The sequence below is a fragment of the Stegostoma tigrinum genome, chromosome 2 (genome assembly GCF_030684315.1).
Source record: "Stegostoma tigrinum isolate sSteTig4 chromosome 2, sSteTig4.hap1, whole genome shotgun sequence".
NCBI lineage: Eukaryota > Metazoa > Chordata > Chondrichthyes > Orectolobiformes > Stegostomatidae > Stegostoma > Stegostoma tigrinum.
The window spans coordinates 38534802-38823159 of record NC_081355.1 but is presented as its reverse complement, the minus strand read 5'-3'; the positions used below and the strand labels follow the sequence as shown (position 1 = coordinate 38823159).

Here is a 288358-nt window from a genome sequence, read left to right as displayed (position 1 = left end):
AGATTCTCCAGCATCTGCAGTTCCTACTATCTCTGCATCTCTGGGCTTTTCACTTCCTCTCATAGCATTCATTCTGAGCCAAGTTGGATACTGACAACATAAATGTAATGCAATGCCTTAGATTTGAGAGAATCATAGAATTTTACTGTACCGAAAGAGGTGATTTGACCCATCATGTCTGTATCAGCTCGTCCCACTCGCCAGCCCTATCTCCATAGCCCTCTAATTTCATCCCTTTCAAATACAAATCCATTTCTCTTTTGAAACCTCCTGCAGGATCCGCCTCTACCACTTTCCCAGGTAGTGCATTCCAAATCCTAACAACTCTCTTAGGAAAGAAGTTTATCCAAATCTCACTCCTAACTGTCTTGCTGACAATCTTGAAGTTGTGACTCTATCCTTCTTTACGCTGTCAAAATTGTTCCTAATTTTGAACACCTCAATAAGTTCACCTTTACATCTCTGGTCCAAGGAAAACAAACCCAATCTTCCTAATATTTTCTTGTATTTAAAATCATTCATTCCTGGTATCAATATAGTAAATCTCCTTTGAACTCTCTTCAGGGTTTGAAAATCATTCCCTAAATAAGGTGCCCAGAACTGAACATAATACTCCAAATGTGGCCTGACTAATGATTTGAAGAGGTGGAGCATCATTTCCTTGCTTTCACACTCTGTCTCTATTTATAAAACCAAAGGATCCTGTAAGCCTTCTGGACAACTTGTCTGGCAAACTGTAGAGAATCATGTGCTTGAACCCTGAGGCCCCTCTGCTCCTGGACTCCTCTCAAAGTTATACCATTGTCTCTTCATCTTTCTTCTACCAAAATGCATTACCTCACATTTCCCTGCATTGAATTTTGTCTACCAGGTGTCTGCCCATTTCACCAACTTGTCAATGCCCCACTGACGTCGCTCGGCATCATCCTTATAATTCACTATTCTCCTTAGCTTAGTATCATCTGTAAATTTAGACATTTTGCACTCAATGCCAGTCTCCAAGGACCCTAATATTGATTCCTGATGAACATCACTTTCAACTTGTCTCCAATTTGAGAAAATGCCCATCTATATGTATCCTCTGTTTCCGATCTTTTAGCTAACTTCTAATTTATGCTGCAAAGGGCCCATCAATCCCAAATATTTCTAATTTGTTAACCAACTTGCATGTGGCATCATATCAAATATTTTCTGAAAGTCCAAATATAGAGCATCCACAGCACCACCCTAATCCATTGCCTTTGTCACCTTGTCAAAGGATTTAATTAATTTTTCCAGACATGACATGCCCTTGTCTAACGAAGTGTGAAGCTGGATGAACACAGCAGGCCAAGCAGCATCTTAGGAGCACAAAAGCTGACGTTTCTCTAGGCCCGAAATGTCAGCTTTTGTGCTCCTAAGATGCTGCTTGGCCTGCTGTGTTCATCCAGCTTCACACTTCGTTATCTCGGATTCTCAAGCATCTGCAGTTCCCATTATCTCTCATGTCCTTGACTAAGCCTTGTTGATTGTCTAGTATTAATTTTTTTTCTCTCAGTGTATATTTACCCCATCCTGTATTATGGCCTCAATCAATTTTCCCTCTACTGATGTCAAGTTAAGAGCTCTATAATTTGCTGGCCTATCCTTTGTTCCTTTCTTAAACAATGGTGTCACATTTGCAATCTTCCAGTCCCCCAGGACTACTCCTGTGTTCAGAGATGCCTTGAAAATCTCTGTCAACTGCTCCACAGTTTGCTACCTTAACTCTCTCAGCAATCTAGGATCTTCCAGTCTGGGCCTGGCAACTTCTCTACCTGGAGAGCTGCCAGCCTTTTTAGCGCCTGTTCTTTATCTATTACAGCACTGTTCAATTGCTTAACACCCATGCTTTCAACTAGGTTATTGTCACCATTTTATTTGGTGAAGACAGAAGCGAAATATTAATTCAGTGTCTCTGCCATATCCTTTGCCTTCAATGAGTGGCTTTCCCATTCTCGTCACCTCTGAAATAACTCCAGAAGAGTCACCTACGCACAAAAGGTTAGCCTGCTTTCTGACCATGGATGCTGCCTGACCTGCTATGATCTCCAACATTTTTGTTATCAGCTTTTGATCAGATTTTCCAGACACAGAAAACTAAAGGCAGCCTCTGATAGCAGTCCAGGCCCTGCTTGAGGCAGTCAGTCAGGATCCTCCCCTCCTAAGGTCAGCACTTCTCTCGTCTTGAAATTTCTGCCTCGTGGAATTAAAAAGCAGGCCGGTGTTACAGAAGATGAATGTATGCAATTCCCGAATGAATGAATAGATAGTGCAGAGAACATGCAGGATTAGTGGGTTTTTGGGTGGGTGACAGTGAGTGGAGAAAGATGTTGCAGACCATTGTGTAAGTGGTAAAGCATAAACCTTGGTCGGAGATGGGTGTGCGGTATCGAGAGAAGATGGTGGCATTTATCCTGGAGGAGGATATTGAACACTGTTAGGCATTTCTCCAAATGACTGAGACTGCTTTAACCTTAGTATGACCTCAGAACAGGCTGGCATTGTCTGGCATCGTAACCTCCAGTACTATTGCTAGGGAAAAAGGAAGTCCAGTGTCAAAACCATCCTGTCTAGCAGAACTACCAGAATTCTACTCACTAAGTAGGGCATCAATTTACTGTCTGTAGCAGACTGATGATGCTTATCCTCATTCATCACAGGCGTTCAAAGATGGTGTGGATGCAAGGGATGCCAATTTTTCAGTGGTTAACTGCTTGGTGAGTTGTTCAGGTATATTAAGATAGGGTGGCATTTGGATGTGAGAGGGTACCATGAGGCAAGTTAACAAGATAAGTGTGGTAAGATACACATGAGAGATCTCATGAGGTCTTATAACGCCAAGCCCTCCATAAAATCCAATACACTTGGACTTAGCAAAAACAAAAGGTTCAACTCAAACTCTTTCTTCCTCTCGAAATCTTTCTTGTGTGACAATACTATGGCTTTAAGAGATGTATTTTGCCCTGGGTTTTCTTTTCAAAGAATGGTCGAGAGAGAGAGATGATGAGCAATCTATTCAGAGCCAATAGAGTAAACAGCTTGTGAGGACTTTGTTTTGTTTTAAGTTGGAACAATAGAAGCAGCCTGAATGGGTGAGATCATGCACCCCCAGAGCCAAGATTTGTAGTTTTACTTTTTCAGTAACAGTTGCTCGGGTCTTGAAACTGGTTTTGGAAGCTGCAGTAAATCTCTCCCTGTTGGTCTGTCTCTCAGAGATTTCTCTTAATGTTATTTCCTCTTGAACTGGAGAATTGTCTATTTTACTGATATTGGCTTTTGCCAAGGCTTGTTTGTGGGATTCTATCATATTTGAACAGTTAATTCGTAGTAGTTAATATATCTATTATTTTGTTAAACATTTTGAGAGGATTATAATTAAACCAATTCTTTTCTCTTTATTTTGTTTGTATTTTAATAGTAGTGTAAAAATGAAATGTGTTTTGCTTAATGCCAAGTAGATTGACCAATCGAATTCCATCTGGAACATAACAGCTTACACTTACCTTTAAAATAAGAAAATGTTAGGGTTTAGACTTCTTTGGAATATATTTTGAGGGGGTTCTCTCTGGTCTGTAACACCCAAAAAGCAGAGCCTAGAATGTAAATATTTCAAGTCCAGTTAGATATTTGTCAGATTTCATAGGCCTTGTTACGGATTTCCAGCATCCACAGTCCTTTGATTTAATATGAAATATTGCCTTTGCTTCTCTCTCCACAGACTTCATCTGATTGTGTGTTTTTATTTCAGACTTTCAGCATCTGCAGTATTTTACTTTGGGACATTTTAATGAACTGATTTAGTGACATATGTGGACATGTGGGCTATGAGTGCACATTCCAAGCTTGGGAAAGACAGGGTTAAAAATGAAATGATTATGCTGAAGGAAAATGCTCAATGGAATTGCTTCTTAGATGTGAAATAATATTCAAGACTCATGCAGAGTACCTGTTACCAGGCAACAGGTCAATGCAACACAAAATACACAGCTATTGACCATCCAATTCAATTTCATCTAATTTACAGATTAAGAAGAAAAGAATTAACTTTAGAACTCAAAATGGGGCACCACCTATATATACACAATTCAGCAGCAATGCAGGCATTGCAAAACTCAGTACACATCACAAGCGAAGCGACATCAAAGACAAGAAGCCTGATTGTGAGAAAATTTCTCCTAAAATTTATTTAATTTTCAATTGGAAATGATTAAAATAATTCATTTTCAGCCTAAATTAATTTTTTTTAAACAGCATCCAGATAATTACTTTAACAATAATAAAATGTCAGGATAGATTTCTGTTCACATAATTTCTAAGTTCATGTTGAAGATATTTGGATTGTGTCGTACATTATGGCCACTTACCATGACCATGTTTATTGCCAGATGTCACACAACGCCAAGCCATAGGCCAACAGGTTTATGTGAAATCACAAGCTTTTGTAGCTTTACTCCTTTGTCAGGTGAAGTGAAGCGAAGCACACAGACACAGAATTTATAGGCAGAAAGATCAAAAGATAGTACGTTCACTCAATTTGTATGATCTTTGGATCTCTCTATCTATAAATTCTGTGCCTGTGTGCTTCTCTTCACTTCACCTGATGAAGGAGCAGCACTCTGAAAGCTTGTGATTTCAAATAAACCTGTTGGACTATAACTTGGTGTCATGTGACTTCTGGCCTTGTCCACCCCAGTCCAACACCGGCACCTCCACATGATGTTTATTGCATTTGTGGCCTATATTGTGAAGCTTGGCAGATGTGGGCAGATAAATAGCCTGTGATGACCTGCGAACCAACCCAACTTCCGACACCTCCTCCTACCGCCCCCTTGATCATGACCCCACCTCCGAGAGGTAGTATGGCGCACTGACCTCTACATCACCAAGGCCAAACGCCAACTCTCCGACACCTCCTCCTACTGCCCCCTTGATTATGACCCCACCCCCGAGCACCAAATCATCATCTCCTACACCATCCATGACCTCATCACCTCAGGGGACCTCCCAACCACAGCCTCAAACCTCACTGTTCCCCAGCCCTGCACAGCCCGTTTCTATCTCCTTCCCAAAATCCACAAACCTGCCTGGCCTGGTTGACCCATTGTCTCAGCCTGTTCCTGCCCCACCAAACTCATCTCCACCTATCTGGACTCCATTTTCTCCCCTTTGGTCCAGGAACTCCCCGCCTACGCCCGTGACACCACCCATGCCCTCCACCTCCTCCAGGACTTCCAATTCCCAGGCCCCCAACACCTCATTTTCACCATGGTCCCTATACACCTGTATTCCTCATGCAGATGGCCTCAAGGCCCTCCGCTTCTTCCTGTCCCGCAGGCCCGACCAATCCCCCTCCACCGACACCCTCATCCACCTAGCCAAACTCGTTCTCACCCTCAACAACTTCTCTTTCGATTCCTCCCACTTCCTACAGACAAAGGGGGTGGCCATGGGTACCCGCATGGGCCCAAGCTAAGCCTGCCTCTTTGTAGGTTACGTGGAACAGTCCCTCTTCCCCCGCACCTACACAGGCCCCAAACCCCACTTCTTCCTCCGTTACATTGATGACTGTATCGGCACCGCCTCTTGCTCCCCAGAGGAGCTCAAACAGTTCATCCACTTTACTAACGCCTTCCACCCCAACCTCAAGTTCACCTGGGCCATCTCCAACACATCCCTCACCTTCCTGGACCTCTCAGCCTCCATCTCAGGTAACCAGCTAGAAACTGATGTCCTTTTCAAGCCCACTGACTCCCACAGCTACTTAGAATACGCCTCCTCCCACCCACCCTCCTGCAAAAATTCCATCCCCTATTCCCAATTCCTCCGCCTCCGCCGCATCTGCTCCCAGGATGAGGCATTCCACTCCCGCACATCCCAGATGTCCACGTTCTTCAAGGACCGCAACTTTCCCCCGGCAGTGGTCGAGAACGCCCTTGACGCATCTCCCGCATTTCCCACAACACATCCCTCACACCCTGCCCCCGCCACAACCGCCCCCAGAGGATCCCCCTCGTTCTCACATACCACCCCGCCAACCTCCGGATACAATGTATCATCCTCCGGCACTTCCGCTATCTACAATCTGACCCCACCACCCCAGACATTTTTCCATCCCCATCCTTGTCTGCCTTCCGGAGAGACCACTCTCTCCGCAACTACCTTGTCTGGTCCACACTCCCCACCAACCCCACCACACCTGGCACCTTCCCCTGCAACAGCAGGAAGTGCTACACTTGCCCCCACACCTCCTCCCTCAACCCCATCCCAGGCCCCAAGATGACCTTCCATATCAAGCAGATGTTCACCTGCACATCTGCTGATGTAGTATTTGTATCCATTGCACCCGGCTTGGCTTCCTCTACATTGGGGAAACCAAGCGGAGGCTTGGGGACCGCTTTGCAGAACACCTCCACTCGGTTCGCAACAAATAACTGCACCTCTCAGTCGCAAACCATTTCAACTCCCCCTCCCATTCCTCAGACACATGTCCATCATGGGCCTCCTGCAGTGCCACAATGATGCACCCAAAGGTTGCAGGAACAGCAACTCATATTCTGCTTGAGAACCCTGCAGCGCAATGGTATCAATGTGGACTTCACAAGCTTCAAAATCTCCCCTTCCCCCACTGCATCCCAAAACCAGCCCAGTTCGTTCCCTGCCCCCACTGCACCACACAACCAGCCCAGCTCATCCCCTCCCCCCACTGCATCCCAAAACCAGCCCAGCCTGTCTCTGCTTCCCTAACCTGTTCTTCCTCCCACCCATCCCTTCCTCCCACCTCAAGCCGCACTTCCATTTCCGACCTACCACCTCATCCCGCCTCCTTAACCTGTTCATCTTCCCTGGACTGACCTATCCCCTGCCTACCTCCTCACCTATACTCTCCTCTCTACCTATCTTGTTTTCTCTCCATCTTCGGTCCGCCTCCCCCTCTCTCCCTATTTATTCCAGTTCCCTTTCCCCATCCTCCTCTCTGAAGAAGGGTCTAGGCCCGAAACGTCAGCTTTTGTGCTCCTAAGATGCTGCTTGGCCTGCTGTGTTCATCTAGCCCCACACTTTGTTATCTTGGATTCTCTAGCATCTGCAGTTCCCATCATCTCTGATTTAAAATCAGTGATAACAAAGTTAAATCAGAGATGATGGGAACTGCAGATGCTAGAGAATCCAAGATAACAAAGTGTGGGGCTAGATGAATCAGAGATGATGGGAACTGCAGATGCTAGAGAATCCAAGATAACAAAGTGTGGGGCTAGATGAACACAGCAGGCCAAGCAGCATCTTAGGAGCACAAAAGCTGACGTTTCGGGCCTAGACCCTTCATCAGAAAAGGGACTAGGCCCAAAACGTCAGCTTTTTTGCTCCTAAGATGCTGCTTGGCCTGCTGTGTTCATCCAGCCCCACACTTTGTTATCTTATCACTGATTTTAAATGTTTTTTGCTTCTTAACAGTAAGTGACTACGTAACTTTGTAATGACAAAAACTTACACAAACATATAAATTAGGAGCAGAAGTAGGCTCTGGAGCTTGTTCCTCTACTTAATAAAACAATGCACATTCCTGCATACCCCAATTGCCTTTTAACCCCTTGCTTATCAAAAATCTATATACCTTTGCCTTAAAAATATTCAAAGATTTTGCTTCTGATGCCTTTTAAAGAAGAGAGTTCCAAGACTCACCATGTTCTATGAGCTTTTTGATCAAAATTGTTGGGAATTCTGTAATTAACACTTATATTGACATCTGACTTGTGGAACATCTCCACTTACTGAAATCTGGATAAAATTTCTGATCTGATTGCTCTGAAGTTTCCTGAAATGGATCCCTGGCCACCCCATAAATAAGATGCTGTTCACTTCAGTTCAACAAATGCAGGCAAATTGTGAATCATAACCCCTACTGAGATATGAATTGCTAATTGCCTGACTAAAAGAATTAAAGATTTACATGTATAAGCTACTTTTCAGTACCATCAAGCATCAAATGGTGCTTTATAGCTCACTGAGTGCTTTTGAAGCATGGCCACTTGGTAATGTAAGAAATTCTCAAAATAGCAAAGCGATAATTTTTTTTTGTGAAGTTGTTTGAGGGATAAATAATGGTCAGGACAACAGGGTTGATGTCACTGCTCTTCTTTAAAACAGTGCCACGGGATCTTTTTCTTTCACCCAAAAGGGCAGCCACACTCACTCCCAAACACCCAATTTAGTGTCTCATTGAAGAGACAGCATTTTCAACATTACAGTCCCCTTTTGATACTGCACTGGAGTGTCAGCTTTGGTTTTTATGCTGAAGGCTTGTTTGGGACTTGAACTTGGGGAATTAGAGGAAAGAGTAACTCAAACTGAACCATAACTGACAAAAAATGATGCAATGGGACAACATTTCAGCGCGTTGTTGATGGCTGGTTAAGCAACACTAATTCTTTCTGATCCAGGGCATTTTCCATTGCTGTAGCATCGCACCATATCAGTTGGGAATGTGAAATAGTTACATGTACCATTGAGATAGTTCAATTAAATATTTTCCTGCATCCTATTTCTCAATTAATACCATGTTTATTGTAGCATGTTTAGTTAAATGTACCTATTTCTTTTTTATATGAAGTTTCTTCAATAGAGCCAAAGCCCTTGGATTGGTAATTTGTTTAAGTACAATGCACCTTCAACATTTTTTGTGCTGAAATTGAAGAGGGTTAAGCTGAACATGGACGATATATGGGCTTGCAGGTTTTTGTGTGGATACGCACAATGTAAAGAAAATTTTGACCAAGGCCAAGAGAGAGGCAGTGTAATGTTTGGAGCTTCAGTTCCATGCAAAAATGGGTCATATTCCAGATATCAAGCTGTTAAATGGATATAGTATTTTGAAGAGAACTGGGAGAGTTCACCTAACTGGAGAGTGGTAGCCTCACTTTAGTCCTAAATGATGAGGTCTTTACCTGGAGTTTGTGCTGCTGAAACCAGCTGGCAGAAACATATCTATACGTGAAAAGTTATCATAGAGCTATTATAGTAGATAAAGAAGATGCCACGTGCATCTCTGACAGCTGATCTCACCATCTGTCTGTGATCCCTTGCCATATGCACATTGATCATCATGCTGTTGCATGACTTCCACATCTAGAAGCTGCACAGCTAGAAAAAAGCACATGTTCTTAATATACTTTTCTAGCTTGTTGCATCATGTTTCAATTTGGTCCAGATGGACTATCATTGCAAGGTAAAATAAATTTTATGATGACATTACAAACAAATGGATTGGAGACACACTAAGAACTTAATTGTGAAGCTGGGATATTACAGTAGTCGAAACATAGGAGGCTTTAACACCTATTATGTTCATACAGACTATCTACAAGAGTAGCTCAGCTAGTTTTCTTTTCCTGCCTGTAGACCCGTAGTTCTTATTTTCCTGTTGCTTTTCTAGGTCCATGCTGGACAAAAATAAAAATTATGTAGAATCCTGCTGCGTCCCATATCCATATCTGAGCAATACAAGCCAATCGGGAGTCCAGGAAACAAATGACAATCGCAGAAGGGACTGCTAAAGCCTCCATACCTGAGAGCAGAAAGCACCATTCCGGTTGTCCCACAGGTGCAGATCCAAAGACCTACCTGCAGTATGACCAGCAGCAGAATAATAGCGAAAACCACAAGGCACAGGAATACAGGATAACAAAGTGTAAAGCTGGATGAACACAGCAGGCCAAGCAGCATCTCAGGAGCACAAAACCTAATGTTTCGGGCCTAGACACTTCATCATCTAGGCTCAAAATGTCAGCTTTTGTGGTCCTGAGATGCTGCTTGACTTGCTGTGTTCATCCAGCTTCACACTTTGTTATCTTGGATTCTCCAGCGTCTGCAGTTCCCATTATCTCAGGCACAGGAATACAGATTGTGATGAATCTGGACTATCCAAAAAGGAACCAAATATGTATGTAATGGGAAAATGACTCTCAGTTCACAACTGTAAAATCATTTTCCTTATGTGGCACAAAATAACATCAATAAGTAACAAATGCTGCTTGGCCTGCTGTTTTCATGCACCTCCACACTTTGTTATCTCGGATTCTCCAGGATCTGCACTTCCCATTATCTCTGAATATCAATAAGTAAAGTTGATTTAATTGGTGACATGCCAGGAGTAAAACACTTCTATATCATGTGCACTCCCAGACGCTAAATCTCTTTGCTAAGGCACCACAATAGGAAGGATGGTTTCTGTATGTACTCTGCTGATCTTGATGCTCCTTTGCCCTTGATAATCTTGGTTGCCAGCCTCTTGTTGCTCAAGGCCATGAGAACCACCTAAAAGTAACAATGTCTTCCCTGACGTAATAGAACCTTGAGGCCCTGGTATCACTGGTTGATTAGCCAAAGAACCACTGTTCGCAGCAGGAGCACCATAGGAACAGACCACAAAGGCAGTCAATTGTTGATCAATTACTGCCATGACGAAACATTGAAAGCGATGCGGATCAGGCAGAGTTCAGGCACCTCACTTGTCTCTCACTGTGTGCTGCTGACTGCTTGAATTTGTGACAGGCACTGGTACACAGATCAGCATACATTTCTGGCAATCACTAATTGGGCTGATGAACATGACCCTCCATGAGAAAGTACCCATCTCTCATGGAAGAGCCCACATGAGACAGAGATTGCTTGGATGGACTCCTTTACAATTCTTGCCACAGTGTGCATTCCCTCGAGTATCTCTGCCAGATCTTCACATATCTGCCACCTTAGGCACCGTTCTAGACTGGCTGGTCTGCAACTTGGCACTCAGCATTGACCAACATTCCAACACTCCTCCAACTGGTGCAGAGCAAGGACTCCAACTCTTCATCAGAGGTCAGTATGGGCCTGCTATGGCTGGTGCCAGAGATTGTCCTGTTGAAATAGTCAGAAATGTTGGCAATGAACCTCAACACAGATGAACTGCTGCAAAATTTGTAGCATCTAGACATCAATCCTTCACCTTTAAACCAATTACACAAACTGATGATCTCCAAGCATTTTCACTCTTCACAATTTCCAATATTGTGTTTTGATTATCATTTCAAAACCCCATTATGTGGAGCATTGCTTAATCATTCCTTCACTCCAACCCCCAAAACAAATGTCAGTCTCTCCCATTGGCAATGGATGTACACCCTTTGTTACCACACCACTACATTATGACCTCCTCAATAGCATGATACATGCTAAGCTAGACACTCGCCATTGCTCCAACAATTCTTTCTGGCATTATTGGCCCTTTTTTTCTGGGAAAGAAATGTAAAAATGAGGACTATCCCCTCAGATAGCATGATTGATGCCTGAACTTTAGCTGTCTTGATACAGCAGCTGACACGACACAGGTATATTCCTTCCCAAACAACATCTCCAGATGCACAAATCCCTCAGGCTAGGTGATAAGGCTCCTTGATTTAACAGTGTGACCATTAAACATTGACTGCCCCATTTCCCTAATTCTCCACCATATAATTTTCTGGATGTGTTTATTTAATTGCAAACAATGTAAAACTCCCTCACAGTTGCACGTTAGGAAAGTTCATATACCTCTTTTGCCACTGCAGCCACATTCTCTGGATGACCCCACAGCTTCTGACCTCTTCTGCTACTTCCATCTTGAATGATCTGTTGGGAAGATTTACCTTTTCATGCTAAGAATTGTAACACACCACTGATCAATGACAGTCTACAGAGAAGTGCACGCAGAATCATTATCGTACCATGGGGCAATATGACTTCTGGCTTCCTCATTAACTCGTGGATGCTTTTTTTCATGAGATAGGCTATAAATTACTTAAAGCACACTCAATCCTCAAACTTGCTACCATTCATTGAAACCTCCTGAACCTCATATTTTAGTCTAATATTATTTTTAACTTCTTGAAAAAACCACATCTGGATCCTTCTTGTTGAGTTTTTTTTTCACTGGAATATATTTTTGTTGAACATTCTGAATTGTTTCTTTAAATGTTCCCCACGGCTCATTCATGGCCACATCTTTTAGTCTATTTACCAAATGAACCTTAGTCAGCTCTTCTCTTGTATTGGGTTGGGTTTAATTTTGTGACTGGAGTATGTGGCTTTCAGTCTTAACATGGAATTCAGCTGGATTATTATGACAATGGATATTTTACTGTGAGTTCACCAGTGAATCCTGCCTCATTGCACATACCAAATCTAAAATAACTTTGTTTCTCATTGGTTCCATGATGTACCACCCCTGGAAACTATCACTAAACATACTGTAAACTGTGATGCCACCTGATTAGCACTACATCCACCAATATTCAGTGTCTTCAACATTGACTGGTCTGCCTTGTAAATTTCTGTGGGATGTATAACTGCAAGATTTTCAAGACTCTGCCCCTGCAGTCAGGTTGCTTCTGTCCCATATTTCATGCTGATTGGCTTTACCAGTGAAACTTCCAGTGGCAGATATTATTGAAGGAGCAACACCATGTGATTGTTTTAAGCTGAGGCATTTACATATAGGGAAATGGGGATGGTACACAAAGAGAGCAAGTGATTCGTGGGGAAGCATGAGAATTGACCATAGCAAAGGTAGGAGTGGCAGAAGAAAAAGAAGAGGCCACTATGAAATGAGAGCCTAGCCACCTAGTTTAGGGAGGAGAAAGGGGGAGCTGAGATAGAAAGTTGGGCTATTGTTTGGGGTTTGGGAAATATAGGAATGTCAGAGGAGAGTTGGTAGCAATAACAGCACAGTCTGGGACAGCAGGAGGGTTAGACCATATTCTGTACTGGTACCTTTACAGCCGTCCTTCACTGCTCCTTGGCAATATTAGCTGGCAAATCTTAGAACTGTGTGAATGGGTGAGGGAATGAGTGATGAGGGGGGTTGATGAGGAAATGAGTGAGTGCCTCTGGTTGAGTTGGTGAGAGAAGGAGTGAGTGAGGGTGGTTGGTGAGTGGGTGTAAGTAGATTTGTGGAGGAGTGACTGAATGTTGGTAAGGGTTGAGTTTAAGGTTGGAGTTGGTGTGTATGTATGGTTTGGGTGACTGTCTAGGCCACACACATGTCCAGCCTGCTCCTGACTCCAAATTCTGTGTCAACTTTCCAAAGGCCAGTTTGCATCGTGCAACATCAGGGGTGAATCAAGGTCAGTGTTAGTTAAACCTAAAATTAAACAAAGAACTGCAGATACTAGAAATCTGAAACAAAAACAGAAAATGCTGGAGAAACTCAGCAGGTTTGGCAGCACCTGTAGAGAGAAAGCAGAGTCAACATTTTGGGACCAGTGACTTCATCAGAAATCATAGTAACAGGGAAAAGGCATCGTATATACTGAAGGCAGAGACGGAGTGTAGGTGAAAAAGTATAAGCGATAGGTGGCGATGGAGCCCAGAGGGACAGAAAGACAGTTAATTAGACAAAGAGATAGATAGTAGTAAGCCAGGGAAAAAGAAAAGCTGCTAATGGGAACCTTAAGCAGACGAAAATAGGCTGGCTGTGCTGAAAGAAGACTGGTGGGCCTGGGGCATAGAGGTGGACATAGAGGAAGGTGCTGAGGCCATAAAATTATTGAACTCGGTATCAAGTCCTGAAGGCTGAAAAGTTCCTTAGCGGAAAATGGGTTGCAGTTTTTCCAGCTTGTGCTGAACCTCGCTGGAGCAATGTGGCAAATCTGAGACAGAAATGATGGCCAGGGAACATGGTGGTACGTTGAAGTGGCAGGCAATGGGCAGCATGGTGACTCGATGATTAGCACTGCTGCCTCGTATCACGAGGGAGCCGTGTTCGATCCCACCCTTGGACGGCTGATTGTGTGGAATTTGCATATTCTCCCTGTATCTGCGTGGGTTTCGGTTTCCTCGCAGAGTTCAAAGATGTGCAGGATAGGTGGATTGGCCTTGCTAAATTGCTCACAGTGTTCAGGGATGTATAGGTTAGGTGGATTATAGGGGAATGGGTCTGGGTGGGATGCTCTAAGTTTTGGTGTGGACTTGTTGGGCTAAAGGGCCTGTTTCCACACTGTAAGAATTCTATGATCTATGAACTGAAACCTCAGGGTCAGTTTTGTAGTCAGAACATAGGTTTTCGGCAAAGCAGCCACCCAGTCTGCATTTTGTCTCCCCAGCGTAGGGAAGAACCCACTATCAGTTGTGGGAGAAAAGAGAAGGGGTGAAGACAGAAATGTGGGAAATGGGTCAGGCACAATTGGTTGCCCTGTCAACCATGCTGACGGAAAATCCTCGGTTGAGGAAAAAGGTGAACATTTCTGAGGCCCCCTGGCAGATGGTAACATCACCAGATCAGATGTGATAGAAACAGAGGAATTTGGAGAATTGAATTGAGTCTTTACAGGAATCAGTGTATAGTCCATGTAACTGTGGGAGTTGATGAGTTTGTATCGGGTGTCATTGGCCAGTCTATCCCCAGAAGTGGAAACAAAGATGTCAAGTAAAGGAAGGGAGGAGTCAGATATGGATCAGGTGAAGGTGAAAAAAGGGTGGAAATTGCAAATGAAATTAGCAATAATTTTCAATTCCGATTGAGAGGGGAAGCAGCTCCAATTATATTACCATATTCTACATACCCCACAAAGAGACAGGCATAATTTGGGTCTCACATGAGTACCCATGGTCGCACCTTCAATCTGGAAAAAAAGTAACAGGAGTTAAAAGTTCAAAGTGAAGGCAAGTTTAGTCAGGTGGAGAAGGGTCGTGGTGGATGAGGATAGTCCATGTCTTTTTTCGAGGAAGCGGTGGAGAGCCCAAAGACCATCTAGTTTGGGGATGGATGTTTAGAGGGATTGCACATCCATGAGGAAGATAACATATCAAAGGCTGGTATCTGCAAACTGGAAATTCTGAAACTGACGTAAAGCATCTGAAGAATGACAGAAGTGAATGGACAGGGACTGGAAAGGGGAGGAGAAATTGAGTCAAGTTAGTTAACTCCTTACCACAGCCCTGATCTCCACCCTAGTGCCTAGTGCCAAGTGATCAAGATTTGGGGTCTGGTCGATTTCTCTCTCTAATTCAGCGAAAAAAGTAAAAGGTTTTCCCGGCTATCTTTGTTCTTGGTAAATTTATTAATTATTCATTTAAATTATCAATTGATTGTTTGGAGTATTTTAAATTAATGTTAGTTAATGTGCTGTATTTTATCATTCTGAAATTTGCCAACCAGACCACATCCCCACCATCCAAATACAAAAAAATTAAAATGTTGTACTCCGTGCAAAAAGGCTAAATAGTCCTGTTTTATAACGTGCACCTGGGAATTGGTGTCCAACAAATTTGATCTTAAATTTCCAAACAAGTACATTTTAAACAGAGATTAAATATTTACCAGATCAAACAGTTAGACTGCAAGAAATTGCCATTTGTCAAAAAGCAAAAGCAGCAATAGCAAAATCTGAGATAATAAGAACTGCAAAAGCTGGAGTCGGAGATAACAAAGCATGGAGCTTGAGGAACACAGCAGGGCAGGCAGCATCAGAGGAATGGGAAGGCTGGCGTTTCAGGCTGGGACCCTTCTTCAGAAATTGAAATGTCAGTTTTCTTGTTCCTCTGATGCTGCCTGACCTGCTGTGTTCCTCCAGCTCCACACTCTGTTTTTTTTATAGCAAAATGTTCTTGGTTCAACTGAAACACCACAGCAAGTGGGGAGCCTTCAGCCGCAATGAAACTGCTCTAAAGGAGCAGCCAGTCTAATCAGAGAGCAAGCTTTATCTTCTTTTCCCACAAGTCCTTGTTAAGTCTGTTATTTTCATTTTCAGGATATGGGCATCATTGGTGTCCCTAATTCCCTTGGGAAGATTACTTTAAGTTAGCCTCATCATATAACTGATAATAAAATGTGAGGCTGGATGAACACAGCAGGCCCAGCAGCATCTCAGGAGCACAAAAGCTGACATTTCGGGCCTAGACCCTTGGATGAAGGGTCTAGGCCCGAAACGTCAGCTTCTGTGCTCCTGAGATGCTGCTGGGCCTGCTGCGTTCATCCAGCCTCACAATTTATTATCTTGGATTCTCCAGCATCTGCAGTTCCCATTATCACTCATCATATAACTGAATGGCTTTCTAGACCACTTCAGATGGCAGCTGTTTCACTGCAACAATCATAACAGTAAAGATTATTTACTGACATATATAGCTCCTAATTACAACCAGTGTTTTTCTTAAAAGAAGAGGCACTGTCGAATGGTGACTGAATGTGGAAATTCTATTGTTGTCTGGTGAAGCCTTGAGAAAATCCATGGAATTTCACCCTGAATCAGTGCCAAGGTAAGTTCAAAGTCAGAAGTCATATGACACTGAGTTATAGTCCAACAAGTTTATTTGAAATCACAAGCTTTCGGAGTTTGGCCCCTTCATCAGCTGAAGTGAGAGAGTAGGACACAGAACACAGAATTTATGGGCGGAGAAAGTGATCAAGGGCAAAGAATCAAAATACCATACAAATGATGTGAGTGGTGTGCCAAATTGTAAATCCCTCCAGGTGATCCAAAATGTTAAATGGTGTGATCAAAGTGTCAACAGCTGAATAACAAGCAAAGCGGTGACTTATAATTTGATTGAATGAGGCAGAGAGATAATTTTTTAAAAATACAGTGGTGATGGGTAATTTTATATAATCAGAGACAAAAGCAGAAGTTGCTGGAAAATGGTTTGGCAGCCTCTGTGAAGAAAATATCAGAGTTAATGTTTTGGGTCCGGTGACGCTTCCTCAGAACTTCCTCCATTCAAAACATAAGAAGATCAAGATAAATGGCAGAGCAAGCTTAAGAGGCCAAATGGTTAACTCTGCTCTTATTTCATATGTCACCACAAAATCCAGGTGCTGATTTCTACAAGTTCAAAATGATACAAGCATCTGTGGGGATTTTAGATAATATTTTAGTAACAAGGATATTGTTTTCCAGTTCACTGCTAAATTGTTATTGTTTGCAACATAAGCACAAATATTTCAACAGCAAATTACATAGGCTGCAAGTTGCCGTCTGTTTCAGTTGTTTGGGAATAGGGCTAGCTGTTGGTTCACTTAGTGTTGATGTCTCCTTATGCAATAAATTGATATGTAAAAGCTTTTTATGATGATTGTATTTATTAGCCAAAGTATTTTGTTGTCCTGCCAGTTTGTGAGTATTGAAGAAACTATCTAAAAATAAACATGGACTTCTTAAAAAATATCATTATGAATTTGCAGTGTATATGCAATTTTGTATTTTGATAATACGGCCACACAATTAACAAAGCTAACCTTTTGCAAAGGAAAATATGCATGGGAAAAAGAAACAGCCTGGTTTCAACTGCTTAATTTTTGACTGAAATTAAATTGCATCTGAACTGAAAGCAGAAATAGAATGGATTTGAAAGACTTGTTTCATTACCATCGGTTCCCTGGGGTTTCAATAATGGAATCTTGTACTCCCACTAAGGATATTCTCAGAGGATGTCTCTTCAGTAGAGGGCTTGAACAAATTCAAAACACCAGATTTTGTAATTGATAAGGAGGAGACAAGAAGACACAAGCACAAGAGTTGATGATGAAATTGTAGGACGTAACTAAAGCAAACTAATTGGTTGTGTGAAAATGAACTCTCAAAGTTAGGATGTCATCAGTTGTATCATTATATGAAGGAGCCTGTTCTGTTTTTAGTAACGGGGGGCCAATAAAAATTAGCTTCACGAATGAGACATATGAGCACAGGACAGAAGACCATTCCACACTTGCTTTAACCTGCCATTCAGTGAGATTGCAATTCATCCATACTTTAACACTCTATCTGGCAAAATATCTGTTGCCCTCAGATTAAATATTGTTAATTAAGTTAGCATCTGTTGCTTTATTTGGTAGAGACTGTTACAGTTACCTAGAGTAGAGAAATGTTTCTTTAACTTCTCACTCTTGTCCTAAGGTTAGGTTCCCTTATGGGAATGGCTATGATAAACTGGAGAGTGTTATTTAAAGGGATGACAGTAGGTAGGCAATGGAGAAATTGCTTAAAGGGTACACAGAGGAATTGCAATAATTATTCGTTCCTGTCTGGCACAAAAATGAGTCCAGAAAGGCCACTTGACCAAGACTAACAAGGGAATTGTGTGTGGAATACTGGGAATACTGAGTCCAATTTTGGGCTCCACACCTCAGGAAGGACACACTAGCCCTGGACCGTGTCCAGCGGAGATTCACACGGATGATCCCTGGAATAGTAGGTTTAACGTATGATGAATGGCTAAGGATCCTGGGATTGTACTCATTAGAGTTTAGAAGGTTGAGGGGAGATCTAATAGAAACTTACAAGATAATGTATGGCTTAGAAGGGGTGGGCGCTGGGAAGTTGTTTCCGTTAGGTGGGGAGACTAGGACCCGTGGGCACAGCCTTAAAATTAGAGGGGGTAAATTTAAAAGTGAAATGAGATGACATTTCTTCAGTCAGAGAGTGTTGGGCCTGTGGAATTCATTGCCATGGAGAGCAGTGGAGGCTGGGACGTTAGATGCCTTCAAGGCAGAGATCGGCAAATTCTTGATCTCCGAAGGAATCAAGGGCTGCAGGGAGAGTGCAGAGAAGTGGAGTTGAAATGCCCATCAGCCATGATTTAAATAGTGGAGTGGTCTTGATGGGCCGAATGGCTTTACTTCCACTCCTATGTCTTATGGTCTAAGTCCATCCCCACTGGGCTTACTCAAGTCTAGGAGTCTGTTGAGTCTGCATTGATTCAACTTTCTTCCACCAATGCTGCCCAAGGAATGGAGGTAAGTAGAGATAAAAAAGGAAAGAAAATGAGAAAGAGAGAAAAAAGAAGAAAAGAAACGGATAGAACTTGTGGGCTCCAGCTTAGGAGGCCCTTCCTGTTCCATCTTGCGAGTCTGGACATAGGTATGTGAATAGAAAAAGATTAATTAAGATAAGTGTATGTCATCTACAGTTAGAACCAGGGGAAGTTATAATGGGAACAAAGAGATGGCAGGCCAATTAAATACATATTCTAGATCTACTTTCATAAAGGAGGACACGAATAACATCCCAAAGATGTTATAGAATAAGGTTTAGTGCAAGGGAGAAATTAAGGATAGTCAGTATTAGTTGGGAAATGGTGTTGGGGAAATTGATGTGATTAAAGGGCCAATAAGTCACCAAGGCCCAATAATCTACACCCCAGAGTACTTAAGCAAGTGGCTTTACCCACACAGACATGGGGAGAATATGCAAACTCCACACATAGCGGATGCATTGGTTGGCACCTTTCAAGATGCTATAGACTTTGGAACAATTCCTGTGGTTTGGAATGTTGCTAATGTAACCCCACTATTTAAAAAAAGGAGGTAAAGACAAAACAGAGTTCAGCACAGGACATGGCATCAGTGGTGGTGAGGTGGGCCCAGTGGTGAAGAATTGGCAACTCCAACATTGGTGGGTCCAGCCCAGGTGGTGGCAAGGCAGTGAAGGAGGGATGGCGGTGTAACTGTCATTGTCAGCTGGCATAGAACTCTGTTTCAATTTAACCTGTCTCAATTTTATTCTTAATCAATCAAAATGGCACCAGATTATAATGACTGTTGAAGCTTTCACTGTATTTTACTCTATTATTTACTGTAAAATGCAAGTGACAATAAATAAGTCATTCATTCATCCGTAAAACTTGACATTGGTGGTAGGGAAAATGCTAGTGTACAATGAAAGATTTAACAGCAGAGCACTTGGCAAAACAGCGACAGGACCAGACTGAATCAGCATGGATTTATGAAAGGGAAAACATGCTTGACAAATCTATTGGATTTCTACAAAGATGTAACAAGTAGAGTTGATCAGGGACCACCTGTAGGTTTACTCAGTCTTTCAAAATGCTTTTGACATGGTCCTACATAAGAGATTAGCCTATACAATTAAAGCACATGGGATTAGGTGTAATGTACTGACATGAAGGGAGAGCAGGTTGGAAATCAAGAAATAAAGAATAGGAATAACTGGGTCTTTTTCCAAGAGCCAGGCAGTGATTAGAGGTACCAGAGGAATCAGTGATTGGACCCCAGCTGCTCATATCGTATGTTACTGATTTAGATGAAGGAATGAAGTGTAATATATCCAAGATTGCAGATGACAAAAAGCTGGGTATATGGATAAACTGTGAGGAGGATGCAGAGATGCCTCAATATAATTTGGATTAATTGTGAGTGGGAAAATGAATGGCGAATGAAGTATGATATGGATAAATGTGAGTTTATCCACATTGTTGGCAAGAAAAGAAAGACAGATTATTATCTGAATGGTGATAGTTTGGAAAAGAAGAGTTACTTTGCAACCTGGGTGTCCTTGTACCCAGTCGCTGAAAGTAAGAATGCAGGTGCAGCAGGTGGTGAAAAGCCAAATGGTATGTTGACCTTCATAGTGAGAAGATTTGAGTATAGGATTTGGGATGTCATGCTGCCATTGTACAGAGCCTTGGTGAGATCCCGCTGGAGTATTGTCAGCAGTTTTGGTTTCCTTATTTGAGGGAGGGTGATCTATCTTTGGACAAGTGCAATGAAGTTTTACCAAACTGGTACCTGTGATGGCAAGACTGACATATGGAGAGAGATTAGATTGGTTAGGACTATAGTCACTGCAATTTAGAAGGATGAATTGGGATCTAATAGAAGACTATAAAATTCAAACAGAATCAGACATGGTAAGTGCAGGAAAGATGTTCCTAATGACTGGGGAGACCAGAACAAGGGGTCACAGCCTAAGGATGTAATAGGCGTATTTAGGACTGAAATGAGCGAAATATTCTCAACCAGAAAGTGGTGAGCCTGTGGAATTCTCTGCCACTGAAATTAGTTGATGGCTAACATTAATTGTTTTCAAGCAGGAGTTAGATGAAGTTCTGAGGTCTAAAAGAATCAAAGCTTGCAGAGAAAAAGTGGAAACAGGATACTGCGTTCGATGATCAGTCATGATCATAATGAATGACAGAACAGACTTGAAATGCTACATTGCCTACTGTTCCTGTTTCCAATGTTTCTCCTAGTCTCCCTAACTAGTGACTAAAGTTACTCTCCATGTGTCATATCAATTCTTTTCAATACCCTAAAAATCTTAATTAACTTTCATTTTAGTTTTCTAACTCCCAGAAAATACAAGCATATCTAATGTAATCTTCCCTCATAATTCAATCCTTGGTAACTTAGTGGAAGTCCATGAATCTGTACTGCAATCCTTAGAAGGCCACTATATCTAGAAATGTTCACAATGCTGCAGATGTGGTCTGACCTGGGATTTGTATGGCTGGATCAAAACTTTCTTTTCTTTATATACCAACTCTTTGGTGATAATGGCTAATATTCCATAGCCGTTTTGAACTACTGTTTATTTGAACTGAGCCATGACATTTTAATTATCTGTACCCGTGAACGTCTGTATCTCTCTGAACTTGCATTTTCATCATTTTAGTCCATCCAATTTTAAAATGGATGACTTAATTTAATCTAACAGTATGCCTTTAACATTTTATGCTTCTGTCTACACTATTTAGGTTAGATTCCCTCCAGTGTTCCATTCCCCTACAACCCATAAACCCCTAAACACTACGGGCAATTTAGCATCACCAATCCACCTAGCCTGCACATCTTTGGATTGTGGGAGGAAGCCGGAGCACCTGGAGGAAACCCACACAGACTCAGGGAGAATGTGCAAACTCCACACAGACAGTCGCCCGAGGCTGGAATCGAACCCGGGTCCCTGGCGCAGTGAGGCTGCAGTGCTAACCACTGAGCCACCATGCCGCCATAAATAGCAATTCTATAGCAATCGTATTTTCTACAAGTACATTTTACCATGACATTTTGTTTTCACCTATTATTGCTCTTAATACAACACCCACAGTGATGTTATCTATTCTAATTACCTGAATGATTTTCAGATTGTATTGTACCATAAACGTCACTGAAACAGCCTCAAATTCTTAATACTAAACCTTGAAAGTTAATAGTTATCATCCACGTAGATAAGTCTCTTGTTGTTGTAGTAAACTTCAAATGTTGCAATGCCAATGTCAAATGTAATGTCTCTTTATCTACAGTTGAATTAATACTGGAAGGCATTTATTTTTCTCAACTGCCTGGCTGTTTGATCGTCAACTCATCATCTCGTAATTTAGTTGCACCATCACTGATATTGCTGGGATTAACACACAGTTGTGCATAATACAGAAGTCAATATAGCTTTAAAACTATCAAAGGGTCTCTGACACTGCTCTGCACATTCAAAATTCTTTTCTTTCTTCAATAAAATTGTCAAAGAATATGCTGATGTTGAGATACAGAAATGACTCATGATAGAATCCACTTACTTATGATACTCAGAGAACAATGAGCCTGTGGAATTCACTACCACAGAATGCAGTTGAGACCAAAATATTTTTGATTTTAGGAAGGAGTTGATATAGAACTTGGGGCTAAAGGGAGAAAGCGGACTATTGAGTTGGATGATCAGGCATAATGAAGGGAGAAGCAGGCATGAAGGGCCAAATGGCATACTCCTATTTTCTATGTTTCTATGATTCTGTAAAATTTCAATTTGTCTTTGGCTTTAGAAAATCCAAGATAATCCTTACTTTTGTTTCTCTAGGTGTTATTTGGCCTTGTCCCACAGTGTGGCCCAGAAAAGTAACTTCTGTTTTAGCAAATTCACATCTGGTCAAATTTCTGACCAAATTGGCTTTTTGTAATCTGTCAAACAATTAGGTTAAATGTTCTAAATGCTCGTCCCAAACTTCACTGAATGAAATCAAATCATCAACAGATGTAACCCAGTTGGATAATCTTTTAATTATTTTGTTGGTTAATTGCTGACAAGTTTCAAATGCATTTTTAATTATGAATGGTATGACTTCTTTTTGATAATATTCATCTGGAGTTACAAAAGTTGATATTTCTTTTGCCACATTAATCAATTCGCGTGTTTCTTTGGTAAATCAATTTTTGTAATGAACAGTGTCCAATCCTCTTAATATGGGCAAATGCTAATCATACTTGGATGTACTTCCTGGCTCAAGTATAAATCAATGTCTATTTCTTTGGAATGCCCTCTCAAGAATTCTAGTAAGTTGAACTGTTTATGTACCTTTTGATTACCTGTCCCTTAACTCTGTGCACTGTTTTTAAGATTGATGTTGTTTTTGCTCTGCGCCTGGTACTGCTTTTACTGTTTTTTGATGTCACTTAGCTCGATCTGTAGACCATTTTGTGGTCTTGAGAGGCTATATTTGGCTTGAGGTTATATTTTAAAATTGGTACATCTTTATTTAACCTGCTTCCCATTCACAATTCCCATTATTCAACGGTGTTGCTCTGTAACTAAGTCGTTCTAATTTCCAGTCCGTATTCTTAAACATCACTAGCTTTACATTTTTGATCACCATCTCTGCCTATACGTTCAATTAACAATGGAATGGAGAACTTATCACCTGGCTAATTCTAGCCAAGCAAACTTCCTTAAATCCTCAATTATAAATTGAGCTCCGTTATTTAATGTTAATTCCTCTGAGCATAACTTGGATATGGTGAATAAAATACATGCATTTTTTTAACAGAAAACCATTGAAACAAAAATCGATCTAAATCAGAATTATCACATTCTTTAACTATAATTTTGTCAGTGACATCACCTTTAAAATAACGTTACCTTAAAATGCTTAGAATTAAGACAATCTTTTTGGTTATTGTTTCTCTTGTAAAAAATAGCTTTATTACGCCATTTAGAACAGTTTATTGTTTCCACTATATTAGAAACAGTAAATTTTCACAACCATAAAACCTCTTTATCATCATAGAATCCCTATAACATGGAAACCGGCCTTTTGGCCCAACCAGTCCACACTGAACCTCAGAGCCTCCCACCCAGACCCTCCCCTTATAAACCACCTAATCTACACATCCCTGAACACTGGGCAATTTAGCAAGGCCAATCCACCTAGCCTGCACATCTTTGGACTGTGGGAGGAAACCGGAGCACCCGAATGAAACCCACACAGACGTGGAGAGAATGTTCAAACTCCACACAGACAGTCACCTGAGGGCAGAATCAAACCCAGGTCCCTGTGCTGTGAGGCAGCAGTGCTAATCACTGTGCCGCCCAATATTAGGGGGCTTCATTATTTCTGTTAAAATAATTATTTGAAACCTTAAAGAGCAACATTATAATTAGTTTTTAAAACTATAATAAACAAAAGCATAGCTCTTATTGTTTTTGAAGTCATTTTTTTGGCCTTTTTCACATAAATGTGACACAATTAGAAAAGGTTGAGAGTGCAAAAGAGACCTTGAAGAGTCACATGCAGCTTCAGAAGCGTGTACTATAGACCTCGATGCAAGACAACTTATTTCAGTGTCTTTTCAAAGCTGTTCCTTTGATGATCCATTCTGCTTTGTTCATGGACAGATATGTTCATATCTCACTCCCCTGAAGGAGTGATGTAATCACATACAGTACTGACATTTTTCCAGTAATGATATTAAATAGGTACCATTCCTTTGAACATTTGAATAGCAAAAAGAATGTCTGTAGACAGACCAGGCTGGACCTGTAGAGACAAAAGCTGCAGATGCTGGAATCCAAGGTAGGCAAACAGGAGGCTGGAAGAGCACAGCAAGCCAGGCAGCGTCTGGAGGAGAGGAACAGTCAATGTTTCGGGTATACCCCTTCTTGAGGATTTGTACTCTGCTTTGATTGGAGCACATTAATAGGGGAGTGCATGGAATTTCCTACTGCCACTTTCTGACAACAAATATCTTCCAGCCTCATTCATACTTTGCAGTAAAATCATCTAGTCTACACTGGACATTCCATCAGACTCAGGTGGGGGCTTCTGTGACAGGTCAGAGATCTTGTCTGCAGTATGAAGGACCAATGTTTAATATGTAAATAGCCAGTCACCATCATTAGTGATGTAAGATATCACACGTCAATAAACTGTTGATGAACATGGCACTGTGTTAAGTCTCGTGCTAAAGCTACTTCTATTAATAGTTTGGAGATTGGTTAATACAAGGTAAGGAGCTTACACTAGCTCACTTAGTACTGACCTGGGACTGTAAATGACAACACCTCGCATGGTCACCTCATTTGCTCAGGGTTGTGGGAAATATAGGCAGATGCAGGCACATGTTAAATCAATTTGGAGTGTTCCTGAAGGAAGCCTATTGGAGCTGTGGGAAGGGCTACCAGGAAGGGTACTTGTAAGTTTGGGGCTGACTGTCTTGTTTAGGCGGCGACAGCAAGTCACTGGCCATGAAGGCCTCATTGTCGCCTTCTAGCATGCTGGAAATTAGAAGTGTTGAATAGGGAAGAAAGTGGATACCCCAAATGCTCAATGTAGGCGGTGTAAATGACTTGACCTCACTGATGATAGGACTTTTAAAGAAAAAGAACATTACTCATATACCCATGCACCATACATGAAACAGATCCCTGAACATGTTAATCATTGTCTCTCCTTTGTCTGTTTCATGCCCCTGCTATAGATACCATGGAGGTTAGGTAAGGTGACACTTTTAGACACAGGCCACGAAAGAAAATTGTCATTCAGGGAGGGCCACGTGTCAGCATGGCCCAATGCCATGAATATACATTGTTGCTCTTGCTTCCATATGATGCAGCAGGCCTTCAATACAGATCTCCATCCGTGGAACTTCATTCATGGCCATGAAGTGATATCATGCATGCAATTCAGCCCTACATAGGGTGGCATGGTGGTTCAGCGGTTAGCACTGCAGCCTCACAGTGCCAGGGACCCGGGTTTGATTCCACCTTCAGGCGGCTGCCTGTGTGGAGTTTGCACATTCTCCCTGTGTCTGTGTGGGTTTCGTCCCACAGTCACAAAGACGTGCAGGCTAGGGTGGATCAGCCATGCTAAATTGCCCGTAGTGTTCAGGAATGTGTAGTTAGGTGGGTTATAGGGGCCGGGTTTTGGTGGGATGCTCTGAGGGTCAGTTTGGACTGGTTGGACTGATGGGCCTGTTTACACACTGTAAGGATTCTGTAATAAAACATAGAGAGACTAAAACAGATGTAAGTTTGAAGCAGTGAAAAGCAAAATGAATTACAATCCATTATCACACAAATCACCAAAATATCCTCAAATAGGTTTTTTTCTCCTCTCTATCATGTTACACTTTAATGTATACCCTAGTTCTGCAGCTGGGGTTGAAGGCACCTACTCAGTAGTTGAGCCTGCTGACCATGGAGGTTTGATAAGGTGACCCTGGGGGTCCATGTGTTTGGATGGGCCAGGCCCAAGCACAGCTAAGTTGACCCTAATCAGCATGAAATTCCTTGCATTCAACGGGGTGCAGGCATTGTGGATGTAGAGGGCCTGGCCATCCCTGGAGTGTCCTGAGAGGAGACTTCTAAGGTACTTCTTTGTGATTTCTCCTCCAGCTAGTTGTTTCGTGGCATTATCGTGTCTCTTTGTGGGGAAGGGGCACCTGCTAGTATGCACCAAGTTTTCCATCTCCTGCAATGTCTTCTGTTCTGAGCACCCATGGCTGAGGCAATAGACTGTGGGTGTATGTGCTCCTGCAGCAACCACTGAGGGTGCTAGGCCTGCCTCTCCACAGCAGACAACTTGCCCATGGAGGCAGCCACAGCATTCGCTGCACTGATGCAGCTTCTGGGCAATGAAAGCCATTGCTCATGCGTAGCTGCCACTTTCTGTTCCTCCTGTGCATGTAGGTGAAGATCCTTATTGCAGACACTACAGGGTCATCTCCTGGTGGTATCTCAGCTGGTACAAGTCTTCCAACAGCCCTTCGAGTGCCAGCGGTCCGGATGTATCATTCTCATCTAGCTGTGTATCTGTTACACTGAGGTAACACCAGACTGTGTTCGCATATTTTTTAGGCCTACTGGTGTTACTGAGGTGTCAGCATCTGAGCTGGTAGGGTTAAAGAAGACAGACTTGCCAGTGCTTCTGATACTCAGAGGTCATGTAGGCGGCTGGAGATGCTTGCTGAAACACACAAGAGAGAGAAGTTGCTGAAGACAGTGGCTAGATGTGATGTGCAATCAGACAGGGTGGTTAAGAAGGCGTTTAGCCCGCTTGCCTTCATTGCTCAGACCTTTGAATCTAGGGGTTGGAACATTATGTTGAGGTTGTACAGGACATTGGTGAGGTCAGTTCTGGTGTACTATGTCTAGTTTTGGCCACCCTGTTATAGGATGGATATTACTAAACTGGATAGGGTTCTGAAGAAATTTATCAGAATGTTGCTGAGAATAGAGGATTTGAGTTATAAGGGAAGGCTGGAAAATCTGGGACTTTTTTTTCATTGCAGTGTGGGATGTTGAGGGATGACCATATTGAAGTCTATAAAATCATGAGTGGTATAGATAAGGTGAATAGCAAGCATCTTTTCCCTGGGGTAGGGATTTCAAGACTTGGGGGCATACTTTTTAGTTGAGAGGAGAAAGATTTTAAAAAGGTATTGGGGCAATCTTTCATACAGAGAGTGGTTCATGTCTGGAATGAACATTCAGAGGAAGTTGTGGTTGTGGGTACAGTTAAAACATTTAAAAGACATTTAGGTAAGTACATAAATAAGAAAAGTTTGAGAGATATGGGCCAAATGCAGGTAAATGAGACTAGTTTTAGTTTGAGAAACTTGGTTGGCATGGACTAGTTGGACCAAGGGGTTTGTTTCCATGCTGTATGACCCTATGACTCTGAGTGACATTGACAGCAGGATTAATGTGAGATTTGCAGTGGAATCAAGAGTGGTGCTTACTCAGTTGTGGGGACATACATATCTCAGTGGTCCCAGTATTCTCTTGCGATAGCCCAGGATTCTCTCCTCATAGAGGCTGTGAAGCCTAATTGGCAGGCACTCCAAAATTGCACATGCTTGCTGTGCCCGGTTATTGTCTGCCTTCTCCTGTGACAAGAGAACAGGACCAACTGAGTGAGCTGAAGGGGGTGGCATGGCTGTTAGTCCTCGTACAAGTGGACGAAAGATGGTGGGATGTTCCAAGGGAGTGAGAAGGCAGCACAGAGACCATGCAAGGTTAAATGGTGTGGGAGGTTGGGGTGGATGAGAACAGCTGAGGGAAGTGTTGCAGGCAGTGGTGAAAATAGGAAAGCTGAGTCTTCATGGGAGGTGAGGTCAGTAATAGAGAATGAGTTTGAGATGGCAAAGAGTGTGGCACTTATCCTGGTGCAACAGAGAAAGCCACTGACCTTCTTACCGCACTGTTGGCCATTCCTCCAGACTGTGGAGGGTGACCAAAGTGGCAACCTTGTATCAAGCTGACAGGTGTCGCTGTTTTGACCTCCACTGGAAGAGAACAGGCCTAATTTGCACCTCCCTATTGACCAAGACCTCCAGGTCCCTGTCAAAGAATGACATGTTCTCCTTTTCAAACATGTTCCAAAAACATAATTGAGTGAGCATCACATATTCAGAATGCCAGTGCTCATCCGGATGCATAGCAGCACTTTTAACAATTGCATGGCCACTGTTGCTGGTCTTTCAGCAGATGAATGTCAAGTTGGTCTGTGAACAACGTGGTAAGATGGGATCCAGAGTTGAACACCATAGGGACAGGGAGTATGGTTAATGAAAATAGTTGTATGATACAGTGAGAGAACTCAGTAGCATTGCAGAAAAAACCCCGCTAAGATCATCAACACAACTTGGACTTAGCCAAAATGACATGAGATTCAGTCCAAAATTTCCCTTTCTCACTTGACTCTCCTAAGTATCTGTCAACTGGGAGCAGTTTTGACCTGAAACCATGGGACTGATTGTCAAATCTGTGAGGACACAATTGTGCAAATGGGGTCTTGAGGAGGTTTAGAAGGATTAGGTCAGCTCACTGATGTACTTCTGTTAGCAAGACCTCTCTGTAAGTCAGATATGCCAGTTCAGAGGCAATCAAGTTTGGTAACAAACCTCATAAGTGCTATTTTCCATAGCACACCTTGCATTGGTCAAGGCTCGAAAATGGATTAGAGATGGCTTTGCAATGAAGATCCATGCTTCAAAATGTTTGATAGTTTAAATTTATTTACCACAGTAATGGATGGTTTAAATTTATTTACTACATTGATTCACCATGTGCTCTTTCCCCAGGGAGCAGACTTAGCCCAGCAGCCTTTTCAATCAGAAGCTATCTTTCTCCTACTGAGGCACCACTGTGGTGCAGCTGGGACTCCTGCTGGCATTGGCTGCATGACAAAGAGAGACAAGGGAGAGTCAACATCATCAGGGATCACGCAAATTCATTGTTCTGGTGCTGGAACCAGCCGATGTCTCTGATTGGATAAGGTGGTTTTGAAATTGACTGCCTCCAGGATAATTGTGCCCAATTTTCCACTAGCACCATTTCCATGTTTTCCATCCAGAATACATCCTGATATCAGGATTGGCCCACCAATGGCAAAATTCAGCTTATTACATCTGTTGATCTCCTGACAGAGTTTTCAGTCTTGTTTTCACCGGCAGCATCATGAGCCAGAGTGTCAACGGGAAGGTAACGTTGTTTTTTTTCTCCAGTATAAAAACTTACCTCGTGCAGCAGAGGCCCTCTTGTTTTCAGCAGAGGGTGTGTGGAGAGCACGTGAACCAGGAAGGAACTGATATATTTGCGCATTGGCTAAACCCGACCGAGAATGTGAAAAACGAGTACGGGGAGTTAGGTTAGAAGCTGAAGTCTAGGACAAACAGGGTAGTCATCTCTGGATTACTACCAGTGCCATATGATAACGAGTTAAGACATAGGGAGAGAGTGCAGCTAAACATGTGGCTACAGGGCTGGTGTAGGAGGGAGGGCTTCCATTATGTGGATAATTGGAGCACATTCTGGGGAAGGTGGGACCTGTACAGTTAGGGCAGGTTGCACCTAAACCAGAAGGGCACTAATATCCTGGGAGGGAGGTTTGCTTGAGCTAAGCGGGATGGTTTAAACTAGATTGGCAGGGGGTGGGGAACCAGATTTATAATTCAGAGGATGAGGTAGTCAGCCTTCCAATGGACTCAACACGGATGAGGTTGTTTATGAAGAAATGTGATCAATGGAGCATAATTGTGGACACAGAGTTGGTTTGAGGCGTGTATACTTCAATGCTAGAAGTACCAGAAATAAGGCGGATGAACCTAGAGCATGGGTCGCTTCTTGGAACTGCAATATTGTGGCCATTACAGAAACTTGGGTAACTCAGGGACAGGAATGATTGTTGGAAGTTCCGGGATTCAGATGCTTTAAAAGAAAGAGGGAGAGAGGCAAAAGAGGCAAGGCAGTGGCATTGCTAGTCAGGGCTAGTAGTGTAGCTACTGAAAGGCAGTTCAAGAACAATGTGTCTACAAAGTCAACACGGCGTGAAGCTGGATGAACACAGCAGGCCAAGCAGCATCAGAGGAGCAGGAGGGTTTGACGTTTCGGTTCAGGACCCTTCTTCTGAAGAAGGGTCCCGACCTGAAACGTCAAACTTTCCTGCTCCTCTGATGCTGCTTGGCCTGCTGTGTTCATCCAGCTTCACACCGTGTTATCTCAGATTCTCCAGCATCGGCAGTTCCTACTATCACTGTCTACAGAGTCAGTTTGGGTTGTGGTCCAGAGCAAGACAGGAGCAGTCACTTTGTTGGGTTTTTTTTTAACAGACCCTTGCAAAGAAGTAGAGTGGATTGGGAGGCAGATACTGGAAAGGTGCAGAAGTTGCAGAGTTGTAGTCATGGGTGACTTCAACTTTCCAAATATTAATTGGAAACATTTTAGTTGTAATAGTTTAGATGGAGCGGATTTTGTCCAGTGCGTTCAGGAAGGATTCCTACACTGCATGTAGACAGCTCAATAGGAGGAGAGGCCACTTTGGATTTGGTGCTTGACAATGAACTAGGCCAAGTGTTAGACCCGTTTGTAGGAGAGTATTTTGGCAGTAGCGATCATAACTTTGTTACTTTTACAATTGTCATGGAAAAGGATAGGTACATATAGCAGGGTACGGTTTATAATTTGGGGGAAGGGTAATTAGAATTCTGTTAGGCAAGAACTGGGTAATATAAATTGGGAACAGATGCTGTCAGGGAAGAGCACTATTGAAATGTGGAGATTGTTTAAATAGAACGTAGAAGGAATGCATACTGCATGCGCTCGATATGTTTGTCCCTAGTAGACAGGGAAGAGGCAGTTGAGTAAGGGAGCCTTAGTTCTCAAGAGATGTCGAACGTCTGGTTAAGAGGAAGAAGGATGCTTATATAAGTTTCAGGAAACATGGAATGGAAAAGGCTCTAGAGGGATAATAGTTATCCCGGAAAGAGCTGAAGAAAGAGCTTATGAGAGCTATAAGGGGTCATGAGAAAACCTTGGCAGACAGGATCAAGGAAAACTCCAAAGTGTTTTACACATATGTGAGGATAAGAGAATGACCAGAGAAAGGGTAAGGCCAATCAAGGATTGTAAAGGGAATTTGTGCACGGAGCCTAAAGAGATAGGAGAGGTCTTTAATGAATACTTTTCTTCAGTATTCACAACTCAGAGGGACCTTGTTGTAGAGGAGCACAGTGTGAAACACGCTGGTCGGCTAGAGGAGGCCAATGTTAGTGAGGAAGATGTACTAGGAATTTTGAGGAAGTTGAAGATTGATAAGTCCCCGGGCTTGATGGGATTTATCCAAGGATTCTATGGGAAGTGAGGTAAGAGATAACAGGGCCTTTTGTGATGACCTTTTCATCCTCACTATCCACGGGTACAGTGCTAGAAGATTGGAGAGAGCCACACATCATTCCCTTGTTCAAAAAAGGGAATAGGGATAACGTGAGGAATTACAGGCCAGTTAGTCTTACATCAGTGGTGGGCAAATTGTTGGAAAGGACTCTGAGAGGTAGGATTTATGATCACTTGGAAAGGCACAGTTTGATTTGTGATAGTCAGCATAGATTTGTGAGGGGTAGATCATGCCTCACAAACCTTATTGAATTCTTTGAAGAGGTGACCAAACACATGGATGAAGATCGAGCAGTGGATGTGGTATACATGGATTTAAGTAAGGCATTTGATAAGATTCCCCATGGTAGGCTCAAGCAGAAGGTAAGGAGCATGGGATAGGGGAAATGTGGCAGATTGGATTCAGAATTGGCTGACCCTTAGAAGGCAAAGGCTGGTAGTGGACGGATAATGTTCAACATGGTGCTCAGTTACGAGTGGTGTACCACAAGGATCTGTTCTAGGTCCTCTTCTATTTGTGATTTTTGCAAATGATTTGGATGAACGAGTGGCAGGGTGGATTAGTAAGTTTGCGGATAATATGAAAGTGGGTTGTGTTGTGGACAGCGTGGAGGGCTGTTCTAGGTTACAAAGGGACATTGATAGAATGCAGAGCTGGACTGAGAAGTGGCAGATAGAATTTAACCCTGAAAAATGTGAAGCGATTCATTTTGAAAGGACAAACTTGAAAGCAGAATACAGGGTTAATGGAAAGATTCTTGGCAGTGTGGAGGAGCAGAGGGATCTTGGGGTTCATGTCCCCTTGAAAGCTGCCACCCAGGTGGATAGAGCTGTTAAGAAGGCATATGGTGTGTTAGCTTTCATTAATAGAGGAATTTAGTTTAAGAGCCGTGAAGTTATGCTCCAGCTATACAAAACCCTGGTTCGGCCACATCTGGAGTATTGTGTCCAGTTCTGGTTGCCTCATTACAGAAAAGATGTGGAGGTGTTGGAAACACGCAGAGGAGATTTACCAGGATGTTGCCTGGAATGGAGGGAAGGTCTTACGAGGAAAGATTGAGTAGCTAGGGCTTTTCTCTTTAGAATGATGAAGGATGAGAGGTGACTTGATAGAGATGTACAAAATTATCAGAGGTATAGATAGACAGCCAGAGACTTTTTCCTATTACAAGGGGGCATAGTTTTAAAGTGAGTGGCGTTAGATATAGGGGAGACGTCAGATGTAGGTTCTTTACACAGAAAGTGGTAGGGGCTTGGAATACATTTCTGGAGCTGATAGTGGAGTCGGCCTCATTAGGATCATTTAAGCAGCTACTAGGTAGGCATATGGATGATAGCATAAGGTAGGAGCGGAGGTTAGATAGACCTTAGGATTAGAGTAAAAGTTTGGCACAGCATTGTGGGCCAAAGGGCCTGTGCTGTGCTGTACTGTTCTATGTTCTGTGTAGATGCTCCCAGAGCTATTGAATATTTCCAACACTTTATGCTTTTATTGCAGTTTTCCTGCACATTTTCATATGTACTGTTTAATTGCGTAAAACTGGCTTGCAGTTCATAAAAAAGAGGTTCTTGATGTGGTTGAGAGATAATGGGAACTGCAGATGCTGGAGAATTCCAAGATAATAAAATGTGAGGCTGGATGAACACAGCAGGCCAAGCAGCATCTCAGGAGCACAAAAGCTGACGTTTCGGGCCTAGACCCGAAACGTCAGCTTTTGTGCTCCTGAGATGCTGCTTGGCCTGCTGTGTTCATCCAGCCTCACATTTTATTATCTTGATGTGGTTGTGTGTTTGACCCGCAGGAACAATGAATATGGCAGAACACAGCAAAAGTAAATCCTAGGTTATCAGATGCAAGTTGGTTTTCCTTGCAAATTAACAAGAGTCTGTTTAAATACTACTGACTATGCACTTCTTTAATTTTAATGTTATACTGAAATTTATGCTGAACATTGTTTACTTTATAGAGATAACAAAGTGTAGAGCTGAATGAACGCAGCAGGCAAGCAGCATCTTAGGAGCACAAAAGCTGACATTTCGGGCCTAGACCCTATTCCTCTTGTACTACACCCTGAATAAAAGCATCTAAAAGTCGGTTGATGGGGAAGTAATTTGGCCCTTTATTGGTCTGAAGGGTTTGAATGGTGAAAAAAAAAACATGTAAAATGTGAACCTCAGCAGGAATTCATGCGAACTGTGGAAGGAGATAGTTGCTGTGTGAGAGCTAAAACACATTAGCAGAATCTAAGATGTGGGTACAGCTGAAACAAAATAGTCACTTAGTAAGCAACCAGATTTTTCTTGTTTTTGTTAAGATTGGTATTAAAATGTTTTTCAGCTGTCATGAGCCTGAACTTGCAAGACTGAAGCTTTTGAGAGTTTGACTTACCTTGTGTGTGGGCAGATGTGTAAATGAAATCTTTCGTAATTGGATTGTTCAAATAGTAGTGAGGAAGTGATTGGGTTAAATCAGTTTCCATCTCAACCCACTGCTGGGAAATTGAAGCGTTTCATCCTGCCTAGTTAAATGACCATGCAGGCCATGTTGCCAGTTCTTGTGGGCTCCATAAAATTGCCTTACAATAAGATAATTATGTCATTATTATTGTTGTTATCATTTTAAGATTATTATAGCATACAGAAATGACTCATGAATTAGATAAAATGATAAGTAATAGGGTACACCACATTGGTCCGAAGATAAGAAAATTAAAGAATTGAATGGAGAGTTGAAAACTCATTTGGGTGCAAGAGATTGTGGTAGTGTTCATGCAATTGTGTGTGGTATATGTGCACTTGTGTATGCGAGCACATGTGATTAACTGCCCTTGTGCATTTGATAACACGTGCGTGATTGCATGTGTGTATGTGATTTTGTGTGTGAGATTTCATGTGTGTGGGTAAATGATAGAGTGTGTGTGTCAATAATGCGTGTGCGTGTATGTGTGCGTGTGTGTGTGTGTGAGAGAGAGAGAGAATGATTGGGCATGTGTATGAGCTTTTGAGAGGGATCGTATGAGAGTGAGAGTGAAAGTATGTTTGTGTGTGTGTGTGTGTGTGTGTGTGTGTGTGTTTGTGATCAGCCTGTTAACAGTAGATTGAGACAACTTATTAAATTCTTAAAGCATTGACAAGACTCCATTCAGAAATTGATTTAAAATACAGGAGGACAGTCAAAAATAAGCCTGTGTGATATAAAGATAACAAAGTGTGTAGCTGGATGAACACAGCAGGCCAAGCAGCATCTCAGGAGCACAAAAGCTGACGTTTTGGGCCTAGACCCTTCATCAGAGCAGGGGATGGGGAGAGGGTTCTGAAATAAATAGGGAGAGAGGGGGAGGCGGACCGAAGATGGATAGAGGAGAAGATAGGTGGAGAGGAGAGTATGGGTGGGGAGGTGGGGAGGAGATAGGTCAGTCTGGGGAGGACGGACAGGTCAAGCAGGCAGGATGAGGTTGGTAGGTGGGAAATGGAGGTGCGGCTTGAGGTGGGAGGAGGGGATAGATGAGAGGAAGAACAGGTTAGGGAGGCGGGGACAAGCTGGGCTGGTTTTGTGATGCAGTGGGGGGAGGGGGAGATATAAAATCTGGACTAAGAAAATTGAAGACTAGAATGAAGTATTGCTTAGTAAACAGTAGTCAAAAGATAGATACAGGTAGCTGGCAAATCTTTTAAGTTCAGGATTGTTTTGACAATGTGGAAAACAGTAGCTTTCTGTACAGTGCGTAATCATTTACTCTGTACCATAATATGTTGTTCTATTGATGTGCTATTAATTTAGAGTTAACAATCCTCCTGTTTAAAAAGAAGATAAAGCAGATGAAACCCTAGATGGGGCTAAAATAGGACTGAAAGAAAGAAAAGCAAAAGTGAGTGAAACCGTTTCCTACAATCACAGATGTGGGGCCGTATTTAATCCAGGAAACGGGAGCTTGCCTCTTTGTGATCGGCCTGCTTTACTAATACCATTTGATATTTACAAGGCCAGTGAAGACTGTCATCAGGATCAGGGATCCCAGTGAAGTGGGAATCATGCTCTCTGCTGGTCAATCAGAATCTGGCAGCTCTTAGTTCCAGAAGTGGCAATTTGAACCTACTGGAAACCCACAATCAGTGAGTGAGCCCAGACCACAGGTGACTGAGAACAAAATCAAGGATGCGCATGGAACATATGGGAGAAGTGGAGGAACGGTATTGGCGGCAAGGATAAAGTGCAGTGGCTTTCAACAGGCCCTTTCCTTCCAGGAGCTAAGTCCCCCTGGCATCCTACTTATGTGGCACTCTTCACCTTAACCAACTGGCACCCTAATCCCTACCCAGATGAAACCCTGCCCACCTGGAACCCTGTCCCTTACCAATATGGCACCCTACCAATATGGCACTATAACAGTCACTTTCTTAAAAAATTTAACCTAGTTTTCTAATCAATCCATTCAGAGTTGTTATTACATACCTCTGAAACAGATGGTACTTTGAACCTAGGTCTCTCGGTCCAGGGATAGGGACACCAACTCTCTGTCACAAGAGGGCCTCCTAACATTACTTTTATTTAATTATACCTATTTTTCTAATCAACCTGTCCAGAGATGTAATTACACACCTCTGCAGCACATACGACTTAAAACTGGATATCTCAGTTCAGGGGTAGGAACACTACTTCTTCACAAGGGAGCCCAAACATCACACTTAACTTATGTACTTGTACTTACTGAGGCTGTGGAAGTGGACTTAAAGTTAGAAATTCTACAGCTGACCATCGTAAAGAGGAGGTAGGGTTTGCCTTCCCCCAACAGTTGTAATCTAAGAACAAACTGTCAGAATGGAAGGAGTTTCTGAAGGAGCCCTGATCAAAATCTCCTTTGAGATATATGGAGCCCCTCCTTTTGTAAAAATGAAGGGGCAGAGGAGCAACCTGTGTGACATTGAAACCTCTTGGAATACCTTGCCCATAACAAAAACACTTGGAGAAGTTCAAGATAATCAGATATCAACAGGAAAAATCTATTCAACCAAGTTATTGGAGTTCTTTGGAAGAAGTAACATGTGCTTTGGACTAGTGGGTTCCAGTGGATATACACCACTTAAACTTTCAGAAAGCATTTGCTAAGGTATCACATTATAGGTCATTGTGGAATATTAAAGATTATGATGAAGGTGGTAATATATTGGCAAGGAAGGAAGATTAACTAGCTGACAAGAAACAGAGTACAGGTATTTCCTCTGAAACTCAATAGTTGCGTTTTTGTATTACTTTGCGCTGTAGAAAGTCATGTTATAGGAAAATCACTATACTGTACAGTAGAAAGTTTGCATTATTTAAACATGACAACCCAATTTGTGTTAACAAAACACGCGTTATAGCAGAAATACTATAATACTTGTAAGCATTGGCAAGATATAATTGGTGATGTGACACATGGATCATGTGACCTCAACATTTTATAATTTATATAATTTAGGTGGATGAAAGGACCAAAGGTATGATGCTACATTTGCTGATAACATAAACACAGACAGGAAAGCAAGCTGTGAAGAGAACATAAGAAGGCTACAAAATGCTATATTTAGATTGAGTGTTCAAAAATTTTACATTGGCTACACAATGGATTATTATTCATTTTGGCAGGACAAATTCATTAAAAGGCATCTTATTTGAATGGTGAGAGATTGCAGTGCTCTGAGATGCAGAAAGATCTGGATGTCCAAAAGCATGAATTGCAAAATATTAGTATACAGGTACATCAAGCAATTAGGAAAGCTAATGTAAGTTATTGTTTATAACAAGGGGAAATTAATGCAAAAGTATTGAGGTTAGCATCAGTTACAAAAACAGAAATTGCTGGTGAAACTCAACAGGTATGGCAACATCTGTAAGAAGAAAGCAGAGTTAACATTTCAAGTTCAGTGATTCTTCATCAGAACTTCAGAACTTATGCTTCAGTTATGCAGGGCATTGGTTACATCACTTCTGGGGCACTATGTATAACATTGGCTTAATTACTTACAGAAAGATGTAAATTTGTTGAAAGAAGTTCAGAGAAGGTTGACTGGACTAATATATGGAATGGGCAGGTTGCTTTGTCAGAAAAGTTAGAAATGCTAGGCCTCTATCTGCTGGAGTTTAGAAGAGTCAGAGATGACTTAATTGAAACATATAAGATCCTTGGGGGTCTTAAATGTGGAAAGATGTATCTCTTGTGAGAGAATCTAAAACTGGGGTAATAATTCAAAAGAACATTTAAGGCTAAAATAAAGAGAATTATTTTTTCACATGGGGTTGTATGTCTTTGGAACTCTCTTCTTGAAAAGGTGGTGGAAGCAGAGTCTGAATATTTTTAAAGCAGAGGTAGATACGTTCTTGTTAAGCAAGGGGATCGACATTCCTCAGAGGTGGCAGGAATGTGCAATAATCAAATCAGCCTGGTCTTGTTGAATAGCTGAGCAGGTTGAAAGGATCAAGTGGCCTACTTCAGTGCCTAATTTGTATGTTCATCTGTTCACCTGTTGTGGGGCAGTAGCTGAGGGAGACAATTTTCCATGTAGTAGTCTACCTTACTGAATGCCTACCAGACATGCTGGTGCAGCAATGTGCCAGAACACTACCCCAGGCAAAGGCACTGGACGGAACACTCATGGAGTACAAAAAATGCTTGGTTGATGCTTCTGTGGAATATTAGAAAATTAGTAAAACTAATTTGGAATGTTTCATATTGGCTTTTATTTCAGCACTTCATTGTTGAATGAGGAATCAAACTGTGTTTGCAGTTGGATGAGATAGTTACCACATACCACCCAAAGAGGATGCAGTGGTAATTTCTTTCCTTGCTCCTTTCACACCTCTTCCTTATCCCATTTCACTTTAACTACTTGCTGTATGCCTTATGGAATAGGCTGTGCTCTTGCAATTGCAAGAGTGCACTGGATGCAGCCTTGACAATGCTTTGTCATGTCTTGCAGGACTCCTTTAAAAAAAAATCATACAGCAGAAATGTTATCGAGGCACCCCAGTGGTCTGTCAGATTACAATGTAGAAGAAGAGAATAGAATATCTTTTATTAACATGTACTTAATTACAGAAGTACAGTGAAAAGTTTACAATGTCACCTCTCATGGCACCATCTTCCATACAAAATACTTAGGTACAAATCTTAAGATACAAAAAGAGGAATAAGAAAAAACAGAAGTTGCATTACCTTACAGTGATTCATTGTATAAGTTAGAAATAAGACATAGTTAAAATGAGAAACGTTACACTCAGATAAACAAATTACATACAAACATTACATTGCAGTAGCTCAGTGCAGAGACTTCCACATATTGTCTCATCGGCCTTGCAAGCTGGTGACCACACATGCCAGATCTCAGTCCAACAACTGTCCCCACTCTGGTCTATGCCTCCAGCCTGCTCCACTCCGGCTCTCACCCGTTCCAGGCCTCCAGCCAGCTCCACACTGCTCCAGGCCTGCAGGCAGATCTGCACTGCTCCAGGCCTCCAGCCTACTCCATTTCAGCTCTCAGCTGCTTCACATTGCTCCAGCCCTCCAGCCTGCTTCGCTCTGGCTCTCGGCTACTCCGACGTAAGTTTTCTTACCAGAAAAGTAACACTTTAAAATCTTAGAAAAAAAAAGAGAAAGGAAGAAAAGGGCAGGGAAATGTGGATGGATTGATGAGCCCCAGGCTGTGGCGCCTGAACGCTGCCTACTCTGCCACCGCCATTTTGTGTCAAGCAACACTGCTGTCATTATACTGTATACATGCTATCCACAAGCACTTTAGTTGTGCAGCAGAGTTATGAATCAAAGCAGTGGATAGGCATCAATACTCAGTAGACACACTCTGGTCTCTCATGATGCCTCAAATGCTGATGATTTAGTAGATTTGTACAGCATAAGGACTTTGTAACTTTTGACAAGTCACCAGTTGCGGATATCCGTGAAATGCTCAGCATGGCCCCAAACTAAATGCATTTTAAAGGAATAGAACTCAAAACACTTGTGATCCATTTTTGAGTTTAGAAAATGTGGATGCAGTCACTGGCACTCTGGACCATGGGGAAGCTCAATATCCAGACTAACTCACATCCAATTTTGCCTGCTTCTCTCCAGAATGAGAGAAGAAAATGTATTTCATTCCCTTCATACACACAATGTCAGTCATCTTGATTATACAATAGTGGATGGTGGACTGTGTGATATTAGAGATATCATCTGCTCCAGGCTGGAAGAAGCCTGTCATGGAGAAATTTATGACCATGGTTACCTTCACAGCTTTTGGAAATTGATCTGCTCTGAGGCCACTGACTTACATCCACTGGGTGACAAATTTCGGTGAGCACCTCCTTAATGAAGTAAAGATATTGGATGTAATCTTCTTCAGGGGGATTCAGGTAGGTGAATAATTCCATGAAGACCTTGGATCTTTGTAGCCTCCTGCTGAGAGCCTTTCTCTCTCTCTTGCTGTTAGAGTTATAGAGTCATACAACATAGGAACAGACCTTTCGGTCCAACTGTCCATGCCAATCAAGTTTCCCTAACTAAAACTAATCCCATTTAACAGTATTTGGCCTATTTCCCTACAAACCTTTCCTATTCATGTACCTGTTCAAATGTCTTTTAAATGTTTTTAACTGTGTACCTGCATCTACTGCTTTCTCTGGCAGTTCATTCCACATATGACCTATCTTCTGTGTGAAAAAAATGCCACTTGGGCCCCTTTTAAATCTTTCTCATCTCACATTAAAATGATGTCCCCTAGTTTTGAACTCCTCAAACCTGAGGAAAGGGCCTTTGTTATTCACCTTATTTATGTCCCTCCTGATTCTATAAACCTCAATTAGATCACCCCTCAAACTCCTACACACCAGTGAAAAACTCTCAGCCTATCCAGCCTCTCCTTATATCTCAAACCCTCCAGTCCTGGTAACATCCTTGTAAATTTTCCATGCACCCTCTCCAATTTAATGATATCTTTCCTAAACAGGGCAACTAGAACTGTACACACATGCCAGAAGTGGTCTCACCAATGACCTGTACATCTGCAACATGATGTCTCAACTCCTATTCTCTGTTTTATGAGCAATGAAGGTGAATGTGCCAAATGCCTTTTTGTTACCACCATGACTACCTGTGATGCACCTTTCAATGAACTATGTACCTGTCCCCCTGCGGCCCCAGGGCGCTAGCATTAACTATGTAAGTTCTGCCCTTGTTTGCCTTACCAAAATGCAACACTCATATTCATCTAAATTAAACTCCATCTGCCTCTCCTCAGCCCATTGGCCCAATTGATCAAGGCCCCTTTGTAATCTTAGGTAACCTTCTTCACTGTCTACTATACCACCAATTCTGGCGTCATTCACAAACTCATTAACCATGCTTCCTATATTCTCATCCAAATCGTTTATATAAATTACAAGCAAAAGTAGACTCAGCACCGATCCCTATAGAACATTGCTGGTCACAGGCCTCCAGCCTGGAAAACAACCCCCCACGACCACCATTTGCCTCCTACTATCAAGGCAATGTTGTATCCAATTAGCATGCTCTCCCTGAATCCCATGAAATCGAACCTCACTAACCAGTCTACCATGCAGAACCTTGTCAAAGGCTTTACTAAAGTACAAGTAGACAATGTCTACCACTCTGACCTCATCTATCTTCTTGGTCATGGCCTCAGTCAAGTTTGTGAGGCTCTTTGTACAGATATTTCCTCTTCTGCCTCCACTGTATAATCTTCCTATCACATTGTCACATTCCAAAGGGAATTGTATCTACTACAGGCATGACTGGGAGTAAGTGGTGTGAGAAAAATCCTTGAAATGCAATTCAAAACCTTCAGCATGCACTTCAATGTTATCCAACTTTAAAGAATAGCACCTATCACCAAACACTTCTACTAATTCAGCAAAGAGTAATTGAATTAAGTCGGCAACTATCCTGAAAACAGTTAACAATTCTTATAAGATAATGTGGGCCTTTCATGAGTTCTAAAGCAACATGACCTTCCACCATAGGTATCACATATCTCAATGCATGGGAACAAGCACTGAAATCTGGCCCTGTTGAAGTCACAGTTCGCACTTTGTAGCAATGAGAAGAAATGCAGACTTATTAGTTTCATGAAGGAATTTACTTGGGAGTGCAGACCATGTTTATTGCACTGTATTAATATTTATTCAAATGAATGGGCCATTTTATTTGAATGCCTCATTCTCCTGAACCCAGGTTTGTTGCATTCCTTGGAATATCTTTCAACAACTGAATTAAAATGGAGAATCCTAAGTATTATTGAGCATTTTTATGTTTCACAATGAATAAATTCTTAACTGGAAAAGGAAGAACCAAGAGATCCTTTGATTATCAACAGACCAACAGATTAGTTTAGCTTTAAGAATGCCGAATTTGCTTCTCACTCTCTTTAACCAACTTTGCTTCCAGTTTCTCTCCACATTCCAGCCAAACCGTTAAACCTAGTACCCGCTTCCTTTCTTTCTAATTTAGTATCATCCCACCTGTCTCTAATTCCCAGAAGGAAAATATAGATTTTTTATAAAAGAACTGTGATATGAATGTGCTAGTCATACTAGAGCTCCATTTTGAAGTATACAAGTTGGACCAGTATGTATCATTTGCAAGAATTATTGATTTCCTTGTACGTTCCTGATGGTTCAACACTCTCCCTCCTGTCTTGAAGTTAGGGTAATTCTAACAAACAATCAGTGAATTGGATGAAAGTGAGAAGTAAAAATTTTTGAAAACCAAACTCAACTCAATGGAATCTCCTTCAACCAGTCAACTTCCTGCTTTAAAGGAAGCAGTAGAGGGGAGCCAGATACATATCTGCCCTCCACGTGGCTTGCTCAGTAAAAACTTTACAGAGTCCCCAGTTTTAATGGCATTCTTATTTTTATTAATTTTGGTTGGTTCCCTGGACCCAAGGAATTAAGGTGAATAAAAGCAGTGTTGAAGGACCTGATCCATAAGAAAACAATCTGCAGCACTGATGATTCCAGACAAGGAGTTGACCTTTCAATGTTTTTCTAAGTTCCACTGTAAGGATTCCATTGCTTCTGTATGCTTTGTCTTGTGTTACATGTTTCTTCTTAATTTTCAAATGTGTTACTTATTTAAGACATTTCTCAGTTGCAAAGTCCAAAATTTCTGCTATGACATTATTTCATTTCTCTGCAGAATGGGTCAAATCATTCTGTAGTTTGTTTAAAAATGCAGGAGTAATGAGTTAATGCTGCAACAGGGACCTTTGCCTGTTGGTAGTGCATATAGGAAAGTTGGGTGCATGTTACCCACAAATCTATTATTTAACTGTGCTTCCATCCAGAAACCTTGCTTTATCTATCTAGCACACTTCTGAAATTTTATTTTGGAGAATAGTTAAACACAATGGGAGCTGCCCTATCACACATTCTGATTGTGCAAGATTCTCCTGTGAAAAATTTCAAGGACCATGACTGGAACAGTATCTCTTCAATATATTCAGTGAAGCTAAGTTCCAGTGATCAAAAAAACCACTGTCATTGTACGTAATTGCACATTACTGCAAATTTTAATGATTAGTCTCTTGCATGCATTATGTAGCTTTATAGTGGGGGCAATGAAAAAAGATCATTTATAATCAGTACACAAGGATGAGTTGCAGCTGTCTTAAAACCTGTGATCTAACACCCAAGAGCAGGAATGACAGGATTACATAATTAATTTCAAAGGGGTTCCAAATGAGTAACAGCTCGTTTCCATTCTTACTTAATTTGTCTTCAAAAGCCATTTTAGAATGATTTTAGCTTCAGGTGATAAAGGTGAATGTTAACTCACGTGCAAGAGATTCAAATAATAATCCTGAAATTGCAACTTTGACCTTTGAGTCTCTCTCAATGGGAGTACAGATTGGGGGAACTGGTTGTTGATGCTATCAATGGTAGATAATTATGCTGATTTTCACAGCTGACTATTCAAACTTTGCTGCTGTTTGCTACAACTTTACACACAGAAATAAGTCTGGCAATTTCAGCTTGTTTTGATTTTAAGATAACATATAATGCAAGTGACATTGCAATAATATTTTGTCAGAACCACCCAGTAGAATCAATGGATTAGAAATCAAGGAGTTTCTATAATAGGCAATCAGTAAAGTGGAAATGTCCCCTGTAGATAGACTGCCACAAGCAAAAACATATCCAAGAACAGAGTAGATGTTATAGCGCAAAGATTCAGTCAGTAGGCAGCATGAGCTCACCTGATGCCTCAAGAATTAACTAAATTCTGAGTAAGGGTCACTGGACTCAAGACGTTAATTCTGATATTTTTCTTCACAGATGTTTTTCCAGCAATTTTGTTTTTGTTCTTGATTTATCGCATCTGCAGTTCTTTTGGTTTTTACTAAATTGTCCTGTTCAGTTTAAGTTGTACAAATGCCTGGATTGGACACTGGTCCACTTAACGGTGCTCCAACGTTCTTTCATTTAAGTGCAGTACAATTCACAGACAAATAGGCGACACAAATGCCTGCTGTTGTCACTATATTGGAGTTTGTCTAATCCATTGGGACATTTCTTTGTTTTCTTTTTTTTCAAACCTCTACAGGTATATGCAAAGTTGCTCCTGTGAAACTTCATAACAGTTGTTTACTTGGCTATTGCGTGCTTTATAAAGTAAACATTGAGAAATAATATATTAAAGTTAATGAAATAGAAGTAATCAAGCTATCCTTTAATTATCAGTATTTCACAGATGTTATATGACTTCTAAACATGCCTTCTAACGTGTTTTAATGTGTTTTATTAGTGATTTGAAGATGATTATTGTCTTCAGAAGATATCTTTTCAATTTTTTTTCAAACAATTTGTGTTTTTGAATGTATTTTTAAGAAGCTACACTCCATACAATAAGTGAAGCAAACTAGGTAGTAACACCTATGAAAAGGTGGCTTATGGTTTCTTTTATCACTTTGCTGACAGGAAGTCAACTATACTGCCACATTCTCCCACCCACCCAAGATTTCACAGCTTTTGTGCCGTTAGGTAAATAATAAAAAGGAATTTATCAGCCAAAGAGTGATATAGTGCAGAGCTGGAGACAGCCAAGATGATACTGTGGAGTGGATTTCTCCGTTGCAGACCCAAGGATTTATTTCATTGGTGCTCACCCCTGGTAGAAGTAATTGTCACTGCCAGGACATCCCAGGATTCCTGGTGCTGGCCCATCTTTAAAGCCCAGCTGTATGTCCAGTGAAGTACTTGTATTCCATAGCCACCCTGCACTGTTCATTTTATTTGCTCCACGGATTTCAGACAAATAGTAATTGATACCCCCACTCTATTGACAGGATCTGGAGTGCCTGGTGGATGATGGAGGTGTTGTGCAGTCGCTACCCATAGAACATATTCTGAGATGTTGATGACCAACAGAGGTTTGGAGGTCCACCTGCAAGATAGAATTGTCAAGTAACTACTCTGACTTTCACGTTGTGAATCGTCGTAGTTTAGTATCCCTTTGGTGGATGGGAAAGTTTGAAAATGCATATTAGTGAGGTGAGATGATACATTGATGAGGATATTAATGCATACTAGTATATGCCAATGTATGCAAATAGGCCTATGGCTACTCACCAGCGAAAATTTTATCTCACTGTTCAACATTTGGTTGTATTTGCCACAAAAGCAGGTCAGGAGCTAGGAATACTACAGCAAGCTTACAAAGCAAAAGTTAGGAGTGTGATGGAATACTCCCCACTTGACTGAATGGGTGCAGTTCCAACAATGCTCAAGAAGCTTGACATCATCCAGGACAAAGCACTTGGTTTTTCATTGGGACTCGTCAGTGGCAATTCCTCCTCTTGATTTTACACATTTCTCCTAACTTTCTTGTCAATGTCCACAATGTTCAGGGGCTTGGAAGAGTCTGCCCAAGGAAATTCTTGAAGAGTGGGTTTCTGCAAAGTGTTTTTATTTCCTCAAGCTGGTTTCTACAGTGTCAAAGGTGGATTTGGGGATTCCACCACTGCTCTCTCATGGAACTGGTCATGGGTTTGGAAAGTGCTGACTAAGGATCTTTGACCAATTTCTGCAGTTCATCTTGTAGATAGTGCACACTGCTGCTACTGAGTGTTGGTGGTGGAAGGAATAGATTCTTGTGGATGTGGTGCCAATCATTTAGGCTGCTTTCTCCTGTTTAATGTCGAGCTTTTTGAGTATTATTGGAACTGTACTCATCCAGAGAAGTGGGGAGTAATCCTCACATGCTTGACTTATGCCCTGTAGGCTTTGGGACATCAGGAGTTGAGTTACTTGCCACAGTATTCCTAACCTCTGACCTGCTCTTGTAGCCACTGTATTTATGTGGCAAATCGATTGAGCTTCTTGTTAATGGTAGTATTTCCATATAGAAGGCCTAGGCCAGCAGACACCTGGAAACGCCACTTTCTGCAAGTTCCTCTCTAAGCCGTTCACCATCCTGACTTGGAAATATATCATTGTCCCTTCATTGTCACTGGGTCAAAACCCTGGAATTCGCTCCTGAAGGGCATGGAGAGTCAACCTACAGCAAGTGAATTCCAGTGGTTCAAAAAAGCAGCTTACTACGATCTTCTCAAGGACAACCAGGGACAGGCAATAAATACTGACTAGCCAACAATACTCATGCCCCATGATTTTTGTAAATTAAGAAAAGTTCTGAATATTGTACCCCCTCATCATATTCCCTCTAAGGCCAATACATTCTTCCTAAGGTGTAACTGCTCACAATACTTCAAATGTGGCCTAACCAGGGTTTTGTATCATGGCAGCAGAACTTCTGCATTCTTATACTCAAGTCTTCTGGAAATAAATGCCAACATTCCATTAACCTTCTTGATTATTTCTGAACCTGTTCAAAGCATTTTACAGAACTATGCAACTGAACCTCAAAGATCATTATTGCCTATCTATTTCAGACATCAATGGGTCTCCCTGCACGGTGGCATCACCTCTACATTGACAATACAGCCTTCTAATGGGTGCCAGTAGTTAGAATATTCTTTGTTGCTTTTGGAAAACTATAAGCTGACTAGAAAATCCCAGTTGGCTGCCTTAAAGTGCTGTTCAGAAGCCTCTTAAGTAAGTCTACTTGGATACTTGTGTCATGGGGTTAGGCAAGCTTGCTAACCCCAAATCCACTTTCCCCTGAATTGGCCAATACCAGTATTTTTCATTCCCAATCCTGGTGGAAGATCCTATCCTAAAATCCAACATATATCCATCAGCAGTGCACTGCACAACTGTCTCATACCTTTCAAGCGCAATAGGGTTTTCTAGGTTATATCATAAGATTTCTAAAACAGCAGTAAATGATGGCCCCCATTACCATGTGTAAAACGTCTAATGCCTACCGGCTGCTGTATTTCTGATATGTTCTACCATAACTATAGGTGTGTGGGAGGGGTGGTCATGTGTAAGGTAAGGAATGATGATACTCCAGACCCTTAGTAGTCGCAGAACCTCGTAAGACTGAGAGGCCCCAGACAATATAAGGGCATTCAGCAATCTTGAAGGGTCTGTGGGCAGAAATTAGAGCCTCACAAGACAGGAATTCTTGTACACCAGCCTAGTGCAACATCCGCAGCTTAATATTCTGAGGGGCAGAAGGCAGGTCTGCTCATCTAGTAACAGAAATGAGGTCCATTCTGAGGACCTGAGACTAGGATACTGTCTGAAACCTTGAAGAATGCATTCTAGAGTAAAGTTCAATTTTTTTTTCAAAAGCAGGGACATATGTTTTCTGTAAGGATGGAGATGCAGTAATTCCAAATTAATCAACATAGTGTGCCGGCATAGAGTGCACACCTGAAATGCATACCTGTAAACTTAGACCATAAGACAGAGGAGCAGAAATTAGGCCATTCAGTTCATCGAGTCAGCTCTACCATTCAATGGCTGATAAGTTTCTCAACCCCATTCTCCCATTTTCTCCCCATAACCCTTTATCCTCTTGACAATTTGTATTTGTTGCTGTCATTTCAATAGTTTGACCTCCCACTTAGCCACTGTAAGATGGTTCCTAATAGGAATGTTGAATTGACAATCTCTCTTTCAGTAACTTCAATCTTCCAAGTCCTGCTTGGATATCTGGGCTGAACAAGCATGCCCATGGAACTATTGAAAGCATCTGCCATCCCTATGAAGATTCAATTGTTATCTTGAGGCCATAAGTAATCAGTGCATTTGTCTCATTCTTCGAGAAGTTTCCCTTCCTGATCAACTGAATAAATTGCTAAATCGTCAGGAGCTTTTTCGGAAATTATCTCTTAACTTTAGGTTAAATTCTGCAGTCTTTTATATTTTTGCTTGAGCCAAAATTTCTGCTTGTCAATTTTGATGTTGGTTGGTTGACTAACAGAGTGCACCACGAAAGGTTTGTTGTAACATTGAGATCTAGGCCTTTTTTATATACAGTACATGAATTGTGGATTTCAGAAGAGTATTCCAGGGCAGTGATTCATTACAGTTGCTTGACTGAATGAAGCACTGGAAGATCATACAGGTGTATGGGGGAGATGAAGTGTAAGTGACAGGAAAACCATGGAGGCATTCAGATGAAGCCATGGTGGGATAGGGAGACTGAAGGTATTGGAGACGACAGGAAGCTTGAGGAAGACCCTGAGTGTATGGGCATGAACCTGTGGCAAGTGCGTTGTGAGGCCATGTGATGGGGGATTGGGAGTTTTGGTCTTAGCAGGGGAGGACAAGACAAGGCCATGTGTTGAAGAAGGACCTTGCATTCATTGACAGGAGACCATGGCAGGTGAGGAAAAGGCCAAGTGGATATGGGAAGGCCTAAAGGGGCTAAACAGGAACTGTGCCCATTGTATGTGGAGGGTAGGGAAAGTCCACAGGCAGACAACTGTGAGGTGTGGGGTAGGGTGAGGCCATGGGTGTGAGAGGGAGGCAAGGCCATGAGTGAGAAGCAGGAGAAATTGAGACCACAGGGAAGGGGCAGGCACAGGCTAGCACCAGCCCAAATATTTCCTCCTATTTCTGGACAAAATAAAAATGGACTGTGGGATCCTCTACCACCCAGAGAAGGATCGCAATGACAACAGTTATGACAGGTATAGTGGTAGTAGGAACTGCAGATATAGAAAAATCTAAGATAACAAGGTGTAGAGCTGGATGAGCTTCATTTTCTGAAGAAGGATCTAGGCTCAAAACGTCAGCCTTCCTGCTCCTTTGATGCTGCTTGTCCTGTTGTGTTCATCCAGCTCTATACCTTGTTATCTCAGTTATGACAGGTAAGTCATTTTCAGACTCTTTGCCTTGTTTCTGTCGGGTAAAGAGGCTTTATGATTCTGACTCGTATGTCTTACAATTCAGTAAGTACTCATCTACACATACTGAACAGATTTTCCTTTGGTTTCATGAATTTTTGCCTACAGCTTCTATTTGAAATATGGTATTGTTACCATATATGATTTAAGTATCATAATTTATAACATCGTAATAATGAATGTGAGAAGACATAGAGAGCAGAATTTTAAGTAGTCAACAGGGCTCTTATTCTCCAGCTGCTGCCAGTAACACAATACCCAAGGTTCAGGATCCAGACCACAAGTGAGTGACAGCAGGAGGGAATCGTCAGGAAGAACACCAGGATGGCTCTCAATGACTACCCCTTCCCCAAATCCATATCCCTTAATCAGGAACTGGGGGTTACTGACAAATGAGTGGCATATGCCTCTGGCCCCAGGAACTGGTAAGCAATGCCAACAACCCTGCGAACCTCTGTCAGCTGGCTAAATGAGTGACTGCAGGATGAAGTCCCTTGTTTGTCTTTGAAAGTACTTGGAACAATTCTGGGATGGCTAGGCTTTTCAAGAGTCTTTCTATCCTGAGCTTAATCATGACAGAGGCAGAAGGTGACAGAGTTCCCCCAGTAACTTTCACGCAATTGAATGTCCCTCCAGCCATCAAACTCATTTCTGCAGAGGGCATTAAATTCCACCAAGTGAGTGATTTACTACTTAGCCAACTTAAAAACAACTTATCGTTGGCAATCAAGAGCAACTTGTCAGGGTTTTTTTTTTCAGTGATAGGCTAATATTTCAAATCCCCAAAATACAACTACTAACATCATCAATACATTGATGAAACTGGGTATCAAAGACATTTTTACCAAAATAACAACTATTCTGTAACCCAACTTTCCAGGCTCATTGTTGTTACACATTACTTTGCCAGTTTAGAAGTGTGATGTTGCAACAGTGCCTCCTTGGGTTCAAGTTGCTATAGTCTGCATATATCTTTGAAATATCTTTGTCCTTCCAGCTTTGACGTTCAGTATAACTACAAGTTTGAATTTGCAGAAAATCTGCTAATATTCTAGAGTTACTTCTGCTGGCACCTCTGAAGCTTATCACTTCTCTGAAAGATGCTAGAGAAGGTAGCCAGCTTGTTTGACTTTGACTGATCTTTTGGTGAACTCCTGCCTTCAAGTGGCATCCCCTTCACTATAAGCAAATAAGCAACACACACATTTTATCCTTTTCGGAAGATTGCCTATTAGTAGGCTCTTCCCATCTCCTCCAGAATGCTTCAATTCTGTGTATATAAACCACCCTACAATGTAAACATGTATATCCCATAATACTTAGACTCTTAGTATTTCTGGAGCTGGTACACTATGTGTCATAGTAATGTGGTCAGTGTTAGTATATAGAACAACAAATAACACAGCTTTACAATAATGTGCGACAAACAGTGCTGCTGTGGCTGATTCCTGTATTTCTTAATGCCTTGTGTCATATTGTATGTTCCTATCGCAGTCAAAGAGAACATCTGAACACTCCCATTCATTCAAAATGTTTTTGTGAACCTATGATTTGGCCACAGGGGTGAAAGATTAAACAGTCCGTGCTCAATCAACCTGCTTTGTAAATATTTATTATTCTTCTATACGTGAGCCTGAGCAAAATTCACATTGATTTGACAGTGACAGATACATACATCAGCACCATATGTATTTAATGATTACGTACATATGTACATGCATAGCTTATTTTTAGTACTTTTAGTAGATAGGTGAACCTTGCCCTGGTTAATAAAGGACAAAAACAATTAACAGTCCAGTAAATATTGCTGTTTTTCGACATGGTTTGTGTTTTCCCCTTGTGTTGACTCTTCCCCAACATTGTGCACCATTATCCGATGACTGAGTCTGGAAGACAAGCTGTTGAGGGAGAGTTCTACACCTTGTTATCTCTGTTGAGGGAGAGACTGAGATTTGGAGGTGATTCATTTTTTCCTCCCACAGGGTAAGTGCTATGCCGTCTAGTTAATTTGCCCTGGGGCTGTGCTGAGCTGAGGAATTTTATACATGAGGAATTCACTCACATGAACTTACATCCATGCGATTTGCAATAAAGCAAATTGTGCTTCACCACTGAGCATTGTATCTGTTTAGTCTATATAAACAAAAGCGTTAGTACAAGCAAGTTTTTTTTAAGACCAGTCTAGTCGAACTCAGACCTTTTCTTGTTTCTACCAATAATCACTAACTGTTGCAATTCAACATTACTGTCATTCATTGTTAATTCCTGACCTTCCTATCATTATTAGATTAGTTCTTAACTGACTGGGGAAATCCAACAGAGGAACTAGACCATTGGAATGGAATCTCAATCTGAAATCACCATAGCATATTGTCAGGTCCATAAAAGGCTAGGCATGCCATAGCTTACCTGAACATTTATAATCCATATATAATTATAATTCATACATGGCAATCTGTGATGACACTTTTTTTGTCAACAGTTCACTTTACAAATATTTTTGGATAGTTCCATTGAATCCAAGCTGAGAGCTCAAGCATTACCAAGTGAACAGATTGTTGGAATATTTAACCTAGCTGACGGTATACCTTTAAATTGCACTTATTATTGGATGAGATTTAATTGCATGAGTAATATTCATACATTATTCTTTCAATTGCTGGCTGCTGAATTCACAGAGTTACACTGCAGAAGAAGGCCATTCAACCCATCGTGTCTGCATCTGATCTCCATTGTATATTATGACTTAGTACTATTTGTCTGTCTTTTCCTCTTTCCTCGTACATTCTTTGAATCAAAACAATCATTCTTGAATCTTAATTGAACCTACCTCCACCACATTTCCAGGTCGTGTGTTCCAGAAGCACACCACTCACTGCAGGAAAAAACCTTTCTTATACATCACATTTGCTAGGTCTGCACATCTGTGCCCTCTTGTTCCTGATCCTTTTACAATCAGAAAAAGTGTTTCCCTATCCACTCTTTCCAAACCTCTCACAGTTTTGCAGACTTAAATCAGATCTCCTCTTAGCCTTCTTTTCTCCAAGTAAAAGAGTCTGAACCTTTCCAAGCTATCCTCATAACTGATGTTTTTCATGGAACCATGTTTGTAAAATGTCTTCAAGCAGTCACATTCTTCTAAAAGTATGGGACTCAGAACCAGACACAATACTCCAGCAGAGGTATAAAGTGTCTTACACAAGTGCAGCATAACTTCTTTGTCTGGAACTCTGTCAACCTATTAATAAAGCTCATGAAAATGCATGCTCTATTAACTGTTCTCCTCACCTGCCCTGCCACTTTTCAGTGATCTTTGCATATATACATTCAGGTCCCACAGCTCCTGTACACCTTACATCTTATTATTTAATATTGGCTGTCCATGTTTTTTTTAACCAAAATGCATTTCCTCACATTCTCTGCATTGAACTTAATTTGCCACTGATCTGCCATTCCACCAACTTGTCAATGTCCTTTTGAAGTTCCTCATTGTCCTTCTCATAGTTTACAATTCTTCCAAGTTTTGTATTATTGTCAAATTCTGAAATTGTCCCCTGCACACCAACATCTAGATAAATTGGACAAAAGAAAACAGCAGACCTGAGGATTGGGAGCAGTTTAGATTTTAGCAAGTTAAGACAAAGGATTGATTAAAGGGGCAAGTCAAGTATGACAATAAGCTTGCAGAGAATGTACAAACTGATTATAAAAGCTTCTGTGGGTATGTGGAGAGGAAAAGATTAATCCAGAAAAATGTAGATCCTTTACATTCAGAAACAAGGGAAGGTATAATGGGGAACATGGAGATGGCAGACCAATTAAATACATATCGTGGTTCTGTCTTCTTAAACAGACCAGAAATAAAATCCCAAAATTGATGGAGAACTCAGGGTCTAGTTAGAGGGAAAAACTGAAGGAAATCAATATAAATGATATGTTAACCTTCATAGTAATAGAGAGATGGTATTGGGAAAATAGTGACAATAAAGGCTGATAAATCTCCAGGGCCCAATAATCTATATCCCAGAATTCTTAAGGAGGTGGCCTAGATATTGTGGATGAATTGATGGTCATCTCTCATGATTCTATACATACTGGAGCAGTTCCTGTGGATTAGAGAGTTGATAATGTAACCCTGCTATTTAAAAACAGGAACTAGAGAGAAAATGGAATTATAGGCTGGTTAGCCTAATATCGGTAGGGAAGAAAATGCTGGAGTCAATTATAAAGACTTGGAAAAGGATTGGACAAATCAAGATGGATTTACAAAAGGGAATCATGCTTGACAAATTTACTGGAATTTAATTAATAAGAGGTAGTCATTTGATGTGGGTTACTTGAATTTTCACAAAGCTTTTGATAAGGCCCCATATAATAGACTGGCATGTAAAATTAAAACCCATGGGATTAGAAGTAATGTACTGATATAGACAGAAAAATAGATGGCAGAAAGGAAGCAGCGTAGGAATAAACAAGTCTTTTGCTAAAAGACAGGCACTACCTAGTGGGGAACTGCAGGGATTAGAGTTTGGACCCCAGCTATTCACAACAGATATTAATTATTTAGATGAGGGAACTAAATGTGATATCTCCAACTTTCCATACGCCAGAAGGCTGAGTGGGGGAAGGTGAATTGTGAGGAGAATGCACAGTTGCTTCAGTATGATTTGGACAAATTGAGTGAGTGGGCAAATGCATGGCTGATAAACTATAATGTGGATAAATATGAAGTTATGCATTTTGTAGCAATAACCGGAAGGCAGATTTTTATCTGAATGGCAATTGAGTTGGAAACAGGGAGATACAGGGAGACTGAGGTGCTTTCTATACCAGTCATTGAAAGTAGTGAAATGATTAGAGTACAACAGCAAGGATATCTTGCTGCAATTCTACAGGGCCTTGGTGAGGCCACACCTGAAGTACAATGTGCAATTTTGCTCTTATCTGAGGAAGGATGTTCTAGCTATGAACGCAGTGCAATGAAAGTTTCCCAGACTAATTCCTATGTCAGGACTGACATATGAAGAGAAATTAGATTGATTAGGACTATATTCACTGGAGTTTAGAAGGTGGAGGGGAATATTTCTAAAAAATGATAAAGCTCTAACAGGACAAGACAGAATAAATGCAAGAGGATGTTCCTGATCACCGAGGTGACAAGAAACAGGGGTCATAATCTGAAGATATGAGGTAGGCTATTCAGGACTGAAATGAGGAGAACCCCAGAGAATGGTCTACTTCTGTTCCTATTTTCTATTGTCTCCTCATCTTGAATGCTCAGCAAGTAGCAACTGAATGTAGCTCTGCTTGAGACCGACTTAGCAGCCACTTTGCGTAAACTGCAACTAATTCAGATTCTTAATTATTCTAAATAGTTGATTGGTTCCTGGATTACCTGTTATTTCTATTAAATACTTTTCCACAGACTGCTAAACAAATATACATTAATATTCAAACATTATGAAAGTAATTGTTTGGTAAATACTTTAAACAAACAAAACTACCTGATACTTTTATATTTATTTCAAACAATCAGTAATCATGTAAATGAAAGCAAGACAATTAAGAGAAATACTAATGTTCTGCAGCTAGCCCATTGCTATTTACAGTATTGATTAATTTGATTGGCACAGTACTTGATTAGACGTCTAAATGGAGCACTTTGGTGAACAAAATCAGGATCAAGGCTTCTGTGGTGCACTGCTACCTCTGTGCTGGAAGTTCTAGACCCGAATCCCACTTAGTCAGGAGATGTGTCATAACATATTTGAACATGTTAATTAAAAATGAGAACAAAATCAGGACTTCCTCTTTTTTGCATCCTATAGACTAAATTCTTAGCTTCAAAATTCACGACTCTGCAAACCTGACACCAGAGAACATGTTGCAAACTATTACATTTTCATTCCAGAGGAGCGAATGCAAACAGGAGGTGAGTCTGCAAACCCCAGAAACAGTTTGGAAAAACTACAAAGACAGCCACTAAAGCTGATGGGTGCTGGTCAAGAGACTCAATATTTTGGAACTTCATCCTAGTTGTAATGAAAACAATATGATTAAACTAAACCCACTACCCTTTACCCTCACACCGCACCTCTACAAATCCCATCACTCATCCACACCAAATGATTCCACCTCATGCTCTCTCTATATATTCACCATGGCCCCTCATTTCAACTATGTCCTCCATTCATTCACAATTGCCCTTTGTACCCTCCTCATCAATCCAGGCCCCCAGCTCAAGGCCATTTATAGTTGCTGTGCCAACTTAAGTGTCAACACAGCTAAACTTCTGACCCTTCATCCAATGCCCTTTGCCTTTATGCCTTCCACACCAGCTTATGTGCAGCCATTGTGAGATGAAATCAGTTCAAAGAGTCCAGTGCAGGTTTCATTGTGTTTTGAAAAAGCTTATTGCTAACATTTAAATTCATTCAAGAACTAGTTATGAATCAAAACAAATATTTCTGTAAAATACTTAATTTTTCACAATAACAATTTCTTTTTATTCCAATACACATTAAAGGTCCAGGGAACTTAAATGCATATTTATGTTTATTCGTAGCCACCACAAAGACCTATCTGACTTCTCCAAGAGGGATACCTTACCTTTCCCAAGGGGACATTGTACCTCGTCAAATAAGTATGGCATCTTTCAACATTCCCTCAATTATCTAAAGCCTATGCATCATGTTTTTGGACAGTAATGAAAATAGCTTTTATTTGAAAGCAGGCAAACTTTGTATGTCCATTGATCACCAACATACATTCTGTCCCAATCCCCATGAAGAAAGTGGAGGGGGATGCCAAGTATGGCGGCAGAACAGTGTCACTGTCCAAATATGCAAACACTACTGCCTTGAAGAATAACAGCAGGCAGATGCAACACATTCCTTCCAAATGGTACATTATCCTGACTTGGAACACTTCATCTAATCTTGTCATCACAGTATCATGAACAAGGCCAGCATTTGTTGTCCATCCTAATTGCTTTTGATAAGGTGGAGAGGACCTACTTACTTGAGCAACTATTTACAGTGTCACTGTTTTTAGTAAGGGAATTCCAGGCTTTTGATCTAGCCAAATTAAAGTGAAGTGAAGGAAAGAGAATATACTTCCAAAGTGTTTGACTAGGATGGTAATATGCTGATGGTTCTGTTTTTGTTTGATGACATACCCTTCTAAAGAACCTAGGCTCGCGATTTGGGAGCACTGCTTTGTTCTAAATGTCATTGGTTTTCTTGAGTGCAATTGCAACTGCTCTAATCTAGTCAAGTGGAGAATATTCTGTCCCATGCCTGACTTGTGTCTTGCAAATAGTGTACAGGCTTTAAGGTGTCAAGGGGTGAGTTACTCATTGCAGAAACCTGCTCTTGCAACTACAGTATTTATATGGCTAGTTTAGCTAAGTTTCTGGTTAATGGTAACCATCATGATATTGATGGTGGGAAATCAATGATGGTAATGCCTTTGAAATGTAAGGGCAAGGCCTTATCATAGGACAACCCTCTCATTCCAGGAAGAAACTAATAAATCTTTGTTTCTCCAAACTTCTACAGTGTTTACATTTCCAATATTTAATAATGTGCATCTCTCCAATCTCCAATGTTATACAACTGTCCAATTTCCTACAAAGTGCATGTCTCCAATTGCCTGTATTGCTCTGCATGTTCAATGTCTGTAACTTTATCACATTCTGGGAGAGTGGAGCGATATCCAATCTCACATAATGTGCTTCTCCTCAATCTTCTACAACGTGTAGCTCTAATCTCCCACTGTATTCAATTCAAAGCAGCTCCAATCTCCCACAAATATATATCTCTTACATGTTCATCAATGTTTACTGTATCTCTCCAATCTCCTGCAAAATATATCTCCAATCTTCACAATATATTTCCAATAAATCCCAAAGAGTATTGCTTGAAGTTCCCTGGGGCACAGACATCTGAATTTCTTCTCTAACCTCAGGCAGTACATAAAGAGTTTGGAGCTTCAACACCTGAAAGTGCTTTTTTTAAATGACAAATTAATGCCCAAATGTGAGAAGATAAAATCACTTCATCCTTAAAGGTAATAATCAGGACTGAAACAATTTTAGATAGCTGTTTTATGTCCTAAGAGTTTCTGCTCCATTATAGTCTGCAATTTCAATATCTTTCATCATGTTGTGCTTTACCAGTATGGTGTACTCAGACATTATCTATGACTGCCACTTAGCTTTATGTTTGGTGCCAACATTTTTAAATGATATTGTTACAAAGCTTATGACCCAACTTCAAAAATGACCAACAATATTATTCACATTCCAGGTATAAAACCTTGATTATCAAATGGTGGAACAATCACAAGACAGGTTCACTTTCAATTCAACGTCATTCCTGTTCAGAAATTCCTCTCTCGTCTTTCTTTCCGCAGGCTATGTGTATTGTTGGTAACTCCCCTCACATTCCCATTTTCATTAAGGTACCAGATTAGTACATTCATGAAATTTTGCTTATCTGATTATTTTTCAATCTTATCACAAATAGATTCTTGAAAATGTATAACTCAATTATAAAAATGTTTTAAACTATACATAAATATTTTGATCATAATACAGCAAAGGATTAAAGGTCTACTAAAGGTCTATATTTTATCCCATAGGCATGAATGGGTTAGTTGGGTACAGTCAGTACCTTGCTTGTTATCAACAGTTGAAATGATATGCTGTTTCATACAATCTGCCATTGTTTGGAATGTACAGCCCAGCTCAGCATCATCCTGGCACTGAAACCCTTTGGTGCTTGCAAAACTAACAATGTCCAACATTAAATGTGATTCTGCGATTGGGAAACAGTTGCTAAATAACCCTGAGAGTGCAAAGAGTTATGCTGACAATTAATTTGGTACTATCAGTCGGATTTGCAATATGGTACATTTGCATTTACTGAAAGCTACATATATTAATACACGGGCCCTGTTTTTTTGTAATCTTAAAGAATGTGCACAGACATTGCATCTGTTTCAACACACAAAAAAGGTGACAGTCATCTTCTGGGTCATAGCTCTGGGCAATGCCTTAACCAATCAGAGTCAACCTGCTTGGTTTAAAATTGAAAGAAATCATGGCAGTTAACTGTCAGGTCAACATTAACTGTTTCTTTTTTTCCATGGCAATGCTTCTGCCAATCAGAAGCCAGTTGACAACCAATTATAACTTTCCTACCACACAGTTCAAATGCCATTTTCCTTTTATATTAATATTTCTCATGAATTGTCCTGATATGTCTAAGATGAAAACCTTTGACAAAATCTGTCTTTTTTCAGCAGTATCAAGTTCTGTATGAGCAAAAGCATAACATAATAACTTGTGCCACTTACTTTACTTTGTGCTCTTCAGTTTGTAACCATATCACTTTTGAAAAAAATAGTGTGCCATGAGAATGTATCGCACACCAAGTAAAACAACTATCACTGTATATAACAATTTTCTACTGCAGAAGACATTCCAGACAAGCACAATTGCAAAACTACACAGTTCACTAGCCAGAGCTAATATAAGACACAAAACCTGAATTCCTACAAACTGTAAGAGTGACTGTAATGTCTACTTACTTTAAATTTTGCTTTCATGAAGATATGCAATCCAAAAACTCATGACATAAACACTGACAGAAACCATAGACCATAAGTATAACAAGACTGGAGGGAACAAGACTGACAAATATAATCCCTAGTGTAACCTTCTGAATCACAAGCAGATATACACCAAGAGGTAAAGAGCTGAAATAGAGGAGTCCCAGTAGCCAGATTAAAATTCTGCCTATTGTGCGACAGAAAAGGGGAGTGCAATTCCAAAATGCCCACTGCCGAGACATTGAGGCTATTGAACCAAAATTGGAGTTGTAGAATTCCGTAACTGATGCTGAGCTCTGAGATTGTGGGGATTCCCTTTGAACCTCCATGATGGTTATGACCAGACAGTTTGAGGATCGGGAAGGGCTTCCAAAGGAAGATAACCTTTTCGGAGTCAGCAGAAGTTCAGATGGGTTATCCACAGCAAACTTTCTATTCTTCTCCTTGCATACAAGGACGGCAAGAATATTATTATCATCTGGGAGTCCACCAACTTCATCGTCTAGTACACTGGTCTCATACCTGCAGAAAGGACAGCTAATTATACTTGGTGAGGAGTCTCCAAGGTCTACAATTTTGCACAGGCATCTGGCACACACCCTGTGAAAGCATTCCAACAATTTGGGTCTCCTATTCTTCAGGTTGTAAAGATTGTAACAGATTTTGCATTCCAGCTCCTCAGAAGAAAACAATTGTTTCTCAATAGGATTCTCTATAGTCTTGCAATTCATAGCGACTGTTCAACCACAACAGCAATGGTTTAATTTAGAAGGTTATTTGTGATTTCCAGTTTAACATCAGTAAATCCGGCAAGGAAGCAGCATTGCAGATGATAACCCTTTTTCTGTCCTTGTGATTGTGTTCCCAGGCATGTAAACTGTAAGACTATCTGCAGGGAGAGAAAGAAATTACACATTGTTCATTGTGCTAAAGCGTTAAACTCTGCCTAGAAGAACAAAGGTTTTAATTGTTATTACTCAGCAATTGGATGGTGTCATTTGGACTCTAATGTTAACCAATGAGTAGCTAGCCATTTATATGCTTTAGAAGGTTTGTTGAGCAAATCTGCGAGCAAAGAACCTTCAACACAAACACCAGTTGTTGAACTAATATTCAAGGACCAGTGCAAAATGAGCTTTATTCTTTGACCAATGGGGCTCAAAATTGACGAGGTGACCTACATTTGTTGGTGTATTCATTGTTCAAATAAGATAGAGTTCACCTAAATACCTTCAAGTTTAATTAAGAAGGCAACTTACATCGTCAGAAAAATAGAAACTAAAGGACAGATTAATAAAAACAAGTCAAAAATAAATTTAAAATAGCTATCAGCAAGAGCTATTCCTGAAATGCTGATCAATGCTTGGAACAATCTGCAATTTGGCAGAGGTAGAAATATTTGAGACATTTAGAATGCAGGTAATAACATTAATGTAGGGATGACCAAACGTTGTGAATCCAATAAACAAATATCCTAGAGGTATGGAGGCCATAACTGTAGTTTAACTCTATGTTCCCATAGATAGGGCAGCATGGTGGCTCGGTGATTAACATTGCTACCTGACAGCACCAGGGACCGAGGTTCAATTCCAGCTGTGGGTGACTGTGTGGAGTTTGCACATTCTTCCCATGTCTGCATGGGTTTGCTCTGGTTTCCTCCCACAGTCCAAAGATGTACACGTTAGGGGGGTTGTCCATGTGAAATTGCCCAAAGTGTCCAGGGATGTGGAGCCTATGTGCATTAGCCATTGGCAATGCAGGATTACAGGGATGTGGGTGATTGGGTGGGTGGGATGCTCTTTGGATGGTTGGTGTAGACCCAATGGGCTAAATGTCCTGCTTCTATGCTGTAGGGATTCTGGTGATTCACTTGAATATTTCTATTTGCCCCAAAACATCTGCAGGGGGCAGTAGAAGGTCACATCTCAGCTTAATTGCTGATCCTACCAAACATTGTGGAGTTGGGGAGCATTAGGTTGTATTGACTGGTAATAGATTGTTTCTGTAACATTAGGGAGTCAACCATTAAGAGACATAGGAAAGTCTTATAGAAGTTGGCTAGCTGAGGAGGATGGAGAATTCACCCAGGCCAAAAAATTGAACATTTGGAAAGGTGAGTCAAAGCTTGATCAAAAATGCGGGTTTTAAATAGGACTTATAGATAGGAAAACTGAAGTGGCAAAAACCTTAGGGAATTAATTGCAGAGTGTTGGACCAAGACAGCTGAAAGCACAGTCACATGGAGCATAAAAAAAGGGTTTTGCCACAACTGCCACTCCATGGCAAGTGTCCTCCTCTCTCTGAGGTAGTCCGAAGAAGGACAATAATGACAATGTTACAAAGTCTGTGGTAGATAACAATGTGTTTGTCTTTCCATGGTAAATTGCAGCTGAGGTAAGAAGTACAGATACAAGAAGGAATCAGCCGTCTTGGTTAAGAGGATTGTATCACCAGGGTTTCAGTCTTGGAAAGTTGAGATTCTAAAGGAAATCTTCCTGGGAAAAGACATATTCTCAATTTCTACTTTTTCTACTTGTGTTATTATTTGGATATTCTACTCTATATTGAGGGTGCCTAACCTAAGGCCCACAGATCACATATAGCCCATTTCATACGGGCCCACATCTGCTTTAATTTACAGCTCAATCACAGATTTTGCAAAGAGTTGCTCCTCAAATCAGAAGCCCACTAATCCCATGTTTGCTGTAGCAGACTCTGTGGTGAGCCAATCAGCAGTGGGTGAGGATCAAGCTGAGATTAGAGGGCTAGCAAGAAGGCTGTCTCTGGCAATAGGAGACTTTTGGTTCAGGTCTCCAGCATCAGCAATGTTTTACAGGAGGAAAGGAGGGGGATCTGGACCTGGGGAGGGCCCCTCTCACCCCAATCATCCTCATTCCCAGGGACCTTCTTGAAGCAATCTTAAAGGCAGAAGTTATGCTGGATAGGGTTCTGCCAGGCTGCCTTGTACAAGTGGATCTTTTTGTTAGAGGTATTCTGGATGGCCATGATAATTGGGGCATTGTAGGAGTAGAGGGGCCAGACCAGCTTGAACAGCTCCTCTTGGCTAGTCGTGGACAGCCAAACCAGGTCACCACCTCCAAAAGCCAATCAAAGAGACAAGCAGCAGCTGCTTCTGGCTACCATGGAGAAGTGGCTGGAAGGAGCCTGGGATCTGGCTGTGTAGCTGAGGCATTAAGAAGCCACAGGTTCCAGCCTTTTTGAATGGCTGGTTAGGATTGGAAGCTCCCAGGTACACCCCCAGCTTGGTGGGACATTGTGAAACTTCTGTAGTAGACTGCCATCCCCAAGATCTGCAGCACTGCCTTGAGTTGCCATGCATCTTCAAATTTCTGAAGTGGCTTTGCTATTCACATCCATTTATTTTGAGTTTTTTTAAAGTTCTCTTTGAGATCAATGAATTTTAGAGCACAAAGCCCCATTGGAATTAAAGAGAGCAGCTTAAGATGCATTGAGATTGGTAAGTAAGGCAGGGTAAGGAGTGAGAAAGAGAGAAAGAAGGAGTGAGAGGGAAAAGAAGAAAAGGGATAAAGATTAGGGGAGGAAGAGACAGAAAGCAAGCAGGGAGAGGAGGAAAGCCCAGACTGAAAATCAAGAAATTTCAAATTCCAGCTTTCATGAGCATTCTGCCAAGACCATAGAAACATAGAAACTAGAAAGAGGAGCAGGTCATTCAGCCCCTCAAGGTGCTCTGCCATTCAGTATGACAATGACTGATTCTGTATCACAATGCCACATTCCTGCTTTCTCCCAAAAATCCTTAACCAGTTCAGAGTGTGCCTTGCCAGAGGTGATGCAAGGTCAGTGTTAGTTAAAATTCTCACATCAGCCCCAGATGCCACCCTTTTCCCTGACAACGGTCAACTGGGGATGGTTTTCTCTTTGGCTTTGTCTGACCAAAAGTGCGACAAATGGCTCTATTATTAAGCTTTGATGCTTGGTACTTTTTAATAGTCATTTATATTCATTACTCATTTAAATTGCAATTTATTGTTTTTGAATATTTTTGATTAATTCCATGTTTACTGTTGTGGCTCCCTGAGGACAGTAAAAGTTGAAACATGGCCTGCCCGTATGGATAGATTGGCCATCACTGCTCTAAAAATGCCCTCTTGGCTGTTTTTCAACAGAGTGATATACAATAAGGCACTGTATTGGGTTTCAGAGATGGCAGTAGTTCAATTTAAAGTGTACAGTTTGTTTAATGTTGTAAACTTTTCCGCTCAATGCAGAGCCCCTCTTGATAGGTTGGACAATTGAAAACAAGACACAACACTCCAGGTATTTTCGTGCGTTACATTAAATAAAGCATGAACCAGGAATGGAGGCTCATAATTTATAATTCACTATCTGTATGGAAAACAATTAACATAATTTTGCATCGAGAAAAAGTGGTAAATTAACAGATTGAATGGCAAATCTATTATTAGAATTTCCACCTAATAAAAAAGCTATCTGGGAATAAGAGGTAAAAAGAAATCTATTCAGCAATTTACTACATCACTCAGAACACCTACAGACACTTTATGTACAATTAATTACTTTGAAGTTCAATCAATGCTGTTTTGTAAATGAATGCACTTGCAATTTATACATTATAAGATCTCATAAAAATTAATGAACTGATTGAGTCATTAATCTATTTGTTTGCTTTGGTGTCATGAAATTACTCATTTGTCTATGAGTTGTTTCCATTCTAGCATGTTTATGTTGATGAAGAAGGGGTGCTAGCTTGGAAATAATTAAAGAAAAAGTTTGTGTGTTTGTGATTATGTTAGATCACATGACAGCCCATAGAGAGTTGGGTTCTTATTGAAACAGAAGTTGAGAAGCTTGTTAACAACTAATTATATGTACCAGTATGAAACCTAAGTCTTACATGTACCATCATGAACAATATATTTACTTATATTACTATTATATTAATTACATCGTTAGTATTAACACTGGCTGACTAACAGACAAATTGACTGCGTGCTTGCTAACAGATCAACTGAATGAACAGAGAATGAGTTGGAGATCACATCATGATATCATCTGGTTGTCTTAAAGACGTAGTACACTTCTGCAATGAAAGCATAGTGCTGGAGATCTTTTGCATCTGCAGTACATTGATTTTATTTTAATGCTTCTCTGAGACCTGCGTGATAATACGACATCCCGTTTTCTCTAACAAATGCAGAACCCGTCCTGATAAATATAGACAAGGACAAACATCAGTTACATTAAGACACCACTTTGGCAGACATATAACACAACTAGATATAATCCACATACTATTACTGAAACTAAGCTGCATAGCCTTATTCTGTGGTGTGCTATTCATTGTTGTGGACAGATGTGTTTAATGCATTATGACTGAATGGTTGTTTTCAAATGTGATACTTTCTGTTTCAGAATCATCATCTTTGTTTGGCTGTTGGTCATGTACAAGTTAGATGTTGGGTCTGTTTCATCAAAGGATTTGACCATTATTTGTGACAATGTTGTACAACTGAGTTGGACACTACAGACAATGCCAGATGTAATTTCTGAAGCATAGATGAGAGTTGTGTATGGGGACACTGCAGAATCCCCAGTGTAGCAGATTCTGTGGGAAATGCCTGGGAAATTGCAGATACCCTCAGGAAATTCCTTACACTTGGAAGCCTCTGAAAATACAGCAAAGAATTCAGATGCTTCTACTTCAGTTAAGTAAACAGTTACCCAGGAAAAGAAAGACTACTAAAAACCTAGTATAACTCTGAGTAACTATTAAACAACTTTTGGAAGGATGTGATTGCATTGGAGAGGGTACAGAGGAGATTCACTGGGATGGAAGGTGTCAGGTATGAGGAGCGACTGGATAGACTTTGATTGAGGTATACAAAATGATGACGGACATTGATATGGTGCTCCCTCCACTGAATCATTTTACTTGTGCTAAGAATAATAAATACTCAGCTGGCTTCAACCAGAGGTGTCAAAATATTTAGGTAAATAAAGGCCATATTCCAACTACATTTAGGCAGTGATTGTTGGGGCAAGAGAAGTATCATCCATTTCAGAAATTCAATGACTAGAGGAGGGATTGCACCAGGAGTAAGGCACTGCTGGTGAAAAAGTTACCCCCTCCAATCTCTGTGATTTATCTGGCTAACCTCCAGGAGAGAAAACTCCAACGTGTCTCGATTTCCTTTACAGTATTAACAGTTGCCACTTAGTTCAGCAGTACTGTTGAGGTGGTAGAGCTAATGACCCTCAGATTGGAAAGCCAGCTAACCATTCTTCTTTAGGGGGCAGGTAAACAATTGCTGAAGTACAGCTGCTCACTTCTTTGTGTGGTTTCGGAATGTGTCATTGTACCTTATGTCAGAACTTACCCTCCACCAGTAATATCACAGCCAATGTGTTAGGTTAATGCACTGACATTCGGACGTGGGCCTAAGAATTTAAAGAGTAAATACAAATAGCATTAAAACTGCAGAAATCATGTGATGCGTCATTAAGTATCATACACAACACAAATCTAAATAATTGACAACAGGGTGAAACTCAAAAAAATACATGATGGATGAGGATTTAAAAGAAAATAATACATGATAGTAAACAATAAAGCGGGATTTCCAGCATGTCACATTGTCATATATGATGCTGTTTGATGATTGGCTAGAATTTTCCGCATAACCATATATGGTATAACCAGGTGTGGAGCTGGAGGAACATAGCAGACCAAGCAGCATCAGAGGAGCAGGAAAGCTGACATTTCAGGTCAGGACCCTTCTTCAGAAATCATGTATGGTACCTTCTCCTTCTGAAAAACAGGAAGTGCACCTGATTTTCTGCATTTTGCCACAGTATGGACAATAGACTGTACAAGAGGTCAGGGATTGTCTGACCAGAATAGAGGAGGCATGGCTATCCTGCGAGACTGCGTCACTTTCTCTCCCTGCTGTAATCAATTGCTGCTTGAATAAAAGCTACTGGTTAAAGAATTGGCTAGGTACTCTCTTGCTTTATTTTGTGCAACTGTCTGAAATCCGCTCCTGCGGTTAATGACCTGGAACAGATGTTTCTTTGTCCAACAGACAATGGCTCTGCCAGCATTGGATTATGACCTGGAGTATCTTGGGTTGATTTTCACTGCCACCAATCCTTCTTACTGATATTAGTTGAACTCATGGTAATAAGTTTAATTTGGATAAACGTGATGTGCTGCATTTTGGAATTGCAAATCAAGGTAGGAGTTATACACTTAATGCTAAGGTCCTGGGGAATGTTGCTAAACAAAAAGACCTTGGGGTGCAGGTTCATAGTACATTGAAAGTAGAGTTGCTGGTAGACAGGATAGTGGAGAAGGCATTTGACAAGGTTGCATTTATTGGTCAGCACATTGAGTATAGGAGTTGGGAGGTCATGTTGGAGCTGTACAGAATATTGGTTAGGTCACTTTTGGAATATTGTGTTCAATCCTAGTCTCCCTGCTACAGGAAGGATGTTGTGAAGCTTGGAAGGGTTCAGAAAAGATTTACCAAGATTATGCCAGAGTTGGAGTGTTTGAAGAAGAGGTTGAATAGGCTGGGGCTATTTTCCCTGGAGTGTCAGAGACTGAGGGTGACCCTTACGGAAGGTTATAAAATCATGAGGGGCATAGGTAGGATGAATAGCCAAGGTCCTTTCCCCAGGGTAGCAGAGTCCAAAACCAGAGGGCATAGGTTTAAGTTGAGAGGGGAAAGATTTAAAAAGGACCTAAGGGACAATATTTTCATGCAGGGGGTGGTGCGTGTGTGGAATGAGCTGCCAAAGGAAGTGGTGGAAGCTGGTACAATTACAACATTTAAAAGGCATCTAGATGGGCACATGAATAGGAGGGGTTAAGAGGGATATGGGCCAAATGCTGGGAAATGGGACTAGATCTATTTAGGATATCTGGTCAACATGGCTGAGTTGGACCAAAGGGTCTGTTTCCAATAAAGGCAAGCGTAGCCAATGCTTTCTTCACTATACTGTCTACCTGGGACTGCACTTTCAAGGAACTATAAACCTGCACTCTCAGGATTATTTGCTCAGCAAAGACCTTACCATTGTGCATAAATCCCATCCTGAATTGTCTTTCCAAAATGCAACACCTCACATTTATCTAAATTAAACTCCATTTTTTTATTGTCCATCCCTTATTCCCCAGGGGGCAGCTGAGAGTCAAAAACATTTGCCGTGGTTCTGGAGTCAAACATAGGCCATATCAGGTAAGGATGGCAGTTTCCTTCCCTAAAGGACACTAGTGAACGAGATGGGTTTTTCCCTGACAATTAACAATCATGGTCATCATTAGATTCTTAATTCCAGATATTTTATTGAATTCAAATCCCACCATCTGCCTTGGCAGGATTCAAGCCTGGGTCCCTAGAATATTACCTAGGTCTCTGGGTTAACAGTCCAATGATAATACCATGTTGCTATGACCCCACCCACCATCTGCCACTCATCAGACTATTGGCTCTTCCTTAAAAGTGCAGTCCCAGGTAGACAGGATAGTGAAGAAAGCATTGGCTACGCTTGCCTTTATTGGAAACAGACCCTTTGGTCCAACTCAGCCATGTTGACTAGATATCCAAAATAGATTTAGGCCCATTTTTGTTTCTCTCTCTACATGCTGCTAGTCGTGTTGAGTATTTCCAGATATTGCGGTATTTTGCTTTTGTAAAACATATACCAGGTTTAATTTTATGATATTATCAACAATATTCATCACTTGAGCTGTAATGCATTAAATGCATTCATCTGAAGGAATGGGTCATATAATTATGTAAATAAAACCTCTTAATACCGAGGTTAGGATTGGTTTTGCTGGCAATCAACTGGAAGAATTATGTACAAAGCATTGTAAAGATCCAAACCACAGTTTAAATGCTGCAAGGAAGAAAATTTGGCAACTATTTGTAACAACAAGAACCTTTAGTGTAAGACATGGAATGTTTTACCTCCATCTAAAAAAGTGGTTATGCCCCGATCTGAAAGATGACACATCCTTCAATGCAGCATTCCATCAGTATGACATTGAAAGTCAAGTTACACGATACGCTCCTATCTTGCAGTGCAGCTAGCTTTTTGATCAGAAATGAGCATGCTACCAATTGAACCAAGCTAATACTGGTTCTTTTGAACTGAATCATTTAAAAATGTCTTAGTTACACAAGAGACTTGAGATTTTTATAGGTATTTTGCAATTTACATTCCACAACTCTATCCATTTTCCCACAATTGTGGAAAACCAGGAACACTGATTAAAAAATGAAAGAGGCTAATGAAAGGCAGTATGGTGGCACAATAGTTAGCACTGCTGCTTCACAATGCCAGGGACACAGATTTTATTCCAGCCTTAGGTGTTCGTCATGAAGCGTTTGCATGTCTTCCCTCTTGTCTGCATGGGTTTCCACGAGGTGGTCTGGTTTCCTCCCAGAGTCCAAAGATGTGCAGTTTAGGTGGATTAGCCATGTGAAGTTATCTGTAGTATTCCCAGGGATGTGTTGGCTCGATAGGCATAATCATGGGAAATATGGAGTTATGGAACTGGTGGCTCTATGGTGGGTCAGTGCAGGTTGATGGGCCAAATGACCTCTTTCTGACCTCTAAGAAGGAACATGAAACAATCATCTCAATTATTAACTCTTTAAGAGCAATTGAAATTGATACATACTGACTGAGTGACCATCATTCCTGTGTTTTACGGAATTGTTCACTAATTCTACATTTGCCCCAAATCCCAATTCTTAGATCCCAATATATCAGTTGTCTCCTATTTCTCAAACAAACAACAACTAGAAAATTGTTGGAGAGTTTCGTCTTGCCAATGCCCTTGTTAAACCAAGTTAATACTTATTGTTATGCATGCTCTGTGGAACTTACTCAGCCATGAGGTGGAGGGAAGAGGAACATGGACTAGCTCATGCAGGACAGCAAAATTTAAGAAGCAGTTTGAACTGCTAAACGGAGAATTGTCAGCAAGTGATACTAACAGAAATTATTTTTCCATCAGTTCTTGACTACTCATTCTGTTCCTCCGTCCAGACATTGCTTAGTCTTACGATTTACTCTGCCAACTGCTCCACAACCATAGTTGCCACCATTACCCAAAACCAGGCCTGAGGGGCTTAGGTGGATGAGGGTGCATTGGGAGGTATGGCTGAAGTCTCCGTTACCTTTTTCAGGAGTGAAAGGTGCCCGACCACATCCATTGTGACTAGCTGGTTTCTAAGATATGGGCAAAGAAACTCAGACATGCTTGGATTTGCCTCCACACTCCCAGATTACGACAACACTTTTGTCATCTCCACCTCCATAAAGGTACAAGCTCATCCATCAACTGATCTTGGTATTATTGCCTGGCATGATTATTTCCTATAATCAGAGTTCTGGTGGTATTAAAACAGTCATTGATCACAGTTGTATTCTGATTCCTCCTTTCCTAAAAAAATCATGACCCTCACTTTTCTCAGTTGCAATGGCTATCTCCAATAAAAGAACTAAGAAGATTGACCCTAGTTTACAATACCACACTGTCCAAAGATGGATTTGTGTCCAAATTGCTAGATGAATGTCTGGATGTCAATTTGGATCTTCTGAGGTTGTTGTAAATCCAGTTTTGATCACTGTGTAAAAAGGATTGGATTTCCACCAAATGTCAACTTTTTCAGTTGATAATAGCGTTGCCTATTTTGGAATTTATCACTCTGCATAAAACTTTCTGGAAAGAACTTAAAGCTTTTCAAAGCTTGAGGAACACAGCAGGTCAGGATGAAGGGTCCCAACCTAAAACATCGACTTTTCTGCTCCATCAATGCTGCCAGTCCTGCTGTGTTCATCTAGTTTCAAACTCTATTGACTCCGATTCCAGCTCTGCCTTTCTTGTGCCTTTGAGCTTTTCAAAGCTGGTTGTTTGATTCACATTGCTGACAATCTAGTCAGAGCAGGTCTATGTCAGTTAGATAGAGATATAGAAGCTGCAGTAATGATGATGGTCACTTCCCTTCATTGATAGTGCAACGTTGAAATTTCAAATAGTTTACAGTTTGTTGATCTGGAATTGCTTGATCAATGAAGATCATTACACGTTGGTTTGTCATTGGGAAGAGCTGTGAATTGGTTTTTGAAAGTGTGGCTTTCTTGTTCTCAAACATCAGCAAAGTTGTTGCAGGGCATCCTGAGGAACAGGATTGACACATATTTGGAAAGCTAAGGACCAATTAGGGTTAGCCAATATGGTTTTGTGCAAAGGAAATCATCTCACTAACTTGATTGAATTTTTTTACAGTAGTAACAAAGAGGATTGATGAAGACAGTGTGGTGGACATGATCTATATAGACTTCAGTAAGGTGTTCAACAAGGTTCCTCATGGTAGACTGGTTAGCAAAGTTGGATCACATGGAATATAGGGAGAACTAGCCATTTGGATACAGAACTGGCTTGAAAGGTAGAAGAGAGGGGGTGGTGGTGGAAGGTTGCTTTTCAGGCTGGAAGCTTGTGACCAGTGATGTGCCACAAGGATTGGTGCTGGGTCCACTCTTTTTGACATTTATATAAATGATTTCAATGTGAACATAGGAAGTAACTAAGTTTGCATATGACACCAAAATTGGCTTTGTAGTAGATAGCAAAGAAGGTTACCTCAGGTATAATGGGATCTTGATCAGACGGACCAATGGGCTGAGGAGAGGCAGATGGAGATTAATTTAGATAAATGTGAGGTGCTGCGCTTTGGAAAAGCAAATTAGTGCAGGGCTTATACACTTAAAGGAAAGGTCCTGGGCATGTTGCTGAACAAAGAGACCTCGGAGTGCAGGTTCATAGTTCCTTGAAAGTGGAGTTCCACGTAGGCAGGATAGTGAAGAAGGCATTTGGTTTGCTTGCCTTTATCGGTCAGTGCATTAAGTATAGGAGTTGGGAAGATCATGTTGCAGCTGTAGAGGATGTTGGTTAGGCCACTTTTGGAAAACTGCGTCTAATTCTGGTCTCCCTGAGGGAGGAAGGCTGCTATGTAACTTGAAAGGATTCAGAAAAGATTTACAAGAATTTGCCAGGATTAGAGATTTGAGCTATAGGGAAAGGCTGAGTAGGCTATTTTCCTTGGAGGTTTATAAAATCACGAGGGGCATAGACAAGGATCTCCCCCAACGCCCCAGGGTGAGGGAGTCCAAATCTACAGGTTATAGGCTCACAGTGAGTAGGGAAAGATTTAAAAGGGATGTAAGGAGCAACATTTTCATGCAGAGAGCATGTTGCACGTATGAAATAAAGCTGCCAGAGGAAGTGGTGAAAGCTGGTACAATAGAACATTTAAAAGGCATCTGAATGCCTATATGATTTAGAAGACTTTAGAGGGAAATGGGACTAGAAATATTTAGGATATCTGGTCAGCCTGGATGAGTTAGTCTGAAGGGCTTGTTTCCATGCTGTAAAGCTGTATGACTGGAGATCAGCCAATGAGCTGGAGAAGCTTCATTGGACTGTATGGTTTCTCTTCCTCCTAAACATTTTACATTCTTAACTACTGCACTGAGCTTTAAGACCAGGTCTCCAACATAGGGACTTGGACCCACAATCTTCTTTGCTTGGCAAGAGCATAAGCAAAGGACGTTATCGACTGATTGCTTTTGAGCCTCACAGTTGAGAAGGATAATATAGATTTCAATGTCTCATCTTCTACTGTATCCTGGGAATACATATGCAGCAAAACTATTGAAATGCTACTGAATTCAAAAGGCCTGAGCATGTGCTTGACTTTTGGTACATTTAGGTGACTGTATCTTCGATGACAGATTGCATCAATATAAAAAGCAAAAGACTGCAGAAACTGGTATCCAAAATTTAATAAAATGTGAAGACAAATCCATGTTAATTACCCAAGGTACAAAAACACATACACAGTATGACTCTTATGACCCTCTTCCTTTAGAACATGCAAACAAAAATGCACAAAAGGGATGCTTAAAGCTCAAAGCAACATACAAAGCCATTCATTAGAAAATGCTGAAAGCACTCCAACAGCATGTGTACAGTGAGAAACAAATACAGATGGATGACCTTTCACTAGAAATGTCTTTCTGATGGATTCACTACTCATTTTGGGAAGTGACATCTCCAGCTGTTTGGGTCATCTCGATATTGTGCCTTTGACGGTGCTTAGTGGATAATCTTATTGTGATGCATACAGGCTACAAGAATTTCAGCCACGATTGATGACATCACCAACCGAAAGAAACCTAAACAGATAAATAGAAAGCGGGACATAACACCAGCGCTTCACCGGAGGCTCACTGATGATGTTACCTAGAATGGTGATGGAACGTCTGAAAACTAACCTTCCAGCGCAGCGAGCAAACTCACATCCAGATGATTGATGGCCGTATGGAAGTATTTCTTCAAACGTTATTGTTAAAGTTGTCTGGCTGTGAGATTCTGCAAAGTTCAGTGAAGTTTCTTTAGAGAAGTGCTACGTGGGCATACAGGCTTCATTTCATAGATCTAGGTACAGATGCCAGAGCTTGTGTACACAGCTGACAGTAGAGAGACAGAAACTTGCAGATCCCTTTAGGGGCAAAATAAATCTGCACAACACGATTCTTGTGATCCTCATCATTTAGAGTATGCAAAGAGAAATACACAAAGGGATACCACAGATGCTCCCAAAGCAGCACACAATGGAGGTCACCATAACAGCAGGCACCTATCAGGCAAATGGTGCAACTTCAAGGAAAAAATGCCAGAACAGATCCAGTAAGGTGACTAGCCAATAAATAAACAAACATTCTAAGATCTGAGGTGCATTTCCAGTGTGTAGGATAGAGGCAGGTTCATTTGCAGTGTTCAAAAGAATTGAATAGTTATCGGAAGAGAAAGGCAAATCACCTGGGAAAGTGTGGAGTAGTGGGACTATCTGACTGGCTATTACGTATTGCCCAGCATGGACACAATGGGTTCTGTACTGTAACCTTTCTATGATCCAATTCTACATAAATATCAACACAGCAATAACATCTCAAAAGGAACAAAATGTTAAAAAGTTACACAAGTCTGAAAAAATATATATTTAACAGTAAACAGCAAAAATGAAAGGAAGAGATATCTAAATAAAGAATTGTTTTAAAGGGATGTTGATTTTCTGGAATTTTCAGATGTTTTAGGGGACCATCTAATAATGTAAAATTGGGCCTTTAATGACTTTGCACAAAACAAACTGGGCAGGCTAAAATAGTAATCCATAGATCCAAGTAATGTTCTAGGGACCCGGGTTCAAATTGTTATTATTGAATTCAAATTCAATCTGGAATTAAGAGTCTAACGATGACCATTTTTCAATTGTCACAAAAATTCCATCTGGTTCACGAATATTCGTTAAGAAAGGAAACTGGTCTGGTCTGCCAGACCAACAACAATGTGGTGACTCTTAATTACTCTCTGAAATGGCCCAAGCTGCCTACTCAATTTTACCAAGGTCTAGGAAGTCTCAAAAAAAAGGAACTAGATAGACATCCTGGCATTGACTAAGTTGCCAGAATTGACAACAGCAAACACTCTGTTGACCCAGCTGAATTTCTGCAGCACGTTTTGTAGTAGTACACACTGCTGCTACTGAGTGTTGGCAGTAGAGGGGCTGAATGTTCAAAGATGTGGTGCCAATTAAGCAGGCTGCTTTGTCCTTGATGGTGCCAAGCATTTTGAATATCGTCAGATCTGTATTCATTCAAACACTGCAGAAATTTACCAAGGCTCTGTAGACAGCACCTTCCAAACTCACAACCTCTAACATCTCGAAAGAGGAGGGTAGCAGATACATGGGAACACCACCACCTGAAAGTTCCCCTCCAAGCCAATTACCATCCAAACTGGAAATATTGCGGTTCCTCCAGTATTGTTCAGTCAAAATCCTGACACTTCCTCCACCCCTCGTAATAGCATTATGAATGTGATTACAACAAATGGACTGCAGCCATTCAAGAAGCAGTAAGCCATCATCTTTTCAAGGCCAACTAGTGATGGACAATAAATTCTTTCATAGAATTTCAGAAATAGCATTCACCCTAAGTGTAATGGGTATTTCTTTGTTCAGATCCAAATACATTTTCTCATTTTACAATGCCAATTCAACAGGGGTCCACATATCATTGTTGCACAATAGGGATCTCCTCAAACAAGGTTGTTTGTGATGAGGTATTTCTGACAGCACTGACTGAATCAGTTAGTTAGGTGATTGGGAACACTTGTGGTGGTGGAGCATCTCTTGGGTAGCTTGATCAACTGGCATTCCTTGGAAGATTGTTCTCTTCCATACCAGCCAATAAAACCAATAGGTATCAGGAGTCATGTTGGGAGAAAAATGGTAGTAATGATGAGTAGTTAATACAGAAGACTGATGAAATACTGAGTCCCAGCATGAATAATAACAATAGTGTCAGAAAGAGCCAAAATACCTTAACATGCTGTGTATGAAAGGAAAATACAGTACAGATGCTGAGATCTGCAATAATAGTAGGATGTGCTGGATTAATTCAACAGATCTGAGACAATTTGCATAAAGAGAAAAGCAGAGTTAAGGATTCAAAATGTAGACTGCTACAGAACAGTTATATTTGAGAGCGAGAGCGAGAACTGCAGATGCTGGGGGATCCGAGATAACAAGGTGTGGAGATGGGTGAACACAGCAGGCCAAGCAGCATCAGACGGCTGACGTTTCGGGCCTAGGCCCTTCTTCAGAAAACACTTGACTTGAAAAGTTGGGTAGAATTTCTTACATCCAAAAGAGGTGAACTTGGAGGTAGAAAGCATTTAAATAGGCAGGGAGAAGGCATAACCAATTCCTCGTATCTTCCCACCTCCACTGGGTTGGCGTTAAGTGCTAGTTGAGAAGGTCTATGGTCATTTAAGGGCCTCAGTCCACCACTGCTGGGATTAACACATCTGCAGGTTGGTCTACCAATGAGCTGCTTTCGCTGGGGGAGAAGAGAGAGCTGGCAGGCAGTTTGGTGAATGACCAGAGGCCATGAACTTTGGGCAGTGGAGTGGTCACTCACTGTCAAACCCTGGTCTTGCTTTCAAATCAGCTGCTCCCCTTCCATGCTACCCCCATTGTCTTCTATATAGTGTTGATGGCCTCTGATTTCAAACCAGCTGCTCCTGTTGGGAAGGACATTGGCCCATTTCCTCATCCAGGAACCTAATTTGCTGGATAAAGGCCCACCATCTTGTCCTTTTACCTGCTTCTTGGCAAAAGATACAATCTTTCAGGCAGTTAATGAGGCACTGGCCAAGATTGGAAGATTCTACCTGGTAATTCTGCTTCTCTCTCAAGATGCTCCAGACCTAATCAAATTTTACTAAATTTTCTATCTTTAAATTTAATGGTTTCACAGCCATCAGCCAAATTCTATCCTATTAACCCTGAACATTAGTTCCTGATTGCAGTTAAGAATTCCGTTCCACTGGAGAATTGTACGTTATGAACTTTCCTGATCCAGACCCACCTGGAAATTTGAGTGAGGCTAAAAGTAGGTATTTTAACAGAACAGATTCCCATTTAATTTAGCACTCTTTTGCACCCCTGACCAGCTCCGTTTTCATCCTAAAACAGAAACAAAACCACCCCAACAAAACATCTTGACGAAAACTATATGACCTAATTCAATAGATTCCACCTGTTTGTATTTGTCAAGTATTTTCTCCCCCCACAGATTTGAATAACAGCAGTGTCAAATCTTCTAGAGAAGGCCAAGCAGCTAATTTCTGGGTGCTTTATTATATTTAATGGGTACAACTTATGCTAAAAAGGTATTAATTTTACACTAAATCCAATCTTCATACTGTAAATTTACTGTTTGAAATCCACTTAGGATAATCAAATAAATTCAAGCAGCCCCAGAATTATCAGGTCTGTCAAGGTAGATAAGGGTCTGGAAGGGTCAATACCAGGGTATGCCATAACCTCCATTCACAACGATGGTGTCATAGAAACTTGTGGGCTGAACAATTTAGGATCACAAGAGGAAAACTAACATCTGGTCCTCCCCACAGGCTGAAATTTTATAAGGATCGAGTGACCCGTGCTACGGGAAGAATGTCTGGTAGAATTGGGTGACAACTGTGGTGAGGCCTACCTTGACGTCAGGAGGAACTTGCTTCATATTTTGTGCTTTTCACAAGCAAAAAGACAAGCTTCTCACTAGGCAGCGGCAAGTTGTCAATTAATGGGAATTACGCTCGAGCCCTCTAGTTCGCCTCATTAATATTCAGCCACCTATCTTACCACACCAGTTAAACAGGCTTGAGATTTTGGGGAGAAAAAAAATTGCTCAAGGGAACCAGAGTGAACACCTGGCAGATTCAGCTCACTGCTTAGTCCAAATGACCTCCATGTTGGAAATCAGACAATACCATCTCAATGCACTTTCCCTGGACAACGACATGTTCACAAATATCAATTGCTAATGTGTGCCGGCTTCCAAATCCTCAGTTTCCTTATTAGACACTTCTGTACTTCAATGCTGTACTGCAAGCTCTACTGGCAACTATCATTGTCATACTGCAGCAAGGACACTGTCTGCTTAGGACACTTACTCTCATAGCACACACTCAGTGTGAGCCAACTAAATGCTCACCAGATCCTGCCTTGCATTGCCTTTTTGTGCATGGCCACCTCAGCCAGAGAGGCAGGCTCATATTACTGTATTCCAGCCATATCATGTAGTGCAGACACAGAACCAGGAGACTAGTCATGCTTATCACCACATTTCTGTTAATTCATAGGAAATAACCCTCACTTGGGGTTTTCCAGCACAGAATGTTAAGGGGAACCTCCAATACCAGTCCAGGCCCTGCTCAGAACAGTCAGAATTAAGATTTACACCACCTGAAAAAAGGGCAAGGAGCCAAATGACAGGCAGAACACCACCAGTTTTGACTCCTTCTGCTCTACTGTCAGCTTCTATCCTCCTGAAAAGGGAGAGAGGTAGGTATTATAATAGATGAAAGTGAGTAGCACAGCTATTTCTTTTGATACCAATACAGAGATGGCCTGGGTGAGTGAGTAAGCAGAGAGCATGCAGGATTATGCTGAGAGATTGAGGTGAGGAAGAGCAAGTGAGGGAAACCATTGCAAGCAATAGTGATATTGGCAGAGCATGAGCATTGGTGGGAGGTGGGTACAGAAGCAGAGATACTGCGTGTGAGGTTGGGGGGAAGAAGATGTGATATTTACCCTAGCAGAGCAGAGAATGACATTGGTCTTCTTCCTACATTGCTGGGTAATCCTCCAGAAGGCTGATGACAGCTTTAAGCTTGGACCAGGCTAGACATCATTTGAAATTGTGGTCTCCACTGCTGGTCATGGAGGAGGAGGAATTCCTGCATCAGCACCATTGCTTCCAGCACAACCTCCAGGACCCTGCCCATAGAGCAAGGTACCAATTTTCCCCTAAATAAAAACTGAGAGAACCGCAGATGCTGTAAATCAGGAACAAAAAAAGAAGCTGCTGGAAAAGTACAGCCAGTATGGCAACATCTGTAAGGAAAATTCAGAGTTAATGTCTTGGGTCCAGTGACACTTCCTCAGCAGTCTTTTCTTCGTACATGCTGCCAGACCAGCTGAGCTTTTCCAGCAACTGGTTTTTGTTACCAATTTCTCACTGTCTGCCATATCCAGGGCAAATGTCAGTGAACATGCAGGACAGCTCCAGAATACTGCTTGTACAGGTGGAGAAAAACCTTTCAAAGCTGCGCAGCTATAAGGGATGTGAACAAATTTCAGGATGTATGCCAAGTGGTGAGTTATTCTGGAAAAGGTGTGAATAAGGATAGATTGAAAATCCATGACACACACTATAGTGGCATGGTAGGTGATTAACGAAGTAAGTTTGGGGAAATATAGTGAGACAACTAATTTGGCCTCACAATGATTGACCCTTCAAAGAACTTGATCCGAACTGGATTTGACCAAAAAGATGAAAAATTTCATTCTACAATCTCAACAACAATGTCTATCATGTCAATGTAACCTGTAACTTTAAAATCGTTTTCAATTCACTTGTGGGACAAGAATGTTGCTGGCTAGCCAGGCTTTATGGCCTGCATCTAGTTGCCATTAAGAAGGTGGTGGTGAGCTGCCTTCTTGAACCACTGTAGTCCTTGCGCTGTATGTATAATGCCCTTACAGACAGTGCTCCTGGATTTTGACTTAATGACAGACAATGAAGGAACAATGCCACATTTCCTAGTCAGGATGGTGAGTAGCTTGGAGGGGAAAATTGCAAGTGGTAGTGTTTCCAGGTATCTGCTGCCCTTCTCCTTCCAGGTGAAAGGGGTTGTGGGTTTGCAAGGAACTGTCTAAAAGGATCTTTGCTAAATTTCTCCCAAGCATCTTATAGATGGTATACACTGCTGCTACTGAGCATTGATGGTGAAGAGAGAGTGGATGCTTGTGAATTTGGAAGCAATCAAGTGGGTATCAAGCTACTTGGAGTGTTGTTGGAGCTGCACCCCATCCAGGCAAGTGGGGAGTGTTCCATAACACTCCTAACTTAGACTTTGTAGGCTTTGGGGAGTCAAGAGGTGAATAATTTGCCACAGTATTCCAATCTTCTGACTTTTTCCTGTAGCCACTGTATTTATATGCCGAGTCCAGTTGAGTTTCTTGTCAATGGTAACCCCCAAGATATTGGGAGGTGGATTCAGTTAAGGTAACACCATTGAATGGCTAGATTGCTTCTTACTTGAGATGGTCATTGCCTGGTATTTTGTGGTCAAATGTTTCTTGCCTGTTCTAAGCCCAAACCTGGGTTTATGATCTGAGTCAGAGTCACTGCCTGTGGTGCTCAACATTGTGAAATCTTCAGCGAACATCTGGACTTCTGACCTTATGATGGAGACAAGGTAATTGAGGAGGCAGCTGAAGATCATTGGACTTTGAACACTACTTTGGAGGTACTGCTGCAGAAATGTACTGGCGCTGAAATGATTGACTTCCAACAACCACAACCATCTTCCTATATGCCAGGTATGACCCCAGCCAGCAGAGTGCTTTCCCCCTAGTACCCATTTGCTTGGGCTCCTTGATGACACAATCGGTGGAGTGGCTTGATGTCAAGGGCTGTCACACTCCCATCTTGCCTCTGGAATTCAGCTCTTTTGTTCACATTTGAACAAAGGCTATAATGGGATCAGGAGCTGAGCAGTCCTGGCAGAATCCAAACTGGTTGTCAGTTAGTACTAGCTGCTAAGATGCAATCAAGTACAGCTTGTTAATTACAGGAGAGTCTTCTAGTTACTTGTACCATGCTAGACCATCCAGATCATGTAATTTTCTACAGTTAAAGTGGACAGCAGCAGCAGCCGCCATCATCATCATACACAGCACAGTACACCAACATATCCATAAACACAGTTTGGCACATACTTAAGGATTACAATAGCAAAGACGCTTTATAAATTCTATGATGTTACGGCATGGAAAAAATACATTTGGACCACTGAAACTGTGTCAGCTTTGAGAAGTATTTCAAAATAAATCACACTGCCCTGTCAGCTCCCCATAGTCCTTTTTAATTCAGCTCTTTATAGATCTCTAATTCTCTCATGAAATACACAGCAATCTAAGCCTCAAGCACATCCTGTGGCAAATGCATATTATACTCAAATTCTGCGTAAACAAATTTCTCCTAAGCTGTCTGTAATAACTCATGAAGCCTGACTGGGAAGAAGCATCATTTGTTGTTGACGTACACAGATTAGTCCCAGCCTGAGATGAAGGCTTGCTTGCTTTTCTTTATATCCATAAGTGATATCACACAAAACTGAACAGCATCTTTTCCATCGCCAAATCACGGTGATATTTTCTTTGTTTTTTATATAAACTAACCTTCACCAGTAAATCATCCACATAGCCAATTAAATATTTATAAACAAAGCCCATTATGGGCAATGCAAACCGTGAAAAGTGAGGGGGGTGGGTTGTAGGGAGAACGGGAAGAGACGAAATCAAAACGGAGTTGCAGAAGGAAATGAAGCTCACATCCTTCTGTGCTGGATGTCCAAAAATTAGGAACCTGGGGCTGAAATGCAACTAAATACACAACAGAAGATTTTTCAGGTAACTAAAAAAGGGGGTGCAATTGCCTGCAACCAATATATACATGGCCCACAAACTTGACAATGCCACAAAATAAACAGTTTGGCTGGGAGTTTGGGCATGCTTAACCTTTTTCTTCAAACCAGAGATGCTATTATGCACAAATGAGTGACTTCCCACCAAGATCTCCAAGTATTTTATTACCTTTCTTAAACTTGTAACAACCACCAGTAAATCACTCGTATAACCAACTGAATATTTACATGGAATGCCTGTTAAGGCCAGTGCAAACAATCAATACTAACAGGGAGGTAGAGAGACAAGGAAGGGACCAAGTCAAAATGGAGTTGGAGGGGGATATAAAGCACTGTTTCCCCACAGTGCCCGTCTTTCTCTAACGGCATCAACAAAATTAGAAGCATTGGGCTGAAATGCAACCAAGAACACAACAGAAGGTTTTTCAAATAGCTAAAAAGGGAGTGCAAACACCCACAACCAATACATATATAGTCTATTGTCTCCACAGGGTTGCAAAATACACAACTAGGCTAAGAGTTTGAGTGTGATTAATTAAAGGCTGGGATGGCCATTGCCAATTATTTAATGAGCTCAATGACAAGATTAATTGATGATTTAGCATGGGCATTGTAGGCATTATTCACACATTCTCAATTTTAAACTGACGACTCTTCATCATTGTTAAGTTAAAAAGGAAAAATTTTCTACTATTGACTTTCATTAAAACTTTCACCATATTAAAAAAAAGACATCTCCTCTTATTCTTTCCTGCTGCAGTAATAGTGCAAATTCTCAGTAGCCCAATTCCCTCCTCAAACCTGTGATTTCCCATCGTCAGCATTATTGATTTTCTAAAGGTGTTAAACTGAAAAAAATAAACAACTCAAAAATAAATAAATATATAAATCAACGTGTAAGATCTTAATTTGCGCCACTTTGGTATAATTAGTAGATAGCTGCAACAGTCACGACAGTGTTAATGACTCATATATATGTCATTTGTGCATGAAGAATATGTCCTGAGCTGACAGTTGCTGTCTTACAAATCAAAATAATTAAACCAGAATTTGTCCATATGAACTTTATTATTGAGAAAAGACCTGAAACACAAATAACATCCATCAAACTATCACAAGCAATTTAAGTTGACTAGGTGAAATGCAAAGTATTATAATTTGGGTATGGGTAGTAGATACGGCTCAGCGTGGATAAGAATTCAGTTTGACTGCAGTGGCTGGATTTTGCAGATTGCTACATACCATATGCTCACTGCCAGAGTGAAAAACTACAGTTCCATTATTTCATTTTTGAATGATGGCAATTTTTGTTTTAGAATGTGCCAATCCCTGTTGCTAAGGATTGTGAAGGACAAATGTTTATTTCCTACTTGCTTTCATAAGAGATTTGCTAAGGGCCAAAATACCCACAGGGTTAGAAATTAGTTATGACTCATTTTTGGGTGCAGAATTAACACTGCACAGGCTGCACATACCCCTCAGGCAAACGATTCATCTGAAATCAATGCCATGGGATTCATATTTGTAATTTATGTCAGCTGCTGGAACTTGTTGTGGTTTGAAAGGCAGCCCACTCACTTCAAACAGATCAATGGCTAATTGCCTTGCTGGCAGCAGTGCTTAGGTCTGCTATGGAATCCACATCATGCTTTCAAATAATTGTTTCACTTCTACAATGGTAACTCGTTCCCAGGCCACATTGACACCTGGAAACTGGGAACAGAGTAGACCTGTCTGGTGTTTTCTTGCTTACTCTGCTCAACTTCCCAGAGGACTCTTGAATTGAGCTTTAATCCATTCATTAATGAGGAACCTTACACCTAGAGTTGAATAACAGCCAGGATTAAACATTTGTTATCTGGATACATTCATGAAATTGGAGCAAACTATTTGACTAGCTTCATCACCATCCTTATTATATTTGTGTGTATATATATAACAGTCAAAATACTTAGGAATATCTGTCCTAAAAAAATCAACTTGAAAAAAATTAGGGTTCAAAATGACAGCTGTTCTATCTTTCTCTACACTGTACGTATCTTACAAGGAGAACAGAAATGCCATTGTTCCTGCAGGCCATTTGCTTTTAACAGGTTTTTTTTGTTTTAGTACACATTGCAGGCTAAGAAACAAAACAACCCTGGACATTGGTAACTTTGTGTTTGTTTCTCATTTTAATGTGTTTATTATTTTCAACTGGCAATCAAATTCTACCAGAAATACTTTTACTATTTTCTATTAATTGAAGATTTTTAATGTTGTTTATCATCGTGCTCACCCAACGTGATGGCTAATTCCAGTTTGTAAAGATTTCAATTCAATTTTTTTCTGTATTCCATTGCCAATTTCAAAATCAGAGCAATTCTTTTTCCAAACTGGCAACTGCTGAGTACTTTCACCATTCTTGATATTAGTTGTTCGTTTGAATATTAAGCTGCAAGCTATTTGTTTCAGAATGAATGTGATTGCACGGTGATGACCACTAAGATGCACAATAAATGTCATGTGTTCCTTGGGCAACGCTATTTATGGAAATCATTGAGAGAGAGTATTAGAGATTGGGAAGAGTTCCTTGCTATGAATATAATCAAAGCATTTATAGTTACTTGACTTGGAAACAGATTTCCTTTTGCTAGCTCACATCTTCGTGATTTTTCATCTAGTACAACCACACACCCTTTTTTGAATGAGCAGAATTATATCTGCTGTGTGTTTCAGTAAAAATAGATCATGCAAGTCATTACATTAATCTTCACATTAAAAAAGGTAAGTGAAAGAGATAAAGGTGCTTTTAATAGTCCTTCTTCTCTATATTTTATGTAGTACGAGGATTATCTTCTTTTCTTGCTCCCCATGCATGGTTGATCACATCTAGTCAAGGTAATTCTAGTGGCCTAAATTCCAACTGAAAACCGAAGACCATCTCAAATGACACCATGCATTTTAGTCTTATTTTTGCATAACTTGTCAGTTAACTTGTTTAGTTATTAAGTCTTTAAATTTCCATGGTCTTTTTGCATGGAAAACAGTGCCTTCTTTTCCCCTATAAAAGCTACGTGCTGTGAATTTCATGTTACAAAACAGTCAGAAGCACAGAACAGTTAGTCTGTTATTACTCATAGTTGAAAGAGATAACCATGCCGGATCCTTCCTTCAGCTTATTAGTAAAACAGCAAAATGAACATGCCATCTATTTTTTGCAATTCTACATATCCATTTACTTTCTGACCCTGCTTCTACACAGTCTGTGGTTGCCTAGCATTCCTATCTAAGTGCCAAACTTAACTCAATTTGAATTTAAGTTAAAACCCTCAAGGTCAATTCATAAAGAGCTTTTAAGATACAATCAACAATGCACAAGCACCAAGTGCTGATATCCAACTCGCAGTGACCAGACAGAAAGAATGTGTTTGTTCATTTCAATAAAATTAATTTTATTTTATGAGACCCACCCTAATATCTTACAACACATCCTATTATTCTGTTTTTCTAACATGTTGTAAATATTTCAAGTGTTAGATAAGCATCATTTCATGTTGAGTGCCTGCCAGTATTTTGGTGAAATAATGACAGAAAAACACCAAGCCTCCATCAAACCTCATTTCCAAAAGGATGCACTGACATTTGTAGAACTGATATCTGATCTGTATGAACTAAACAGACATCAGACTTATTACAAGGTATCTTCCAGGGAACATTTTGTCTTGTATCATCTAGTCATGTTTAAAGGTGAGACCTGATTGCTTAGATTCAGTTTTATCTTTTTAGGGAAGCGAGTTGGCTCTGAAGGTGATTTATATCTTTAATGCTTGCATAAAGTCTAATAAGAAAAAAAAATTACCTGTTAAATTCCAGTTTTATGGAATGGTGCACTCCTCCATCATCAGAACTGTGTAACATGCCTTTGTTGCTTCAGTGAGGGACTGATCATCTCTGTCACCTTGGTAACAGTGTGAATCAAAGAAAAAAATGAATAAAGCTCATAACATTCAGAGCCTGCTCATGACTTGCTGATTTTCTCTCTAGGAAGCAAATGACTAAAGGCAAAATGCAGCATGATAATGGCTAAAGAGTTACGTGGTAGAAGTAGGTTTAAATGAGACTCCGTCAGGCTGCAGTTCATTCACGCCCAGCCTGTCTGGTGATACACCGGCAATTTACAATACAGTCCATGCAGTCTAGAGTGGATTCTATGACTAATCTCAAGTAAGAAACCAGCTATCATTGCAGAGTAATATGACTCTGTATAGAAATCAGGTGGACGAGTACACATCACCTCACAGGTGCAGTACCTACCGAGACTGCGGCAGCAGCTTCTGACAGAGCCAGGTTATTTATAACTGTGATCCCAGTTTCTTAACTACATACTGTAGCAGGGTGTGGAAGGAACAAGCTCATTCTGTTGACTGTTTCATTTATATTAATACTAGCTTTAAGTAGATGAATTCCTTTTGTTTTATAGTTGTCTCCAACTCTACCTAACTCAACCTTATATTAGTTTATGCAGCTAAACTTCTATGTTCACTTGATTAGCAAAGTATGAGTATGTAAAGATGCAGTTTTACTGTTTACTTAGTTGTTACTTTCATTGTATTTACTTTACAATAATAAACCAGAGTTAACGTTATTATATCATATCGGTAGGCAATAGAGAAAACCTAAAATCAGGGTAGTTTCTGAGGCCTGAATTCAGCATCTAACTAACATAGCCTGAGTCTGGACATCAGTTGCCAAGGAAAACAACATCTTCCCAGACGCAAAGCGACACACGGGTGAGTGAGGCTAAAGGGAAAAAAAGCAAACAAACGTCAGGGCTATATAGAATTGAAAAGCAAAATTATTTATAACCTTTGCAGAACCTTGATTGGAATACACTTGTAGTACTGTGAACAGTGCTGTTCCCCATATTGTAAGAAAGATATAGAGAAAGTACAAACAAAAATGTACTACTCTGTACCCAGAATGGAGTGGTTATACGTAAAGAAATTGAACAAGCTGGGAATCTTTCTCTAGAAAGGTGAAGGTTGAAAGGAGACCTGATTCTTTAAGATTACAAAAAGAGGTTTGTGTAGATGTAAAAAAGATTTACACCTACAAGGGAGGCCAAACTAGGAACCATAAATATAACATTATATCCAATGGAATTCAAGATCAAGAAACATCCTGATGATTCAGAAAATGGTCAGAATGTGAAACTATGTATTTAAGGGAAAACTAGAGAAGCATATGTAGGAGAAAACAATAGGATAAAATTATTGTGCTAAATAAAAGATGTGCGAGACACAGATCTATAGAGCGTAAACACAGGCACAGACCTATTGATCTGTACGGCCTATTTCTCTACTGGTAAATACTCTGGATGAGAAAGTAGGTTGTGAAGTGTTTAGATTATATTTTAGGTGCTATGTAGCCACATAACACTTAAAAACGGCTCTAAGGTGGGTGTGCAGATATCTGATAGTATATACACTGAACACTATCTAAATGTCTATCAGCAGCAGGCGAGGCCTGGAGATATTGACTCACTGAATGGATGATAGTTAGGTCATTTTCAAACTCTATGCATCAGACCATCTTTACTGCATATCCCTGAACAAACAGACGATACATAGTGAAATCAAATCAAAGCAGAAATAGGTAGTGATGAAAATTGGTGAGTGTGCACAAAAATGCCATAAGAGCTGAGCAATTAGCTAATTTGTCAGAATCATTCCTGTGTCACAATTATTCTTTGCAATGAAACTCTCTCCTACCCATATAACTGTCTAGAAATTGCACACTGCTAACTAAAGTGATCAAGCCTGGCATTGTTGGTCCATTCATTTTTTCTACATTGGTTATGGTGGGTGATCTGGTGCAGGCAGATGTTCACAAGATGAGTGAGCCAGATGGGTTGGGAGTTCTTGGACAGCGAAAGCTTTTGCAGATACCACAGTAATAAGCTCTTCAACGTTAGCTAATTTAGAAAAAAATAACTTTCATTTAAATCCCAACTTATCACATGGATTTACCTGTATATCTTCTAACCTGGTCTACTGCATCCATTGCTCCCAATATGGTCTCCTCTACTTCGAAGAGAGGAAGCAGAGGCTCAGTGACTGATTCGTGGGGCATCTATGTTCTGTACGCTCCAACTGATACCACCTTCCAGTTGCCAGCCATTTCAACTCCCTTTCCCACTCACTTGGTGACAATGTCCATCCTGGGCCTCCTCCAATGACATAATGAAGCCACAAGAAAATTGTAGGAACAAAACCTTATATTCCACCTCAGGAACTTAGAGCCCAATGGCTTCAACATTGTATTCACCAGCTTCAAAATCGCCCCATTCCTGGCCTCATCCCATGTCCCTCACATCCCTGCCTCCTTGACCTGACACAACCTGTCCATCTTCCTCCTCACCTCTCTGGCCCACCCTCCCCACTGACTAATCTCTACAACCCTTAACTTGCATCATCCTACCAACCTTCCCCTGCCCCACCAACACCCATTTATTTTTGAGCTCTCTTACCCTTCCCCAGTGCTGATAAAAGGTCCCAACCTGAACCGTCGACTTTCCTGCTCGTCTGATGCTGCCTGACCTGCTGTGTTCCTCCAGCTCCATACTGCATCAACCTGGATTAGCGTGTGCAGTTTTGCACTCCATAGCTCAAAGATATTATCATCATAAAATGAAGTGCAACAAAGATTCACTAGGCTTATTCCTGGCAAGGCAAGGCTTTCATACAGAGAGAGATTGGACAAAGTAGGCCTGTATTCTCTGGAGTTTTGCAGAATGGGAGGCAATCTCATCAAAACTTACAAAATAAATGGATAGATAAGGTAGATATAGGCAAGATATTTCTCACGGTTGAGGAATCTAGAATGAGGGGCACAAATTTAAAAAGGTGGGTGCTACTTAAGTCAGAGATAAGGAGAAATTTTGATGACTTGGAGGGTGGCACAGTGGCTAGCCCTGCTGCCTCAGCACCAGGTTCAATTCTCACCTTGTACCTTTCAACTGAGACTGTACAGTTTGCACATTCTCCCCATGTCTGTGTCGGTTTCCAGCAGGTGCTCTGGTTTTCGCCCACAGCCCAAAGATGTGCAGGTTAGTGGATTGGCCACGCAAAATTGCCCATTGTGTTCAGAGATAAGTAGATTAGGTGGTACAGGGGAAGTGGGTCTGAGTGGGATGCCGTTCAGAGGTTTGGTGCGGACTTGTTGGGTCAAAAGGTCTGTTTCCACACTTTAGGGATTCTATGATTGTGAAATTGTCTCTGCAGAGGGCTGTGGAAGCTATGTTTAAGATAGAGTTTCATAGACCCCTGATTACCAACAGTGCACAAGGTTATGGGGATGGTGCAGGTAAAAGGCACTGACTGTTTGATCTGCTATGGGTGTACTGAATGGCAGGGTAGGTTTGACAGGCTGAATGGTCTACACCTGTTCCTCCGTTCCTGCTCTAACTGTAGCTGCAGTGTGCCAGAAGGGCTGCAATATTTTGGTTGCATTTGTTTTTAAACATCATTAGTATTCATAGATCAGTGAATAGCTTTTTAAAACCTGAAGCAAGTTGTGAATGAGTTTCAAATCAGGAACAACAGCATTGTACAGAAATCTGTTTTCTAATAAGATCTCGGTTGTTTGTTGCAGTTTTCAAAGTGTCATTTCAAAATTAATATATAATACTTTTATTAAGACGTGTTACATTTCTGACTAACAAACGTAACACTGCAAATTACATAATAAATTACACACAGGATGGAATTGGAAAAGTAATTGGAAATTACAGGAAAAACAAAAAACTCTATTCTCTCGGAAATGAAAACGCTGAAAATACTCTGTAGGTCCCACACTATGACAGAGAAGACAATTAACACTTCAGGTTGTAGACCTTTCATCATTAAAGAAAATTAAGGAATTGACAGGAAATCCTCCAAATCTGGCTTCTGTAAAAAAAATCTTCTCCTCCTTACTATTGATGTAACAGTCTTCCACTGATGAATCTGGCATGTGAAATTCCCTCAAGTATCCCTCACTTTTCCTCTATCTCTATCTCTGTCTCCTGAAACTTTAAACTGGTTTTGAATGAGTTTTTGATCACTTCTATTAACTCACACATGACTGCTTTGTACCCTCTCATTATTTACTCTTCTCTATTCTCCTCTATTGCTGCACTATAAAGTAAGTTAAGATTTATTTGCATTGAAGGCACTAGTAAAACTGTTCTAAGGGTCAGGAATTAAGAGATATGACAATAAGGATTGTAATACCTAATTATATATAAACATCACGTAAGGGGTACTGGAGGCTAGAAATAGAAGAAGGTAATTATAACCAGACTAAAGTTGCCCTGCTTTAAAGCCTCAAGGACAAAGCTTGATGTAAAGCCTGCAGGCTGCAGGGCGCTTCAAAAATCAAAGTCACAAGATTAGGCAACACCATGAACACTTTCAGCAAAAGCTAATAATGTTGGATATAATCAAGTGATCAAAGGCGGCAACATTCTGTAGGTTGCAGGGAAAAGTCAACCCGGATATAGAACAAACACACTGCAGTGTCAAAAATCCTGCATTTAATTTACTGAGAGTTAGGTTAGCTTCTCATTTCAACAATACTTGAAATGAGAAGTCAACCTCAAATTGTCACCATTGAAAGATAAGCTTTCCTCATTGCACACTGTTAGCTAGTGCATAGAGTCAAGAAGTTCATAAGCATTGTTTGTGTAGGTAATATAGGGGAACTTAAGATATATCCACACAGAGCAGACTGCACATGGCAACTGAAACAGAAAATGGGTCCTCCAGCAAAGAGAATGAAATATGATAATAAAATGTGAGGCTAGATGAACACAGCAGGCCAAGCAGCATCTCAGGAGCACAAAAGCTGACGTTTCGGGCCTAGACCCTTCATCTCTGATTATCTCTGATGAAGGGTCTAGGCCCGAAACGTCAGCTTTTGTGCTCCTGAGATGCTGCTTGGCCTGCTGTGTTCATCCAGCCTCACATTTTATTATCTTGGAATCTCCAGCATCTGCAGTTCCCATAATCTCAGAATGAAATATGAAACTGTTTTCAATTTAAAAACTATAAAAAAACTTTTACTAACTCAAATTTTTAGCTGTAGCAAAGGAATTCTGAGATAATGAAAATTTGGTCCAAAGACAGAATAAGGAATCTGCCTTTATGATGATGCCAGGACCAAATGCACCATCAGAACAGGAACCAATCACTGACCTCACCCTGAGAAGCATACATCAGAAGTGTGAGAATAGTTACAATTTCACCAGAAATGCAATGCAAATGTGGAAACTTCAATGGGTCAAATGAAACCTTGAGTTCAGAACAGCCACCTAGTGTCATCGTTTTACAAACAAGAAGTCTATTGTTGAGTCAGAGGATCGAGAACCTTCTGAGGCTACCAAAAAAACCTTGATGCCAATATTATCAGTATCCACTGGCTGGACAGTGACAAAAACATCAGATAAGCATATGGACATACATGGAATAGTGTAGGTTAAATGGGCTTGAGATCGGTATGACAGGTCGGCACAACATTGAGGGCCGAAGGGCCTGTACTGTGCTGTAATGTTCTATGTCTCCACGTCTCCATAACAATTTTGTCAAATCAGCAACATGGATGAAACACTTGGATGGAAACAAGTATGGTTTGCAGAATAAAAGCAATTCAAATTTAATTCAAATGTAAAACTGTTTCAAAAATCAAGTTCCCAGCACGAGTTTTATATATCCTTAGTAAGAATTGATATACAAGGATGCAATGAGGTTATGGATTAATAATATGTTGAATCCCGTGGGCGTCTGGAAAGAATGCAGCTTGTCAGTGTGGGACATGTTTAGGTCCCAAATATCTGATGAGGTCAAGAGACACCTGCATTGCAGTTATACCTGAGATCTAACGTCCATGGATAACCCTTTGTATCCAAGTCTCAAGAAACCATTCTGGCTAAGTGGTTAGCACTGCCGCCTCACGGCGCCAGGGACCCTGGTTCAATTTCACGCTTGGGCAACTGGCATTCTCCCAGAGTCTGTGTGGGTTTCCTTTGGATGCTCCAGTTTCCTCCCAGTCCAAAGATGAACAAGCTAGGTGAACTGGCCATGATAAATTGCCCCAAGTGTTCAGGGATGTGTGGGTTATAGGTGGGTGGGGTGCTCTGAGAATAGGTGTGGCGTTGTTGGGCTGAAGGGCCTGATTCCACATTGTAGGCATTCTATGAATCATTTCACAGTGAATGGAACAGGTAGATAATTGATGTAAGGAAAAAGCCTTCACAAGAAGTGGGTATACGTGTAATTCACAAATCAGTGTCTTGTGTGGATTCTTCACCAAATCCTAGAATGCTATTAGAGTACTAAGTGTCATTAGATAATTCAAGGAATGTCGAATATCCAATTCAAAAGGTTGAAGAGGAATACAATTCATTATGGAGGGGTATTCCTGGAGGTGAAATTAGCAGGTCTGATCCAGAACAGGATTCCTATTATGATGCCTAAGCCAAAAAGTAACTCTAGATGAATTTAGACATTGGATTCTGAAGACAAAGGGCTGAATTTTCCCAGCTCCTGAACAGACAATTGAAACACAATTGGGAAAATACAATAAAACTGGAAATATGAGATTCTTGACGTTCAGTGGGAAATCAAGGTGTCCATGGCTAGGTAAGAATTTTGCCAATAAGAGGCATGGGGCCAATTTAAGTGCATTAACATCTTATCATCACCTAACCTCACCGCATTTATATGCAAATTGCTGTTTTCCCACATGGAAAGAAACAAGACGTTGACAATTCCTGACATGAATGTCAATGCATTTACTTGGCACCTGCAGTACAAAGGGATCTTGTTTAAACATCCAATTTGGCCAGCATTCCCCAAAATCTCAGATCATGTTCCATAGGCAATGACAGCCTAGCCTTCTGTTCAGAGGTTGGCATCGGTCAAGCACCAGCCTCGCTGTATCATCATCTCATCACTGAATGTCAAGAATCATTTCTGACTCAGTTACAACACAGTTCACCATTTCAACACTGCACTTTATAGCTCACTGACACCTCTACATTGGCAGCAGCATTGCAGACTGCTTTGCACACAGAGACAGGTGCCCACCTCACATCAGACAAGGGTGCACCTCAGGGCTCCCAGGTTTGTTTTCTTTGTGCACACTAACAGTTAGTCGAATAGTCTCAGCATCTCCGCTTGTGGTTTTTTTTGCATTACCACTTCACTTTGAACTTACAGCTTTATAATACTTCTGTGTGGCCTTGCTTTTTAGCTCAGGCACTGAATTAGACATGATCAAATTTGCCAGAAATGATCGGTCAAGAGGGCAGACATATTGCTGTACAGCACCAACTTCAATGTCAGCCCTGGAGAATGTGCCAGCAGCTTACACAGCAAACACACTGCATGTACCTTTGATAAAATAGCCACCAACGTCTGAAAGTTTAAGGAGACTTGTCCTTAGTCAAGACAAGGGATCAGATGTCAGTCAGGGAGTATCAGCGCGGTAAATCAAAGGCATCATCCAATATCAATTCAGGGGATTGACACAGGCAGCTGCTTGGGGCGGTCAAGGTCATGGATTTGTATTATTAGTCCAGGAAGTGGGCCACAATCAGACCTACAAGTTGCAACTAAATATTTTAGAAATTAGCTGTAAACTAGTTGGGGAGCTGCATGGAGATCAGTCAGGGACGGAGCTGGTCATTCACTAATCAAGTTTATCCTTCAACTTTATCCAAGATGGGCTGGGCCATGATCAGTCCAGGTCGTCTGTTCATTGGAAGCGACTGGAGGCCCTTAAGGGAAAATTGCATTTATCAGGCATATATATGGTGCATGTTAAAGACATTGATAATCATAGAATTCTGCATGTTAAATGCATGCAGGATTACTTCGAAATTGAAAGAAAAAGGGACAACTGTAATGTAAATCATTGGAAAGTATAAAACATCAAAAACAAGTGACTATAAAAGCCCACAACTCCATTAAGGAATCTTCAAAATATTAAGGAATAATGTCAAATAGTACAGTAGCATGCAAAAATGAGATGAACATACACAGTGGGTTAACACCACATTTGCAAAACAGGAGGGATCAGAATAATATAAAAATAAGGCACTTTTACTGAAATTTCAGGAGTATTAGCAACTCTCAGACAATTTTTCAAAAGTTATCATCTTTCAGGAGAAGAAATTTTACTCACTTGGTCTTCAAGGTAAAATTTTACCTTAAGTATTGCCGGTTTATTATATTCCTAGGCATTATTAGATATTCTATTCCTTAATGGTCTTAAATATTCTAGAACATATAACATCAAGCCTGATTCTATAAAATATAGTATTACATACTTTGATAGTTTTTGGCGTAGTCATATGCTTAGCCATTTAAAAGGATGTTGCTTGTTCTTGTTTTTGTTAATAAAATTGTAAAATTGCTAAATCATCTCATTTAAGTGTATCTATTATAAACCAAAATGAACTGTACACTGTACATATAAGCAACTGAGGTGAAGTATATATTCGAAAGAGAAAAATCTAGACTCGTGAAATATCTGGGGCATTTATAGTACAGCTAAGGCTTATTAAAATTAGCAAGCTACTTGGAGGAAGGAGACATTCACCAGCAGCTCCTTCCTCTAAGGTGAATCCTACACACCCAAGACTAAATACTTGTGCAACTGGGATAGTAGGAACTGCAGATGCTGGAGAATCTGTGATACCATGGTGTAGAACTGGATGAACACAGCAGGTCAAGCAGCATGGCTGATGTTTTGGGCCTAGGCCCTACTTCAGAAATGGAGGAGGGGAAGAAGGTTCTGAAATAAATAGGGGGAGGCGGATAGAAGATGGATAGAGGAGAAGATAGGTGGAGAGGAGTCAGATAGGTCAAAGAGACGGGGATGGAGCCAGTAAAGGTGAGTGCAGGTGGGGAGGTAGGGAGGACATAGGTCAGTCCAGGGAGGACATAGGTCAGTCCAGGGAGGATGGACAGGTCAAGGGGGCAGAATGAGGTTAGTAGGTAGGAGACGGGGGTGGGGCTTGAGGTGGGAGGGCAGGATAAGTGGAAAGAAGGACAGGTAGGGAGGTGGGGATGCAGTAGGGGAGGGGAGATTTTGAAGCTTGTGAAATCCACATTGATACCATTGGGCTGTAGGGTTCCCAAGCTGAATATGAGGTGCTGTTCATGCAACCTTCGGGTAGCATTGTTATGGCACTGCAGGAGGCCCAGGATGGACATGTCATCTGAGAAGTGGGAAGGGGAGTTGAAATGGTTCGTGACTGGGAGGTGCAGTTGTTTAGTGCGAACCAAGCGTAGGTGTTCCACAAAGCAGTCCCCAAGACTCCGCTTGGTTTCCCTGATGTAAAGGAGGCCACAATGGGAACAGCGGATGCAGTTTACCACATTAGCAGACATGCAGGTGAACATCTACTTGATGTGGAAAGTCTTCTTGGGGCCCAGGTTGGGAATGAGGGGGTGTAAGGGAAGGTGCATCACTTCCTGCATTTGCAGGGAAAAGAGCCAGGTGTAGTGGGGCTGGAGGGGAGTGTGCAGCGGACAAGGGAGTCATGGAGAGAGTGGTCCCTCCGGAAAGCAGATAAGAGTGGGAGGGAAAAATGTCTTCAGTGATGGTGTCAGATTGCAGATGGCGGAATGTCAGAGGATGATGTGTTGGATCTGGAGGTTGGTGCGGTGGTATGTGAGGACAAGGGGGATTCTGTTTTGGTTGTTATTGCAGGGAAGGGGTGAGGGATGACTTGTGGGAAATGCGGTCGAGGGCATTCTCGATCACTTGGCGGGGGGTGAGGGGTTACGGTCCTTGAAAAACGAGGACATCTGTGATGTACGGGAGTGGAATGCCTCATCCTGCGAGATGTGGCAGAGGCGAAGGAATTAGGAATAGGGGTTGGCATTTTTGCAGGAAAGTGGGTGGGAGGTGGTGTATTATAGGTAGCTGTGGCAGTCAGTGGGCTTGAAATGGAGACAGGTAATGGGAACTGCAGACACTGGAGAATCCAAGATAACAGAAGTTATCAGGAAAACATGTCTGATCTAAATTAGCTCTGAATAAGAGTCAAAACCTATAAATTATTTCACGTTCAACAATAATAAAGTTGCTGGAAAAGCTCAGCGGATCTGGCAGCATCTGTGAAGGAGAAAACAGCATTAACATTCCTGGTCTGGTGAGCGTTCCTCAGAATGGATTTTAATGTTGTTTAATAAATGTGATATTGAATGTCAACCTAGGAACCAGTATGGTATAACTACATTGCACTCCCTCCATAGCCAGAACCTGGTAGGGAAACCAAAACTACACACTATACTCCAGGCATGGTCTCATCAAGGTCCTGTACAACTGCAGTAAGGAATCTCTGCTCGTGTACTTGAATTCTCTTGCTGTGGAAGCCAATATACCATTTGCTTTCTTCAGCACCTGCTGTACCAGAATACATACTTAAAGCAGCTGGCATTCCAGGATACGTAGATCTCATTGCATTTGCCTCTGTCCCAACCTATCATTTATATAATAATCTAACTTCCTGTTCTTGCTGCCAAAGGGATTATTCACATCATACTTCATCTTCTATCATGCCCTTGCCGGTTCTCATAACTTGTCCAAATCACACCGAAGCATCTCTGCATCCTCCTCATAGTTCACCCCCCTACCCAGCTTTGTGACATCTGCAAATCTGGAGATACTATATTTCATTCTAGTATGGGTAAATCACAAAGTTACCTTTATTTCAGCTACTTATTCAGAAATCTCACAGGCAATCAAGTGCTTAAACAATGATTTAAAAACTTTATTACATGTATCAACCAAAATAAGTCCCTCAAGTATGCGGGTTAAGTCTCAATTTGGCTATACATGATTAATGATGGAATCTGGCCAGGATTCCATCCAACGGTGTGTGTTTCTGGAGGTATGCAGGGTTCGATCCTTTTCCAGTGTTGTTCTTCAAAAGTTCTGCTGAATTATTCTGGTATTGGATTCTTTTACAATTGTCTATCTTTCAAAGATTCTGGTATGATATTGTCAATAATTCAATAGTTTTTTTTATCCCCAAGTTTGATAACATATAGTCATAGTAAGAGAGGCATAGAGCATGGAAACAGACTTCAGTCCAACTAGTCCATGCCAAACAATCCCAAACTAAACAAGTCCACCTACATGCCCTGAGCCATATCCCTCCAAACCTTTCTTATTCATGTATCCATCCAAATATCTTTTAAAGGTTGTAATTGTACCCGCAACCACCACCTTATCAGGAAGTTCATTCCACATGCCAACCAGCTGGTGTAAAAAAAATTCACCCTTTTTCTTAAAAAGAAAGTTTCCTCTCACCTTAAAAAGATGTCTTAAAATTCCCCAGTCTACAGGACAACTAACAGCAACTCTATCTGTACCTCTGGAGACCTGAAGTTTGTAGCTTTCCTTCTTATCAGAAGTAGCTCCCCGTTCCTTGTTATATTCAGAGTTAGCTGTCTGCTTAAAATAGCCTGTCCTGCAATTAACCCCTTTACTTCAGGGTATTCCTTCTGCAGGCAGACTTAACTGCCCAATTGTCACGAGGCAACAGGTTATCAAGCAGTGATTGCTCTTCTTTCCCAGAAACAGCTTGTTTATGATCCTCCAACTCCTTTTCAGGGATGCTCAATTCATACGTTGTTTTCAATTCCTTTATAACAACTTCACTCTGTGCCTTTCATCTCAAGGAACAGTTTATTGCAGACAGAGTTATTGTTAATTCTTTCAATCCATGAATACATATTAAAGTTCTGATGTTACATTGTCATAGTTCCCTCTTCTAAATCATTAAATATAGTGGACCACTGGAGTCTCTGCAGCACCTCACTAGTGACAGCCTGCCACTCAGAAAAAAAAAAGAGACATCCATTTGGGGCAGCATGGTGGCTCAGTGGTTAGCACTGCAGCATCACAGCGCCAGGGACCCGAGTTCGATTCCAGCCTCGGGCCAGTGTCTGTGTGGAGTTTGCACATTCTCCCCGTGTCTGCGTGGGTTTCCTCCGGGTGCTCTGGTTTCCTGCCACAGTCCAAAGATGTGCAGACTAGGTGGATTGGCCATGCTGAATTGCCCGTAGTGTTCAGGGGTGTGTGGGTTATAGGGGGATGGGTTTTGTTGGGATGCTTCAAGGGGCAGTGTGGACTTGTTGGGCCAAAGGACCTGTTTCCACACTGTAGGTAATCTAATCTATCTTTATTCTTACTCTGTTTCCTGTTTGCCAGTCAGCTTACCAAGATCTTCCAGCAATCCATTACAAAAATTTAGAAACCATTTAATATTTCTTAGGGATCCCAGAGTAAAGTTTGAGAAATGTATGACCTCTCGAGAGACTTTATATATTTTGTTCACTGGAATGGTGACAAGGAACACGGCATTAAAAAAAAACTATTCTCCATTAAAGAGGTTCTAAGATTGAGAACTGCCCCCACCCCTTCTTACCAAAATTCCATTAATAAGCAATTAAAAGTGCACAAAGACCATATTTCTGAGGATAATAAACTATAAAAATAGTCATCAAGATAAAAAGGTTAAGGCAGTGATGTCTAAACATCTTCATTGGTCAACTGGGGCGAAGAGTAGCACAGATTTAATACCCCAGGTGTCACATGTTTAAATGTATCCCTGATTAATGAACATACTTTACAAGCAGTTCTGATTTATAACTACTTCCAAAACATGCACGTCCTTCATGTTTAAGACAGTGTGATATTGCATTTGAATTAGAAATTAAATATATGGGCTTTAATGGCCTGGGCCACATCCGTGGGCATTTGGCAAAGTAATTTTCCGGGTACAGATCTTGGTCTGTGAAGTACTGCACAGTTATTTCTTTGATTCTGTTCTTTCTCAGTTTTGAGGAAGGGTAAGACCAAGAGCAGAAACTTTAACTCTATTTTATCCCTCACAGATGCTGTCAGACGTGTTGATCTTTTCCAGCAACATTATTTTTGTTCCAGTTATTTCTTTACTGCGTTGTAGTAATTCAAGCAACTATTGAAAGTCAAAAAGAATATATCCAGCATAAAAACATTAAAATACATAGGCAGCAGTAGATGGCACCATGTTATGAAGAGTCTTCAGTCATCTTCTACTTCTCACAGCAAGAAAACTCACATCAAAATGCTTTAGCAAGTGTGGACCTGCTGCACGAAGTGCACTTAATTCTTGAGCCTGAAATCACAAGGGATAATTTTTAAAAAAAATAAAATCAAGGAATCCAACTGATTGTAAACAACTTGATATGTTATTCTTTGAACTCATTTATGGGGTTGGGGGTTGTTGGTAAGATCAGCATTTGTCTTTTTGTAACTATGCTCAAGAAATGGAGTTAAGTTAGTTTCTGGAGCTGTTGCAGTCCACGTGCTATTCACAATTTTATTAGGGTGACAGGGAGGGGTAATGCTTTCATTTCAAATTCAGGGGAGATTTTGAGGATGGGCTTGAAGTTGATGTTCTCAAGCATCTACTCCCTGGTACTTCTACACTGTAGATGTCATAGTTCAGAGTGCTGAGTCAGAGAAGACCCAAGCAGTTCTGCAGTGGATATCAGAGAACTATAAATTGCAATCAGTGTGCTAGTGGAGGAGGTAGAAGTGAATATTTTCAGTGGTGCAAGTCAAGCAGTCTTTGTCCCACATGGTGTCAAGCTTCATGAGAAATATCCTATCAATTTCCTGTAGGTGGTCTGGAGATTTTGAAAGCTTCAGAAAGTGAGTCACTCATGCACAATACTCAGCCACAGTCCTGTTCTAGCAGCCATGGTATTCATGTGACCAGTCAATAGTACTTCCACAAATGCTGACAGTGGGAAATTCAGCACTTCACCACATTACCATTGTTAAGTGGGGATGGCTGGATTCTCTTCAGAGGTGGTCACCATCTGGCATTTAAGTAGTAATCTTGAGAGTTCTCAACATTGATCCTGGAGCCTCTTAACTTTCACTCCTTCAAGTCAAACACCGGCTTGCGAACCTCCTGCTATCACCTATCATCCTCCTTTTGTTGATGAATTGATACTTCACCAAGAATATCACTTTGATGGGGAGGGCAGAGACGGCTCAGAAAATCTCATGTTCTTCAATGTCCATCAGAAAGTGTGACTCAAGTAGTACCCTTGACGGCTGACCAAAGCCTGTAGGATATTTCTACATTTGAAAACTGTAATCAAATGGTCTGGATGAGGGCGTAGAAGGATAAGTTAGTAAATTTGCGGGTGGTGCAGAAGGATGTTACAGGTTACAGAGGGACATAGATAAGCTGCAGAGCTGGGCTGAAAGGGGGCAAATGGAGTTTAATGCGGAAAAGTGTGAGGTGATTCACTTTGGAAGGAGTAACAGAAATACAGAGTATGACCTCATGGTAAGATTCTTGGTAGTGCGGATGAGCAGACAGTCCTCGGTGTCAATGTACATAGATCCCTGGAAGTTGCCACCCAGGTTGATAGGGTTGTTAAGAAGGCATACGGTGTGTTAGGTTCTATTAGTAGAGGGATTGAGTTTCAGAGCCATGAGGTCATATTGCAGCTGTACAAAACTCTGGTGCGACCACACTTGCGTACAGTTCTGGTCGCCGCATTATAAGAAGGATTGGGAAGCACTGGAAAGGTTGCAGAGGAGATTTACCAGGATGTTGCCTGGTATGGGGGGGGGGGGTCTTATGAGGAAAGGCTGAGGAACTTGAGGCTGTTTTTGTTAGAGAGAAGGTGGTTAAGAGGCAACTTAATAGAGACATACAAGATGATTAGATAGGGTGGACAGTGAGAGCCTTTTTCCTCTGATGGTGATGGCCAGCACGAGGGGACATAGCTTTAAATTGAGGGGTGATCGATATAGCACAGATGTCAGAGGTAGGTTCTTTACTCAGAGTAGTAAGGGCATGGAGTGCCCTGCCTGCATCAGTAGTATACTTGCCAACTTTAAAGGGCATTTAAATGGTCATTGGATAAACATATGGTTGATAATGGAATAGTGTAGGTTAGATGCGTTTCAGATTGGTTTCACAGGTCAGCGCACATCAAGGGCTGAAGGGCCTGTACTACACTGTAATGTTCTAAAACAAAGAGTTTAAGAGAAAGCCACTTTGACCCCTCCCTTACCAACTTACTTGCTGCAGGGGCACCTATGAATGACTGAATTCGTAGGAGAGACAAGTGCATAATCTTTGTGTTGGCGAAGTCCAGACTTCACAGTAACAGGAAATTTTGCATTGTGTTTTTAGCATTAAACAAAAAAAAAGATAGAATTGCAGATGCAGGAAATCAGAAACAAAAAAAATAGAAATTGCTGGAAAAACTTAACAGGTCTGGTAGCATCGGTGGAGAGAGAAGCCACAGTCAGAGTCAATGTTGAGAACTCCTTTCCCACGTATATTACTGTCTGCCAGCTCTGGTGGCCTTGTCCATGCAGTTGGGCAGGTCATGCCCAGGTATAATGACAAGTCTAGGATACTGGAAAAATATGATTTGAGTATGACTGTAACAATGAGAGAAATCAAACTTAAGCAACAATTTTGCCACAAGTGTCTATATATTAGTAAGGATAATTTTGTGCAGTTGACTGTAGGCCCTAGGAAGAAGAAGGATGGTTTGTTTCCTCCTTAGAGCTTATTGCAGCGCTCTTGATATAACTTGGTGGTCTGGAAGAACTTTGTAAGTGTTCTTCATGTAGATTTTGGGAACACAATAGTATTTGGGATCGCAACACAATTGGTAATCAATATTAACACTAATTTGCATAATATCCAAAAATCAGAGGACAAAAAGCATTTTTATTGATGGGCTTTTGCCATTGTTCTAAGATTTTAAAAAAAGTGAAAAGAAATAAGCTCCATACTCTACTTACCAGGATACAGATGTATATATAAAACAACCAATACACCGATCAGTGGAATATAATAAATACCTTGAAAAGACAAAAATGGGATGTTACATTATCAGATAAAATGTTAACTTTTAATAATGCATCATGAAACGGTAACTGCTTAATCAGTTTCCAAAATCATCAACTTCTAACTTATACCTTATTTTAAAACCCTGTAAGCCCTACCCCTAAATAGCTCTCCATTTCAGAAATGCTGTGTGAAATGATCTGTAAGAATACACAAAGTAAAGGAGAAATGTGCATAAATTATTTCTGACCAGCCATAATTTCTACTCCAAATGCATGAATACTCATTGCACAAACTACCAAGCTACAATTGAGTCTCAAATGCACAATGGGGTAACACTTACTGAAAAACAAAAAAATCCTTTAATCTGAATCACAACCTAAAATATGTTAACTTCTGATGAACTGATTTCTAAGCCAGATGAATGATGAAACTGAATCCAAATCCTTTTCTTGAAACTGGTTTATTCATAAAATGCAGTGTATATGTCTGTGCCTATATCCTCCCTGCTGATAGCATAACAAAGCCTTCTGGAAAACTAAGAGAATTAATTAATTATCAAACCAATGCACGAACTCAAAAGGTCAGACTTACTTTCTTCCCCCAGAGTTCAAAGGGCAAGATTAGCTCACTTGGCTCCACCTTATAAAGTGCATTCTCCAAATGCTTAGTAGTTTAATTCTATACAATAAACCACAATCATGTCACCGTACATCTGATGGTATAACCCAGTTTCAGCACATGTGTATGAGCCCTTAAAAAGGGACATTACAAAATTTCATATGATTTTTATTACAAACTTTAAATTAAAATTTGGTTTGATGGAATATTGTCTATACTGTTGAAACAAATGAATCAAATCAAATTAAAATGTAATAGTCACTCCAAGGGCACCAAAAAAAAATTAATTTAAACTTTTGGTTTAATTCTTCTTAGGGAAGAGTAGGTAAAGGAGGAGGGATAATGCACTCTTGAATTGCCCACAAATTAAAGATTTTAGGTATACCAGACTTTTTTTTCAAAAAATCTGGCATCAGAAGGTACTTAGTCAATGCCCTTTACTTGTGTATTGTTAACCTTGCTAATATAACTAGCATACTATTAACAATTTCTAATTCAGTTAGTTTATAGAATTGTTGTATTAATACAGAAAGTATATTTTAAAAACAGAATAACTACCTGTCCTTTAGGAGCACAAGTGCTTCTTGTATTGTATTATTGAAATTTTTTAAAAGTGACAAGCACCATAGGATTATCTTAATCTTCAAAATAAGAAAGCATGATCAATAGTTTTTGTTCTTCAAAAAGAATCCAAGATGCACACAAACAGAAATTAAATCATCATTCATTATTACTAATGAAGAGATCAACAGCTACAACCTAGCTATTGTTAACTGCATTCTCTCCAAAACATGAGTGGCATCATTGTGTGTGTTAGGAGCTGGGTCAAAGTTAGCAATAGATTGATGGTGAAAGAAATTGGACGTCAAATGTGTGGAATACTATAGGACTCCCCAACACATTTCTGCTATTACAGGGAAGGAGGACATAGATAACCAAAACCAAATTTTTTTTAAAAGTCTACGCTTCAAACAAAAAGTACCATTGTTTGTAGAAGCTGTACACTTGTCTTGAAAAAAAACAAAAAAACAGGCATAAAGTAGGATATCTTCCAACAAAATTTAGAGAGCTCATACACGTACTCAAACTGCGTTATACCATCAGATGCACAGTGACATGACAGTTGCTGTTTATTGTATAGAATTAAGCTACTAAGCATTTGGAGAATGCAAATTAGCACAGATTTTGAAAAGGAACTACAAAAAGGCAGTTAAAATACTAGCGGTTTAGATGAATTTTCAGGAAGTAAGTATCTGATAGGATAGGACGTCATTATATTCTGTTTCTTGTAGTTATCTTTACCAATGTAGAAACATAGATGAGGAAAACTGGAAAACAGAAAACGAAGGTGCGCAGATGAAAAGAAGTTTCTCACTATGTTCCACAATGTAAAGTGTTGAGAACATTCTTATTCAGATCATCCCCTTCTTCAAATATAAGGTGAACTTTATTGTGCTACTTACAATGTGGTGGCTTAATGGTTAGCACTGCTGCCTTACAGTCACCAGGGACTCGGGTTCCATTCTACCCTCGGGTGCCTTTCTCCCTGTGTCTGTGTGGGTTCCCACCAGGTGTAGGTAAGGTGGATGCTAAATTGCCTCCAGTGCCTACGGATGAGCAGGCTAGGTAGAGTAGCCATTGGAAATGCAGAATTATAGGGCAGAGGGTGGGTCTGGGTGGGGTACTTTGATCAAACTTTGGATCATTACCCTAATATCTCCCTATGCAGCTGTGTCACACTGTTCTACAAATGTATGTGAAGCATTTTGGTTGTAGAAACACAACCAGATGTTGTTGCAACATGTAGCTGTTTTGCACCAAGAAAGGTTTTCCTGCCATGACATAACAAATCAGAAGGAATGGGAGTCCAAACAGTCCACAAGGACAGCAGCTTGCCAATAGACTCAGTATCATGCCTCTCCGTTGCTAGCACATCCAGAAGCTATGGCATGTACTAAGCATAAGGGCTATACACTAAGTCAGCAAACAAATTTCAACAAAGCTTCAAACATGTGGTCTCTACTATCAATACTTACCAGACCAGATAACAGCCGAAATTGCACAGGAATAGCATTACCTCCAATCTGACATCAGTAATTGCTGGATCAAAATCCAGATAAGTGTTTTTATTGCGTGTGAGCAGTACTATCACAAAGTTTGCTGTATGTTAGGAACCATGCATAAATATTTCAGGTGAAGAGGAGGAAACATGGTTTCAGTTTCATTTTAGAGTGCTTATGGGATTTGTGTCAAGGGGTCTGGAGGTCTTCTTGTTTGCATGCATTTTAAGAGGTTTACTCCCTTGACACGAAGCGGAGGACGGTAGTTCAGTGCATTAAAAATAAGTTGAAATAAAAAACTGTGGTTGTGGTTACCTAGGGATAGTAATCCAGAACTACAGATAGAAATATCCAGAATGTAAATCAATCAGTCTGTATGTGAACATGCTAGAGATACAGGCAAGACAGTTGTAGGTGAATTTTGAGAAACTCGTGTTTGCTCTGAGGTTAAAGTAACAGCGAGTTTACCATGTAGTTCACCATGGATGTCTCAGGCAGACATAGCAGGTGAAAGAAAGTGAATACATAGACATTCACAAAGGCAACAGGTTGCAGCAGTACCAGCCTGAGTTCAGTGCATAAATAGAGCTGGGATTAAATGGGTAGCGTGTGTTTGAATTCTTTTCTGGTGTAATGAAATCTTCCCAAACTTTTCTGTCTCATGTAGCATAATTCAGGTTCTTGTTTTATAAAGAATAAAATGTTTATGTAAATCATATTCTGATGGAGTCTCACAAGTACATTTAGTAACAAATCATCACAGTTAAAATAAGACAAGTTAGGGTCTAACAAACAAGGTCTTCACTTCTGGGATTGGGCTTATCCAGTATTGGTATTGACCAGATAATAACATGAAGCTCAAATAGTCCCATCTTCTCCAGGCAGGTTGGTAATAACAAACTAACATTGCATATATACCATAATCTAGCTTCTTTTAAAAGTGTAAATTCTTCATGCAATGTTACATAATGAAAATAACAAGTAAGTTCTTCTCTGAAAAACAACCACACTAATGCAAAAGTTCCTGAACTTCAAACCAGTGTCTTGTGCTGGTGGTACTTAATTTTTTGTTCACCACTTACATTGGTGATGGCAGCAGTTCTGGTTCTCCTCTATACATCTGGTTTCCTTCCCTTTGTTCAGTCCTTTGTTCCCAACATTAAATGAAAGAAAATGCAAATTACAAGATATACAATTCAAGGAATTGTTTTTAATGTGCATGCACAGCCTAGGTGGGCTTAGTGGAAATTCAAGCTCAGAATGACAGATGTTTGTGGAATCCAGTAAATTTTCCCACTAAAACTTTCAACAAGTGAATTGCAAGGCTCCACAAATTGATAAAATTACTGTCAAAGAAAGCTTGGTAAGGCTGAGTTTGATTTTTATATAATCAAAAAGGCTCACTTACCAGAAAAAACTATTCGTTTTTCACAAACCTGTGAAAAATGTCAATACATTATTAAATCACAATCAAATTGCCCTGTGAATTAAACTCTCATATGTTCAGTTAATCTGCATATACCATAATGATATACAGCAGAAAGCAACTTTTACTGCTACACTCCATCCAAACAGTTTTCTTTCTGAACCCCAAAACCAGCTCAGTAGATAAATTAATCACCATATCCATGACTCTAATTAATCTGGTGTACAGACAACCTTAATAGGAGAACATCACACTGGACTGGCTAACAGGATATTTCAGCCAACAACTTGAAACAAAAGGAGACTAATTACCTCCTAAATATTCATCAGGAGTTCTGACAAAATTCAGCACATCCAGTTTGTAATCTGGCTGAGTTTCTGCAGATTCTTTTTTTACTTTGGTCAGAAATTTTCAGACTGCAAAACCAGCACAATGACCTCCAGCCTTCAGACAGCACGTGCTCGTAGGAAACAGGGTGCTGCCATAATCCATCAGTGCCCATGCAGTTGCATCCATGAAGTCACCCCAGTCTTAAGAAGCAACTTTTCCAACTATGGTTTCTGACTCTCATCACTTTACACTAGACAAACAGTTAGTACACACACTGTCTAACATCAACTGATGAAGGAGGCTAGTGGTAGTTGGGAAAGTCATTTCTTAAAAATTACCACTTACAAAACATATTCAACAGGAGCTTGTCATTGCCCATGAGAATCTTATGTCAACAGGAAAACTGTTAGGACTTGACACTATTCTTGAATCATCACTGCCCTGCTGACTTTATTTATAATCATTTTTAGTTTTCAGCCAGCATGTGCATGGGATGTTCTATTGAGTGGTAGCATTGATCACAAACTCAACCTTTACGACTAATTTATAATGCAAGCTTCGCTGGTGAATTAAGTATTCATTGCAAATCCTTAAAAAGGCCTCAAAATGCTGGTGATAAACTGCATTCCTACTGTGTAAAGCTCCATGCTGGGATTATTAAAGCACAAAACTTACCACAAAGTGGAACTAACTTTACACTAAATATCCTTCAAAAGAAGTTCATGAAATTATGACACGAAAATTTGAAAAGAAAAAGGATAGAGGATATCTTTAGACAACATCTGTGGAGCAAGAAACAGAGATAGCATTTCAGATTAATGATTTTTTTAAAAATCAAAACTTCCTTTTCAAGTCAATGGAAAGGATTTCAGGTTATTTGGTCAGGATTAAAGCAATGATCTCTTCCCCAATGAGCAATGCTGAAGCTGATTAAATGACTGATTAAAATGACTTTATGCATTTTCAATTTTCTATTCTCAGAAGGCTGTGCAGACCAGAATCTCAAAACTAACTTCCAAAACCTCACTGCATCTTCACTTCTTTCCCATCTTTAAAAATGCTCCTTAAAGACCTCTTTAAACAAGCTCTGGTGGCCTATTCAGCTTATTTGATCAGATTGTATTGAGTAACACACCTGTAAGTACATGGGAATGTTCTACTGCATAAAAAGGTACTTTAGAAACACAAGCTTTGGAGGTATAATGTAAATATAACTCTGTTTAGGATCGTAGCTATATGCAAATCAATTTTGACACGCAACATCCGTACTAAAAGTTCCACCATATTTAAACGCGTGCTTAGCAGTCACCCAGTAACATTTATCAATGCACATGATACATGCAACCAAACTGACTTATTGTTGGTGCAGATACAATGGAACAACAAAGACAAAAAGATTACTTTTTTACCTTCAGAACTAGATTGCTTTTCTTTCTTCAAAAAAGTTGATAAGTAGTACTGATCTTTACGTAAGCACAAATGTAATACACATACAAAATGAAAGTTTGAATTCAAATGCATTTCTCCAGAATATTGTTTGTTTTATTCATTCAAGGGAATGTAGGTATTGCTGGCTAGGCCAGCATTTATTTCCCAACTGCCCTGGTGGTTAATAAAATGTGAGGCTGGATGAACACAGCAGGCCAAGCAGCATCTCAGGAGCACAAAAGCTGACGTTTCGGGCCTAGACCCTTCATCTCTGATGAAGGGTCTAGGCCCGAAACGTCAGCTTTTGTGCTCCTGAGATGCTGCTTGGCCTGCTGTGTTCATCCAGCCTCACATTTTATTATCTTGGAATCTCCAGCATCTGCAGTTCCCATTATCTCTGCCCTGGTGGTTAGTTCCTTCTTGAACTGCCGTGGCACTTATATTCTTGGGACACCAACAATGTTGCAAAGAGCATTTTAAGATTTTGACCAAATGATAGTGAAGGAACACCAGTATAGTTTCAAATCAGGATGGTGTATAGCTTGAAGGGGAATTTACCAGTAGTGGTGTTCAAATGCCGCTGTGGCCCTTCTAGATGGTCTAGTTCGCAGGTTTGGATGGTGCTACCAAAGGAGCCTTGGTGAATTGCTGCGGTGCATCTTATGGATGCAGGGCTGCCGCTGTACATCAGTAATGAAGAGAATGACTGTTCAAGGTGGTGGAAGGGTGATAATCAAACATTGTCATGCTTTGTCATGGATGCTATCAAGTTTCTTGGAGTGTTGCTAGAGTCACAGCCATTCAGGCAAGAGAGCAGCATTCCATTACACTCCTGACTACTGTCATATAGATAATAGACAGACATTAGGAGACAGGGGCAAGTTACTCACCACAGAATTCTTAGCCTTTGACCTGGTCTTGTGGACACAGCAAGTAAATATTTGGTCAAATTGATCAATGGTAACTGCTGGATGTTGACAGTGGGGGAATTCAGCAATGGTAATGCCATTGAACTGCAAGGGGCAACGGCGAGGTTCTCTGTTGCCAGAGATGGTCATTGGCTAGCACTGGTATGCTGCAAATATTAAATTGCCATTTATCAGTCCAAATCTAGATGTTGTCCATGTCTTGTGGTACATGAACACTGACTATTTCAGCATCCGAGTAGTCACAACTAGTGCTGGTTATTGTGAAATCAGTGAGCATTCCCACTTCTTACATTATATGAAGCCAAGATCATTGAAGCAGCTGATGATGATTGGTCCAGGACACTACCCAGCGGAACTAGGGCTCTTATGGTACAGTGGTAATGTCTCTGCCTGAGACAGAAGACCAGGGCTCAAGTCCCATGTGCTCCAGGTATGTATCATAAAGTTTCTAAACTAGTTGATTACAAATTTCCAAGCGCTGACCTTCTTTGGAGGGGAAACAAGAGGAGCTGGTTTCTGAACCATGAAAGAAGGAAATATGCTGCTTGAACTAAACTGTAAATTTACAATAATACCCGAGGGCTTTTGTAGTACAGTGGCAATGTCCGTGCCTCTGAGCTAGGAAGCCTGGCCTCAAGTCCCTGCTGCTCTAGATGAGTGTAACAACATCTCTGTACAGGTTAGTTAGGAAAATATCTACCCTGAAGAGCCCCAGCAATGCCCTTTGGCTAAGATGAGTGACAAAAAAAACCCAACTTTGCTTGGGATCCTAAATGTCACACCAAGATAAATGCACCCTTGACATCAAAGGCAGTTACTTTTACCAGAAGTTCAATTCTTTTGTACATGATGAGACTAGGGATACAATGATATCAGAAGCCAAGTGGGCATGCTGGAAGCCAATTTGAGTGTTAGCGAGTAACTTATTCTTTTGCAAGTGCTGCTTTACACACAACTGGTGATCCATTCCATAATTTTGGTCATGATCAACAGTAGACTGATGATGATAAATGAAATATAACAGAACAAACCAGAGGTATAAATTAGGAGTTAGTGTACAAATCTGAGATCACACCTTATTTCATTCTTAACAACACAATTAATAAATATCAATTACAATAAAAGCCAACTAACCTCATCATTGTCAAAACAAGTCATGACAAGCTCCACTTGTGAGCACTCACTGAGAATTAGCTTTCTGTCATACACATGCACACATGGAGGGTGGCACTGGGGTTTTGAAGAAGTTGCAGTTGATGCAATTGAGATTTTCTGGAGAGGTGGAATGAAAAGTACATAGTTTATAAAGAAGTGGAAAGGACAATATATATGTAGAAGTTAAACAATTAGAGAAATGTTGGTATATTTTCTACTTAGGAGATACTTCACAAAAATGTTTTATTGTTGAAGAAAAGCTCACCTGAGGTAATTTAGTCCATTCTTCTTTGCAACTCTTACTGAAGTTAAAGTGCACAGGGACATGCACAACCGTTGTATCTTCATAGTAATGTGTTTCATTGTAGGTCGCAACGAGGTAACTACTGGCAACTTTAAACAAAAACGGTATTAATGCCCCAATACCAATTAATAACTTCCAATATTTTTAGGCCCAAAAACAACTGTATCTGTGTTGAGATAGTAGAAACTACTGATGCTGGTGTTCGAGATAAAGAGGTGTGGAGCTGAATGAACACAGCAGGCCAGGCAGCAGAGGAGCAGGAAAGCTGACGCTTTGGGTCTGGATCCTTCTTTGAAAATGAGGGAGGGGAAGGGGGCTCTGAAATAAATAGAGAGAGGGAGAGGCAGATAGAAGATGGATAGTGGAGCAGATAGGTGGGAGGGAAAACGGACAGGCCAAGGAGGGGAGGATGAAGCTAGTAAGGGTGAGTGTAGGTAGGATGTGGGGGTGGGGGGGGGGGGGTTGGACAGTGAGGTGGGGAGGAGTGGGTAGGTGAGAGAGAAGATGGACAGGTTAAGGAGGCTGGGAAGAGATGGGATCTGGTCTTGGAATGTGGGCAGGGGGGGGCAGATTTTGAAGCTCGTAAAGTAAGGTGGACTCCATGGACTTTTACGTGCTTCAAAGTCTCCTCACCCCAGTCCTCATTTCTGAAGATGGGTCCAGACCCAAATTGTCAGCTTTCCTGCTCCTCTGATGCTGCCTGACCTGCTGTGTTCATCCAGCTCCATATCTCTTTATCTATATCTGTATAGATATTGCTGCTTTTTAATGAAAAGTGTGTTCTTCAAAAATACTATCAATACATATTCAAAAGGAAGTACATCTTCTCTGGTCAAGATGGAGGTGGTATGGTCACATAGGGACTTCTACATAATTTTTCTAGCAGCAAAACATTGCATAAGACCAAAGATGCACTTGAAGAAAGCAAGGCATATTTGGTAGAAATATACAACTGGAATTTTTAACCCAGCTACTGCCTGGGGCCCAAAACCTCTCATTACGAGATGACAATTCCTCTGTAGATCACAAAGTGTGAAGCTGGATGAGCACAGCAGGCCAAGCAGCATCTCAGGAGCACAAAAGCTGATGTTTCGGGCCTAAACTCTTCATCAGAGAGGTCTAGGCCCGAAACGTCAGCTTTTGTGCTCCGGAGATGCTGCTGGCCTGCTGTGTTCATCCAGCTTCACACTTTGTTATCTCGGATTGCCCAGCATGTGCAGTTCGCATTATGTCTGATGACAATTCCTCAGTGCCTGGGAATAAACACACTCGTCCAAGTCCTCTAATGCCAGCACAGGGCACCACCTCTCTTCAACTAAACTGATGCTGCTTCTTGTCTTTTCTTCCCCATCTTACCTAAATGCTATATATCCAGGAATACTTAATACACAATCCTGCCATTTTGAAGCCAGACCTCCATGAATACAAATCTCCACCTCCCTGCTACATGAGTATTTGTGAATGTAGCTCACCAGTCTCATTTACTACTTATTGAGCAATTACACACAAGCAATGAAACCCACCATAGACTTTACTGTATACTTAACATGACTCCACCTAATACCCGCTATTTCTTATTCCTGTGCTATCAATACTTTGTATGCCTTACTTCCCTTTTCTAAAATAAAGCCCTGCTGCCCCTACCACTTAAATTCCTGGACAGCACTAGTGAACCTCCTTTGAGGGGACTGGTCACAGAACTGTTGAGGTGCAACACATTCTTTCAGACTGCACAGGTCCCATCTCTCCCAGAACTGGTTCCAAAGCCTCTAAAACCGTGCCTTCAGCATTCATTTGTTATATTCTCCTGCTTCTTCAATCGGCAGTTCACTGCAATAAGAGCATTCCAGAAACTATAAATCGTACGTCCAAAGTCAATTCATTTCAAAGCAATATGGTTGATTCTTAACTGTCCTCTGGGCAATTAGTGTTGGGCAATAAATGCTGCCTAGCCAGCAATGCCCTCATCCCATGAATTAAAAACAAAGGATGTCCAGGCGCTACGTAAACGCTTGTTTGTTGTTTCTTTACTGCAAACTCATCTGAATTTGACTCTTCAATGGTAATATCATGTACTTACATTATAACTATTACTCTTCAAAAAGATAGTTCAAATTGTGGGTGCAAGAGATGTATAAATATATGACTTCATTTATTTTCTTTCCTAACAGCACCTTAAATGGTCTCTCAATCCACACACTCCTTGCAAAAAAAATGCCTAAATTTATAAGGCAGTAACAGTCCAGAAAATCTTACAGCCAAGAAGACATTATCCCCACTTACGCGCAATTAAATGTAAAAACTCCCATTCAGGCTACTCCACATGTAATGATCGGAGACCATCCATTCCCACTGCCTATTTCAAGGCTGTGCGATTTCGATAATAAAAACAGCAACCTAGGCCATTTTCTTTCCTTAAGCAGAAATTTATCCAAGGATCTACCTCTACAGTTACTTCTATAGCTGAATTCTGTTAATTTTTCATACAACTCATGCAAAAAATACACCTGGAAGTACTTAATGGGGCAGAGATAAATGAGGGTAAAGAAAATAACAAGAATAATTTAACTCATTAACAGGATTAGGGTGTCACTGCTTAAGGCAGCATTTATTGCTCATCCCAGAAGGCAAATAAGTTGTCAACCACACTGCTGTTGGTCTAGGTCATATCTACTTCAGACCAGGTAAGAATGACAATTCCCTAACCTAAAGGAAATTAATGAACAAAGACAATGAGAACTGCCGATGCTGGAAAATCCAAGATAACAAAGTTTGGGGCTGGATGAACACAGCAGGCCAAGCAGCATCTTAGGAGCACTAAAGCTGATGTTTCAGGCCTACACCCTTCATCAGAAAAGGGGGATGGGGTGAGGATTCTGAAATAAATAGGGAGAGAAGGGGAGGCAGACTGAAGATAGATAAAGGGGGAGATAGGTGCAAAGGACAGTATGGGTGGGGAGGTAGGGAGGGGATAGGTTAGTCTGGGGAGGACAGACAGGTCAAGGGAGCGGGATGAGGTTAGTAGGTAGGAAATGGACGTGTGGCTTGAGGTGGGAGGAGGAGATAGGTGAGAGGAAGAACAGGTTAGGCAGGCGGGGACAAGCTGGGCTGGTTTTGGGATGCAGTGTGGGGAGGGGAGATTTTGAAGTTGGTGAAATCCACGTTGATACCATTGGGCTGCAGGGTTCCCAAGCAGAATGAGTTGCTGTGAACAAGATGGGTTTTTCCAACAATTGACAATGGATTCATGGTCATTAGACCCTGGAGTTCTAGCTTCTTTCTCTCATATTACAATTCCACCATCTGCCACAGCAGAACATTACCAGCATGTCTAGATTAATGGTTCAGCAGTAACATCACTTGGCCGTGGCTTCCCCTTATCAATGTAAAAAAAAGGATTAGAGAGGGCAGAAGCAAGTTGATGAGGAAAGTCTTTAAGGGATTTTGCCAGGCAAGACAGGCCAGGGAATGCTCTAAGATATTAATAAAGAATTGTGGAACCTGATATAAACTTGTGTACAAACTTATGTTTGAGGATAGATGGCTGGAGATTCCTAAAGCAGGGCTGAAGTGGGGCTATTAATGACCATACTCATAAGCCAGTGACATCAAACAAATCCTGCAAAGAATGTCTGAACACAAGCATTTTCTTTCTGTTTATTATCTGTATTAAAAGGTGCTATACAAGCTGTGTAAAAAGTGGAAAGGATCTTAAACAAAGCTGAGGAATTAGGGACCAACAAAATTGAAACTGAGCCTCATTACTGACCAAGAGAAACCATCACATCTGGCTGCTGCACATACTTTCCTCACATATCTCCCTTAAACTGTTGCCCTCTCACCTTGAACCTGTGCCCCTCTGTAACTGAAACGTGAACCCTGGAGAAAAAGCCTCCGAGTGTCTACCCTATCTACATCTCTCATAATTTTGTAGACTTCTATCAGGTCTCCTCTCAGCCACTGTATTTCCAGTGAAAACAGTCCTAGTCTTTTTAACTTTTCTTCAGAACCTATTGCTGAGAGACTGGCCAACATCCTGGTGAAACTTCTTTGCACTCTCTCCAAAGCTTCTATGTCCTTCTGGTAATGTGGCGATCAAAACCGCACACAAGACACCAAATGCCACTTAAAGGTTTTATACAGCTGCAACATAATTTGTCAAATTTTGTACTCTAGGCCCCAGCCAGTGAAGACAAGCATGCCATATGCCTTCTTATTCACTTTGGCCACCTGTGTTGCCACTTTTAGTGAACGGTAGACCTGCAAGCCCAGCTCTATCTTGATATTAATGCTCCTAAGGGTTCTGCCATTTACAGTATAATTCACACCTAAATTTGATCCTACCAAACGCATCACCTTGCATTTGTCTGGATTAAACTCCATCTGCCATTTCTGTGCCCAAGTCGCCAATCTACCTGTATTCTGTTGTATCCTTTCACAATCGTTGGAACTATTAGCAATGCCCCTGATCTTCACGTCATCTGTAAACTCACTAATCAGGCCATCCACATTTTCCTTATCATTTACATATACTAGAAACACAGAGGACCAAAGACTGATCCCTGTGGAACACCACTAGTTACCAGTTTACATTCTGAAAAACACCCTTACATCACTACCCTCTGACTTCTATGACCAAGTCAGTTTTGTATCCATTTAGCCAGCCCACCCCGAATCCCATGTGATTTTAGTTTTTGTACGTGGGACTCTACCAAATGTCTTACTAAAATCCATATAACCTACAATGCACAGTTCTACCCTCAATTATCTTTGTCACCTCTTCCAAAATAATTCGATCAGGTTGGAGAGACATGGCCATCCCCAAACAAAACCATGCTGCCTGTCGCTAACTAGTCCATTTTCTTCCAGATGTTCATCTAACTTGTCCCTCAGTATCTTCACCAAGAGCTTCCCCACAGACTCACCAGCCTATAATTTCCTAGATTATCCCTGCTTCCTTTCTTAAACAAGGGAATAACATTGGCTAATCTGTAGTCCTCTGGAACCTTGTCTGTCGTCAAAGAGGGTGCGAAGATACCTGCTATTGCTCCAGATATTTCTTCCCTTGCCTCTTGCAACAACCTGGGATAAATCCAATCTGGCCCTGGGGACTGCTCTACCTTGATGTAATTCAGGATGCCCAAACTTTTTCCTCTAACATACTGACATTCTCTAGAGTATTCACACAATCAGCCCCAACCTCAACGTCAGTCATGTCCATCTCCTCTGTGAATACCAATACAAAGTACTTATTAAGGATCCGTCCCACATCCTGTTGTTCCACACATAACTTCCCTCCGTTGTCACATTGTAGGGTCTCAAGGGAAAAAGACTGCCACTTGGGTTTGAAGATACACCACAGCCTGGAGGTATAACCTCTCTAAACAGGTGATTTCACACTGTTGCAGAAAGCCACTGCACTCTTTGTTCTAGAAGCAGACAGAAGACCCAAAATCCTCTAGCAGGTTATTCATCTACCATTACTTTTCTTCTGGTTGATCCTAATGGGAGGTCACTATGAAGTACACCTATTATTGCGCTCACATTCTTTATGGATCAACAGGATCATAATCAACCCAAGTCATGAGGATGCTCTCCAGGGCCAACTGATCAGAATCAATAGCCTCCACAGCAGACACACAGCCCCACTCGGATGGCATATAAACTAGCTAGACATGGGCACCCTTGATGCACTCCTTCCATTCCTGCACTCATATTCAAACAAGCAAACATGACTGAAACCTAAATTATTCATCTGGTAAACATACATCTTTCAAAAGAAAAAGAAAACAGGAGCTTCACACAGGTTTATTCACAATACTTGCTTGGCCTAAGCACAGCTTCTTTTTCCACAGCCAAACCCAGGCAGAAGCTGGTTCTCAAGCATGTGGCCTAAACTATCCCCAATTAACATCAGTTCCTCTCTCACACAACTACGGTATGTATGCAATCATGAATCAATCGTCACATTATTTGCAACATTGATACAAATACCTGCAGAATCCTGAATACGTATTTACGAGTGATCTTGGGAAAGGAAGATCAGAGTGGCCTTCTAGAAATGGCTGTTCAGGTACTACCAAATGAATATTTTTCTGGATCCCGTGGCCTAATTCTGTGTATGCCTAGTTTTGGGTGGTCATTGTTAGCCAGCTCACCACCATTTTTGGCTTGCCTTGGCATTGAAATGATTTTCAACTGTAGTTTAGTTAGCAGGGAGACCAGATTCCAGTTCTTCAACATGCAGAGATTTTTGTAATGTAAAATTCTTGCTCATTTTCAAATGCCATTTTGCACTGCCTCAACATGTCACCACCTCCAATCCATACCCTTCCAAGAGTTTTTGGAATCCTCCACTTTTCGCCTACAATTCATTCCCCACTCTGTAAACGTGACCATTGGTAGCTGTGCAAGTTGTATACTCAGTAAAGTCTACCTAAAATTGCTGGGTCTAGCCAACAAGAAGTTGAATGAAATTAAGGATGGAATGAAATGAGGAGAAAATATACAAAGCCTGTTGATCACTTAACAGTTAGAAAGATCACGGTTTTAGGCTTAAGGAATGTGCATGTTTATTTACAACAAGTATTTTAACTCAGCAGTAATCAACTGAACTGTCACACTAACTCTAGAAAAGTTGAAGTGCTGTTTAAAACAGACACAGTGAACCAGATGTGATAATGTGGGATGTGATAATGTGGACTATTTATCAGCTGAATGAGAATGTCATGGAATTACAGTGTGTAAATATCAGATAATCGACTGGATAGCAAAAGTGATGAACAGTGAGCGCAAGTTATTTTTTCATTCACAGCATGAGGGTGTCACTTTTAGGTGACATTTATTGCCCATCCCTAATTGCCCAGAGGGCAGTTGAAAGTCAACCATATTGCTGTCAGTCTGGAGTCACATGTAGGCCAGACCAGGTAAGGATGGCAGGTTCCTTCCCTAAAGGACATTAGAATAGAATAGAATAGAATCCCTACAGTATGGAAACAGGCCCTTCGGCCCAACAAGTCCACACTGACCCTCAGAGCATCCCACCCAGACCCAATCCCCCTATAGCCCACCTAACCTACACATCCCTGAACTCTAAAGGCAATTTAGCATGGCCAATCTACCTAGCCTGCACATCTTTGGATTGTGGGAGGAAATCTGAGCACCCAGCAGAAACTCACGCAGACACGGGGAGAATGAACAAACTCCATTGGGGAACCATATGTGTTTTTCCCATAATTGGCAATGGATTCATCGTTATCGTTAGATTCTAATTCCAGACATTTATTGGAATTCAAATTCCATCATCTGCCGTGGTGGGAATTAAACCCAGAACATTATCTAAATCTTCAGATTAACAGTCCAGCAATAATACCACTCGGCCATTGCCTCCCCAAGTTAATGCTTTACATCAAAGTTCACATAGAGGCGTGTCTTTCCAAGGACAGACAAACAAGTCTTAGTGAGTTAGCTGATCATAAATATGTGGGAATCATGATGCCCTTGGAAATAAAAGCCTACATTGCACTCGTCAACCCAAAATCTGGTCTCATAAGACGATTTGGTTCAGGAGCAGAATTAGGCCATTCAGCCAATGACTCTGCTCTCCCATTTGACCATGACTGATACATTGCTCAATCCTATTCTTAAATACACTCAGTGACTTCGCCTCATAGCCTTCTGCAGCAATCAGTTCCACAAGCTAACCACCCTCTGGTTGAAGAAATTCCTGCTTTTCTCAGTTCTAAAGGGCCATCCCTTCACACTGACACTGCCCTAGAATCCTAGACTTTCCTACTAATAGAAACATCTTCTCCATGTCCAGACTGTCCAGCCTTTCTGTATTCTTTTAAGTTTCAAGTCAGATCTTTTCTCATCCTTCGAAACTCCACCAAGTTTAGGCCCAGAGTCCTCAGCCTCTCCTGATATGGCAAGCCTTTTATCCCTGAGATCATTCTTATAAATCTCCTCTGCATGCCCTCCAAAACCAACATATACTTTCTTAGCTATGGTGCCCAAAACTGCTCATAATATTCAAAATGTGATCTGACCAGTCTTACACAAACCTTCACAATACATTTCTAGCCATCTTGAAATGAATGCTAATGTAGCATTTGTCTTCCTAACTGCCAAGTAAACCGGAATGTTAACCTTAAAAAAGCCCTCAACTAAGACTCTCTCTCTCCCTTTGTACTTCATATTTCTGAAGTCTTTTGCTGTTTATAAAATAGTCTATGCCTCTATTCCTCCTGCCAATATGCATAACCTCACACTTTACCACATTGTATTCCATCCACCTCTTCTTTGCCCATTTTCCTGGCACATCTAAGTCTTTCTGCAGCATCTCCACTTTCACAACACTACTTGTCCCTCTACTATCTTTGTGTCATCTGCAAATTTAGCAACAACGCTCTAGTTCCTCATCAAGATAGTTAATAAACAACATGATCCCAACATGGACCTTTGCGCAACTCCACCAGCCACTGGCTGCCATCCTGAAAAAGACCTGTTTATCTCTGCTTTCTGCCTGCTGCCAGTCAGGCAATCCTCTATCCACGCCAGTACCTTTCCCCAATCACCATGGACTCTAATCTTATTTCGCAGCCACCTTGTCAAAGGCCTTCTAGAAATCCAAATAGATCATGATCACTGGCTCCCCTTTGTCTAACTTGCTCATTACCTCCTCAAAGAATTCTAACAGATTTGTCAAGCATGACTTCTATAGATAGTGGAATGTTCTTTTTAAATAAGTAACAATTCTTTTGGAACACTAAAAGTAATATTTGCCAACTGAATGCCACGCAGGGAACAGAACGGAGTTAGTAAGCCAGGAAGCTTGCAGAGTTCTCTGTAAAGGTGGATCAGGCCAGATAGATATGCAAGCCATTTACCTTGATTGACTACATTGAATAGGTGTTTATGAGATAACAGTGAAGTTTCAGATGGAACAATAGATTAGAGTGTTGGAAAAATAGTTTTTGAGACAGCCCAGCTCCTAGGGTTGCCTCAATCAATAAAAATTATAAATATCCAATACTGCTTTTTGAAACACCTTCTTGGGACAGAAACTCATAACATGGAGTAATTGGCCTGTGCTCACTATATTGTATAAAACTGCTGCAACCACATAAGAGGAATCCATCTGTCAGCTATCATGCCAATACAACAAACAAAAGTAAGTTGCTGTACTTGGGGATGACCCAGAAAATTGAATTTTAAAAACAGCCATTCAAATCAGCAGGGATGAAACTCCAGAGACATTACCACCATAAGAAACAGGAACCTTGGGAGAACAGCCTCAAACTCAGTTCAGCCAGCCACAATTGGGGTAATGCAAACTTCTTTATCATCTTGCACTTACAAAGCAGATTTTAAACCAGTGGGAAAACATTGTTAATTTAAGAACTACAAAGGTTATTCGGAAAGCTAGAAGGAAAGATGAGTTTCATAGAATATGTATTTTGGCGATAATAAATCACATCTCATGGCGAGCCATGTCTCATTACTGTCCTAATAAAGCAAGTAAATCAGACACATGAAAATCCCCTTGAAAAAGTTGTACTGACAGCCCTATTTTACCCTGATACAAGGTTCTTTGAAAGTTGCATCACAGGTAGACAGGATAGTTAAAACGGCATTTAGCTCTCTTGCCTTCATTGCTCAGACCATTGAGCGTAGGAGTTGGGATGTCATGTTGAAGTTGTACAGGACACTGGTGAGACCACTTTTAGAGTACTGTGTACTGTTCCAGTCACCCTGCTATGGGAAGGATATCATCAAATTGAAGAGGGTTCAGGAAAGATTTACCAAAATGTTGCCAAGACTGGAGAGTTTGAGTTATGACGAGACACTGTACAAGCTGGGACATTTTCTCCTGGAGCATAGGAGGTTAAGGGGTGACTTTATAGGGGTTTATAAAGTCACTTGGGCATCGATAAGATGACTAGCAAAGGTCTGTTCCCTAGGGTCAGTGAGCTCAAGACTAGGAGGCTTTTTTTTTCCTAATGTGAGAGGAGAAAGGTTTAGCAGGGACATAATGGGCTACTTTTTCACACAGCAGAATCATATGTGGAATAATCTGCCAAAGGAAGTGGTAGGTACAGTTACAACATTTAAAAGACATCTGGATAGGTAAATGAATAGAAGAATATGGGCCAAATGTAGGCAAAGTGGGACTAGTTTAGTTTGGGATACACGGTAAACCTGGATAAGTTGAACTGAAGCGTCTGTTTCCTTGCTGTACAAGTCAGCTCTGTAATCTAATCCTTCATAATGGCCTCTAAAATATTACCAACCTACCTCTTGGTCTTTAACCTCTAGTCCCGAGATCGCCTTCTTTGCTTGATCTCAAACTATATTTCTGTCACGGGGTTTGTAACATTTTTTCAGACGTTACTATACAAAGGGTTGTGTGGGGTGGGAAGGAACCTCATTTATCCCTGAAATAGATCCTGCGTAATAAAAATAGCAGAAGCTCCATTAAAAAAATAAATTAGATGTTATAATGGTTTCGCTTCAATAGATGGAATGATCAACAGAAGTAAACACTTGCATTTATTATTGCACGTTTCACAATCTCAGATCCCGAAACACTGCGCAGCCAATTAACTACTTTTCGAACTGTAATTGCTATAATGCGAGAAACACGGCAGCCAGTTTGCAAACATCAAGCACCCATAAGCAACAACGTAATAATGGTTAATAAATGTATTTTTGAGATATTAATTGAGGGATCTATCTTGGCCAGGACAATAAACACGTTCGACAAAGCTGATAAGGCTTTGATTTAATGTCTTACGTCGACTTACCTGTTCGAGACTCAGTGGAAGTTGTCAAATGACTTGGGGAAATACTGATCATTTACAACTGGGCAGATGAATATATCAGAAGAAACACAATGTAACCAAATTATAGAAATGTAAAACACTTGATTTGAAACTAGCCTACACCATTGAAATTTCTGGAACTAGCGGAAATGAATTGAGTTGTCATTTTTCATTCACTGCCTTGTTAAACTCACCCTACACCACGCAGACATTCCCTGCCCCCTAGAGATTTTTTTAGAAGTGACGTTAAATTAGGAGGATTTTAGACCTGGTCACAAGGCACTAATGACTAGAATAAACTGAATAAACCAGCGCACTAAAACAGGGTCATCATTAATTTTTTTTGTATTAAAATAAATCTCCGGTGTTGTAGTCGTGTAACCTGTTAAGTCACGTGCAAACAACCAGTTGTGATAAATAATGAGAAATAAATAGTGCTCGCATAATTATTGTGACACACCGCACGAAGAAAAAAAATAACAGTAATAACCGGAGAGAGGATTCGTACTCGCTCACTTTTACTTTACCACAAAAGATTCTCAACCCCTATCATGTACACAGACAAGGGCAGTAGATTGCTGGGAACACTACCACCTACAAGTTCTCCTCCATTTCTGATTTGGTACAATTTCATCAGAGTTTCACTATCACTGGGTCAAAATCCTAGCACTTTCTTCTTAACAGCACTGTGAGTGTAGCTCTCACGCATGGCATTGGTTCAATAGAGCAGCTCACCACCACCTTTTCAAGGGCATTTGGGGATGGGCAATAAATGGCCTAGCTCAATGGCTCTAAATCTTTTCAGTATTAAACTTCAATGAGACAAACAACTCCATGGTACGCCCACTTTTTTCAGGTAAATAGACAGCCGGTAAAGTTACTTTTATTTGCATTTACTATAGTTATGGCCTTTCCTAGAGAAGTTTACAATGTAGTTCATATAATAAGCAAAAGAATAATCAAAAGCATTAATGTTTTAAATACATTAGCAAAAATACACTGTCTTTGACTGAGTGTAGACATACTTTCAAAATCTTCTCAATTCAACAATCTTTAACTCTTGGTGAACAATGGATCATAACAAAATGCAAAGTGGAGTAAATTGCAGTGAAGAGTTAGTTAGCAGGCAACCTGGGCCTACCAGTGCGCACAGAGCTTTTTGATCCAAGAAAGAATTGATGAGACAGCCACCTCAAAATCTTGCTCCACTGACAAGTGGTCTTTTCTGTTGTGTTGAAAATGCTAGCTCACTGAGCTATGCTGCCACAAACCACAAGAATATAGTAATCTCATCATCAGATATTCATGAACCCAGTTGGGCAAAACTCTTACAAAGACAGCTGTCTAAATTTCAGCTTCATGGTGCAATCCATCCTCTTCTTTTAATGTCAGATTTTGTGATGAATCAGAAGATAGTGAATTAAACAGATCGTGGTCTTTCATATTTGTTGAATAGAATTCAAACATCTTTTACGTTGCTTTGAGATGCTTAAATATAAGGGTGTGCATCTTCATGGCTGTATCTACTGTTGCTGATACTGGTGGAAACGTCTCCATGGAACCCCTTGCCACTGTCTCTTGTCAAATGCTCAGGTTTGACAGTTTCCCTGTGATAATCTTTGGATCATAGCATCATCTTTGTTCTTTTCCTGCACTTTAGTATTCAGCTTATCCAGATGACTTAAAACATCTGAGAGATAATATGTCAACTTAGCCCAGTAATCCTCAGATAGTAACTTTCTTTGAGGCAGTTCACGCATTGTTGAAAACTCGTCATTTTTCTTCCGAACTCATGAAAACTGTAGACAACCTTCCTCCAATATAACCATCAACCTTGGTGTGTAACAGTAAATGATGCCCAGCCCTCACTTCTGCACACAAAATAGTGAACAAACATAATTTCTGTGGGTGTCATTTGATGTAGTTCGTAATTTTCATGGTTTTCTCTTAACACTGCAGCTAACTGTGGTGGCATTGTTTTAGCTACAAGAGCTTCATGGTGGAGGATCCAAAGGGTGATCTGAATGTCAAGATTTTTCTCTTCCACCTTCCTGATCAATCATTTGACTTTCACTCTAATGAAGACTGCTCCATCGGTGAAAATGCCCTATTGTGCAGCCCAAATGTCCGCTTACTTTGGTGAACTCCTCAATTTGCAAAGAAGAGGTCCCACAAAGAGCTAACTTCTCTTGCAGCACTTCCATAATATCAGCTGACCAGGTTATCAATTCACTACTTAACTGTATTTTCAGAGATTGGAACTTTGTCAATCTCTTTTGCGGCATCAGCTTCTAATGTCAAACCTATAACTTTTTCACACGCAGGCATGATTATGGTTTCGGCAATGGTAAGGGACTTCTTTGATTTTCCTACAAGCTCAGCCACTGGGTTAGAGACAAAAAAAAACTGCAGATGCTGGAATCCAAGGTAGATAAAGAAGAGATGGGAAGAAGACAGCTGTGTTCTTCAGCCTTCTCTTTGTCAGCCACTGGATAACTAATGTCTTGAGGTTTATCAGATAGCTACACACACTCCATCAGATGTTGAGTCTGCTTGATGTTTTGTTGTCTCAAACTGTGTTTGTTCACGGGATTGATGTTTTATCTGTAAACGGTGCCAACTTACTTGGTAACTTCTTTCTGCAGCTGAGATATTCAAGGGCAAACAGTATTTCCTGTAAAATCCAAAAGTCAGATAGCTCTCATTACACCACCTTGGAACAACTCTTGCTTATTTGTCTTTGGGTCCAATTGTTTCATCGACTGGATTAACTGAAAAATTGCCTCTTTTGAAAAAAGGCTGACTTTTTTTTTCTTAGATCCTAAGACTTGGATCAGTAGCATAATTAGAATGAAATTTCAAAAGTAGTCACTTTAATATCCATGAAAATATGTCCAGGCTGGCAGGCCAGTTCAAAATAGCTGTTTCAATTGCATGCCTCTTTACTGCATATGCACAGTTTCTTCTACTGGAAATACGATACACAATCATTGTACATGGTCCTGTGCATGTGCAATCAGGCTGCTTAATGAGCAGATTTTCCTTCTGCTGCATGTGATATTGGAATTCTATATGTGCCTCTCTGGAAGCTTGTGCATGCAGACTTGATTACATCAGAAGATATTGCCTTCAGTAATAGACACCAAGGCTCTGAAGGAGGTCAGAAGCACAGAATCAGACTCGACTACATCCCTTTATTCAAATATTGTAGCATACTTCTCAACTTGTCATGGCACAATGGTTGAAAACCATTGGCTTAGCTAATGGGACATCCTGTGAATGAATATTTTAAAAATAATTGATTAAAATTTTTGCTGTATTTTATGTATATCCCTGTTAAACAGAGCCTCTGTGCTACTCATCCTGATTGGACATCCTGACATAGCTCGGTGAATTTGGATCAATGCGATATTGCGACAAGGTAGCACCAGGATGATCGTGAGGGAGGAGCAAACAGTTGCAGTATGCTGAATTATTTCTGTTTTCTACTTCTGCTCCGGCTGACTCTATAAATATGATTTAATACTCACTTTTCAGCATCTCTTTTCTGCTTATTATAGGGTAGAAGTGGTAGTAAAGTCATGACATTTTTTTTGTTATGAACTAAGTGGTAACTGGGTTCCACTGTATGTCACATTAAAAGGGGCCTTCTCTCTGAATTGGCCCATGGTTTGTCCACTTTGAAATAGGCCCCTGCAAAAATGGTCATCAGAAATTAGGCATTATTCACTGTTAAGTCTACTGTGTTCATTTTTAGCCTGTTCAAAGGTCAGGAACAATCATTTTGGCAAGTTAAAAATCATTCCCCTTTGATTTGCTATGACGAGCACTGTCAAATCCAGCCCTGTTTGAGTGATCGTAGATTGCTTGTATGACATCAGTGATTTCACTGAAGGCTTTTTCATTGGATAGAACCAAAATTCTATTTAACTGGTTTGTTCAAGGACCAGTTTGCACCCAAATCATTTTATTTATTTAATGTCACATTTATTTTGTTACAAAGTACAGTGAAAAGCGTTGCATAGTGTCACCACTCTCCAGGACCATCTTAAAACACTGAAAAATCTACCAAACATGGAATAGAAAAGCAGAAAAACAAAACAAAAATGTTTTCAACTTTACTGTTCTTATTGTTAAGTGCTCTGCAATGGACCTGTTGGCCCTGAGTTCCCTTCGCTACGCTGCTGGAACGAAGGTCATCACTCTATGGTGCAATCTTGTCTTCACCAGTGCCCTCACCACTATGAGTCTTCGTTGTATCATGTCAATGCACATGCTACCAATGCTGTCAGGTATCGCACTGGGTCAAACTCACCTCTGCCACTGCCATGAGTCTACTTTGGGCCCACCTCGCTGATGCAGCTGCTGCCACTGGGTTTCATACTGGGCTCAAACCCGCCTTCATCTCATTGAGTCTGTGCTGGATGCAGATTCTGCTGGGAACCCACTTGCCTCTACTGCAGCAGCCATGAGTTGAGCTAGGGCCGCTTGAGCTAGTAGAGCAGAAGCTGTCGGGAACCCAAACGTGCTACTGATGTCACCACCATTAGCCTGCGCTTCTGGGCCCACTTTCACCCGCTGATGCTGTTGTCTCAACCGAGCTCCTCAATGAAAGGCAAGTAAAAGAAACAAAAAGAAAAGCGCACACAGCAGATGAGCCCCAGTGCATAAGCCCTATTCCAACGTCATATGAGCTGGAGTAGGCCATTCAGCCTTTTTGAATCTGCTCAGCTTCATTGCTGATCTTTCATTTTTCACACCATTTTCCGGTACTTTACTTATAACTTTGCTTTTAATATGAGGAACATGCTCAGTGACTGAATCGCCACATCTCTTCTGTGCAAAGAATTTCAAAGGTTCACCACCCTCTAATGAAGAAATCTCACCTCAGTCCTAAGTGACCTATCTCTTGTTCTATGACTTATCCTCGAGTTCTAGAACCAGCCCCCTCCCCACCCCCCCCTTTGCAGGAAAAACATCCCACATCTCTCCTATCAATCCCAGTAAAATTTACATGTTTTAATGAGTTTATCTCTCTCAGACTTCTTCATATTTGACAACATCCAGGACAAAGAAGTCCCCTTGATTAGCACCACATCCACAAGCATCTATTCCCTCTATTACCGATGCTCAGTAGCAGCAGTGTGTACTATCCATAAGATGCACTGCAGAAATTCATCCAGATCCTTAGATTGCACTTGCCAAACCCATGACCACTTCCATCCAGAATTACAAGGGCAGCAGATACATGAAAACACCCCCTCTTGCAATTCCACCACCCGCTCCCCTCACCCCAAGCCACTCAGCATTCTGACTTGGAAATATGTCACTACTCTGTCTCTGTCGCTGGATCAAATTTCTGGAATTTGCTCCGAGGGCATTGTGGGTCTACCGACAGCACATGGACTGCAGCAGTTCAAGACAGCTCTATACCACCTTCTCAAGAGACCAGCAATGCCCAAGTCCGATGAGTGAATTTAAAAACAAATCCGGAGGAAAGGCCCATTTCTTTTGACTTTCTTTGTCATATGACAATGTAACTAACTACAAGTTGCTGAAAATTGGATTCGAGTTGGATTATTTTTCCTCCAGAATTCTCCTACATCTGTTCACTATTCTTTTTTGTACATTCCATTCCATAAATATATTGCAGCTTTTAGAAACTTAATGCAATTTGAGAAAATACACAGGGCATGTCAAGGCCAAAAGTGATTTTCAGGTTAGGAGGGTTGGGTGTATTAAGTATGTTATTGCTTAACTAAGTCAGTTCTACAAGAACATGATTTCATGTAGTGTTTAAGATGTTTGGACTTGTGTTTTTAATTAACTAGTATTCAGACCCCTAAACCTTGTCACAACAATTCCCCAAGGACTTTTGTTCCTAAATGTAAATGGGAAGGTAAGTTGAGCAAAATCTCAAGTGGGTACTCAATCTGGTTATGGCTGTGAAGGTTAAGTTAAAATTAATGATGTGACCTTGCATATACCTTTTGAAATATTTTACATAATCTAAGAAACTCACAATCTTGTCCTGTACTTGTTATTTGTCAACTATCCTCTAGTCAATGGACTGCCTTAAGAAAATAATGTTAAAATAATACAAGTATGTTAAGTGCAGACAATAATCTTCAGGCTATAATTCCCTGTTTCTAGCTATTCAAAGCTGGTATTTTTATTATTAGCTTTGCCATTGAACTGCTAGAGAAAATAATTATTTTACTTTTACAGATCGCTGATGATGGAGTTGGTTTAACAGGAATCCTTCAAAAGGATTTCAGAGAGAACATCATCAGGAAGTATCTGGGTTTTAACAGATCAGTTGAATTAGCTTCTAACGTGCTGTTTTCCCTGATTATTCACAATGTCACCAGTGAAGACTTTGGAAAGTATCAGTGTTCAATGTGGGCGCCTCTTGGGAGACAATATAGACAAGCAGATGTGGAACTCCGGGAAGTGGGTCAGTATATTACTGTGCTTTGATTTTAAATTATCCTCTTCTGTCTTGCAGTTTTCTGCATTTTTGCATTTACCATCAGTTACCTGATCGTGAAGTAGTTTTAAAGAGTTAGACATTATGCTTACTTTAAGACTTTAAAGCAATCCACAGTGTTGAATGTTTGTTTATTTTATAACTTTTTTGTTGTATGTGAGCATTGGTGGCAAAGATATATTTATTGCCCAATTTGGCCACTTTGAGACATGTTGGACCTTTTGAAATCTCAGTAACAGGAATGTGAACAGCAGTTTTGCATAGAATTACTTTTAATGTGACATCATGATACTGTAATTCAGAGATACAGGCCAAAAATAGTTGTTGATAATGCTTTGTATTAAAATTATGGACAGATGGATACCTGATGATTGCAGTCGGTAATTTTCCTTAAATACCACCAGTAATAATTTCTAGTCTGTTTTGATTGTGAACAATGGCTTGTGGACAAGTTTGTGGATAAATACTTGGATGGCCAATGACTTATTGATCACCTTTATGTAATAAAATTGTCTCTGCTTCACGGAGCCATTATAAGTTAAAGGTTACTGAGCCATATGTGAAATATTAGATCACATAACTAAGAGCTTGGTTAGGGATAGGATATAAGGAATGCCCTAAAAGGGGAAAGTGGGGTACAGAGTAGGTAGGAAAGGAATTCTTTAGGACATGGGCAGCTAAAAGCATCAATAATAGAACAATTAAAATGGGTGGTGTTCAAGATGTTGTCATTAATTGAGTGCAGAAATCTTTTATAAAATTCATTCACAGAGGGATGTGACTGTCGTTGGATGTGCCAGCAGTTATTGCCCGTCCCTAATTGCCCAGAGGATTGTTATGAGTCAGCCTCATTGCTGTGGGTGTGGAATCTTATTTAGGTCAGACCAGATATAGATGATAGATTTCATTCCCTAAAGGTCATTAATGAACCAGATGGGTTTTCAGACTATAAGACATAGGAGCAGATGTAGGCCATTCAGCCCATTGATTTTTTTTTAAAAGAAATTATGCTAATCAGATAATCCTCAATTTTACTTCACTGATTTTTCCTATAATCCTTGATTCCCTCACTAATTTAAAAATATGCCTCCCTCAGCTTTGAATATACCTAACAACCCAACTTTGACAGCTCTCTGCAGTAAAGAATTCCGCAGATTCAGTACTCTGAGAAATGAAATTCCCAGTCAGCCTTGCTCAAATATGCAACCTCTTACTCTAATATTAAAAGCCTCCCAATTTTTATATTCTACTCCCTGTAAAATAAAGGCTGTAATTCAATTTGCCATCTCTATTACCTGCTGAACCTGGATACTGGATTCATGGATGAGAACTGCCAACTTTCTTTGTTCCGTAGCTTTCTGCAGTCTTTTTATATTTAAATAATATTCAGTTCAGCTTCATTCTACCAAAGTGCATAACCTCCCTTTTACCCACATTATATTCTGTCTGCCAAGATTTTGCTCACTCACTTAACCTGTTCGTATCCCTCTGAGACTCAGTGTTATCCTTACCACTTGCCTTCCCATCTATTTTTGTGTCATTCGCAATCTTGGCTATGGTACACTCACTTTTCTCATCCAAGTCATTAATACATATCATAAATAATTGTGGTCCCAGCACTGATCCCTGTGGCACACCACTAACTTACAGGTTGCCATCCTGAAAATTCCCCTTTTGTCTCTCTGTTTTCTATTAGTTATCCAATCCTCTATCCATTCTAATATATACCTCCAACTCTATGGGCTGTTATGTTAATAAGTAGCCTAATGTGTGGTATGTTATCAAATGCCTTCTGAAAATCTAAATATATTAAATACGCTGTTTCCCCTTTACGTATCCTGATTGTCACCTCCTCAAAGAATTCTCATAAATTTGTCAGGCATCATTTCCCCTTCATGAAGCCATGCTGACTCTGCTTAGTCTTATAATGTATGTCTAAATGCTGTGCTACTACATTCTTCATAATAGACCCTAAAATATTCCTAATAGTGGGTGTTAAGCTAACTGGCCTCTAGTTATCTTTTTTGTTTCCCTCCCTTTTCCCACTTGTCATGATTATGTTGAGGTTTCTCCTGTATACTTTAACACTATCCTAAAGTGTACCTTTGATTGCTCTGCTGGTCTCTTTACATGCCCACTTCCCCATAAAGCAAATCTTTGGATATTTGGACATAGGCCCAAGACAATAAAGCTTAGTGTGTTGACTTGTGCCAGTATGTTTGCACTATGAAGTACTGCTTCATTGTTGACTTTCTTTTCCCATGTGGTGTGAAGATTACAATGTGGACACAGGATCTGGAAGTTATTGAGCCTTTTTTCTTCATCGGTGCAGGACACAGCTTTAATATAACCATCTTGGTCTTTTAGGGCAATTTACTTTTTTTCAATGCCTGTTTCATTAATCAGTCAACATTGATGTTTGCTTTTCTAGTTAAAATGCCAAGCTATTCACCTGGAAACAATTTCACATTGTAAGGTTTTGATATTTTAACACATTTTGCCAGAGAAGCTTTTCAAATTTAACTTTAGAATGCACAATCAAAGCTTCCATTCAATCTCTATTTTATGTAAATCTTAAACTGGTGAAAATGTTTACCTCATTGGATTAATACCAGTTTAATGTATCCTGATTTGCAAGATGGTGGTTAGATACATCTTTGAAACACCATGTCAAAATGAACATCATTTCTAGAGGTTGCATTGCTGGTATGGTGTCAGAAGAATTGTGTTCGTAGTGTCACAATGCTGTCTCCATGGCTCTGCTTGAGTTGGTTACCTGAGACCATTACTGGATGCTCTACTTTTAAATTTTTTTTTAAAATTTCTGCGACTTAAATGTCTTGACAGCTCAACAGTTGAAAGGGAATTTAAATGTCTAGGAGTTTGACAGTTCCAATGAGTTTATCTACTTATTTTTATTTTACACACATTCATATTTAATTTTATTAATTCCAAAGGCCTCTGATCTAGACCTGGTCCTGAGAAGTGCAAAGCTCATGATTCATGCTATGAACATTCCATTAACAAAAACTGGAAATATTTTAAGGCAGATGCACTTCTTTTATAGAGGTGCCCATGAATCACTGATGTGCAATCAACAGTCCACCTCCATTTTTCATTCAAACATGCAAAACCATTTTCTTAAGGGAACACCCCACTGGTTTGGATGAATAATTCAGAAAACTTGCATTTAGTCCTGTAAACAAGGATAGTGTAGCATGTTTCAGAGATAATGGGAACTGCAGATGCTGGAGAATTCCAAGATAATAAAATGTGAGGCTGGATGAACACAGCAGGCCAAGCAGCATCTCAGGAGCACATGCATGTTTATTAAGTTTATGATATAAGGATCTTTATGAAATGATCAGCAATTGATTGTAATGTTTACTTTTTTTTAAAATCAATCGTAAAGTAATTGGACTTTTTAAAAATATTTGCCCCATCCACTTCTGCTGAAGTACTAATCCAGCTGCATTTTCCAAGTGCAAGACTTTTTGCAGTCCATATAATGCAGACAGATTTTTAAGGTTTTTAGCAAAGATTTGTAGCTTGGGTTGTGGGTGAGCTTGTTGACTTGCTCGCCAAGCTGGCTTGTTTTTGTTCAAATGTTTTGCAACATGCTAGGTAACATCAGTGAGGTCTCCAATGAAGCAATGTTATTCTACTCCGTTTGTAACTGGAACAAAGTTACCAAAGTATCCTTACCCAAACAGACACACATGAATTTCTAGAGGCATGGTTCTCAACTCATTGGAACTGTCAAACTCCTAGACATTTAAATTCCCTTTCAACTGTTGAGCTGTCAAGACATTTAAGTCGCAGAAATTTTAAAAAAAAATTTAAAAGTAGAGCATCCAGTAATGGTCTCAGGTAACCAACTCAAGCAGAGCCATGGAGACAGCACTGTGACACTATGAACACAATTTTTATGACACCATACCATCATGCAATCAACAAACATATAGAATTGGACCTCATATACAAACCCATACAGAACAAAACCGGAAATGACACTAATTTCCGTAACGGACCAGACAGTATAAATTCCAAGCAGACACTGCTTCAGAGGCCTCACTGACGATGTTACCCAGCAAGATGACAAAATGTCTGAACGAAAACAAGCCAGTTCGATGAACAAGCCAGCAACCTCAATGCAGATAGATATCATTAATGGCTATAATACTATGCCTGGATGCTGAGCAGTATTAACATATAAAATAATCAGAGGGTTAGATAGGGTGGATAGGGAGGGCCTTTTTCCCAGGATGGTGACGGCGAGCATGAGGGGGCATAGCTTTAAATTGAGGGGCGAAAGATAGGATAGATGTCAGAGGTAGTTTCTTTACTCAGCGAGTAGTAAGGGAATGGAACGCTTTGCCTGCAACGGTAGTAGATTCGCCAACTTTAGGTACATTTAAGTCGTCATTGGATAAGCATATGGACGTACTTTGAATAGTGTAGGTTAGATGGGCTTGAGATCGGTATGACAGGTCGGCACACCATTGAGGGCCGAAGGGCCTGTACTGTGCTGTAATGTTCTATGTTCTAAATATAAACTCCCAAATAAGAAATATAGGATTTCTGGACAAGATAGATCAGTGCTGAACCTGAGGCAAGATTAAGGTCTAAAATATGTAACAGTTAAGAATCTAAAACTGTCATGCTAACTTCCCTTTTTTGCTCTCTAGGCATGTGCAAGGAGTCATAAAATGGCTGTAGATTGTCAGAAATGTAATGAAGTACAAGTGACTCGTTTCCTGGGAAAATCGCTAAGTGCTTAAAAACAAAGCATGTGAGGAGGTAGAACAGTTCAGGGCAAAACAAATGAAGGAGCACTATCCTGAAATCTTGTGTTTTCAAATAAATCTGTTGGACTGTAACCTGGTGTCATATGACTTCTGACCTTGCAGATTGCAAACACCAGGCAGATACCCCATTGCGGTTTACTGGTTGTGAGAGTTCTCATCCTGTTACAGTCATTCAGGACCTTCCCTGGTGCGCTGTGAGCTGCCTGTGTGCACCAGAAGACCAGTTCAAAATTGGTCCAAGGGTCCAAAGCCAACTGGACTCTATCATGACAATCAAGACTTTATCCCAGAGCTTCCGTGTGGGGATGAAGGGGAAAATCAGTGGGGGAGATCAGGGAATCCAAAACCTCGCTGGAGTCTGACTGTGTCACACCAACATCTGTCACTAAGCCCAGTTCCTCCTCCAGGTGGTTGTCCTCAGCCACAGGCCCCTCCCCCACTATTAGAATACAGGGTTGGCCAGGTGCCACCAACTAACTCCATTCTCCCAGTGACACCAGCTCCTGGGTCACTGGCAGGGGCTTCCCTGGTGGAATCCACCCTGGGGGAAGTTTATGGTTCTGTGCCATTGGGTGGCAGAAGCTCAGGGGACCCACTCCTCTCCTGACACTGGGTCACCTGGCCCCTCAGGGAAAAGGTCCTCCCCAATGACCAAGGTACCTGCTAAAACAGTCCAGGAGGGAGAAGTGAGGAAACCACCTTGCAATGACCCAGCACAGCTTACAATATCTGCACCGGAACTCTTGCAGGGCTCTGACTTGACCCTGGAGATCATTGAGATTTTTGCAGCAGGAAGCCCTGATGTAATCTCCAAGGCTCTGGACCTGACGACCTATGACACTGGAAGGGCAGACGGCGCCACAAACTCTCTCTTTGAAGGGAATAATCTTCTTCATCATGATGACGGTCTTCTTAGCCCTGCCACCTCCTCTCCCCACCCCCCCGACCCCGATATTCTTAGGAGTATCATGCCTGCCCACCAGTTGCTCAAAAAATACTTTTGGCTGGGGTCTGAGGCCAGGGGAGTGACAGTTCTGCCACTTCCGATTCACCAGAATCCCAGTGATCAGGTGATGAAGGGGGGGTGGTTGGGGATAGTGCAGTGGAGGGAATCACAGGATCAGAATATCATTGTGGGGAATCAGGCCTGGAATCCTTGGGCTAAGGATTGAGGCTACTGATCTTCAGTGAATGGAGATCTGGCTCAGAATCCCGCAGCTTGGGTGCATAGCACTGGGGTTAAAGCGCTCAACTGACAAGGGGAGGGGATCAGGCTTAGGATTCCTGTGTCAAAGTGACACAGATGCAGCCATAGGGGCATCTGTAACAGGGAGGGGGGGGCACAATTGAATGGACTCTAGGGCACAAGGGGACACATCCAGTTTGGCAGCTGCCAAGTGTCAGCTCCTACACTACACCTTCTTTCTGCCTAGCACCCAACCCACTCCAAGTCAGAGGTTGTGGGAATGGCGACAACTGGCTCAGGTTCCCCTTGTGGAGTTCTGTGTGTTACTTTTGAGATGGGGAAGCAAATTTTGAGGCAGTGCCATCAGCGGCTGCTGGTGTAGTTTTGAAGTGGAGCACGTGCTTCTTACACAAGTGACACCATCCAGAGGGCACAGTAGGCTGCCCCCTCATTTACCTCCTCCCAGACCAAATAACTAAACACCCAATCCCGGAAAGAGTAGATGTGTTGGAGGCTGCTTTCCCCAAGACCAAGCAGGAATGCACAATACCCAACTTCACCACTCCTAACAGCTGTAAACAAAAGAGGAGAAGCTCACGAGGGTGGAACACTGGAGATCACAATTCTCTGGGTCATGAGCTCCAAGGGATCTGCTGGCAAAAGGTCCCATCCACAGTGCGCCCCCCTCTCCAAGGCCAGGTTCACCACTTGGTCTTGATAAAAAGACAAAGACAATCTTCCCATACATCATCAGGCAGCAATGATGAGACACAGGAGCAGACATTAGGCCCTTCAGCTCATTGTGTCTGCTCTGCCAATCAATCATGGTTGATTGATTTCTTAACCCCATTCTCCTGCTTTTTCCCCATAACCCTTGATCCCCTTGACAACTAAGAACCTATCTATGATGAAGGATGGGGCTGGGGGTGATGTAGTGGAGGCAATCACAGGATCAGAATATCTTTGTGTGGAATCAGGCCTGGAATCCTTGGGCTAAGGATTGATGCTGCTGATTTTCAGTGAACGGGGATCTGGCTCAGAATCCGCGGCTCGGGTGCACAGGGCTGGGGTTAAAGCGCTCAACTGACAAGGGGAGGGGGCTTAAATATACTCAAATGACCTGGCATCCATAGCCTTATGTGGTCCTGAATTCATAGATTCTCTGGCTGAAGAACTTTCTCCTTAACACTGCTCCAAAAGGTTTTCCCTTTACTGTAAGGCTGTGCCTTCGGGCTCTAGTTTCTCCAACAATCGACTCTATCCAAGCCATTCAGTATTCTATACGCTTCAAATAGATCCCACCTTATCCTTCTAAACTCCATTGAGTCTTCAAACATTGCTCATATGTTAAGCTCTTCTTTCTTGGGACCATTCTCGTGAAAATCCTCCAAACCCGCTCCTGGGCTATTACATCTTTCCCGAGATGTGGGGCCTAAAACTGCACACAATACTCCAAATGTGGCCTGACCAGAGCCTCAGAAGTACGTCCCTGCCTTTATATTCGAGTCTTCTCAAAATAAATGCCAAAGTTGCATTTGCCTTCCTAAATACTGACTCAACCTGCAAGTTTACCTTGACAGAATCCTGGACTAGAACTCAAGTCTCTTTGAATTTTCTCCCCATTTAGAAGATAGTCCATGCTTTTATTCTTCTTACCAACATGCATGACTTCAGACTTTCCCACATTGTATTTCATCTGCCACATCTTTGTCCACTCTCTTAACCTGTCCAAATCCTTCTGCAGCCTCCCCACATCCTTAATACTAACTGTCACTACCTATCTTTGTATTGTCTGGAAACCCAGCCAGAATGCCCTCAGTTCCTTCATCTACATCATTAATGTATGAAGTGAAAAGGTGTGCTCCCAACACTGATCCTTGTGGAATTCTACTTGTCCATGGCTACTATCCTGAGAAAGACCCTTTTAACTCCATTCTCTGCTTTCTGCCAGATTGCCAATCTTCTTTCCATGCTAACACCTTGCCTCTAACACCTTATCTTACTCAGCAGCCTCCTGTGCGGCACCTTGTCAAACACCTTCTTGAAGTCCAGGTAGATAACATCCATTGGCTCCTCTTGGTCTAACCTGCTCATTACTTTCTGTAAGAATTGAACAGATTCATTGGGCATAACCTCCCCTTAATGAGGCCATGCTGACTTAGCCCTATTTTACCATGCACTTCCAAGCATTCAGAAATCTCATGCTTCATAATGGACTCTCTAATCATACCCACGACAGAGGTTAGGCTAATCGGCCTGTACTTTGCAGTCTTTTTTTGCCTTACTTCCTTTTTAAACAGGTGTCACGTTAGTGATTTCCCAGCCCTTTGGGACCCTGCCTGACTGTAGTAATTCCTGAAAGATCACCACTAACACCTCCACTATCTCTTCAGCTATCTCTAAGAACTCTGGAGTGTAGTCCATCTGGTCCAGGTGATTTATCCACCTTCAGGCCATTAATTTTTTCTAGCACCTTCTTCTTGGTGATGGCCACCATACTCAGCTGTGCCCCCGACTCTCTTGAATTTTTTGGGATATTACTTGTGTCTTCTACTGTAAAGACTGATGCAAAGTAATTATTCAGTTCCTCAGCCATTTCCAGCCATCCCTTAATGCATGCCTCTGTGGTCCTGTGCAGGTTAGCATAAGTTTTGACCCCCAGGTTTTTTGCAAAGTCCTGAAAGGTGAAGAAGCCACAATGGGGCCCGAAACAGCAGCTACCACGGAGTAGGCTCAGTTGGGTCCTGGTGATTGTGATATTAAGGTCACCATTTCAAACATATCGAGAAAGGGGATGGGGAAGGCAGAGGTCCCTGATAGGGCTGGTGAGTTCTAAAAGTGGTTGCCTCAGCAGCGCTCACAACAGTCTAAAGGTGGAGCCCAGGCAGCAGCAATGTGACCAGCGACCAGCACTCAATCCCAGGGCAGGGCCTAAGCAGCAGCACCAATACAGGACCCCGAGTCGACTCTTCTCCCTTCAGGGTAGTCTTCTCTCTTGACCTCCAGGCTCTCCTCTTCCTGCCAGCAGTCAGTGTCCATGTCCGCTTCCTGTGGGTGTGGTAGATTCCCCACATCTTTCAGTTCAGGGGTAGAGACTCTAACACTACACCACAAGCATATTTAATTTTTTTTAAAGAGGGTCCCATTTCCTTTTCTTCCCCACCACCACCCCTTCCCCTGACAGAAGAGGAACACAACAAAAGCTTGTGATTTCAAATAAACCTGTTCGACTGTAACCTGGTGTTGTATGATTTGACTTCATTTCAAAAGGAATGCAGTATAAAAATGTGAGTTTTGCTCAAATTGTATAAGGCACTAGACAGACCACAGCTAGAATAATATGAATAGTTTTGGACCCCTTAGCTAAAGAAGGCTAGACTGACTTTAGAAATAATCCGGAGAAGGTTCACTAGGCTGATTGTATCAGTGATAATGGGAACTGCAGATGCTGTAGAATCCAAGATAACAAAGTGCGGAGCTGGATGAACACAGCAGGCCAAGCAGGATCTCAGGAGCACAAAAGCTGACGTTTTGGGCCTAGACCCTTCAAAAGAGAGGGGGATGGGGAGAAGGAACTGGAATAAATAGGGAGATAGGGGGAGACGGACCGAAGATGGAGAGAAAAGAAGATAGGTAGAGAGGAGAGTATAGGTGAGGAGGTAGGGAGGGGATAGGTCAGTCCAGGGAAGACGGACAGGTCAACGAGGCGGGATGAGATGGTAGGTAGGAAATGGAGGTGCAGCTTGAGGTGGGAGGAAGGGATGGGTGGGAGGAAGAACAGGTTAGGGAAGCGGAGACTGGCTGAGCTGGTTTTGGGATGCAGTGGCGGGGGGGGAAGGGTCAAGCTGGGCTGGTTTTGTGATGCAGTGGGGGGAGGGGAAGAACTGGGCTGGTTTTGGGATGCGGTGGGGGGGGAGGGGAGATTTTGAAGCTTGCGAAGTCCACATTGATGCCATTGGGCTGCAGGGTTCCCAAGCAAAGTGAGAGTTGCTGTTCTTGCAACCTTCGGGTGACATCATTGTAGCACTGCAGGAGGCCCATGATGGACATGTCGTCTGAGGAATGGGAGGGGGAGTTAAAATGGTTCGCGACTGGGTGGTGCAGTTGTTTGTTGCGGACCGAGCGGAGGTGTTCTGCAAAGTTGTCCCCAAGCCTCCGCTTGGTTTCCCCAATGTAGAGGAAGCCACACCGGGTACAATGGAAATTTGAAAAAAATATGAAAATTTTCCATATCAAGCAGATGTTCACCTGCACATCTGCCAATGTGGTATATTGTATCCATTTTTTTCCCCTCAGTGTAGTAGATCTGTGAAGTTCTTTACCACAGAGTTCTGTCAAAGCTGTTAAGTATGTTCAAGGTGAGGATAAACAGATTTTTAAGCAGTAAGGGAATCAAGGAATATGGGAAAAAGCAGGAAAGTGAAGGTTGATCACAGATCTGCTATGATCTGATTGAATAGTGGACCCGACTGTGGACATGGGCTGAATAGTGTACTATGGCTGCTACATTTTAAGATTCTACTGAATTTTGGGACCAACTGTTTACACCAATGCCCACTCATAAAACTCAGCCTAAAGACACCAAAACTGCTGTTTTAGAGAGAGAAGTTGGTCAGTATTTTTTCTCTTTATTGCAATAGTTACTTCTCTGGGAAATGCAAAAGTTTAAGATAAAAATGAGTTCAGGCTTCTGTGTCCTAAAACTCACCTTTAAGAATAATACAAGATGATGATCTTTTGGATCATGATCTTGCAAGTTATCAGTGGCTTTTGAAGACTGGTATGAAACCAGAACTTTAGCAAGATGGAAGCAAAAAATACTCCAGTATGGAAGAAAACAGAATAATTTTGGTTCTGTGGATTTGTGTGCCATGATGAGAATGGTCTGGTGCTTCATAAATGATAAATTTGTTGGTGTGTTATGGTTTAATAAGCAGAGTATTAAGTTGTCCCTCAGACCCTTGTTGTATATATTTTTGTTTGAAATCTTAAACTAAATTTAATTGGGAACAAAATTAATGTAAATTGGTTCTCTTCAGTGATCTTCCAACAGTGCTATTTGTTGCTTATTTCAACCCCTTCAAACTGTTTTTGAAGGTAAGAGGAGCATGAAACATTATAAATATCATAGAAGAATGAGTGAAATTGTTAACAGAGTGGTGAAAAATACTCAACAAAGGATCATTCTGAGGAAAATCTTTCGACCCCAAAAGAATAGAAGTTACTATCAAGATTTTGTTTTAGGATTGTTCTGTAAAAAAACTATTAGTTGCAAAAGAAAATGTTTTAAGTTTGCATTTGTTGTACTTTTTCTGTAGTTCTTTCCTTGGTATGAGGGCATGGTGTACAGTAAGTAGTGGGATGTTCTTAGTCCGACAATATAGTAGATGTGTTTCATAGCAATTTTTTTTGTCCGTTTAACATTCAACAAGATAGGACAGTAGCAAGCATCATGTATGACCTTCCGGTACTTAACTGTGGACAGAATAATATTCCTGCGGAATGTTGTTTCATTCAGTCATCAAGCAAGATGTACAATTTTAAGTTTGTGCAAAATACAGACCTATTTGATGGAAATCACCTTTTTGGTGTTAATATGAATAAGGAATATTGCGAAAAACCTGTGTTGTAGCACATAGCTGGGTCAGATTGTGTGAATGTTGCAACTGTGGATTCATATTTTTGAGAAGTCAGATCACACGGGGCATGAATAGGGTTCATAGAATCCGCACAGTGTGGAAACAGGCCCTTCGGCCCCACAAGTCAATACCGACCCTCAAAGATCCTACCCAGATCCATCCCCTATAACCCACCTCATCTATACATCCCAGAACGCTAGGAAATTTAGCATGGCCAATCCAACTAGCCTGCACATCTTTGGTCTGTGGGAGGAAACCGGAGCACCCAGAGGAAACCCATGCAGACATGGGGAGAATGTGCAAACTTTGCACCTGTGAGGCAGCAGTGCTAACCACTGAGCCACCGTGCCGCCTGGAGCACAAGTCTTCAGTACTATTGCTGGAATGTTGTCACAGCCTGTAGCCTTTGTAGTATCCAGTGTCTCCAACCATTACTTGATATTATGTGCAGTGAATTCACTTGGCTGAAAACTGGTACCTGCAATGCTGGGGACCACTGGAGGAGGCTGAAATGTGTCATCCATTCAGCACTTCTGGCTTCAAGTGTTTCAGCCTTATCTTTTGCACTGGTGTGCTGGGATCGTCTATCATTGAGGATGGAGATATTTGTGGAGCCTCCTCCTCCTGCTCCAATGAGTTGTTTAGTTGTCCACCACCATTCACGACTGGATATGGCAGGACTGCAGAGCTTAGGTCTGATCTGTTGATTGTGGGATCACTTAGCTCTACCGATCACTTGTTGTTTGGTGAGAATTAGGTTAGCCAAGGAGTTACAACAAAGATTAAAGCATCTTGTCAGCAAGTCACCCCACTCAATCCACTCAGCCTAGGAGTTCCTCAGATCCCTCAAGGACATAAGAATAGACGATGACAAGACCATGGTGCCATTTGTCATTACTGCACTATTGACATACCACTGGCAAGAGAAACATGAACGACACTACTAAAAGAACGAGACCCGAGCGACACCATTTTCAAAGACAACATGCTAAAATTACTGGACCTATGACTCATGACCCACTTTACTTTTAATGGGACACCCATGGGATCACCTATCTCTAGACTAATAGCAGAAGTGGTGATGCAGAGACTTGAAAGCATAGCCCTTCCGCAAATCCAACACAAACTATGGATCCGATATGTGGACGACACTTGTGTCATCAAATGGGCTAAACTACAGGACACACACCATCTAATAAACAACACTCTCACCAGCATCAAATTCACCAGCGAAGAGAAAAAGAACAAACAGTGTCCATTCCTGGACGTCATGGTAGAATTCAGAGTTAACGAGGAATTCCTGACAAAAGGTACACAGAAAAGCCACACACAATTGACCAAGAGAAAGTGACCAAGACCACAACAAGGTGTAGAGCTGGATGAATACAGTAGGCTAAGCCAAATGGGTTTTTCCTGGCAATCAATAATGGATTCACAATTATCATTAGATTCTTAATGACAGAGGAGCAGTAAGGCTGACATTTCGGGCCGAGACCCTTCTTTAGAAAATGAAAAATACTGAATTGCAACAGTAACTACCCTAACACCTACAAACAAAACTGCATGAAAATACAATTTAACGAGTGACAACACACTGCAGCAACCCAGAACTACGCCAAAAAGAAGAACAGTACTTCCACCAATTATTTAAGGACAACAGATACCCAAACAATTGGATCCAATGACACCTATCACATGAAGAACAGGAAGATACTGTACGCCCTAACACACTCATCACGCTACCACACATTAAGAACATACCCAAATTGACCACAAGGCTCCTACGACTGGGCATCAGTGTAGCATACAGACCCACTTCAACCCCATCCCAAATGCTAACTCAAACCAAAGACCCCTTACCCACAATGGACAGAACCAACATAATATACAAAATTCCACACAAGGACTGTGACAAACATTACAGTGGACAGATCAGGAGAAATTTGGCCACAAGGGTACATGAACACCAACTAGCAATAAAAAATCATGACTAGTACTCACTTGTCTCCATTCACACGGGTAAGGAGAACCACCAGTTTGATTACGACAACACCAGGATCCTAGGACAGTCCAAACAGGGACAAGCACGGGAATTCCAAGAGGCCTGGTTTTCTACCAAGAGGGCCATCGACAAACACATAGAACTAGACCCTATATATACACCATGGAAAACCAGAAGTTAGGTAATCAAATTCAACAGACCTCAGAGTTTAAATACCAGGTGGGAAAACACAACAGTGCTTCATCAGAGGCTGCACTGATGATATTACCCAGCATGGTAATGAAATGTCTGTGAACTAACAAACCAGCTTGGTGAGTGAACCAACCACAGCATCCTTTAGAATTCCTTGCAAAATCTCAGGAGCTTTCATGACGGCCAATGTCACCAAAGTCAGGGGAGAGGGTAGCGGTTTGTCAAGATATCTATGGGATCTGTCTTGGCCTAATTTGATATTTGTGCTCTGTGATGTTTGACCACAGTTTGTTACCCATATTTGCCTCATTAAATTAGGATGTTAGAATATATGGTATATCTATCTTTGCAGTCTAAAGCTTTTATGTCCATCATCTTTGTATCTTTATTTCTTTCAGTAAAATATTGTTGCCTAAAGAAACCCAACTGACCAGTTTCTGATTTTGAACTTAATGCAGTCTAACACGTACGTAATTGGTAATATCAAGGCCTTTGATAAATACAAACTTTGCTTTGACCAGTGGAGGAGTGGGACTAGGAATGGAATTAACTCAATCCTCCAACCTCAGTTGTATCAATGTCCTCTTAACAATGTTTGTACATATGTTGAAAGATTTAGAAGCACACATCCATGAGTTATAGCACAATCAACCACATCATCCAGCACCTACGCCACTCATCCTCAGAGTAGGACAGTTCTATTCTCACCTATTCATTTTAGCTAGAATCATCAGTAATGGCTTATTTTTCTCTCTGCTGCACTATTACAGTTGCAGTTTCCAAAGGAACTATCCTTTGACCTTTTCTACTTCTTATCCATATGCTGAATTTATCACTATTTGACATTATCCAAAAATACAATGAAGATTTCCACGTATATGCCAATGACATCCAGCTTGATGATACCAACTATTCAAATCCCTCCGTTGCCTCTTTATTCAGTGGTGGGATGAGGGCATCACTGGCGAGGCAGCATTTATTGCCCATCCTTTGGAAAGGGTGCAGAGGAGATTTACTAGGATGTTGCCTGGTATGGAGGGAAGGTCTTAAGAGGAAAGGCTGAGGGACTTGAGGCTGTTTTCGTTAGAGAGAAGAAGGTTGAGAGGTGACTTAATTGAGACATATAAAACAATCAGAGGGTTAGATAGGGTGGATAGGGAGAACCTTTTTCCTAGGATGGTGACGGCGAGCACGAGGGGGCATAGCTTTAAATTGAGGGGTGAAAGATATAGGACAGATGTCAGAGGTAGTTTCTTTACGCAGATAGTAGTAAGGGTTTGGAATGCTTTGCCTGCAACAGTAGTAGATTCGTCAACTTTAAGTACATTTAAGTCATCATTGGACAAGCATATGGACGTACATGGAATAGCGTAGGTTAGATGGGCTTCAGATCGGTATGACAGGTCGGCACAACATCGAGGGCCGAAGGGCCTGTACTGTGCTGTAATGTTCTATGTTCTATCCCTAATTTCCCAGAGGTGAGGTTAACAGTCAACTACATTGCTGTGGGCCTGCAGTCACATGTAGGCCAGACCAGGTAAAGATGGCAGTTTTCTTCCCTAAAGAACATTAGTGAACCAAATGGGTTTTTCCTGGCAATCAACAATGGAGTCACAATTATCATTAGATTCTTCATTACAGATATTTTTTGGATTCAAATTCCACCATTTGCGAAGGTGGGATTCGAACCCAGGACTCCAGAACATATCTGGGTCTCTGGATTAACAGTCCACTGAAAATACCACGAGGCCATCGTCTCCCTGATGTGTCATATAATTTGTCTGACATTCAATACAGAATACAGAGACATTTTTGGTGCCCACCACAAACTCCATTCCATAAAAGCTGATGCAGTCCTATTTCCTGACAACTGCCTAAGACTGAACCAAACATTTTGTAAGTTTTACCTTATATCTGACACAAAGATGAGCTTCTAATCTGCTCCATCACCAAAAGATTTGGATATGGATCTGTAAATATAGGTTACATGAATGGGTAAACACTTGGCAGATATAGTAAGATATGGTTGTACACTTTCTCTGGAATAATAAACAGTACATGCTTTAAATAGAGATTGCAAAATGCAGTAGTATGGAAGGTTTGGGGTGTCCTTAGAAATAAATTACAAATGCTTTAGATTGCAGATACAGCAAGTGATTAGGAAGGCAAATTGGAAGTTAGTCTTGCTACAAATGTGTGGACATAGAACTGTACAGAATAGGAACAGGACCTTCACAGCCCATGATGTTTTGCTGAACATGATGCCAAATTAAACTAATCCCTTCTGCTTGCCCTCAGTCCGTATCCCTCCATTGATTGTGGGGCATGTACTGTGTACTGTTCTGGTCTCCTTATTTAAAACAGAGATATATTTGCAATGAAAGTAGTTAAGAAAAAGGTTCAAGAGTCTTATTCCTGAGATCACAATGTCTTATGAGGAAATATTGTACAGGTTGGGTCTTATATGTGTTGGAGTTTAGAATAACAGAGAGGTAATCCTGTTGAAACACACAGGATTCTAAGGAAACAAAGAACTAGAGATCCTAGAAATCTGAACCAAAGGCAGAAATTACTGGAGAAAATCAGTAGGTCTGGCTGATGAAGAGTGAAAAAGTAAACGTTTTTGGGTCCAGTAACCCTTCTTCAATAGTCAATAGGAAAAGGTGGTTTATATACTGAAGACAGGGGCTGAGGTGAGGGGTAAGATAATTAAGTGATAAGTAGAGATGGAGCTCTGAGGGAGAAAAAGATAGACAAAGGGATGGATAATAGTAAGTCGGGAAGAAAGAAAGGCTGTTCATGGAGATTATATGTAGGTGAAAATAGGTTGGCTGTGCTGCAAGCAGCTCATGTAATAGCCTGAGGTGTGGGGGTGGGTACAAATCATGGAAGAAGGTGCTCAGGCCCTAAAATTATTGAACTTGATATTGAGTCCTGAAGGCTGCAGAATCCTCAAGTGCAGAATTAGATGCTGTTCTTCCAACTTGCACTGAGCCTTGCTGAAGCGCTGTAACAGGCCTGACACAGAAATAGTCACCAGTCGATACGGTCATGTGTTGAAGTGGCAGGAAACTAGAAGCTCAAGGTCAATTTCTTGGGCAGAATCAATGTGTTCCACAAAATGATTGCCCAATCTGCATTTCATCTCCTGAGTGTAGAGGAAACTACACTGAGCAGTAAATACCGTAGACTAGATTGAGTGAAGTACAGATAAATTGCTGCTCCACCTGGAAAGCGCGTCTGGAATCTTGGGTAATCAGGAGGGAGGATGTAAATGGGCAGGTATTACACCTTCTGTGATTGTATGGCAAGATGTTGTGGGTTTGTGGAGTGGTGTTGGAAGTGAAGGAAGAGAGTGGACCAGGTGTCTAAGAGGGAACAGTTCCTGTAGAATGCTGACACAATTCAAGGAGGGAAATATATCCTGCTGGAGGTAACAGAAATGGCAGCTTATGGTTTACTGAATGCAGATGCTGGTGGGTGGAAAGTGAGGACTAGGGAACCCTATAGGTGTTGTGGGACTGAAGAGAAAGGGTGAGGACAGAATTACGAGAAGTGGGTCAGTTACAGCTGATGAGCTTGCCAAGTACTATGGCAGGCAATTCTCAGTTGAAGAAAATAGTGAACATTTCTGAGACCTTCCTGCAGAAGACAGCATCGTCAGAATAGATATGATTGAGTCTTTACAGAAAGCAGAATGAGGATATAGTCCAGATAACTGTGGGACTTGGTGTGTTGGCGATGGATATCAGAAGCTAGTTTATCTCCAGAAATGGAAACAGAGATGTCAAGGAAGGACCAGACAATGATGAGAACAGGTAGAAATTGGAAACAAAATTAGTAAATTTTTCCAATTCTAGACAAGAGGAAGCAGCACTAGTGATGCCATCGACGTACCAAAGGAAGAGTTTTGTGGAGGAACCCGAGTAGAATTAAAATAAGGAATGTTTCACCTATCTCACAAAGAGACTGGCAGAGCTGGGGCCCATGCAGGTTCCTGTAATCACAACAATGATCTGAAGAAAGTGAGAGGCATTCAAGGACTCAGACAGCAGTTCTTGTCGCTTCGTGACATCCATATTTAATACCATGCAGTGGCATACGCACTGCCCTCTCTCTCCGTCAACACTGTCTCACTTATCTCAAAGCTGCCCTGTCTCCCCTTCATTCTCTAGACTGCATGATGTTCTAACAAGATATTTTTTTCTCTTCCTTTTAGAAATTAAAGGCGGCAAGCTGCAATGATTCAGAGATATCCAACCCATTCTGGAACCTTCATCCTCCTCCCCTTCCCTCTGTCTCCATTCCTTCTTTTAACCACCTTCTTGTCGATTGCTTATAGTTCCTTCTAATCTTCTGCTCTCTGCTGAATGTTTGTACTCAGAAAAGGACTTAGTTTTATTTCTTACCTCAATGAATTTTGAGCAAGACATGGCGTTGAACTATTTTAGTTGCCTTTGCCTCCATGTCCATTTCTTTGGATGAGAGTCCTCTCTCCGTCCCACAGATCTTTTCACCCATGTCCAACACATTCCCTCCACCTGGACCCCTCCCTCTGGCCTTTTACCTGCACTCAACCTGTTCATTTAGAATGGTTATAGACTCATACGGCACAGAAAAAGACCCTTCAGTCCAAATCATGCACACTGATCAAACTCAACTAGTCCAATTTGCCTGTGTTTGGCCCATATCCTGCTAAACTTTTCCTATTTATGTACCTATTCAAACATCTTTTAAAATATTGTAACTGTACCTGCAACTATCACTTCCTCTGGCAGTTATTTCCACATAGGACTACGCTCTGTGTTAAAAAAGTTGCCCCTCAGGTCCCTTTTAAATTTTTCTCCTCTCACCTCAAAATTATGCCCTCTAGTTTTAAACTCTCAAGCTATTGACGTGACATTGGTCACTAATTGGTCTATGCTATCACTCATTTGAACCCATCTCCATCTGAACCGACTGCACTCCCTGCTCTCAGATCCCACTATTACTTTATAATCAAACCTGCTAACAACATACTATTGTTGCCTGGAGCACTGACCTCTACATTGCTGACACTGAGTGCTAGTTCTAAAACACCAGACTGTCCATGACATTCTCATCCTATTTGTTGATCGCCCCACTAGCCTCCAAGCTCACTGTCCATCAACCCAATACAGCCCATTTCTAACTTCCTCTTAAAATCTAAAGACAGGATTGCCTTGGCAGACCGACAACATTGATAGGGTCCCCCAGTTGTCACTTTCCACCCCAGATGCATTCACATGTACTGGATCATTAGCTGCCATTTCCACCACCTCCAGCAGGATCTCACCATCATCTACACTGAGGAGATGAAATGCAGACTAAGCGACTACTTTGCAGAACACCTACATTCTGTCCACAAAAATATCCCTCGGCTTCTAGTTGCCTGTCACTTCAACATATCCTGGCCAACATTTCTGTATTGGCCCTGCTACAGTGCTCCAGCGAGGCACAGCACAAACTGGAAAAACACCAGTGATAACTAGGTTTAGAGCTGGATGAACACAGCAGGCCAAGCAGCATCAGGGGAGCAGGATGCAGCTCCTCCGATGCTGCTTGGCCTGCTGTGTTCATCCAGCTCTACACCTTGTTACCTCAGATACTCTAGCATTGGCAGTTCCCACTAACTCTGGAAAAAGAGCATGTCATTTTCCACTTGGGGACCCTGGAGCCTTTGGGATTCAAAATTGAGTTCAGCAATTATTGGGCCTTTCATGTCCTTTACCCAATCCAAACTCCTGGCCCCTATTATCAAACAGGCTGCTTTCCCCATTAGCAGCTTTTCTTTATTCCTGGCTTACCATTATCTACTCCTTTGTTTGCCTAATTGTCTCTCTCCCTCCCCACTGCCCCCTCCCACTCCCCGCTTCTGGGCTCTGCTTCCACCTATCGCTTTCTCTTTATGCACCCCCCACCATGTCCCCTGTCATTAGCATATAAACTACTTGTTCCTAGCTACTACTGGTTCTGAAGAAGGGTAACCAGAACCAAAATGTTAACTCTGCTTTCTCTCCATGCTGTGAGATCTGTTAAGTTTGTTTGGGATTCTGAGGAGTTTTGATGAGGTTATAGAGTCAGGATATTTTTTCTGTTGTGTAAGCATCTAGAACAAGGAAACATAGTGTAAAAATAATGGATCTTCCATTTGAGATAGAGATAATGTAGAACTTCTTCTCTCAGGTCATCTGTCTTTAGAAGCAGTGGAAGCTGGATTATTCCACACATTCATAGTTAGGAAAAGCAAATTTATAATTCACAAGGGTAATGGGCACAGGCAGGAAAGTGGAGTAAAGACAAGATCCTAGTTAATCATGAAGCAGGTCAAATTGGCTGAATGTTATAATCCTGCTCCTATTTCTTATAATCCCTGTAAATAAACTCCCTCATTATTTACCCTCTCAATCCCTTCAAACTGTCCCAGACATTCCCCTTTCCTCAACTTTTCCATCTCTATACTTTAAACCCGTGACTTTTAAACGTGTATCCAATTATATAGGATATAGAACAATTCAGCACAACAACAGGCCTTTCAGCCCACCAAGCCTGCACCAATCCTAATAACATTTTAAACTAATCTCACCTGCTTGGACATAGTCTGTACCAATCCATTCTGTGCTTGTGCATTCCAGGAACCTACCACCCTCTGTGTAAAAAAACTGTGCTGGAAATAAATTCTCCTCATGCCACTCTTAATGGAAGACATCTGATTTTTAAAGCGTCCCATTGTTCTAGTCTCACCCATAAACATCTGCTCAGCACCCACTCTTTCAAGTGATTTTACGTTCTTACATTCTTTCTGATTTCATTCAGTTTAATTGTTCAAAATTCCAATCTGCTCATCGTCTGTCCTTCAAGATAACGCCATCATTTTCAGGAATTTTCCCATCTTGACTTCAGCAACAAACAACTAGTGGTGAGCTGGATCTTTCAAATGTCAAATTAATCTATCATATATTGTTCGCAAGGGTTGATACCGTGTAGTGCTATATGTGATAATGTCATGGGGACTTGTGGGCTGAGCAGTTTAGTTCTCACAATACCATTACTTGATCTTGAAGGTCGACAAAAGAAATTGACTATACTGTTATTGAGCAGAATGTAGACCTCCCCAACACCGTCCCAATTGATAACTAAAACCAAAACACCCAGAGAGGCTCTCCTTGCTTCATAATCTATTAAAAGAAGTATGAAAAGTGGTAATAACCTGCCTCTCATTCCCCAAGCTGTTACAATGGAGTGGTTAACTAAAATGAAATCCTTTCAGTCACTCTATAATCAACAAGTAACAATTTATTGATCTAACTCGAACAGTGAACAAATTAAGAGAAGTGCTAACAAACTGAACAATTCCTCTTTAACTACTAACTATTCCCAAATAAAAACTCTAACAGTATGCTATTCCAATAGTATGCTGTCCCACTTACATAATTCAAAATAAAAACAATCTAAACTTAATCTCTTAATTTACAGCCAGGATACCTCTTCTGGAATGTTCTGTGTATTCTCCACTGTTCTTCAATCAGAAAAGCCTTTCTCCATTGTGTGTCAGGAATATTAGCTAGGTATGCCACCTTTAGTCAGATGATGGTCATTCTGAGAGTTTACAGAATTCTGTAACTCTCTTTAGAGCTTATAGGTATTAACTCTATGAGGTGGCAGTTGCTCTCACACTGATTTTCTTTTATACCCTTGGTGACCTAATAATTTCTTACAACAGGATTGGTCCTTGGTTGTCAACACCATCAGATTTAAATTTAATTAGTTCTTAGTCTCTAAGTGCCTAGTTTAAATTGGTTGGCTGATATTCGAATTGGTCACCTAATAAACTACTGCCTGGGTTGCTAACCACACAGTCCCCTGATACACCTTTCAATTTCAGAGACTCTCTGTGCACCTGCTGTTTCTTGCAGAAATTTTTTTTCTCTCTCCACAGTCTAGGAAAACACACCATCTTTTAACGGGACCACACACTCTTACCCCTGATCATTTTATAAACAAAAAAATTCTAATGTTCTGCCTTCCAATCTACAAATACTCTACTCACCTCCCCACTTAAGAAAGGAATCAACCATCATGATTGAAAAGATGGCTTCTTTCTTTTTCTCTAAATTTTAATGTCATTATTGCTACATCCATAGGTCACTGATCTAGAGTTACACATTATTGCTGTTTCGATCTTATACACACATTTTTCTTTTTAAACCCAAATGACACATCCATAATAACATTTTCACAACTCACATCATGTACAACCTATAAATGAAATGCTTTTAATATGAAACTCCAATAAAATAGTCTGCAAAGATCTAAATATAAGAACTGCAAAGACGTCAAAGGGTTGTGATCAGTATACACAACCGTCTCTGATACATTGTTTGCAACATAAATATTAAAATGTTGTGAGGCCAGTACCAAACTCAATAACTCTTTTTCAGTGGTTGAATATTTTCTCTGGTAGATAGAGTTTTTTGAAAAATAACCAATCGGCCTTTCGATTCCACAATCATCCTCCTGTAACAGCATAGCTCCAACCCCTACATCACTTATGTCAATAGTGACTTGAAAGGGTTTCAAGTAATTTGGCATGGCTAAAACTGGTGTCGTGGTTAACACTGGTTTTAAATTCTCAAATGCCTCCTGGCATTGTTCTGTGCACCAAAACTTTGTGTTCTTCCTTAACAGATCTGTCAGAGGTGCCACCACACTATGAAAGTTTGGTACAAAATTTCCTGTAGAATCTGTTTAGTCTTAAAAATCATAATGCCACATTCTTCGAGGATAGTCTTGGAAATTCCTCAATTGCCTTCAACTTCACGTTCCTTGGTATCATCTGTCCATGTCCAATGTTGTGTTCTGAGAATGTCACTTCTACCTTTGCTAATTCTGCTTTGCCTTCCATAATCTCTCATAAAGCTCTGCCAAATGCACCATGTGATCTTTCCATGAATGGCTAAAGATCACTAAGTCATCTATATAGACAGTACAATTAGCCAATCCTTCCACAATTCTGTTCATAAGCCTTTGAAATGAGGCTGATGCATCCTTCATTGCAAAGGGCATACTTTAAATTGATATAGCCCATTTGGAGTTACAAAAGCAGAAACTTCTTTCGCACTCTCTGACAAAAGTCCTTGACACTAACTGCAATGTAAGTCCAACTTTGTGACGTAAGTGGCTTGTCTTACTTTTTCCACTTAGTCCTCCAGTCTTTGAATTAGGTATGAGTCCGATTTAGTCACAGCATTGATCTTCCAGTAGTCTATGCAGAATTGTTGAGTACTATCAGGTTTGGGAACCAACACGATAAGTGAACTCCACTCGCTGTGACTTGGCTCGATAATGTCTTCTTGGCACATTGCTTCCACTTCCTCCTGTACCTATGCTGCTTTGAGAGGATTAAGCCTGTCGAGGTATTGTTTTATCAAAACTGCATTCCCTACATCCACTTCATGTACTATAGTATTAGTCCTCCCCATCCTATTTCTACATATGTCCTCATAGTGCTGCAACAAGCCTTTCAATTCAGTTCTCTGTTCCTGAGACAGATAGCCAATCCTATTCTTTTAAGTACCTCATTATTCAAATTATTCTGAGGCACATCAAAATCCAAATCATCTGGATTTGATTCCTCACTTTGAGTGGCAGTATCTAATAATTGTTTCTCTGGTTCCCTTTTCCTGTTATAGACAGGTTGTAGCATGTTCACACGACATACCCAATAATTTTTTTTCTTGTCTGGCGTCTTCACCAGATAATTCACCGGACTTAATTTCTTCTCAATCTGATAGGGTCCACTAAACCTTGCTTTGAAGGCCTCGCCTACCACTGATAATAGTACTAATACATCATCACCATGGGCAAATGTACGAATTTTAGATTTCTTATAGACTTCTTGCTTCATTATGAGCTGTACCACCTTTAAATATTGTCTAGCTAATTCACCTACTTTGTTTAATCTCTCTCTCACCTCAGATATATAATCCAACTGTGAGATCTCGGATTTCGGATCTATCAACTTTTCTTTAATTAATTTTAATGGTCCTCTTACTTCATGTCTGAATATCAATTCGGATGGAGTAAACTGTGTTGATTCATTTGGAGCATCTCCAATAGCAAACATTCTAAACGGGATACCTTTATCCCAATCATTTGGGTAATCCTGGCAATAAGCCCTCAGCATGGTCTTCAGGGTCTGATGCCACCTCTCCAATGGTCCCTGGGATTCAAGACGGCAAGCACGTGATTTCAACTGTTGGATACCCAAACCATCCATGACCTCCTTAAACAATTTGGTAGTAAAATGTGACCCTTGGTCTGAATGAATCTCGCTGTTACCTCCATAACAGGTAAAGAAAGCAATCAATTCCTCCATTACCTTTCTTTTGCCTTGTCTTTCCATAATGGAATTGCCTCCGGAAATCTAGTAGACACATCCGTAATGGTTAGCAAATACTAGTTCCCACTTTTGGTTTGAAGGAAGGGACCCACATAATGAATCACAACCCATGTGAAAGGTTCTTCAAATGCAGGAATTGGCATCAAAGACGCTGGTTTTATTACTGCCTGTAGTTTTCCTACCATTTGACACATATGACAGGGATAGCAAAACTCAAACACATTTTTATGTAATCCAGGCCAACAGAAATGCTTTTGTGTCTTAGCTTGACTCTTCCTCACTCCTAGATGATCTCTTACGGGTAATTCATGTGCTACCCGCAAAATGTCCTGTCTGTATGCTACCAGCAACACAATCTAGTAAAATTCCGCCCATTTCTCATCTGCACAAACCTGCCAACGTCTCCATTTCCATCTTAAGATTTTATCTTTAAGGTATTAACATTCTGGAATACATTCTGATTCCTTTTCTGAGTAGACTTTATGATATATAAATCTTTTATTGTCCAATCTCTTTACTGTAACTCCATTAGTCTTTCAGAACTAAACACCTCTGCCTGATCCTCTACCTGCTCAGGTTTTTCTTTTACCATTTCATCAAACAGATGTCAGCGGACTAGACCTCAACTCCCTCATATTTCTCTTTGATTTTCCTTTCTTGCATTAACTTATGACTATGGGGTCTGGTCACCAGACAGTCCAGAAAAATTCCAGGGTTTTTTTTTAAATTGAAGAATGTCCCTTTTCCCCAATTTCTATCCCTCATGGAATGAAATTGCTGTCAGAAGCTAGATTTCGATTTATGCAGCGACACGTATTCATCTCCTATCTCTGCAGCTCTTCTCGCTGTTTCAACTTTCTGTCCCTCAACATGAGTCTTTACCATTTCTGGAAGTGAATTTTGGAACTCCTCCAGCAGAATAATCTCTCTAAGATCATCATGTGTCTTTTCTATGTCTGATGTTCTCATCCATCTATCGATGTTTAATTCTTTCAAATTCGACATAATTCTGACATGGTTACTTCTTTAAATTTCTGAACTGCTGTCTATATGTTTCTGATACCAATTTGTAGGCACGCAAAGTAGCCTATTTTACTCCTTCATAGTCTCCTGACACCTCCTCTGACAGCACTGCAAACACTACCACTGTCTACCAACTTGGTATGAATTAACATTACCCATACAGTTTCTGGCCAACTCATCTGTTTAATTGATTTCTCAAAGGAAATGAAAAAGGCTTCTACATCTTTTTGATTGATTTTTGGTAATTTTTTGACATATTTGCATTCATCTCTGCTACGTCTTTGGCTACGATGTGTTTGCTTATCATCACTCTCCTCCTCACTAAGCATACCTTCTAACTTCATCTCCCTTTTAAATTTACTTTCCTTCTTAATTTGCAACTTCTGAATTTCAAAATCTCTCTTTCACCTTTTCTTTATTTGTCTTTCCATTGCTCATAACCATAATTCAAACCGTTTCAGTTCCCTTTCTTCTCTTCTTCCCTTTCTAACTCCAATTGTCTAAATTTCAATTTAATTATCTCTAACTCCACTGCACTTGCCTCTTTCTCTGATATACTTAAATGCTTGACCAACACTGTTAGAATAAGATGCAAGCTCAAATTGTGAGTTAAACCTATTGCTAGCCCATTTGCTAAATCCATAAGTATAACCTTGCTCTGTCTTTCTAAACTTGTTTGGCAAATTTGGGAAGCGTCTTCAAATCTCAGAACTTATTTAGCAATGCTTACAGCCATTTCTGCCACTTTTGATTTAATGATCCCCACGTAATCAAAATTAAACAGATTTTCAATTCTCACCTAAGTTTCATTTAAAGATCTAGGACACTAATCCCCAAGTCTGTTTAAATCTGCTAGGACCTTTCATACCCCATACACAAACCGGCCAAAGTCCAGACCTCCCATCTGTTATAAAGTTGAGGTCGACCCCACCTCTGATAACTGAAACTCAAACATCCAGAGAGATTCCCCGTGCCTCAATCTGTTAAAAGAAGTATGAAAAGTGGTATAACTTGCGTCTCACTCCCCAAACTGTTATAATGGAGTGGTTAACTGAAATGAAATCTTTTCAGTTACTCTATAATCAACAAGTAACAATTTATTTATCTAACTTGAACAGTGAACAAATTAAGAGAAGTGCTAACAAACTGAACAATTCCTCCTTAACTACTAATTATTCCCGAATAAAACAAAACTCTAACAGTATGCTATTCCAATAAATATAAGTCCCACTTATATAAACTAAAATTAAAAAAACTTAATCTCTTGAAATTACAGCCGGGATACATCTTCTGGAGTATTCTGTGCCTTCTCTGCTGTTCTTCAGTCAGGGATGCCTTTCTCCACCAAATTCCTATTTCAGGAGTACTTGCTAACAGAGTGTTGCTCTACCTTTAGTTCAACGCTGGTTATTCTGAATTTACAGAATTCTGTGAAATCCAGAGATTTTTCTCTTTAGAGCTGATAGATTGTAAACTCTTATTAAATGGCAGCTGCTCGCACCTCGATTTTGAAATGCCCTCTTCTTTTATACCCTTGGTGACCTATCAATTTCTTACAATAGGATAGGTCCTAGGTTGTCAAAACCATCAGATTTAACTTTAACTGAATCTTAGTCTCTAATTGCCTGGTTTATATTAATTGGCTGCCTAACCAAACTACTGCCTGGGTTGCTAACTACACAGCTCCCTGATACAAATATTTCAATTTCAGGAACTCTCTGTGCAGCTGCTGCTTCTTGCAGGCACTTAAGCCTAGGAAAACAGATTGTCTTTTAAAGGGGCTACATATTCTTCTCCACTATCATTTTACAAACATCAAATTCTATTGTCCTGCCATCTAATCCACAAATAGTCGATGCAACCTCACAACAATACCTTGGGTACCTCTTTTTAATACCTTTTTACATATGAATGAGCTCGACTCAATGGGGTATTGATAGATTGGGATAATAGGCACAAGACTTCCAATAGCTATTTTGTGTAAGCCAAAAATTTTCTTATAGATCCTATGTCGATAATTAACATGAATAAATGCAAATGCAAAAGGTGCAATACCTGCTCATTTACGTCCTTCCTCCTCACTATCCACAGCAACAGACGCACCATCCAGGCAAAGCAGCAATTTACCTGCATTTCACTCAACCTAGTGTATAGCAATTGCAACTCACAATGCAGTCTGCTCTACATTGGTTACTCGAAACAGAGACTGAACAACTGCTTTGCGGAATACCTATGTTCTGTCCACAGAAATGACTCTGAGCTCCCTGTTACCTGCCACTTCAACACAAGACTGTGTTCTGGGTCCTACCTGTCTTTCTCAGGCTTGCTGCAGTGAAGCTCAGAACAAACTGGAAGAACAGTACCTAATTTTCCACTTGGGAACCCTGAAGCCTTCAATAATTTTTTTCAACTTTAATAATTTTAGGCCATGAGCATCTTCTCCCATGTCCTTAATTCAACTTCCAGACACCAGACCTTGTCATCACATTGGCTGCCACAAATGTCCAACCCATTGTCGGCCACTAATCAACCCCATAAGCAGCAATTCATTCTTTCCGGCTGACCTTTCCTAACCTTTACCTATTCCTTTACCTGCCCAACTGTTTTTCCTCTCTCTGGGCTCCATCTCCACCTATTGTTTACTTTTCCCTCTTCCATCCAACCTATCTTCAGCATATACACTAATCTCTTCTTAGCTAAAATCAGTACTGAAGAAGTGTCACTGGACTTGAAATAGGGAGGACTTATAAGGAGGTGGTCACACCCAAGGTATAGGAAATAGATGGCTGGGTGACTGTCAGGAAGGGGAAAGGGAATAGGCAGACAGTGCAGTGATTCCCTGTGGCCGTTCCCCTCAATAACAAGTGTACCGTTTTGGGGGGACAACTTACCAGAAATAAGCCATGGGGTACAGGTCTCCGGCACAGAGTCTGTCCCTGTTGCTCAGAAGGAAAGGTCGGGGGGGAGAGGAGGAGAGCATTAGTCATTGGGGACTCCATAGTTAGGGGGACAGATAGGAGATTCTGTGGGAACGAGAGAGAGCATGGGTTGGTGTGCTGCCTCCCAGGTGCCAGGGTCCGTGATGTCTCGGATCGTGTTTTCGGGATCCTTAAGGGGGAGGGGGAGCAGACCCAAGTGGTGGTCCACATACGCAGTAACGACATAGGTAGGAAAAGGTATGGGGATGTAAGGCAGAAATTCAAGGAGCTAGGGTGGAAGTTTAGAGCTAGAACAAGCATAGTTGTCATCGCTGGTTTGTTACCCATGCCGTGCGCTAGTGAAGCGAAGAATAGGGAGAGAGAGCAGTTGAACATGTGGTTACAGGGATGGTGCAGGAGGGAGGGATTCAAATACCTGGATAATTGGGGCTCGTTCTGGGGTAGGTGAGACCTCTACAAACGGGATGGTCTACACCTGAACCAGAGGGGTACCAATATCCTGGGGGGGAAATTTGCTAATGCTTTTCGGGAGGGTTTAAACTAATTCAGCAGTGGGGTGGGAACCTGAACTGTAGCTCCAGTGTACAGGAGGTTGAAAGTAGTGAGGTCATGCTTAAGGTTTCAAGGTCGCAGGAGTGTACCAGCAGGCAGGAAGGCGGTTTGAAGTGTGTCTACTTCAACGCCAGGAGCATCCGGAATAAGGTAGCTGAACTTGCAGCATGGGTTGGTACCTGGGACTTCGATGTTGTGGCCATTTCAGAGACATGGATAGAGCAGGACAGGAATGGTTGTTGCACGTTCCGGGGTTTAGATGTTTCAGTAAGATCAGGGAAAGTGATAAAAGAGGGGAAGGTGTGGCATTATTAGTCAAGGACAGTATTACGGTGGCAGAAAAGATGTTTGATGAGGACTTGTCTAACGAGCTAGTATGGGCTGAGGTTAGAAAGAGGAAAGGAGAGGTCACCCTGTTGGGAGTTTTCTGTAGGCCTCTGAAAAGTTCCAGAGATGTAGAGGAAAGAATTGCAAAGATTATTCTGGATAAGAGCAAAAGTAACAGGGTCGTTGTTATGAGGGACTTTAACTTTCCAAATATTGACTGGAAATGCTACAGTTTGAGTAGTTTTAGATGGGTTAGTTTTTGTCCAAAGTATACAAGACGGTTTCATGTCACAGTATGTAGATAGGCCAACAAGAGGTGAGGCCACGTTGGATTTGGTACTGGGTAATGAACCAGGCCAGGTGTTAGATTTGGCGATAGATGAGTACTTTGGTGACAGTGACCACAATTTGGTTACATTTACTTTAGCGATGGAAAGGGATAGGTATATACCGCAGGGCAAGAGTTATAGCTGGGGAAAGGCAATTATGAGGCGATTAGGCAAGATTTAGGATGCATAGGATGGGGGAGGAAACTGCAGGGACGGGGCACAGTTGAAATGTGGAGCTTGTTCAAAGGACAGCTACTGTGTGTCCTTGATAAGTATATACCTGTCAGGCAGGGAGGAAGTGGTTGTGCGAGGGAACCATGGTATACTAAAGAAGTTGAATCTCTTTTAAAGAGGAAGAAGGAGGCTTATGTAAAAATGAGGCACGAAGGTTCAGTTAGGGTGCTTGAGAATTACAAGTTAGCCAGGACAGACCTAAAGAGAAAACTAAGAAGAGCCAGGAGGGAACATGAGAAGTCTTTGGCAGGTAGATTAGATTCCCTACAGTGTGGAAACAGGCCCTTTGGCCCAACAAGTCCACACCGCCCCTTGAGGCATCCCACCCAGATCCATCCCCCTGTAACCCAAAGGTAGGATCAAGGAAAACCCTAAAGCTTTCTATAGGTATGTCAGGAACAAAAGAATGACAAGAGTAAGATTAGGGCCAGGCAAGGACAATAGTGGGAAGTTATGCGTGGAGTCTGAAGAGATAGGAGAGGCACTAAATGAATATTTTTCATCAGTATTCACACAGGAAAAAGACAATGTTGTCGAGGAGAATACCGAGATACAAGCTATTAGACTAGACGGGATTTTGGTTCATAAGGAGGAGTTGCAACCAATTCTGGAAAGTGTGAAAATAGATAAATCCCCTGGGCCGGATGGGATTTATCCTGGGATTCTCTGGGAAGCTAGGGAGGAGACTGCACAGCCTTTGGCTTTGACCTTTAAGTCGTCATTGTCTACAGGAATGGTGCCAGAAGACTGGAGGATAGCAACTGTTATCCCCTTGTTCAAGAAGGGGAGTAGAGACAACCCTGGTAATTATAGACCAGTGAGCCTTACTTCGGTCGTAGGTAAAGTGTTGGAGAGGGTTATAAGAGATAGGATTTATAATCATCTAGAAAGGAATAATTTGGTTAGGGATAGTCAACATGGTTTTGTGAAGGGTAGGTCGTGCCTCACAAACCTTATTGAGTTCTTTGAGAAGGTGACCAAACAGGTGGATGAGGGTAAAGTGGTTGATGTGGTATATATGGATTTCAGTAAAGCATTTGATAAGGTTCCCCATGGTAGGCTATTGCAGAAAATACAGAGGCATGGGATTGAGGGTGATTTAGCAGTTTGGATCAGAAATCGGCTAGCTGTAAGACAGAGGGTGGTGGTTGATGGGAAATTTTCATCCCGGAGTTCAATTATTAGTGGTGTATCGCAAGGATCTGTTTTAGGGTCACTGCTGTTTGTCATTTTTATAAATGACCTGGATGAGGGCATAGGCGGATGGGTTACTAAATTTGTGGATGACACTAAAGTCAGTGGAGATGTGCATAGTGCAGAATGATGTTGCAGGTTACAGAGGGACATAGATAAGCTGGAGAGCTGGGCTGAGAGGTGGCAAATGGTGTTTAATGGGGAGAACTGTGAGGTGATTCACTTTGAAAGGAGTAACAGAAATACAGAGTACTGGGCTAATGGTAAGATTCTTGGTAGTGTGGACGAGCAGAAACTCGGCATCCATGTACATAGATCCCTGATAGTCGCCACCCAGGTTGATAGGTGTGTTAGGTTTTGTTGGTAGACAGATTAAGTTTCGAAGCCATGAGGTCATGTTGCAGCTGCACAAAACTCTGGTACGGCTGCACTTTGAGTATTGTCTGGTCGCCGCATTATAGGAATGATGTGGAAGCATTGGAAAGGGTGCAGAGGAGATTTACTAGGGTGTTACCTGGTACGGAGGGAAGGTCTTATGAGGAAAGGCTGAGGGACTTGAGGCTGTTTTCATTAGAGAGCTGAAGGTACAGAGACAACTTAATAGAGACATACAAGATGATCAGAGGATTAGATAGGGTGGACAGTGAGAGCCTTTTTCCACAGATGGTGATGGCTAGCATGAGGGGACATAGCTTTAAATTGAGGGGTGATAGATTTAGGACAGAAGTCAGAGGTAAGTTCTTTACTCAGAGAGTAATAAGGGCGTGGAATGCCCTGCCTGCAACAGTAGTAGACTCACCAACTTTAAGGGCATTTAAATGGTCACATATGGATAATAACGGAATAGTGTCGGTTAGATGGGCTTCAGATTGGTTTCACAGGTCAGCACAACATCGCGGGCTGAAGGGCCTGTACTGCGCTGTAATGTTCTATGTTCTAACTATACCGTATATATTCTCATCCAATTTGTTAACATAAAGACAAACAACAGAAGACCAAGCACAGATCCTTGCGGCATACCGCTTGGTTAGAGGCTTCCAGTCTGAACAACACTCTGCAACTACCCCTCTCTCTTACCGGCAGGTTAATTTCATTACCAATTTGCTAGCTCTCTCTGGATTCCACAGGTTAGAGTCTTACTGACCAGTCTACTATGCAGAACCATGCCAAAGGCCTTACTAAAGTCCATGCAGACTACGTCTACCGCTCTGCCTTCATCTATATTCTTGGTCATCTCTTCAAAGAAAAACCTTAATCAAGTTTGAGAGACATGATTTTCCATGCACAAGGCCATATTGAGTATTCCTAATCAGTCCTTGCCTTTCCAAATGCAAGTAAATCCTGTCTCTCAGAATCTCCTCCAACAACCTACCCACCACTCACTTTAGGTTCATCGGTGTACAGTTCTCTGGCTTTTCCTTGCAGCTTTCTTAAACAATGGCACAACATCAGCCACCTTCCAGCCTACTGGCACCTCATTCAATACAAATATCTTTGCTAGGGAGCCTGCAATTTGTTCCCTAGCTCCCCACAATGTCCTTGGATACAGCTAATCAGGTCTCAGGATTTATCTACCATTGTGCATTTTGAGACCTCACAACATCTCCTCTTCTGTAATGTGAATTCATTTCAAGACATCACTATTATTTCACCAAATTCCCAGTTTGAACCCAATCTGCTTTATCAGCTATTTTGTCTTCATTTTGTACTTGAATAATATAAAAATATATTAGAATACACTTTTGTATTTTTGATAGCATTCCTTCTCAACACGTAATCTAAACCCATAGAAACCAAGAGATATACTTACACTGTGGCTTACTGACTGAAAAAGATCAGGATTGAATATTTAATTCAGACAGCACAGGAGGGTTGGAGCACCTGATCCTAATTGTAGGTTTGTTAAGTATGCACCAGTGAATAAACCAGTAAAGAAAGTTCAGTAACACTCACCCACAAAAATACAATTTAGTTCAACAAGTTTCATTACTAAATGGTGAAAATATTCAGGGACAGCTCGCCAATTGTGTACAAAATTGGCTTAATGGTAGGATACAGAGAGTGGTGGCGGAGGGTTGCTTTTCAGACTGGAGGCCTGAGACCAATAGTGTGCTGTTGGGATTGATGGTAGGTCCAGTGTTGTTTGTCATTTGTATAAACAATTTGGATAAGAATTTAGGAGGCATGGTTAATAAGTTTGTGGATAATACCAAAATTGGTAGCAGAGTGGGCAGTGAAGAAGGTTATCTAAGATTACAAAGGGATCTTAATTAATTTGGCCAAAGGACTGAGGAGTGGCAGATGGAATTTAATTTGGGTAAATAATATTATATTTTGGTGAAACAACCAAGGGCAGGACTTATGCAGTTAATGGTCAGGTTCTGGATAGTGTTGAACAGAATGACCTAGGGATTCAGATATATAATTCCTTGAAAGCTATGTCACAGTAGATAGGGTGGTTAAGAAGGCATTTACCACATTTGCCTTCATTGCCACTGAGTATAGGAGTTGCGATGATATGTTAAGGGTGTACAGGACGTTGGTGAGCCACTTCTGGAATACCGTGTACAGTCTGGTCACCTTGCTATAGGAAAGGTATTTATTAAATTGGAGAGGGTCCAGGAAAGATTTACCGAAACGTTGCCAGGACTGGAGGGTTTGAGTTATCAGTAGAGGCTGGATGGGCTAGGATTTTCTTCACAGAAGTGTGGGAAGTTGAGGGGTGACCTTATAGAGGTTTATAAAATAACAAGGGGCACAGATAAGGTGAATAGCAAAGGTCTTTTCCCTGGGTTGAGGGAGTTCAAAACTATGGGCGTGTTTTTAAATTGAGGAAAAAAGAGATTTAAAAGGGACTAGATTGGCGACCTTTTCCACCCATAGGGTGGTTTGTACGTGTAGTGAACTACTACAGGAAGTAGTAAGTGCAGACACATTTACACCATTTAAAAGACATTTGGACAGGTACTTGAATAGGAAAGATTGAGAGCTATGGATCAAATGCAGGCAAGTGGAACTATTTTGGGAAACTTGATCAGCATGGACAAGTTGGACCAAAGGGTCTGTTTCCATGCTGTATGACTCTATATTTTAAAAGACAGAAGTCATTTCACCTGACAAAGGCCACTGCTTCGAAAGCTTGTGACTTCAAATAAATCTGTTGGAACTATAACCTGGTGTCCTGTGTCTTCTAACTTTGTCCACCCCAGTCCAACATCTCCACATCATTCTTGAAAAGAGGGGAGGAATTTTGTTTGTGGCTCTGTTAGTAGGATTATTGCTATTGAACCATAAGTTTTAGGATCACTCTTCTGCTTGAGTGCACATAAATCAAGGCAGACACCTTAATGGCATTTGACATAGCACTAAACTCAGTGGTGCCACTTTTTGGATGAAACATTAAGCTGAAGTACCAGCTGTTGGTTCAGAGAGCTGTAAAAACATCTTATGGAATAATTTTGAATAATTATCCTCAATGTCTAAACTGATATTTATTCCTCGATCCAGAACACAAAGTAGATCAGAGCATGTGGAAAGGGTTAGGAATCTAATTTCAAGCACATTGGATAAAGGAATGGCAAAGAGAAGAGGGGCAGTAAATACAGGACTGAAGGTGTTGTATCTGAATGCACTCAATATATGAAATAAGGTAAATGAGCTAATGGTGCAGATTGAAATTGGCAGGTATGATGTGGTGGGCATCACAGAGACATAGCTGCAAGGGAATCAAGACTGGAAGCTAAACGTCCAAGGATTCAATACATCCTATTGAAAAGATATGCAGGTGGGTAGACAGGGTGGGGTTGCCTTATTAGTAAGAAACTAAATTAAATCAATAGCAAGAAATGATGCAGGATCAGATGATATAGGATCTGTGTGGGTAGAATAGAGGAACCGCGAAGGTAAAAAAACAATAATGGGAGTTATGTACAGACCTCCAAACAGTAGTCAGAATGTGGGGCACAAGGTACACCAGGAAACAGAAAAGGTGTGTAAGAAAGGCAAGGTTACAGTGTTCACAGAGGATTTCAAATATACAGGTGGACTGGGCAAATCAGGTTAGTAGTGGATTGCAAGAAAAGCAATTTGTGGAATGTCTACAAGATGTTATTTTGTAGCAGCTTGTGGTGGTGCCCCCAGTGGAACAGGCAATTCTGGATTTAGTGATGTGAAAAGAGGCAGACTTGATAAGGGAGCTTAAAGTTAAGGAACTCCTCAGACACAGTGATAATAATATGGTAGAATTTACTCTACAATTTGGGAGGGAGAAGCTGGAATCAGTTTTAACTGTATTACGATTGAATAAACGCATGACGGAGTAGCTGGCAAGAGCTGACTGGGAGAGGAGTCCAACAGGAAAGACAGTGGTATAGCAATCGCACGCGTTTCTGGAAGTAATTTGGGAGACATAGCAAAAACTCATCGCTAGGAAAAGGAAGCATACTAAAGTGAGGACGAGGCAACAATGACTGACAAGGGAAGTCAGGGACAGCACAAAAGCAAAAGAGAAAACACATAATGCAGTGAAGGGTAGTGGGAACCTACAAAGACCAACAGAAGACATTTGAAAAAGATATAAGGTGGGAGAAGTTTAAATGGGAGGGTAAGCAAGCTAGTAATATTAAAGAAGATAGCAAGAGTTTCTTTAGATATATAAAGGGCAAAAGAAAAGCAAAAATGGACATGGGCCGCTGGAAAATGATGCTGGAGAAATAGTAATGGGAAACAAAGAAATGGTAGAACTGAACAAGTACTTTGTGTCAGTACTTCTTCACAGTAGAAGATATGAGTAACATCCCAAAAATCGAAGAGAGTCAGGACAGGGGTGAGTATGGTGGCCATCACCAAGGAGAAGATACTAGAAAAACTGAAAGGTCTGAAGATGCATAAATCACCTAGACCAGATAGACTACACCCCTGATCTTGAAGACAATAGCTGAAGAGACAGTGAAGGAAATGGTGGTGATCTTTCAGGAGTTATGGGAGTCAGGTATGGTTGCAGAGGACTGGAAAGTCACTAATGTAACCCTCCTGTTTTAGATGGGACTAAGGCAAAAGACTGGAAATTACAGGCCAATTAGCCTGACCTCGGTCACTGGTAAGATTTTGGAGTCCATCGTGAAGGATGACAGTTCTGAATACTTGGAAATGCATTGTAAAACAGGGCAAAATCAGCATGGATTCATCACAGGGAGGTCACGCCTGACAAATCTGTTAGAATTCTTTAAGGAGGTAACAAGCAGATCAACAAAGGAGGGCCAAAGAATGTTATCTACATGGACTTCCAGAAGGCCTGTGACAAGGAGCCAGACAGGAGGCTGCTGAGTAAGGTAAGAATCCATGGTGTTAGAGGCAAGGTACTAGCATGGATAGCAGATTGGCTGTCTTGCAGAAAGCAGAAACTAGGGATAAAAGGATCCTTCTCAGGATGGCAGCTGGTGACTAGTAGTGTTCCACAAAGGTCAGTGTTGGGAGCACAACTTTATATATACATGATCTAGACAAAGGAACTGAGGGCTTTCTGGCTAAGATTGCAGATGATAAAATGTTAGGTGAGGTGGTATTGAGGAGCCAGGGAGGCTGCAGCAGGATTTAGACAGGTTAGGAGAGTGGGCAAAGAATTAGCAAATGATATACAATGTGGCAAAGTGTGAGGTCATGCACTTTGGTAGGAAGAATAGAGGCATAGACTATTTTCTAAATGGGGAGAAATTTCAGAAATCTGAAGTGCAAAGAGACTTAGGAGTCCTAGTCAATGGTTCTCTTGGGGTTAACTTGCAGGTTGAGTTGGTAGTTAGGAAAGCAAATACAATGTTGGCATTTATTTTGAGATGACCAGAATATAAAAACAGGGATATACTTTTGAGGTTTTATAAGGCTCTGGTCAGACCACATCTAGAATATTATGAGCAATTTTGAGCTCCACATCTCCGGAAGGACGTAATGTCCCTGGAGCGGATCCGGAGAAGGTTCACAAGAATGATCCCAGGAACGAAAGGCTTAACATATGAAGAGGTCGTAAGAACTTGTCGATGCTGGAGTCAGAGATAACACAATGTGGAGCTGAAGGAACACAGCATGCCAGACAGCATCAGAGGAGCAGAAAAGCTGACATTTTGGGATGGGACCCTTCTTCAGAAATGGGGGAGGGGGAAGGATGCTCTGAAACCAATAGAGAGGAGGGTTGGGGAAGGTAGGTGGGATGGCGATAGGTGAGTGCAGGTAGGCAGCAGTGGGGATTGGTCAGTGAGGTAGGAGGAGCGGATAGGTGGAAGAGAAAACAAACGGGGATGAGAGGGAGTGTCAGTCATAGGATGAGGCTGGGGTGGGGAGATTTTGAAACTAGTAAAGTCCACATTGAGACCACAGGGTTGAGGCTCCCAAGGCAGGACAGGAGATGCTGCTCTTCCAGTTTCTGGGTGGCGTCATTGTGATGCAACGTTTGAGGTCTCTGGGTCTACAGTCAAAGAACAAAGAAAATTACAGCTCACGAACAGGCTCTTCAGCGCTCCAAGCCTTCGCCAATCCAGATCCTCTATCTAAACCTGTCACCTATTTTCCAAGGATCTGTATCCCTCTGTTCTTGCCTATTCATGTATCTGTCCAGATACATCTTAAATGACGCTATCGTGCCTGCCTCTACCACCTCCACTGGCAATGCATTTTGGGCACCCACCACACTCTGCGTAAAGAATTTTCCACACTCATCTCCCTTAAACTTTCCCCGTCTCACCTTGACATTGTGACCCCCTAGCAATTGAGTCCCCACTCTGGGGAAAAAGCTTCTTGCTATCCACCCTGTCTATATCTCTCATGATTTTGTAGACCTCACATCAGGTTCCCCCTCAACCTCCGTCTTTCTAATGTAAATAATCCTAATCTACTCAATGTCTCTTTATAGCTAGCACCCTCCATACCAGGCATCATCCTGGTGAACCTCCTCTGCACCCTCTCCAAAGCATCCACATTCTTTTGATAATGAAGCAACCAAAACTGTACACAGTATTCCAAATGTGGTCAAACCAAAGTCCTATACAACTGTAACATGACCTGCCAACTCTTGTACTCAATACCCTGTCCGATGAACAAAAGCATGCCATATGCCTTCTTGACCACTCCATCAACCTGCATTGCCACCTTCAGGGTACAATGGACCTGAACACCCAGATCTCTGTGCAATTTTCCCCAGGGCTTTTCCAATTACCGTTTATCATATTTTGATGGAGTTTAGAAGGATAAGCGGGGATCTAATTGAAACTTACAGAAAATTGAAAGGCCTGTTTAGAGTTGGGAAGATAGTTCTATCAGCAGGACCGAGTATGACCCCAGGGCACAGCCTTAGAGCAAGGGGAAAACCTTTTAGAACAGAGCTTCTGCCAGAGAGTGGTGAATCTATGGAATTCATTGCTACAGAAGGCTGTGGAGGCCAGGTCATTAAGTATACTTAAGACGGAGGTAGATAGGTTCTTAATTGTTCAGGGGATCAAAGGTTACAGGGAGAATGGGGTTAAGAAACTTTATCAGCCAGGATTAAATGGTGGAGCAGACTTGATGGATCGAATGGCCTAATTTCTGCTTCTACATCTTATGGTCTCATAACCACAAACAAACATCTTTTGCATGCTATGAATAAACACATTGAACATGACCCTATTTACATTCCACTACAGAGTAAACCCAGAAGTGGGGCAATGCATCACAATGGACCCCAAAGTTTAAAAACCAGGCGGGAAAACACACCAACGTTTCATTAGATGACAAAGTGTGGAGCTGGATGAACACAGCAGGACAAGCAGCATCTCAGGAGCACAAAAGCTGACGTTTCGGGCCTAGACCCTTCATCTATCTCTGGTACAACGTTTCATTAGAGGTTGTCACCAAGCACGGTAATGAAACGTCTGCGGAACAAACCAGCTGGACAAGCCAACCAACCTCAGCACGCACAACCCCAGCTACAGATCTATTCCAAAACCTTAGAAACGAACATCTATAATCAGCTACGTTCATAAATGTTGCCTGATTACAGATATTCGTTTGCAATGCTGAAAATGAAATCAGAAGAATTAATCATGGCATACGATTCTTGAAACATTACCTTCTTCTGAATGTTGCCAAGATTATTTACTTCCATTTCCGATTTTGAGCAAGCGCTGTATTTTTGCGCTTGCGCACTAAGCACTGTACAAAAGTACAATAAAACTGCTATGGGATTTCTAGCTCCACTCCGGCTACAATAGAAACTGAGCCAAGTGGGGCGTCAGACGCAAGCCTTACTCCTCACGTGCCACCTCCTTCACCTTGCCCCCAAACACAAACTCAGCCCTACACTCCTCCGCGCAAACTCACTCCATCCCTCCCAGGACCGTCCTAACCCGGATGTTTCCCCCCCACCCACGCACCGCTCTTCCCTTGACACCGTCTTCGTCTTATTCTCGTCCCCGTCGGAAGGGCCTTTCTGAGTGATGTCAGTTCCGTGTCACACTCACAGTGTGGTGTTTTCGTCAGTTGTGTGATCCAGCACTCCCTGAGACAGCAAAGGTATCTGCAGTGTTAAAAGCGGTTTATGTAGGCCGCATCATTTAGTTCAGTGTTGAGTCGGGAAAGTGGCAGGTAAAGATCGCCTTTGAACCTAGCAGATTGGCTTGACCCCGTGCACTGACAGAATTTGTAGCCTTAAATTAATTTGAGTTAGAGGAGTCTAAGATTGAAGGAGAGTGAGACTACGACTACGTCACTTTATTCATAACTCTGGAATTTATTGCACCTTACAGCGAAACTCGTGTATACCCTTGAGCTAGTTTACACGTGGAGTCGCCCTTTGAGCAACTTCCACTTTGCCGGTAAACTTCCGATCTGAGCTTAGCCACGGTTTTAAACGGTAATTTGTGTTCGGGCCACAATCAGTCTTGAACTTTTTGAATGGCGGAACAGGCTTAAGGAACATACTCCTGAACATAATTTATACGTTCGTTTCAAAAAAAAAGTGGGAAGAATTAAACCAGTGATTACAGCGCTCGGGATAGCTATCCATTTTTGTTTCCTTGTTGGTTAGTGTATTCTTGTATAAACATTTAAGATAAATAACCAAGATGAGGGTAACATTGAAAATGTAGGGAAAAACATGCACATTCAATCTGTAAAGAGTGAAGCAGAGGAAGACAAATGAAAATCAAAAGAAAAATGGCCTGGTTGTAAGATGTCATAAAAAGTAAAGTGCTTAAAAGATGGAGGCCCTACATAATTATCCTATCAAGAAATATAAAAAGAGACCGTAAAGAACTCAACTGAAACATTAAGTATCATAAGTCAACATAGGTGATAGGACCACCAAAGGGACAAACTGCACGTACTGATAGTGAATGCCTTAATTAGTTTCAATGTTTATCACAATATGAGCCTAATATCAGAGGACAGTATAAAAACATTCCACTGTAGAAAGTGGAAGGAAAAAAATTGATAAACAAAATAAACTTTGAGTATGAGATCCCTGGCCCAGCTGTCTAGCATCCACTCGTATTAAAAGAAGTTACAGAAGAGAAAACCGAGTCATCAATAGCAATGTGAATAGTGATATGGGATTGGAGGGCTGTTAAAGTTCATTTAAAAAGGGAGATTGAACAACTCTGGGGATCATTATTACCAGTTGACACTTGGAAAGATCGTGTGATCCTTGCTCCAAGATAAATTATAAAAGCACCCAGAAAGTGAAGGTTAGGAATTAAAGATGGTGAAGAAAAGCTACAAAGCTCTCAAGCAGAGACTAGAAGGAGAAAAATATATGCAAGGTAGCCTTGGTGAAGAAAACCAGGCCACAGGAAAATGGGAGTGAGAGAACCAAGCAATAACTTGTGAACTGTTGAAGGTTAAAGATGGACTTATTGAGGTTGAAAGGAATGAGAGTTTTGTTTGATTTCTTCTATCTAAAACCATTTCACCAAGTAACTGAAATCTGTGGTGCTTTAAAATTTGCATTAAAATATTTGAGTTGCGTATTGTACTGTGATTAAATTGTTGCAATGTAAATGTTTTCCTCGAACTGAAGTAGCACGTTCTCGATATTTCCTCTGTGGAAAGCTGTCATCCAATCTGTTGCCCCATCTCCAAGATATTCAATGGTTTATTTACAGTAGATTTCTTTAGTACAAAGATAATGTTGACGTTAAGCATATTTTGTATTTATATAGCACCTTGTTGGGACATGTCCAAGTAAATTGATTAAAACTATTAGATAAGGAAAGTGAGAACTATTGTGGTGCAGTGGTAGTGTATCAACAGATTCAAGTCCCACTTACTCCAGAGGTGTATAGTTAGAACTCTAAATAGGCTGGTTAGAAAATATCCAGAAGATCAAAACAAGTACCAATACACTCAACTTAGCAGTGACAAACTTAAGTGTTAAAATAAGAATTAAAAAAGACAGTGTACAGATTTGGTAAGTGGGCAAGGTTGTGGCCAGTGAAATGCAAAATGAGCTTTGTGGGAAGCTATGGAAGTGATTGCTGGGACCCTTGCCAAGATATTTGTATCATTGATAGCTACAGGTAAGGTGTTGGAAGACTGGAGGTTGGCAAATGTGGCACCATTATTTAAGAAATGTGGTAAGGAAAGTCAGGGAACTGTAAACAGGTGCTATTGATATCAGTGGCAGGGAAGTTGTTGGATGGGATTCTGAGACATAGGATTTATATGTATTTTGAAAGGCAACGATTGTTTAGGGATAGTCAAAAGTGGCTTTTTGCATGAAATCCTGTCTGTCAAACTTGATTGAATTTTTTTGTCACTACTTCAAAGATGATTGAAGGCAGAGTGGGTGCTTTCTGTACGGCGTTCGACAAGGTTCTGTATGATAGACTGGTTAACAAGGTTAAATCATATGGAATATGGGGAGAACTAGCTATTTGCATACAAAATTGACTAGAAGGTAGGAGACAGGATGGTGGAGGAAAGTTACTTTCCAGAATGGAGGCCTGTGACCAGTTGTGTACCATAGGTATTGGTGCTGGGTCCGTTGCTTTTCGTTGTTTATAAAATGATTTGGTTGGGAATACAGGAGGTATGGTTAGTAAATTTGCAGATGACACCAAAATTGATGGTGTAGCAGATTTCAAAGAAGGTTACCTTGCAGTCCAATGGGACCTTGATCAGATGGCCAAAGAATGGCAGATGGAGTTTAATCTAGATAAGTGTGAGATGCTACATTTTGGTAGGGCAAATCAGGGCAGGGCTTCGATTCCCCAGGACCTGGGGAGACTTGCCAAACAGAGACCTTGGACTGCAGGTTCATAGTTCCTTGAAAGTTGAGTTGCAGGTAGATAGGATAGTGAAGGTGTTTGGTATGCTTGCCTTTATTGGTGTAGGAGTTGGGAAGATAATGTTGCAGCTGTACAGGGCATTGGTTAGGCCGTTTGGAATACTATTCAATTCTGGTCTCCTTGATATGGGAAAGATATTGTGAAACTTGCAAGGGTTCAGAAAAGACTTAGAATGTTGCCAGGGTTAGAACTGTAGGAAGAGGCTGAATAACCTGTGGATATTTTCGCTGGCATGTTGGAAGCTGATAGATGACCTTTATAGAGGTTTATAACATTGTGAGGGGCATGGATAGGGTGAATAATCAAGGCCATTTCCTCAGGGTAGCTGAGTCTAAAACTAGCGGGCGTAGTTCTAAGGTGAGAGGGGAAAGATAAAAAAGGGACCTAAGGGGCAACTTTTTCATGCAGAGGGTGGTGTGCGTATGGAATAAGCTGCCAAAGGAAGCGGTGGAGGCAGATGCAGTTGGAGCATTTAAAAATGTATCTGGATGGGATATGAATAGGAAGGGTTTAAAGGGATATGGGCCAAATGCTGGCAAATGGGACTGTACTTATTAAGGATATCTGGTCAACATGGATGAGTTGGTCTAAAGGTCTGTTTTGAAGCTGCATATCTCTGACTCTGATGCTGTCTGAAGTTATTGACATTTTAGGAAGAGCATTCTTTAAAATAAAATTTTATTTTGAATGGTGAGAGACTGGGAACTACTTACATTCAAAAGGATTGACATGGCAAAGATTGCAACTTTTTATTTTTCTGTATTTCCATTGGTGGAATGAAATGGTAAAAGAATAGTTTTAAAAATGAGGATTGTGGCAGGCATTGCAATTTTTAGAACTAGTAACTTGATGCTCATTATAACTGCTGTTTACTCAGCTACCTGATCAAGTAGAAACGGAAGTCTGATTACAGATGAGTTGTAGTAAGCATGCTGTGTACTAATGGAGATTGGTCCAACAACAAGAAGCTGATAGGTTTGTGGATAAGTGACCATTTATTGATTAAAGAACTTCTACCAGCAAGTATGTTGGCTCCCAAATGGCACAATGGGGTGTGAATATTCTGGTCAGAAGCAATTGGACTTCTGTAAGGGGAAGAGATGTGTTTCTGCTAGGCAACAAAACGTATTCTAGCTGGAATGCTATCAGTTTATTTTGCCTCATCAGTTGCTATAAGCTATGACTTCATTAATTAGCTAAAGACTTTTGAGTGCCCCTGCAAAAAAGTGGAAGTGCCTGGAAAAGGAATATCGAGAAACATTCTGATCAGCGAAAGGATCATCTCAGCAAACCCTGTGGTAGGAACCACTGAACTGCCTCCCTATCCCTCTGCCCATAATACCCATTTATTTTTGAGGGCAAGTTTTTTAGAAATGGTTTAGAGTTTTAACTCATGGAGTTGTATATCCATGGTTCATAACTTTTTTATTCTGTTGTTCAAATATATTTATTTGTAATAAACAGCATTTTTAAGCACTCAAATTTGTCCTGCACTTTGTCAACTTTGGTGTAAAAGATAGTCAGTTTGGAAAGTGTTACAATCATACAAAAATCATTTAACTTTTGTGATGACTTGGGAATAGCAGGACATGATTTTCAGTGCACAATCCCAGTGAGACATAACATCATTAATCCTGAATGCTAACATGCAAGTGTAAACAATTTGGACTGCAAATTGTACTTTTTTTATTGCAAAGAGATTGGAATATGAGAACATAAGTCTTTCTACAATTTTATTCCAGGACATTGAGGCCAAACTAAGCGTACTGTAAGAAAAGTTTGGTCGTCTCAAATACTTGGTCACACTGAGGATTTGCAAGAAAGGTTCACAGGGAAGGGTTCCTAAGATGAGGGGCTTATCCTGCTAGAAATATTTGTGTGGACTAGGCCTCTATTTCCATCCATTTTGTAAAAAGATGATCTGATTCAAACATGCAAAATTCTTGAGTGGTTTCTCATGATTTGAAATATTTTGTGTTGGGGAATCTAACCAGAGTCTCAGCTTGACAAGAGTTGGCCATTTACAATTAAGATGAGCAGATTTATTATTCAAAAGGTTGTGAATCTTCAAATAATGATCCAAAAGTGCTGTGAATGCTCAGTCATTTAGCATACAGGTTGTCCCTGATTTATGAATGTCCTGCTTAGAAGTGCTTATTCTCATGGATCCCCCTACACAGTTATCGTTTTAAAGACTCAACATTCAAACGTTTCCTGTACTTACGAGCAGCTGCTTTTCATTGTCCTGCATTGTGTGCCGGCTTGTGTGCAAATTGACTTATGAACAGAATGAAACTGGTTTGTAACTTGGGGACTGCCTATATTCAAACAAAGTATTGTTTAGGAGTCAATTAACTCAGTTTGCAGAGCAAATGGTTTGCTGTGCAGTGTGGTGCCACAACGTGGGTTTAATTTCTGTACTGGCTGAGGTAACCATGAAGGACTTTCCTTCTCAGCCTTTCTCCTGGTGTGATTAAAGTTCTTATGAAGGGTTTTGATTTAGCAGAATTTGTTAATCTCGGTAGGTCGTCATGTCTGTAGTCGAGACATTTAATTTGTTTAAGTGAATCAGTCGTGAGGATTGGGTATGTAGAAGAATAGGGGAAGGCCTACGTCAACAGGAAAGGAGAGGGAGGTGAAGTTGAACTGTCATTTTGAGATTGTTTTGAAGAAATTGTGTGATATTCAACGCAGGATTGTGTTAAGACCTGTAATCTCAGCTAATGTTGCTTGCTTGGGCTCCATTTCCTTCTGAAGGAGAAATGTGTTTATTTATTATGTCTCTTTACAAAGATGTCAATTCTGCTGTAATAAATAAGTTGGTGCACTGTTACTTAGTGGCAAATCTGAAGTAGTGTAGCGTTCAGAAACAACACAAGCGCAGTCAGTTTACGGTAGCTGTTCTCCAACTACAATCAAGTTATATGAATCTTACAGCAACATTGAACAAGCAATGACAAAAATAAATCATGCCTGTTTTAGTAATGATGGAGCAGCTTGAAAGTATTTTTAAACAGCTTGTTCTGACATGATTATAGCAGACAGGACTCAAACCTGGACCTTGTGGCCCAGAAGTAGGGCATCATGGGCCCTTTTAAAGCAGTTTAATGTGATTAAAATTAAGAATCTATAGTTTGACCACAGCCATTAGTTCTACACTTTATTAGTCTTTTTTTATATAGAATACTACTGAGCATGTAAGTGACAAATGTCAGGTCGGCCCTTTGAAATTAGGCTCACCTTGTATGTGTACTTCATATCACAGAATAGAATGTAATGGAGAATGTTTAGTAAAGTGGGATTGGGCAGCTCTGAACAGATGAAAATAAGGATAAAGTGATTAAATCTTCAATGATTATAAAACAAAAGTAAGGAAATTATGACAGTTACAAAAAACACAGGTTCAGCCTCACCTTACTTATTAGGGCTTATAATGTTCAATTCTGGGCATTTTGCTTAAGGAAAGATGTGATTGTTTTTGTATCTTCACTAAAGCCTTCAAAATTCAATATTCAAACAAGTAATATTCAAAGTATAGTAAAAAAAAATCAAGCAATGAAAGATTTCAGTCATGAGGTTGATCAGAGAAGCTTTTCCTTGGAGAAGAAGTAGTTGAGTTTGGGTACAGCTGTTCAAAATCTTGAGGGCGCTCTAGCAGGTAGAGAAAGAAGTCAAGAACAAAGAATATTATCGGGTTACTGGTAAAAGAAGCAAGGCTACGTGACACAAGATGTATAAACGAAGTGAGTGATGCAGATTCGGCATTAATTGCTGATGGTGATGGTACATCTGTTTTGTGGCTTTCAAAAGGGATTTAGATAGTTCCCTGAAGATATATTTGGCAAGGTTATGGGGAAATGTTGGACTAGCTGAATGCTTATACAGGGAGCAAGCACAGATGAGCTGAATGGCCTCCTCCTGTGCTGTAACCTTTCTGTTGTTCAAAGGGAATATGGAATTGAGATATTCCAGGAGGACTAGCACAAATTCTTTAACTGTGTGCTGTTTTCAGCAGTTACTGCTGGCAGTGAAGGTTCAGTGAATTTATTCAATTATTCAATGTCTTTATTAGAATATATAGAAGCATTCATTAGAAAGAAAAACACATTTCTGAAATTTAGTTATTCCAGAAGATGGGGATGAATTACATGTGACCAGAAAGATTTGTATTCCAAAAATTACATAAGATTGAATTCCTCTGGCTGCTCATTCCATACATGCACTACCCTCTGCATGAAACAGTTGCCTCTTGGGACCCTTTTAAATCTTGCTGCTTTAGGTTAACAAGCACATGTAAGGCTAAATTAAAATTAGGCATCTGTTATAGACTTTGTGCAGATGGGGATGGTGCCAACAAATAGTCAGAGCTGTACAATATGGAACATAGCCTTCAGTCCAACTCATCCATGCCGAGCAGATATCCTAAATGAATCTAGTCCCATTTGCCAGCATTTGGCACATATCCCTCTCAACGCTTCCTCTTCATATACCATCCAGATACCTTTTTAAATGCTGCAATTGCATCTGCCTCCAACGCTTCCTCTGGCAACTCATTCCATACATGCACCACCCTCTGCATGAAACAGTTGCCCCTTAGGCCCTTTTAAATCTTGCTCTTCTCAGCATAAACTTATGCCCCCTAGTTTTGCACCCCGCAACCTTGGGGAAAAGACCTTGGCTATTCACCCTATCCATGTCTTTCACAATCTTATAATCTTCAATATGGTGACCGTCAGCTTCTGACGCTCCATCACCCTGTCCCTTGAGCTCAAACCCTCCAACCTCCTTGTAAATGTTTTCTGAACCCTTTTGAGTTTCACAACATCCTATAGCAGGGAGACCAGAATTGAACACAGTATTCTAAAAGTGGCCTAACCAGTGTCCTGTACAGCCAATTCAAGGAAATCAGGGGAGACCAAAACTATGCTATTGTATTGATGAGTGGCTGTGATCTCAAGTTTGTGCTTGTTTTTGTTGTTATTAACCATAAGCTGTAAGGAGTTGACCATGATTCAACAATGTTTCAGCAATCAGGAATAATAATGACTTGTATGCCTATATGTAGGAAAATGACCAGAGATGCTATAACTGGCATCTAATTGAACAAAAATTTGACAACTTGTCGTAGAGTGAGGAGTGACTTAAAATCTTGGACAAATCATTGTAAGAAATAAAGGTTTTAAAATCAGTATTTTTGAACAGCAGCTTCAGAAGTGCTAACTAGGAGTTTAAGATCACAGTTCATGTGCAAGGAAAACCAAAAAGTTTACACACAGAACACTGCAGCGCAGTAGAGGCCCTTCGGCCCTCGATGTTGCGCCGACCTGTCATACCAATCTGAAGCCCATCTAACCTACACGATTCCATTATTGTTCATATGTTTAACCAAGGACCATTTAAATGCCCTTAAACCTGGTGAGTCTACTACTGTTGCAGGCAGGGCATTCACTCTGAGTAAAGAACCTACCTCTGACAGCTTTTCTATATCTATCACCCCTCAATTTAAAGCTATGTCCCCTTGTGCTAGCCATCTCCATCCGAGGAAAAAGGCTCTCACTGTCCACCCTATCTAATCCTCTGATCATCTTCTATGTCTCTATTAGGTCACCTCTTGACCTCCTTCTCTCTAACGAAAACAGCCTCAAGTCTTTCAGCCTTTCCTCATAAGACATTCCCTCCATACCAGGCAACATTCTGGTAAATCTCCTCTGCACCCTTTTCACTGCTTCCACATCCTTCCTATAATGCGGCGATCAGAACTGTACGCAATATTCCAAGTGTGGCGCACCAGAGTTTTGTACAGCTGTAACATGACCTCTTGGCTCCAAAACTCAATCCCTCTACCAATAAAACCTAACACACCATACGCCGCCTTAACAACCCTATCAACCTGGGTGGCAACTTTCGGGGATGTATGTACGTGGACGCTGAGATCTCTCTGCTTGTCCACGCTACCAAGAATCTTACCATTAGCCTAGTACTCTGTATTCCTGTTACTCCACATATCCATAGAGCACGGATGTGGATCCTTTGGTCCAACTTGTCTATGTCAACCAGATATCCCAAAGTGACCTAATCCCACTTGCCAGCATTACATTGAATCCCTACAGTGAGGAAACAGGCCCCTCGGCCCAACAAGTCCACACCAACCCTCAGAACATCCCATCAGACCCATCCCCCTATAACCCACTTAATCTACACACCCTTGAATAATACAGGCAATTTAGCATGGCCAATCCACTTACCCTGCACATCTTTGGACTGCTGCAGGAAATTGGAGCATCTGGAGGAAACCCACACAGACATGGGGAGAATGTGCAAACTCCACACAGATAGTCGCCTGAGGGTGGAATCGAACCTGGGTCCCTGGCACTGTGAGGCATCAGCACTAACCACTCTGCCACCGTGCTACCATGTAGGATCATGGCTAATCATACCCACTTTTCTGCCTTTTCTACATACCCCTGGATTCTCCTACTGATCAAGAATCTCTCTAGCTTTAAACATACACAAGGACACTGCCCAGTAGCTCTGTGGCAGGGAGTTCCAGCTGCATGCATCCTTCAAAAGGTCCTCCTCATCTCAGTCTTAAATGGCACCCTTTTATTCTGAGACCATGTTCCCTAGTCCCAGACTGCCATGAAGGAAACATCCTCTCAGCATTTACCATGTTAAGCACCTTAAGGATCATGTGTGCCTCTAAACTCCAATGAGTAAAGTCCCAAGCTGTTTAGCTTTTGCTTGTAAGACAATCCCTCCATACCAGATGATATCCTAGTGAACCTTCACTGAACTGCCTCCAATGAGATATCAACTTTCTTTAAATGAGAGAACCAAAACTGCTCATTTTGCTCCAGATGTGGTCACACCAGCACTTTGTATAGTTACAGTAAGACTTCCCTACACTTGTACTCCAACTCCCTTGAAATAAGAGCCAACATTCTATTAGACCTCCTGACTACCTGCTGTACCTACATGCACAAATACCTATAAATCCTTTGCTGCCATTTTTCTCCATTTGAACGACTATTCTTTTGTTCTCCGATTGCAAAACAAACTATTCATTTTTCCCATAGTAGTCTCCCATTTGCCAATTTTTTTCTCTATTCCTTAACCTATCAATATCTCACTGTAAGATAACAAAGTATGGAGCTGGATGAACGCAGCAGGCCAAGCAGCATCGCAGGAGCACAAAAGCTGACGTTTCGGGCCTAGACCCTCCTTCAGAGAGGGGGATGGGGAGAGAGTTCTGGAATAAATAGGGAGAGAGGGGGAGGCGGACTGAAGACGTCAGAAAATATGTTCTATTTCCTCTCACCCACGAGTGAAAGTGTAGCCAAATAGTCTCAACTTGATCAAATATTCATTGTTGATTGTCAACTTAAAATAATTTGAGTTGGAGGACTGGCTAGAAATTGGATGAAAGGTTAGAAGGAAAAATATGAATCAAATATTTGAGGCAGGCTGATTCATGTTGGGTAATTTAGATCAAGTAAGTTTGTTTGGAGAACGCATCCTCCTAAGGGCTGGTGGGAGGAATGACTAAATACTTCAGATTTTCAGGATTACTTTTGTGGCCAAGGAATTGCGTTCTGAATTTTCAGAAATTAGGAATATAGTTCAAAGTACAATTAAATGTATGTTGGTGAAAAGAATAGTGATGACAAGAATTGATGGAAATAAATGGACACAAGTATATAACTTTGTAAATACAATGCTTCCCATGTAGATTGACATAATTTCAAAGGTTGGCAGGTTCTCTGTTTCAGACAGTTGTGAAAGTTTGCGAGCAAATAAGGGAATGGAGTATAAATTGCCATCTTTGTTATGAGATTGCTCTATTAGAGATTCAGAGAATCATCTCTGGTGCTGCAGTGCATTATTGTAGCATGTCCTTATGTATGACTTCAAGGGTTCCTCTAACCCCTCTTTGCTACCTGCTCAAGTGCATATTCTTTGGCTGCAGACCTAATTGTTTTGTGGCACACCCCACATGCCTTAGGATGTTTTATTACATTAAAGCTCAATATTAATAAAAGTTATTTTTGTTATTCCTTAATTCCACAGCTGACAAGTCATTCTGGCAGTTTTGAGATATACATTGAGAGTAGCATTGCTGTTTTCAGGAGAAACAGGTTTGTGTTGCTGCCAGCTCCTTAGGCAGTGGCTTGCTCCAATGCTATTTCTTGCTACTGAGCGGGGATTGTCTTAAGAGTGTAGAGATGATCTCTGTGAGACTTCAGTTTTTGCATTGTGTTTAACTTATAATCTAGGGAAATATTTGTACCTGGCTTCACTACTTTTAGGTGGGTACAGAAACCAAGGATAAAACTAAGGGTTGAATACTACTATTTTATTTGGTCCCTAAAACAAGAAGTACGGTAGTACAATGGTAATGTTGCTGGACTGCTAATGAACAAGTCCCATTGTGGCACCTAGAGAATTGAAAATTTGTTTGTCGAATTCAGGAATACAAAGGAACTACCAGTGGTGACTGTAAACTACCAGATTATTATCAACACATTTGGATCTTTCAACATAATGTTGGAGAGGGAAATCTGCTATCCTTAACTAGCCTGGCGAGTATATACACAGACTGTCAGCGATATGCTTAACTCTTCACTGTCCTCTGAAGTAGTCTAACAGCCTGGTAGTTGTATCAAATTACTACAAAATTTCAGATGAGAATGAAATGGGGCGGCACAGTGGCTCAGTGGTTAGCACTGCGACCTCACAGCACCAGGGACCCGGGTTCGATTCTGGCCTCGGACGACTGTCTGTGTGGAGTTAGCACGTTGCCCCCGTGTCTGTGTGGGTTTCCTCCGGGTGCTCCGGTTTCCTCCCACAGTCCAAAGGTGTGCAGGTTAGGTGGATTGGCCATGCTAAATTGCCCGTAGTGTTCAGGGATGTGTGGGTTATAGGGGGATGGGTCTGGGTGGGGTGCTCTGAGGGTCAGTGCGGACTTGTTGGGCCGAAGGGCCTGTTTCCACACTGTAGGTAATCTAATCTAATAACGTACAAGATCAACCTAGCTTTGACCATCAAGATTTTACACCAAACAAATCCTGAGAGGTGTTCTCACTAACTCGTGCAGGAATAACCTGATATAGTCATACCCTCAGAATTGTTCTTTTCAGCTAACTTAGCCAGACTTGGATTCAGACTCCTTATCACAGTTTCTAATCAGAGGCACCGACCCTTTACATATGGTAATCTAACAATGTACAGTCAGGTCCGTATAGTCCGGACATTCCTCAACAATCTTGAGCACTAGGCTAAGCATCATGAGGAAACCACCTGATTACTACCTCTTGTCCTCCTTCAGCTAATCAATCATTTTTCCTTCATATGAAACACCCTTGGAATGACCACCGCAAAGGTAGTAGGGATGTAATAGACCCTGACTGTGAAATTTTGATGTCCAGCAAAACTTCCTCCTACTGACTGAGTTGGTTGAGTCCTGAAGGTCATGTTTGCCAGACTGTTTCTTGTCCCCTGCCATAAGCCCAAAGTCCCGTCACCACACTGAGAATACTCTCCAGCTTGTGTGTTAGTGTTGCTGTCCTGAATAGGGTAGATTCAGATGTAACAGTTTAAAACTGTTTTCATGAGGTGCTGTAGGCAGTTGGCAGCAGCAGCAATATTGTATTCCATCTCAATCTGTACATTGGTTGGGAAATTGAATACAACAGTTGGGATGTCCTGTTGCAGCTTTATAAGATTTTGGTTAGGTCACGTTTGGAGTATTGTGTTCAGTTCAAGTTGCTACATTACAGGTAGAATGTGGAGGCTCTGGAGAGTGTGCAGAAGAGGTTTGCCGGGATGTTGCCTGGATTAGAGAATATGAGCTATAATAAGAGATTAGAAAAATTCAGGTTTTCTCTGGAGTAGTAAAGGTGGAGGGGAGACTTGATAAAGTCTCTAAAATTGACATGCATAAATAGGGTTGACAGTCAGAATCTCTTTCCCAGAGTTGATATGTCTGATGCTAAGGGCCATGCATTTAATGAGGGGTAAGTTTGCTACATGTTGCTAGGGGTCTGGAACATGCTGTCAGTGTTGGTGATGGAGGCAGATACAATAGGGATATTTAAGGGACTTTTAGATAAGCACATAAATATGCAAAGAATGTCGAGATATGGACCAAAAGCAGGCAGGAGGGATTAGCTTAATTTGATGTCATGTTCGGCACAACATTGTGGGCCGAAGATCCTGTTTCTGTGCTAGACAATTCTATGAACTATATGTAATGGAAGGTTTTGTGGCAGTGTTACCAAGTGACCTCTACTGTCAGGACCTCCTATGGAGACTGTTTGAACATATTTGAAGTTCTAGTAATTGATTTAGAATCTTGTCATGTGATTCTCTAAATTTTAAAAATGGTTTTTGTCCGTGGGATGTGGGCAACACTGGCTAGGCCAGCATTTATTGTTTATGCTTATTCACATTTGAGAAATTGGTTGTGAGCCACCTCTTAAACTGTTATAGTCATGGGTGGATGGGTATACCAACAATACTGTTAGGGAGTTCCAGGTTTTTTTCACCCAGCCAGGGTGAAGGAACCTTGGAGTCGAGTTCTTTGATATGCTTTCATGCAGCTGCTGCCTTTGACCTTCAAGATGGCAGAGGTTGAAGGTTTAGAAGATTTTGTCAAAAGAGCCCTGGTGAGTTGGTGCAATGCATCTTGTAGATGAATTTCACTTCTGTCAACAGGGACTGGAGGAATAGTGGAGGAAGTGTCGTTGAAGCTGGTGTCGATCAAGTAGACTACTTTAATCTTGCTGTTGATCCTGCATTCATCCAGACAAACAGAAAATTCAAAGAATCTCCTGACTTGTTCCTTAAAGATGGTGAACAGGCTTTGGAAGTTAAGGTGAATTACTCACCTCAGAATTCCTAGCTTTGACTTCCTTATCTAGCCACTATTCTAAATGGCTTGCCTAGTTCTGTTTCTGTTGGTGGTTACCTCTGCTTTAGATTGTGTAGGTTAGGTGAATTAGCCATGGGAAATGTAGGGTGGTTGAGTCTGGGTGGGATGTTTTCAGAGAGTTGGTGTGGACCTGTTGGGCTGAATGGCCTGTTTCCCCACTTGAGGGATTCTAATTTAGTTATTAGGGAAATCAGTAATGGTCAGGCTATTGAATGTCTGTTACTATACAGTCAACATCAATTAGACATTACCCACAAGGTGACGGTAATACTGAAGAGTTCTTAATCATGTCTGTAATACAACCAATAATCCCATACTGTAATTGCTATAGACAGAATTGCAGTCTTTATAAAATAGAACTCTTTCAGTCCTAGCTTCCAAAGAGTTCACTTCTGCCTGTGTTGCTGAATTATCATATCTTGTGATTATTGAAGGCTTTTGTTCCTTGGTCACCTGAGAATTCCTGAATCAACTTTTAGCAGGATGGCCACATTAGTGATTTCTTCTCCTAGCTCCGCTGTGGTGATTCTTCCAGTCTTTTCAAGTCAGTTCAGGCTCCTTCTCTTCAGTGAATTGACAAACTTTCCTTCGCATTCTGCTTGGAAACTAATAGAGAAAACAACCTCATACCACTGCACAGCACAGCAGCTTTTATATTTTGTATGTGTATCTCTCTCTCACTCTGTCCAGTGTTATTTAATGGGAGTCTGTAAATTTACAGTAAAGCAAAAACACCTGCTTCAGTCAAAGTCCATGGTAAAAGAGCAGGCTCTATCTTTGCCTTCAGGTGTTAAATATTGCATGTATATTTTGTCTCCAGTCTCCATGGTAACCAAGTCACAGACCAGCCATTGTGCGGAACTCCTGTCAGCTCATGTAACATCGTGTTATTTGGCATGAAAAAGACGTTCCCAAATATAATAATCTTATACAATGTGCTTTCATAACATTGCTCATTAATCTGCTCTTAACAACATTATTTGAGTTCTTAGATTCATTCTGCTCCAGATTTACGGGTTTTACCTAAATACGGACAAGAGGTTTAAATTTGAGATGAGATCAGAATAGCTGCCCTTGACACTGAAGCAGCATTTAACATGCTCTGGTATTAAGGAATGCTAATTAAATTGAAGTTAATAGGATTTTGGAGTGATTGAGGAACACTGTCTAGAATCATACCTAATAGCACAAATGAAGATGGTTATATTGTTCGAGGCCAATCACCTCAATGCTTAGGCATCGCTGCAGAAATTCCTTGGGATAGATATTTCTCATCAATCAGTTCAACATTCCTTGGGACAGTATCCTCACCCCAACCAAAAACTGGCTGCTTCATCAGTGGCCTTCCCTTATCATTATGTCAGAAGTGAGAGTTCACAACTTACTTTGGTAATGAAGCAGTGTCAATCCACAAAGAGCAAACTGGCCAACTTTCAAGATTATGCTGATGAATGATGAGCAGCATTTGTGCCACATATGCCAGACAATAACTGTCTGCAACAGGAGAGAATCTAACCATCTCCCTTGACGTTCAGTAGTATAGTTGATCCTGAATTCCCCATCAATATTCTAAAGTTCACCATTGAACAGAAACTTGACTGCCAACACAGTGACTGCAAGAGCAGTTCATTTACTTTCAGTAGCTCACCACCTTGCCTCTAATGAAGCCCCATACACTAAAGGCAAATGTGAGCAAATACTATGAGTGCAGCTTCAACAATACTCAAAATTCGAAACCATGCATGACAGGCTGCTTTATATGCACAGCATCCACCATATCAGGTGTTCACACTCTCCATCACCAAACGCACCTGCAGAGAACATTAGAGCAACTTGCCAAAGCTCCTTTTGCACTGACCTCTGCTACCTCAAAGTTTAAGGACAACAGGTGTACTGGAAGGACTGCACTGCCGGCTTCCCCACCGAGTTGCACTTTGTTGATACTTGGATCTACATCACTGGTCCTTCATTGTTGCTGGGTCAAAGTTCAGAATCCCCAGCTTGAAAGTACTGCAGAATTATCTTCACACATTAGTTTAAGAAGTTGTCTCGCTACCAAATACTTAATTGCAATTAAGGATGTACAATTAGTATTGGTTTTGTCAATAACGTTGCCCCTAGTGGAGGAAAAGAAAATAAACTTAAAGCAATGTGAAATTTAAGTTCAGAAAGTGATCGTCAAACTAAAATGCTCTGAGATCTTGCTGACAGCGTAAAATCCTTTGGTTTACAAGTTGAATCACTGCAGAGCATTGTATATGTACTTAACTTTAAATCTTTAGAAAGAAACATGAAAAGAGCAGTAAGTCAAGGCTGTTCTGCCATTTAATTAGATCCTTCATCATCAGTATTTTACATCTTGGTTTGTTACCATAAGCCTTAATTTCTTAAAAACCTAAATCAGTGTCAGTGACTTTGGGGTTTGAACAATGTCATGGGAGGTGCAGATTGTTCTAAGTTTTAATTATTCCTTGCGTGCAGAGGGGATTTCTCACAGTACTACTCTTAATGTAGTTATGATCATTGGTCAGGAGTTTACCTGTAAAATTTTCTTTCTAGATATCCTGTGAAATCTTTTGATCACTTGAAGCCTCAGTTAGTTGATTCCTTGATTTTCTGTAGTCAAGGAAATGCAACCTAGTCTATAAAGCATTCTCTCCTCATTTAATTGTTTCAGAAATAATACCAGATTGTGTCTTATTCTGGAGAAGTTGTGCTATACACATAAAAGTACGCTACAATATGAATTCAGCATTCCAAATTCATTTAATCAGAATTTCATACATGTAACTTTGATCTTTACATTTAGATTTCTATTGTTAGGAGACAGTTGTGCTTAGGTGTATAGTGCTCTCTGTTAAACAAGTCAGTTAAGATTGCAGCCAGGCAGGAGTCAAGCACTGAAGATGACGTTTTTCTAATGGCTCTAAGCTGCACTGACTGGTATCAGTGGCTGCTGCATTGTACACTAAATTGTTGCTTCTGGAGCAACATTAGTCACGAACGTTACCATGCCCCCAAGGTGATCTTTGGCAAATTTGAGAAAGGACTGTGTTGATTCCTCATTGACTGGAGATATTGATGGGACACACTGCAATTCCAGAGTTAGTGAAGGCTGGGATTTGAACTGTGGATTCTTCATGGAAAGTTCATGACTGAAGCATTAGTGTGATGAAGCACGTGTTTTCTTTGTGAACAACCTTTTGGTAATAAGGTCATGTTTGTTGACACTGCGTACATGCACACTAGGCACCACTGAAATTCACGTACTTCTGAACACATGAACACACACGAGGCTTGGCTTTAAAATTAGTGTAGCTGTGAAGAGGGAAAAAGGGGTTGTCTTTGCAGAGGAATGGGGGTAGTGGGGCAGTTCTATGAAGGGCCAAGGGTTGGGCAAAGCAGAAACTATCTTCTCACCCAAACAATACTCTTAATCATCTTCACGGCAACACTGCCCTCCCTGTTATATTAGGCGTCCTCCTGCCACCACACCCCAAGCTCCCTTCATCCCGACCTCGCTCTCTGATCTTGCACCCCTGACCTTGCACAAGTGCTACTACTCTGTGTCTGATGTCATTGGCATTGTAATCGTGAGGTATTTTTGGAATTGTGCGTACTTCTGGAGTGCAATGCATGCACAGTTGCAAGCAGTGTTCAATGTCAACAAACTTTGGCTATTAGTAATTAGTATTTATTTGCATACTTTTTTAATTTTGTCTAGGTCACAATTTTCCACTGATGTAACATGGCCAGTGTTGCAAAAAGATTGCAGTTTCTCAAGAATTTGGCCTTTCAACTGAAGGAAACTTGTCCAGCGGAAGCGCGCTACCTTTTGTAAGTATCATATGATTGAATAATTTTAACCAACTTTTTTCACGGCTGTTGCGGCCATGTTAATGGTCAATTGAATTTAAGAATATAGTGTGGAGATGATATCCTGCCGAACTGAGACTTTATATCGATCAACTAATGGGAATGACCAGTTAATTTGCAAATCTAGATATTTATTATAATTTTGCATCTGACTGGTTGTACCATTTTATTCATAACAACCTCTCTTTAAACTGCCAAAATATTAAATACTTTCAAATATGAATAGAAACTGGTTTGTTGGCTTTCAATGATTTTGATGTAATAACTCTCTTTCCCTGTTTTAGCCCTTTATTTGTATTTTTTATAGTAATTGTGGCTCAAGAGAAACTCATTTGTAATAATCACCATTTAAAACAAAAGGAAAAAATAGTTTTAAACAGCCTCTGTCAAGGGAACAGTGGAAAGAAACAACTTCCTCCACTTCTATTTTCAGGGTCTCTCTTACTTTGATCATGAATATGTCAGTGCTTCACACAGTTGCCTCTATTAATACATTTAGCAGCAGTATATTTAAAAATGCTTCTACTTTATACATGAATGTTGGAGGCCAGGTACGGCGAATTTTTTTAATCAGACATGAAGGGAATGGTTTGTATTGACCGGGGATCCTAGGTTTGAGTGAACCCTCAGGAATGACCTCTGTCAGTTTCAATTAGCTGCGGCTGTGGGAAAAATAAACAGCCTTGCAAATTAGGGAATCACAGAAATTGAAAAGCTCAAAGACTCCTTTGGGGATTGGAAGAAAGTGCTTTTCCATCATATATTCATAGTTCTTCACTCTCAGATTTATTATAGGGTGCTGGGCAGCTGAAGATGTCTTTTTTGGCAAGTTGGAGCTAATGAATGCATAATATTACTTTTCAACTTCTTCAAAACAAGAGGAAATCTTGTGAAGTAGCTGTGGTTGATCAGTCCTGTTTGGATTACTTGTAATTCCAGTCTGCAGTATCCTTGTAAAGGAATTAGATCACTGAAATCTTGGCTCCATTACGCCTTTCTAAACCAGTACTTCCCAATTTTTTTCCTATTTTGATCCAGTTTGGGCTTGGAAATTGTCATGATCCTGTTTTTTGGCCAATCTTGCTTTAAGCCAAAATATTTCAAGTGCAATTTGTCGGGTTTGGGTTATGCACAGATTTCTTTTATTCTCTCCTATGGTAATGCAAACTTTATCCTGCTGTGATGTAGCTGACTTAAGTTTTGAGTTCTAATGTGCATATATGGACAGAGGGGTTACGATGTACAAGCATGGGTCGCTACTGTGAAAGAACAGCAGGAGTGTGTCAGTATTTGCAGAAGGGTCTCAAATATGTGTCCATGTTACAGATATCTTTGGGAAGCATGCCAACATGTCCAGGAGATTGGCTGGAATGTGCCAGTATTTTCGGATGTCTCCGGTAGTACATCAATAGATGTTGAGATTTCAGAGTATATTGATTACATGAAGGGAATTAAATCTCGGCCCATCATCATGTTAAACTTAATGGTGCTACTTGTGGCTAACTGCTGCCACAACTGTACCAGTGCTTTGCATCCAAGATCAGAGAATTTATTCTCTTTTTGAAGTAATGTTTCTCCTGCCTATTATAGTATGAAGGGAGTATTACCAAAAGCAAAAGAAAATTTAAATAGGTTACTCAGATGTTAGGTTTTTAGTAATCTGCTATTCAACAATTATATCTTAAGCTTTTCTTTGTTTCTTTTTTGTGAAATTGTACACTGATTACAATACAATGTAATAAAAAGATAGAGGAGCAAAGCACTGCAGAAGCTGTAAGTTCAAAGTGAAAGCATGTGAGGTAAGAGAAACAAAGTTGGTATTTCAGGTTGTCCCTGTAAATACAATCAGATCTGTGTTTTCCACAGTTTTCTGTTTGCTTATAAAAATTTGTGGGTTTAAATAATTTTTGATTGTCTTTGTTGCTTTTTCTGTTTCAGATGGACATGTCAGTCTATAACAGGTCAGTATAAAACACTCTGCTGTCTCATTGTTTGGATCAACATGCAAATTTTGGACCAAATTTTACGATGTCTTTTCTTTGCAGGTGTGAAAGTTAATCCAGAAGGAGTATGTAGCCATTGCTTCGAGTGCTTCCTCCCTGGAAACCACAGAGTTCGACTAAAATCCAAAAGGAGGATGACTGTGCAAATTAAAAAGCTACTGCAACGTGAAGCAGCCAATTGGAAACTTAACCTCAAACAAGTGCACCAACTGCAGAAATATAGAAACTCAAGGAGTACTTTGGTAAGATTTGACACAATCTTGTCGATGTTGAGGAAAAGCTGCTGTAATATTTACCCTCCTTTATCTCCATTTTCATTATATGCTCTGAGCATGAACACCTTCAAGCAAACAGTAGCCTCCAAATTAGACCAACTTGGACTTGTTTGTTTATACCATGCAACCTGTAAATTAGGGACACCAGGTGTCCTTGTTTTCAGAATGATTATTGTGTAGTTTGTTGAATGAGCCAAATACCCTGGGACTCTGTTTCTCCTGCAGCAATTTTTTTTGCTTTAATCTGGAGTTGGGCCTCATTCTGACTGCTGCCAGTAGAATATTTTTTAGGTTTGTTTGTCGGGCTTCCCAGACTACCATCCCCAGAGTCCTTTTCCTTTGAGGGAAGAATGTATTAATTCTGGAATCTGGTAACTTGACAGCCTGCAGAGCACGAGACGACCCCCATGTTCCCAAAAGTTTCCAGCTAAGTTGAAGGAAGAATTAATAATGTTGCAACCAGTACTCTTCTTACCAATAACCTGCAGCTGCTGTTATTTGAAGTACTGGAGCTGGGAAAGGGGCTGTCTGCATCTGACATTCTGGTTATATAGGTTTGCCAACTTTGGGGTATTTCTGGAGCTTCTAACCATGACATGCAACCATGATATCAGATTACATTACATAATCACAACATCTGGGCACAACATTTGTAGTGTGTACAGCTTTGGAAGGAGTTCACTGTAGGTTTACTAGAATGCTATCAGGGCTCCTGGGCTTAGATTTTGAAAAGAGATTAGATTATTTAGTCCTGTATGCCTTTTTAATATAGAAGTTTTAAGTGGCCCAGCAGCAAAGTTGAAATCCATGAAATACAATAGTGGTGGCGCAAATATAGAATTGCCTGAGTGAGATAGGAGATCAAGACCAAGAAAGGAATGATGAATTATTGTGAAGTGCGAGTTTAGCCTCAGTTGGAGTCTTCCGTCTAGTTCTGGATCCCACTCTTTAGATAGAATGTGAAGGCTTTGGAGATGGTGCAGGAAGTATTTGGTAAATAGTTCCAGGAATGAAGGATTTGAGTTGGGCTATCTGCACTGGTGATTGGAAAGAGAAGATTGAGAGGCTTGATAGAGGTATTCACAATCATAGTATCATGATAGTATATGGAGAGAAATTATTCCTATTGGTAGAAGCATTGAGAACCAGAGTGTCAATTTAAACTCAGATTTATAGAGATATACAGCATGGAACCAGACCTCTTGGTCCAACTTGTCCATGCTGCCCAGATATCCTATATAAATCTGGTCCCATTTGCCAGCATTTGGCCCATATCCCTCTAAATGCTTCCTATTCACATACCCCTCCAGATACTTTTAAATGTTATAATTGTACCAGCCTCCACCACTTCCTCTGGCCGCTCATTCCATAAACATACTATCCTCTGTGTGAAAAAAAGTTGCTCCTCATGTCTCTTTTTAAATCTTTCCCCTCTCACCTTAAACCTATGCTGTCTAGATCTGGACACCCCCACCCTGCAGAAAAAACCTTGCCTTTTCACCCTAACCATGCCCGTCATGATTTTATAAACCTCTATAAGGACACCCACAGCCTCTGATTCTCTAGGAAACATACTCCCGCCTTTTCAGCCTCTACCTAGAGTTCAAACCCTCCAATCCTGACTGACCAAAAATATTTACGGCAACATGAAAAAGTTTATTACATAATTTGTTTGGCTCTGTTATGCCCTGCCTGAGAAGTGGTTTTCCAAAAGAGAATTGGATAAACACCTGAACAAAACAAAATTTGAAAGACCTGAGAGGGAGTAGGTCTAGCTGAGTTGTTTTTATAAAGAGCTAGCATCAACACATGATTGAACAAATATTCTCCTGTGTTGTAACAAATCTATAATACATTGCTTAGTCTCATACATTAAATACTGCTTGTTATATGCACACAAAACCTTGGCCAAAAAAGAGGTGATTCCCAACTTAGGTAGGGTTACAAGGTATAACAATTTAAACAAATATTGAAGAACCAGGTAAATATTCACATATATATTAAACAAAAACATTTTGAGAGGTTAAATTTCCCAGAAGCAATTTTCTAACAATGTTACTTGCACAGTGTAAACAAACTGTTAATTTGTCTTAATTTCAGTGGTAGTCATCAAATTTTGCTTATCTTGGATAGGGAAAATATAACATACTGATCTTTATAAACCTTTCCACCTGATCACAGATCTTGACAATCATAAGTAAAATTAGTCATTATGTATTAAAAATTCACCAATTTACCCATCTCATGCCAGTCTTCCTTGTGCTGCCTGTCACCCCATGATACTATATATTTCATCAGACTTCATCATTTTGAATTCTAGATGCATCTTCACCTATAACTTACAGCACCAGACTTGTATACACACTCTAATCAATTATAGCCTTACTAAAATGATGTTCCATACAAAAAAAACACTCTGTATATTACTATCTTTGATATTTGTCAAGGGGATATAAACACAAACATTTTGAAAATCTCGTAAAACAGCAGCTCCATTCCCTAGGGCCTTATCATTAAGTGCATAGGTCCTGCCCTGATTTGCCCTACCAAAATGCAGTGCCTCACATTCATCTAAATTAAACTCCATCTGCTACTCAGTCCATTGGTCCATCTGATAAAAATCCAGTTGTACTTCGAGGTAACCTTATTTGCTGCCCACTACACCAGCAATTTTGGAGTCACCTGCAGGCTTACTAACCATATTTCTTTGTTCACATCCAAATCATTTTGTTTCAATGACCAAAAGTAGTAGACTCAGCACCACTGGCCACAGGCCTCCAGTCTATAAATAACCCTCCATCACTGCTACCTTTTTTGTGTCAATTTTGTATTCAAATGGCTAGCTTTCCCTGTACTCTGTGATTTAACCTTGCTAACCACTCTACCATGTGGACCCTTGTCAAACACTTTGCTGAAATCCATATAGAAAAGGTCCACTGCTCTGTGTTCATCAGTCTTCACCTAGAGTCATAGAGCTGTACAGCATAGAAACAGAACCTTTGGTCCAACTCAGTCATGCCAACCAAGTCTCCTAAATTCCTCTTGAGTCATTTGGCCTGTATCCCTCTAAATGCTTTCTATTCATATACTTATCCAGATGCCAAAAATGTTGTATAGTACAAGCCTCCAGCACTTCATCTGGCAACTCATAAGACACAGAAGCAGAAATTTGGCTCATCAAGTCTGCTCCGCCATTCGATCATGGCTGATAGTTACTTAACCCGATCCTCCTGCCTTCTCCCTGTATCCTTTGACCCCTTCACAATCGAGAATCCATCTATCTCTGCCACAGAAGGCAGTGGAGGCCAGGTCATGGATTTAAGACAACGAATTCCATTAGATTCACCACTGTCTAACTGCTCATCTCTGTTCAAAAGGGTCTTCTCTTTACCGGAAGACTCTGCCCTGGGGTCCTATTCTGCCTTGCCAAGGGAAACATCTTTGCAATGCCCACTCCATCCAGGCCTTTCAGTATGATGTAAGTTTTTCCATTAGATACCACCCCTCCCTCATCCTTCTAAACTCCATTGATTATAGACCTGGAGTCTTCAAACACTCCTCATGTTAAGACTTTCATTCCTGAGATTGTTCCTGTGAACCTCCCCGTTCCAGGGCCAGCACATTCTTCGTGAGGCTATGGGGCCGAAATTGCTCTGAATGTTTAAATGTGACCTGACCAGAGCCTTTGAGAGCCTCAAAAGTACACCGCTGCTTTTATATTTTTAGTCCTTTCGAAATAAATGCCAACATTGCATTTGCCTTCCTAACTACTGCCTCAACTTGCAAGTTTACCTTGAGAAAATCATGGACTAGGACTCTCAAGTCCCTTTGCACCTCAAATTTCTGAGATTTCTCCCCATTTAGAATATAGTCCATGCCACTATTCTTCCTATCTCTCTCTTTCCCAAGTTTTATTCCATCAGTTCATTCCTTACATGCACCTCCTTCTGATTTCAAAAAGTTCAAGTTAGTGAGACATAATTTCCCACGCTCAAAGCCATGCTGTCTATCCCTAATCAGTGCTTGCCTTTCCAAATACGTGTAAATCCCGTCCCTCAGAATCCCCTCCAACAACTTACACACCACTGACGTCAGGTTCACTGGTCTGTAATTCCTGGGCTTCTCGTTACTACCTTCCTTAAATAGTGGCATCACATTAGCCAACCTCTAGTCACCTGTGGCTATCGATGATACAAATATCTCAGCTGAAGCCCTGCAGTCACTTCCGTAGCTTCCCACAAAGTTCTGGGGTACACCTGATCTGGTCTGGGGATTTATCCACCTTTATGTATTTTAAGACACCCAGCACCACCACCACCTCTGTAACATGGACACTTTTCTTGGTATCACTATTTATTTTTCCAAGTTCTCTAGCTTTCATTTCCTTCTGCGTAGTATTTTGCATCAACGTTTACGTATTTAGTATTTCACCCATCTCCTCTGGTTCCATGTGTATGTGGCCTTTCTCATCTTTATGTATCTTTAAGAGAACAGGGGGCCCTGTTTTCTTCCTACTTACTCTTTTGTCCTTAATATATTTGTACAATCTCTTTGGATTCTCATCAACCCTACTTGCAAATACTATCTTGTGTCCCTTTTTCATCCTCACGATTTCCCTCTGTTCTTGTATGGCTTTCGGGATTCACTTGATCCTTGCTGTCTATACCTGACACGTGGTTTCTCCTTTTCTTTCCTTGACCAGAGCCTAAATTTCTCTAGTCATCCAGCATTTCCTACCCCTTTACCAGCCTTACCCTTCACCTAATAGTAACATACTATTTCAGGACTCCTGTTGTCTGATTTTTGAAGGCTTCCCATTTTCCAACTGTCCCTTTTTTACCTGTGAATATCTGCTCCCAATCAACTTTTGAAAGTTCTTGCCTAATACCCTCAAAATTGACCTTCCTCCAATTTAGAACTATCACTTTTAGATCCAGTCTATCCTTTTCCATCACTCTTTTAAACTAATAGAATTATTGTCACGGTCCCCAAAGTGCTCCCCCACTGACACCTCAGTCACTTGTCCTACCTTATTTCCCGAGAGTAGGTGAAGTTTTGCACTTTCTTTGGGAGGTATATCCCAATACTGAATCAGAAAGTTTTCTTGTACACACTTAACAAATTCCTCTCCATCCAAGCCTTTAACATTGACAGCCCCAATCTCTGTTTGGCAAGTTAAAATCTCCTATCATAGCCACCTATTATTCTTTCTTGTAACTGAGGTCCACCTACAAATTCATTACTCAATTTCCCCCTGACTAATGGGGTCTATAGCACAATCCCAATAAGGTGATCATCCCTTTCTTGTTTTTCAAGTACAGCCATAAGGTTAGCCTTAACCAAAAAATGCCAGTCCACCTCGTATTTTGCACCCCCACCCCCTTTCTATCCATCTTTATAACATCTATACCCTGGAACATTTAAGCTACCAGACCTGTCTATCCCTGAGTCACATTTCAGCACAAGTTATACCCTAGTCCCATGTTCCCAACAATGTCCTGAGTTCACCTGCCTTACCTATCAGGTCTCTTGCATTGAAATAAATGCAGTTTAATTTATCAGCCCCCACCTCATTCTCTATGTTGCTCCTGCCTGCCTTGCCTGTTTGCTTGCTCCTTTTCTCAACTGCACCAGCCTCAGACTGAACTTTTTCTAAGAGTTATCTCTCTGGATCCCAAACCAGCATGCTCCAACCTTACTAGTTTAAAACTCCAAGGTAGATCGAACCTATCTCCCAGCCAATATATTATTCCTCTTCCAATTCAGGTGCAATCCGTCCTTATACAGGTCACTTCCACCCCAGAACAGATTCTCATCATCCAAAATTGTGAGTTCTTCTCCACTGCACCAGCTCCTCAGCTGTACATTCATCTGCTCTATCTTCCTATTCCTACTCATAGGAACACATGGCACTGAGAGTAATCCAGATATTACTACCCTCTAGGACCTACTTTTCAACCTCCTGCCTAGTTTCCTACATATGTTGAAGGTTTTTCTTCATTTGGTGCAGCCGTTTCTGATTTTTCAGAAGAGTCTAAAGATGGCTAATTTAAGGATATTTTTTCTCCCAGCCTATCTTGTTTAAATTGAGAGGTCCATCCAAGGATATCAAAGTGGAGGGGGATTGAATGGTTAACAAAGAAAACCACCATATGAAGATTACTATTTAGTGATCTTGGCTATGTCAGATTAGTGTATGCAGCAGATGGAACTTTCTGACGTCTGAGCAGCATAATTCGGCTCAACTGTAAATTTACAGCATGTCAAGTAACTGTTCACTTTTGCATACTGCTTGATAAATCACTTTAAAGTTTATAGCCAATACTACAACCCAATAAGAATTTACTTTACCTACCAGAGTCAAGAGATGAAGTGTAACCATCAAAGTCTAATGACTTCTCTCCAACCACTCTGAATATTGGTTAGGCACAACAACATTGTGGCTCATTTGGTCATCTCCCCTAATATTTCATAGTTAGGTGTCATATTTTGTTTTGTACTATTTTATGAAGCATTGTGGGATATCTTATTACATTAAAGGCACTTTGTAATATAAGTTTGATGCTGGCTTACCTGTGTCGGGGCTTGTGCCATACTGAATCGTAGAATCTCTACGGTGTGACTTTCAGCTCATTGAGTCCACGTTGACCCTCCAAAGGGTGTCCTGCTCAGACCCACGTCCCTACCCTATGCCTGTAACCTTGCATATCTCCTGGCTGATTCATGTAACCTGCACATCTTTGGACTGTGGGAGGAAACCAGAGCTCCCGGAGGAAACTTACACAGACAAGGGGAGAGTGTGTGGAGTTTGTACATTCAGTCACCTGAGGGTGGAATCAAACCTAGGCCCCTAGCACTGTGAGACAGCATTGCTGACCACTGAGCCACCGTGCCGCCCCAAAAGACCTTTATATCGTACGACATTAAAGCTAATCCTTGTAACATAACATTCAGCAACGTTAATTCCTACCTTTTTTTAAGATTAAAATTATTTTCAAAAGTTAGAAACTGGGACGTTTGTCTTGAAAATATCATAGTGTTAAATATTTGAGCAATGATTTTCTTTACAATTTATGCTTTAATTTTATGATTTATATTATCAAAGTATGGTTCTTTAAAACAGTGCTTTTTGTTACAAATTCCTGCCTTCATTTGAATTAGTTTGTTGTGGCTGAGTCTTTATTATGGTTACATAAATTAGCCACTGCGTAAATCTGCTCATAGCTAATGTTCGTTTTGTTCCTCTTTGCTAATTAGAATATAGAACACCATGAATGAATTGGTAACCCTCCCTTGTAACGGGATTGGTTTAAAATTCTGTGAAGAGCAAACAGTGGCTACAACTAGTCCCACCCAATTCAGCACTCCAGTCTGACTGGAAGCTAATGCGTTTCTGTCCTCATCAGAACCAGTGCTTAGTACCACACGACTGTACAGTTTGTAAATTGTAAATGTCAAGTTTCTTTTGTTATGGCTGCATTTGTATCAGTAAGTATTAAAGTATTCAGTCTTTTTTTAAAAATTAGTCTGTTTATTTACAATTACCTGTGGATAGATTATGGTATTTATGTGAGCCAGCTCTATAATTAACAAGTCACCAAGTAGAAACATAATTTTAAACTAATCTCTTTAATTGTGCATGAAAAGATTCAAGTAGGATCTAGTTCAACTGGTTAAGAATTGAAATTTACTGTTGTGCTTTTAAATAAAATTGAACTGACCTTCAGATGTGAGCATACAATGTACATCTGTTCTTCCAGAGCACTCCGAAGAAACCCATTGGATTTAGATAACAAGAAGTGCATCAAACACTTTGACAGGCTGTCGGTAACACGCTGTTTTCAAAAGGTTCTTTGCCAGAAATAATACACATCTGCTTAGAGGCCTCTTTAAAGGATTTTTGTACAGTCATCTCTGCAGCACTAATGAGCTTGTGTTTCAGTGAAACTGATTTTTTTTTTAGTGCAATATCTGGATTGACCACAATGGTAGTTTCCAGGGCCATTTAATAAATGCTGCATTATTAGTCTGGTAACCTACATAGTGAGTGTGAATCAAAGTACAGGCTGAGTAATGTTTGAGTGACTGATCCTTGCTTTATAGTAAAATATTGCTTATGTCATCTGTACTTTGGAGCTGTTTAGTATGCATGCTGCATGTCATGTATAAGTAATTGTATTCCGAGCGTCAAGATGCCTCTGATTTTCAGTCTGCATTTGGTGAAGAACAACAACTAATGCATGTCACAAAATATTATAACCAGAAATGAATCATTCACCTCAACAAATGTTCCTAATTCCCCTATGAAATACCAACATAATCCCACTAGATTGCTGAAATCCCGTATATCTTAATATTCTTCCCTTGGAAGTATGCTTTTTTAAAATGGACTCTACTTCAACGATTTGTGATGCGAATCCCACATTTACGCCTGAAAGATCAAACATTTTTCTGTCATTTTGAAAATAAATAAATGTGATTTCAATTTGACATTTTTACCATAAACAGTTGTATGGGTGTTTATCTGTTGAATGTCCAAATCTATCATAGTTTCATAATATTTTATTCCTCGTTTTTCTTCCTTGCTCACTGCATAAAACCTACTCCACTGAATGCTATATTTAGTGTTGCATCAAATCTTTGTAGGCAGAGATTGCAGCTGCACAAGGGGTATTAACAAAGAAGCAGTTATAAGCTTGATTTGATTACTATCATCTCCTTAGTTCAAAAAATATATTCACAACAGAAATCTTATGTTCCTAGTCTGTCTTTTAAATTTTTGCAATTGTTAATTGATTCCATCTTGTGGACATTTAGTTTGCACATCTGATCATCCTTTGTACCACAGGTTATTCCTGCTTGACACGGCTTTATTTCAGCAGGCCATTTGAATGCAAAGAGCATTACAATTTGACCTTAGTGGACACCTGTATTTCCAAGTGTTTGGGTCTTCAGCGGTGACCAACTTCCCCTTTCCTAGCCCAGAATGTGATCAGTCTAATTTTGGCACTCCTGCCACCTGCCTTGATTGAAGCTTTCAATCTCACTGGTCTGTGTAGTTCAGCCAAGTTAAATCCATGTAACAATTCAGGAGTCATTGTAATGTTAATTTTAATGACATAAATACATTCTGTTCTCTGCTATTGTCAATTTGTGGAAATCCTAACACACTCTGGCAGAGGTACTGTATTTTGAATGAGACTAGAAAACCTCTCTATCTTGATACTGCTCAGTCTATACCTTCATCCAGTTCAACTATTTATGTCGTGAAAGTGGTGAACTACCTTGTTCAGCTGCTACAGTCCTTTTGATGTGGATGCATCCACAAAATTGTTACGAAAGAAATTCCAGGATTTTGATTTGATGACTTTTTGAACTATAATCACAGTTCCTTCAATCAGGATGATGTGTAGCTTTAGTGGAGAACTTGCAGGTTATGGTATTACCATCTGTCTGCTGCCCTTGTTCTTATAGGTGATAGAGGGTCACAAGTTTGAAGATGCTGCCAAAGATTGGTGATTGTTTAGTGGGCACCTGTCATTTGTCAGCTTAATGTATGAGTCTGAGCATAGCTATTTACTATCTTTTTAAAATCCCTGCAGCTGGTTACATGCTACACATGTAAAGAAACTTCCAAATTCTACGGAGCAAATCGGATGTGTCTTCCTGCAAGGCCCCGCATCCCTAGAAGCTTGAATAAAACAAAAGCAGACATGAAAACACATGAAGCAAGAACTCCTCAGTCCATGCAGCAAGAAACTGTTTATTCCCCACTTACGAATAAGTCAAGTTCTAAAAGCAAGTGTGTAGCTACAACTCCACGGTAATTTTTTATCTTTTTCATTTGTATTTGTATCTCAGTCTTAACTATCTGTTGTCATAACCTTGTCACTAAGTAACTAATTTTCTGAAGTAACTCAGTTAATTTTTCTCAAAGCCTTCTCTCATTTCTATAGCTTCACAATTACGGACAAGTCCCTTTAGATTCCATCAGCTGCATGTGTCATTTGTATCAGCTATACTGTTGGAAATCACTTTTAACTGCACGCAAATCAAACGTTTTGGGGCATGTGGAAATATCAGTTAGTTAAGGAAGCACTTTCATCCAGCCAATTTGTAGGTTTGTTTTGGTATTGCTTAACAGGCATCTAGGGTGTGTTAGCTGAGGTCTTTGGCTGCACGATAGATTAATATTGGCGTGCTTCTATAAATTTGCATATTTCTATAAAAGTTAGATGAACATGATATAAGGCAGCTCTTAACTATTAGTGTAGACTATTTTGGCCAATTGTTTCTATGCTATAGATTCCATATAATTGTGTTTTTCAAAGCTGCTGGTATGGATGGATCTTAGAATTCTGATTTGAGGATTCCGCAATGAGGCTAAAAACAGCAAATAAATAGGATGTACTTAATTAGACATTTGGTCACATTGACAGCCAGAAGGAGACATGCCCAAAGCCTGATCCTTCTGTTATCATGCCGATTATCACACTTACAATTGACATTTTGGAGGTCTAATCAGCCTGGCAGATTGAACTCCCTTGTCTCTAACACCTGGTCCAGTTCTCCTTGAGTCCGGTTTCTCACTTTGCTCATAGGGCTAGTTTTGCAAAAGCACATCTTTGTATACTCTGGCCAGTACATGAGTAGGATTTCAGATTCTCATGAGTATTCAAACCTCTGCTGTTGGTCCTAGCAGCAGCACAGGTGAACAAACAAGACTACTTTACAAAAGCAATAGAAATAAGCAGCAGTGGAGTATGTAACTGAATGAGGCAAACAGATGATTGAATAAAATAGATGTGTAGCCAGGAATGGGTACAATACATGGCAGTGAAAGAAAGAAGGAACAGGATGGGAATGAGAAAATTGCATAATAACGGAAGGAGTGAAGCAGAATAAAGGCATGAATTTAAGATGGAGACCGGAGTGAGATGTTAATTTGCATTGTGGAAATTGGATCTGGATATGTTACTAAATTGTACAGGAGGAAAAGACACCCAGGTTGAATTCATAGCAAATAGTGAGTAGTGCGCCAAACTTGGTGTTGGCAAAATATCATGGTGCCAGATTAGGAGTTGGATGAGCCTTAGTTCTCGGGACACAGAATTTAAGAGGCTAGATTGGAGAGGTTTGGGCTGCCGTCATTGGAGAGAAGGTGGCAAAGAGGAGTTTTGATATTGGTTTTCAAAGTTGAGGAGGCTAAATAGAGTAGATGGGGGCAGGAACTATTCCTGCTTCTAAAATCAAGAATTAGAGGGTACAGATTTAGTGGTCTGACAAAAAAAGCAAATGTGATATGAGAAAACTTTCACATAAGTAGTTCAGATCTGGAATGTCTGGAGGTGTGGTGGATGCTGGTTCAATCTAAACATTAAAGACAGCATTAGATGATTATTTAAACAAATAAACACTATGCAAGCCTGTGGGGGATAAAGGTCACGATGCTCACGTGGAGAGCTGGTGCAGACATGAAGAGCTGAATAGTGTCCTCCTATGCCGTAACCCTTTGATTCTGTGGAATGAGTACACTTTTTTTTTATAAATTTGTTTGTGGAGCTGAATATGAGAAAAAGAAAATGTTATAACTTGTTGGTAAATTGTAGTCTGATATGCTGCAAGTCCAAATTCACTTTTCTCCTTTTAAAATTAGCCAGAATGCATGCTATTTAAATAATTGTTTGGTAGCAGAGACCTTCAGATTGCTGAAAAAATACCAATTGTTGTCTTCTCATCAGGATGATTTATAAGAAATAACAATGTAAAGGGAAAAAGCCTTTTTATTCTGCAAGTAAAGAGACTCCTGTTTGGCAAGCAGACCCTGATAAAGTTGTGTGCTGTGGAGAACGTGCTAGTTAGTTGATGAGTGTTAATTGCAAAGCTTTGTTTAAATTCTGAAGAAGGGTCACTGGACTGAAAACGTCAACTGTGTTCTGTTCGGGTATTGCTGGATCTACTGAGTTTCTCCAGCAATTTCTGTTTTTGTTTGCTTCAGAGATCCAGCATCTGCAGTTTTTTTTTGTTTAGTATCACGTGACAAATAAACCAGAGAATGGCTGTTAACTATATTGTGGAGTTAAAACAGCTCAATTCTAATTAAAATTACCAATCCTAAATTCGTTCAGTGCAATTCTTAGCATTCTCAATTATTTGGTAAATGTTATCCAGTTTCAGAATTGCGTCAAATGTTGGACAATTTTTTTTTGATTCTGCAAACTCCAGGCTTGTTGAGTACCATTGGTATCTTGTTCATTGTGAATGTCTGAAGGAGCATGCCTTTGGGGTATAAAATCTACATATTGAGCATCACATCCACACTGAAATTCGTATGCTTATCCAGGCCCAACTCTCTCTAATATCTTTGGGTTCCATGAGAAACATGCCTTCTTTAGAATTGCATTTAATCTGTGACTGCATGTAAGAATTTCCTTGCATGTCTTAATGGACTCTGTTTGGTACTCAGTCACCATTTTTGAAAAGAAGTAGTCAAATGACTCCCTTTCTTTTATGTCCTAATGGAGAAATTGGCGGGGGGTTCTCTACTACCGTTTACACAACAATCTTCACTGGTCAATATACAAGTTGGGGTTTCTGTAGGTCCTCGTACTATAAGATCAACTTTATCAGCAACCTTATAAATAGGGCTGAGCCTTTTGCTTGCTGTGCAAGCTTATTGCTGCAATAGGGCACATCATTCTGCAGGATAATTGCTACTGTGATAAGATTTTTATTTTGTCCCCCTGCACATCACTGCAAACTCATGAATGAGCCCAAAATCTAATTTACCCAATCTATTTCAGATTGCCCATTAGGGGTAAAGTAACAAAGGTTTGAGCAGGTGGAACTAGCTCTATCGTGCTGCTGTGTAATAGCATCATGAGTAGTGTTTACAACTAACAGAATCAGATTATTAAGCCAGAAAGATATGCCTGACTCTCAAATCAGTAGTGTGATGTTTGAGAGATAATGGGAACTGCAGATGCTGGAGAATTCCAAGATAATCAAATGTGAGGCTGGATGAACACAGCAGGCCAAGCAGCATCTCAGGAGCACAAAAGCTGACGTTTCGGGCCTAGACCCTTCATCAGAGAGCCCGAAACGTCAGCTTTTGTGCTCCTGAGATGCTGCTTGGCCTGCTGTGTTCATCCAGCCTCACATTTGATTATCAGTGTGATGTTTGATGTGGGTTATATGTCCTATAGACTGATGGAGCGTGGCATAAGTTTTCACCTGTGCACAATAAGCAAGATACTGTCTGTAATCAAACAGCCAAGTCATACAAAACTCTAAACACAATCTCCAACATTAGATGTGATTCCATGCATGAACAACTTTTCTTAAATAATATTGAGCATAGTAAGAATTATCTTGATAATATTTTAAGATTGTCAGTGAGGCTGAGTATGACATTTGCTTGCATACTGGAACTACATATTAATATACAGGGTCCAGTTTGCAGAAAGGGAGAAAATATGTACATACCTTGTGCCTGTTTCAGCTGAGTAAAACAGTTGACAGACAATCTTTGGTTCATGTTTGGGGGCAATGCCTTGAAAACAGTCAGGTTGACACTGATTGTTCAATCTAAGCAGAACTAGGCACTTAATAGAGACAACAAGGTGTAGAGCTGGATGAACACAAGCAGCATCAGATGGGCAGGAAAGCCGACGTTTCAGGTCTAGACCCTTCTTTGGAAAATTTTCTAGAGGGATATGAAGTAATTGGGACTAAATCTATTTAGGGTACCTGGTTGGCATGGATGACTTGGACCATCGATACTCTATAATCTCTGACTCTTGACTGTATTTGAGATTTTGGGACACTGGGAACCTGGGGATTGGGTGTGATGGTTGAAATTTGGATAAGATTTAGGCAGCAGGATTTTGAATGAACTGAAATTTTCAAAAAGAAATAGTGCTGTAAATATTCTGCAGATCTGGCAGCATCTATGAAGAGAGAAACAGAACATTTTGTGCCAAATGTCTCTCCAGATCTCCCTTTCTTTGCAATGATCGATACTCCTTTCACTTAAAAGACTGTTACGTGCAGCAATTCTGGTGCGCTCACAATGCAGTTTCTGTAAGTACTGCACACTGCCCCCTGTGGTTAAGTCCAATTAAACTTCTCTAATTCAAATATTTCAAATTTTAAATAATGGTTCAGCACTGCATATAACTGCAGTGCTGAACAAAAATAACACATTTTACCAAATATAGTGCCTCAAATTTGTGAAAGATAAATGTAAATGCTGTTTATTTTAACTGTTTACTTTGTGTGGTGTTGTACATTGAATAAGGATTCTTGAATGTCTACTAAATAGATTTCATGCATGTTTTTCTTCAAGATAGGAACATTTATTTGTACATAATTTGCATTTCTGTATAAAAAGTGTTTTCATAATTGAATTGAGTTCTGAACTGACAAATGAAGTAATGTGTAAAGTTTTGATTAATTTATAGGTATAGAATAGAAATTTTCAGCAAGTGGGTCATGAAGTTTTAGAACAAAGAACAAAGAAAATTACTGCACATGAACAGGCCCCTCAGCCCTCCAAGCCTGTGCCGATATGCTGCCCGTCAAAACTAAAACCCCCTACCTTTCCAGGGATGGTATCCCTCTCTTTCTATCCTAGTCATGTATTTGTCAAGACACCCTTAAAAGTCACTATCGTATCTGCTTCCACTACCTTCCCCAGCAGTGAGATCCAGGCATCCAGTACCCTCTGTGTTTTAAATAAAACTTGCCTCATAAATCACCTGTAAACATTTGCGCTTTGCACCTTGAGCCTACGCCCCCTAGTAACTGACTCTTTCACTCTGGGGGAAAAAGTTTCAGTCTGTCCATGCCTTTCATAAACTTGTAGACCTGTATAAGGTCGCCCCTCAACCTCCGCCATTCCAGTGAGAACAACTAAGTTTCTCCAACCTATCCTCATAGCTAATGCCCTCCACACCAGGCAACATCCTGGTAAATCTTCTCTGTACAGTCTCCAAAGCCACCACCTTCTGGTAGCGTGGCAACCAGAATTGAGCACACTATTCCAAATGCGGCCTATCTAAGGTTGCCTACCAATGTTTAAACTCAATGCCCTGACCATGCCGTGTGTTTTGGTGAATAAATTTACAGGCTGACTGGTACATTGAATAATTTTACATGTGGGTTTCACAAGCATAATACATAAGATGCAATGAGTTAATCTAGAAATCGATATTTTAAAAATAATGTTGCAGATGTCTGGAATTTCAAATAGAAACAGAACTTTGGAAATAGCAGGTCAGTCAGCATATCTGGAGAGAAACAGTTAATTTTTGAGCTTGCTCATTCAATGAACTGAAAAGTTAGATGTGAAATGTTTGAGCAAGGGATACAGACAAAGGAAGTTCTGTTATTTTTATTCCTGGAGCACAAGGGGTGGCATGGTGGCTCAGTGGTTAGCACTACTGCCTCACAGCGCCAGGGACCCGGGTTTGATTCCACCCACTGTCTGAGAGGAGTTTGCACATTCTCCCCGTGTCTGTGTGAGTTTCCTCTGGGTACTCCATTTTTTTCCATCAGTCCAAAAACGTGCAGGTTAGGTGGATTGGCCATGCTAAATTGCTTGTAGCGTTTAGGTGGGTTATAAGGGGATGGGTTTGGGGGGATGCTCCAAGGGTTGGTGTGGACTTGTTGGGCCAAAGGGCCTGTTTCCACACTGTAGGGATTTTATGATTTTAAACTTATGTGAATGATGTCACATTTACTGCTGCACTGCAGTCAATTCCTGCACATCAATTTATCACCCACCAGCACATGGAGAACGGTTAGAAACTCTATGAAGCTCCAGCATTTCAAGTTTAGAAGAATGGTTATTTCACATTTGAAGCCAAAAAGAGGCAGCAGGTTGTGATAGAGTGCAAAATGAAAGATTCAGTAACAACTTAGTCTTCTAGAGTCATAGGAAATGGTGATGAGATGGATTTAAGACAAAACAAAATGTGTGAAGAGTGAGTCAAAAGACCTGATGTCAGGATGCACTATTGCAGTGAAACTCCATTTAAGCTTGAGAAACAGTACCTCATCTTTTGATTAGGCACTTTACAGTCTTCTGTTCAATTTAAGACCGTAACCTGTCTCCCTTTTGGCTTGTTTGGTTTTTGACCTTGAGCAAGAAACCAGTTTTAAAAAGGTGGCTAAAGCAGCTTGGATCTGAAAGCAATCACTAATCCCTTGGTTCGTAAGACTAAGTTTGTCATTCAGCTTTTTCTGTCTTCCATCCTTTCTCAGAACTTCCATGTCCTTTAAAACCTCATTTTCAAACCTGCATCTCTAAATTTACCTAGTTTTGAACAAAGGTCATTAACTTGAAATATTAACTTTCTGTTTTTACAGATATTACCTGAGCTGCTGAGTCTTTCTAGCAGTCTGTGTTGCACTGTCTGTTTTTAATCTGTTTGGTACAACTGGTTGAATTATTTAGTGTGTGGTGTCAGAATATGATCAGTTGTATGTTTTGCATTGCCGTTATTTGTTAAATTAATTTTAATTTACAGCTTTCCTATTTGAATAGTAACCTTGAATGTTAAACTTTGAAAGTGATCAGTTGTAATTGGCAATATGCAGTTATATACCTCCTTAGTAACCTGCAAATAGAGGACCGATATTTGATTATTATGAATTGTAGAAAGAGATCATTTAAATGTTAGAATGTAGAGGTGAATAAAAGCTGGACGGTTAAAGGAATTGATAATTGCCATTGGCAGCTTATTTAATTGAGAAATTAATTCAAGGATACTAAGAAATTGAATTGTTCAGCTTTCGAAAAAGTGGCAGAATTAATTACTGACCAAGAGTTGGAGTTGGTTGAGGCTAGGGATTAAAGTCAAGAGAAGGAGCGTGGCATTGAAGCAGGCAAAGGGCCAGTAATTTGTGGAGAGAAAGTGATCTGAGAGTTGATGTAAATTCTGGGTGGAAGAAAAAAACCTGGCAGCAAGAAATCTGTCCTGCAGGATCAGAATTGACTGTAGGTGGGAGGTTAGCATAGAAAGGAAGTCATCTGAAGTGTGGAGTGGGATGCACTGTTTATGGCAGCCTTGAGGTAATGGGTGAGTTGTGGATCAAATAATGATTTCAGAGTTCAAGACAGACTGGAAGAAACAGTTGAGTTGCAAGTATTGTCCTGAATGCTTTTACTTGGCTTGTACATCCCTTAGAGATACTGGTCATCTTAGAGACAACAGTACCCATGCTACACATCCTGGACCCCACTATAACATCAGAATTTTGTTTTCAAACCACCTGGGGTTTGGAGACATTTGAGACCCAAATGTAAACAATAGGATTCTTAATGTTGATCTCAAACAGTTGGGAGATGCTACAAGTCATACAAAGCTTAAGTGTTTGCTAAAGAATGATTTATGATGTTGCTGGAAATTAAATCGGTCAGCAGATTAACACTCAATCCAGTTTGGGCTGTACCTGCTTGTGTTACAGGGGAAACTCGTGAGGAAGCTAAATTCTACCTGTGGCCATGTTAAAATGAGATCTCCCACAGGAATTTCTATGGAACACTTTCAATGCAATATGTGTTTATTCTAAACATGCGCAACTTTTGATTTCTGGGGAGCTGATACTAATACTAGAGAAGTTTCTGTAGATGGGGCTGCACTTAAATCTGGCTGAGGCTAACATGGTAGAAAGGTTTTCAACCTAATGAAGGAATTGCCGCATTCAGGAAAAGATGAATTTGAAAGCAACAAATATTGAGTCGCAGAGTAGCAGTTTGAGTAAAAATCAGTGAAAAAATAGATAGGCCAAAGAGTCTCTTCTACGCTGATTAGAAGTAGAGTAGTTCAGAAAGGGACAGGAAGCTTGATTGTGGCAGTGGGGCTTAGTGGTTAATAGTATTCTCACGTGCCACTTAGTGATTAAGAGGAATAGAAGAAAAACAGTCAAGGGCAATATATTGGAATGGGGCGGCACAGTGCTCAGTGGTTAGCACTGCTGCCTCACAGCACCAGGGACCCGGGTTCAATTCCACCCTCTGGCAACTGTCTGTGGAGTTTGCACATTGTCCTGTGTCTGCGTGAGTTTCCTCCAGGTGCTCCGGCTTCCTCCCACAGCCCAGAGATGTGCAGGCTAGGTGGATTGGCCATGCTAAATTGCCCATAGTGTTCAGGGATGGGTCTGGGTTGGATGCTGACAGTGTTGGTGTGGATTTGTTGGGCTGAAGGGCCTGTTTCCCCACTGTGGGGATTCTATGATTATTGAATGCACGAAGCAATATGAATTACTAACAGAAATGAATTTGATTTTCATAACCATGGTCAGTAAGTTTGTGGTTCACACAAAAATTGGTGGTATTGGACCGTGAAGAAGGCTATCTAAGATTTGAGTTGTGGATAGTGCAGAGGGCTGTTCTAAGCTTCAAAGGTGCATTGATAGGATGCAGAGCTGGGCTGAGAAGTGGCAGATGGAATTTAATCCTGAAAAGTCTGAGGTGATTCATTTTGGAAGGACAAACTTGAAAGCAGAATACAGGGTTAACAGAAAGATTCTTGGCAGTGTGGAGGAGTAGAGGGACCTTGGGGTTCATGTTCACAGTTCCCTCAAAGCCGCCACCAAGGTGGTTAGAGTTGCTAAGAAGGCGTGTGGTGTGCTAGCTTTCATTAATAGTGGGATTGAGTTCAAGAGCTATGAAGATATGCTCCAGCTATACAAAAGCCTGGTTCGGCCACATCTGGAGTATTGTGTCCAGTTCTGGTTGCCTCATTACAGGAAAGATGTGGAGGTGTTGGAAACACTCAGAGGAGATTTACCAGGATGTTGCATGGAATGGAGGGAAGGTTGAGTAGCTAGGGCTTTTCTCTTTAGAACGACAAAGGATGAGAGGTGACTTGATAGAGATGTACAACATGATCAGAGATATAGAGTAGACAGCCAGAGACTTTTTCCTTGGGTGGAGGTAGCTATTACAAGGGGGCATAGTTTTAAAGTGAGTGAAGTTGGATATAGGGGAGACGTCAGAGGTAGGTTCTTTACACAGAAAGTGGTAGGGGCATGGAATGCATTTCTGGAGCTGATAGTGGAGTCAGCCTCTTTAGGGTCATTGAAGCGGCTATTAGATAGACATATGGAAGATAGTGTAAGGTAGAGGTGGAGATTAGATAGACCTTAGGATTAGTGTAAAAATTCGGCACAACATCGTGGGCTGAAGGGCCTTTACTGTGCTGTACCATTCTCAGTTCTATTACCAATGTCTTGATCAATTGGGTCAATGGGCCAAGAAGTGGCAGATGGAGTTTAATTTGGATAAATGTGAGGTTTTGCATTTTGGCAAAACAAACGGGGCAGGACTTACTCAATTAAAAGAAGAGCTTTGGGTAAGGTTGAACAGAGACCTAGGGGTTGAAGTACATAATTCTTTGAAATTTGCATCACAGGTCAATGGTTACAGCGTTTAACGCCTACCTTCATTATTCAGATCTTTCAGTAAAGGATTTAGGGCATCTTGCTGAGGTTGTATGGGATTTTGGTGAGGCCTCTTTCGGAGTACTGTACCCAGGTCTGGTCACTGTTATAGGAAGCATATTAGGCTGGAGAAGGTTCAGAAGAGATTTACCAAGATGTTGCAGGGAATAGAGCGTTTGATTTATTTGGAGAAGTTGGATAGCCTGGGACTTTGTTTTTCCACTAGCATAGAAGATTGAAGAGTGACATTACAGAGGTTTATAAAATTGCGAAGAGAATAGATCACGTGAATAGCAGGTGTCTTTTCCCTAAATTGTGGGGAATTTCAAGATTAGGGCACACTGAAGGTGAGAGAAGAAAGATTTAAAGACACAAGGAGATTTTTTATTTTTGAAACAGTGGGTCGTGTGTGACTTCCAGAGGAAGTGGCAAATGTTGATATAATTACAATGTTTAAAAGATATTTACATAAATACTTGAATCAGAAATGTTTGGAGAGATATGGTTTGGGATTGTCGTCAACGTGGACTCATTGGACTGAAGGGTCTGTTTCTGTGACTCCTAGCAACTCTGCCAACTGTGGTGGCAGTACTGTGCTGCTGGAGTTAAGAGTGCTGTAACACTCATCCTGTGTTCTGCCTCCTTTTCAAAAAAAAGACAGGAGTCCACTCGTGATCACAGGAGCAACTCTGCAGGTATTTAATGTTAGGGACAGGTTTATTAGGAATGTAAAGTGGGAGGTATTAGATTTGATTCCCTACAGTGTGGAAACAGGCCCTTTGGCCCCACAAGTCCACATCGCCCCTTGAAACATCCTACCCAGACCCATCCCCATCCCCCTGTAACCCACACACCCCTGAACTCTATGGGCAATTTAGCATGGCCAATCCACCGAACCTGGTGTATTAGTAAAAGTAAACAAGGGTCACTTAGGGGAAGCAACAGGGGAAATTATAATTGGGAATAAGGAAATAGAAAATAGAATCCCTACAATGTAGAAGCAGGCCATTTGGCCCATTGAGTCTACATTGACCGTCCAAAGAGCAACCCACCTAGAACCACCCCGTACCCTATCCCTGTAATCCTGCAATTCCCATGACTAATCCTCCGGCCTGCACATCCCTGGACACTATGGACAATTTTAGCATGACCAATCTGCCTGTACACTTTGGACTGTGGGAGGAAACATATGCAGACACTGGGGAAGAACGTGCAAATCCCATACAGTTGCCAGAGGGTGGTATCAAACCAGGTCCCTGGATTTGAGGCAGCAGTGCAATCCACTGAGCCACTGTGCCACCAATGATTCCTAGGTATTTTCTAAAATGCCATGAGATATGGTGTCCCTGATTTACCAACATCTGATTTATGAATGCTCATACAGGTAGTTCTGCTGTAATCTGTTTTGTTGCACTGAATTGGCTGTGACTTGATTGATGTATAATAGGTGTCGTTTGGGTAACAAACTTTTTGCTGTTCAGGTCTAGCGATTTCCGTAGAATGTGATTCTCTATGGCAGTTTTCTAAAGCCTGATTTTCTATAGCACGTGATCACACAAGAACACAACTATTGTTAGAGGAGAATTACCTATACTTAAAAATCACTCCTTTATATTTGTTTTGCATCCAAATTTGACTTGTAGCTGGCATCCAGAAGAACACAGTCGGGAGCTGCCTGTACTTTGCAGTCTACCTACACAAGTATTAAACCCCTCTGGAACATATGGGACCTGAACCCAGGCCTCCTAGCTGTGAGTTAAGAACAATGCCGGTCCACATTGAACAATACTTGTTTTATTGTCAAAGGCACAACAAACACAATGGAACTAAGAGAGCTAACTAAGCTAAGTCTTGTGAGAATCAGGAAATTATCGATTAATGATAGAGGAGAAATTCATGGGACTTAAAATAAATAAATCCTTGGATCTGACAAAAGTAGCTCGGGCTTCAGAGGGGCAGACTAGGTACAGGATGCATTGGTTTGATCCTCCCGAATTGTTTAGATTCTAGAGCAATTTCCATTTGTTTGCAAGATGGCAAAATCTAACCCTATTCTCAGTGCAGAGATATATCTATAGCAATGATTTGGATAAGGGGACGAAGTGTATAAGTTTGCTGATAATATAAAGTTAGTTCGGAAAGGAAGCCAGGAGGAAGATGCAAGGAAGTGCAAACTGGCTTGGATAATGCTTGGGAAAGAAATGGCAGGTGGTAAATATTGTAGAAAAGTGCAAACCTTTGATAGCAACGGTGGAGAAGTTGATTGCCAACATCTCCAATTTAAAAAAAACATTCAGGAGAACCTTGCATGTCCTTTTCATGGAGATCACAAATCAGTATGCAGTTACAGCAGGCAATTAGTAAATCAAATGTGTACTTTATTACAAAGGGAAGCACAAGTTACTACAATTGTATAGGGCCTTGTTGAAGCCATGCTTTGTGTTCTTCTAGCTGTTAATTTCCTTACCAAAAGAGGGGTGTATTTGCTTTTGAGGAAATGTAGGCTAGGCCTATATTTCCCTGGAATTTGGAAAAATGGAAAGTGGTCTGATTGAAACATTTCCAACTCCCAAGGGATTTGACAAAGTGCTGATGCTTCCCAGGGCTGGAAATCTAGCATTGGATGCCAAATACACCGAATGAGATGGTAGTCATGGTATGCAGTGGTGGGGGTCTCATCAGTGGAAGGGTTGTAGCCCTTTGGAGTTATCTAACCCATGAGGTTGTTTGTGATCCAATATTGAGTATACTCAAAGTCTGACGTTGCTGAGTTTTATGGATACTGAAGGAAACGTGGAATGTAGATTGAATGTATGAAGGTGTAGTTCACAGAAGATCATCCATGACCTTGCTGAATGGAGGAACAGACTTGAAGGGATGACTGGTGTATTCCAGTTAGGAATTCTGTAGGTAGCCTCTGATGGGGTGGCTGCTAAGTGTCACCTGGCTTGAAGGCGCAATCTTGCAAGCTCAAGGATTGCAAGGTATGTTTTTGTCTTTACATCACTTATTTTTTGTTAGAAATTATATTTTACTACCTATTACTGGTCTCAAATAAAAGTACTTAATCAGGTCTTTCACTTCCCTGAGACAAAACAATCCCTGTTTATGTGTGCTTTAACAATGTAACTTTTATCCTTTTAGAACATCTGTTTCTACACCGTCGACATCATCGACCTCATTGAAATCAGTTAAAGGGAAGAAGCTACACTGCTCTCGTCTAAAGATGCTTTTGAATTGTGATCAGAAACAGCAGAACAATAAAGGGACTCTTCGTGATTTCCTATCTTCAGTGTAAACTGCACTTTGTATCTTCTTTGTGATGTTTAATCTTTGTGTCCACAGAAGTCAGAGCAAGTAAATAGGAGAAAATGAAGCAAGTAAATAGAAAATGAACTGCCTGTCAATTTGCGTAATCGGTTGGATGCACGACTGTACACTGTATATAGCTTTATGCAAATTGAATTTTGCAATATTGCCATAAGTTTTTCTTCGCTTGTAAATAAATGGTCAGAAATGTTACAATAACAAGTACGCTGCAGCTCTGACAGATAAGAATGCTATTGCGTTACTACAGATGAAACAGAAGCATGCGTGCAGCATGGTAAGTGATAAGCTAAGCTGCCATCTGTTTTCCTCTGAAACACGCTGCTACCTGCAGAAGGACGCACATCCAAGAGACTACTTGATATTGAAGCTTAAATGGGAGTAGCTGCAGGTCATGAATGAACAGTTGTCATAAATCTTTTTTTAACTGTTAACTATAGTCCCGGGCCGGCTTTCTTTGTGCTTAAAATTCCTAGAAAAGGAATAATGGCTTCAACAATCTTAACTCTTTAGGCTTCTCTAAATGTGTATCGTGTTTGTGGACTTACATTTTCTGCTAGTTTCCCCTGAAAGGATCTCAAGCGGAGTCTGTGTTTGGACATCAGAGAGATTAGACTATCTGCCAAGTTACAGTGACATTGAATTGGGGAATGGTTAGCGTTATGCTGCAGAGGGTCAGAACAGATGGACCAGGGGAATAAATTCCTATTTGGAGAAAAATAGGAAATTTTGTTCGTTAATAGGTATATTATATTGATGCTGTGCCTAAAGTCATGTGTATTATTAATGAAATACTTAAGCTGACATCTTGGAAGATGTAATTTATGAAAATAGTGTTTTCGTTTCTGTTTAAGCAGAAATTCTGTTTAAACAAAAACAAAGCCAAAAAAAAGTCATGCTAGAAGGTAGTTTTAGTCCAGTACCCAGGCAAGATACATAGAAATTTATTCTTTCCCCCATTTTAAAGTGCCAGTGAGATCTATATTTACAACAGCTGAAGTGAGTTTGTCATCATTGGTAATTGTTTGTGAGAGACTGTAACATTTGGCAGTCAACTTTCCCTCCAATCCACATGGCTGCACAACAACCTGGAACATCCTGTAGAACCCAAGTACCAGTCAGTGCCTTTAAAGTTGGCATACATGCGTGGCCACATTAAGGAAACATTATAGGGCTTATACGCTTGAATGAGTAGGTTGTGTTTACCAACAAAAAAAAAAGCATCACTGGTTATAATAGTGGTAATTTTGCCTAATTACATTAATAAAGGCTCTCTCAGCTTGATGGCCATGGGCTCTCTCATCTGTACTGATTTTGAGCCCAGATCACAGAATTGTAACGGCCACGTGCACCCTATTTGTTTGTATAGGTATTGGAAATGTCAGAGATCAGTTACTGTATTTGCAAAGGTACAATGTCTTTTGCCTAATTTGTCTCTGAAAACTTCTAACACTATGGAAAACAGATTTTTGCCTGTTTTTATTTTGGCCTGTACATCTTACAGAATGGTGTTGCAGACTGAACAGCTATGTTATAGAACATAGAACATTACAACACAGTATAGGTCCTTCGGCCCTCGATGGTGTGCCGACCTGTCATACCAATCTGAAGCCCGTCTAACCTACACTATTCCATGTACGTCTATATGCTTGTCCAATGGCGACTTAAATGTACTTAAAGTTGGCGAATCTACGACCGTTGCAGGCAAAGTGTTCCATACCCTTACTACTCTGAGTAAAGAAACTACCTCTGATATCTGTCCTATATCTTTCACCCCTCAATTTAAAGCTATGCCCCCTCGTGCTCGCCGTCACCATCCTAGGAACAAGGCTCTCCCTATCCACCCTATCTAACCCTTTGATTATCTTATATGTCTCAATTAAGTCACCTCTCAACCTTCTACCTCAGGTTGTGGAGTTATTTTATTTTTGTACACTGCACAGTAAGCTTCTCATTTGTGCAGCAAGGGCCAGTTGTACCCATGGAAAAGATGACGAGATAATTCCCCTCCATAATGTACAAATATATTGAGGGGAGGTGATGGCCTAGTGGCAGTATCACTGAACTGTTAATCCAGAGACCCTGATAACGTTCTGGGGACCCTGGTTCAAATTCCGCCTTGGAGGTTGGTAGAATTTGAATTCAGTGAAATATCTGGAGTCTAGTGATGACCATGAATCCATTGTTGAATGTTGGAAAAACCCATCCAGTTCACTAATGTCCTTTAGGGAAGGAAACTGCCATCCTTACTGGTCTGGCTTGGATGTGACTCCAGACCCACAGCAATGTGGTTGACTTTTAAAGCACAAGGGGCAATAAATGCTGCCTGACCAAAGATGCTCTCATCTTGTGAATGAATAAAGAAAAAGAATAATGTTTCCATAAACAATTATGATGTTTTTCTTTGGTGTACAGTAGTGAATGAAGAAGCGACTTCTACGTATTTGGCAATGCTGTCTTTTTGATTGGATATCAAATTGTAATTCTTCTGTCGGATAGAAGTAGATTCAGTTGTGACTTTTTAAAACAAAAATTGGATAAAAAGGCAAGGAGAAATATTTGTCGAACTGTTGAAAGTGTAGATAATTTGGACTATCCAACAGCCATTTCGAAGGATCAGTACAAAAGCATAGTGGATTAATGGGTCTTCTGTATGATGAAAAGGTGGAGTAGCACAATTTGAAGACAGAGTCCTGCCATTATTTTTGTTAATTCTGTTCTCTCTCATATCATCACTGCAGGTTAACTGAATATTGCTGTAGTTTACCCTTTTTGGGAGATCTGGCTGTGTTGTATGGGTTGCCGTATCATTTCATCAAGAAAGAATCCTAGGTCATCATCAAAAGAATAGACCATTCAGCCCTTTGAGGAGGCTCAGCCATGACTTATGGTTGTTATGATTTCAATTCCTTTCCTGTCTGTGCGCCCATAACTCGGCACAAGTTTGGACTGAAGGGCCTGTTCCTGCACTTTGTTCTTCATTCTTTATTCTTTGTTCTTTACTCTTGACTCTTAACAAAATGGATCTACCTCTGCTTTGAATAAGTACAACAACACAACCTCCATTTCTTTCTCTGGAATGTAATCTTACATGGTAACAATACTAAGAAACTGTTTCCATTTTAAAAGGGAGATCTTTAATTTTAAATTGTCAGAGTTATTTTCACATCTCCTGAGTCCCTTCAGGATCTCAACTGCTTCAGTGAGATCTCCTCCCTTCTAAAATCCAATGGGTATTAACCCAATCTGTTCAATCTTTCTTCATAAAATAAACTCTTCATCCCAGGAATGAGTCGAGTGGACCTTCTCGATACTGCTTCAAATGCAGTAAATATCCTTTTTTTAAAAATGAGACCAAATTCATTTTAAGTGATCTTTGTTTTAGGATAAATGTTCATCAGGGCACTGATGAAGAATTCCTATTTATCTTCAACATGTTGCATAGAATGTGATGTGTCCACTGGAGAGAATGGATGAATCTTGGTTTAGTATTTCCTCCGGAAATTAGCAACTCTGCCAGAGCAGCGTTCCTTCATTTCTGCACTTAAATTGTCCTCAGGTTCTGCAATGAAGGTTGACCTAGCAAACTACTGAAGGAGAAGCAAATGACTAGTTCTGAGGGAAGTTAATAGTTGCAATAGAATTTAATGAAATAAAGCAAAAGTGAAGAAGAGAAATAGAACTGAAATAGAAACAGGGAAAGGGGAAAGTTTTAAGATGTTGGAGCCCAGCCTTGAAGAATTTGAGAACCACTTCAGTGTGTTCTTGTTTTGATATGTGTATAAACTGATTTTATTTATTTTAGTGCTGCCATCTGGGCAATGGGAAGAAAAAAACATCTTGGAAGATGGAAACATTGATAGAACGGGAAATGAGAGGAAAATCCAGTTTTAGGGAGGAGTTTCTGGAATTGTTGGGAATGGAAGGGCCTTTTTTTTTAAGCTTATAATGTTTGTTATAAAGCAGCATTCTGAACTTGGTTCACAGCACCGTCTTCTAGTGTTACGTATAAGAATGTAATGTGGAATATTCAGCTTCCTTTTGGTTCTGTACTCCAGCGGTTTGAGAAACAATAGCACCAAGTCTGCAAATCTTTTGCAACAGACGTAGAGCTCAATCATGACGCAAATAATTTTTAAAAATTATTTTTAAGGTGAGGTGTTAACATCAGCTGGTGAACTGTAGTTGAAATACAGAAACCCACTTCAGTTGTATTAGTGTCTAAAAGAGTTTTAACATAGATTCTTCCACAAACTTTTTAAAAGATGAAAACTAAGGAAGTGCTGATCTTGAATTTTTGTGGGATCTGCACGTCAGCCCAAGATTTGTGCAAGTATAGATGAATCACTAAACGAAAGAGTGAGGCAATCTGTCTACTGTTCTACTCATGGCACTATAAAGAATGAGTTGGAATGGTTTGTCTCGAGCATTTCTGAAGCTGTAATGGCATTTTTATTTGGACACAATATTGTTCTGTTAATGGATTGAGATTCTGTAACTGTTCAGGTAAATAGAGTGCAAATAATAGGATATGCTAGGGAGAGCTCCTAAACATTGATCTCTGCATAGATGAAGGCAGAAAATGGAAAATAGTGATTGGTTAAAATTGCTAATCTCTTTGCACTTGAAGGCAGTTTAAATATAGCTATGTCTCAGTTATCTATTCAGAATTTTTATTGGATCTTCAAAGACATAATTTTACTTTTAAGAGATTAATGTATCTGGTCAGTGCTAATTTAAGGTTTTTAACTTCCTGCTCCATATTATTTAATCCAGTTAATGCATTTTAGAACGCCATGGAGTGAGTATATGTCATGTCAAGATTTTCCATTCAGAGACTCAATTCAAAATTTACTGGAAAGTGATTTTAAAATCTTAATACAAATTTAACAGCTTGTGCATTAAGTGAATCAATAACTGATTTCCTTGTGACCTATGTATAATCTACTGTAAAGTTTCACTAATTTTATATACTTTGTTAGCTGTCAAAGTGAACCGGAACTGGTGGTAAGCAATGTAATAAAAATAAATGCTTTGTTTATAGAGCATTATAGTATTTTTTCCTGATTTCTTATGATTCAAAGTTGAAAGCAAACTGTGTTCATCCAGCTCCACACCTTGCCATCTCGGATTCTCCAGCATCTGCGGTTCCTATTATCTCTAACCCAAATATTGTGCATCTTTTTAGGAAGTGGGGAAGGAAAATAATTCAAAAATTCCAATAAAAAAGTCATCCTTTGTTGTTCATTTAACATGATTTAAATGGGATAGTCAAATGGCAAGTACAGTAAATAAGTGAGACAACTGGCACAATGGAACAGTAAATAAGTCTGATTGCCATATGAAGTTTAAGGGCACAAAACAAGATCCATGCCCTAGGAACTATGTTCTTAAATTTATGAGCCTAAGGCAAAGGCATCTCAAGTAGTAATTGGTAGAGTTTGGAATCTGAATTATGTTAGAGACACCACATGCAATTTGCTTTCTGCTAATAATTTAAAATATTTTACAGAGGAAGTTGAAACAAATGTGTCAAAAAGTGCCATAAAAATAGTGTGCAGAGGAATTTAAAAATGTGTCAAGCAGTACCTTAAAAATAGTAGGCAGAGGAGTTTTGATGTCAAACTAGTGCATTGTGTGAAGAGGAATTTGAATTTCCCCAGAATGCCTCATGTCAACAATAATGTCAGAATTTTGCTACAAACACATTACCCACAGCTTTAAATTCAAGTACACAACATTGTTAACCCATAAACAAAATATATAATTGCCACAATTCCACATTCTCTTGTTGGATAGAGAGAGAGAGATGACTGTGGTGAGTTTAACCTGAGTATCAATGTACCTCAGGGCAAGGGGAGAGGTTGAGGAGGAGAATCCTTCATGGTAACTCCAGCCAGTGCAGGATTTGCACCCATTCTGTTACCATCACTCTGCATCACAAACCTGCCATCCAGCCACCTGAACAATGTGCAAATTGTACATATGCTTTTGTCCTCCACTCTGATGGAAGGCATGGAGATATCATTTCAAAGATAAGATATCATTTGTAAGAAATCAGAAGGTATCATTTTGATCCTGGACCTATATTTAAAATCCAAAGGCAAAAGAAGAGAGAAGCCAGAAGGAGACAGACGACATAAATTAAGGGAGAAACAATAGTGACAGAGTGTCAGAAAAGAACGAGCACAAGTAGGCAGTGCAGGATTTGGTTCTTGGGAATGAGATGGACCACAATGGATCAAGTGTCAGTCATGGGCATTTAGGAACACAGAACATAAGAACCAGGTGTAAGCCATTCAAGCCTGCCCTGCTATTTAATACAACTGTGGTCGATCTTGCACTGACCTCAATGTCACTTTCCAACCTGCTCTCCATAACCCTTCAATCTAACTAATTAAACATCTGTCAATCTCCTCCTTAAATTTATTCAATATCTACCACATTTTGGGGTAGTGAATTTAACACATTCAGAACCCTTTGAGGAAACTAATTTTAGCTGAACCCTGTTTTAAATTGGTTGCCCCTTATCCTAAAGCTATGATGTCTCATTGTGGATTGTCCCATGTGAGGAAACATCCTCTCTATGCACAATCATATGTGTGATCACTTTTTCCCTCCCAATAGAAAACAAAAGGGTGGCACAGTGGTTAGCATTGCTGCCTCAAAGCACCACAGACCCAGGCTTGATTCCACCCTTGGGCAACTGTGTCTGGAGTTTGCACATTCTCTCCATTCCTGTGGGTGCTCAGGTTTCCTCCCATAGTCCAAAGATGTGCAGGCTGGGTGGATTGGCCATAGTAATTGTCCAGGAATGACCAGATTAGGGGAATGGGTCTGGGTGGGATGTTTTGAGGTGTGGACTAGTTGGGCCAAAAGGCCTGTTTCCACAATGTAGGGATTCTATGACTTCATCTAAATTGCAAGGCAATTCCCTTTGGCTGATGAACATTAATGCCAGGAAAAAACAATGATGGAAACAACCTTAATCCACCCTTTGTACGAAACTAATGAGTTCGGATTTATTGCTGGTATTAAACACAACCCAGATAATATCAAGGGTAAGGTACAGAGTTTGACACCATCCCCTGGAGTTTCCGATAGGTTGATTAGTTTAAAATTACCCTGCAGTCTACAGTTGATACCAAAAGTGGTTTTAATGCACAGGAGCCTGTTATGTGCAAAACCTTTAGCAATATTCTGTTCAGATACACTTCTGACATCTATCTTTATAGTGGAGTTCTGCTGATGTCTGAGAACCCTGCTCTTCCTGATACATACTAATAACCCAGGTATTGTGTTCAGGCCACAAATTAACCGTTTGTGGGTTACACAAAACGTGCAAGTATTGTAGGCTGTGTAGAAGGTGGTGTATAACTTCAGGTAGATGTTTATGGAATGTATGGCAAATGAAATTTAATGCAGAGCAGTAGGAAATTGTTCATTTGTTAAGAACAACAGGAGAGCATAAAGGTGCTGAGAGTGTGTATGAGCATAAATCATTGAAGGTGGCAGAATACATTGTGCTCCCAATCAAAAACCTTGACATCTCAGGCTTAATAGGGGCATACAGAATAGAAGAACATTATGTACAATGCCTAAAGCAGTCGTTCAGCATCAACTAGAGTATTGTGACATGTTCTTGGCACCATTCTTTGGAGGCATTGAGGTATTAAAGAATGTGCAGAGAAGATGCATGGAAATGATTGCAGGATGGTCAAAATCTGGGACTTAAACTTGAGGGAATTTGATCAAAGTATTCAATTTTGAATGATCTGGACTGTATAAATGGGGAGAAACTGCATGTTTCTGAAAAATCGAGGAGCAGGAGGTACAGATTTCAGGTAATTATCAAAGTAAAAGTGCTTCAGATCCAGAATGAACTGTCTGACATTGAATTGACGCATTCAACAGAGAATTGGATTATTAACTGAGAAGAAAAAAATATGCTGAGCTGCAGGGGAAAGGTTGGGAAGCAATGCAAGCTGAATCTTCCTTGAAGAAAGCCAGCAGACACTTGATGGGCTGAATGGTTATAGCACTGATAGTGGCCATTCTATGATTCTGTTGTCATGTATCTATGATATGAACTTCAAGACACTTTAACTGGCATCAGATATTCTGTTCCCAACCTGATATAATTGTAAGTTTTTTTTTGTGAACTTCAGACGAGTTGCAAACTGTATTTTCAGATAATCTTGGTCAGATCACATTGTTCTCCTGAAACTGTTGAAAACAGGTTTAGGAGGGTCCACTTAAGTTTAGTAGCAAGCTCTAATGTAAACGTATTACAAGGGCACTCCAGATATACTTCTGTGCCAGTACATGCAAGAAAGGAGATAATAAAATCTGAGGCTGGATGAACACAGCAGGCCCAGCAGCATCTCAGGAGCACAAAAGCTGACGTTTCGGGCCTAGACCCTTCATCAGAGAGGGGGATGGGGTGAGGGCTCTGGAATAAATAGGGAGCGAGGGGGAGGCGGACAGGTCAAGGAAGTGGGATGAGGTTAGTAGGAAGGAGATGGAGGTGCGGCTTGGGGTGGGAGGAAGGGATGGGTGAGAGGAAGAACAGGTTAGGGAGGCAGAGACAGGCTGGACTGGTTTTGGGATGCAGTGGGTGGAGGGGAAGAGCTGGGCTGGTTGTGTGGTGCAGTGGGGGGAGGAGACAAACTGGGCTGGTTTTGGGATGCGGTGGGGGAAGGGGAGATTTTGAAGCTGGTGTGTCCGTCATCCCTGGACTGACCTATCCCTTCCCTACCTCCCCACCTATACTCTCCTCTCCACCTATCTTCTTTTCTCTCCATCTTCGGTCCGCCTCCCCCTCTCTCCCTATTTATTCCAGAACCCTCACCCCATCCCCCTCTCTGATGAAGGGTCTAGGCCCGAAATATCAGCTTTTGTGCTCCTGAGATGCTGCTGGGCCTGCTGTGTTCATCCAGCCTCACATTTTATAATCTTGGATTCTCCAGCATCTGCAGTTCCCATTATCACTGATGCAAGAAAGGAGACTAGTTCTTCAAGTTATTTCCAGGGTAAAGTTCTGTACATTTGGTACAGAGTGGTGTTTTCCCAGGAGATGACACTAACACCCCAATTTTTTAATTCTTGTTTTGATTTAAATTTGGGTAGGATTTCAAAATGCACAAATGATACAAAACTTGTAAGCATTGTGAACTGTGAGGAGGATAGTAATGATATTAAAGAGGATATAGTTAAGGTGGAGGATTGGGTGGACCCATGGCAAATATGATCTGATGCAGAAAAGTTCAAAGTCATCCATTTTGGAAGGAAGAATGGAGAGAGGCCCTATACAGTGAAGTTGCAATGAGTAAGATTTTTGTAACTTAGAATTGAGGCACTGATAAATTTGCAAGTCCGGCAGAATAGAAAAGCCAATAGGACATTGTGATATGATGAAGGTCTGGACTGGTAACCATGAATCAGTTGAACTTGTGCATTTTTGTCATATGATTTCACCGACAAATCAGTTGAGTCAGGTCACATTAGAGCATAAATTGTGCAAGTATGGTTAAACAGTAGGAAAGTTATGAAACTATCCGTTGGAAACTGGGATGTTGATTCCACATGTGGAAAACTAGAGTGAAGCCTAAAAATAAATGTCTCGATGGAGTGGGAGATTCTACTATCCAGTTCGTCAAACCATAATGAAGCATTGAGTCAACATTACGGAGCAGTTCAAAAAACAGGCATTCTCTTCCAGCATTGTAAGGTGTGAACAAATTGAGAAGTGAAGATATTTTTGATACTGACTGTGTCATGTTCTAAACAGTGCATGTTTATAGGCAAATTGGGCTGCAAGAGGCTTCCTTGGCTATCTCAAAGCTCTACTTAGTACATTCGTGGGGAGGCCCACTATGTTTCAGCATACCATGATTTTACTATGTCCCTGTTTTTTGAATTTCACCTTGCAATATCTGACATTATGCATAAAAAGGAATTAAATGCTGGGAGTTAGCTCTGTTAAAAACTCAAGTCATCTGTTATAATTGGGATGGGAAATGTCTCTTCTTATTAGTATTGGTATTAGTCTGAGCTACTGGTACCATTTGTGCTAGGTTACCCATACAAAATGTGTGGCGTATGTAGGTTGAATAGTGATGTTCAGTAAACAGGTTAATTATATGTTTAATGCATGATGTCTTTGATACATGAAGCTGAACTTCCTATTAAGTGCACATTACAGTTAGCTACATGGACTTAGAACAACAATGTATATTGGAACACTTAGTATATGTTTTAAGGAGCACCTCAAGGAACAATGTGAACAAAGTTTGTGGATGACAGAAGCAAATGGGAAAGTATACAGATAATCAAATGAGTAGGCAAAAGTTGGGAGATAGAATATAATGTAGGGAAATTTGAGGTTACACATTTTGGTGAGGAGAGTAAAGAAGCTAAGTATTTAAATGGAGAAAGACTGTAGAAAGCTGCAGTAAAGAGCTTAGGAGTCCCCATGAATAAAATCACAAAAAGCTGTAATAAAAGTTCAGCGGGTAATATGGAAAACAATTGTAGTATTGACCTTTTGCTATTTTTATTCTATATTTGAAATAAAGTCTTCCTGAAACTAAAACACGGCACTAGTTTGATTATACCTAAAATATCTAAGGTAAGGAATATCAGCTCCCTCTTCTCAAGATTCTTGAGAATGGTTTCAGAAATGCAAAATTTCAGCTATGTGGCCAAATGGGAGAAGCCAATTCTCACTTCTTTGAAGAGAGGATTTAAAAAAAAATTGATCAAGATGTTCAGAATCAAGATGGCCTCAACATTTCACTTGTGGAACATGGGTGTCACTGGCTGGGTTGTCCATTTATTGTCAATTTCTACGCATTCTTTAGAAGGTGGAGATGAACTGGCTTCTTAAACTGCTGCATCAAAGGTAGGTTCACACACACTGCTAAAGGAATTAATTCCAGGATCTCGACAAAATGAGTGTAAAAGAATGGTGATAGAATTCCAAGTCGGGAAGGCATGTAATTTGCAGAGGAACTTTCCTGTGGTGTTCCCATGCATCCACCCTTGTAGGTGGGTGAGGTTGTGGGTTTTGAAGGTGCGATTGAATGAGCTGTTGTGAATTTCTGCAATGCATCTTTTGATGATATACACTGTTGCCAATGTATTGGTGATGAAGGGAGTGAATGTTGAAAGTGGTGAATGGGGTGCCGGTGAGCCTATATCTATCCAGCCAAGTGGAAAGCATTCCATCAGTTCCCAAATAAAGCCTTGTAGATGGTGGACATGATATGGGGAGTCAGGAGGTGAGTTGCTGCAGCATTCCTAGTCTCTGACCTATTGCAGTTACAAATATTTATGGGCCTGGTTCAATTTGGTTTCCTGTCAGTCCCAGGATTTTGTTAGTATAATATTCAGTGATGGTAATACCATTGAATGTCAATGGGAAATAGATGCACTCTTGTTCGATATGGTAATTGTCTTTGGTGCAAATGTTACTTACCACTTATCAGCCTAAGATTAAATTAGATTATCTACAGTGTGGAAACAGGCCCTTCGGCCCAACAAGTCCACACTGCCCCTTGAAGAATCCCACCCAGACCCATCCCCCTATAACTCTATGGGCAATTTAGCATGGCTAATCCACCTAGCCTGCCCATCTTTGGACTGTGAGAGGAAACCGGAGCACCCGGAGGAAACCCACGCAGACATGGGGAGAATGTGCAAACTCCACACAGACAGTCGCCCGAGGCTGGAATCGAAACCAGGTCCCTGGTGCTGTGAGGCTGTAGTGCTAACCACTGAGCCACCGTGCCGCCCCAAATGAGCCTGAATGTTATCCAGGTCTAATTACATATTGACACCAATCGCTTCAGTGTCCAGGGTGTATTGAATGTTGTGCAATCTTCAGTGAACATTCCCCCACATTGGACTTTATAATGGAGAGGAGGATATTGAAGAAGCAACTGAAGATGGTTGGGCCTGGGTAACTACCCTAGGAACTCCTGCAGTGATGTCCTCTGGCTGAAGTATTCAATCTCCCCCAAAGACAACCATCTATCTTTTGTTAGCTAAAAACAAAAAGAACTGCAGATGCTGTATATCAGGAACAAAACCCAAGTTGCTGGAAAAGCCCAGCAGGTCTGGCAACATCTGTGAACGTTTCAGGTCCGGTGACCCTTCCACAGAACCCTTCACCCGAAATGTTCAGTCTGTTTTCTCTTCACAGATGCTGCCAGACCTGGGGCTTTTCCAGCAACTTTGTATTTGTTCCTTTTGTTAGCTATGACTCCAACCAATGAAGAATGTCTTACTTGGTTCTCATTGACTCCAGTTTTGCTAGGAATCCTCAGTTGAATGCTGCCCTCGTGACAAGGGCAATCACTTGGATCTCCCTTCTAGAAATCAGCTCTTTGGTCTGTTGGCCCAAATGTGGATAAATCAGCTATGCTGAGCGTCTTGAGCTGCACCACCCATCCTGACTAATGCCTTGTAGTTTAGGGGAACATCTTGGGGACTCTGGTTGAGTAAATCACTCCTGGGTGAGATGATGACCTGGTGGTATTAATGCTAGACTATTAATACAGAAACTCAGCTAATGTTCTGTGAAGTGATAATGGGAACTGCAGATGCTGGAGAATCCAAGATAACAAAGTGTGGAGCTGGATGAACACAGCAGGCCAAGCAGCATCTCAGGAGCACAAAAGCTGACGTTTTGGGCCTAGACCCTTCATCAGAGAGGGTCTTCCTCTCTGATGAAGGGTCTAGGCCCAAAACGTCAGCTTTTGTGCTCCTGAGATGCTGCTTGGCCTGCTGTGTTCATCCAGCTCCACACTTTGTTATCTCTAATGTTCTGGGAACCTCGGTTTGAATTGTGCAGATTGTGGAATTTGACTTCAGTTTTGAAAAAAAAATCTAGAATTAGGAATCTACCATTGACTATGAAACCACTATCAATTGTTGGGGAGTAAAGAACCCAAATGGCTTGCTAATGTCCTTCAGGGAAGGAAATCTGCCAACCACACTTGGTCTGGCTTACATGTGAATTCAGAGCTGCAGCAATGCTGTTGATTGTCAACAGCCCCCTGCACTGGCCTAGCCAGCCACTCAGCTTTATCAATTACTATGACGTCTCAACAATAAAATGAAACTGGATGGACCATCTGAGAACCAATGAGGAAAGCTGAGCCAGTTACATGATAAAGGTGTTGAATAAATCACATGTTGTAATTTTACAGTTTGAATGTTTATTTGTATCGTATCATCATAGATCTCATTTAATTTCAGTCCTGCAATGTTTACTCTCCATTTCACTTGCAGATAAATGAATTAAACAGATGCGGCAATACTTTTTCCGATCCCATAATTTATCTTTTCACTCAAATAGCACATGGTGCAACTTCCGCGTTCTAGTGACAAAAAATTCTAAAGATTGACAGATCAGGGCCAGACTCAAAACTAAAGCGAAATGAGATCATTTCGAGGAAAACGGAACTTAAGAAAGAAACGAAACCAGGTTGTCGCCGCCTCCTTTCAGCTGCTGAACTCTGCTTACTTTCCGCCTACCTGGTGCTGTCAACATGGGTTTTCTGTCCGGCTCCAATCTGAAGCAATCTGTGTTTCTGATATTACAGCCAGGTAATTTTCAAATTAGTTGTTTCTAGTTTCAAGTAAGTTGTTTCTTGCGTTCTTTCACGAAGTGTGAGGCTCGTTGCCTTTACTTAATTAAAGGCTGTCACTCAATATATCTTAGATAACAAGGTGTAGAGCTGGATGAACGCCGCAGGCCAAGCAGCATCAGCGTGGCAGGAAAGCTGACGTTCGGGTCGAGACTCTTCAGAAATTGGGGAGGGGAAGGGGATTCTGAAATAAATAAGGAGAGGGGGGAAGGCGGATAGAAGATGGATAAAGGATAAGATAGGTGGAGAGGAGACAGGTCAAAGAGGTAGGGTTGGAGTCAGTAATGTATTTTGATGTTTTACCCTGTGATGTCCCTTCTTTTAGCAGTACTGTTTTATATGGGTGCAGAAGCTGTAACAGAAGTACTTACCAGGCTTGGTGACATTGCAAAGCTGCCCTGTGATGCTCCAGGTGAATCTGAAGTTCAGTACAGAGCTATCAGCTGGTACAAGGTAAAGAAGTTTTACTGTTGCATTGAACACTATGCTTATAGCATGTAAAACAGTTGTAATTTGGCAGATGACGCAGTTGTGAGGAGGTATTTCTTGTGTATTTGCATCAAGGAATTTTTTTTAAGAAGCATGGGAAACTGAGAACAAATGATTTACAAACTTAATTTTGCTACACCTGAATTTCCTCACTTTTTTACACCAGTGTAATGACCCTTGTGCCTAAAGGGACAAAGAATATTTCAGTGTCCATCTACATAGAGAAAGTTCATCACCTTTATCAGGAACCCGGGCACAAATAGTACCATACCACCACTAGAAAGGTGAATGTATAATTGTTTTGTTTCTGCTGTCTGTATTGGTCTGGAATAGCTTTGCATTGTACCCTGGCAATTTGCCATCTTCATGGCTTGCACCACAATTTCAGCACCACTGGGCAGCAAAAGATGCAGCAGGAGGGACGGGGAAACAGCAAGTTCCAAAACTGATGAAGCTTCAAGCAAGTTTGTTACTTCAACACAGTCAGCCATCCACTTACTAATATTTCCACAATCTGGCTCCAGCTACCTTCATTTGAAATGTATGGTTCTTGCTCTTGGTTCACTCCAAAAACGGATCAAAAATCAAGCTCACAAAAAAGACCCTGAACTACCTGTTGGCTGCCACTTCAATGCACCACCCTACTCCCTGGCCAATATCTCTGTCTCTGGCTTGTTGCAGTGTTCCAGTGAAGCCCAGCGCAAGCTGGAGGAACAACACCTCCTTTTCCGCTTAGGGACCCCACAGCCCTCCGGACTCAATATTGAGTTCAATAGTTTTAGGGCCTAAACTCCTCCGTGTCCCAGCCCCCCACCCCACACACCTGGACTTGTTATCACATAGCCTGCCATTACACACCCCCTGTTGTTAGTCATTAACAGTCCCCATTAACAACTTCACCCTTGCAGCCTGATCGTTAGCAACTCCTTTGTCCAACTGTCTTTGTCTCTCTTTGGGCTCTATTCTATTGTTTACTCCCCTGCCCTCCCCTTTTTTCTGCATATGAACTGACATTTTCCCAGCCACCATCAATTCTGAGGAAGGGTCACTGGATCCAAAACGTTAACTCTGTTTTCTCCTCCACTGATGCTGCCAGACCTGCTGAGCTTTTCCAGCAACTTTGTTTTTGTTCCTGCTTTATAGCATCCGCAGTTCTTTTGGATCAAAAATCAAATTGATAAAAAAAGTCAGCATTGACTAGAAATGACATGACATCATCTTGCAAACTCTTAATACCTGTCTTGCATACTATTTTATTTATCCCAGTACTACTACAAGATGCCGTCCCAGTGACTGTAATTTGGGAGATTAAGGCTGCTGAGCTTCCATTGTGAGCACTTCTGGTGGCCCTGGTGGAAGTCCTGGATACCAACCAACCTTCAGTAATCATTCAAGGAATAGAATAGTTACATTGAGTGCATGCATTGATTTCTTACATCAAGTATTGGCATTAACTACCGTGGATAATAGGCTTGATCTGAGTTCCAGGCAGCAATATGCATGAATGGTTGGTTGCTTGAAACTTTCAGATATAAAGAAGGAATGCATTGTGTGATTTCATTAACTCCTTGGCCCTGTTGGCACATGTTGATTTCTGTTTCTTTGTATCCATTTTCAAATTCCTATGTTAACTGTGGTTTTTGTAGAAAATTTGTGTGTGAATAGACATTAGGAAATTGGACATACATAAGTTCGTAGTAACCCGTATGACTCCCTAGCTGTGACCCTACATGAAATTACTTATGGCTTGAGTAGGGAACCAAGACCTAATCTAACACAAACAAACTGTAAACCGGCTGGAGGGGATAGTCTTCCTTCTCTTTGAAAATGGTCTAGACCTTGACACCCAATGCATACTCCATGACTACTTTGCATTGGTGTGAACACTTAGTTGGACAGAGGAACGGCACATCATGACATTCCTGAAAAATAGTTTCACAAATAAGGAAATCCTAATTCTGAAAACTCAAAGTTAGAGGGAGCCCAAACAGAGATGAATAAATTCCGAAACAGTCTGAGATGTTGAAGATTGAGATATTCCTAAATCACAGATCACTTGCAAAGTTTAAGCAATTGGTTAAAAAAAATTTCAAGAACTTCAAGGCATTTTTAATTATGCATTTAACAATGGACAAGGGACAGTTCATTGGCCTACACTAATTATACATAATTGTTTAAGAAAGATTTACAATGTTAGAACATCTTTATCTTTCCAAACAGCCAGTGAATTACTTCTGAAATTCAGTGGCTGCTGTGATCAGGAGAATTGTGGGTCCAATTGCAAACAGGAACTCATAGTGGAAAAAATAAGATGAATAATTTATTTTTTGGTAATGTCAAGGCGGGGGGGGGGGGGTGGTGGATTTTAGTCCAAACAGTTGCCCAAATCTTGATGGGGGATCTTTTACTTCCATCTAGGTGGATGGAGCTTTTGATTAACATGCAAGTCTTTGAACCTTGAAAGGAAGTAGTGTACTATCATGAAGTAAGCTGGGAAGTGCTCACCCACAAAGCAGGCACATGCAGTAAATAAAAAAATGTTTTGATCAGATTGTGGGGTGATTTTATGTTGGAAATCCCAGCAAATAAATGTACTTCCACCACGCTCATCCATGTCTACTTTTAAACTCAAGGAGTAAATGGAAATATACGATCACCATCTTTATTCCTAAACTTACAAGAAGACTTTAATATTTTAGACTGAAACCTAAATCAAATGCATCATGCAATTTGCCTTTTAGTAGTATCATGATGAGACACAGGATATATTATTTAAATTATTTGCCTTCTGGAAATGGAAGGAAATTTTACTGTGAAATTTTAGCTTTACTTTGGGTTCTTCCCTAACTACACCCTTTTTGCTTAGCTTCTATCGGGGCTCACCAGCTTGAGGCCAAATCTTTTAGAATAAGTAGCGATATTTATCTCTCAAACAAAATAGCACAAAACATACAGTTCATTTGTCTGGTGTTGGATTTAAGCAAAATAACAGCAATTAGAAAATCTAGACCACTAAACTGTAAAGTTGATTCCATTGGAGTCTGACAAGTTTTGTGTTTTTTTAATTTAATTCCAAGTGCCAGTTACTTCATTACACTGACAAGCATTTTAATAAAGCTCTCTAAGTCTTGAATGCATTTCATTCTATGAGATAGTAACTGAAAAATTGCAGATAAGCAATCTAAAAGTACTATGTATATATAAAAGTTATGTTTTTATGTCAATTGGTGTTGGTATATGCATTGCCACATATCCATCTAAAGAGTTGTGTGGCATGGTAGCTCAGTGGCTAGCACTGCTGCCTCACAGCACCAGTGGGGTGTTTGTACACTCTCCCCATATCTGTGTGTTTGCTTTGGGTCATCCAGTTTCCTCCCACAGTCCGAAGATGTGCAGGTTAGGTGGATTGGCCATGGGAAATGCAGCTTTGCAGTGATAAGGTAAGGGGTGAGTCTGGGTTGGATGCTTTTCGGAGGGGCAGTGTCGACTGCTTCCACACTGTAGGGATTCTATGATTTTATGAATTAGATACTTAACAATCCTAACCACTTCTTGACTGGAACTTCCTGACTCTTGCAGACCAGAAGGAACAAGAATCTTGATAAGCAGTCTACAGGTGGCTTGGCAAGTACAATTGGTAGCGACCAGCATGCGGTGAGGAAGCCTGAGGAGTAGCAGGGAAGGCAACCAGAAGGATTGAGGAGTTAAAAAGGAAGTGACTGGGTAGATTGAAGAGTAGAAGAGGAAGTGAATGGGACAGTTAAAGAGTGTAGAGGAAGAAAGTGGGAGGCTTGAGGAGTGGGAGAGGAGCTGAGGAGAATTAAGTGGAAAGAGTTAGCATATTTCTTTATAATTGTCCATTTATTTTTAAAGCTATTGCATTTACAAAGATACTGATTTTGCAATTAGTGTTTTTCAGCTAACAAGTTAATGATTATATTTCTGCTGACATAAACCCTGCTGATCCTAATTACAATTTTTACATAAGTAGTAATGGAAAATTGTATTCACCTAACATTGTTTGTATAAAGTCAAATTTTGTATTAAGTGAGGGAATTTCATGTAATCCCAATAACAATGTTTTTCTGTGGTAAGATATAGTACTGTTTGATTCTCTATTATTTATATACATTTTAATATTTTTTTCAGGTAGCTGATGATGGGTTCAGTTTATCTGGAATTGTGCGAAGGGATCTCAAAGAGAACATTGTCTGGAGGTATCGGGGTTTCAATAGATACATTGACGTTAATTCTGCCAGTCCGTATTTCTTGACAATTTACAACGTCAGCAGTGAAGATTTTGGAACATACCAGTGTTCTGTCTGGGCACCACTTGGAGAGCAAAATGTAAAGGGAAATGTGAGACTGCAAAAAATGCGTCAGTATCTTATCAAAAGTTGAAATTAGCATGTTCTTAGAAAAACTACTGAATTTTTTTTCCATTCTTCTTTTATTACACCTAAATCGTAGACTAGGGTTTATGGACTAATATTGTTGAGGCAGAGCTTTGTTTGATAGAATTACCAATCAACTATTGGTGAGAAATTCTGCCCATGGATGGAAAATTCAATGGTATGTATCGACTTTCATATTCAAAGCGTCTTGTGCTCCCCCACAACATAAAACCTTCTTCTGTAGGTGCTAATTCAGCCATCGTATCTTCATTTGCACTTCATTAACTTGCCAGTAGCTACAGGCAGGACCTAAAATTTGTTCCTGGTTCTATTTCTTCCTCCAGACTTTTCCTGGTCTGTTGTGTATTGACAGCATTTATGTTTTGATTTTGTACTAAATAATTCATCTAGCAATACTTCAAAGTGGTGCTGGGTGCTACCCGCATTAATTCTTCTGATGTCAATTAGTAAACTTATACAGATCATCTTAAAAGTAAAGAACGGTTGCTAGTCATCTGAAATAAAAAGAAGTAAGTGTTGGATCAACTCTGCAGGTCTGGCAGCATCTGTGGAGTGAGAAACCAAAATAACTGTTTATTTGCTATATAAATACAAGAACTGGTCAAAAGTTAGGAATTTCACAGTGAGTAACTTACATTGTGACCCCTCAAAGCCTGCCTAGCATCTTCACAAGTCATGAGTGTGATGGAATACTCCCCACTTGCCGGGATGAGTGCAGCTCCAACAACACTCAGGAAGCTTGACACGATTCAGGGCAAAGCAGCCTGCTAGATTGGCCCCACATCCACAAACAATCAGTCAGACCAGCATTGATGATCAGTAGCAACAGTGTGTACTGTCTACAAGAAACACTAGAAGTTCACCAAAGTTCCTTTAGAGAGCACCATCCAAACCCATGGGCAGCAGATACATGGGAACCACTTGCAAGTTCCCCTCCAAACCACTCACTATTCAGATTGGAAAAAATGGTCACCATTCTTTCACTGTCACTTGGGTCAGAATCCTGATATTACTTCTCTAAAGGTGTTATGATCTACCTATAGCACATGGACTACACTGTTTCAAGAAAGCAGCTCAATACCACCTTCTCAAGGATGACAAAGATTGGGCAATAAATGCTAACCCAACCCACATCCCATGAGTGACTAATAAAAGTCCAATATGACTTCTTCAGAACTGAAAAGTGGTGTTTTATGCTGTACAAAGAGAGGTGAGGGGGGTACCAAAATGGTTCATGGTCTGACTTTATTGAGCTCAATGTTGAGTCCTGAGGGATGTAAAATACCAAAATGGAAAATTAGGTGCTCTTCCTCCAACTAAAGTCAATGGACACAAGCAGTGTTTTGAACTTTTAGCAGAGGTGTTTACTTGTAAATCGCCCCACCAGAAGTTTTAATGAAACCATGAGTGGGTAGTGATACCCAGAAATAACTTATTTAATGTTGCAATATAGGAGTCCTTCACAAAAAATGTTTTTGTTGCTTGCTACAAACAAGTAAGAAGGGATAAATTAGCTTCCTCTTTTCAACCTTCTCTGTTAATCACACCTAAGTTTTAATCCTTTCTAACATGACGCTGTACATTTCTCCTGTTAAAATGTAGTTACTTTTTTTTACTACAAGGGATTAATCGAAAGGTTTTCTTGAATGATGGAAATCAGTGTTACCTGCTAACCCTGTGAAATACAATAGAAATGTAACCAATTTCATTCAGCCACTTGCCTCTCTCACATACAAGCCTAGGTGCAAAATTAAGAGATAAAATCCAGTGTGAAGATTGATAAAAGAAAATAAATTTTAGAGTCCTTTAATTGTTTTTAAGAGGTAAGGTTTAAACCTGAGATTGAGGGGGATTCACTGGTTTCTTGAATGTAGTCATTAGTAGTGAATGTTGCAATTTCTCAAATTATTTTCAGCTCCCTAATATTCCTTTTCTACTGTTCTTTTCATGGGAACCAAGTCATTTCTAAGACAGAGAGAAGTAAATATAGAAGCTTCCCTCTCAAAAATCCCCAAAAGCTCTTAGAATTTCCCTTGAAATACAGGCTCCAATGTGGATTTCTAAGGTTTATTGTTTGATATACCTGCCTATGATAGGCATGGTATCACTGTACCATAAGTTGCATTTGGTAATGTCTTCCTGAGAAGATTTTGAAGGTTTTCCAGATTGTAGAGGGTCTCTCTTTTTAAATGCCCCCTTCACTCCACCACCAATAATTCTTTTGTTATTTTACTTTGATCTTGGGCTTTGCAGTTCTAAGTATGTTACCTTGTCTTAATTTAACTTGTAATAGCCCCAATAATTTGGAAGTTTTAAAACATTATATCTTCAAAAATACAGATGTATGATCTGTGTCACGCTACCCCCCTAAACAATGGATGCTTCAGACATGATTACTAAGCGATCAAAGGGTTTGAGACATTTCATGTCAATTCGGGTGACTTGCAGGGACTGGTGGGTGGATAAAAAGAAAAAAGCTAGTGTTACTCAGGCAGCTTCTGTCCAGAACATGAAACAGTTAATATTATCGCTCGTAATGCTCTTTGGAACTGAACGATATTACAATCAGCACTGAAGGAAAAGAAACAATAAGGAGATGGGGACCTCGATCATAGCATGACTGCCAAAACTGGTGATTATAAAAGAAGGCTTTTGCAATAAATCAGACAAACAAAATATGTACAGAAAGTGAGACATTACTTTAGTGCATGAAAGAAGAAACACATGGGGACAGACTGCTTTGGTGTATTATGCAAAGAAATAATATCTCGTTGTGATCTAGTTCTTTATTGCAACCAAACATCGAAACTCTCTTTCACTTGGTGCTCCATCAGTAACAACCAGATTAAATTGATGCCATGAGTTCCTTCTGACCTAGAGAAAATTTATTCTCCCCCTGCTTTTTAAGGGCCATGAAATCAACCCCTGTAGGTTGCCTTTGAATTCACATACCTGCAGAAAAAAGCAATCTGTTCAGTAACAACAGCATCACACAATTTATCACAAGCAATAAGAGGAGTTCAATTTATATCCTCAATCTGTTGACTGGTATCTGTGGCTATTTTCACTGTTCTGTCCCTCTGTCTGTATTGATAAAGATGTATTTAATTTTTAATTATTTTTTAAACGTTTTAAAATCTCAGAGATGCTGATAAAGCAGCCTTTTACATATTTCATTTCTGCAAACAACTTTAATTGTTTCAAAATCTCTTAGCCTGTCATAAAGCCAGAAATAGTTGAACTATTTGATAAGTACACCATTTAATGATTGTCCTAGAATTCTTTGCCTTTTTCTTCAGCTGCTACATCATTTTATATTTCAGGCTTGTCAAATTTGTGCATGCTATTTTTATTCACATTTTTGTGCAAAACATTTTGAACCTCAACATTACATCTCTTTCACTGAAGAAAGGGCTATGGAGACAATCAATCCTTGCGGCATCTCCAAGGCAATGTACCGAGCACTGAGTTAACTTGTCTGGTTTGAATTTAATAGGGTTATCTTGTAGAGTTTCTGCTGCTTCTCATGCCAACAATAACCAATCACCACTCTCTTCTCATACTTTATAAATTGTTGTTTTCCTGCGTATCACTCCTGATGAGTTACAGACAAAAAACTTCAACTCTACGTCTCCTTATAGCAATGTCTTTGCTTCTACGTTACTAACTATGTCGGAAGGGGGCGATGTTTTGCAGAGAGCAAATATTGACTTTGTTATGAGCTGTGGACTTGGAATTTACACCATAAAGACCACAATACTTAATCCAGAGAATCACTTCAGTCACTTAGACAGGCTATCTCAGGTGCTAACTGAAGACACTTCATGCAGTTTTCTAGATGCTATAAATTTACTATTACAGATGGGAACAGGCTCATCCATGTCTACTACAAAGGCAAATCAATGGTTTCAGAGATAGAAAACAATTTTGTTTCATTAGTAAATATAGAAAATGCTGGAAATACCTAATAAGTCAGGCAGCCACTGTGGAGAGAGTATCCAAGTTACGGTTCGAGATTTGATCAGCTGTTTGGACATGGGCTTTTTGACAGTTTGACATTTGGTTGATAATGCCAATTCAAACAATTAGTTTCCAGCCCTGTTATTACTTCACTGGCAAGGGAAGAACTGCTGCATCTTGTAGCAGTGATCAGTATAATAGCTGGTAGCCTCCATTATGGATGCTCCAGAGCAGTGGATAGAGCTCACCAGTAGAGCAATGGCCACCCCCACAGCTACAATGCTGCCACCTTACAAGATAACGCGCGCGCGCGCGCGCACACACACACACACACACACACACACACACACACACACACACACACACACACACACACACACACACGGCTTGCTTCAAGATGAATTTATCATCTCTTCAAGACCATGTGCCATCCCAATGTGTCGTTTATTGTGTAACCTCAACAATGGTCGCCACTAATGGGCTGGTAGCTGTGAGTTAGGTCACCATCTTCCATGGGACAGCAGGCACCACTAATATTTTACTGTCTCAGGGTCTTGCTGGTTTGAAGTTGGTCCCCCTTTTGACCCCTGCAGGTACAATGCAACAAAAGTTGATGACCTGTTATCAAAACTGGAAAAGGTTAATAATGTAGCAGTTTTTTAAAAAAAACCCTGAAGCAGCAGATATATTGCTGCAAGGTGGCACTAAGGAAGCAGGGAAAATACAATTAAAGGAAAAGTCTATGATAGGTTGGAGTTATTAAAATTTCAAGGCATAATTGTGCAGTGCAGAAGGGGCTGGTAATGAGGCAAACAATAAGAAATGGGTTTTAGGGCTGATGTGGCACAGTAGTTGTATCCCTATCTCTGAGACAGAATGCCTGATTTCAAGTCCTGCCTGCTCCAGCGATGTGTAATATCATCTCTGAACAGTTAGATTGGAAAATATCTAAAAGATAAGTGTAAAAATGCTGTAAGTAGCAACATAAGAACTATTATTTGTACTTACTTTCATAAATATTTGGAGCAGAGGATAAAATCTGAAACTACTAAAGTCATGAAGTCCAGAAGGTAGTCATCTATTGAGTCCTCAACCCTGTGGGTCTTTGTACTGAAGAAAATAGAACTGGAAGATACAAAGGCGAACATGGTTGTTTTAAATAATTTGTCGCAATGTTGCATATGTGTAAGTGTGTATAGATTTCCCCATGCCCATTAGCTTCTGCATTCCTAAATGAAAGTCATATTAGATGATAGTTTGTTCAGCTAGGAACCTTGAGGAAGTGGTGGGTGGATGGTCGCACCACATGATGGTTTGATTTGATTTAGTGATGTCACTGAAATACAGTGAGAAGTATTGTTTTATGTGCTATCCATGCAAATCATACCTTAAGTACGTCAGGGTAACAGAACAAAATGAAGAATTCAGTGTAACAAAGTGTGAAGCTGGCTGAACATAGCAGGCAGTCTTTGATGAAGGGTCTAGGCCTGAAATGTCAGCTTTTGCGCTCCTAAGATGCTGCTTGACCTGCTGTGCTCAGCCAGCTTCACACTTTGTTATCTTGGATTCTCCGGCATCTGCAGTTCCCATTATCTCTGAAGAATTCAGTGTTACATCTCTAGAGAAGGTGCAGAGAAAGATCAACTTTAATATGAGGGTCTAATCAAAAGACTGACAACAGCAGGGGAGAAGCTATTCTTGAATCTGTTGGTATGTATTTTCAAATTTTTGTGTCTTCTGCCTGAAGGAAGAAGGTGGAAGACTGTATAACTGGGGTGGGAGGGGTCTTCGATTATGTTGGCAGTTTTCCCAAGGCACCAGGAAGTATAAACAGAGTCGTAAGACCATTAGGCCATTGAGCCCATCGAGTCTGCTCTGCCATTCTATCATGGTTAATAAATTCGTCAAGCCTCCAGAGAAGGTGCTTTTTCCCCATAATCCTTGATCTCCTTGATAATCAAGAACCTATCTATCTCAGTCTTAAATGTACTTAATGACTAGGCCTCCACAGCCTTGTGGGCCAGCAAATTCCATAGATTCGCCACACTCTGATTGAAGAAGTTTCTCCTCATCTCCGTTCTAAAAAGTCTTCCCTTTACTCTAAGGCTGTGCCCTCTGGCACTCGACTCTCCTACCAGTGGAAGTACCTTCACAACATCCACTTTGTCCAGTCCATTCAGTATTCTGAAAGTTTCAATTAGATTCCCCCCCCGCCATCCTTCTAAACTCCAATGAGTATAGTCCTAGAGTCCTCAAACATTCCTAATTTGTTAAGCTTTCCATTCTTGGGATCATTCTTGTGAACTTCCTCTGAACCCAACTCCGGGGCCGCTACATCCTTCCTGAGATATGTGGCCCAAAACTGCACACAATATTCCAAATGTGTCCTGACCAGAACCTTATAAAGCCTCAGTAGAACATCCCTGCTTTTATATTCAAGTCCTCTCGAAATTAATGCCAATATTGCATTTGCCTTCCTGACTACTGACTCAACCTGCAAGTCTACCTTGAGAGAACCCTGAACTATCTGTTCCTATGACACCTTTAAGGAGTACATTCCAGATCATAAGAATAATTTCTCCTTATTTCTTTCGTGTTTCTTTTTACCAAATAGTTCAAAGCTTTCTGACCTTTAATGGTCTTGTGCTTGTGGCAAATGTTCCACCCAAAGTACTTTGCCAAACCCCTCAATTTTGAGCACCCCTATTAATCTTGCTGCCAACTCTGCTTTAAGGGGTGCAATCCCAGCTTCTCTAGTCTCTCCATAAGACCATAAGACATAAGAGTGGAAGTAAGGCCATTCAGCCCATTGAGTCCACTCTGCCATTTAAATCATGGCTGATGGGCATTTCAACTCCACTTCCCTGCACTCTCCCCATAGCCCTTGATTCCTTGTGAGATCAAGAATTTAGTGATCTCTGCCCAGAAGGCATCTAATGTCCCTGCCTCCACTGCACTCCGTGGCAATGAATTCCACAAGCCAACCACTCTCTGGCTGAAGAAATGTCCCTCATTTCCGATTTAAATTTACCCACTCTAATTCTAAGGCTGTGGCCACGGGTCCTAGTCTCCCCACCAAATGGAAACAACTTCCCAGCGTCCACCCTTTCTAAGCCATACATTATCTTGTAAGTTTCTATTAGATCTCCCCTCAACCTTCTAAACTCTAATGAATACAATCCCAGGATCCTTAGCTGTTTGTTGTATGCTAAACCTACCATTCCAGGGATCATCCGTGTGAATCTCCGCTGGCCACGCTCCAGGGCCAGTATGTCCTTCCTGAGGTGTGGGGCCCAAAATTGGACACAGTATTCTAAATGCGGCCTAATTAGAGCTTTATAAAGTCTCAGAAGCACATCACTGCTTTTATATTCCAACCCTCTTGAGATAAACAACAACATTACATTCGCTTTCTTAATCACGGACTCTACCTGCAAGTTAACTTTTAGAGAATCCTGGACCAACACTCCCAGATCCTTTGTACTTCTGCTTTACGAATTTTCTCATCGTTTAGAAAATAGTCCATGCCTGTATTCTTTTTCCCAAAGTGCAAAACCTCGCATTTGCCCACATTGAATTTCACCAGCCATTTCCGGGACTACTGTCCTAAACTGTCTAAATCTTTCTGCAGCCTCCCCACCTCCCCAGTACTACCTGCCTGTCCACTTATTGTCGTATCATCGGCAAACTTCACCAGAATGTCCCCAGTCCCTTCATCCAGATCATTAATAGATAAAGTGAACAGCTATGGCCCCAACACTGAACCCTGCAGGACACCACTCGCCATCAGTTGCCATTCCAAGAAAGAGCCTTTTTTCCCAACTCTCTGCCTTCTGTCAGACAGCCAATCCTCAATCCAAGCCAGTAGCTCACCTCGAACACCAAGGGCCCTCACCTTGCTCAGCAGCCTCCTGTGAGGCACCTTATCAAAGGCCTTTTGGAAGTCTAGATAGAACTGAAGTCTCTCATCCCTGGCTTAATTCTACTAAAATGTTAATGATGAGAATATTTGAAGTTATTCTGTTTACTATGTGTGTGTTCCATGGATGGAAAGCTGGTTTGTGTGATGGACTGGGCTGTATTCACAACTCAATTTTTTGCAGTCGTGGTCAGAGCAGTTGATATACCAAACTGTGATGCGTCCAAATAGGATGCTTTCCGTGGTGCATCTATAAAAATTGGTAAGAGTCAAATATGGACATGCCGAATTCCCTTAGCTTTCTGAGGAAATAGTGGCTTTGGGATGCTTTCTTGACTATACTATCAACATGGATGGACCAGGACAGATTATTGGTGATATTAACTCCTAGAAACTTGAAGCTCTTGATCGTCTCCACTGTGCATTGGTGATACACATAGGGGCATGCCCTCCACTCCACTTCCTGAAGTCAGTTACCAGCTCCTTCATTCTGCTGACATTAAGGAGAGATTGTTGCCTTTACACCGTGCTAATAAGCTCTCTATCTTTCTCCTGTACTCTGTCTTGTTGTTTAAGATATGACCCAGTATGGTGGTGTCATCATCAAAACTGTAAATGAAGTTAGAGCAGAATTTGGCTACACAGTCATGAGTGCATAAGGAGTATAGTAAAGGAACTGTGTACATAGCCTTTGGGACACCGTTGTTGAGGATTATCGTGGAGGAGCTTTTGTCGCCTATCCTTACTGAATGCAGTCTCGGAGTCAGGAAGTCGAGGATCTTAATTGCAGAGTGGGGAGCAAAGCCCTAGGTCTCAGAGACTGGAGGTGAGTTTATCTGGAATTATGGTGTTGAAAGCGGAGATAAAGTCAATAAATACGAGTCTGCCCTTGTTATCCATATGTTCAGGGATGAGTATAGGGACAGAGAGCTGATGTCTACCATGGGCCTGTTGTGACATTAGGCGAATTGTAGTGGATCAAGGCAATCTGGGAGGCTGGGATTGATGTGTGCCATCACTAACCTCTCAAAGCAGTTCATAATCTTGGATGTCAGAGCCACTTAGCAGTAGTCATTAAGGCATGCCGCTTGATTTTATTTTGGCACCAGGATGACAATGGACTTCTTGAAACAGTTGGGAACCTCAGATCGGAGTAAGGAGAGGCGTGGTCATGTGGAGAAAATTTATGAACTACTCATTGGGGAATGCTGTTTAGCTGCAAGCAATGCATATGGACAACTATCAGCAACAAGCTTCTAGCCTCATTTTTTCATTATTCAGTGTTTGAGCTGCCCTGTTTATATTAATGGTGGTCAGGGTTTGAAGACAAAACCATTGTATTTCCACAAGAGATTTGCTTATATTGGGTCACATAAAATCACTAAGATACTCCTGTCACCTTATCACCTCTGACTGAGATTAATGACCTTATTAAATGGCACAAGAGGCCAAATGGTCTACTTTTTCACCTAACAGATGAATCTCCGTTTGCATAAAATACTGAGAAGAAGTAAATTGGTCATAGTATTCTTTGTTTCAACAGAAACAAAGGGGCAATTTTCCTTGAGGGCAGCCTAGCTCATGTTGATGAACACACTGCTTCCCCCTATGAAATAATTCATCAGATCATTCACTAAACATTTTATTGAGAGCTAACAGCCAACCAAGGTTGAGGATCTTGCCCTACCAAAGGCCTCAATAGTTGCACCCTGGGTTAGCAGAAGCTGTCGCCCAACCAAATTTCAATAGCTTTTCAGTTCTAAAATCCATCAGTCAAGGTAACACCCTCAGTTTTAATCTTTCTACAGGATGAAGAAAGCAGAGAAGAGGGGTTTGGGGACAAGGCAGGGTAATAGATTTCAGAGATCACAACCTCACCTGCCTCTGTGTCACCAATGGGCCCCTGATTGGGCCAGTTGTTCCCTTCCCACAATTCCACAGGCAGGTCATTATGGTTTTCCAGTCAGGGAACTAGACGCCATTTTAACCTTCTGGGGAGGTAAGTTTAATTGCTGGTGAGTTGATAATGCCGCCCATGCACGGCATGTATTTGCAGAGGTGACGGGCAGTTGAATTTCTCTCCAGGATAAACCTCCCAATTACCTCCCCTTCATGCCAACTCCAGGAATGGGAAAATTTAACAGTGTGCTCCCACCAACAGACAGGCTCCTTGTGCTCTCAATTCTCATTTGGGAGTTAATGTCAATGTTTAAGCCGAAAATGCGGTCACAGCAGAAAAGGTTTGGGAAGCACTAATTTAGAATGTGAGAAATAATAGCAAAAACAGAAACTGCTGGAAAAGCTCAGCAGGTCTGGCAGCCTCTGAGGAGAGAAATCAGAGTTAATGTTTCCGGTCCGGTGAGCTCAGAACTCAGAACTTGAGTTCCCAAAATGTTAACTCTGATTTCTCTCCACAGATGTTGCCAGACCTGTTGTGCTTTTCCAGAAATTTCTATTTTTGTTACTGATTTACAACATCTGATGTTCTGTTGGTTTTTGTTTTTTGAGAAAGAGTAGACAGGTCCACAATTCAACATAATCATGGATGATCTTTCTATATCAATTCCACTTTGCTGCCCACCTCCTTATTTTAAAAATCACTGGCTGGCCAAAATTTATTTCCTGTCCCTAGCCGCTGTTGAGAATGTGGTGGTGATCTGACTTTTTGAACTGCAGCAATCCATTTGTTGCAGGGAGGTCCACAATGCCCTCTCAAAATTCTACAATTTTGACTCAGTGACACAGAAAAAATGGTGAGTGGCTTGGAGGGGAACTTCCAGATGGTGATGTTCACTCTCCTTTCTTATGCTTTGTTGATGGTGTACAGGCTTTGGGGAGTCAGGAGGTAAGTTATTTGCCATAGTATTCCTAGTGTCTGACCTACTTTTGTAGCCACTGTGTTTGAATGGCAAGTGAGTTTCTGATCATTGGTGGCCCCTGGAATGTTAATAGTGGGGGATTCAGTAATGGCAACACCATTGAATATCAAGGGCTGTGGATAGATAGCCATTACTTGGTATTTGATGGGCACAAATTTTGCTTGCCACTTGTCAGCCCAAGCTTGGATATTGTCCAGATCTTTTTACATTTCAACATGGACTGCTTCAGTATCTGAGGAGTCACGAATGGTGCCTGAACATTTTGCAATCATTGGCAAACACCTCCCCTTCTCACCTTAAAATGAAAGGAACGTCATTGATTTACAAGCTGAATATGATTGGGTCTGGGACACTATGTTAACCAGCTCCTGCAAAGATGTCCCGGAGCTGAGATGACTGACCTCAAAAAACCACAACCAGTTTCCTTTGTATCAGGTATGACTCCAACCAACAGAGAGTTTGCCCTATGATTCCCATTGATTTTAGTTTGGGAGGGCTCCTTGGTGGCACACTTGTTTGAATGCAGCCATGATGTCAAGGGCTATCACTCTCACCTCACCTCTGGAATTCAACTCATCTGTCCAAGTTTGAGCCAAGGCTGTAATGAGGTCAGGAGTTGAGTGGCAGAACAGAACTGGGCACTGTGGAGTAAGTGCAGCCTGACAGCACTGTTAATGACATCTTCTATCACTTCACTGACGATCTAGAGTACCGATAATTGGCTGGGTTGGATTTGTCTTGCTTTTTGTGTACAGGACATACTTGGGCAATTTTACACAATTCGGGTAGATGCCATTGTTGTAACTGTACTGGAAAAGCCTGATTTTGGGTTGGGGGTGTGGATCTTCTGGAGCATATGTCTTCAGAACTGTTGCCAGAATTTTGTCAGGGCCCATAGTGTTTGCAGTACCCAGTACCTCCAACGTTTTCTTGATATCACATGGAGTGAATTGGTTGAAGATAGGTATCTGTAATGCTGGGCACTGCTGGAGGAGTCCACTGAGACCATATCCTCTGATTTCCTAAAAAATTAAAATCTAGCTATCTCCATCTTAAATGTAACATTTTGGGTGTCTACTGTTCTCTTGGTGTAAACACAGAAACATAGAAGATAGGAGCAGGAGGAGGCTATTTGACCCTATGAGCTTGCTCCGCCGTTCTTCACAATCATGGTCGATCGTCCAACTCAATAGCCTAATCCTGCTTTCTTCCCATAACCTTTGATCCCATTCACCCCAAGTGCTACATCTAGTCGCCTCTTGAATACATTTCAATGTTTTGGCAGATCCAAACATTGACACTTTTGAGTTAAGAAAATTCCCATCGTCTCATTCCAAAATGATTGGCCCTTAACCAGGCTTGTGTGCCTATGTTTTAGGTTCTCTAGTCCGTGGGAGTAATTTCCCAGTGTCTACCTGGTCAAGCCTCTTCAGAACCATATACATTTAAATGAGATTGCTTCTCTTTCTTCTAAGCTTGAAAGAGTATAGACCCAATTACTTATTTATTTTAATTAATAATTCTGGAGTATCAACAGAAGAAACTGATCGAGTGAACTTTTTTCTTTATTGCCTCCAAGGTAGTGTATCCTTCCTTAAATATGGTGACCACAATTGCACAGAGTCGTAGGTGTGGTTGCACCAAACCCGTGTCATACAATGGTAACAAGATTTACTTGTTCTTCTATTCCAATCCCGTTGTAATGGAAGCCAACCTGCCATTTGTCTTCCTAACTGCTTGCTGTACTTGAATTCAGACTTTGTGTTCCTTTTATGCGTGGACCCAAATCCTTCTGAACATCAACAGTTAAACATTTCAGGCCTTTGGGGTTTTTCTCTCTCCAGGCTGTCTTTTGAATCATTTGCTGCAGACCTTTTCCTAAAAGTACTTTAAAAATGCAAATTGTTGTGTTTTGCGAAAAGTCATGATTGTGGTGGTCATGGCAACATCAGTTGGCTAAGGCTGCAGTGTGTGAGATTATTGGGATGTGGCCTTGGTAGGAGCTTTGTTGTATGCTGTTTTATTGAAGTGAGTTTTCTTTGGACTCTGTCAGGGTATTAATAGGTTAGTTCAACCTCCGGTGAGATTTTCTTTCTCTTTTTGAACTGCTTGAGATTAGTTATGGTGAGGGGGTTGCCATGGTTACAGCTGGCATTCACTGTGGGCATGAACACACTGCTATTTGATTTGGTTTCAGATAAATAATTCTATTTTTCATGTATCTGATGTGAGTCTTCCATTTTTTTCCCTTTTCTAATTTTGCCCTGTTTTTATCTTCTGAGAGCTCTCAACTCATACTCTTCATATCCTCATTCTGGGAATAATAAAAACAGTGATAATATTATCATAATTGTTAGGTTAGCCATAAAATAGAACAAGGAGCAATCCAGAGTAAAAGTATTTAATTAGAGGAGGGTCAATTTCATTGGAGTGAAAAATGAGACTATGATGTAATGGTAATGTCACTGGACTAATAATCCAGAAATCCTGGACAATGTTCTGAAATCATGAATTTGTATCTCATGGCAGATGGTGGGAACGGAATTGAATTTAAAAGAGTTAAAAGTTGGTCAAATGATGACCATTGTCGAATTGACATGAAAACCTATCTGGTTAGCTAAAGTTCTTTTAAGGAATGTAATCTGCCATTCTTACTTGGTCTGGCCCACATGTGACTTCAGACCCTCAGCAGTGTGTGAATGAGACTTAATCACCGTCTGAAATGGGTGAAAGTGAATCAGTTATAGTATAACTGGGACAGGCAAAAAATGCTACCTTGCCAGTGATGCCCACGTTCCACACAAGTTTTTAAAAATGCTGTGAGAATGAATCTGGCCAAAGTATGTTGAAATGGAAGATGGCAGACAAAACTGCATCATTACATATGAAATATCTAAGATAATTCCCAAATATTGGAAAGGTAAAGGAACCAGAGCTAGTGCTCCTTGGATGAAGAAGTATTAAAACTTTGATGAAGCAAAAAATGCATGCATACTACAGATGTCAGGTTAACAATTCAACAGCTGACAACCAGGCTAACTAGACTAAGTTCTGAGAGGTACAGAAAAAGAAAGAACACTGAAAGGCAAAGATATCATAGGAGAAAATTAGGAGAAAATACTAGGCCCTAGGCCTATTATCAATCCTTGAGGAATAACACTGTGTATTTTCTTTATTGATGTTTCCTCTTTGGTGAACCAGAAACAAATTGAAACTTTGAAGGTGACCCAATATTTGGCAGCATCGTAAGAATAGACCTAGAACTTAAGAGGATATATTCTGGTGGAATGTGGTACATTGGGTAGTGAAATTTAATGCAGAGTGGTGTTAAGTAGTACATCTTAGTAGGAAGTGCAAAGAGAGGCAATATCTTTGGCAATTAGAGTACAATTGCAATGGTACAAGAGTAAAAAGACATGGAAACATATGCTGACGACAGGTTGAGAAGGTGGCTAACAAAACAAATGAGAAACTCTGGTTTTTAAATGGTGGTGTGTGAAAGCAAGGAGGTTATGAAATACGTCTACAAAAACACTGGTTTAGCTTCAGCTGGATTATTGCGCCCATTGGGGGAGGTAGAGGAATAGTGGTAATGTCACTGGACGTGAAATCCAGAAACTAATGCTCTGGGGACATAAGTTTAAATCCTACCATGGCATCTGCTGGAATTTGAATTTAATAATTCTGGAGTATCAAGGTAATAGGGTGCCATGTAGCCAGTCTCAATTATTGTAAAAACCCATTTGCTTCACTAATGTCCTTTATTCAGGGAAATCTACATGCTATTCCAGCTCCACCAACTAGTGGTGTGCTACAGGGGTCAGTGCTGCGACCTTTGTTATTTATTATTTATGTTAATGATCTGGTTGTGAATGTACAAGGCATGATTAGTAACTTTGTGGATGATACAAAATTAGGAGGAATCGTTGATAGCAAGGAAGTTTACCAAGAATTACAGAGGGATCTTGATCAGATGAGCAAGTGGCCTGAGGATTGGCAAATACAATTCAATACAGATAAGTGTGAGGTGTTGCACTTTAGAAAGTCAAACCAAGGCAGGACTTATGCAGTAAATGGTAAGATACTAAGGAGTGCTGTGGAACAGAGGGACCTAGGAGTACAAGTACATAGTTAATGGAAAGAGGTGTCACAGATAGACAGATTGGTGTAGAAGGCATTTGGATTGCATTTATCGGGTGAGGCATTGAGTATAGGAGCTGGAGTGTTATGTTACAGTTGTATAAGTCATTGGTAAGGCTGCATTTGAAGTATTGTGCACATTTTTGATCACCGTATTATAGGAGAGGCATGGTTAAACTGGAAAGTGTGCAAAGAAGATTTACAAGGATGTTTCCAGGACTAGTAGGCCTAAGAAAGAGAGGTTGGCCAGGATAGGACTTTATTCCATGGAACATAGAGGAATGACGGGTGACCTTCATGAGGTAAATAAAATCATAAGGGGCATAGAAAGGATGAATGCATGTAGTCTTTTTCTCAGGAATGGAGAATTGAAAACTAGAGGGCGTAAGATTATGGTGCGAGGGGAAAGAACTAAGAAGGACTAGAGGGGCGACTTCTTCATGCAGAGTGTGTATATGGTGTGTATATGTAATAGGCTGCCAGAGAAAGTGGTTGAGGCAAGTATAATAGAAATACTTTTTTAAAAATATCTGGGTAGGGACATGGATGGGAAAGGTTTAGAGGGATATGCACCAAATGCAGGCAATTGGAACTAGCTGAGTGAGCACCATGGTCAGCATAGACCATTTGACTGAGAAGTTTGTCCTTATGTTCCCTCTCCTCAACGTACCTTCAATCTGTGACCCTTGGTAATTCACCTCTCCACTGGAGAAAACAGGTCATTGCTGTATGCTCTATCTGAGCCCCTTATTATTATGTGCATATCAGTTAAGTCACTCCACAGTCTCTTCTCCCTAGCCTGTCTAATCATTTCTCTCACCTATAATTTTCAAGCCCAGGCAACATCCTTGTAAACCTCCTCTGTATTCTCTGTAGCGCAATAATGGCCCTCCTATAATGTGGTAAGCAGAACTGCACACAACTCCGTCTGTGATCTAATTAATGTCTTATATCATTTCAGTCATACGTTCCTGCCTTTGTGTGCAGTACCTCACCTGATATAAGAAAGCATTCCATTTGCCTTCTTTATCACCCTATCTACATATCCTGTCATCTTCAGGGACCTGTGTATATGAATTCCAGCTTTTTCATTTCTCTACCCTTCTCAATATCCTCCTGTTTATTGCGTATTCCCATGCTTTATTTGCCCAGAATTGTGCACTTCCCTGAATTGCATTTTATTTGCGGCTTTTTTCCCCATTCAACCAAACTATTGACATCAATCTGTAGGTGATGGGCATCCTCTTCACTGTCAGCTAAATAGTTAATTTTAATGGTGTCTGCAAATTTTCCAATGATGCCTTTCACATACAAGTCTGAATCATAAAAAAACCGCATAAACAGCAAAAGATCCCGCTCTGAACCTTGTAGAACACTACTGGAAAATTCCATCCATTTATAAAAACACCAATTTTGAGTCTAACTTGCCACATTCTCCTGAATCCCATGGGTTTATCTAGACTCAAAACATTAGCTTGCTTTTTCTCCATGGATGCTGCCTGACCTGCTATGATCTCCAGCATTTTTTGTTTTCAGTTCAAATTCTAGCATCTGCAGTAATTTATTCCTAATGAATCTGTGTCTTTTTCAGTAACAGTTAACTCTATCTCAGTGATAGTAGGAACTGCAGATGCTGGAGAATCTGAGATACCAAGGTGTAGAGCTGGATGAACACAGCAGGCCAAGCAGCATCAGAGGACTAGGTAGGCTGACCTTTCGGGCCAGACGCTTAAGAAGGGTCCAGGCCCAAAACGTCAGCCTTCCTGCTCCTCTGATGCTGCTTGGCCTGCTGTGTTCATCCAGCTCTACATCTTGGTAAACCTATCTCATTGTTGATTCAAGTAATTTGCTCACCATCAAGGTCAGACTGACCAGCTTACTTTAATAATGGTATATAATGTTTGCAAAATTCCAATCCTCTGGTACATTGCCTGCATCTGGTGAGGATCAAAAATGGTCCTCGGATCATCTGTTATTTCCTCCCTGCCTTCCTACAGCAGCCTAAGATACAATATATCTGGCCCCGCATGATTTATCCACATTTATGGAGATTAGTCCTCCAGTACTTCCCATCTCATTACGCTTATTTTGTCTATTGTTTTAGACGTATCTTCATTATCTAGATTGTCCACATCATCCCTCTTCCTTGTGAAGATGGGCACAAATTACTCAGTTTCGCCACATCTTCTGCATCTATGTACAAGTTATCGTTGTACGTGTCTGACAGACTCAACCCTTCCCTTGTCACCCGCTCACTGGTACTAATGAATTCTTGATTGCTTGATTTTACAATTCAATATGTTCCCTTGTATCTTCCATTTGCTTCCCTAATTTCCTTTTATTACTTTACTCCTGCACCTTGTTATGCCCCTTTAAGCTTTGAGATTTTCATAAGCTCTTTTTGGCTCACAATAGCCATGAAACTATTGATTGAGCAATACCACTCTTTTTCTTCATGGGGTCACCATCTACCAATGTGGCCTGTATAACACATTCCATTAAAAAAAGGAAGGAGATAAAAGAAACAAGTAACTATAGTTTAATATCTGTTATTGGAAAGACATTAGTGTATAATAAAGAATGTAATTGCAGAGCATTTGGAAATATATAATATGATCAAGCAGTATAGCATGGCTGCATGAAGGGCAATTAATGCTTGACAAATTTATTATAGTTATTTGAGGAGGTTACAGACATGATAGATAAAAGGGATGTGGTGGATGTAATGTGTTTTGATTTTCATAAGGCGCTTAATAACATACCACACATTAGGCTACTTAATAAGATGTCCATGGTGTAGGAGGCAGAATATTATCATGCATTGAGGATTGGCTAGCTAACAGAAGACAGAGTTGGGATAAGGGAGACATTTTCAAGATTGCAACTGGTAACTAGTGAAGTGCTGTAGGGATCAGTGTAGAGGTCACAATTATTTTTAGTATATATTAATGATTTGGATAGGGAAAGTGAATTTGCTATTGCCAAGTTTGCAGCTGACACAAAAATATGTTGAAAAACAACTGGTAAGGATGATGTAGTCTGCAGAAGTATACAGTCAGGTTAAACGAGTCAACAAAACTTGGCAATGTGGGAATAATGTGGGAAATTGAGGTTATGCACTTCGGCAGGAAAAATAGAGGATCTGAATATTATTTGAATTGAGACATTCAGAAAGCCACAAAACTGAGAGATTTGGGGTCCTGAATATGAATCATAAAAAGTTAACATTCAATTTCAGTGGGTAATATGGAAAACAAATGGAATGTTAACCTTCATTCCAAAGGGAATGAATTATCTAAAACTGTATATGACACTGCAGGCCATTAGTGTGAACTATTGTGAATACTGTGCATAGTTTGGATCTTTATCTAAGGAAAGATGTGCAGGCATTAGAGGCAGTCCAAAGAAGGTTCACAAGACTGAAACCAGATATGGAGGGTCTGTCTTATGAGGAGAGTTTGAATAGGCTGTGCCTGTACTGATTGGAGTTTGGAAGAATGAGAGGGAACCTTATTGAAACCTTCAAGATTCTTAGGGAAGTTGACAGCTTCTTAGGTGCAGAGAGATTGTCTTTCCTTGTGGGAGAGTCTAGGACGACAGGACATATTCTCAAAGTAAGGAGTTGCACATTTAAGACAAATGAGAAATTTCTTTTCTCAAAGGCATTGAATCTGCGGAATTCTTTACTGCAGAGTGCTGCAAAGCTTGGTTGTTAAGTTTGTTCAATGCTGAGATAGACTTTTAATCAGTAAGGGAATCGAGGGTATGGGGAAAAGGCAGGAAGGCAGAGTTGAGGTTTGTAAAATCAGCCATGATCTCATTGGATGATGGAACAGATGTGATGGGCTAAATGACCTACTTCTGCTTCTGTATCATTTGGTTTGATACTGTGCCTGTAGCATCTTATTTCGAATGCCTCCTTGAGGAAACTGGGGTGGTTCTTCTTAGAGAAGGGATCCTTAGAAGGCAGTTTATTAGACGTGTTCAGAATCATGAAGGGTCTGAACAGAGTAGATAGGAATAAACCTGTTCTCTTTGGCGGAATGACCAAGAATTCGAAGACATCAGTTTAAGTGAATGGCAAAGAAACAATAGCAATGTGAAGAACTTTTTCTTTAACCTGGTGAGTGATTAAGATTTGAAAGTGTTGGTGAGAGTGTGAGTTGAGACAGGTTCATTTGTGGCTTTGGATAATTAATCAAACTATGTTGCAATTGCAGAAAGTCAGTATGAACACCATGGGACAGGCCTTTATCCATTCAATGGTACTTCACCCGTTTGGCTGTTATTCATGTGTGACATGTAACAGCAAATGCCATCAAATGTTTCAACAAATGGATGCAGTGGTAACTAATCCTGCCCTCATCTGATGTCCATTTGATGACTCAGTGGGTAGTGTTTTGAGTTAGAACATCCTGGGTTCAAGATTCATTCAAAGAATGGTTCCCAAACTGAGTATAGATTGAGAAAAAGGCGTGAAGAAATCTGAGGGGCTCTTTTCCTCCGGAGCATCAGAGGCTGAGGGGTGACCTTATAGATGTTTAAAAAATCTTGAAAGTGTTCAGAAAAAATTTACAAGGATGTTGCCAGGGTGAGAGCATTTGAGCTATTGGGAGTGGCTGAGTAGGCTGGGGCTATTTTCCTTGGAGTGCCAGAAGCTGAGGGATATCTCTGTAGAGATTTATAAAATCATGAGGGGCATGGATAGGGTGAATAACCAAGGTCCTTTTTGCAAGGTAGAGGAGTCCAAAACTAGAAGTTATAGGTGTAAGATGAGAGGGAAAAGATTTAAAAGAGACCCGAGGGGCAACTTTTTCATGCAGAGGGTAGTCCGTGTTTGGAACAAGCTGCTAGAGAAAGTGGTAGAGGCTGGAATGATTACAATATTTAAAAGGCATCTGGATGGATACACAAATGGGAAGGGTTTAGAGGGATATGGGCCAAATGCTGGCAAATGACTCTAGATCCACTTTAGGATACCTGGTTGGTTTGGACAAGTTGGACCGAAGGGTCTGTTTGTGCACTGTCTAACTGTGACTGTATATAGCTCAATTATTCACCAGTACCATTGAAGAAAACTCATTTGTATGTATAAACATGTATATGCGACATCAGACTCAGCAATGACAGATTCTTGTTTTAATGCAGGTGAATCTAACCAGTTTGAAAGAATAACCAGGAATATGCTGATATTCATCATAATGGCAATGTGCCTGCCTCTCATTCTATGCATGTACTTTGTGTACGAGGTAAGTTACATTTTATTTCATTGAATGAAACGTGTGTCCCTGTCACTCAGGCTGTGGGCAGTAGTAACAAGAGAGACACAATTGATGATCTTGCTTGAGAGGCACCACATGGCATCAGGCATGCAATTAGGCCAGGCGGCAGGTCTCTATGAACAACTGCAGAATGAAACCCAGGCTGTAGGTGTCATTCTGCATCATGTTTATCCAGCTGTGCTGATTGAACACCATAGAGACTGTATGACAGAACCATTATTGAAGATAGAAACATGCAGAACTGCTGCCCTTCCCTGGTGGCAAAGTAAAACTGCCAAAAGTAAAATGGAACAAATATTTTCAAGATCATAACTTTGGAATGGAGTTGAGCTTTAAAATGAATGCAAGCTATAATATGTTAATAAGTTTCCTATGTTGTGGTTTTCTTTCCTTTTTCCAGAAGTATTCCAGAGCAGTGGAAACATGTGTAAAAGAAATGAGCAAGACAATGAAGCCATTTGGGGACAATGTGCCCTCTTATACCAATATTTAATGCTGAAACCTAAACATGAGAGACCCACAGCATCGTGAAAGGTCGAGTCTGGATTGCACTGCGCAGCATAAAACTATTGAAGGCTGCACAAATTGATGGGATGAAAGAGTTTCTCTCTTTACACAATGAGAAAGCTGAAATTGAAATGAGATTGAGCATTCTCAATGCAGTTGCTCAAGAGTTCACAACAATATGGCCTGGATTTTCTACTTCTCTAATAGATTAGGGATATCAATGGAAAATCTCTGTACTACCAAACCATGATTTTCAACAAACTGAAAAGCAAATAGGATTTCCTGTTGTGTGCTGATAGGTGGAAAACCTAGGCCGACATTTCCCTGAATGAATGCAAAGTCAGCAGTCACAATACTACAGCCTAGCTCCAACTGATTGGTTTCACCTCAATTCATGTCCTGAATAGCAGTCCCTCTAATTTTCTTACTAGCTGCCTGGTCCTCTGAGACACTTGTGCAGCGGCAGCTTCTGGAACTGGAAGTCAATGCCATGATTGGCACATCAACACAGATTATCATGCGCGGAACATGAGTGGCTGTATATGCATAATTTAGAGGGAATGTTGATCCCGAGTTCACTAGCTTCTTCTAAAACCTGGAGCTTGGACTGTACAGTCTCAGGCTTAAATGCATTTCATGATTAACTGTATGAGTTGCTGAGAAAATCATGTATGCAGAGTTGGAAAAATAGCGTCACATTTTGGAAGTATATTGTTGAGTTCAGCATTTGTGGTGCAGATGTTTTCAAACTGGAGCTCATCAACAAAAAACAAAACTTGTATTTCTCTTGGCATGTGGGTCTGGACCGGCTTAAGTATTGACCACAAAAACGTATTTCATTGTGTTCAGGAGAATACCACACATGATAGAAACCCGAAATGAGACGGAAGAATGCAGCAAATGCAAGGATGAGGGTTGAACTGACAATAATAATATAAAATTAACCAGTGAACTGCAGATGCTGGAAATCTGAGCCATAAAAGAAAATGCTGGAAGAATTCAGCAGATCTGGCAGCACCTGTGAAGATAAAAACAGTTAACATTTCAAGTCCAGTGACATTTCTTCAGTTCTGTTTGTTCTCTTCACAGATGCTGCTTGACTTGTTGAGGTTCTCCAACACCTTCTGTTTTTGATAACATGATCATGTTCCCTGCACCTTCTTTTTCATGGAAAAGAACTGTATTATTTAACTGGTCATATGTATTTGAACTGTATGTGAAATACACCATGGAAGATTAGCTCTCAGACATCCTGATTAACAGGGAAATATTTGATGTGGTTGTGGTAGGTTTGATGTCAGTCAATACCAAGGACAAAAATGACTACTACAGTTAGAAGAGCCAGGCTCAGACAGTCTGAACATTGTAAGTATTCCAGCCAAATTGCACTGATCATGGTGTGAAGTGGTCCGCTGTCAGAAAGAAGATCAGGAATGACTGACATGTTTCATGGACCAATAGTTCTCACCAGCAGAATCAGCCATTTGAGGATTGTAATTTATTGGCCAAATCCAAGGGGTGTTGTAGCTAGGAGGTTAAGGTAACTTAAGGGTAACAACAAATTCCATTGATTTGGGTCTGAATTGAGTAACGTTTGAGCAGTAAAATGAGATTTTGCAAATAGATTAGCTAATATATCATGGTGACTTGTGTATGTTTTGGGTACATCCTTTGTATGATGCATTCAAAAATGTACTGGCCTAGAAATTCAGCAAACCTTTCACTGCTAAATAATTTGTGAGCCTAAAAACTGAATGTGCCAGCATTGTATTTTGGAGTGGAAACCAAAAGAACAGTGGATGCTGTAAATCAGAAACACAAAACAGAAGTTGCTGGAAAAGCTCTGAAGGTCTGACAGCATCTGTGAAGAGAAATCAGAGTTCATGTTTCTTCAGGAAGGGCCACCATACCTGAAACGTTAACTCTGATTTCTGTTCACATGCTGCCAGACCCGCTGAGCTTCTCCAGCAACTTCTGTTTTTGTTTGTAATTTGAAGTGTCTGTTCCCAGTGCATTTGCAATGGTTCCTAAAGCCATTAACACTTGATTTCCAAGATGCTATCGAACTGGACTAGTCGGTCTACAGTTGGTATAGACTAGTTTAGATGCAATGTTTTACGTAGGGTGTACAGACTTTTGATGTCTAAAGTCAAACACCCTTTTTATGAAGATGTACCCTTTGAATAGTCTTTTAGAGGCTAGGTAATTAGCTACAAGGTGTTCACAATCCCCAGCCAGCCAGAAGTGCAGAAAATTGGACTCTATAAGGGAATTGGTAAGTATAGTAATAGTAATGGGAAGCTGCTTGCAATTGAGCAGGAATTAAATGTGATAAACACTGTGTTTGCTACAGTGGCTACTGGGTGGAGCAGCAGACGCACATGCACAAAATTACATTAATGAAAATGAATTATTGTCCAGATTAATTCAGATACTGATCACACTGACTCCCTGATATCAATCTTCAACTGGACTGATAGAGCAGTTTCCTATATAACCATTAAAAACAATTTTACCATTCACTGGATCTGCAACACTCACTCTGATTTCTGTCCACAGATGCTGACAGAACTATTGAGTTTTACCAGGAATTTTTGTTTGTTTTTACTTTCCAACATTTGCAGTTATTTCTGTTTTTTTATGTATTATGTATTCTTTGGTTTAAAGTGGAACAGGAGAATCATGAGATGAAAACAGTGATTCATGTAAGATGCACATTTGATTTCGGGGATGGGGTGTTAGTTGAGGTGATGGGGAGTAATTGGGTGGTAGAATTAGTTGTGGAGTTACTAGGTGTAAGAATAGGTTTTCATCCAACATTTTCCTGGGTACATAATACATGAAAGTACTGCAGAACTGCCTGGACTCTCCAACTCTAACTCCAAAAGTCATTGACAATCACAGATGGTCCAGGGGAGCAGAGGAACTATTGATTGGAAGTTTAAATTTCTCAGGCATTTCCCACATAGACCCACATATCAGGAATTCCTCAGTGTCCTTACGAACATCCTGAATGTTTGGTTTCTGATGCTATAGAGATTTGGCCAAATAATTAGTTGGAGTTGCTATTGATTGACAACTCTAATCAAATTACAGATTTAATATTTGCTATTACAAATACAGGTGGCATTGTGCTCAGTGGTTAGCATTGCTGCCTCACAGTGCCAGAGACCCGGCTTCAATTCAAGCCTTGTGTGTCTGTCTGTGCAGAGTTTGCACATTCTCCCCATGTCTGAGTGGGTTTCCTCCGACAGTTCAAAGGTGTGCAGGTTATGTGGATTGGCCATGGTAAAGTGCTTGTAGTGTCTAGGGATGTGCAGGCTATGTGGATTAGCCATGATAAATGTGGGGGTTACAGTGATAGGGTTGGGAGAAGTTCTGTGTGGGATGCAGAACTGATGTACCGAGTGGCTTATTTCTGTTCTAAAGTAGTTTTATGAATCCAACTGGCTGCCAATATAATTAGCAGAAAGTTTTACAAGTGTCTGATACTGATTTTGATTTCTATTAGTAACTAAACACAAAAGCACGTAGAATGATACAAAATATAAAATGTAGAGAAATTTATAATTTTTAAAAAAAGGAAGTAAAACTTTTTTTATTACAAACTTGCGTGCCAATTTGGTCAATGTACATATATTATACCTTTCAAAGACAGACCCCACATAAAAGCATATAATGCAAATCAGCTAGTGGACACAGCAAGAGTTCTCTGTCATAATTCCTTAGCACCGATATTGTTCACTTAGATGTTTGATAGAAAAGACACATTCAAGGTTGAAAAACAAAATTTCAAAAATGTGGACCCTAGATGACTCTTCGTCAGAATGAAGCCAGACTCGAAATGTTAGTTTGCTTCTCTCCTCGGATGCTGCCTGACCCTTTGTGATCGCCAGCATTTTTGTTTTCAGTACAAATTCTAGGGTCTGCAGTAATTTGCTCCTGCAAAGATGTGCAAGTATGTAAGCGGACAGTCCGAGAAAGCATGAAAAATGGAATATTGCCTAAACTCAAACACCCTCATAGACCAATTCAGTCCACTGTCCAATGTGCTGTCTTGTCTGTGTCCTCAAATGAGGTGGAGCCAAAGATAATGGGAACTGCAGATGCTGGAGAATCCGAGATAATAAAGTGTGGAGCTGCGTGAACACAGCAGGCCAAGCGGCATCTCAGGAGCACAAAAGCTGATGTTTCAGGCCTAGACTCTTCATCAGAAATGGGGGATAGGAGAGGATTCTGAAATAAGTCGGGAGAGAGGGGGAGGCAGATTGAAGATGAATGGAGGAGAAGATAGGTGGACAGGAGAGTATAGGTGGGGAGGTAGGGAGGGTATAGGTCAGTCCAGCGAGGACGGACAGGTCAAGGGGGTGGGATGAGGTTAGTAGGTAGGAAATGGAGGTGCGGCTTGAGGTGGGAGGAGGGGATAGGTGAGAGGAAGAACAGGTTAGCAAGGCGGGGGCAAGCTGGGCTGGTTTTGGGATGCAGTGAGGGAAGGGGAGATTTTGAAGCTGGTGAAATCCACATTGATACCATTGGGCTGCCAGGTTCCCAAGCGGAATATGAGTTGCTGTTCCTGAAGCCTACAGGTGGCATCATTATGGCCCTGCAGGAGGCCCAGGATGGACATGTCGTCGAAGGAATGGGAGGGGATGTTAAAATGATTTGTGACTGGGAGGTGCAGTTGTTTATTGTGAACCGAGCATAGGTGTTCTGCAAAGCGGTCCCCAAGCCTCGCTTGGTTTCCCCGATGTAGAGGAAGCCACACAGCGTATAGCAGATGCAGTATACCACTGGCAGATGTGCAGGTGAACATCTGCTTGATGTGGCAAGTCATCTTGGGGCCTGGGATGGTGGTAAGGGAGGAAGTGTGGGGGCAAGTGTAGCACTTCCTGCGGTTTCAGGGGAAAGTGCCAGGTGTGGTGAGGTTGGAGGGGAGTATGGAGCGGACAAGGGAGTCATGGAGAACGTGGTCTCTCCTGAAGGCAGACAAGGGTGGGGATGGAAAAATGTCTTTAGTGGTGGGGTCGGATTGTAGATGGCGGAAGTGTTGGAGGATGATGCGTTGTATCCGGAGGTTGGTGGGGTGGTATGTGAGGACTAGGGAAATTCTCTTTTGGCGGTTATTGCGGGGCTGGGTTGTGAGGGATGAGTTGCGGGAAACGGGGGAGACATGGTCGAGGGCGTTCTCGACCACCGCAGGGTGGGGGGGGGAGTTGCGGTCGTTGAAGAACGAGGACATCTTGGATGTACGGGAGTGGAATGCCTCATCCTGGAAGCAGATGCAGCAGAGGCGAAGCAATTGGGAATAGGGGATGGAATTTTTGCAGGAAGGTGGGTGGGAGGAGGTGTACTCCAGGTAGCTGTGGGAGTCGGTGGGCTTGAAATGGACATCGGTTTCTAGGTGGTTGCCTGAGATGGAGACAGAGAGGTCCAGGAAGGTGAGGGATGTGTTGGAGATGATCCAGGTGAACTTGAGGTTGGGGTGGAAGGTGTTGGTGAAGTGGATGAACTGTTCAAGCTCCTCTTGGGAGCACGAGGTGGGGCCGATACAGTCATCAATGTAACAGAGGAAGAGGTGGGGTGTAGGGCCAGTGTAGGTGCGGAAGAGGGACTGTTCCACGTAACCTACAAAGAGGCAGGCATAGCTTGGGCCCATGCGGGTACCCATAGCCACCCCCTCTGTTTGTAGGAAGTGGGAGGAAAACTAGTCACTGAACTGCTTTGGCTGAGGTAGCAATAACAGTCATTCTCACATTGCATCTCAAAAGGCCATCATTGCATGCAATCCATCATTGAGCTTCAGTGTCTCGATAATTACTTAGTTGGAGGAACTGAGGAGCTTGCTAATAATGATGAAGCCCTGTGAGGGGTGGCATCCTCATCTGCCCCAGTGAGTTCTTCAGATCATAGCATGTACTCCAGATCGCTTCAGGAGAAACCAGATATGAAGACAATTATCATCCCTTCCAAACATCTCTACACCATCAACACTGTTGTCCAGTAAGTTGTGTGGTGGCCATCCTATGAATATAAATGCACAGTCCTGTATGCAGTCCTGTACCACCACGTGTAGCTCTCCAAGAGGTTTGCCATTCTATCTCAATGGAAAAGTCAATGCATTCAAAATCCTGAGCCACAGTGACACATAAGCTGAACAGACTCTTGCAAACAATCTATGATCCTAGACTATCTTCAGGATCTCTGACATGCAGAAACACATCTGTTGCAGTTGTTCTAAATATAGCCTCCTTTTCTGTGATTTCTGAATCCTTTAAGTCTGTTTGATGGCATAGGAGCTTTCCTTAGTGCCACATGGCTCTGTGCACGGGAAATCATGTCTCATTAATAACTGAGTTTTTTGAAGAAGGAATGAAGAGAATTGATGAGGGCATAGCAGTGAACATGATCTAAATGGACTTAAGGTGTGTGACAAGGTTCCTCATGGTAGATTGGTTAACAAGGTTAGATCACATGGAAGACATAAAGAACTAGTCACTTGGATACAGAACTGGCTCGAAGTAGAAGACGGAGGATATAGGAGCAAATTACAGCAGATAATTTACAGATAATTAAAATACAGCAGCTGTCTGACCTGCTGTGATCTCTAGCATTTGCTGATTTTGGATGACAGAGGATGGTGATGGAGTGTTGCTTTTCAGACTGGAGGCCTGTGACCAGCGGTGTGCCACAAGGATCAGTGCTGGGTCATTTATATAAATGATTTGGATGTGAATATAGGAGGTAAAAGTGCAATTACAATAAAACTCAAAAAGCTTGACACCATCCAAAATTAGGCCATTCACTTGGTTGATACCATCTACCACTTTAAACATTTACTTGCCCCATTTACTGGCTGCAGTGGATACTGAATACTAGGCAAGTCCACCTTTTTCACGTGGTGGGTATGGAGGGAGGGCAATTTTTAATCTTCTGGTTATTCAGGATTTTGTTCAGACTATTTTAGAAAGATAAGATTTTACACAACAGTATATGTGACTTTCAGGAAAACATTTTTAAAAGCTGTAAATACTTTAAATAACAGAATGACTACTAAAATTGGACACTAAAGCAGCAGAGCTAACTAATGAAACTTTTGTTTCAGAGGTAGTAGGAACTGCAGATGCTGGAGAATCTGAGATAACAAGGTGCAGAGCTGGATGAACACAGCAGGCCAAGCAGCATAGGCATTTCTGAAGAAGGGTCTAGGCCCGAAATGTCAGCCTTCCTGCTCCTCTGATGCTGCTTGGCCTGCTGTGTTCATCCAGCTCTACACCTTGTTATCTCAGATTCTACACCTTGTTACCTGTAATGAAATCTTTACTTGCCTTTTTAATTGAGAAGCAGAACTAAGAAGATGGTGGTGGTAATCAATGGCCTGTTACTGCCTGAGGCCAGCAGGCATTTTCCCGTTTGCTGCAAATGTGGGGTTGGGAGTTTCTAACTTGTGGCTAGCAGCCCATACCAGGTGTTTATGAAAACCCCCAGTCCAGACTGACTGTATTTTTCTCTTGGCCTCTGCTGTTAATCTCTCCTGTCTCCTCCTTTCGCACTCACTTCTGATAAGATGGCAGTGGAGCAGGATGCTGCAGCCGGAGCTCATCCGCTCTGCTCATTATTTTTCTTCCTCCCATTTCTCAGTCTCAGACACCCAGCCCCATCCTTTGACTCCCATCCTCCGAAATGGGATCAGCAGTCTGAAGCGAGAATGCCCAGTGCAGAATGGGAGCTAATAGTTCAGTTTGGGAGCAGGGTCACCGGCCCAATACTGAGCAGGACAGCAGCCAGTGGTCAGACCATGTGGGGGGACCCGCACAGGTCTGCTGCAGAGAACCCTTGGAGAGAGACTGTGAAGTTTGTCTTTATAACTTTGCTTCTGTTTTTTCTGACCTATATTACACTGTGAATAGCCGTAATGTAATTCTTTTCGTCATTTCTTTATGAAAATGCATATTGGAAACTAATTTTATAAACGTATTTAAATAATGCATTACAAAGATACTTTGTGCATTCTCTTGATGCCTAGCTTCCATATGCCTTTTTTCTCCCAGTGCTCACATGAAATGAATCAGTCATGATTAAAGCACATGTAGTGGAACATTGCTGACCTCTAACTGAGGCGATTGCAGATGGCCTACGAGTACAGTCCTATGCAGTTCAAGGCCAAGAGGGCCAAGATTCAGGCAATCTCAGGCTGAGCTGCAGTAGTCTAAGATAACTGACGGATAGACAACAGCAACAGCACTACACGGTGGAGAAATGCAGGAGCAACACAAATGCTGTTGCCCTGAGAAGAAACAACTGGTTTCCTGTTCCTAGAGGGACAGTTATTCCCCAGAAATGTATCTCCTTATTCTGACGACAATCTTCTGGACTACAGTGGTACCCATGAAGCTTCTTTAAATAGTGGTAGATATAATTACTGTGGCAGCATTCAAACTGGCAAGGCAATTGTTTCAATGACATCTGTTCGTACTACAATGGAAGTTGTGATATTAGCCATCAGGTTTAATGTTGTGATGTGGCCACCAATTCTCTATTGGAAAGGATGGGCCTTTTGCTAAAATTCCACCGAGGCTGGCATAGTATTACCGAGTTGCCCTTTATTTACACAGTCATAGAATCATACAACACAGAACGGTCCTTGACTTTAGTACTGCCTCTTCAGAGTGAGCTCTGAGTGGCAATATCTCTGACCCCCTCCTTTTACTGTCAGCCAGGGTTCCCTGATTGGGACTGTTAATCTGGTCCAATTGGGGAACTCATATCCTCGGAGGTTCAGACGGGCTGTCTTCATTCCAATCACTACATCCCTCCCCCTCCGTGTCCGAGCATGTAGGCTGGTGATTTTTCTTCGAGTCTCCTGGGGTGTTTTAGCATCAGGTCAGGATCCTTCAAATCAGCATCCCATACAGGAGGCATGTAAGGCATTGAAGCTCACATCTTGTGCTTCAGTAGAATTTCAATCTTCTGGTGGCAAGGCATTGAAGCGGATCATCAGTCATGTCCATCTTTGATTCTGAGGAGTCATTAATACTTCATGGACAGGGTGAACCACAGGTTCTTGCAACCTTTCTGACTTTTCCAAGAGCAGGGCGTGTTTTGCCCCTGAACTGTTTGAGTTCTCAGCTTTCATACAGTCCACATTCTTGTCAGGACCATTGCACCTATTTTATACATCACTGGTCCTGATTTCATATTTGACCTTGCCTGTTACCCATGTGGGCCTATTTCTTTGTGTCTTATGCCAAACTTCATTCTCTGTATAAAACTGTTTTGCTTGCTTGGCAGAATCTTGTGTCCAACATTGGCATTCCTGATGCCATTTCACTCTCTCCTGCTAGGTCCAGAAAGATGTGGACTCTTCTTCCCATTCCCAGCTTGGTATCTAGCAAGGCTATGGGCTGTTTCTTCAAGCCACCTTTTAAAGTTTGGACTGCTGTTCATGCCAAGTCCTTGGATGACAGATAGTATGAAGTTGTCCTTATATGTTGAATCCCATTCAACTTTAAGAAATATCCAAACTGGCTGTTGGTAAATGGTGGCCGTTACCTGTGACTGACACTTCCAGGACTCTATGTATTAAAAAAGATGTGTGCAGTTTTTCTATCATCATTCCCACATTTGACAAATGGACCCTATGCATATCTAATCACTTTGAGTGGGCATCCGCAATGACTAAGAACATTGAATCGATGAAAGGACCTGTACAGGCAACATGTAACCGAGTCCAAGGTTTACCTGGCCATTTCCACAGACGTGGGGGCGTTGCAATTTTTGTTTTCAATAGGACTATCCCACCAATGCAGCTATGTCTCTATTCAGGCCTGGCCACTAGATATAACTGATCATCATCATCTTCATTTTAGAGACCTGTGGATGACCCTAGTGGGGTTCAGCCAGTATTCAGTGACAACCTTTGCTCAGGTCAATCACTCTTTCACCCCATAACAATATTCTGCCCTCTACTGAGAATTGGTCTCTCTGGGGTTACCTCTGTTGGTATATCTCTTAGTGGGAGGTGACCCAATGTGTCCATATTCACTACTTGAGATCCCAGTGTTCTAACTTTTAATTATATCCATTTAGTATTAGAGCCCACTGCGGAATGCAGCCCAAAGCTATGGGCGGCACTGCCTTATCCTCTTTAAGCAGATCTAGTAGGGATATGTGGTTCATGTTTATCACAAATTTTCATCCATAAAAGATGTTGGTGGAACTTTCTGACTCCAAGTTTGACCGCCAAACCTTCCTTCTCTATCTGAGTGTATTTACGCTCTGCATTAGCCGAAGTCCTCAAAGCACACATTATTGGGCCACCTATGAGCGAATACCATCCTGATGCCAGACAGGGAAGCATCACGTGTCAATACCTGACCTTTCTTAGAATCATAGTGTGGCAACACCATATATGATGACAGTTGCTTCTTCAATTCACTGAAAGCTAGGGCTTGTTTATGTGACCATTTCCAAGGCTGACTCTACTTTCAGGTGTTGATGCAAGTGATGGTGCCAAGATGGAGGTTAGGTTATGTATGAACTTTCCATAATAATCTACCAGCCCAAGAAATGCTCCCGGATAGACATGGGAGCCAGGGCACCATTTATTGCTCTCACTTTATCTTTCAACAAGTCTAACCCAGCCTTGTCAACTCTGCAGCCCGAGTAGGTTACTTGGTAGGCCTGGGAGACACAATTTTCCCTTCTTAGGCATACGCCTATCTTGGAAAAAAGCCGTATGACTATTATCCAAGTTCTCTAGGTGTTCTTGTTATTACAATGTTACTTGGTAAATGAGAACCTAAGGTAGACCTCGCAAAATATTCTCCATCATCTGCTGGAAAAATTGAACAGGCTGACAATACCCCAAATCTCATAAATTAGTACACGCCCTTATGGGTATTAATTGTAGCATACATCTGGGAATCCTCATCCAAATGCAATTGCAAGTATGCATTGCTCATATCCAGATTCTTGAAGGACAGCCTCCTGCCAGCATTACATATAAATCCTCTACCCAGGGACTGGGTATTTATCCAGCTGCAAAAAACAGTTTGCCATTTGTTTAAGATTCCCACCCCCAAAAAAGGCAAAACAAACCATTGGACTTCAAAATCAGTATGATCGGTGTTGTCCATTCTACAAATTGGACTGGTATGATGATTCCTTTGCTTTCCAGCTTTGATTTCTGCCTCTACTTTTGTCTTTAAGGAAAATGGCACCAAGCAAGCCTTGCAGAATCATGGAATTGCTTCCTGCTCAACATGCAAGGTGGCCATGGCTCCTCTGATAGTCCCTAAATCTTCCTGGAAGACTTCTAGGTATCTAATTAGGACTGGACTCAGGCAGCCATTTTCTAATTGAAAAATGTGAAACCAAACAAACAATTTTGCCCCATCACGCTTAAGCCTGAGCCTTTTACTACACTCACTGGTAACTGAACCAGCTGCTTTTCATAAGTGAATGGGAGAGAAGTTGCACCCTTAATCTGCAAATGTTCCCTGTTATAGTTTCTGAGCCTAGTTGAGGTCTTGCATAAACTTAAAGGCCGGATTCCAGAGCGAATTTGGTTCTAAACTGGTTCTGCAATCACTGACATGGCCGAGCAGGTATCAACCTCAATTAGAATTGGATGACAATTTAACCAGATGTTATTTTATTTGATTCTAATTCAGATGTTGTTAAGCAATTGAAGTGTTCCAAACCAGATGTAGGTGGACTTTCCAGGGCATGGACTCTCGTGGGTCCTCTTCTGGATACTGGCTTATGAATGATCTTACTCAGTTTAGGTTAAGTAGGACTCTTTAGCTGTCTTAGGTCCACATACTGGCAGCAACTATAATAACTTGTCGGGCAGGGTCCTGAAGAAATTTCAACCCATTTGGCCAAGGCTTAGCTTTGTTTTGTGATTTAGCTATGAGCCAAGCTAGAGTACCTCTGATCAGTTTGTGTCCTCAATGAGGCTATGCCATTGCCTTCACTCAGGTGGTGTTCTCCAAGTTCAGTCAGACTGGCTAGGGTGTCTACTTCCATTGGAATACCCTACAACTCTTACGCTCCACTTGCTGTGTTTTCCAATGATAAAGCCAGTTGAAGTCCAGTTGGGCTTTGGTTAGTACGCATTTTTGCATTGTTACATCATTAATTCCACTTATTAAATGGTCTGTCAACATCTCATTAAGGGTTAAACCAAAGTCACAGGCTTTTGCCAGTCATCTTAACCTAGTCAAAAATCTCACCATGGACTCCCCTGGTCTGAATTGTTGAGTGAAAATGATACCATCTCAGAATTAGAGGAAGCTTGAATTTTAATATTCCTTAAGTATGTCCATCAATTCTTGAAAGGCTTTAATATTTGGTGCCTCAGGGAAAGTTAGGCTGCTGTTAGGAGAATTGCTCATTATTTTTCATTTGCCACAATGATGGTTGGGCAGAAGAAATAACACATTCTTTCCAAAACTGGGCCCAGTCATCGAGTCTTCAGCTGGATAGGCCAAGCCTTCCAAACAAAGGCATGGTGTAAGAAATGCTTAGCCCAACTCAACGACAACTGTTGCTTCAGGATCATACTTTTCTTTCATCATCATAGCCAACATACTATCACCATGTCACTCTTTAGTGACATATGAACAGTCCTCGTACAACCTCAGAGTCACCTGTCAGAGTGGCAGTATCTTTGACATTGTCCATTTTTTCTGTTATCCAGAGCACTCTAATTGGGACTGTTAACTTGGTCCAATCAAGGAACTCATAAATATGAGGTCCAGCTGGCTGATCTAATTCCAATCCTGATAAATTTAACTTTCTACAAAGCCTAAACTGGAATTCTCCAGGCTCTTTCATATTAGGCAAGGCATTCTGACACGCCTTTCAGTACACTAAATTAATTAAGTCCACTGAGTAAACTGTAGCTTGGATCAAAGTCCACATTTGACTCTTCTACAGGAGAATTAATGTCTAAATTCACATATTAAGGGTGGCACAGTGCCTCAGTGGTTAGCACTGCAGCCTCACAGCGCCAGGGACCCAGGTTCGATTCCAGCGTCAGGTGACTGTCTGTGTGGAGTTTGCACATTCTCCCCGTGTCTGCGTGGATGTCCTCCGGGTGCTCTGGTTTCCTCCCACAGTCCAAAGATGTGCAGGCTCGGTGGATCGGGCGTGCTAAATAGTCTGTAGTGTTCAGGGGTATGTGGGTTATAGGGGGATGGGTCTAGGTGGGATGATTCAAGGGGCGGTGTGGACTAGTTGGGCTGAAGGGCCTGTTTCCACACTTTAGGGAATCTAATCTAATCTAATCTAATATTTTCAGTTGGTGCTAGAAATATCCATTTCCTATGCCTTAGCTCACAAACTTTACTCTTGGTGACATATGCTGTCAGATCCTTATTCTTTCAATAGACAATAGGTGCTGGAGTAGGCCATTCGGCCCTTCGAGCCAGCACCACCATTCATTATGATCATGGCTGATCATCCACAATCAGTATCCTGTTTCTGCCTTATCCCCATAACCCTTGATTCCACTATCTTTAAGTGCTTTGTCTATCTCCTTCTTGAAAGTATCCAGAGAGTTGGCCTTCACTGCCTTCTGGGGCAGAGCATTCCATATATCCACCACTCTCTGGGTGAAGAAGTTTTTCCTCAACTCTGTTCTAAATGGCCTACCCCTTATTTTTAAACTGTGTCCTCTGGTCCTGGACTCACCCATCAGCGGAAACATGCTTCCTGCCTCCACAGTGGCCAATCCCTTAATAATCTTATACGTCTCAATCAGATCCCCTCTCATCCTTCTAACTCTCTGGATGCTTTCAAGAAAGAGATAGACAGAGATCTTAAAGATAAAAACTCAAGAGTATACAAGCCCAGTTGCTCCAATCTTTCAACATATGATTGTCTCGCCATTCCGGGAAATGACCTTGTGAACCTATGCTGCACTCACTCAACAGCAAGAATGTCCTTCCTCAAATTGGGAGACCAAAACTGCACACAATACTCCAGGTGCGGTCTCACCAGGGCCCTGTACAGCTGCAGAAGGACCTCTTTGCTCCTATACTCAATTCCTCCTGTGATGAAGGCCAGCATGCTATTAGCTTTCTTCACTACCTGCTGTACCTGCGTGCTTGCTTTCATTGACTGATGTACAAGAACACCTAGATCTCATTGTGTTTCCCCTTTACCTAACTTGACTCCATTGAGATAGTAATCTGCCTTCCTGTTCTTGCCACCAAAGTGTATAACCATACATTTATCCACATTAAACTGCATCTGCCATGCATCCGTCCACTCACTGAGCTTGTCCAAGTCACCCCGTATTCTAATAACATCCTCCTCACATTTCACATTGCCACCCAACTTTGTGTCATCAGCAAATTTGCTAATATTACTTCTAATGCCTTTGTCTATATCACTAATATATATCGTAAACAGCTGCGGTCCCAGCACCGAACCTTGTGGTACCCCACTGGTCACTGCCTGCCATTCCCAAAGGGACCCGTTTATCACTACTCTTTGCTTCCTGTCAGCCAGCCAATTTTCAATCCAACTCAGTATTTTGCCCCCAATACCATGTGCCCTAATTTTGTTCACCAGTCTCCTATGCGGGACTTTATCAAAGGCTTTCTGAAAGTCCAGGTACACTACATCCGCTGGCTTTCCCTTTTCCATCTTCATAGATACATCATCCAAAAATTCCAGAAGATTAGTCAAGCACGATTTCCCCTTCGTAAATCCATGCTGACTCTGACCTATCCTGTTACTGCTATCCAAATGAGTCATAATTTCATCTTTTATAATTGACTCCAGCATCTTTCCCACCACTGATGTCAGGCTAACTGGTCTGTAATTTCCTGTTTTCTCTCCCTCCTTTCTTGAAAAGTGGGACAACATTTGCCACCCTCCAATCCGCAGGAACTGATCCTGAATCTATAGAACCTTGGAAAATAATTACCAACGCGTCCACAATTTCTACAGCCACCTCCTTAAGTACCCTGGGATGCAGACCATCAGGTCCAGGGGACTTATCAGCCTTCAGACTTAACAGTCTATCCAAAACCATTTCCTGCCTAATATAAATACCCTTCAGTTCGTCCATTACCCTCGGTCCTTCAGCCACTACTACATCTGGGAGATTGCTTGTGTCTTCCCTAGTGAAGACAGATCCAAAGTACCTATTCAACTCATCTGCCATTTCATTGTTCCCCATAATAAATTCACCCGTTTCTGACTTCAAGCGCCCAATTTTAGTCGTAACCATTTTTTTTCTTTTCACATACCTAAAAAAGCTTTTACTATCCTCCTTTATATTTTTGGCCATGTTTCCTTCATAGCTCATCTTTTCTCTGTGTATTGCCTTTTTAGTTATCCGCTGTTGCTCTTTAAAAGCTTCCCAGTCCTCCGGCTTCCCACTCATCTTTGCTATGTTATACTTCTCTTTTATTTTTATACAGTCTTTAACTTCTCTCGTCAGCCACGGCTGCCCTCGCCTCCCCTTAGGATCTTTCTTCCTAGCGAGTTTTGAGAAGATTTGTAGCTCAGGTTGAGGTTCTGGATGTGAGTTTGCTCGCTGAGCTGGAAGGTTAGATTTCAGACGTTTCGTCACCATTCTTGGTAACATCATCAGTGAACCTCCGACGAAGCACTGGTGTTATGTTCCGCTTTCTATTTATCTGGTTAGGTGTCCTTGGGTTGGTGATGTCATTTCCTGTGTTGGTGATGCCATTTCCTGTTCTTTTTCTCAGGGGATGGTAGATTGGATCCAAATCAATGTTTTTGTTGATGGCGTTCCAGTTGAAATGCCATGCTTCTAGGAATTCTCGTGCATGTCTCTGTTTGGCTTGTCTTAGGATGGATGTGTTGTCCCAATCAAAATGGTATCCTTCCTCATCTATATGTAAGGATACTAGTGATATTGGATCATGTCTTTTTGTGGCTAGTTGATGTTAGTGTATCCTGGTGGCTAGCGTTCTGCCAGTTTGTCCAATGTAGTGTTTGTCACAGTTCTTGCAAGGTATTTTGTAGATGACGTTTGTTTTGTTTGTTGTCTGTATAGGGTCTTTTAAGTTCATTAGCTGCCGTTTTAGTGTGTTGGTGGGTTTGTGGGCTACCCTGATGCCAAGAGGTCCGAGTAGTCTGGCAGTCATTTCGGATATGTCTTTGATGTAAGAGAGAATGGTTATGGTTTCTGTGCCCGTTTTGTCTGTTTGTTTGGGTTTATTGCTGAGGAATCGGCGGACTGTTTTCACAGGGTACCCATTCTTTTTGAATACACAGTATAGGTGATTTTCTTCTGCTCTTCATAGTTCCTCTGTGCTGCAGTGTGCGGTGGCTTGTTGGAATAATGTTCTAATGCAGCTTCGTTTGTGGGTGTTGGGATGGTTGCTCCTGTAGTTCAGAATTTGGTCCGTATGTGTTGTTTTCCTGTAGACGCTGGTTTGAAGTTCCCCATTGGCTGTTCGCTCTACTGTGACATTTAGGAATGGCAGTTTGTTGTTGTTTTCCTCCTCTTTTGTGAATGTTATGCCAGTAAGGGTTTTATTGATGCTCTTGAAGGTTTCCTCTAATTTGTTTTGTTTAGTGATGGCAAAGGTGTCATCCACATAGCGGACCCAAAGTTTGGGTTGGATGATTGGCAGAGCTGTTTGTTCGAGTCTCTGCATTACTGCCTCTACTAAGAACCCTGATATCGGAAATCCCATGGGTGTACCGTTGGTTTGTCTGTAGGTTTTGTTATTGAAAGTGAAGTGGGTGGTGAGGCATAGGTCCACTAGCTTGATGATGATGTCCTTGCTGATGAGGTTGGTGGTGTCTGGTGTATGTGTCTTCGGTTCTTCTAATAGTGTAGTCAGTGTTTCTTTGGCCAGGTTGATGTTGATGGATGTGAACAGGGCTGTTACGTCAAAGGAGACCATTATTTCATCCTCTTCTATCCTGGTGTCTTTGATGGTGTTCAGGAATTCTTGGGTGGAGCGAATGGAGTGGTGGGAGTCTTCTACTAGGTGTTTTAGTCTTTGGTGTAGTTCCTTGGCTAATCTGTAGGTTGGTGTTCCAGGTAGCGACACTATGGGTTTGAAGGGGGCTCCTGGTTTGTGAATTTTTGGTAGTCCGTAGAAGCGTGGTGTGTTGGATCCATCTGGTTTCATTTTTTGGAAGTCTCTCTTGTTTAATTCTCCAGATTTTCGAAGTTTTTTCTTTCTTCAGATCTTTCTTCCTCTTTGGAATGAACTGATCCTGCACCTTCTGCATTATATCCAGAAATACCTGCCATTGTTGTTCCACTGCCATCCCTGCTAGGGTATTGTACCACTGAACTTTGGCCAGCTCCTCCCTCATAGCTCCATAGTTCCCTTTATTCAACTGCAATACTGACACTTCCGATTCTCCCTTCTCCCTCAAACTGCAGATTAAAACATCATATTATGGTCACTACCTCCTAATGGCTCCTTTACTTTGGAGGTCCCTGATCAAATCCGGTTCATTGCACAACACCAGATCCAGAATTGCCTCCTCCCTGGTAGGCTCCAGTACAAGCTGTTCTAAGAATCCATCTCGGAGGCACTCTACAAACTCCCTTTCTTGGGGTCCAGTACCATCCTGATTCTCCCAGTCTACCCGCATGTTGAAATCTCCCGTAACGACCGTAGTGATACCTTTGTGACAGGCCAATTTCAACTCTTGATTCAACCTGCACCCTACCTCCTGACTACTGTTTGGGGGCCTGTAGATAACTCCCATTTGGATCTTTCTACCCTTAGAATTTCTCAGCTCTATCCATACTGACGCTACATCTCCTGACTCTATGTCCCCCCTCGCAAGGGACCGAATATCATTCCTCACCAACAGGGCTACCCCACCCCCTCTGCCCACCAGTCTGTCCTTTCAATAGTACGTATAGCCTTGAATATTCATTTCCAGGCCCTGTCCACTTGAAGCCACGTCTCAGTTATCCCCACAACATCATACTTGCCAACTTCCAACTGAGCCTCAAGCTCATCCACCTTATTTCTTATGCTTCGTGCATTCATATATAATATTTTTAATTTGTTTCTCCCCTCACCCTTCCTATCAATCCCTATTTCACTTGGCCAAACTGTACGATCCCTTCTTGAGTTTTCTTCTGTTGATTCTGTTGTCCTTCTTAACTTCTCTTATTCTCACTTTCCCTTTAACTTCATTCTTAAATTTCCAGTTTGGCCCCTCCCCCCCATTACTTAGTTTAAACACACCTGTGTTGCAGTGGCAAATCTGCCTGCCAGAAAGCTGGTCCCCCGATTAAGATGCAAACCGTCCCTCCTGTACAATTTATTCTTACCCCAAAACATACCCCAGTGATCCAAGAATTTAAATCATTGCTTCCGACACCAGTCCCTCAGCCACACGTTCAGGTTCTTTCTGTTCCTGCCCTCTCTAGCCCAAGGAACTGGAAGCAAACCAGAGATAACCACCCTGGAAAACCTGCTTTTCAGCCTTCTTCCGAGTTCTCTGAAGTCCCGCTGTAGAATGCTCCTCCTTTTCTTCCCGACGTCATTAGTGCCGACATGCACCACCACCTCTGGGTCTTCACCTTCACCCTCGAGGATTCTCTGCACTCTATCAGTGACGTCCTGGATCCTGGCACCAGGAAAGCAACACACCATCCTCAAATCTCGCTTATTGCCGCAGAAACCCCTGTCAGTCCCTCTCACAATGGAGTCCCCTATTACCACAGCTCTCAGTGATGTCTGACTTCTCGGCTCTGCCTCTACAGCAATTTTTGACTTGCAGACCTGTCCACCTCTCGGACTGGCAGTGTCGTCTGTCTCAGCAGTTTCCAAGACAGTCAGCCTGTTTACTATAGGTGCTTCCCGTGGGGTCACTTGTACTTCATTCATGTCTTCCTTTGCCATCGACATCCCCCTTCTCTCTTCAGGTATCCTCGGTGTAGTGACCTTGCTGAAGGTCCTGTCCAGAAAATTCTCATTCTCTCGGATGAATCTGAGGTCTTCTAGTTCTTTCTTCAGTGCTGTAACAACCTCCTTCAGGAGCTGAATGTGTACACACTTACCACAGTGAGAGGAGCCAGAAACATCATCAGTGTCCCTGACCTCCCACATCATGCATGCAGTGCACTGAATCAGCTTGGCAGTCATGTATTCACCATCTTCAACAGTGGCGTAATCTCCTCAAAGAGCCTCTTCACCGAAAACTCGCACTTTACTCACCAGGCACTTCCCTCAGTCCTTGTGTGTTTGCTGTGAGTCTGTGGACTCTTAATTAGGTTAGAAGAGGAGGGTGGGAGGGAGGCCCTACCGTGTAGCACCTGGGGCTAAGAACACACCTACTTAAATAACACTCACTTACCTTCCCAACTGCCTCTCTGCCCTGACCTCAAGTCCGCCCAGCTCGCGCCACTCTCCACTGCAAAAAGGACCCGCTGGCTTCGAGGTAAGTACTTAAGTAGCACTCACTTACCTTCCCCTATTGTTTAAAATAGAGAATGTCAATATTTGAGCTGTGGCCGTGACATGGATTGGATGGAATGATAATATCTGAGCTTCATTATGCCTTTTGTTCTTCTGATTGTTAAAGTTTCAGTTCTGAGTATGCAAAATTAAAAAAAGGTTTGGGTTATAGTGAGGTGAGAGGAGTAAGTGAGAATTGCTGCTTACACCATCAGCAATTTGAGAGTCAGAAGAGATTGAAAGATGGGGAAGAAGTGGAAGGTTAGGGTGACGTAAAGGATATGGTATTCTGATATCCTCAGTAATGACTGCTCCAGCGCCACTCGTGGATATTCTTCAGTGATGCCCCGTTCCATGATAGCCAGGACTGTCTTCTCCATAAGGGTTAAAACATATAGGTCTGCTTTTGATTCTCCAGTTCTTTTCTGCTTTACACCACTTTCTCCTGCAAGAGTGAAGTGTTCAGAGGATGCCCTGAAATATGCCTGTGTGAAGTAACTACCAGTATTTTTCAGCTGAACTGTCAGCGTGATGCTCGCATTGTGAAAATGACGTAAACCATATGAATGGTACATGATGACTTATTTGGTAAAGATTACTGGTGCACGAATGAATGTTTTGAGATTTGAAGAGTGGATAGGACGAGTGTGCAGTTTGTTAGTCATGCCAGACAAAAATTGAACTGACCTTAATAAGTCACGCCAGATTATTAGAGATAGTAGGAAATGCAGATGCTGGAGAATCTGAGATAACAAGGTGTAGAGCTGGATGAACACAGTAGGCCAAGCAGCATCAGAGGAGCAGGAAGGCTGACGTTTCAGGCCTAGACCCTTCTTCAGAAATAGTACAAGATTTCTGAAGAAGGGCCTAGGCCCGAAGCATATAACAGTATAGCACAGTACCGGCCCATCGACCAACAATGTTGTGCTATACTTTTACCGTAACCTAAGGTCTATCTAACCTCCACCACTACCTTATACTATCATCCATATTCCTATCTAATAGCTGCTTAAATGCACCTAATGAGGCTGACTCCCGTCAGCCTTCCTTCTCCTCTGATGCTGTTTGGCCTGCTGTGTTCATTCAGCTCTGCACCTTGTTATGTCAGATTATTAGACTTTTTTCCTTTACTATATCCACATTCTTGGAACAATACATCAGTAAGAGAAGTAAAAGTTAACAGTAACAAGTGAATAGCAGGTAGACAGGCACTCACATACTGATTGATGTACATTTGCAGGTCACCTTCATGCCTGAGGCATAATCACATCTTCTGTATCACAGAAAGGTATCTTGTGCAGTCGTTAAAATACTGACAAGCTGTGCTATAAAGCTCAGCATAGCCCTAAGTTTGATTGCTTGTTTGCATTAAGGTTGCTGTTGTAATGCTGAGGAAAGTAACTCAATATTAAAACAAAAATCTTCCAATTTATGTTCTTGATGGTTATCCAACAACCTTGCCCTGCACCCACTACTCATCCATCCTCCTGATGAGATTAGGTGAGGGCTGAATCAATTAGGAACTAAGTATCACTTGCAGTCAAACATCCTGCCAACTCTTCCAGCTGGGCTTACACTTGCTCGGTGACCACTTGGATGAGGTCCTCTGAGCAATAATGTCTGAGGCACAAAGGCAGAGCAAAAAGAAGAAATTAATGTGGGAAATGAGAAACAGCCAGTGATAGGAAGGGACAGAAAATGCAGGTCTAAGAGCAAATCAGTGGATATAACTAGCAATTATAGCCATCGTAAAAGGACAAAACAGAGACACTTATTCGAATACATGTTATGTTTTAAACAAAACAGGTGAACTAGTAAAACAAATTGAGATTAAAATAATACAGTCTAGTGGCCATTACTGAAATGATTGGAACCTCAATATTGAAGAATATATGACATAGCCACTTGTCCACCCTTTCCTAGTTTCCTATGCTAATTGGATTCACTTTTAGAAAAGGAGAAAGTCGTTCAGAAGAGATGGGCTTCACCCCAGCAAAAATTGAAGGAATCTCCTGGCTGAGACAGTAAAGAGTGTAGTTGGGTTGGAGTTAAACTTGAAAGGCAGAGGTTGGTTTTGATTTGGTTAGTTTTAGAAGTACCAGTAAAGTCAAAAAAGAGAAGATGGAGAATGGGTAAAAGGAAGTGACGGAAGGCTTGAGCGTTGTTGGTGAACAAGGAAATGGTTGCCTTTCAATGGGCAAGAAAGAAGTGAGGGTGGGATTAATATGTGTGTATGTGAATGCATGTAGTACAGTGAACAAAATTGTCCAAACAGATGCAGAAATTTCTCTGGAGGATATGGTATAAGTAGCATTGACAAAAAGAATGGCTCATGCCAGAACAGGAGTGGATACTTAACATACTGGGTTATAAGATTTTCAGTAGAAACCCAATGGGCAAAAAGGGGTTAAGTGTAGCCGTCTTGCTCAATGACTGTGTTTTAGACCTTGCACGAGATGCAGTTCCTGAATTAGAATCTATATGGTTGGAGCTGAGAAATAGGAAGGGAGTGGGGACCTTATTTGTTATAAAATTCCAAACAGTGGGGAAGAAGTAGAAGAGAGTATTGGTAGGCAGATTATGGAAATGTGTAGCACAAATAGTATTGAGATAGTTGGTGATTTCTATTAACCTGAGGTAGACTGGAAAATATAGAGAGCGGGACATAGAAGGGGAGAAATTCCCACAATGTGTGCAAGAGAACTTTCTGGAACTGTACATTTCCAGTTCTACCAGAAAGGAAGCTGTGCTGGTTCAGGTCCTAGGAAATGAGACAGTCCAAGTGGAGAACGTAAGATTGGGGTTCATTTTGGAAATAACAATCATAATATAATAAGGTTCAATATAAAGTTGAAGAGGATAAAAATTATCAAGTATTAAGATCCTAGACTGAAAAGTGCACATTTTTGGGTGTCTAAAAAGTAGAACTGGAACAAGTTGATTGGAAATGCGTTTTGGTGGATTAAACAGTAGATGAAAAATAAAGAGAGAATTTCAAAAGAGAGATGAATAGGCTGCAAGCTAATTAAATACCATTGTGAAATAAATATAGGCTATCCAAAGATAGGATACACTGGATGGCTAAGAATATTGATAAGAAAATAAGAAAGAAGGAGGCATATGCCCTGAAGTGGACGATTGCAGTGTGATGCATTATTTAAGAAAAGTGCAAAGGATAGACCAGGAAACTACAGACCTGTCAGCCTGATGTTAATAGTGGGAAAACTGATGGACCATAATATGGGATAAGGTAAACATACACGAAGAAAAGAATACATAAATACCAGACAGTCAACATGGCTTTATCAAGGGCATGTCATGTCTGTCAAATTTAGTGGAGTTCTTTGATGAGGTGACACAGGCAGCAGATGAGGGTAGAGTTGTGGATATTGTATATTTGAACTTTCAGAAAGTATTTGACACAGCGCAACATTGCATAGTGGTTAGTCAATTAGAAATTTTGTGATTGATGCTTCCTTGACAGAATGGATCAGAAGGTGGCTAAAAGATAGGAAATAGAGGATAAGTATAGATGAGCATTTCTCAGACTGGAAACGAGTTGAAAGTGTTGGGAACCTTGCTTTTGCCATTTTTTATCAATGGTTTGGAGATGGATATGAGGGCAAAATCTCTAAATTTGCAGATAATACTAAGCTAGTGTGGACAGGGAATTGTGTGGATGATGCTGAGTAACAGGACATTGACAAGTTGGCCAAAGGGGCCAACACCTAGCACATGAGTTTCAATGCAGAGAAATGTGAGGTAATGCATTTTATGAAAGAAATATGAAGAGACAATGTAGGCTCAATGGTACAACTTTGAGAAGAGTAGAGGAGCAGAGAGACCTAGGGCTTCACTTATCTGATTCTCTGAAGGTGGCCAGGCAAGTTGAAATAGTTGTTGAGAAGGCTTATAGGATCCTTTATGTATAAATTAGAGGCACAGAATATAAAAGCAAGGAAGTGATGCTGCAACTCTATAAACCATTGGTCAGACCATGTTTGGAGTATTGTACTCAGTTCTGGGCACATAATTTAAGGAAGGATGTTAAAGTCCTGTACAGAATGCAAAGGAGATTTACTAGAATACCAGGAATGAGGGATTTTAGATACAAGGAAAGGTTAGAGAAATTGGGCTTATTCTTCATGGAATTCTTCGTAGAGAAGGTTAAAGGTGAAGACTATAAAGACTGCATATGCTGAAAGCCAAAGTCTGTAAGTGTGAGGCTGAAAAAGCACAGCAGATTATTCAGCACCTGAGGAGCAGGAAAGTCAATGTTTCAGGCTGAAATCTTTTGTCAATACTCTTAAAAGGTCACCTTACTGAGGTGTTCTAAATTCCAAACAATTTTGACACATTAAAGAAGGGTATTCGGTTTCCACTAGCATTTCAGTAACTAAGGGTCATAATTTCAAGTTTGTCAGCATGAGACCTAGGAATGAGATGAGGAGAAATTTCTTTACTCAGAGACTTCTTAAGATTTGGAATGCATTGCCTGGGAGACTGATGGACATGAATCCTACAGAAAGTTTCAGAAAAGAACTGGATATATATTTTAAAGTGATGAATTTAGAGGGCTGCAGAGAAAGGGCAAGAGAATGGAACTAGCTGGGTAGCTCTTTTGGGAGCTGGTACAGACAAAGGATTGAATGGCTTCCTTCTGTACTGCATGATTCTAAGAAAGGGAGAGAGAACTCAAGAAATTACAATTACAAGGGAAGGACTAATGAGTAAATTGTTGGAATTGCAAGTTGACTAGTCCACAGGTCCTGTTGGATTTCATCCTAAGTTTAGTAAAAAGTTGATGCATTGGTTTTAATTTTCCAAACCTCATTAGCTTCAGGGAAAGTTCCTTTAGATTGAAAAATAGCCAAATTAAGATTATTCAAAAAGGGAGAGAAAAAGCAGGAAACTATAGGCCAGTTAGCTTAATGTCTGCCATAATATAAATGTTACAAGCGATTATTAAAGACATTAATATGGAGCACTTGGATAAGTTCAAAGAAATCAGGCAGGACCAACATGGTTCCATCAAAAGGAAATTATGTTTAACTAATTTATTAGAGTTCTTTGAAGAAGTAACTTGTGCTATGAAGGGAACGTTTAGAACTCCAGGCATCATTTGATAAGGAGCTACATTAAAAATTATTGCAGAAAATATAAGCTCATGATGTGGGAGGTAACAAATTTGTATATATGGAAGATTGGCCTGCTAACAGGAGAAAGGAGGGATATGTGGATCTTTTTCTGGCTGGCAGAATGTCATAAGTGGTGTTCCACTAGAGTCAGTGTTGGGCCTTGAACTCTTGACAATTTATACTAACGATTTGGATGAAGGGATTCAAGGTATGGTAGCCAAATCTGCTGATGATATGAAGATAAGTAGGAAGGTGAGTTATAAAGAGGACATAAGGGATCTATAAAAGGATTTGGAAAGGTCAAGTGAGTGGGCAAAGATCTGGAAAATGGGAGTTCAATATGGGAAAATGTGAAATTATGCATTTTGGTGGAAAAATAAAAAATGAAGCCTGTTATCTAAATGGTGAAAGGCTGTAGAACTCTGAGATGCAGAGAGTTTGGGAAGTCCTAGTTCATGAATCACAGAAGGTTAATATGCAATTATCGCAAATAATCTGAAAAACTAATAGAATGTTACAGTTAACAAAGTGTGGAGCTGAATGAACACAGCAGGCCAAGCAGCATCCTAGGAGCACAAAAGCTGATGTTTTGGGCCTAGTTATAGTTTATTGTGACGGAAATTGAATGCAAGAATTGGGACATTATATTCCAGTTATATAAGGTGTTGCAGAGATTACATTTGGAATATAGTGTTCAATGCTGGTTGCTATATTTATGGTCAGATGTTAATGTATTGGAAGCAGTTCAATGGCTTACTAGACTAATACTTGGAATGAGTGGATTGCTTTAGGAGGAATGAGTAGACAGGCTAGACCTGAACCCTATGGAGTTTAGAAGAGTCAGAGATGATTTAATTGAAATGTAAGATCCTAAGAGGATTTGACTGGGTAGATGTTGGAAGTACTTTTTCTCTCATGGGAAAATCAAGAGTTAGGTGTCATAGTTTAAAAATAAGGGGGTGCCCAAATAAAATAGAGATGAGATTTTTTCTTTCTCTCAGAGGGTTGTAAGTTATTGAACAAATGATAAAGTACATCACAAGAACAGGACCTTAGCCCTCCAAGCCTGTGCTGACAATCATGCCCTAATTAATCTTATAACCTGCTATTTTTTGATCCATTCCCTCTATTCCCTCCCTATCCACGTGCCCACTTTCTTTACCTCTTCTGGTCGTGCATTCCTGGATGCGACCACACTCTGCATGAAAAAAATTCCCTCACACATCTCCCTTAAACTTCCACCTCTGACCTTTTTAGAATTCCCTTCCTCAAAAGGCAGTGAATGCAGAATCTTTAAATATTGTTAAGGGAGAGGTAGATAATTCTTGATTACCAAGGAGATGAAAGATTATTGGGAATTTGCAAGAATGTAGAGTTGAGATTATAATCAGAACAGCCATGATCTTATCGAATTGCACAGCAATTTCGAAAGGCTGAGTGGCGTGAAATTGACCTTATTCACGTGAAAGTGAACATCTTCAGTGAAGTACACAGGGTGGATTACTAGGTGTAAAATATTGTTGAGGGGTGTTGCAGAAAAATCTGTGTTTTTGGTTTGGAAAGTAACAGCTATTCATTATTACTTATTTGGAAATGTGCAACCTATACAAAAGAAAATTAAATTCAAACCTAGGCCATATCATTTGGCTTTCACTGTTTGTACAGAAGATTAGAGCATGAAGAAGTGACTCAGTGCAATTGATGCTAATTATATATTATTTTTGTTTAATACAAGCTCTGGGCATTAAAGCCATTATTTGGGGATCCTCTTTATGGTTCATCGGTAGTTCCTATTCCTGAAACCAGGAGGCCTGGGTTCAAGACCTATCTGTTCCAGAGGTGTGTAATAAAGTCTCTGAATAGGTTGATAAGAAAAAATAGGTTAAAGCCATTAATTAATAACAGTAAGAGAGAAAACAGGAAACTGCAAGGCAATCAACTGGACATCAGTGATGAGACATATCACAGAATCATAGGAATGTCAGCAGCTTGTTACATATCTCTGTAGGACCAATACCCTGAATGTACCTAATATCATTCTCCAACTTTCTCCCTGTATCTCTGTACATTTTTTAAAATCGATAACGATCCAATTCCTTTCAGAAAGCCCTGATCGAATCTACCTCTATCATATTGTCAGGAAGTACATTTCATATCCAAAGCACTCATTGTGTGAAAAAGATCTTCCTCAGGTCACCATTGCTTCTCTTTCAATGGTTCAAAGGCTTCTTCTGTATTGTATGATTTTTCCAAGCTACATAAATCTATGCCTTGTTGGTCTTATCCTTCTACTGATAGGAATAGTTTCTCCCCATCTACTCTGTGTCTTGTGATTTTATATACTACTATCAAATCTCTTCTCAACTTTCTTTTCTCAGAGGAAACCAGTCCCAATTTCTCCAATCTATCTAAGTAACTAAAGTTCTTAATCTCTGGAATCATTTTCATGACAGCTTTTTGCACCTTCTGAAATGCTTTCATGCCTTTCAGAAACTGTTGTGCCCAGGGTGGGTCACAGTAATCCAGTTAAGGTTGAATTAGTGTTCTATACAAGTTTAAAATAACCCCCTGGCTTTTATACTAGATATACCTATCAATGAAGCCTAGGATGCTGTAGGCTTTATTAACTACGGTCTGTATCTCTCCTATTACCTCCAATGATTTACGTACCTATACACCAGGTCCGGCTGCTCCTCCATGATCTTTAGAATTGTGTTAATCTCAGATAGTCTCTCTATGCTCAACCTGAAATGAATTACTTCAAACATCTTTGCAACGATCTTCATCTGAACTTGTCTGTCTATTCCACCAAATTGTCTCTGTCTTTTTTGAAGTTCTACACTATCAACCTCTAAATTCATAATACTTCAAACTTCCATATCACCATAAATTTTGAAAATGTATCAATACTCGAAGGTCTCGTTGATCAGGAAAATTAAGAATCCCAACATCAGACCCTCAGGAACTCTACTGCAAACTTTCCCCCTACCTAACAAAACATTTATTCATTGCTATTCTCAGTTTCTTCTCATTTCATTTTGTATTCACATTGATAGAGTTCCTCTTATTCCATTCTTTTATTCTATAACTTTAATCACCAGACTCTTATGTGGCACTTTATCAAATGCCTTTTTCCATGTCCACCACATCAAAAGCATCACCCTCAATACTCCAAACTGTTACATTGTCAAATAATTCCCACATGGAGGCTGAATGGTGGCTCAGTAACTAGCATTGCTGCCTCACAGTGCCAGGGACCTGTGTCCAATTTCATCCTCAGGTGACTGTATGCATGGAATATGCATGTTCTCTCTATGTCTGCGTGGGTTTCTTCCACATGCTGCAGTTTCCTTTCACAGTTCAAAGATGTGCAGGTTAGGCGGATTGGCCACACTAAATTGCTCCACAGTGTCTGGGGTGTGCAGGCTAAATGGTTTAGGCATGGGCGTTACAGGGATGGGATGGGTCTAGGTGAGATGCTCTTTGGAGGGTTAGTGTGTGGACTCAATGGGCTGAATGGCCTGCTTCCACACTGCAGGGATTCTATGAGTAAACATGATTTGACCTTGACAAATTTAAGCTGGCATTCCTTAGTTAACTCACATTTTCCTCAAGTGACTATTAATTTTGTCCCAAATTATAATTTCTAGAAGCTTTCTCATCATCAAGGTTAGGTTGACTGTGCTGTAGTTGCTGGGCTTATTTACACCCATCTTTGACCAAGGATGAAACACATGCTTTTCTCCAGTTCTCTGGTACCAACCCTGGGCCAGAGGGAGACTAGAAAATCATTGTCAGTGCCTCCACAATTTCTATTCTCACTTCTCTTTGTAGCTTTGTAGACATCCTATCATGCCTTGTCAATTCCACGTACAACAACATATGGAATCTCACCACAACCTGCATAGCATCTTGCCCTTTGCTAAAATGAGATGTAAAATATTTATTTAAAATGCCATGCCTGTGGCATCTATGCATTAAAAAACTACTTCCCAACATTATACTCCATCTACAATCTTACTGTCCATTCACTTAAACTGTCTGTACATTTACAGTTTCTCTATGTATTTGCCATTTCTCAGTACCCTCTTCACAATTTACATTCCACCCAGCTTTTACTGTCAACAAACATAAATGCCACAGTCTCTGTGTCTACTCCCTTTGATCATAAGAATAGAAAATTGGTATTAATTATTGCAAAGCATAAGACCAGTAAATGTTGATTTTCACAGAGACTTGAGGTGTGCTAATACAAGGAACAGAGGAAGTTACCATGAAAGTACAGCAAACGAATGGGAAGATAAAGACATGTTGGCCTTTACTTGGGAAGATGTGGAAAATCAAACAGTACAGCAAAGGCCAAAGAGAAATGTGTTAATACAGGAAATAATAGACAAACTGTGATAGGAAGGGGTAGAGAATATGATTGAAGAATAAATGAACCGATAAGACTAGAATTTATGATGAGTTAAAGGTTAAAACAAAGAGTTCTGAATCTGGAATGCATGTATTATTTTAAATAAAACAGATGAACTGAGCACGTAATAGAAACAAATAAGTACATACAACCTGGTATGTATTATAGAGATGTGACTGCAGGATGACCTGGATTTGGACTGAATCTTGAAGGATACAGCACACTTAGCAATGATCAGAGAGTAGCAAAAGGTGGGGGAGTAGTTCTAGTGGCTTAAATGGTGTTAAAACAATTGAGAATTTCTTTCTCTCAATATCCACTTGGCAGCTCCGAAAACCATTCAAGAAGCTTCACATCATCCAAGACAAAACAAAGCAGTAATTGACACAACAAGAGTGAAGAAACAATGATATGTTTTTAGTCAGGAACATGAATGACTTGGAGAATAAATTGCTGGTGAGGACAGAAATTATGGCCTTATCTACTGCACCTGCCACAGGTCTCTGGCCCCTGCCCAAGCACTGCAAGCCCAAACTATTAGACCCTGATGTATCACCCTGTCTCACTTTTCTTTCCTGGGTGAAGCCTTATTTTCAAGGGTTTTAATTTGGCATCACATTCAGCATAACAGTGGGCCGAATGGCCTGTTTCTGTGCTGTACTGTTCTACATACTATGTTCTATGAAGAAACTCCACAGGTTGCTGGCACTTGGACAACTATCAGAGATTATGCTCCTGCTGAGTCCTAGGCAGGAGAGGACTCCATGGTGTCAACTATTAAGAACTTCATTTGAATGCACAGATACAAGAGCAGGAGGCAGCATCTCAAAGAAAACCAACTCAAGTGTTCAAGAACTTCACCAAGGCTGTTTGTACCCTGCTGTCTCTCACATGTGAGCTTCTGACTGCCTCCATGGACAGACAGTCATCTGCCAATGAAAGCCAGATGCAGCACGCTCTGCCTACTGGATACACGCACAGACCTACACTCTAGCTACTGTTGCTTCAGCCTTTGCTCCAATGGCAAGGCTTCAGACGATAAGAGATTTTGTTCTCATGCCAGCTATCTCTTCCTCACTAGGAATGGGGTGGCATCCAGTAGAGGAGGAACCACCTCCACCCTTTCTATCCCCTTCAACCCTCTCAGAACTCAAGCCAAAGAGGACACATCTGCAGGTAGGCTGGACAGATTTAGCATGTCTGAGGACTGGTGGTGTGTGTGACATCATTACAAATACATTACCACTTTTATAAACATATGTTTACTTGTGTAAGCAGCTGTCACTTTAGCTATGAGAATAACTATAAGAGTGAAGGTACAGAGGACAACCATCCTTTGTGCTACATGATATTCTAACACTGGCTGAACAATGGCTATTCTTTCCATAACACCTATACCAGGACGAAACTTTGTTACAAATGAATGAAGGAGCATTGGATGACGAGTGCTTCCATTCATTTGTATCCATAACTTGTATTAAGTAGATGAATTAAATAGAAAGATCAAAGCATTAGACTGCAATTGTATCAGAGATAATAGAAACTGCAGATGTTGGAGAATTCGAGATAACAAAGTGTGGAGCTGGATGAACACAGCAGGCTAAGCAACATCTTAGGAGCAGGAAAGGCGACATTTTGGGCCTAGATCCTTCATCAGAAAATGATTTTCTGATGAAGGATCTAGGCCCGAAATGTCAGCTTTCCCACTCCTAAAATGCTGCTTGGCCTGCTATGTTCTCCAGCTCTACAATTCATCTCTAAGTTGCACTTGTAGTTGCAATTGCACAAATGCTGGCCTCAGCAATATTAAACATTTTCAATCACTGAAAGAAGATAACTTCAAACAATTTCATAAAAACCAAATGAACCGCAGAAGCCATAAATAAGAAACAAAAACTGAAACTGCATGAAAAGCTTAACAGCAGCTTCTGTGGAGAGAAATTTGGGTTAACATTTTGGAGAGTTCTGAGGAAAGGCCACTCGATCCAAAACATAAACTCTGATTTCTCTCCACAGATGCTGTCAGACCTGCTGAGCTTTTCTAGCAATTTCTGTTTTTGTTTCAAGCAATTTAGATCTGTTGAACTACTCTCAAAAAGAAGTCCTTCCTGCATTGTTTTGCCTGATACTGCACTGTCTGATTCTGAAGGTGCTGTTACATCTGAAGAATGTTTCCATTATCTCACTGCTGTGGGTGTCATTGATCCCCATTATCCATAACTTAACCTTGATTTGTCCTCCTCTTGTCTGGGGCAGAGATTCTAGGGATCAGGTAGTGCCCTCCTTCTGATACAGGGTACAAAGTTGTGGACAAAGTGAAATTTAATATGGAGGAGAGGAAGTGTTGGAGGTTTTGGTTGATTTGAAAGTGGGCAGATCACCAAGTCGGGACGAGCAGCATCCGAAGCTGTGTGGGAGACTAGAGAGGAAATTACAGGGGCCCTGGCCCAAAATTTTTAATATCTCTGACCACAACAGAGGCAGCAGACAACTGGAGGAAAGTTAATGTTGTTCCATTTTACAAGAAGGGTGGTAGAGATAGACAAGGGAACCATAGGCCAGTGACTCTAACATCAGTGGTAGAGAAACAATTGGAGAAAATAGCAAAGGAGAAAATTAATCTCAATTTAGAGAGGTAAGGTTTGATCAGAGATTGTCAGCATTGCTTTGTCAGAGGGAAGTCATGCCTAACGAACTGGTAGAATTTTTCAAGGAGGTTATCAAGTGTTTGGTAAATGTGGGACACTTGATGCAGTTCATGTGAATTTCAGTAAGGCCTTTGACAAGGTCCCACATGTGAAACTGATAATGAAGGTCTAGAGTCTATAGGTGTGAGGGTGGAAAAGCATAGCAGATCAGACAGCATCCAAGGAGCAGGAAAGTCAATGTTTTGGGCCAAAATCCTTCATACGGAAGAAGGAGCAAGACAAGAGCATACTCAAATGAATGGTGTAACAGCAAGAAGCTCAGAGGAGTCTTGGGGTATTTGTCCTCAGAACCCTGATGGTGGTAAGACAGATTAATAGGGTATCTACAAGGAGTTTGGAATCATAATAACATGAGATATGAGAAGCAGCATTAGGCCATTTGGTCCATCAAATTTGCTCCCCTGCCTTCTCCTGCTAACCTTTAATCCTCTAATTAATCAAGAACCTAGTTATCTCTGTCTCACTCTATCCAAGCTATCTCTTAATAACTTGGCCTCCACAGCCTTCTGTGACACTGAATTCCACTGATTCACCACCCTCTGGCTGAAGAAATTTCTCCATCCCAGCTCTATACACTTGTCCCTTCACTCAGAGGTTGTGCCTAGCCCTGATCCTCTTGCAGCAATATTTCTGATGCCCACAAATTGTTCTTGCCAATTTCAATCTGCAGTATGACCTCATTCACCGTATTTCATATACCATGGATATTTAAATACAATACCTTCAGTCTTATATTTACTATCCCCCTTCTCCTGGTTTTCCTCTTATCTGCTGTGCCTGAAGTTAGATTCCTGACCCTTTCCATACTCTCTGTCCTGTTACTTATTTCAGAAACTTTAATAACCCCTTTCTTGAGCCCTCATCACCTTTAATGAGTTTAAAGTCCTTTTGACCACTTTATTTAGCCTTTCCAGCAGGATTCTGGTGCCAGATCAATTCAGATAGAGCCCATCACGAAGGTATAGTTCCCTCCTGTCCCCATGAGGATGCCAGTGCCTCTTGAAAAGGAACCCCTCTTCTCTATACCTCTTAGCTATGTGTTTACTTCCCTACTCTTATCTCTTTGCCAATTTGCACGTCAGATAATAATTCAGGGATTACAACCTTTGAGGGTTTTTTTTTATTTTATTCCAAATTCCTGATATTCCCCATACAGGAATATGCCAACATGGATCACGACAACTGGATTCTCCTCCTCCCTCTCTGGTATTCTTTCAAGCCGACTTGCAATGTCCTTCCCCTTAGCACCAGGTAGGCAACACACCATGCAGAACTCTTGATCCTCCTCACAAAGGATGCTATCTGTACCCCTAATTTTAAAATCCTCCCCTACTATCACTTTTCTTTGTGCTTTCCCAACTTGAATGGTACAGTGGTCAGCTTGACCATCCTCTCTGCAGACACTTTCCTCATTCCTGTTGGACAGGGTCAAGAGCTGAGAATCCTCCAGTGTTATGTTCATTATCCCTTTAACTGCCTCAATTGTTGTCACACCCTCCTGTTCCTGTTCAGTGGCCAAATCTGAAATATTTAATCTACAGAATGTGACTGCCTGGAACACAGTGTCAAGGTAACTCTCCCCTTTCCAGATGTGCCAGTGTCTGAAGCTCAGATTCTTGTTCAACTCTGAGCCAAAATTCTTCACGCTGTAGACAGCTACTGCAAATGTGATCACTGCAGCTACATGATGCACCAGTTCCCACACTATACAAGACCATGTACTACCATTTCTAATATAGTTAATTAGGTTTCATTTATTGTTAAAAAATTCTTGGACAGGCCCTAACTAATTGTACTCCTTTCTGAATCTGCAGCTCTTTAAGGCTAGTCCCTAAAGTAAGTCCCTTATAGACCAATCACACCACAGCTTCTCTGTAACATCACTTTCACTGCTGATGCTACCCTTCACCAGGTCAGGATAGACACCTTCTCTGCTCCTTCCCAGGATGCTAGCTGCAAGGACACTATGCTTTCTTTCCACAGATGTGGCCAGACCAGCTGAGTTGCATCAAAATTTTCTGTTTTTGTGTCAGATCTCAAGCATCTTTGTTTTATTTTAGTTCATGTTGGAGCTGTACAGAACTGTGGTGAGGCTACAGTTGGAATACTGTCTGCGACTCTGGTCACCCCACAATAGGAAGCATGTGATTGTTTCACCAGGATGTTGCTTGGGATGGATCATTTCAAGTGTGAAGAGGGGCTGGATACGTTCGGGTTGTTCGCTTGGAGCAGAGAAGGTTAAGCAGGGGCTGATAGATGTGTGTAAGATCATAGGGTGCATGGACAAGGTGAATAGAAAACAGCTAAGCCCCTTAGACAAAAGATCAGTAAAGTGAAAGGCAGGAGGTTTAGAGGGGATTTGAGGAAAACCTTTTACATCCAGTGGGAAGTGGGGGCCTGGAGTTCAGTGTCTGGGAGGATAGTTTAGGAATTATAACTCAACTTTTTTTTAAAAAAAAGCACTTACATGAACACTTAAAGTATCATAACATTCAAGGCTATGGGCCGAGTGTGGGAAAGTGGGTTTAGTGCAGATAGTAGTATATTTTTGGAGGAACAGATTTGATGAGCCAAAGGGACTCTTCTCTACTTTATAATTCTATGATCCGATGTCTCTCATTGGCTCCAGTGAAAGGAAGGAGATGTTGTGTTGATGATAGGCTGAACTGCATCTCCTGCCCTTTTGACCACTCTCTCTGGAGAGAATATAGCAGCACTGCCTCCTCTGTCATCAGCACAGAAGACAAGTGACTGTGGCTGTCCTGTATCTTCACCACATCATGAGGGTCCCTAGGGGTCCAGCTCCACAGCAGCTGGAGATTGATGCTTGTCCTGGGCTTGTGGATGTTTGTATTCTATTCATTTAGCAGCCCTCAGTGTAGCACCATATTCCTCACCACTATTTCCCAAACAACTTGCCAATGCCCACATTATTCAGGCCTGGAAAGATCCTATCCCTGTTTGGGCTAATGCTAAGTGAATAGATTACAACAGAGCACCAAGCTTTCAATGAAACGTAATACTTCAAGAGATTTGAGTTGAGTTACAAGGGGTATGTGATATTTGTAATCCCTAGTTTTGGTTTTACAATGTGGGATTGAACCTACTCACAGGTTCTATTCTTGGCAAACCCTTGAAAATAAGGCTTCATCCAGGAAAGAAAAGTGAGAAAAATTCCATTTGTAGAAAAGCTGTTGCACATAAAACCATATAAAGACATTTTTAAAAAAATATCAACTGAGGATAGCAGTAAGTGTTTTGCATCAAATTAAAAGCTCCTCAGCATTTTATGGTTCTGCATATTTCTTCAATGGTGCAATTCTTTCATGGGATGAAGGCATCATTGCAGAGTCCGACATTTATTGCACATCCTGAATTGCCCTGAGTAAATGATAGTGAACTGCCCTCTTGTGCTGCTGTAGCCACTAGGGATAAGTACTCACACAAAGTCATTGGGAAGGGAGTTCCAGGATTTTGACACAATGAAAGTGAAGGAACACCAATCTAAGATAACACTTTGCTTGGAGGGTATCTTACAGGTGGTAGCGTTACTTTGTATGTGCTGGTCTTGACCAATCTAGAAGTAGCAGTGCAAGAATGTTCTTCTTCCCATCATGTCCATGCTGACACTTGCTCTTCAAATATATTCTTAAATATCATGTTTCAGGCCTCTTCATATTTTACCATCTGAAAAACAGTCTGAATTTCGTTATAAATATTCAGTGTATCAGCTTTTAAAGTAAAATGTAATATACTGGACACTTAGAGTGATATTTTATATCATGCACAGTTAAAATGTGGCCTGTAGGTATAGGCATAATTAAATTGCTAACCTGGGGAAAGAGGACACTTGGAAGCAGATGCTGCAAAACTACTTTCCTTACTGAGGATTCCACCAGTTTCTCCTGTCATGTGGTAACTCAGAATCACCATAAGGTGGCGAGAGATTGATGCTTTGTAAGTTCCCTCTGTGAGTACAAGTGGAAATAATATGTACAGATAAAGGTTTTTCCATGTTAATGTGCTCCAGTTATTTGTGAAGCTCCAGTTTAGAGCCACATTTCATCATATTGCATGAACCAGTGGTCAACTTATAAGATTCAGGCAACTCAAATTCCAATTCCTGTTCTCCCAGACAGTGCAGAATCATAGAATCAAGGTTCTTGCATAAAAACATCAGAAATGGGAAGAGTAGTAGGCTGTACAGTTTTTTCAAACTTACTTTGCCACTCAGTTTCAATTTCCTGGTTAAACAGTAAAACCCTTGATTCTGAGTGTTCATACATCAATCATAGTCTTGAATATATTTAGTGACTGGTCATCCTTTGCCTTCTTATGGAAAATTCCCAAGACTCCAACTTCCATAGGAAATTCCAAAAGGCAGAAAACTGGTGGGATTTCAGGAGCTGTTGTACCTGTCATTTACCTACTACTGCTGGGATTTTGCCAGTGATGGGGAGGTTGGCAAGCAAGATGCTCCCCCTTACGCCAATTGAGACCCTAAGGTGGACAATTAAAGGTCCTCTGCCCATTTTACCAACAACAAGCAGGTCAGGGACTTCTTCGTGATGAGGCAGCCTTTGGTTCATGAAAGACCTTCCAGTGGCAAGGATGTTGCCTCCTGTAAACCCTTCCCTCTGACCTCCCCAGCACTGTCCTCTGCTAACAGGGAATGCCTAATTAACTGCAACAAGCCACCAATCCCATCTACCGGCACCAGAGGTGCCTTCCAAGGCCTCGTGCATTTCCAATAATGACCACCACTCCTATTGGCACTGCTGGGACTGATCAGCTATTAGCCCTTATTGCCCCACAGCGTTTGGAGGTGGTATTTCTAATTAAAAGGAAAAAGCCACAATTGCTTCTCATTTTTAAATATGTTATGATTTTTAGAGCCAATGAACATGGGGTTGCCTCAAATTTCCAGCCACCCCTGTAGGGTATAGTTTAGATTAGGCTCCCTATAGTGTGGAAACAGGGCCAAAGGCCCAACAAGTCCACACTGCCCCTTGACGCATCCCACCCAAGACCCAATCCCCTATAACCCATGCACCCCTGAACACTACAGGCAATTTAGCATGGCTGATCCACCTAGCCTGCACATCTTTGGACTGTGGGAAGAAGCCCACGCAGACACAGGGAGAATGTGCAAACTCCACACAGACAGCTGGGATCGAACCTGGGTCTCTGGCGCTGTGAGGCTGCAGTGCTAATCAGTGAGCCACTGTGCCACCCTTTTACTTCTACTCTCGCAGGCAGTAAAACCCCTTTTCAGCACCAGGCCCTGAATGAATGTTATGCTTTTCCATGTAAGACAATAGTCTTTATGTATCTATCACCTGTAGTTCAAATAAATACTAGAGAAAATAGGTCCATTCTACTCAATCTCCAACCAATGCCTTCTGACTATGGTTGTGGACTTTGAGAGCACAGGACTAAGACTTCAGTTTGTCGATTTTTGATTTAACTTTTTTTTTGAATATGTTAATTGGACATGGTGTCACTATTTAAGCCATCAATTATTGTCCACCGCTAATTGCCCAGAAAGTAGTTAAGAGTCAACCACATTGCTTTGGGTCTGGAGGCAAATGTGCACCAGACCAGAAAAGGATGGCAGAAATACATCACATTAGTGATTCAGATAGATTTTTATAGATAACAATTGTTATAGGGTCACCATTTGGGTAGATTTTTATTGCATTCAAATCTCACATCTGCCATTGTGAAATTTTAACCCATGTTCCTTGAGCTGGAGTTCTCAAATGCTAATCTAGTGACATGACCATACACCACAGCAAAATGTTCCCTGTCAGCATCTCTATAACATGTAATTACGGTAGATAAGACAAATGGCAACAAAAACATTCTCAAAAATAGATATTCATTATGTTCAGTTCTGAAGAAAGATCACTGAATTCAAAACAGTAACTCTGTTTTCTTTCCACAGACGCACCCAGTCCTGTTGAGTTTCTTCAGTAATTTCTGTTTTTATTTGTTTAAGATCTCCAGCATCCACAGTTCTTTGTTTTATACTAATTGTACTGGTCTACTTTCTACTTAAAAATTAAGAAAAATGTGTTGAAAAGAAAAAAAGGCACAGCAGATGTTAAAAATTAAAAACAGAAGTTGAATAATTATTTGAGATAACAGAGTGTGGAGCTGGATGAACACAGCAGGCCAAGCAGCATCTTAGGAGCACAAAAGCTGATGTTTTGGGCCTAGGCCCTTCATCAGAAAGGGGGGATGGGGAGAGGATTCTGAAATAAATAGGGAGAGAGGGGGAGGCGGACCGAAGATGGATAGAGGAGAAGGTAGGTGGAGAGAAGAGTATGGATGAGGAGGTAGGGAGGGGATAGGTCAGTCCGGGGAGGATGGACAGGTCAAGGGGGCGGGATGAGGTTAGTAGGTAGGAAATGGAGGTGTGGCTTGAGGTGGGACGAGGGGATAGATGAGAGGAAGAACAGGTTAGGGAGGCGGGGACAAGCTGGGCTGGTTTTGGGATGCAGTGGGGGGATTTTGAAGCTGGTGAAATCCACATTGATGCCATTGGGCTGCAGGGTTCCTGGTTGTTTATTGCGAACCGAGCGTAGGTGTTCTGCAAAGTGGTCCCCAAGCCTCCGCTTGGTTTTCCCAATGTAGAAGAAGCCACACTGGGTACAGCGGATGCAGTATACCATATTGGCAGATGTGCAGGTGAACATCTGCTTGATGTGGAAAGTCATCTTGGGGCCTGGGGTGGGGTTGAGGGAGGAGATGTGGGGGCAGGTGTAGCACTTCCTGCAGTTGCAGGGGAAAGTGCTGGGTGTGGCGGGGTTGGAGGGGAGCGTGGAACAGACAATAGAGTCACGGAGAGAGTGGTCTCTCTGAAAGACAGACAAGGGTGGTGTTGGGAAAATGTCTTTAGTGGTGGGGTCAGATTGTAGATGATGGAAGTGTCAGAGGATGTTGTATCTGGAGGTTGGTGGGGTGGTATGTGAGGACTAGGAGGATTCTCTTTTGGCGGTTATTGTGGGGGCAGGGTGTGAGGGATGAGGTGCGGGAAATCCGGGAGACATGGCAGAACACCTGCGCTCAGTTCACAATAAACAACTGCACCTCCCAGTCGCAAACCATTTCAACTCCCCCTCCTATTCCTTAGATGACATGTCCGTCCTGGGCCTCCTGCAGTGCCATAATGATGCCAGCTGTAGGTGGCAGGAACAGCAACTCATTCCGCTTGGGAAGCCTGCAGCCCAATGGCACCAATGTGGGTTTCACCAGCTTCAAAATCTCCCCTCCCCCCACTGCATCCCAAAACCAGCCCAGCTCGTCCCCGCCTCCCTAACCTGTTCTTCCTCTCATCTATCCCCTCCTCCCACCTCAAGCTGCACCCCCATTTCCTACTTACTAACCTCATCCCGCCCCTTGACCTGTCCATCCTCCCCGGACTGACCTATCCCCTCCCTACCTCCCCACCAATACTTTCCTCTCCACCTACCTTCTCCTCTATCCATCTTCGGTCCGCCTCGCCCTCTCTCCCTATTTATTTCAGAATTCTCTCCCCAAACCCCTTTTCTGATGAAGGGTCTAGGCCCGAAACATCAGCTTTTGTGCTCCTAAGATGCTGCTTGGCCTGTTGTGTTCATCCAGCTCCACACTTTGTTATCTCAGATTCTCCAGCGTCTGCAGTTCCCATTATCTCTGAATAATTGTTTGCTATCTTCTGTTCCTCCACAGGTACAGACTGGGCTGCTGATTATTTCTAGATTTTTCTGCTTTTTTCTCCAGGAATTGATATAACAGGTCCAACTGCAGTTTATGCAATAGTAAAGTAATCCTAAGGAGCAATTTATTCAGTCACTGGCCACCAAGGGATTATTCCTTACACCAATGCCTTAACATCTCTCACAATTGCCATCAAAACTACTAGTATACCATACTGACAATCTACTTCCAGGAGTTCTTTGTCTCTCTCTGGAGTTGTGGAATAATTTCTCCTGCAGTAAGAAAAGGCTGGAATTTAGGAATGGGCAAATTGAAATGAGATCTGGGGATAGAGTGTAGACTTCTAAGGAGGGTGACTGTAAGAAATGGTTGTCAAAAAGTCAATAGGAGAAGGTTGAGTGTTCACATTTTCTGTTGAGATGGAGATTTGAGAAGGAAGCTGGGGAGAAAAGAATGCATGTAATAGTAAACTATGTTAGTCAGAGGTGTGCAGGAGAATACTAGGCAGATGACAGAGTGATGACTCTCAGCTGAGAATTGTAAGACATCCAGCTTGATAGATCGCATGAGGTTATTAACTCTATTTCAGTACTGGTTTAACTTTCCTGCTCCTGCCCTTGGGCAACGTGGAGTAAAGCGTTGATTATACTTTTATTCTAAGAACACCTACTGAGCATAGGCGAAAAGGAGCTCTGTCATAGTGGTGTCAGATCACATAAAACTGCAACCAGAGATTGTGAGGTTCTCGAAAGATGCCCTGATCATGTCTTGAAAATCGTTATATTTAATAAAGCTTATTAATGTGAATTTACAAGAACGTAGACCTTGTCTTAAGACACAAGAGAAAAAAATGGAGACAGGTAACACAAAGATCCTGAAGAAAAGTACAGTGCCAGTGTAATGAATGAAGCACAAAACCAGACCTGAGATCAGAGATGTGGGGAAACAGAAATTTAGCAGTGACAGGAAGCAGACCCACTTAAATAGCAAAGTGCAGAAAGGGAAACCTGTGCAAAAGTTGAATTGCATCGGAGAAAGTCCATAGCACAGAAGGTGGCAAGTGACGCAAAAATAAAATCAATAAGCCACAGTTAATAATACATTTGTGTAGATCAGAAAACATTAAGGGGCAGCATGGTGTCTCAGTGGTTATCACTGCAGCCTCACAGCGCCAGGGACCCAAGTTCGATTCCAGCCTCGGGCAATGTCGGTGTGGAGTTTGCACATTCTCCCCGTGTCTGCATGGGTTTCCTCCAGGTGCTCTGGTTTCCTCCCACAGTCCAAAGATGTGCAGGCTAGGTGGATCGCCCATGCTAAATTGCCCGTAGTGTTCAGGGCTTTGTGGGTTATAAGGGAATGTGTCTGAGTGGGATGCTTCAAAGGGAGGTGTGGACTTGTTGGGCCAAAGGGCCTGTTTCCACACTGCAGGGAATCTTATCTAAAAAAAAGTTACAGAAAGAGATCACCACACCAAACAAGCCATGAAAGCAATGGACCAGCAAGAGGGGATACCTGTGCAAAAGCGAAGGAAAAGGAAACAGTATTTTGGTCTCTATAGCACACACAGTAAATCTACCAAGGACAGAAAGAGACTGGTCTTTACAAGTCCTTCTAGAAATTGCAGAAGGACCTGACCGTGCTGAGTGTTAGGCATAAGATATTGACATAGGAACACAAGTACAGAACAATGCCATTCAGACCCCTTGAGACTCCTCCACTAATCTAGACCAATGCTGATCATTGACCTCAATGTTGTATTTTCACTTTATTCCTGTATCCCCTTACATCATTATTAATTAGAAATCTACCAATATGTTGAACTGACTTAATTACTACACTTGCATAGCCTTGTGGGGTAGAGAATTCTAAAGATTCACAAACCCCTGACTGAAGCTCCTCCTCATCACAGTCCTAAATGACTTGCTTTTTATTATGAGACTGAGTCTTCTGGTTCTAGACCTCAAAGTCGGAGAAGTATTCCTTCTACACACACTTTGCCTATCACCATAAAAAAATTGTCAGTTTTTATGAGCTCACCAATCATTCTCCTAAACGTCAGAGAATACAGGTCTAATCTATTCAGATTTCCTCATCGGATAGTCCCACCATCCCTGAAATCAACCTGATGAACTTTTGCCACATTTTTTATGTCAAGTGCATCCTTCCTTAGGAAATGTGACCAGAACTATGCAAAATACTCAAAGCACGTTCTCTGTTCTATACAACTGAAGCACAACTTCTTTGCTCCTGTTCTCAAATCCTCTTATGATAAAGGGAATCATTCTGCAAGATTTTCTTGCTCCACCTGCATGCTAACTTTTAGTAATTTATGAACAAGAACACCTAGATCCCTTTAGACATAAACAATTGCCAATCACTCACCATTTAAGAAATACTTTGCACTTTTGTTCTTCTTTTCAAAGTAGATAACCTTGTATTTA

At 41.0% G+C, this 288358-nt stretch overlaps 3 protein-coding genes across 9 annotated transcripts; 2 read left to right on the top strand and 1 right to left on the bottom strand.

The window, feature by feature from the left end:
- Positions 1-50635: 50635 nt before the first annotated feature.
- rnf182 (ring finger protein 182) lies at positions 50636-164246 on the bottom strand. 4 transcript variants are annotated; one of them, XM_048550741.1, is made up of 8 exons: positions 118750-118932; positions 107906-108033; positions 107620-107757; positions 103781-103808; positions 103455-103517; positions 99646-99705; positions 83618-83716; positions 59369-59520 (listed from the first exon to the last, which is right to left on the bottom strand). In XM_048550741.1, the coding sequence occupies exons 1-7, from the start codon at positions 118799-118801 to the stop codon at positions 83634-83636; spliced, it is 552 nt and encodes a 183-aa protein (XP_048406698.1). In that variant the 5' UTR covers positions 118802-118932; the 3' UTR covers positions 59369-59520; positions 83618-83633. The 4 variants fall into 4 exon arrangements, 3 of the variants coding, with proteins under 3 accessions (XP_048406692.1, XP_048406698.1, XP_048406708.1); XM_048550751.2 differs by lacking the exons at positions 59369-59520; positions 83618-83716 and adding an exon at positions 94676-96976; XM_048550735.2 differs by lacking the exons at positions 83618-83716; positions 99646-99705; positions 103455-103517; ... (2 more) ...; positions 107906-108033; positions 118750-118932 and adding an exon at positions 65012-65051 and having other exon boundaries at positions 50636-59520.
- A 183-nt stretch (positions 164247-164429) lies between these two features.
- c2h18orf21 (chromosome 2 C18orf21 homolog) lies at positions 164430-212320 on the top strand. 2 transcript variants are annotated; one of them, XM_048550773.2, is made up of 6 exons: positions 164430-164712; positions 182069-182181; positions 184159-184181; positions 184266-184465; positions 194101-194321; positions 207092-212320. In XM_048550773.2, exons 2-6 carry the CDS (start codon positions 182093-182095, stop codon positions 207243-207245), a joined length of 687 nt encoding a protein of 228 aa, XP_048406730.1. In that variant the 5' UTR covers positions 164430-164712; positions 182069-182092; the 3' UTR covers positions 207246-212320. The 2 variants fall into 2 exon arrangements, with proteins under 2 accessions (XP_048406730.1, XP_048406720.1); XM_048550763.2 differs by having other exon boundaries at positions 164431-164640.
- On the top strand, positions 207457-250068 carry LOC125461714 (CD83 antigen). 3 transcript variants are annotated; one of them, XM_048550794.2, is made up of 6 exons: positions 207457-207551; positions 220571-220888; positions 221258-221382; positions 225568-225796; positions 245880-245980; positions 246414-250068. In XM_048550794.2, exons 2-6 carry the CDS (start codon positions 220831-220833, stop codon positions 246504-246506), a joined length of 606 nt encoding a protein of 201 aa, XP_048406751.1. In that variant the 5' UTR covers positions 207457-207551; positions 220571-220830; the 3' UTR covers positions 246507-250068. The 3 variants fall into 3 exon arrangements, with proteins under 3 accessions (XP_048406751.1, XP_048406742.1, XP_048406762.1); XM_048550785.2 differs by having other exon boundaries at positions 221255-221382; XM_048550805.2 differs by lacking the exon at positions 220571-220888 and having other exon boundaries at positions 207474-207551; positions 221255-221382.
- The last annotated feature ends 38290 nt before the right edge of the window (positions 250069-288358 follow it).

Coding starts and splice junctions, on each gene's coding strand:
- c2h18orf21 (XM_048550773.2), top strand. CDS start 182,093: ATGGCCAGTGTTGCAAAAAGATTGCAGTTTCTCAAGAATTTGGCCTTT. Junction 184,182..184,265: donor GACATGTCAGTCTATAACAG/GTCAGTATAAAA, acceptor TTTTCTTTGCAG/GTGTGAAAGTTAATCCAGAA. Junction 194,322..207,091: donor TGTGTAGCTACAACTCCACG/GTAATTTTTTAT, acceptor TTATCCTTTTAG/AACATCTGTTTCTACACCGT.
- LOC125461714 (XM_048550785.2), top strand. CDS start 220,831: ATGGGTTTTCTGTCCGGCTCCAATCTGAAGCAATCTGTGTTTCTGATA. Junction 220,889..221,254: donor GTTTCTGATATTACAGCCAG/GTAATTTTCAAA, acceptor CCCTTCTTTTAG/CAGTACTGTTTTATATGGGT. Junction 221,383..225,567: donor GAGCTATCAGCTGGTACAAG/GTAAAGAAGTTT, acceptor TATTTTTTTCAG/GTAGCTGATGATGGGTTCAG.
- rnf182 (XM_048550735.2), bottom strand. CDS start 59,362: ATGAATTGCAAGACTATAGAGAATCCTATTGAGAAACAATTGTTTTCT.